At 41.8% G+C, this 264665-nt stretch overlaps 13 protein-coding genes and 1 long non-coding RNA gene across 27 annotated transcripts; 6 read left to right on the top strand and 8 right to left on the bottom strand.

The window, feature by feature from the left end:
• Positions 1–47444: 47444 nt before the first annotated feature.
• cdkn1ba (cyclin dependent kinase inhibitor 1Ba) lies at positions 47445–49949 on the bottom strand. Its single transcript, XM_061762767.1, has 3 exons — positions 49114–49949; positions 48787–48920; positions 47445–48583 (listed from the first exon to the last, which is right to left on the bottom strand). The coding sequence occupies exons 1-2, from the start codon at positions 49490–49492 to the stop codon at positions 48808–48810; spliced, it is 492 nt and encodes a 163-aa protein (XP_061618751.1). The 5' UTR covers positions 49493–49949; the 3' UTR covers positions 47445–48583; positions 48787–48807.
• A 391-nt stretch (positions 49950–50340) lies between these two features.
• On the bottom strand, positions 50341–53757 carry cdpf1 (cysteine rich DPF motif domain containing 1). Its single transcript, XM_061762768.1, has 3 exons — positions 52818–53757; positions 52521–52632; positions 50341–51397 (listed from the first exon to the last, which is right to left on the bottom strand). The coding sequence occupies exons 1-3, from the start codon at positions 52961–52963 to the stop codon at positions 51287–51289; spliced, it is 369 nt and encodes a 122-aa protein (XP_061618752.1). The 5' UTR covers positions 52964–53757; the 3' UTR covers positions 50341–51286.
• Positions 53706–90640, bottom strand: LOC133472212 (peroxisome proliferator-activated receptor alpha-like). 2 transcript variants are annotated; one of them, XM_061762763.1, is made up of 14 exons: positions 90362–90635; positions 86123–86181; positions 69579–69666; positions 66534–66569; positions 66297–66395; positions 64957–65020; positions 63202–63419; positions 61414–61624; positions 60117–60271; positions 58402–58540; positions 57382–57584; positions 57046–57315; positions 54200–54443; positions 53706–54137 (listed from the first exon to the last, which is right to left on the bottom strand). In XM_061762763.1, the coding sequence occupies exons 8-14, from the start codon at positions 61595–61597 to the stop codon at positions 53893–53895; spliced, it is 1440 nt and encodes a 479-aa protein (XP_061618747.1). In that variant the 5' UTR covers positions 61598–61624; positions 63202–63419; positions 64957–65020; positions 66297–66395; positions 66534–66569; positions 69579–69666; positions 86123–86181; positions 90362–90635; the 3' UTR covers positions 53706–53892. The 2 variants fall into 2 exon arrangements, with proteins under 2 accessions (XP_061618747.1, XP_061618746.1); XM_061762762.1 differs by having other exon boundaries at positions 57046–57584; positions 90362–90640.
• A 17097-nt stretch (positions 90641–107737) lies between these two features.
• wnt7ba (wingless-type MMTV integration site family, member 7Ba) lies at positions 107738–117229 on the top strand. The gene is made up of 4 exons (XM_061762766.1): positions 107738–108051; positions 109221–109447; positions 113201–113472; positions 115034–117229. Exons 1-4 carry the CDS (start codon positions 107969–107971, stop codon positions 115511–115513), a joined length of 1062 nt encoding a protein of 353 aa, XP_061618750.1. The 5' UTR covers positions 107738–107968; the 3' UTR covers positions 115514–117229.
• atxn10 (ataxin 10) lies at positions 117230–126363 on the bottom strand. 2 transcript variants are annotated; one of them, XM_061762765.1, is made up of 12 exons: positions 126192–126363; positions 125087–125278; positions 124941–125023; positions 124391–124487; positions 123942–124106; positions 123784–123864; positions 122188–122344; positions 121860–121977; positions 121509–121696; positions 119436–119499; positions 118992–119209; positions 117230–118628 (listed from the first exon to the last, which is right to left on the bottom strand). In XM_061762765.1, exons 1-11 carry the CDS (start codon positions 126332–126334, stop codon positions 119025–119027), a joined length of 1473 nt encoding a protein of 490 aa, XP_061618749.1. In that variant the 5' UTR covers positions 126335–126363; the 3' UTR covers positions 117230–118628; positions 118992–119024. The 2 variants fall into 2 exon arrangements, with proteins under 2 accessions (XP_061618749.1, XP_061618748.1); XM_061762764.1 differs by having other exon boundaries at positions 117230–119209.
• A 336-nt stretch (positions 126364–126699) lies between these two features.
• LOC133472266 (fibulin-1-like) lies at positions 126700–139159 on the bottom strand. Of its 3 annotated transcripts, none has more exons than XM_061762848.1 (17): positions 138972–139159; positions 138761–138890; positions 137437–137572; positions 137159–137312; positions 136658–136738; positions 135624–135713; positions 135404–135541; positions 135190–135327; positions 134729–134872; positions 134513–134635; positions 133733–133858; positions 133507–133626; positions 133242–133373; positions 133037–133160; positions 129361–129503; positions 129159–129293; positions 126700–128317 (listed from the first exon to the last, which is right to left on the bottom strand). In XM_061762848.1, the coding sequence occupies exons 1-17, from the start codon at positions 139021–139023 to the stop codon at positions 128178–128180; spliced, it is 2106 nt and encodes a 701-aa protein (XP_061618832.1). In that variant the 5' UTR covers positions 139024–139159; the 3' UTR covers positions 126700–128177. The 3 variants fall into 3 exon arrangements, with proteins under 3 accessions (XP_061618832.1, XP_061618833.1, XP_061618834.1); XM_061762849.1 differs by having other exon boundaries at positions 126701–128317; positions 138761–138881; positions 138972–139155; XM_061762850.1 differs by lacking the exons at positions 126700–128317; positions 129159–129293; positions 129361–129503 and adding an exon at positions 130477–131549 and having other exon boundaries at positions 138972–139146.
• A 538-nt stretch (positions 139160–139697) lies between these two features.
• On the bottom strand, positions 139698–150056 carry trim24 (tripartite motif containing 24). Of its 4 annotated transcripts, none has more exons than XM_061762843.1 (19): positions 149265–150056; positions 148052–148170; positions 147824–147971; positions 147608–147740; positions 147293–147409; positions 147092–147206; positions 146875–147021; positions 146677–146791; positions 145594–145733; positions 145220–145492; positions 144512–144634; positions 144306–144432; positions 144152–144209; positions 143303–143429; positions 142939–143222; positions 142079–142190; positions 141914–141979; positions 141382–141540; positions 139698–141102 (listed from the first exon to the last, which is right to left on the bottom strand). In XM_061762843.1, exons 1-19 carry the CDS (start codon positions 149548–149550, stop codon positions 140485–140487), a joined length of 3267 nt encoding a protein of 1088 aa, XP_061618827.1. In that variant the 5' UTR covers positions 149551–150056; the 3' UTR covers positions 139698–140484. The 4 variants fall into 4 exon arrangements, with proteins under 4 accessions (XP_061618827.1, XP_061618830.1, XP_061618828.1 ...); XM_061762846.1 differs by having other exon boundaries at positions 144512–144574; XM_061762844.1 differs by having other exon boundaries at positions 145220–145474.
• A 100-nt stretch (positions 150057–150156) lies between these two features.
• Positions 150157–152593, top strand: LOC133472268 (aldo-keto reductase family 1 member D1-like). The gene is made up of 9 exons (XM_061762852.1): positions 150157–150400; positions 150507–150674; positions 150751–150867; positions 150975–151052; positions 151187–151309; positions 151520–151629; positions 151743–151908; positions 151995–152077; positions 152155–152593. Exons 1-9 carry the CDS (start codon positions 150308–150310, stop codon positions 152195–152197), a joined length of 981 nt encoding a protein of 326 aa, XP_061618836.1. The 5' UTR covers positions 150157–150307; the 3' UTR covers positions 152198–152593.
• Positions 151305–153691, bottom strand: LOC133472269 (uncharacterized). The gene is made up of 3 exons (XR_009786664.1): positions 153552–153691; positions 153037–153467; positions 151305–151667 (listed from the first exon to the last, which is right to left on the bottom strand). It is a non-coding gene; the product is annotated as an uncharacterized LOC133472269 (long non-coding RNA).
• Positions 153461–169820, top strand: kdm5a (lysine demethylase 5A). Its single transcript, XM_061762842.1, has 29 exons — positions 153461–153706; positions 154384–154461; positions 155133–155255; positions 155334–155504; positions 155591–155776; positions 156210–156288; positions 156375–156466; positions 156536–156694; positions 156780–156899; positions 157000–157158; positions 158055–158236; positions 158309–158471; positions 158844–158963; positions 159058–159252; positions 159559–159740; positions 159815–159939; positions 160686–160836; positions 160914–161034; positions 161155–161331; positions 162009–162187; positions 162279–162417; positions 163031–163210; positions 163743–164303; positions 165050–165208; positions 165325–165453; positions 165541–165688; positions 165767–165987; positions 166841–167314; positions 169112–169820. The coding sequence occupies exons 1-29, from the start codon at positions 153560–153562 to the stop codon at positions 169391–169393; spliced, it is 5202 nt and encodes a 1733-aa protein (XP_061618826.1). The 5' UTR covers positions 153461–153559; the 3' UTR covers positions 169394–169820.
• A 1133-nt stretch (positions 169821–170953) lies between these two features.
• LOC133472267 (sodium- and chloride-dependent GABA transporter 2-like) lies at positions 170954–177198 on the top strand. The gene is made up of 15 exons (XM_061762851.1): positions 170954–171104; positions 171182–171376; positions 171791–171925; positions 172576–172716; positions 172786–172873; positions 172948–173080; positions 173208–173342; positions 173913–174016; positions 174117–174241; positions 174709–174821; positions 174905–175042; positions 176005–176107; positions 176190–176290; positions 176416–176586; positions 176667–177198. The coding sequence occupies exons 1-15, from the start codon at positions 171098–171100 to the stop codon at positions 176814–176816; spliced, it is 1839 nt and encodes a 612-aa protein (XP_061618835.1). The 5' UTR covers positions 170954–171097; the 3' UTR covers positions 176817–177198.
• A 1663-nt stretch (positions 177199–178861) lies between these two features.
• On the top strand, positions 178862–197806 carry LOC133471808 (ubiquitin carboxyl-terminal hydrolase 15-like). 6 transcript variants are annotated; one of them, XM_061761791.1, is made up of 22 exons: positions 178872–179018; positions 179592–179719; positions 180009–180139; positions 183359–183485; positions 184844–184989; positions 185369–185430; positions 185790–185879; positions 188970–189117; positions 189285–189458; positions 189552–189710; positions 189780–190004; positions 190077–190160; positions 190715–190809; positions 190947–191135; positions 191299–191417; positions 191495–191776; positions 191887–191957; positions 192029–192144; positions 193996–194145; positions 194239–194342; positions 194536–194624; positions 195679–197806. In XM_061761791.1, the coding sequence occupies exons 1-22, from the start codon at positions 178930–178932 to the stop codon at positions 195979–195981; spliced, it is 3081 nt and encodes a 1026-aa protein (XP_061617775.1). In that variant the 5' UTR covers positions 178872–178929; the 3' UTR covers positions 195982–197806. The 6 variants fall into 6 exon arrangements, 5 of the variants coding, with proteins under 5 accessions (XP_061617775.1, XP_061617776.1, XP_061617778.1 ...); XM_061761792.1 differs by lacking the exon at positions 185790–185879; XM_061761794.1 differs by lacking the exons at positions 178872–179018; positions 179592–179719; positions 180009–180139; ... (1 more) ...; positions 184844–184989; positions 185369–185430 and having other exon boundaries at positions 185449–187205.
• Positions 197807–197967: 161 nt separating this feature from the next.
• Positions 197968–207044, bottom strand: LOC133471810 (protein phosphatase 1H-like). Its single transcript, XM_061761798.1, has 10 exons — positions 206325–207044; positions 203961–204150; positions 202954–203325; positions 202594–202706; positions 202409–202493; positions 201415–201533; positions 200754–200817; positions 200577–200684; positions 200309–200460; positions 197968–199698 (listed from the first exon to the last, which is right to left on the bottom strand). The coding sequence occupies exons 1-10, from the start codon at positions 206558–206560 to the stop codon at positions 199551–199553; spliced, it is 1587 nt and encodes a 528-aa protein (XP_061617782.1). The 5' UTR covers positions 206561–207044; the 3' UTR covers positions 197968–199550.
• il17rel (interleukin 17 receptor E-like) lies at positions 206414–233204 on the top strand. 2 transcript variants are annotated; one of them, XM_061761796.1, is made up of 20 exons: positions 206414–206552; positions 208135–208437; positions 208880–208907; positions 209059–209208; positions 209306–209412; positions 210118–210232; positions 210687–210731; positions 210793–210932; positions 211088–211159; positions 211235–211289; positions 211682–211845; positions 212390–212434; positions 212643–212697; positions 213309–213445; positions 213519–213572; positions 213648–213708; positions 214154–214267; positions 214343–214394; positions 228595–228695; positions 232137–233204. In XM_061761796.1, exons 1-19 carry the CDS (start codon positions 206511–206513, stop codon positions 228653–228655), a joined length of 1800 nt encoding a protein of 599 aa, XP_061617780.1. In that variant the 5' UTR covers positions 206414–206510; the 3' UTR covers positions 228656–228695; positions 232137–233204. The 2 variants fall into 2 exon arrangements, with proteins under 2 accessions (XP_061617780.1, XP_061617781.1); XM_061761797.1 differs by having other exon boundaries at positions 206424–206552; positions 208148–208437.
• Positions 233205–264665: the final 31461 nt, after the last annotated feature.

Here is a 264665-nt window from a genome sequence, read left to right as displayed (position 1 = left end):
ATGAGTCGGGGGGTAAGCAGCTCCACAGTATCAGAAAGACTCAAATGTTGACCTAAGGGCAAAACTACACACGAGACAATGAGAAGAGAAATTTGGCGCAAATGCAAGATGACGAATGACAAGAAGGCAAAGGTGAGTGATCACATCACACAGAAAAAGTTCAAAAGAAGGAACATACCTAAGAACACTCACAACTCAGAATATGAAATATATTATCAAACCCAATATCAAAATGTATTAGAATTACTGGAAAAAATATAATCATAAAAAATTATAATAATAAATCACCAAAAACTAAAATGAATTATGAAATAAGGACGTTTTCACACTTGGAGGTGACATCCATTGCTAAACGTGTGCCACAAATGTGTCTGCAGGCCATGTGTACACACACAACACCATTAATATTTGGAACTGATTAAGGCAAACCAGTAATGTATACTGTAAACAAGATTTTCTGCCTATGTGAACTAAGCAAAGGAGAAATGGCTGCGCAAGCATTGGATGACGAAAAAGACGGTGTTTTACAATCTCAGCAGCATTACTGCAACCGCGGTTTTGCCTTCTAACATGTTCCGGTTTGGTTTAAAATGTAAAGATTATTCTTCATATTCTTTCATCCATCTATTTTCTGTACAGCTGATCCTCACTTGGGTTGATTCATCAAATGAACAATCCTACATATTTTACATTTGTACTTTTTCTCTCATCTAGGAATGACCTGCCTATTTTAAAATACAAGGAAAAAAAGTCCCCCCATGGTGTACGGTCTCCAATAGATGTTCCTATAAACAGTAGTTGATTGTAAATGTTCTATTTTTGAATTATATAAGTATACAGACAGCAGGGTGTCCAAGGATACAAGTTTGTGGCATACCACAGGACTTCAGTAAACATAGCAAACAATAGTAAATGTTCTATTTGTGAATACTACATATTGTGAGAACGTGAGGGGACCAACAGTATAACCTTGTGGAACACCACAGCTTTTATTTTTTTTTTAATGTTCGTACAGTGTATATCAAAAACAGCTCATTAAAATAGAGTAAATCTGTCAATGGTTAACAAATAAAAATTCATGGCTCCAATCTCGTCAAGACGGCCACAGAATGAGAGCAAGATAGAGAGAAAGAGAGAGAGAAATAGAGAGAGAAATAGAGAGAGAGTGCGAGACGACCGCTGACAGCTGCTGACAGATTGCTCACTCGGGTTATGATGTTGGGGGGCATTTGTATGTGCGTAGACACTTGGCCAGATACCAAAAACTCAAAACGGTCCCAGACTGCTTCTCTGCTATACACCTGGGCTTCAGCTCAAACTGACAGACACATTATTGTGGGGGTAATTGTGGTTTAAATCAATTCCAGTCAGCGAGGGTTGACCCCCGGAGCTTTCCATTCTCTGAAGAATATCTCTCTCCAGACCTGTCACATGTTTTTGCTCACTAAGCGGGAGAACTTCTATCTTCCTCTTTGAAAACAATATTGAAAAAAGAACCTGCAAAGCAAAAGTGAAATGCTTTACATCCATTGCTGCGAAAAAGTATTTGCCCCCTTCCTTATTTCTGATGTTTAAAAAATAAATACATTTTTCACACTTAAGCGTTTCACTCCAATTTTAATATCGCAGAAAGACAATCCAAGTGAATATAAAAGTCGTCCAGGTCCTGATGTAGCAAAGCAAGACGATCCCACTGCTACCACCATGTTTGACAATGGCCATGATGTTTTTTTCTTTATTAAATGTTCTTATTTTTATGCCAGATAAAAAAGAATGTGCACCTTCCAAAAGGTTTATACATTATACAAACATGACCCGCATCATGTTTACTTATCCAATAGTGTCAAAAATGTGTGTGTGTGGGGGGGAAACATCCCCAGTACCCCAGTGTCTCTCTTATGGTTGAGTGACCAGTGAGGCCTGCAGGTCTGGGTTCTTTTGTGACCTCCTTGCACTCTTGGAATAATTCTGGTTGTCTGACCACCCCCCTGGGAAGGTTCAGCACTGCTCCCAGGTTTCTCCGTTTGTGGCTAATGGCTCTCACCGTTGTTTGTTGGAGTCGCAAAGAATTGGAAATGGCTTCGAAGCCTTTTCCAGATTGATCGCTTTGTTTCTCGTTTGCTCTTGAATTTCTTTGGATTGCGGCATGGTGCATTTCTTTTAGAAACTGCATTATGTATTTAGTTGGGTTGTCTTTGTGAGATTTTAAAATAGGCTCGATGATCCGAAACGTTTAAATCAAAGCCGTAGAAAAGAAAGTCTGGACACTCTTTGAACTGACCGCACTGCTCTGTCATTGGTTAAATCCACGATATGATTTATGGACGCCATGTTGGTAACCAGCATCTCCATTTCTGTTACAGTATGTTTATAGTATAGGGCTTCAGCAGTTTTGGTCAGTTTTTGGCTTTTTGTCAGTGGATTTTTGGGAAGATGGTTTGCTCTGTGACTGTAGGCTGTTCCACTCGTCCTGGACAAGGCGTGCAGATGCAGTGTTTCCCGAAAAACCCAGAAAGCCGAAGCCTGTGGGAGGTAAACCCCACATTCATCAAAAGTTAATCAACAAAAATCAAACATCACTACTTTAAACAGATGAATAATGAATTTGATACTTTTTGAAAAAGGGGGCGGGACGCATTGTGCATTGTTGGATAAAGTGTGACAAAAAGTGTGTTTAATTATTTTTAATTCTATTTATTTCTTTACTGTATGTTTATATAAAGTATATCATTATGAAGCGCTATCTTTCGCATTAAAAAACATGACAAAAATGTGCTTTTATGGGGGGGCGGCTGGAACTGATTAATGGCATTTCCATTCATTTCAATAGGGAAAGGTGATTTGAGATATGATGAGATGAGATATGATACGTTTTGAGTTGCCGGTGTGCTCATGGAACACATGAAATTTGTATCTCAAGGCACCACTGTATTTTTATCCCTTGCATTTGGTAAATTTTGGAAATTGTCAATTGCTTGCATTGCATTGCATAGTGACTGCATGTCAAGCTGCGTTATAATATGGCCGCCATGCATGTCAATTATCCAAACTTTCTTTTCTACGGCTGTGGTTTAAGGTTTGACAAAAATGGACACAAAAAAAACAAACAAACAAAAAATCTTAAATCAGGAAGGGGGGCAAATATTTCTCGCCTGGCACTGTATGTAAAGCGTCATGCAAACTTCACGACCCATTAAAAGCAAACCACCGAACTTGACATGACTTTTGTCTCTGGTGATTTATTGACCTCATTTTAAAGTTTACGAGCCATATTTGAGGCTCCCCAAGGTGGCCTCGTACTAATTCCGTAATTTATGGAGTAATGCGTACTTTAGGGAAGGTGCGGTAACCGAGCGTCGCTCGCCATCACTCACAACATAAAGTCAATGTCATTTTCCGTCATCATTTTTAGACCTTCCTCCACGCCCATCAATCACACGACCTGGTTTGGACATTTTCTCCTATTACTCTAATATCCCTTGTGCAATATGATATTTTGCATATATTATTCTAGGTTGCCTTGGAGTATTTTCATCAAATTACTGACAGGCCGAGCGATGCTTTTTTTTTCCCCTTAAACTGAGTCATTGAGTTGGTTTTATTGTAAAACTGCAATGCATGTGAAAAAAGGAAGGGACAGCAAGTTTAATGCACATGACAACAGTGTGTCAAAAAAGTTGTACCCAACAGCTTGTTGTCCCGGCTGCAGGTGCAACGTCCAGCTGCGAGCTCCACCGTGCATGCCAACGGCCTGAATCATTTCCCCCGGCCAGACGGGGAGCCATCAAAGCCCATTTGGGAATGCCGGCCATTGCAATTCCCACAGATATTGCCCGCCAATGCTCGGGAATACTTTCGCCAAAACGAAAGAAACCATAACAGCATAGCATAGCAACCCCCCAGACCATACAAATATGCCTCCAAGTGGCTGTGATCACCTGACAATGCTATTGCACAATGTTGCTTTTCTGACCATGACCTCTCCTTCTTGAAAGTCCATTCATTATTTGGGAATTATGAGGTGTTTGGAATGAAAAAATGTAATAGCACACTCGACACAAACAAAGCACACATTTTGGTTATTGTTGTGTTGAAAATGCAGATTCTATTGTGTGTGTTGTTAAATTAGCACAACATTGTAGTTCAACACCAAACCTTTACTTGGTTTAAAATTTGAACAAGTAGGACAGCGATGGAAAAATCCAGAAATACACAATTTTGGGGGGCAGCACATTATAATGTAGAATGCATGATAATTAGTAATTTAACTTTATCCTCCAAACAATATGTTTCTTTGGTTTGAGACTTTAAAAAAATATATACAAATTTGGAAATGCAGTTTCACAGGGAGCAGCACAGAGACCGAGTGGTTATAAGCACCCCCTCACCCAACACTATGAGGACAAAGACTATATAGAAACTGGATTAATGAATTACTATGCAGTTTAGTAATTCAGTGTTATTAACAAAAATACAATTAAAAAAGAAGAAGCAACAGAGTTGATTGTGAGTGAGAAAGTTCATTTCAGGAAAGAAGAAGTGAGAGAGAGGTGTGTGAGAATTAATCCAAAGAAAAAAGATACTTGTGGGTTGTGCGCGTTGACCCTCTTTTCAGGCCTATGTTTTTTCCTCCTTTCATAGTTAAAAAGGAAAATGGCGAGCGAGAGTTCACAGAGGAGGGTGAGGAGTCCGGCTCGGGCCACACACATCGATTTTGCAGGCCTGATGAGGGTGCGTCACTCCGGACTCCCGACTGTCTACTCGTGGTTTGCAGCTGCATGTGTCCATGTGCATCCACGCCGCTATTACACCACCATTAGTCATGGTATCGGAAGCTTGCAGCCCTCCCCCCCGTCCCTCATTGTGTTATTATGCGCCTCCATTTATCTTGGTCACGTTATTGAAAACGTCATACCCCGCGATTTCTAATCTATGCATAAAGAAAACGGGTGAACAATTGTTATGCCAAATGGTTAAGTAAGAGAGCAAAACACCCAAAAAGTCAGGGGCACCTTTGCAGGAATTTGGTTCAAGGATTGAAATCCAAAAAAGACAAAATATTGTATACATACAGAAAATGGGTGAACAATTTAGCATATGCACAACCTAATTCCGCATTTCGCAAAACGGGTAAAAGCACTTCTTCGTGTACGTCTTTTCTTTTTTATTTTTTTATTTTTTTTAAACACAAGCTATGAGCCACAGAGCCACCAAAGACGACAATAGTCATTAGGCTTCGTTCATGTTTACGTATCATACCATATTTGTATAAATAAATGATATCCATGCATTTAACTTTTGTCCGAAGACACCACCTATAAAGAAAACTTCAGCAAGTCCGGCTTCAAACAATCATGTCATCAATCCAAGTTATGCTCGTTAGCGTAGCATACACAGTAAGTCAGCTATCCCGTTTTCCATGACGGTCACATGAAATTCCGTATATAGCGGATTGGCATGTCATACTACAAAAAAGGTGAACAAAATACTTCCTATTTGAAAAGATAAATGCCTTTTTGGAGCTAGTACTGTTAGTTTAAGTCTGGGTTTGTCACGCTAGGACATTTTTGGGGCTCTAAACACAAGATTCCTGAAGAAAATGGCTGAACAATTGAAGTCAAGTAGTTTTCTCACAGTAGGAATTTGGTTCTTGGACTGAAAACCAGAAAACCCCCTCTAGTCCCAAGCCTAATGTTTGGCTATAACAACCACAACATTGACACTTTTTCCAGATGTAAATTTAAGATGCTCAAAGAAAATATGTGAACAATTGTTATGGCAAACTGTTAAATTAGTAACCCAAAAAAAAAAAGCCCACAATTTCTAACATTCTCCCCACATCTCACTTTGAAGAGAGAGAGAGTGTGAGTGTGAGTGTGTGTGTGTGTGTGTGTGTCGCCTCTTCTGGTGGACACGCACTCTTGCACTCCAAGTTGTGGGGAGTCTTTGTCAGCGCAGTTCCAGGGTGGTCCGTGTCATTGGTACATAAACTCATCTCTCCCCATCCTGTGCTTTGTGTGTGTTCTCCAAGTTCTCTTTAACAGATTTAAATGCTTTGTATTGCTTGCTTTTAGCTGCTTTTTAAATCATCATGACATTAGAATTGCACTCATTAGGCCCAACCATCCTAGTTTGGATCAATTATGCACTTTCAATGGAGGCTGTTTTCTACAAATGCCGCAGATTTGTCAAATCAATTCATACCAACGAGCTTGAGGAGCTCTGTGATGTGAAGACTATTAAAGAGACATTATATATTTTCTCAAGTATTACACCAAAGTTTTAAATCACACAAATTATTTTCATGCCGAAAGCCGCTCATTTGAGAGCTAACGCTAATATGTAGAAGTTTTGGTAGCAACAACCACAACATTGACTGTACTTTTGCATAAACAGGTGACCAATTGTCATGACAGAGTGTTAAAGATGTCCACAAAAAGAACAAGTACTCTATTAGTTTTGAGACAGGGTATCTCACACTAGTCATTTTAGTTCTGGGACTGAAAAACCCGGAGCCGTTTTTGGTCCCACACCCAATTTTCCACAATAGTCCCCATCTAAACTTGTTACTTTACTGTCACAAATACTGCATCGGCAAAAGATGATAGTGTTTCACCCATCGGCCTCGAGACTGAGAATGAATGGCGCTTGTGCAAAACCACCATTGGCTAATTTAACCATACCCGCCCCCAATTTTCCATAATAGGTTCCTTTTAAACTTTTCACTTTCATGACACAATTCAGGCATATGAAGAAGATGGGTATCTATGACACTATGATTGTTTTTCTGGGCTAAAAAAAAACGTAATTGAAATTTCCAAGATCCCCCCGGGCCCCCAATTTTCCATAATAGGTTCCTTTTAAACTTTTCACTTTAGTGACACAATTCAGGCATATGAAGGAGATGGGTATCTATGACACTATGATTGTTTTTCTGGGCTAAAAAACCCTAATTGAAACGTATTTCTCCCCACAAGTTAAACAGAAAGGCGGTGAATCACCTTCCCCTGATGACTATTAATGTCTCAACAAAAGTGAGCCACTAGTAGTTAAATTACGAGTCGGATAATATTTCATTCTGTGCGAGCATGGTTTATTAAAGTCAATGCTTGACTGCAGGCATGTTTAAAAGACCGGCCTAAAGTTTTTCTCCTCCTTCCACTTTCTTTGCCGAGCCGCCCGCTCGCCAACATCAACAGGACGACTGCCAGTCAGTCAACAACAATTTTCTTTTTTATTTTTCTCTGCACTCTGCACACTCCACCATCTGCAAAAATCCTATTCCGGCTGGAAATATGATCCAGTCTTACCTGCGATGAACACTCAAAATAGACTCTACAGTAGCGTAGATTAAAAACTCATTTGGACTATTTAACTGAAGTGAGTGGGGTGTTTTCAGGAGGCAGTGAGCCACGAGCAATTAGTCTTGAAGTTTGGTCACTCAGTCATTTATCATTGTGTGTAATCATTGCCTTATCTGCTGGTGACTGTTTGTTTTAATGCAGAGCTGTCACAAAGGAGCTCTTAGCTGCTTTCTCTTTGTACATACTCAATTCTTAAAAGTGCGTGAGTGTGAGACGCTTTATAGTATTTGTACAGGCTGGGTACGCGTGCGTTCTTGCGATTAAGCTGCTGTCCAATCGTAAGCGCTTCAATTTGTTAACTGTATAATGGTGGTTTAGATCGTACACAACAATACAGAATGTTCAAATGGTTTGTTAGCAGGAGACAATTTGTTTTGGTGAGGATGCAGATTGCTATGACAATACATTTTGGAATAGAAATCTTGCCATTTTTGTCAATGATGTGGTTGTTGCAGCCAAAACGAATAAGGTGGGAATCCCGGACCCAAATTACTAGTGAGAAAAACCATGACTTAAACTAATAGAGTACTTTGTCTACAAAAAGAGCTTTTAAAATTTGGCGAGCGTGTTTTAGTGTTCGCCGTCTATGCAGTCCACTTGCATAGATGGTGGTAGAAGTGGGGCAGTGACCAACCTGATCCAGCAGGATTAGCTGCACCCCTCAATTCTGGCCTTAGAATTGTTATGCCTTGGTGGAGGGCTTTACTATTCTGACTGCTATTCTAGTTTATTTGTATGAGATTGCTTATGTAGAAACTACTCAATCTCAAATAAAAAAGCTTTACGAAGGAGTGAGACCCTTTAGGACAAATCTGGATCACTATTATCCATGTGTTTCGGGGTACTCGTAATTTTCCATTCAAGCCATGTCACTATGATTTCTGCCTCTCCATGTTAGAACCACCATCGGTCTGGAAAGTTCAACTTTTTCCAGTGGAACCGATTGCGGATGGCACCGAGTCCATTTTTACTATGCCACCGCGCTATCACATAACCGTGATCAATGCCGAAAGTCACCCCAGTGATTTACACAAGGCCACAGGTTTGGGAAGGGAAGCACATGGCAAATCCATTGGAAAAACTGTGTGCAATTCTGGTAAGAACATTTCCAGGTCTCAGCGTGATCGAGAAAACCACTTGCCAAAAACTGCTGCGTCGACTATAAATAGACAATACAGCTGGGGCTCTAAACTGGGCAACATTTTTGCCCAGTTTAGAGTTTAGACGAGTCCTGCTAGTTACATAGAGACACTTTATAATGTGCATCAATGTTGACTCACATGTGCACAAGGTCACCTGAAGGGTGGTGATAAATGTGGGAAAGGAGGAAGTGGGCGTCCTCATGTTATCTGTGTGCTGCCCATGTCGCTGGCTGTGTCCAAAAAGTAACAAGCACAAGTGCGTGATTGTGTGTGTGTGTGTGTGTGTGTGTATGAGTGTGCGTGTGTTTGCTGGCAAGCAGTTGCAGTGCATCTATATTCTCACCACGGCATTAGGATACTCAACTGAAAGAAGTGATGAGGAATTGCACACATTGTGTATAGTAACTGTTAATAAAGAGCGTTAATGTTCTCTTAATGGGTCTACCTGCCCTCAAAAACCACAGTGTTGACTCGTCTTGCGCTAAACACATTATGCGTAAAGAAAACGGGTGACCAAATGTTGTTACGAACTGTTAAATAAGTGAACAAAACAATACATTTTTTAAAAAGTACCTTTTTTTTTTAGTTAAGTACTTCATTGGTCTGGTCAAGGTTTCTCACATTTGGAATTTGGTATTCGGACTAAAACCGGGAAATATTTGCACTGCCAACCTAGATTTTGACTGCAGCAATCACAACAAAAACTTTTTTTTTTTTTCTAAACTCAATACTTTGTGTATGTAAAAACGTGAATAATTCTCATGCAGAATTTCAACAAGTGAACAAAACCCACAAAATGTTTAATCTTTTATTTTTTTTTTCCAAAAAAAAGTACTCTATTAGGCAGATTTTGACAAACTAAGAATTTGGTCCTCGAGCTAAAAACTATTAACCACAATATAACATCAACAGTGTTTTTGTTGTCGGGCAAAACACATTCCATGTATAGAAGACGGGTGGAAAATTGTGAGCTCAGTGAACAAAACATGAGAACATACTCTATTAGTTTCAGTCAGGGTTTCTCACACTAGGACTTTGGTTCTCGGATTTAAAACCGAGAACTGCTTTTGATCCCAACCCTAAGTTTAAATATTTAATGGCCATTCAGAATAACTATAAAGTCAATGTACCTTAAACTCATCCTGTTCTGCAGCTGCTAAGGGGAAAATTCCCCCATTTTCAACACTGGATATCAGGCTGGTTTATGGACTCTTGCCAGTGTGGCCTCATTTGAACCGTCACTATCCAAAAGGCCTGCTCGGTGTTGCGGGATTGACTACGATCTCCCTCCCAAAACCGCAGCAGGTGGCCTGTGTTTGGGTCGTCTGCTAGCTCAGTGTCGCATAACCCTCCCATACACATGTTGTCAATTTGTGTTGATCCTCGCTTGGATTGCTCATAGACTCTTGTCACGTTTAAAGAGCAAAAAAAATGTGTTCCAAGAAAGTCAGTAGAGCCAATTCACGTTAAAAGAAAAAAGAGCTTATAATCATTAGGCCTTTTCAAATAAAGTGTCTTGTGTATAAAATGGGACTGCTGCATGCCTTAGTTTAAAAAAACCAAAAAAAAAACAAGCTCCAAAGAAATACAAAGACTCATGGAGCATAGCAGGCCTGCACAAGAATTCCTGGGAAGTGAGGCAGGCGTCTGTGGAATCCGACTGGACCCTTCAGAGGGTGGGGGGGGGGGGGAATAGTTGTGATTCCGAAAATCATCCATCACTCGGGCCCATTGAAAAACGTGTCCACGAGCTGTTCCTGTACGAGACGTTTGAACAAACACAGACTTTGTCCACGGCTCCCGGTCACTCGGAGAGTCTAACTCCAAGGAAATGTCTTTCCTTCCCGTCAATCGGGATGACAATCCAGTACATCCAGATCCTTCTGAGCAAAAAATTTGGACTTGAAACCAGGTACCTTTCAGCAAGACGATGAATGAATAAAGCCGACTTTCCTGCTGTTTAAGTGATTATAGTGTATGATTTTATGGACTGATTCCCTCCAGTCTGTAAATAGGTTGACAGAATTTTTCTAAATGTTGAGAAAGGTAAAAATACAATTCAATTATTTCGGTTTCAACGAGAGGCAAAGTTAACAAAACTAATTGCAGTTTGACCAAATAAAGGAAGGTTTCGAGTAAGATTTGCATCTAACAACAACAACCACATTGCATAAAGAGTATTACATTAATCAAATGAGTCTCAATGTTGAAAAGTCAGTACAAAAGTACTCAGGAATTGGATGTACCAAGGACCAAAGATTACAGCCTTCTGTTTTGTTTTTTGTTTTGTTTTTGCAAATCCAGGAACCGTTTTTAGTCCCAACCACTATTTTTGGCTTCAACGACCAAAACATTGGCAATTGTTTTGCTCTAAATACAAAATACGTCAAAGAAAATGGGTGAATAATTGTCATACCAATGTGTTCAATATAATCAGGGGTTTTCACATGTGGAATTAGTTTCAATGACGGAATCCCAGCAACCGTTTTTGGTCTTAACTCTTAGTTTTGGCTGCAACAACCAAGACACTGACAACTGTTTTTTTTTTGCCCTAAACACAATACTGTATGCGCAAAGAAAAACGGGTGAACAATTGTCATGCCAAACGGTAAAAAAGTTGAATGTAGTCTTCTTCAGGGTGGTTGGGTGGTATGCAGCACAAGTGATGGAGGCAATCTGGACAAATTAAGTCACCCCGTCAAGAGCAAATTTTCAAAGCAGGTGTTTGCGAGGAAGTGCTTGAGGCCTCACATTTCCTGGAGTCTATTAATCAAGCCTTCTAATTCCACTACAAGGAAATCAAGTTATTTGAAGGTAGAATATACTAAAACTAGTGTGCATTGAGCACAGTTTGAATGGAAAAACTGTACATCATATTTAACTTTTTTGGTAATTTATTTTATTAGTTGCATACCTCAGTAAGTATTTTTAAACGACACGCAGGAAGCGAGGGTAGATTGTGTAGCCGCATACCACGCATGCCAGCCTTTTTTTCTGAGCAATCAGCACCTTGGCCTTAGAAACAAGACATTCCTGCAAGAAGACGGGGGCGAAATATGAAGGATGCCTCCGAAGGCTGACATTCTGGACTCAAGCCCGGAGCAGCACTCCTCCTCATGTGTCATTTTCCCATACAGCTTTGGACTTAACTGCAGAACTAGCACTACACTGCGTCGTGTACCGGATGTATTTATTTGAAAACCTCCAGTAATGACTTAACTATGGAGAGGAATGTGTACATTTGGAGTAAATGCTGGGATAGTAACAGTCAAAACACTGTGGCATACAGGAGTGGAGCGGTTCTCAAATTGGAGTCCCAGGGGTTTGCGAGCTGAAGCTTGGGGGTCCAAAAACTACATATGGGCACTGGCAGTCAAAACAAAACATAATAAACCAAATTCTCTTACCGACCTTAGCTTTCAGCCAATGAAAAGCTCTGATATGATTCTGACGTATAATCGCATGCAGTAAATGTAACAACATTCCCTGCATGAATAAAGTCTTTTTTTGTTTTAGAACAAAAGGCGTATTACTATTACAGGATTAAAGTCTTTTTTAAACACATAACCCTATTTAGAAAATAAAGGCATCTTTTCCAGAATAAGGAATAATATGAGAATATATATACAGTATGTACCGTCATTTCTCGTGTATAATGTGCACCCCTGTATAATACGCACCCCCAAAGTTGACCTCAAAATTCTGGAAAACCCTTCTACCCATGTATAATGCATTTTTACAATGCATGATTTTGCTTCTACCCATATGACCAAAACATGAAGTATTATCTGTATTTTGTTAGTTTTTTTCAAATAATTATTCTGAAGTTAAGCACGTTATTTGAACACGTAATCCTTTTTTTTATTTACTTGCTCTTATTTTGAAACTCACAGCCCCACTTTTATTTAGTAAATTAGAAAACACAGAGTTGTGCTCATGTGTTTGATTACCCAGGCAGAATTTGTATGACGGGTACAATTCTTTAAAGAAAACCAGGATAGACCAGGCGAAACATTTAATTTTATTTTAATGGGATTCAAATTAAACGGTCAAGCATTTCAAAAAAGCCTGATCATTAAACAAAACATAGCCATAAAGAAATTAATGATGGTTGTTGTTCAGTCATCTGTCATATTTAAAAAAAACAATATTTCACAAATTGTGCTAGGGTGTGTAAACTTATGGGCACAACTGTACATATATGCAGTCATACGTACCCCTGTCATATTGGAATGAAAGTGTAGGCTACACTTTTTTTATAACCACTAGGTGGCGGTGGCATTTCGGAATGAAAGTGTACAGCTTTTTCATAACCACTAGATGGCGGCATACATGTATAAAATGTGAAAGTTTTTTTTCCATTTGCCCCTATACCTATGTATAATGCGCACTATTGACTTTTGACAATTTTTGTGGGGGGGAAATGCGCATTATACATGAGAAATTACGGTATGTACACTGTATATGTACAGTATATGTACTGGGACATTTTAGGGAACGTTACCTATTACGTTTGCTAGTCCGCGGGCTAACTAGCTAGTGTACTACGGAGCTAAACAGCTCACTCTGGTTTGCTCGACTGTTGCGACATCGTTTAAAACAGAGGGCACTTACTCATGGTCCGTGTCCGGAGCCAGAAGCAGTCCCTAACGGACCCACACCATAGACAAAAAAAAAAAGGTCATGATTCAAAATATATGAGGTGCTTCTATTTTCAGCGGCGCAACATATTTTCAGGCTTTAACGGTAGTGATGAACTGTACTGACCAATCACATGCGAGTTCCGCCACCCTATTAGCCAATAAAATCTGCATCTACATGCACGCGGTAATTACGAAAATCACTGACTGCGCACAGACCAGACAGAGACAAGGAGAGAGAGAGAAGGTGTAAGTTGAGTTAAAGTTATAGATCAGAAAATGACCGATAAAGGAAGAAAGTTTGGAACAAATTGCGCTTAAAATGGAACAGGCAAAGTAACCTCTAAAACAGTTCAGTTAAGATTTGCTAAATTCTTTGTTGTGACAAGATGCCAAACAGAAAACGGGCAACAAACTATATGATCACGGATAACTTTCTCTTTTTATTTACTTGCTCTTATTGTAAAATGCAGCCCTACTTTTATTTAGTAAATGAGAGAACATACATATACATATATATATATATATATATACACACATATATATATATATATATGTGTATTGTACTTGTATTGCTGCTATTTTATTTTTGTTAAAATAACATCTAAAAAATGTAATGTCTATACAGTAATAGTAGGAAGCTTTTTTTGTTCTAAATAAAGTGAGGCAGTTTTAGTGTGGGCCACCATTGTCACAGTGCCTGAACTGAATAAATATAAAATAAAATGCTATATTGCAATAATTCTATGGCATGGTCTCAATTTTAGTGCCTCACTTGTTGGTATATAATCGCCCACATAAGTTGTGAACTTCAGTTGCACCGTCCTTCCCGCTTTTGTAATATTTTTATTTTTGTATTTTTTGAATGCAGTTAAATGACAGCTATTTGCCAGCACTCTTGGTCAAAGAGTTCAGATGTGATAAGAGCGTTCCATATTACCTGTCATTTAACAAGTGGATTGAACGCAAAGTTCCACTGGGGGCGTTCCAAATGCTTATGTTTTCCACAGAAGTGTGCACTATAACTCTCAAAATCACATTTTTCCTGTCCGCAGTGCTTAAGGAGAAGCTCTTCTGGTCAAAGCATCCGGAGAGAAATTGATTGAAAGCATATGGATAAAAGATTCATACACTTTTTTTTTCTTTTTTTCGTTGTGTCGCCTGATTAAAAATATTTTAAAGAGTGATTAAAAACATGAGTGCGGAGGAGGGCTGGGGGGTAGTGGGGAGGGGGGGGGTGGTGTCTCTGTTCAGACTCCTTCAGGTTGAAACCGTAAACCGTTTTGTTCCCAGGCTGCAGAATGTAATAAACAGAAAGAGGGCTGGAACAGGGCTCCTCTGACAAATATTGTTTTTGGACTTCAGCCAGATTATTGTACTGGTGACTGCGCCAGAGGCAAAAGCTCATCCAAGTGCTCTGGAGTGGGCCTGAGTGTTGTTTTGGACATGGAGTCACAAGAGGATTGGCCAATGGCTCTCCTTAGAAGCCACTGGAGTTGCACAAGTTACCGACTCAAGACTGATTAGCAATGAAACTAACATGCCTTGTGCTCACTTTTGATTACAAAGCCTTGTTTTTTTTTTTTTTTTTAAATGTAATTCTTCAACTGTGTTTACAATGTGTTTAAATAGTGTATTTTAATAAGTTTACAGTAAATGTGCAATAAACATGGATTCTCTGTACCAAAATTTAGTTTTTGCATCTTTTATTGTAAAGTCAAAGTATAATGTTATACGCCGCTGATTTTAATCTGTTTATTATGCAGTGAAAACATACCTATTAATAATCTTCTTAATGCTCCCCATTTGGCTACTATAAGTAACAAAAGTGCGAATGTTGTTAATCTCCACATAAGTGATGTAACTAGACTTTACACTGATCGGCTTTAATGTCAATATTCGCCGATCCCACCAATGACGTCATTGATCGGCTCCGCAAAACAAGTCATTTAAATAGACACATTGCTCCATCTTGTGATCGGATCGGTGACCGGTTATCGTGTTTTTAAACTCGCTGATCGGTCCCAAAAATCCTGATCGTGTAAAGCCTAGATGTAACTAATCTTAGCCCGGGTCTTTCTCATGTTTCCCAAGGTCCAATGTTACACAGCGCCAGCCACATCTCCAGTAAAAGGTATTTCCTCTATCATTATAATCATTGTTCATCATATTTCTTTTCATAGCAACCTGGTGAGGACCCCCCCCTGAGCTTTTTTGCCATTCCTAGCATTTTTACACGCAAGATGTATACGCAGCTGCGGATTCTTCTGAGTGGTTTTGGGTTCCAGTGAGACATTGGCAGATGTTGGGGGTATCATCTGGTAGCTCTGGCTCCCAGCAAAACTTACTTACTGTGCGAGCAGGACAAGTTATGATAGTGGGATACAACTGTCAGACTGTGTGACCTCAGTATTTTCTTTATGGTCAATCCCAACACCCAAAAACTTTATCCTGCTCTTGTGACATCCCCTCACCTTCATCTGGAGACAAATATTCTCTCATGGGATGCCCCTCAGAGCTCAGAATATGCTGGTCACAATTTATGACGCTCAGAATATCTGATTCTGATTCTGAACATCCCAAAAACTTTTGTCCTGCTCTTCTGACATCACCGCACCGTCATTTGGACACAAATATTTTTTAATGGGATTGTCACCAGAAATCCAAATACGGTGGTCACAATTTCAAGTAGTGGAATTCAACTGTCAAAATGTGTGACATCACTGTATTTTTCATCTGGTCAATCCCAACATCCCAAAAACTTTATCATGCCGTTCTGACATTCCCTCACTTTCATCTGAACATTAATATTATCTAATGGAATCCCCCCCCCCACCCCCCATCCAAGAGCTCAGAACACCCTATTCATCAGTAGGGTAAAACTAACATGTCTCGCAATGGTCTACTCCCAGCACATGCTCCCTGTTAGTGGGTGAACGATTGAACACATGGAGAATTCTGATTCCTAATGATAGGAAGAGCTGACATCTAAGGATCAAAAAGCAACAAACCAGTATTCCTGTTTCTTTTTCTGACACCTCCTGCTTAAACCCAAAAAGTCAGAAGGCTCGTGAGGAAATGGACTCAATAATAGTGTCTACGTGGATCTACAGAGGCAAGAATGCAGAGGAAGATAAAGCATGGTGTAAAACTGTTTTTTGGGGTTTTTTTTTAAAGTGTTGAACAATTGTTATGCCAGACTTTTAAATCAGTGAACAAAAAATCTTTTTTTGTTTTGTTTTGTGAAAATATTTTACTAGTTTAAGTCAGGGTTTCTCACACTGGGCATTTTGTTCGAGGACTTAAAAGTGTTTGGTCTCAATAATGTTTGCTGCAACAACCACGATATTGACTTTTTTTTTGTTGCCCTAAACACAATATGCGCAAAGACAATGGGTGAACAATCATTCTGCCAAGCTGTTAAATAAGTGAACGTAACATTCAAAATAAAAAAATAAAAAAAGGGCCATCTTTTACTCAATTCCTTTCAGTCAGGGTTCTCAAGATGGGAATTTGGTTCTAGAACTGAAAACCAAGAACTGTTTATGGGTCACAGGACTAAGATTTGGTTGTATCAACCACTAATATTGCCAATTTTTTGTTCTAAAAACAATATGTACAAAGAAAATGTGAACACCTGTCATGCTAAACTGTTTGATAAGTGAAGAAAAAAACTGCCTTTTTCAAATATTAGTTTAAGTCAGGGTTTCTCACACTAGGAATTCGGTTGTAGGAAAGAAAAATGGGAACTGCTTTTGGTCCTAACCTAACAATTTAAAATGGTTTAACATGACTGTGACGTTTTCAACAAAATACCCCAAGAATCAAGAACCATTTGCACCTGTTGTCTTGCTATGTGTATGTGGCGCATGACTGTGTGGACATAATTCTACTGAATCTAATTTTCTCAGCAAATAAAACAAATAACACTGACAAGTTAAACCACTCGACATTACCATATAGAAAATATGTAGCCATAAGCTACTTTAACCTTCATTTGTGACCTGATTGTGATGCATGAAGAGTTCCACTACATAGAATTTAAACCTAATCTGCACAATGAAACTTTCAACCTGGTGCAGAAACATTGTAGATTAAAGGCCAGGATTTCTCTTGAAGTTGTAAATTATGGGGGATGTTATCATGCACATGTACAAATAGCACCATACAAACGTATGCTGATTAGCGAGCTGCTTTCTGCATATTGAAAAACGTATGCCTTTTGATTGCTAACGTGCTCCCTGGGGACTTTGCTCAGTGCATAAGTAAGTCAATCAGCGCCATGAAACATCTGGATTATTGTTTCTCTCCGGGCTTTTGGAGCGATAACCATTCGCACTTTGGCACACACAGGGGCCTCGTGCCAACTGACTCATCCCTGAGCTTCCATCTGGACTGAAATGAAACGCCCGTGTAGGCCTTAAAGACGCGGAATAAGGTTTGGAAAGCTCTGGTCTTTAGTGCGATACAAGTAGAAATAGATGATATGAAAGCAAAACAGGAAATCCAGGTAAGAGGGGCTCTATTGTGGGTCAAGGTCATCCAACATAAGACATAAATGGAGACGCATAGTTTCAAAACAGCATCCTGTATTTCCTCACTGTCTGCGGTTCATGGCCCCAGGCCTGGTCCCTCCCTCCTCGTCTGTATTGGGCTAAGGTACAATTTACTGGTTGTATACTTTATTGCCAGTAGTGGGAAGTCGCGTTACTTAAGGAGATTTGTCAGGTATGTATAATTTCCTTGAGTAATTACTTTTCTGATTATCTTTTACTCCCCACATGTGAAAACAGATATGTTCTTTCTACTCCTTACTTTTTCAAAATAGGCTTCTTCCTTTTTTGAACCTCTGCAGCTGATGACACAACATAAAAAAGATGTAAATCGATCTTGGTTGCTTTCGATCTTGGGGCTTATAGGCCAGAAAAAAAACAGGCGCGCAGTTCTGAACGTTAACTAGGGAGCATTAAGGACGATGACGCAACACATCTTGATCCCTTCAATGCTGTTGAAGCTCTCTGCAGACCGTGGCTATTGCTGCAAGATATGACAACAAAAACGTTAGGAAAAGCCTACCAGAACAGCTGAACTTGATTTGGGGTCAATCAGAGGCTCTTTGTATGGTGGCAGGTGTGTGCTGACTCCCATTTAAGTATCTTCTGTACTTCCACTTCAGAACGGAGAGAGTACTTTTGCTAACTGCATTTCATCGTCATTTTTGGCATGACTACAGCAAAAGTAGTGGAGGGCCTTTTAAGACAGTATTTAGACAGTAGGCCTCTAATGGTTGAAGAACTTTTTTGAAGTGGGATGGTGGAGTTGTAGGCAGCGGGAGACGTTCCACCAGACAAGGGTGCGGTTTTTTCGACGAGAGAATGACATATTTAGTGGAAGTTTATCCTGGAGGAACGTCCTCAACGGGCTTTAAAGGGATTGCCGAAGCCAAATTTTTTCCCACTCAAAAATAGGATAGCCCGCAGAGTGTTGATACGAATGGCTCAACAATGGTGTGGCCTGACATTTACGATTTCACACAACATAGTTTATGAATCAAAAGATCCCCATCTGTTTTTATACAATACAGTATATAACAATAAGCAGAATCTCATCACTTGTCAAATACATTTAAATGACCCCTGTGCGTGCATGAGAAGACTTTATGAGTGGCACTCATTCGGGTGGTGGATGAGTTGGAGCCAGCCAGCTGTCTTTGAGCAAGAAATGGGGTGCCAGCCGATTGCAGGGCAAATATAGACAATCATTCATCTCCACCCATATTCAGACAATTTCTTCAAATAACCAAACACAGGGTTTTTGGAACATGGAAGGAAGCCAGTGAACACACACACACACACACACACACACGAGGGCCTGAGTTGAGTTTCGAACCCCGAACCTCAGACCTATGAGGCAGACTTGCTACATACAAATACGCCATGCTGCGCTATTCCAGTAATCTTGGAAAATAATCATTTTCCCCACTAAATCCATGCAGCTGTTTCTGAATGTCGACTACTTATGTCATTTATGTTGAATTAAAGAGAGACCGAGTGATGTGGTAAGTCAATATGTTCTGTTTTTTCTGTGAAGTTCACAAAGTTGTCACAAGGCTGCCTACATACAGCTATATTAGTGTTTCCTAGATGAAAGAAACATTTTAAATTCAGGAAATACGTGTTTGTCTACTATAAAGTGTCCTGTTTTAAGAGCTTCCAACAAGGAGCAGTGTTTTCCAGTCTGTCTGCTGCCAGGACTTTGAAGGCCTTCATTTACAACAACAACAAAACATTTTGGACATGCCTATCAAGCAATATTTTGATTGCTGTCCTTCATTACTTCCAGTTGCATTTGTTTGTTTTCTTTGCAAATGGTGTGCAATTAGAATGGTCTATTTATCTTACAGGAATCAGCTTGTAGAAACAAGTGAACATTTACAGTCTAATTGTTTCTACACACAGGAGCCCTGATCTTCACCTCTGTAGTACAACGTAAACAGAAAAATGGGGCCAAAATACAGGTGCATGGAAAATAATGGGAATATCATAGAAACATTCATTTATCTCAGGAGTTCAGTTAAAAAAGGGAAACGTACAACTTACATGATATTTTCATGTCATCAATATTTGTTGTACCAATTTAGCAGGGTTTTAAAAAAAAAATATGTAAATGTGTAACAATAAAATAATAGTAACATGGATATTTACCAATTTGTAATATTTTATGAAATAATTGGTTAATTGTAAAAGTGAATGTAAAAATCGGTTTTACATGATTTTATTATTGAAAAAAATATTTTACACATACATTTTATTTTATTTTATTCATTATGTAATCTACAAATTACCCATATGTGAAACACTACGACTCCTGTGGGTGTTTTTGCTTCTGGTCTCTTTTGGGTGAAAAACAACGTTACGTTCGTGAAAATAATGTGGCTGCTTATCAGCGATTTCACGTGGTAAACCAGGAATAATCCCCCCTCAGGTCAAATCGCTTCCTTAAATCTGATCAAATCCCTAGAAGGAAATGAGGCTGGCAGTGTGGAAAAAAAAGCTCCTCCTCTTCCTGAGCAGTGGTTTCTGTGGAAAAGTCAAGTTTTAAGAGTTACCAACACTAATTGTCGGTTCACTGGTTCTGCTGACATATCGTTTTTATATGATCATATGATATAACATTTCATATGATAAAAAGGGGAACAGTGCATGACAGGAACTTTCAGCAACCTGTTGGTCTCATTCTATCTGTGGTTCCTCTTTTTGCCGGTCGATAAACTTGCAGCGTAGGATTTCTGCATGCCCAGAAAAACACCATTGAGCCATGATCTTATGTGGCTTCTGTGAGACAACCCAAGTAAAGATAAAAAAATGCAGTTTTGAAATAGTGATTTTATTTAGTAAGGGAAAAAACACTGTTGAAAGCTACCTGGCCCTGTGTGGAAAAAGTAATTATACCCCTTGGTATAATGAATGAATTAACTGCAGCTAAGCAGAAATGCACTTGGGTTCTGCAGCAAGACAACAATCCAAAACACACCAGAAAGTCAACTTCTGAATTGGTAAAAAAAAAATAAATAATAATAATAAATAAATAATAATAATAATAAATAAAATAAAATGTTTTTGGCGTGACCTCGTCAAAATCCGGGCTTGAATCCGATCGAAACACTGTGGCATGACTGTTCAAGCTCGAAAACCCTCCAGTGTTGCTGAATTCAAACAATTCTGCAAGGAAGAGTGGGCCAAAATATGTCCACAGAGATTTTAAAGACTCATTGCCAGTTATACTGCAGATGATTTCAGTTGTTGCTGCTGAGGGTGGCCCAACAAGTTATTAGGGTTAGGGAGCGATTACTTTTTCATACAGGGCTAGGTAGCTTTGAATATATTTTCTCGTTTATAAATAAAATCACCAGTTACAATTACTTGGGTTATCTTTGTCTGATATTTACATTTGATGAGTTTAAATATTACAGTGGCGAAACTATGCAAAAAAAAAAATGTGCTTTTTCACAGCACTGTACATTAAAAATATATATGATTTGGTTTCTCTATTGTGGCTGGGTCTGGAATGTATCCCTGCGGTATATGAGGATTCACTGCAAAAGTCCAAAGAACATTTTTTTTCTCAGTCTAAATGACGACTATTAACAGTATATAACCTTGTGTATCTTTTCACAAGGCCCCCTTTTAGGCTTGTTTATCCCATGCTGTGGTGCACATAGGGGTCAGTGAACGCCACACGGTTCTCCCCAGTCAATGTGAGTGACAGAATACAACTTCGCCGCAATACACGGATATCAGCTGCGGGTGTGACATTTATAACTTATCGCTTATCATCTCCAAGTCATCTCTGTCAGGAGGGAACACAGCGTATCATCTGACAGGGTCATAAAGTTCTGCAGTAATTCTGTAACAGTAATATAATTTGAGCCCATTGAAAGAAGAAATTATTCCGTCACACAATAGTAGGGTGTCAGTTTTGGTTTGGTTGGTTTTGGTGGTTTACATTTATATTTGACTCAAATAAACACCTGACACATTTTAACGCTTTCTTGCATGCACATCAGCATGAATTTTGCACAAGCCATGTGTGACATTTGCATACTGTATGTGCAGTGCAAACACACACAAAGGTCACTGTGGGTGTAGAAAGTATCTTGTTGGAGCTGTGGTAAAATAACGAGCATTTAGTCCAAATGAAGAAAAAGCCTTATAAAAACATATATATATATTTTATTATTTAAATTATTAAATAAAAACGTAATATATTAAATGGATTTGTACTTTTTAAAGTTTTAAACAAATTCTTATATTTGATTTGATGTTGGGGTTGAAAGTAATGTGTTTTTTTACATTTTGTTTTCATTTTATATACTTTTTTATTTTTATTGTGAATTTCATTTTGGGCTCTGAAAATTAATGTGTGTGTTTTATGTTTGTATATTTTTTAAATTCATATTCTATTACATTTTTGGGTGAGGTGAAAATTGATATGCATGTTTTATTGTATATATATATTTTATTATTTTACATTCAAATACATTTGTCGAAACACATTTTCATTTCATTTTATTTTATATTCAATTACATTATTGGGGTAGGTTAAAATGTATGTGAACGTATACTCAACTCCCCATGAAGCCCATTAAGTGACATTTTGGGTCAGGTATACATTATAAAGTACAATATAATAATATAATGAAAGTTGTTGTTTTGTTTTTTTTTACTTCATAAAAATGTCTAATTTCATCTTATTTTATCTCACTTTTGTTTCTGTCTATGAACAGGAATGTGCACAAACTGAGCTACCCAAACATCCTTTAGTAGTAGTTTTCGTGGTATTGGTTATTAAATAATTGACCTTCAAATTCATAAGGGTCCTTGTTTTGGTCCCGAAATATTCCCTTAAGCCCTGACAACAAAATGGAGAAGTGGTGTAGTCTGTATGTTGGCCTTGGCATCAAACAGCTCACAATCCCTGACTTTAATACTGACTCTGCATGCTAATATCCGCAAGTCAGTTTACTATTTTCATTCTTGCCATCCAGGTTCCTCTCCACCAGCATGTGGTGAGCAGTACAGTATAAGGCCGAAAAAAAAGTGAGGCTATATGTCAACAAGCACGCAGCAAGCTCGGCGGCTCACAGCAGGCGCAAAATGCACGCATATGGTCGCGGCCTGCTGTGATGATCGCTGAAAGACGCAGCAGAATTTTGGTTTTCATCTCCGCCGCCTGGCCGGGGGGGGGGCAAATTTCATAAGCGCGGCCCACTTTGGGAGTCAGACCATTGGTGTGTGGTAAGGCAAAGAGTTGGAGGAGGAGGAGTGATTCTGTGGTAAATTGGAGTGTGGTGGAACCCATTGACCTTGAGATCCTTCTTCTTTCCATCCCTCTGTGCTTCATGGCTTTCACCACATGTCTATCATACACCCACTTTTAATAATAAGCTTCAACATGTGAGAGTGCGTAGTCACGTGAATGCTGTGTGTGCATGTGCGTGTGTGTGTGGCACTGACAGGCTGGTCAGGACAAGAGAGTGATGCAATGCTCACACACACTTCTGCCCCACTAATTCAACTATTATTACTACTATTCAACTCCCATTGGTCAGACTCATGTTGTTGTCCACATAGTATTCCCCACCATTGTGTGTGGGAAATTATCCAATTTTACCTGAATTGGTCCGAAAATGACTATTTATTTCCAGTGTTGGGAAGAGGACAATTACAAGTTACGCTGATGAAAATGTAAAATGTAACTTTTTCAAAATCTTTCATAAACCAATAGGTACCACAAGGTGGCGCTTCAAAGTCATGTTTGGAAAAATACGTCATGTTTGAGACTCGGGACAGAATGGCACATGACCAGAGAGAGGGGGGAGGAGGAAGTGGGGGGGAAAAAAAGAAAATCTGAGCTTTTGCAGCTCATTTTCAAATGTAACAAAAACTGTAATCATGGAAACTTCCAAAAGCAACTATAATTGAATTACACATTTTCTCCCAGTAATGTAATGGATTACATTTACATACATTTTGTAATTCAATTATGTAATCTCCTTACATGTAATTAGTTACCCCACAACACTTTATTTCTGACAAATACCTACCGCAGCCCTGTTACATTGCTTACTGTACTTACCTCGCGTGTGGGAAAGAAGATCCAGAGACGTGAGGGAACCTTTCAGCTATTTATTAGACAGCGGGAGAGCACTAAAACACAAAAAAATGAGCACACTTACTCTGACATTACAAAACAAAAACAATTGTGAGTAAGGTGAGGCATTATTTCAGTATACTGTACATATTTTTTGTGACGTTTTTGTTCGGTGATATTTCTAATGTAAAATATGTGCCTTGGCTCAATAAAGGTTGGGAAACACTGATTATTGTTAAATGCAGAGAATGCTCTGGCATGGCTGGAGTTGTTGTGTGTGTGTGTGTGGGGGGGGGGGGGGGGGGGGGTCCTGGCCGTGACAGTTATAGTTCCTCATTATTCAGACCTCACCAGTGGTTTCGCAGCCCCCTGTGCGGTTTGCTGCGCCAGACAGCAGAGATCGATTGTCAAGCTCCGTCGTAGCCACGGCCCTCCCCGATTGCCATGCAAAACTGCTAACATGGCGGCGGGCAAAGCGCACTCACATGTGGTGCATGTGTTCACATCGCTCATTCATTTGTGTATGGAAATGATGTGCCACTTTTTCCATAGAGCTGCTTTGCCAGGGAAATTAACAGCAGGGACCTAAAGCAACATGAATGGGTGTCACTTTAAGACTTTGCATAGATCTATACTATTTAAGTAGTCACTGTGTGCAGTGTTACATCCTGTAAGACGAGATATGATGTCTGTTTTGTGCGAGTAAGAAATATTACAGTTATCATAAAAGCAAGCACAACTTTGGAGGGATGACACCACTTGAGGTCATTTAAAATAATTAGTGTTCTTTTTTTTTTTTTTTTAAATCAGGAAATCAAAACTTGATTCACGACAGTAACAAAAAAGGTTCAGCATTTAAGTGGCTACAGCTGGTGAACTTCAGACATGTAGCTTGATTGCAAGTAGGGTATGACTTTTTTTGGGCCCATGCCGATTCCGATATTTGGGAGAAGAAAATGACAAAATTCCGATAACCGATTACTGGGTCGATTCATTTAAAAAAATGAATCACCCTACTATTTATGGAAAATAGTACGGTGATGGGGAAAACGCAGCTATTCAAGTAATAAAACTGGCATTTAAAGCGTTAAAATACCCCCAAATATTTACTATTTGGTAGTTTTGAACAAATTGTGATTTATTAACAAAAGAATTGCGGAGAAAAATATCAATGTATGGTGAGTTAACAGCCATCATGTAAAAGAAAAAATGTGGAAAATGTACTAAAATGCCCAAGGAGATGCATGAGGGTTAAATGAAATAAATTAACACCTTTCTAATCACAGATCTAAGGTCAAACGGTCACGCGTTTGGGATAGCATATGACAGACAGCGGCGAGAGCGCTCAGATGTCCCAGAGGCCTGGCAGCGTTTCAACGTCGCATCGCTCCTCATAAGAGATGAGAGGTTGCAGAGGCCGACCGGCGGGGTCAGAGGTCAAACGTGATCACATTACAGACGTCAGAACCCTCTGACACGTCAGCATGTGATGAAAGGCCCCAACGCTGACTCATTTGAAAGGCCCAAGGAGAGCTTATTTATTTGTCAGCGTCTGGCGTTTTAAAATGAGAACAAAGAGGGAAGAGGACATCAGCGGGGCTCGCGTGTGCTCGTGAGTCATGGGTGGAACTGTGGAAAGAGTCTCGTCTACTTCTTGATGCATTTTATGACACATTATTTCCACTAGGGTAAGAGAAATGCATGGTGGTAGACAACCACAACGTATGCTAAGGGACATCTGGATTTTTCATCTGCATTCATAGTGAAGAAATGATAGTTGGGCCCTCCATTAGTTTCCTTTTCACTTTCATTTGCACTCTCAAGATAAATCTGTCATTCCAACAGATGCTCCCATTGTATCCTCCCGCTGTTTGTCATGTAACATACCGCCGGAGTCCCTTGAACTTTCCCCCCTAGCCCTCTTGCTCTTCAATCTTTTTAAAAATGGCACACAGCCGACACATTCATGGATGTTTCTGTTGTCTCGTTCAGTTAAGTTTGAAGTGTACAAGGGGGTTGTGGGGGGGGATTAGGTAGCTGATACAGAGTAATGCTCACATACCCGTCCAAGGAATTTCCGAGTTTGGTATCTGGTGTCATCATGTCCTCAGGCCAGACAAAAAGACCTTTGGAAGTCCTAAAATACAAAGCACATTTCTTAGAAGTAATTAATATGATCATGCGAAAACACTGGGACCAATTTGTCTGCGTTGCTTTGATCTAAAAACATGCATTTTGTATAAAACAAAAAAAGAAAAAGGTCGGTTTTTTTTAAACGACACATTTTTACAACTGGAAAATTAGGAAATTTCACACTGTTTCAAATACTTGACAATTGAGAAAAATATTTTTTTAAGAAGCCTCTGGTAAAACTGTTGTGCAGTGATTAAGTTGCCATTTAAGTCTATCCATCTCGAGCTAGAGCCTATTCCATCTGAAATTTGGTAAGAGTCTTCAGTGAACCTAACATAGGCTTTTGGAACATGGGAAGATGCTGGAGTACGCACACAGGTGCGGGGAGAACATGCAAACTCTGCTGGAGACAATGAAATCCACCCCAATGTTAACGCATACACTCGCCGGCAAGATGACGAGAGTCAGCGCACTTAGTGACGCGAAAGACGAGATCGCTAAATTTGGCTGGAACACACACACTTGCCAGTGAAAACAAACCCACAGTTACACACACACACACACACACACACTCGCCAGCAAGATCCAGCTCCCTGTTATGCATACACTTGCTGGCAAGATGACAGAAGCCAGTCCGCACAGCGTTGCCCGGCCAAATGACGGCTGAAATGAAATATTTCCGGTGAGATTCATTCCACTGTTACAAACATGCACGTTGTCCGAGATCCAGCCTGCTGTTCTGCATACACTTGCAAGCGTGATGACGAGATCCAGCCCATTGTTACACATGCACTTGGCCATTAGAAGCAGCCTGTTGTCACGCATACACTTGCTGGCGAGATGACAAGAGGCAGACCGCCAAGCCTCACTAGTCTCAAAGCTCAGGCTCTGGCCCCGGTCGTCATGGTAGCAAAAGCCGTCGTTACCATTGGCCCAGCAGTATGTAGTGCGGCATGAAGACTGGCTCACTTGCACGGGACGTACAGGCCCCTAAAAACAGGCTTCAAAAAGACAAGAACTAGGGAGTCTAAAGTGTGTATTAAAACACCTGGGAAGGGTTTTAAATTGTGGAAGAAAATGCATGATATGTCTCCTTTTAGCCATCCAGCGCTCACCCCTCAGGGACAGCAGCTGGCAGGTTGCCCTGTGTTTTTGTCCCAGACACGCTACGCCTGGTCGACTACTCGCGGCTTCCCTCGCCCCAGCCCAACAGGCGGGAGTCCCGGGCCAATCACGGCACGGCCAGAGGGCGGCCGTGGAGGCCAGACAGGGCGGCGTCCTGAGCGAGCCCGCGCAGACCGAGCGGAGGACAGGCAGCTCACGTCACGTGAGACCTGTTAAATCGCCGCCGGGAAGCAGGAAAAGGAGGGCAGTGGTGAGGAGGAAAGGGGAGCAGGGAGGCAGGAAACACACAACAGCACACATTTAGGATCTTGACATTTCCACTCATCAGCTGCTCTGCACACTTTTAAACCTGTGACCAATTACGGACGTTTTTTTTAGTTACTGTGAGGGTTTGTACTGTGTTCACATAAACCCAGATAAAACACCTCTCTTGTAGGAACAAAACAATAGCGTTTGGCGCAAGATGCTTTATGAGGTGTTTTGATGACCATCCACAGGAAATGTTCAGATTAGTACCTAAAACGGTCCTGGCTAATTTAAGGCACCCCGGCGTTTGTCAAAGTTCAATTTGGAGTTAAAAAGAAAGCTCTAAAACAATTTCTAAACATTTTATGAACATAAACAAATAGAGAATTATTCTTTTTTTAAATGGATGACACAAATGAAGCTGTATCAACCATTTATAAGAAAGTCATTTAAATATTTTGTTAACCTCAGTGCTTATGTACTTTCGGGACTGAAAAATATTTATTAGTAAATATACAACTTTATAGTAAATACTGTTTTGTCATTAAAGTTTACATATACAGTGGACCCTTGCATTGCATATTCGCGGTTCAGCACCAGCGGATTCATTTTTTTTTTAAATTATTATTTGTATTTCATTTTTTTTACAATTTGTTGTTTTTTTTTTTTTTCTTTTTTCTTTTTTTGGAGGTGTACCAAACCCCCAAAATGCTTATTAGTGGTTTAAATGTATTATTTAAATTCATTTTAACAAAGAAATTATGAACAAAATTAAGAAAAGCAACAACAACAAAAAATTATTTGATTGGAAAGTAATATTACCATATACCATCCATCCATCCATTTTCTGAGCCGCTTCTCCTCACTAGGGTCGCGGGCGTGCTGGAGCCTATCCCAGCTGTCATCGGGCAGGAGGCGGGGTACACCCTGAACTGGTTGCCAGCCAATCGCAGGGCACATACGAACAAACAACCATTCGCACTCACATTCACACCTACGGGCAATTTAGAGTCTCCAATTCATGCATGTTTTTGGGATGTGTGGAGGAAACCGGAGTGCCCGGAGAAAACCCACACAGGCACGGGGAGAACATGCAAACTCCACACAGGCGGGGCCGGGGATTGAACCCGGCTCCTCAGAACTGTGAGGCTGACGCTCTTAACCAGTCGGCCACCGCATATACCATACAGTATAAACCAAATATTATAGTCACAGAAGTTTCGGGAAGTAGTTTATTAATGCTTGAGAAAAGCTATGAGTCCAGTCTTCAGCAATCAGCACTCATTTTTAATTTTCACAGTTTTCCATTTTATGTTCCTGTTCAGTTTTCATCTAGACTATCCCAAAACTGGATTTATTCAAACCAGAGGAGGCAAACTGGGCCAGTAAAAGAAATGAAACACATGAAACAACTCAGATGAGCAAACATTCTTACAGAGCTGAGAGCTCAAAACAAACTCTGGAGGCACAAAATGTTCATTTTCCTTGCAAAACGGCATTTGCCAAGTTCCACATGGCTGTTCTGTGTCAGGATCAGGGTGCACGTCCTGGGTGGATCAAATGTGAAGTGTCTGCGCAGCAGCTCGCCCCTGTTTTCTCTACTCTGCGTTTTTTGGTGGGCCTCCAACTAAAGCACAGCATCGTTCTCACTCGCTGCCTCCACATCACTTCGTTGTTTGATTTCACGAGGTCAGGACATGGCCACAAAGATCCAAATGAACGGGGGCAAAAGTTGAAAATTCTAAAGGGGAAAACATGCTCCATTTCTCTCACATTTGATGAGACAAAATAGATGATGTCATGTCTTAATAAAGCAGATGAGCCTGTCCTGTGTGTTTCTGGCATGACTTCACTCAGACTTTGAAGGGCTCCCAGAGGCAACATGGAGAGACGAGAAGAAGTGGATTTCGTTACCCACGTGTGACCCAAAGCTCATTCTTCTGATGGCTTTTCCGTCCTTTCAATGAAACGATCGCTCACAGCTTGTGAAGGTACACACAGTGAACCCATTCACCTTCGCTTTGGGTATTATTGGAGACCCTTGGCTTGATGTATGGCCTTCCGAATGTTTACCTTTGCAATAAAACTACCAAAATGTATGATTTCGTTTAATGTGGGTGCCAAAACATATTTTTACAGTGGCTCATTAGCTTTCAGTAACAGTTAATAATTTAAGACCACTTGTTTGGGAAAGATTTGGGTAACATGGGAACATTTTGCAGTGACACATATTCAGTGAAGCTGCCATACAGGCTCAATTTGTAGTGTCGCCAAGCTGGCCCTAAATGCAAACATGGATTTGGAAAAGTAAAGTCACAAATGATATATTTCATGGAAATGGCCAAAATGACCCTAAAATGGCCACATCAAAACAAAATAGCTGACTCCCTGTGGTTTTTTTTTGTTGTTGTTTTTTTTTTGCATGGCTTCTTGAGGCTTTTTACTGGTCATTTCATGATACACATACCTACGAACTTTCACGCTTATGAGTGAAACTGGCATTGGGGACTGAATTTTGCTTTGAAAGTCAGTCTTTTAGGCCCCCTGAAAACGGCGAACTTCACCTGAGAAAGGCCGCTTTGAAGCAAAATAGCTTACTAACTGTGACTTTTTGGGCGTGGCTTCTTGAGATTTTTTTGCAGGTCTACTCCTGATAAATATGGTTATTACATTTCTTGTTGCTGAGTGGAACTGGTTTTGGGGGCTTCATTATCAAAGTTCGAATGACGCCGTAAATGGCCAAAGTGATCCTAAAAGGGCCAGTTCAGACCAAAATAGCTGACTTCCTGTTTCTTTTTCAAAGCGAGTTCCTGAGTCCTTTTTGTCACTCTACTCATGATCAACCCACTGACCAAATTTCATGTTTAGAAGTAACTTCTGGGGCTAAACGTTCTTTAAAGGCCACCTGGAAATTGACGAAATAATCCTAAAATGGCATTTTCAAACAAAATGGCTGAGTTCCTGTGTCTTATTAGACATGGGGTCTTGAGACTTTTTCGTGGTTCTACTCATGATGGACAGGGCTATTACATTTCATGTTGAGGAATGAGACTGCCTTTGGGACATTTTCCCAAAAAAATATCCTAATAATAATCATTTGAGGGGGCCTTCCTGAGCCAATGTTTAAGCCCAAAACCTTTCACCAGGATGAACTGCAACCCTTGTTGTATTTTTGAATGGGGATGACATCACAACACATGCTCATTCAGGAATGAGTCCATTTGCCTCCAGCCTCCATAGTCTAAAACATGGGAACACAGTCCTCATCTGTAAGCACATTGACATGGGTTTCTGGTGTTGTTTCACTTTCACCTGTTGCTCATTTCCAGACACATGACACATCTATGCCACGTTCGACGAGCTCTACGCCTCACAGACCGCAGACATAACACGTTTAATATCTGACGTTTAAAGATTAAATCAATTCCACAGATTGCTAGCGTGTCACACACTCCAGTTTGCCATGCCTCAAATAGATCGCAACCAGTCGAAGGACAAGGCATCACATATAATCCCCGGGATCTTATAGAATGTTATCCCAAGGCAGCCGAAGCATATATTTTTCCAAGGCCCCTTTTTTTCCAGTGTCGGAAAAAAGCCTCACCGGACTTATACGAGCCACCTGTTGCTGATCGGGAGGCATTAATGGACGAGTGGAAGTCGCGTGTGCTGCCTGCTGCTCCGTAAAGAAACACGGACTCCCCCATTGCCCCCGGGCGCTCAAATACAGACATGTCTCAGCGCAACAGATGGAGGGAGGGGAGTATGTGGAGGTGGAAAATAGCATTCTAAATCTTTATTATTAATCATTGGTATTGACATACCCAGCAGTGAAATAGGTGCATTCGTTGGATTTGTGCAGGATGTTGGGAAAGATGTAGCATGAAATTGATCTGAACTACACTAGATCTTGCTTGATGGTGGGAAAATAAAGATTTTGATTATACGACGGAATAAATGCCATCGCTTTGACACAATATGAATGTGCTTCTTTTTTCCTGAACTAACTTTTTATTAAATGTTTTACATTTTGCACATTTTTTAAACTGTGTTACATGATTAAGCAGTGTATTGATGCCGAATATACATATTATTTGAAATGTACCAGAAATCATATAAAATAACAGAATAATTTTTTTTTATATACCATTTCTATAAATAGATGAATAAGTAGCAGTCTGACTTTTTTTCCCCAAAACTTGAAGTTCACTGTTGATGTATATTGTTGTTATTTGTTGTTATCGACAGTATGTGTGCTGAATCAAAAAAAAAAAAAGTTACAAAATATCATTTGATTTTTCTTATACGTATATAAATAGCACTTCTGAACATACAGGAGATGAGTTCCCTTGAGTTGTACCACCAAATATTATTTTCCCAAACTAATTTTAGCACAGTGGTGGAAAACAAACAGAGCACACAAAACAAATGTGTAGAATTTCCTCTTTTTGTTGACGTTCACTTTGCACAGCAGGTGCTGAGCCAGCCTGGCTGCAGAATGAAGACGTGTAAGCATGAATTCGGCTCTCCTGGGAAAAGGTTGCTGCATGTTTGGGGCGTTTGCGTGACGTTCAAAGTGTGTGTGTGTGAGTGTGCGTCAGTGTGTGCCCCGCGTGTCAGCAGTGTTTACGTGTGATTGAGTACATAAGCCCGCTCGCACGCCACAGCTCAACAAAAGGCCTCATGTATGCACGTGAAAGCGTGCGAGACACCATTTTTTGTGACTGACTCAAGTGGTGGACAACAAACAACGTGACGGGGCCCACCGCTAAGATGTCATTGAACACACCCTCTAATCTTCTCTCTTGCTCACACCCAAATAGCGGCACGTATGTACACAAAACAAAGGGCGTCGTGCATGTGTGACAAGGATGCCGTCACCTCAGCTACGAGTTTTTTCTCACATATGGAGGCCTGGCAGTGTGTACTGCTACTATCAGCACTTTTGTTCCCAATTGCCTTGCTTTAGCGGCCAGAACAGCATGCTTGTTTATTTTTAAGCATGGCCTTAAAAAAAACTCCGCCAGACGTAGGTATAAATAAGTTCCCTCCTCTGTTTTTTTATTTTATTTTTAGTACAGTGTAAACAAAGTACAGTTTGTTGTCAATACGAGATCAGACCTCAGGATGTTCTAACACTATAAAAAAAGCAACAAGAACCTGTGACGATCATGTTTATAACCTCAATGAGGACACCTCTGCGGCTACTGTGCCGCATTTCAACCAGTAGTAGAAGTAGTTCTGAAACTGGAGACCCCGGACAAGCATGTATTACTGTTTAAAGTATTCACAAAAGTCGATTTCTGTTACTATGTTTCACATTTTGTGCATTGCATTTCATATATAAGCCCAAGGTCAATTTTTGCTATTGTTAGTACTCACTATATGGGGCTGGATTACTTCAGGAAAAAATGCATACTGTTAATGTGTAAGCTGAGCTGCTGCTGTATCACAAACTAGTAGAGTTATAGTACATTTGTTTTATAAATCAAATTCATTCATCTTTTACGGTGGCTTAACATTTAAATAACCTCTATCAGATTTGATGGTTGGGTCACAGACTTTCCCAAGAAGTTATCTGCTAATCCTTCATAAATGTCGGAACAACATTGAGTTAAACTGTACAAAACTGAAATTTATCTTGCCTGGCCCGGAGCTCAGCACGCCTAAACCTCTGATCCTAGAATTGCCCATGTGTTGACATGTAATTTACATTCAGGTATCCATAAGCACAATTGGATATTACTGTATCTACTTTGCACACAACACACGTTTAATTAAAAGGTTGAACTATGACAATTTTGCTTCAACAAAAGGATGGAGCGTGGGACAATTATTGATCTTGAATACATATGGCATTCAAACACAACAAAAGCAAAAGATAATTAAGGGCACCAGCTCCACCCTGCTTGCAGTGCCGTGAAAAAGTATCGACCCCCTTCTCAAATTCTTGTATTTTTGCACAGTTACCCCACTTTAATGTTTGAAATCATCCAACAAATGTAAATATCAGACAAATATAATCCACGTGAACTTAAAATGCTGTTTTTAAATGGTGATTTCATTTATTAAGGGAAAAAAAACTAGCCTCGAGTGAAAAGGTAATACCCCCCCTTGTTAAATCATGAATTACATGATTACATCCGGCATAAATGGAGCACAGTGAAACATGATGGTGGTAGTGTGATGGTTTTGGGCTGCTTTAATCCTTCAGGACCTGGACAACTTGCTGTGATTGATGGAACCATGAATTCTGCTCTTTAACAGAAAAATCCTAAAAGATAATGTTCAGCCATCAGTTTGTGACCTCAAGCTGAAGCACACTTGGGTTCTGCAGCAGGATAACGATACAAAATACACCAACAAGTCAACTTCTGAATGGCTTAAAAAAACCAAAATTAAGGTTTTGAAGTGGCTTAGTCCAAGTCCAGACTTGAATCCAATTGAAATGCAATGGCATGACCTTAAAAAGGTCATTCATGCTCAAAAACCCTCCATTTTTGCTGAATTCATACAATTCTGCAAGGAATAGTGGGCCAAAATATCTCCACAGAGATGTCAAAGACTCATTGCCAGTTATAGAAAATGCTTGATTTCAGTTGTTGCTGAGGGTGCCCAAACCAGTTATTAGGTTGAAGGGGCCATTACTTTTTCACAGAGGACCAGGTAACTTGGGATATTTTTTTTTCCCTTAAGAAATGAAATCACCATTGAAAAACAACTTTTTAAGTTATATTTGTCTGATATTCACATTTCTTCAACAAATTTGAGATGGGGGCCAATACGTTTTCACAGCACTGTATTTGTACATGAGCCATTTAGTTACACAACAAGGAGGAAGAGTCTTTGAAATAAATGACACCTAATCTATTACGTTTAATGAAATGTTGATCGTTGGGTTTTGTAATTGCCAGGTACCATTATATACAAACACACCCTAAACGAACCACATTGTATTGCAGTCACACAGCTATTAATACCGCCATGTTTAAATGCAATATTCTAGACACAGCACAAAGCAGACAATAACAGCATCAGACCAAAGGTGAATATTAAATGTAAACATTAAATAGCATAGCGTATTAATTACATGAATATGGGATACACTCATGGGGGGTTGTGGACAGCAAATGGAGGTGACTAATTATTCAAGGCACTACACATAATGAGGCCGAGGTGCGTGCAAGGCTGCAAGGCGGATGAGTTGCACCTGAACCCAATCACACTAATGACACGACAATTATGTCATATTTAATACTTCGAAGGAAATAAAAGGGGGAACATTTGTTTTATATGTGGACAATTTTCCTGATTCATTTGTTTTTTGACTCCCGTAAAAAAATGTCCACATTATCCGTATAAAAAGCAATTCTGTACATTATAAATACAATACATACACACTAATGTTCTTGTGTCATTTGTTTAATTTCTAAATTATATAGCTTTTAAATGTTGTAGAAAATCTACTACCATATTTAGAAGTATGTTTGAATAATACATACAGTTTTTATGATTTAATGAATTTGATTTTAATTGTCAAACCAATCAAATTTGGTCATGTTTAAACTTAGTTTAATATCCCTGGCTGACGGCTAAACTGGATAAACATGAGTAAACATTAATTGTTAAATGGCTATTCCTAATTGTATTATTCATTATTGGGTGCCATTTCTACTATTTGAACTGCAGCAACACATCAGAGTGATTGAGAGAATGAAATCATTTTATTCTGCTCCACATGTAATCTTTGTGCACATCATGTAATTGTAGTTCTGGTGTTCCACAAGGCTTCTTTCTAGGACCAATGTCTTTTTAACAGTAACGCCATGGTGTCTCTCACCATATATGCTGATAATATACAGTTTTAAAAACAGAAAGTGAAGGTTAGGAGACTTGTGTGGGTGATTAAATACAGCTCCTGTTGTGGAAATGAAACTGCTCAGACTACCCGAGGTGTGTTTTCCCAGGGTGTGCACCGTCAGCTGACAAGGGCATGGCAAGAAAAAAAAAAAAGAAAAAATCGTAAAGAAAAAAAATGTCACCATGCCTTCGCCCGTGTAGGAAAATACTTTTCAATTACACTTGCCGTGCAGGAGTTTCATGTCTGACATGTTATTCCGCCCACTTAAATTTTTAACGTAATTCCACTCAAAGTCAACTCCATATCCATCTTTCTCTCCCTGTCTTCGTCATGGAAATTCCCTTAAAAACAATCAGATAATGATTGAGCATGTTGACTGATGGTGTCATGATTCTACGGCTTTCACTGTGAGTGTGCCGGTCGGCCTGCGAGAGGTCACTTCCGCCTCGCCACCGTTTGGCATGTGTCATTGGGGCGGGCATGTGTCATCGGTACAAGAATGTGGCCGTTTGTCGCTTGGGTGTTGTTCATATGTGACAGATGTCACTGTGATCACACTGCAAACGCTTTGAATTGCAGATTCAACTCCAATCTTGGTGGCGTGCAGTCATCTCACTCAATAGCCAGAAGTGGATTCTTACAACTACAGTTCCATTGGAGTTCATTATACATTTACTGTACATGGAGTATTTTACAGCTATAGGATATATCTGTAACATTCTGGCCCTAAAAAAGTGACCTTTAGGAGTCCAACAATGAACCCTTTGTGTAACTTGCACCTTTATTGTTACCACAGCTTGTCAGCCTCAAAACGAACTATACATTAATAGCTTTCATGTAAAATGTTGGACTTTTTTTTTTTTTTTCCATTAGGCACATCCTGCTTGTAGTGCGATTGCCTTTAGAACTGCCATAATTCATCATGACATTGATATATCCTATACTATGCACTGCTGGCATAGATAGATAAACTAAGTTTAGATTACTGATAGGAAATAAATTCTCATATTACGGACCAATTAATTGAAATTAGGTAATTTGCTAGCTGATTGGTTGAGAATTACAGCCCTAAAAGGTACAATCTACACTGGAATATAGCTGACAACCATGGAAAAGGACACAAATTATGGAGTGTTAGTGTTAATTTAGGATACAATCACATTTTACGTTGGTACAAATTAATTAAGAGTGGCTATTATAGTTGAATCAATGCCACGATCAATTATGGCAGTTTTACAAGGGATTGTTGACAATCAAATAAGGTCTACCCAATAAAATAAAAATGTCCAAAATGGGTGCTTAATTAAAATTAAAAGTTACCTATGTATCTGTTTATCTAACCAACTATAGCATATATGTCAAACTCAGGCCCGGGGGCCAAATTTGGCCCACCATGCAAGTATATTTGGCCCGCAATAATCGGAAAAAAAAAAATAAAAAATTGGCCGATTTTAACCAATTTTTCTATTTGTTAAAGTTAAGCAAATGCTGAGGAACAACGTATTGTAAAACAGTCAAATGTTCTGCCTGTAATTAATATCGTTATTGTTGTAAGCATTTTTTTTTTTCTCCAGAGCTCTCAGTGCCACGAGGCCGATTAATCGGCTATTAGAATTGCCAAATATTGGAATTGGCTTCGGGCTAAAAAAAATCCATATCAGTTGGGCCCAAGTACATACATGTGATTAAAGGGTCACTTTACATCATCACGCTCCACACTCCACATGTGTTGCGCACAGATGCAACTGGAAAGGGGAGCGCCCTGTACTTAGTTGACTTCTGGCCTTTTTTTTTTTTTTTTTTTTTTTTTTTATAAAAATGGGCCTGACGTCGTTCCGTGCTGTGGTCTGAGGTCTCTCAGCTCACATCTATTTTCCCTCAGAAACTGGAAAGGGGAAAAGAGTACAGAGTGGGCTAAAAATGTCTCTGACTTCAACCGCCATTGGCTGAAAATAGCCTCCAGAAGGGTATTATTATCATTAATGAGTCAGGAGCAGTTAAGATTAGAGGCTCTTTTTTTTTTTTTTTTTTTTGCTGAACGTGATGCTGATTTATACTCGTTCACATTTTGCTGAGTTAAGGACAAGTGTCCGCCACATGATTTTTGCAGGCATGCGAAAAAATCGTCAGACACAATGCATCACGAAGTGTGTCAGCAACGAGGAGCGTTCGTATTGCAGACACGTTAATGCTGTTTTGTCTGCACACCCAAATATATATCCATCCATCCATCCATTTTCTGAGCCGCTTCTCCTCACTAGGGTCGCGGGCGTGCTGGAGCCTATCCCAGCTGTCATCTGGCAGGAGGCGGGGTACACCCTGAACTGGTTGCCAGCCAATCGCAGGGCACATAGGAACAAACAACCATTCGCACTCACAGTCATGCCTACGGGCAATTTAGAGTCTCCAATTCATGCATGTTTTTGGGATGTGGGAGGAAACCGGAGTGCCCGGAGAAAACCCACGCAGGCACGGGAGAACATGCAAACTCCACACAGGCGGGGCCGGGGATTGAACCCGGGTCCTCAGAACTGTGAGGCTGACGCTCTATATATTTTTTTAAAAAGTCATATGGTGTGTGGAAGTCAACACAACCATCTAGATAAACACAAACACCCACTTCACAAGAGACACTCTTTTATTTATGAATATCATGTGAGTCTATAATGAAAAGGCTTTTCTTGCGTCAGTGTGTTTTCAGGAGGAATGAGACAAATTAGGAAAGAAAATGAGAATTTCAGCTTCCAGGCTTGGAAAAGTACCTTGGAGGCTGTTTGGAAATGTACTGAGCTGCAGTGTCACTGCACCTGTGTCTGCCCACCAGCTTTTCTTTTCTTTTTTTGTTTTTTTTTTTTTGGTTTTTTTGTGTTTTGAGTGGGAAACAGTTATGCTGCTGCTGAATGGCTGGTTGGACCAGTTTGGTTGTTCATCGCCAAAAAATCAGTTCCGAAGATGTGTTTTGTTGTTTTGTTGAGCCCGAAAGCAGGGAACAGGGTCAACTTCAAGCTTCTGTTTGGTTCCCAAAATAGAGTCAATGCAGCAAACAGGAAAAATGTTTTGGATTTAAACCCAACATCATGCAACCTTTGTGAAATCATGACCATGGTGGCCTTTATTACGCAATGAAGCCAGGATGGACCAACTTTCTCAAAAGGACACATTTGATTTTTATGATTCCTATAGTTTGTATGTAAAATGTTTATTCTTTTATTTTTAGGATACTAATCATACTTTATCATTCTTAATTGATTATTTATAATGAATGTAATTATCATGACATAATTTTTCAATAAAATAAATCGTACATGTTAAATCTATATGTAATTAGTTTGTGTTGGGGGAATGACTCTATAATGACTCAAACGCTGATAAAAACATGAACAAATGGAGATCAAAATGATATGTTGTGACCCTAAAATTGAGGACAGAACATAATTTTTTTTTACAAACGCTGAGTGAGCGAATGTACGCCTTGAGTATGTTTGTATCGTCGAGCCCCACCCTTGTCGTAGTAAAATCCCAAATGGTGCCACAAGGCTGACTCCTGATACAAACTGTCAGCTAAACGTCTTCGAGTTATCCACGCGCAAGATTATATCTCACTTGGATTTATGTGAAATGTTTTGGAACGCAATGACGACGGCTCGCACATACCAGCCACATGTGGCGGCTACGTGTGGAAAACATTCCTTTCTTTCTCTACTCTATATATATATATTTGGCAGGAAAGAAAGGAGAACGTAGTGAAAGATATAAATCAGTCTGCTGTCCTTATTTGCACTCGGAGTTCACTTTAAATAGCTCGAAGGAGCTGTCAGATAGCACGCATGAGGTGACAAGAGAAAGCACGTAGAACCCGCGCCATACCAAAGTAAACTCATTCCACACAAATGAAGTGAACTATTATAATCAAAAAAGAGCAGCAACGTGTAGAAATGAACTCAAATTCCCTTTTGGAAGTCATTTCCTCGGTGTGTTTCTGTCCAATTTTCTGTTTGCTGGTTTAACATGACATTTTGGTGCCTTTGGAGCAGGTATGATTGTGCCCTAGAAAATATGCAGAGCAACAAGACGCTCGGGTAAATTACATCATCAGAAACAGGAACAACAGCACAATATTTTATATTAATGTATTTTGTCTCAGGAAGTATTTTTATATTCGTAGAAGAAAGCGTAACTAGTATAATAAGATATTATATGTAACGCAATAAAGATAATTCAAACGAATGCGTATCAAAGATGTCATGACATCACGAGAAGATCTTGCACTGGCTCAGCGTCCAACTTGCTGGTTCAGCATGATATTTTCGGGCCGATGGGGCAGGTATGATTGTAGCAATAAGAGATTTTATTTTCAATGAAAAGTTCTTTATAAATTAATGCCTAAAGGCATGTTGGAACCAAGTGTCCAATCGGATCACTGCAATCCCTGTGCTGCAAACAGCCTAGAGGATTGCTTTGATTTGCTGTGATAACCATAATAACCCACATTTTAGCCCTCAGTTCACCCAGTTTTTGGATTCAGATCCACTTCTATCCTCACCAATGTGAAAGTTTATACATTTTACAAGCTGGGGTTCTCATGGTGAAATGTAGTCACAAGCTGGTTATTTGTTCTGGAGTGTGTTTTGGTTTGTGGCGGGGAGATTAGCGTGCGTTCTGGGGTGACGAAGGGCGCAACCGTGGTGTGAAATCTGCGTGTAAAGTGAGACAGTGCAAACGATAATGACGGCCCACTGGTTTTATTGCACTCCGGCGACGTCTGCGCAGGGTGAAATGGCAGCACGTGCACACACAATAACACACAACGTCAGAAGTCCAATTCATGGTTTCCTCGCCGTGGTTTCTGCTCAAACCAGGCCTCGCTCTGCTTCTCCAATAACAACACATTCCTGCTGCCTGGTGTTGGGATTTCAGTCACTTTTTTTTTACTCACTTTTATTATGGCACCGACAGGATCACGCTCTCATCCATGGCTATTAAAGGGGAAGTTTGCAGTTAGTTTCTTTTACAAATCACTTTTTTTGTCATATTTATTAAAGGGGAACTAAACTTTTTTTTTTTTCCCCCGCAAGAATTCATTGCATGTGCCCCCACTAGTTTAAACACAGTATTCTGATTAATATTGCGTTCATAGAAGGTTTAAACAGATTAATTCCTCAATTTTCTTCCATCTAAGGTTGCCGCCATGTTGGGCAATACTGCCTTCTGTTGAATTTTAGCGTGTTGGGGTTCAAAGTAGCTTGCCTAACTAGCATAACTGCTACTAGCATAACTACGGGTTGATGACATGATGGTTTGAACAGAATTTTATTAAGTTTGCGTTCAAACTAACTCGTGTAACTTTCTACTACTAGCATCGCTACAGGTTGTTGACATGATGGTTTGAACATTAGCAAGTTTGTGTTCAAACTAAAACTAGGTTGCATAACTAGTATAAGTATTACCAACATAACTATGGGTTGATGACATGACAAAATTTGAGCAAGTTTAGGTTCAAACTACCGAGCGTAACTATCATAACTACTAAAAAATGTTCCCCTTAGTAACATGGCGGCCCCCTGGATGAAAATGGATGTATTCATCTGTTTAATTCTTGTTCCACAAACCTGATATTAATCAGAATACCGTGTTAGACCAGTGGTGGTGGTACATACAAAGTATTCTTACAAATAAAATTAAAATAAATAAATAAATAACTAGGGGTTCCGTTCCCCTTTAAAACTGTCAGTATTAACCTGATAGTACTACAATAGTAAAATGATCTGTGGGGGAAAAAAAAAAATCATTTCTCTGGCCTCATTTTGCAATAAAATAAAATTAAATTTACTTTTACATGATGTAGGTTTAAAGTTAAAAGTGACTCAATGAACTGTAGGTACAGTATGTATAAAGGTATGGCAATAAAATGAAACTGATTTGAAAGATTTGAGCACTGAGTCGAATATTATTACATGATGGAGGTTTAAAGATAATGGCACCTCTATTTAAGTCTGTATAAAGGTCTCTCAGCAATAAAATATGTCAATAAAAGATCCTCCTAACTTAAAATACGCTGAATATAAATAATTTCCAAGGAACTAACAACTATTTTTATTTGGGGGGGGAAAAAAACATTTTAAACTTTTAAAAGGGTTACACTGAAGGCTATTGGTAAATTTATAGAAATTATTTGAAATTACCTTGACACTTGATAAATTCAGTCCTCTATACTCCATAGCGTTTCCTATCCATCTGTAATGTGAAATGAATCAGTTAATAATTGACTCACACATTTTACAACACGATACTGCTTATCACCGTATCATAAGGACCATCAATCATAAAAGGAAGTCATGCTTTTTAGCTGCAGGTGTGGGTAGTCTCGATGTTAATGTACATTTCTTTCCCCTCACTGCAAAACCACACAGAGGTGCTTATTGTTGTACTGTATGCAAAACAAAAAACAAACAAAAACAACGTCATTGTGGTTTTCAGCAGTGATGTGCCAGATGTGACATTGGTGTTGTTTTTCTTTTTGTGGTTTTCATTTTTATTTTTATCCAGTTTCTTCAATTTCAGTAGATAGTTCAAGAATCCAATGACAAAATTCTGTGTTTGTCTATGAATGTGCCACTGGAAGTGAAGTTTTGATACATTGAGCAGTATTAGCTGTCCCTTTTTCACTCTAAACTCGCCCCCAACCAAAAAGTGAGTGGTTCTTATGTGAGGCCGTGTGTGTGAGAAGCTTAGTCTATAGACACAGTGGGCGGTAGCGAGGCCATGTTGGGGGATTTATCAGTTTTCATTTAAAAAAGAAAAAAAAAACTGTTTGTGTGTTGTGTGCGTGCTTGTGTGGATGATGAGGAAAAAACAAGACGTGTCGTCCTCTGGCTAGTTCGCTCCGTCTCAATCACATTTAGCTCACACCACAACACTTGGTGACTTAACAATTAATATTGACAACAATTAACATTAACATCAACGTCATCAGTCATCATCAACAATGAACTTAACATAACAAATAAATAGAATTATGTAGGGTGGGGGGGGGGGGGGGGTACTAAAAGGAATAGAAAAGTAGCGCACAACAATAAATAAAAGAAATCGTGAAAAATATATAAAAATAATTAGAATATCAAGAAATAAAGTATAAAACAATATTCTAAAATACAGTAGTACACAAGGATATTTATTGATTTAAACATCATTTTAATATAACAAACAATAAAAACAATATTTGAAAAATATTTAAATTATTAGAATATTGCAAAAAAATACAGAAAATACCACCCAGATGTATTAAAAATACAAAATATAGTAGGACATTTATTTGTTTGAACATAAGGAATTATAAAAGAATAATTGGAAAAAAATCTTTTTTATTAAAATAATAAAAAAGAACAAATTTGAAATGCAATACACGAGGGCATTTATTGATTTAAACTTAACACAAAAAATATTAAAATAATTAGAAAAAAAGCAGCTAATTAAAAATAGTCAAAAATAAATTAAAAACATAACATACTAGGACATTTAATGATTCAAACTAGGGGTGTAACGATTCCTTTTTTGCTACATTTTGATCCGTAGCACGATTCGTGGTTGACGATTCAATTCAAGGACGATATTGGTTCATTTAGAACGCTACGATCTTAACGATTGAGAGGCTGGAAATCGATTCAGTCAATTTTTAGCCAAAAATCCATCTCACGTGACTGAAATAAATACCTGCATACAAGACACACAGCAAGTGTAATTTCTTGTACGGGAATGCGGTCAGATTAATTATGGTCATGAAATCTCAAGATTTTCCTGATGTACTTTCCTTTCACGTGTCTTATTGTGTACTGTACTGCATGTGTTTTCTGAGGACTATGAGTCTGCTTAATACAAATTGTATTGCTTTGCAATAAAACAAAGGGGGAAACTGCAACTTACTGTTATTTATATTATTTCAGCTATGAGTTTAGTTGTTGTGCCAGTTTTTTTTCAAGAAAATAGATGTTTATTTAGTGTTACATTTATGATGGGGTCATTGGGAAAAAAATGTCCACTGTAAGGAGTTCCTAGTTGGACCGAAAGTTTGAGAATCCCTGTTCTAAACGGTTAAATAGTAATGGCTCTGCACTGTGAGTTTTTCATGAGGAAAGACTTTTAGGAATCGTGTTAATAATACACAGAGAGCAAAATAAATTACCAAACCTGCTGTTGTAGCACAAACGTGAGCCCAAAACAGCGTCCAGTAGTTGACATGGTCGCTGGTTCTCCTCTCGTTCCTCTTGTTGTTAGCGGCTAGCGAGCTAACCAATTTGAGAGGCTTCAAAGTGCAGTTACTTGCCACAAGTCGCACTGAGGTATCCTTATTTATAATTCCTCGCTAGCCTCCTTCTCATCTGCCATCCACTAGACAGACGGACGTCTTAAACTTCAAAAAAGTGCTTTAAAAAAAAAACAACACACACACAAAAATTGTGGTGTCTCGTAAAACCACTAGGGGGCCTACGGAAAGAAATGACTAGATATGGGGCGTAGAAAAGGAAACGAAGAAGAAAAGAGACTTACGAAGAAGAAAGTAGCATTAATAGTGATTGATACAATCGATTGATTACCTTATGAAACGATTAAAATCGATATATTTACGTCCGGAAGGCTAAATTGCCGAGCACAGATCGATCCAGTTCGATCGTGGCAATATAAATCAATACGTCGATGAAATGAATGAATCATTACACCACTAAAACATAACAAAAACATAATGTGGAAAAAAAAATATTGAAAAACTTTAATAAAATTAATTAATAGCCAAAAAAATAAGTAAACAGAAAGTATTGAGACACACGTCTTAATTTATTATGAAACTGACATTTACCCCGTTTATGGGTTGAAAAATAAAATATTAACATAATCAAAGTAAAATAACAAGCAACAAAACAAAAACAAAAAAAACACTGAAAAGTCGCTGTGCCACTCTATTGGAAGAAAGTTTCCCAAGAAGAGTGGAAAAGGAGACCCAGCTCCATATTTGAATCAAGGTTTACTTCCTATTGGTGTAATAATAGCCAGCTGTCCCAATACTTTCCCTCCAAGTGTTGTGTCTGCCGCTCACTTTCTCATGTTGACATTTCAGCGCTCCTCCCTCGACTCACCCGTTCGCTCGCGCCCATCAGACATATTGGCGCACTTTGCTTTGACCTGGCTGCGACCCCGCCGCCAACGCCGATACTTCCTGTAGCCGCCCGTCTGTCCTCGGGTCAAACATTAGTCACTGGCCTTAAGCCCGCTGACTCGGGGGGTGAGGAGTGTGGGGGTCAACTGTTCAAAGATCAATCCGTTCCCAAAAGTTTCGCCTTTTTTTTGGAACTTGGTTAATAAGTTGGTGAGGTGACACACTGCCGCACGTATCTAGGCGACGAGTGCAAACGCACGTTCAGGGAAAGGTTATGGCCTGGGGCTATTAGCGTGAGCGGCGGTTGATTGGTGCCTCCTCTAAAATCGCCAACTCTGCACTCCTAATTAAAAACATAAACAACAATCAGGAGGACATTGCAGCTGAAAGAACTCGAGCGGCTATACGCGTACCCACAATGGCGCCAAATTCGAGCATTATTCAAGTCCGCAAAGGCCCGATTGTCGGATGTCTCTAAAAGATCGTCCCGACGATAATTCCGTGGTATGATTTTTCCTCCTTGATCTGCTCAGAATTTGTTTGGGCCGACAATCGTAAATGTTAAACCTGTTCATTATTCACAATAGGAAACCCTTATGTGTGTGGTCATCAACGAAAAATCTATTAAAACTTGGTGCACGTAACGATAACAAGGCCAAATTTGAGCATTTTCCCTCCATCGCGATCCAAGTCAACAAAGGACCGACTATCGGACATCTGGAAAGATTATCCTGGTGATTATCATGTGGTGTGGAGTGTGTTAAGAGTCATTTTTTTGCCTCCCCGATCTGCTCACAATCGTAAATGTTAAATCTGTTCAACTCTTATGTGTGTGGTGTCCATACGATGGTCCGTGAAACGACCTGAAGATTTTTTTTCCTCCCCATGTGGTGGGACGCTCACATTTTAAAAATCGGTTAAAGTCTAGTACACACATTCCGATAATCAGGCCAGAATTGAGCATTTTTGCGCCCTTTTTCAATGGAGGTTATTCTCCGATCTGCTTGGAAATCGGTTAGAGCGACAATTGTGAATGTTAAACATGTTTAATATTAATGATAGCAAATCCTTATGTATATGGTCAACACCGAGTTTGGCTTGTTCTCCTGCTCTTTCTTCTTCTGTTTTTTCAGGCACACAGGATGGCCTGCGGCACAATGCTGCCTCTCACAGGTCAGTCATGGTACTACAAAGGACATCATTACGTGCGTGTGTGTGTGGGGGGGGTATTGGTCATTTGACTAGAAGAGCAGTAAGAACATACATGCCTCGTCTTTCAGGTTTTTTAAACGAGATGTTAAAAATCAGTATGTTTGTTTCGTTCTTTAGGTGCCTTTTCCATGGTAACAACATTCTTAAAAACATTCCTAATGTCTGTTTTGAGCTATCCGTGTACTTTTTATGCTATTTCAGGAGTGTAAAACATAGTCCGCCAACCCCCAAAATAGCATTTTCACATTTAATGTCTCAGTTTTTTTCTTTTGTGAAAAGGTTACACTGGCCAGTAGAGTGTGAGCTCACCAGAGCCAAAACTGTGTCAAAAGCTCACATTGGCAGATTTGTTTGTTTACATGCTGCGCCGCAAAAAGACGACGGCCAAATGGTCACTTTTAGCGGCACGCTAAAATTAAAAGACCTCTGCATTCATGATCGTGTGACTTCAAGGCAAAAATGACACGGAAGAACGGGTTAATTAATATCAGATTGCTTGGGGAAGTTGTATTTCCACACGAAAACAAGTTCTAAAGGAATATCTGCACCCTGCCTTCCTCCTTGGTAAAGATGGCCAAGAAGTGAGCTCATTGTTTTATAGGCCTTCTGGTGAATATCTATTCATAGCCTTCAACGTTTTATGGCCCTCGTTCGTTATCTGCAGCAACAATTACCGCACATTAACTTCACTAATGTAAAATCTTTTCGTGACATGTCCGGAAGATAATCATAATAACAAAACAAAAAAAAAAGATGGAAAAGATGTACTAGACATCAATGTTGTAGCCTAAAAGTTTCTGGATTAGGTACACTAATGCAGCATTTATCAACCTTTATTGAGACAAGGCACATATTTTTACATTAGAAAAAAATATATGTCAAGGTACACCACCACAAAAATGTCACAAAAAATGGATGCACAGGTTAATTATGTACTTTGTCCCTATCGAGTGGAAATATGCATCTGTTCAAGAAAATGATCCAAAACATGAACAAATAACATGATTATTTCCAACATTTGTGGTGCAGATTTTTTAGGGGCTTTAACACAGACATTTTATACTTAAAAAAAAAAAAGAACTAAAAGGAGCTAAAAAATGTTTTTTTTAAAAACACACACTTGGTGAAGGATATTATTTCAAAAGAGGCTGAAAGAACACACACTAATTGCATTGATGAAGAACAGCTGCAGCTGGAGCAGGTAAGAATCTGATTGGCTGAGATATGACCGAACTATAAAAAACATTCGCGATTAAAGTATTGAATCACTTGTGTGTCCCCCCCTTCTGACGTCGCGGATTTGTACTCGAGCGACGGTGACGTGTGTTGCAATGTCTGTTGTTGTTATTATTATTTTAAACTTACTGCGGAGTAATGGCCTCAGCAGACACAGAAGAGGTGACTAATACAAGAATAGCTCGTACACACACGTTGTTTTTTTACTCCTCCACACTGATATCAGCAGGAGAGAGGCAGCCAATGAAACTAATTGCAGCGTACGTGTCTTTCATGAAAAGAACAGCCTGTACAATTCAGAGCTCCCGCCCCCCCGGCTCTCTGATTGGCTGCCGCCCAAGTGGTCTGCTTTTGTGTTCTCTGCTCTGATTGGCTGCTCTGCAAGCCAGTTCTCTTTCCTCCTTCTGCAGCTCACATGCCTGCACTGAAGCTTTTCTGCCCCACATGAGGACTGGGCTGGGCTGCATTTTTTATTTATTTATTTTTTTTCATGGTCATTTGTGCTCACTCACTATCATGCAGTTGTTGCCAAGTGCATGTGAGGTTACACTGTAGTGCAAATAAGCTCCCACTGCATATCATTGAGCTTCGATTAGTGGTTAGACCGCTTATAGTGTGCCTGTGGAAAAAAAAATTGGCATCATAAATTGACTGTGGGAGGACAAATAATACAACATTATAGGCTTAGTTTTGCAACAGTTTATTTATCTTTTAAAAACAATGATTAAAACATATTTACAAAAAAACGTTGCTTTGGATAAGCCATACAACCAACCACACATGCGCACACACAAGAAACATAAATAAGTTAATTTTTCAGTGTTTTTTTTTTTTTAAGGCACACAGGTACACTTCAGAGTTTACACCCTCACTGAGGCAGTGCAAGTTTGTTTTTCTGCCTACTCCACAAAAACTTTTAATAATAGTGCAATTACATGTTCCACATGAATTTCACATATTTGCATAAGTAGCTCAGTGATTTTTTATTTTTTTTAATCTGGACACCACAGTTAAACACAATGGGCTGCAGAATAAACCAAACATATATGTGTGTGTATATATATATATATACACACATATAAATTCTTATGATTATCGGCAAATACTGTGAAATTTGGTCAAATATTGCTCAGCCAAAAAAGGCACACACTTTGGCAAAACCCTGATAGTTTTTTTAATAATAATAAAATAAAAGGGGCAAAAAAATGAGACCATGTAAACGTTGTTTTGTGGCTAGTCCCAGGTAAAATGGAAACTTGCCAGTGCAGCAAGCCAAAATGCTGGGACACCAAGCCGTAATAATAATAATAATAATAATAATAAAAAAACAAAAAACAAAATATATTTAAGTTTCCATGCAACCCTGACTTGTTGAAATCTGCATTTAACAAAAAAAGTGGAATACCTGAATAATAATGATACATTAATGACCACTTGGAAAACAAACAAATTAAAAAAAACCTTTTTTAGGGTGGAAATTGCACTGCAACTCCCCCCCCGTGTCAAAATTCACACTTATTCAAAAGACACAGGCATGAAAAGCAGAATGCTTTTTATGTGCTACATATATTAAAAAAAAAAAAAAAAAAAAAAAACACACACATAGGTAGTAAGAACAGAAAATGGAGGGAGGGTCAGGGGATGATAATCAATTTGCACACTTCTTGCTACATTGTCTGCTGCTTCTGAGGCCATTTAAGAATAATTAAAAAAACAACATTAATAAGAGTGCCAAAACTTGATAGTGTACATATTTCAGTGCTTGTGCAGCCTCTATTGCCTTCCTATTGGGGTCTGCTGAGGGTTCTTCCCGATGATGCAGCCTGCAAAAGAAGCAAGAAAGCACTTGAATGCACCATGAAGCGAGATGTAATAATACTTTAGTTGTATCCGCAATGACAATAAACACTTTCTAGTCTGATAGATGCAATACACACGCACACACACACAGAAAATAATACTAGTAATACTGAAAAGTGACATAGGTGATAATAAAAGGGCTTGTGGTGCCTTCAATGACACGCACCGAGCTGGCTTCAGCCTCTGTTTACGGGACCTGCGGCGCCGGACCTCCAGCGCCACGGGGCGGCTCGGCGTCGTCGTCGTCGTCGTCGTCTCCCCCGGAGTGTGTCCTCTTCGTCGGGCACTCGCGCGACAAACCTGGCGGTAGAAAACAAAACAAAAAGTCGTCACGAGGAGGCGTGAGGAGTGTCGCTGCGCGAAGCTGCACGTCCTCGCCAAAAAACAAAAGCGGAGTTTGGCAAAAAGCAGGAAATGCGAGGTCCGCAAAGATGCTTCGAGAGGGCGTGTGCTTGTTTTAGGTTTGGGGAAGCGGGTGCGCTGTTGTCGTCACCTGTAGCATCCGACGGTCTTTTCTTCGAAGAGTCTCTGTTTTGGCCCCGAGAACCCTCCCCGGAGTCCTCCGCCCGCGGCTCCTGCCTCCTGTGCGGCGGCCGGGAGTAAAACTCCGGCGCGTCCCGGTCCTCCGTCCACTTAAAGTCCCCACCCGGGAGCGCCCCCTCGCCGTCCGGGTCGAAGTTGTAGCGGTCCGCGAACGAGCGGACGTCATCCCGGAGGGTGGCCGTCAAGAGGGTACGTATCTCCTCTCGGTCAGGTGTGCCGAAGAGGTTCCTGCACACCGGGGGTCGGACGACGTCCTGCTGCCGCGCGTCGACCCTCTCCAGCGGCGGACTCGCGTTGGAAAGGCGCACGTCTGACATTTTGTTGCACATATGACACAAAACACAAAACGCTCAAATCCCAAAAATAGTATTCCTTGCAGAATCACAACGGGAATGCGGCGCGCGTACTCCAGTGCGCCATGCACAAACAGTCCCCCAAAAAATAATACAAAAAAAATCCACAGAAAAGGCACGGGTGTTCAAAAAAAAAGAAAAAGAAAAAAAGCGCTCCTGTCAAGTTGGTCGGAAAGCTGCAAACGCACATGCACACACATACGCACAAGTCAGGTCGTAAGAGCCAACATGGCGTTCGAGTGAGCAGTGAGAAGGCGAGTCGACATGAAGGACTATTTAAACAGAGGAGGCCATTCATTGGTCTGCGCGCTTCCTCGCGCCGCCCACTAAGCGAGAAGGGAACACTGGATCGAGTCAACAACACAAGACAACTGCCTAATGAATACTTCCACTCCATCCATACCGCAGCTCTTATTTGGCTCTCTATATTGCCCCCCCCCCCCCCAAAAAAGCCCGATGATGATCCTCTTCGACAAAATGACTGGCGCGGGGAAATGATGTCACAGCATCCGATCAAGTTGCTTTCATGCTCAAGGCCACAGGGAAACGGCGAAAATTCAGATTCAGATCAGTCAAGTCGACGCGCACATTTTCCCAGTTCGGCATCTGCACCCCCCTTGCCCGTTTTTCGCTGGAAAACTCACCTAAGGGCTGTTTGTCTGCTCGAGTCAGGGCGCCATCTTGGTGCAAAAGAACTGTTCAAGTGAGTCGTGTCACGTCATCTGGACAAAAGTAGTCCTTTGCTGCCATCTTTTGGCAAGCACTGCACAACATAAATCTTCCTTGAGTTGCAATGTTCGACTAACATGCTTTGTCACCCGAAGAAAGATATACATTTTAGTTTATGGAGCTTATTTTTTTTTACAGGGGAGCCAATTGAGAAGAGATTCTCTCTTGCAATGCCAACTTGGCTGCAGACAGCAGAGCAAAACAGGGCAAAATAAAAGCAAATACAATAAAGATGTACAAACAAAATGTCCAGTGTGATGTACACAAACTGCACACAAAACAAAATAGTGCACTCATAAATCCTAGACTTTAAAAGCTGTTTGCAATTAATAGATAAAACATAAGCCGGATAGTAGGGACGCGTAGTACTATCACAAGCATCATCTGATTGGAGGCATGCTCACAAGTTAGCGCTGCTTGATCCAATTGCGGCGTACTATAAAAAAAAAAAACTTGATTAAATCTCGGCAAATCCACTCAGCGCAGATTAGAGGCGTCGCTGTCACGAAAGTAAGAGAAAAGTAACAGCGGTTTTGTCATCGTTGGCTCGCCGTCAACTGTGGTAAACAGTGAAACAGTTAAAACAAAAACAAAAAACAGCGAGGTGTCCATTTGCTACATTGTATCAATAGATTTGCCGCGGGGCTTGTGTTATGCCTCGACTTCAACTTTGCAGCCTTGGAAATCAAAACATCTTGTGACAGGCGCGCAGAGGTGAAGAAAGCCACAATACGAGTTCAAATGTTTGTCCATAAATATCTTTACGGCATGAGCACAAGTGAACAGCTGTGTGAATCCACAGAAGTCAACAATCGCCTGAACGAGTCAGTATTTTGGTTGTTCTTATTCAGTAATGTGAGGAGGACAAAATATTTGAAATTATTATGAAGTACAGTTCACAATAATAAACCTGAAAGCCTATGAATACAAGTGGACCGTTTTCGTATGTTTCATTAGATGGTGGCGGTGCTGAAGTGTCCCATGCTATGTTTTGGTAAAAAAATAAATATATATATATATATATATATATATATATAAAACCTATTGCGACGGCTTCTTGGCCAGCTCCGTCCGGACCTGGCGGGGAAATAGTTCCAGGTTCTTGTTGACGCAGTGCAGGCAGAACCTCTTGGTGTAGAACAGACTGCAGTCCTGCCAGTGGGGAGAGTCAGCGAGTGAGTGTGTGTGTGTGTGTTACAGTTTACAGTAAACGTGACAGGTCACAGTGAACCGGGGTGAGGAGTGGGCGGGGGGTGGGGGGCATTTGGGTGTGCAAAAGTAGCTTTAATTGATTTCGCAACGCTCGCTCAGCACACGTGCACTGCACCACATGATTACCAAGTCGTAAGGGCAAACTATTAAAACCACACACAAACACAGAAGATGGAGCACAATCTGCTTCCCAACCTTTATTGGGGGATGGCGCCCATTTTACATGGGAAAAAAAACAATGGCACACCACTGAACGAAAATGTCACAAAAATGATAAATACAGTGGTGCCCTGAGATACAAGTTTATTTTGTTCAGTGACCACATTCACAACTTAAAATACATCATCTTTCCCCAATGAAATTAAAGGAAATTCCATTCATCTGTGCTAGCCTCCGCCTCAGAAAACATATATTTTTTTGTATTATGGAAAAATAGCAGTCTATAATATTGTCATATTGTCATCTTCAACTATCCACGGCTTAAAAAGTTGTAAAACAGCAGCTACCAATACTATCCCTTTGCATGTCAATGGCTTTCATTTCATGTTAGCACTCAACGAGCAGGCTGTTCTTAAGGTAATCCAGTTTCTGCAATCGGGTCACTTGTATCCCAAGGTACCACTTAACCAAAAAAAAAAAAAAGGATGATCTCGTCTCAATTTAGTCACAAATTGAAAGTGTGAAATCTGGGTCTGTTTAATTGAAAGCAAAGCTTGACTCATTCTGTCTAATGAATGGCAACAAGTGGATACACCAATGTATTGTACCTTCTCTGCCATCTACTGGAAGTACATTTAATTGTTCTATTTGTCACTCTATGCCCCCAAAACGTGTATAGTTGTTTGTAGCAGTTTAATGCTTTCACCTTTTTTAAATATGTTTAGTAATAAGATATGTCTGCTTTTTGCCTTGGGTTGTTTCAATTGCGGAGACGACTGAAAGTGAATTTTATTTCTGGCTCAGTGGATTGATTCTCACCCCAAATGAGCTTTAACGACACACTAGTACCTTTGAGTTCATATCAGAAGGGCGCCATGTTTATGGAATTCAACCGAATTCTTACCGAGCCAACACATACAGTCACTCCACACAAGCTGCACTTGGAACCCAAAACGAGGAACTTGTCCTTATCCGGACTGAATGGGTCTTTCGTCACATAGCACTCCTCCAGCAACCTGAACAACGACAAATAAATGAAATTAGATGCAAGTCGTGTCCATAAAAGTTATACGAATAGCGGGAAAATGTTGGGGGTGAAAAAGTGGGAAGTCGTGTGAAGGGTTTTGTAGTAGCTAACCGCGTTAGCATAGCTAGCCCCACACAGAACGCTGCTACGGCTTCTGCTTCGTTCTCTACTTACACAATGGCTCTGGTGTTAGGTGGTTTCTGTCCGTAGGAAGTATAAGGACAACTTAAACCACACGACTGGCATGTAAATGTCTTTTGGCGATGTTGGCGTGTACTCTCTTCCATTGTTTTGCCAGCTAACAAACAGCAGGAGGTCATTTTGATTTGGCTGCAATCACATGTCGCCACCTAGCGCACCGGGGAGAAATCACACCCAATTCATTCAAATTGGCCGAAATTTAACTTCTTATATCTATTCATTTTCACAGTCTGCTTCTCTCTCACGAAATATAACCGATTTTTGTTTGTGTCAAAACTTTTTTATTATTATTATCGTGGGACATTATCATGCATGACTGAGCAATTTTCAATAGTATAGAACTATTGTTTCAAGCAACATCAATTAAGCTTAAAATCTGGTTCAAAATAAAAAAAAAAAACCTGTCACAAAATTTTGATGAAGGGTTTAATTGTTTATTTCACAGTGGTCACTTTTGTATTGTAAGGCACAGTCACACATTAAAAATCACTTTTTAAAAATACTGTTCTAAACGGTTTTAAACATGAGTTTGAGAACATTTGCTCAAAATATTACATACAATTGTCTTTTTAGTCAAAATAAGTTATTTCACACTGACACATATACAGTATTTTGTATTTATGAACGATGTAGGGTGGTTACATTGTACGAAGTGTATGAACTGGAACTAGTTTTGAATGATTGTTTACAGTGGAATTCCGTTGTGAATAAATGGCTCCTGGTTTATTCAACCTTAAATGTGATTCAAAAATCAAAGAAACCACACATCAAACTATTGATGCAGGGGTTTCATCGCTTATTTCACAGCGGTCACTTTTGTGGAAGGCACAATCACGCGACAAAAGTCATATTTTGACAATCTTTTTGAAAATAATATTGTATTACACAGTTTTAAACATAAGTCTGTGATTTTGGCCATCACCCTATTAAGGCACTATTTTACAAACTGTTTTGTTAGCTATGGCTCCTTTTTCACAGCTGCCCCTCTCCCAAAAATAATAGTCTACAGTACATTGATATGGGAGATAGCAGCTAATTGAGCCATCTCTTAGTACATGTCCCTGTAGATCTCCTGAAGGAGGGGGTGCAGCGACGTGTCCTCCGTCGTCTCGATTTCCTGCACCAACTGAGCATGCTCTGTGACCAGTTCCCGCAAATCGGCCAGTTTCTGCAGCAGTCTCGGGAAGAGGAAGGCGTCGTCGGGGTGGTTGGCCTGCAGGTGAAACCGCAGAGCCTGCACGATGCCTTCCTGGAGCTGCTCCACCAGAGTCGCATCCACAAGACCCGGACGGTCTACAAAGACGAGGAAACAAAGTGAGGACCTAAACCGTCGTCTCCATGGAACGTTAACTCACCTCCACAGCAGATGATGGCTGCCACGAAGAGGGCCAGGTCACTGTCGTCCAGCTCCAGGGAGTTGAAGCGCGTGGCGAACTGGAACTTGGGCTCCATCATGTCGCTGAAGGGCCGCCGGAGGCTCTTGAGGAACTCACGGGTGATGAAGCCGCCGCCGCGCGCCACCAGGAGGCCGTCTTTGTTCATGCAAGAGGCCAGGAGGGTGAAGAGAGCCTCGTAAACCCCGTACTTGAGGAGAGTTACCTAAAAAGAAAAATACAATATGCACAGCTAAAAATGTTGTCATGAGTAACTCATTATGCCACTGCTTGCATTAGAACATCTGTATGGTCTCACAGCCATGCAAATAAGTGTAAACCATTACACATCACTCGAGGACCTGAAAGGACCTGAAAACACTACAGCGCATTTAGTATAAAAAAAAGTTGTAATGAGCAAGTGCTTTGAGGAAATGACATTGCATCACTGCTTGTATTTGCAAATCTGCATGGTCTCACAGCCGTACTGCAAGTGCAAACCTTAATACATTACTTGAAAATAAGTCACCTAAATTTGCCCTAAAAAAAAATGAAAATTATAGCGCAAAGTAAGTAATGAGTGAATGTTTTGACAAAATTTCATGACATCACTGCTTGCATTTGCAAAACCCGCATGGTCTCATAGCTATGCCTCAAGTGTAAACCGCAATAAATCATTTGACGTGACACCTGAAAAGTGAGTGAAGTGCATGCTACATAGGAAAAAAGTTCTAAATGCTTCGAAGAAATTCCATGTCATCATGGTTTGCATTTGCACATCTGCATGGTCTCACAGCCGTGCCTAGAGAGCAAACCTTTAATACGTCACTTGAGGAGAGTCACCAAAAACCTGCAGCATCCATAGCAAACAAGTTTGAATGAGTAACTGCTATGAGGAAATCACATGGCATCACTGCTCCCATTTGCACATATGCATGGGCTCACAGCCAAGCAGCAAGCGCAAACCTTATACATCACTTAAGGAGAGTCACCTGAAAAGTGAGCAAAACAAATATAGCATAAATATCAAAAACGTCATGAGTAACCTGCGCTGAGGGAATTGCAGGGCATCACTGCTTGCATTTGCACATCTGTATGGTCCCACAGCCGTGCAGCAAATGTAAACCGTAATACATAACTTGAGTTGAGTCACCTAAACATGAGCAGAAAAACGTACCATACATACCAAAAAAAGTTAAAATAGTATCTGCTTTGAGACAATGCCATGGCGCCACTGCTTCCATTTTCACATCCGCATGGTCTCACAGCCGTGCAGTAAGTGCCAACCTTATTACACCACTTGAGTCATCTGAAAGTGAGTGGAAAAAAAATGCAAGATACTGTAGAACATATATGTCAAACTCAGGCCCGTGGGCCAAATTTCGCCCACGATATAATTATGTTTGGCCCGCAAGACCATATTAAATGTGTATTAGAGTTGGCCCGCCAGTATATAGCACATGCGCCACCAATATTACAAATCCCAGAATGCTTGGCTAGTGTGTTGGCCCATCAGTCTAGACCGGCCCTTTCGGTCGCAGTCGTTAGCAACGATGCTACCATTCTCCTTGAGCAAATTTACACTTCCCCTTCCCAAAAATGGCCAAACAAAAGATGGAAAACAGGTAACCTCCAAGACAGGTGGGAGGCAGATTGTCTGTTCACTAAAGTAAAAGAAAGACCTGTTTGTCGTGTGCGGAGCAACATGGCTGTAACAAAGAATATAACATAATTGAATTGTTTTTTAAATGCCTTTTAATGCCTCCTCGGCAGGGACTGTTAATAGTTTGAGGTTTAGATTTTTATTGAAGGACACGCTTATTTTTTGGGGTTGTTTTGTTGTTGGCCTTTGAAAAAAAGATTTACATCAAAAAGAAAGGTAGTTGGAGATAGATAAATAGAAGATAAGAGAGACAGAAGAATTCATGTTATCTATTTAAATACAAAACAACAAATACCACTGATGTCTTTTATCGCAAATTTGATTTCTCGCGTTTATAATATTAAAGTTTGTTTATTCCAGATTCAGTGTTTAAGCACAATTTAAGTTTGTTGTCAATGACAAACTCTAACGCTACCTTTCTGCAGAAAAGGGAAACATGCACATCGCAGTGATTTTTCATTAAATATTGAGTTTGGCCCACGATGTTGTCCCAATTTTTAACTTTGGCCCACCGTGAATTTGAGTTTGAGATCCCCGCTGTAGATCATTGTAATGAGAAACTTCTTTGAGAAATGACACGGCATCACTGCTTGCAATTTCACATACGTATGACATCACAGCCGGGCAGCAAGCGCAAACCTTAATCCGTCTCCTGAAAGTGAGCAAATTCGATACAGCATAAATAAAAAAAGAAATAAATAGCAGCGAAAAAAAAAGTATTAACTGAAAATGACATGGCATCAACGGCACGCATGCATTTCTCAAATCCGTATTGTCTTACCACCGTGAAGTAAGGGCAAACCTACATGCCTCAACCTACCTTGAGGAGAGTCCCCTGAAAGTGAGCAAAATACAGTAAATGCAACATGCTTGGCAAAAAAAAAAAAAAAGTTGGAATAGCATTGCCTCACAGCCGTGCAGCCAGAGCGAGCCTGGATGGACATTGTAACAGTTTTTCTTGCTTCCTAATCAACACAATTATTTTTCCAATACAATAAATAAATTCATGACTGAATAAAGACAATAAACAAATCAAACAATTAAAATAAACAAATAAAAACGGATTTTTGTCAAATAATAAGATTCATATTAAAAATGAAAACAAAATAATGAGCGTGATTTAAAACAATTATAATGGAACGTTCAAATAACAAAGAATTGGTACCTGATCGTTCAAATCCAGGTTCTGGAAGCTGGGAATAGCTTTGGCGAACTCGGTTAGCTCAGTGACCGTCTCCACGGAGGTGCTCTGGCAGCAGTGGAAGAGGCGCGCTTCGGCCTCCCTCTGCTGGAGCCCCCCGCAACCCACTGCGGCAACCAGCACCCTCGCTGGGAGGCCGCACTCGGGCTCCACGCTGTCGCCCTGTGACACCATGTGTGCCGCTAGGGTCCGTTCTGCAAGCTGGAATGTCTCCATGTCGTGGATAATGAAAGGCTGAAGAGGAAGAAGAAACGAGTGAGCTGAAGATGGAATAAAGTGCGTGAAAAAGTGTTGCCTTACCGGCTTGCTTGTCTTCCCGGTGAGTATGAGCCGAGCTTTTGCTTTGTTCATGTTGAAGTGCTTCATGTAGGCTTCGTGGATGTGCCCGATGAGAACTTTGTGGTCGGACAGCGTGGGGCTCGCCTCTTTCTTCTTCTCCACCATCTTGCTCTCCGCCTTCAGCTTCATCTTCTCCGCCTGGGGCATGCGACCGAAGCGGATGGCTGTTGAGCGGTGACATTCCTTAAGTCGATTAACAGCGCGCTTGCAAATCCTGCGCAACCTCCTGTTCGGAAATGAGCCCGCAAACGATACAGTGCGGTCCTTCTGTCTCGGGTTTTCTGTGCTTGTGCATCAAACTCCACCACCGAGTTAAAAGTGCATGCAGCTGCGTTCATTGTACTTCACTGGGGGAAATTGTACCAAGTGCAAATACTGGACTAGATTTTTGAGTCATCTGTACTTAAGTATTCATTTGTAGAACCACTTTTTACATTTTAAAACTGATATTTATACGTTCTACTCCTTACTTTTTACCATTACGACTGCGACTCCTCCTAATTTTGCATTGTTTTATTGATTGAGATCTTGGGAACATGGAGCGACATGGAGGAACGTGAACGAGGGACGGCAATGACTCAACAAAATTATTACCTTTTGTCAAAGCTGTATCCGGTGATTTGTTTTCTTCTTCTCTGTATGATCCCAATGAAAGTTAATAAAAGACAGAAACTACTTTGTGCGCAGTTTTGCCGACAGTTTTGTTTTTGTACTTTAAGTAGATTTCAGCATCTGTAATTTTTTTACTTTACAAGTTGAATTCGGACTTGTACTTTTGTCACAATGTTGTTCTTGTTTTTTTTTTTTTAAAACAAAAGTATCATTATTTCTACTCAAGTACAGTGTGAGAATACTTTTGCCACCTCTAGTAGACTTACAGTACAGTACCAGTATGGCTTGAATTGGAATTCTTTTGAAAAATCAGTCAGATGTTGGGCAATTAATTCTACAGCATCCACAATAAGCAACTTCTGGCCTCACCGTTGTGGGACATGCCCACCGAGAGGCACTTGCGGAAGCGGCAGTACTGGCACTTGTTCCGGTTCTTCTTCTGGATTTTGCAGTGGCGTTCGCACTTGTCGTACTCCAGCTTGAGCCTGATCGTTCTCCTGAAGAAACCCTGGTGGAGGCATAAAATACACGGGATCGAGCAGCTGTGCGGTCGATATTACTGAATGATTTTTGTAATATTTCTTACAAAAAGTAGCACACTGAAATGAGGAGACACTTGATTTGTTTTATCAATTTAGATCTAGGTATATAAAGTGGATAAAACCAGAGCAGTGTGTAGGGTATCTATGGCGGGTGGGTGTGGAATGCCCCCCCCCCCAACAATAAATAAAGGTTCACTCATTCAGTAGTTTTCAACATTATAGTTATTAAAGCTGGACAGTACATCTCTGTATAAGAAGAGAAGTTGATGCGACAAGAATTTCATGGGATTTCCTACAAAAGTGAACACTAATTAGCAGAAATGAGGTCATATATAAATACAGTACTGATTAATATTGCATGTTGATGCTGCTCTTCACGTCAATGTTTTGCTATCTCCTCCAAAAAAGCTATTGCACTACAATTAGTATAACTGACTCTTTTTTTTTTTTTTTGCAATCAAAAGCATATGACTGAGCTGCGTAAAAATATGGCAAAATAGAGTATATGTTTGCCACCACTTTTTGATGACTATGGTAGCCTGAATGAACTTTGCCTTAAAAACCAATGAAACCTGTTCTTGGTCTTGTATCTTTTTTCCATTCCCCTTACTGGCTGGCTTGAATATAATCCAATCACTGTGGGGGCATTCAGGTACTGCTGTCGGTGCGACGTCACCGCACTACGGAGGCAAAAGGCGTGGGTGGGATTGTACCATATGTATTCTTAAATAGGCCCAAAGTCAAATGACACCTTTCTAAAGCCTTCAAGCATTTCAAATGAAAAGACTTACTGTGAGAAAGTGAATGGAGTGAGGTTCCCCAAGATGGTGAAGTTAGTGTACATGACAGACTGTCGATTGGCTTGCCCAAAATATGACCAAATCCCAAAGATCTGTGTAATTTTAGACATTTCAAATCAACATAAAACATAATGAACCCCAAATGGCCACATTGAATAATACCAACAAACTGCCAGGCACATTTCCACATGGTGGATTTTTCCGTGATGGGGCAATGAACGGGACAGCTGTCAAATATCTGGCGTGCACACAGTAGCTTTGATGTTGAACAATTAAAAGGTTGCAAGTGGGCTGAGATTATCACCAGCAAGTTTTGAAACTCGAGTGGGGTGGCTTGAGTTGACAACAATGCGGTGACGACTCACGCCGCCTGCAGACGTCACGCTTTTATGAGCGTCCCTTCAACAAAAGCCAACAATATCAGGCATCCCGATTAGTCCTGACGACATCCAGCCGGTTTTTCCCATGAGAGGTGGCATTGCTCCACGTGTGTGCAAGTGTACGCGCGTCACTGAGCCTGGCAGGAAGCCGAGCGGGGGAGAGGTGACGAGTCAACCAAGGCCGCCGTGTCCCCGACCTCACATGCTGGCTTCGCTGTCTCCGGAACTTTCCACTGACCTCTGGGTCATGCGCCTCTGCATGCCAAACACTATGTGTGTGAATGCGTGAGGGTTAGGTGACCGACTCTTTGCAGTGGCTTTAACTGTCCGCCAAATGCTGCACCGAAGTGTTTTAGGCTCACCTTGCAGCCCTCGCAGACATGCACGCCGTAGTGGAAGCCTGACGCCTTGTCCGAGCACACCCTGCACTCCAGGCTGAGGGGGCCGAAGACCTCGTCGGGCTCTGGCGCCTCCCCGCACCCCCCCGGTGACGGGCTGGAGGCCGGGGTTAAGGTGTCTGCAGCCGGACAACACAGGGCGAAACACCTGAGTGCACATTTATTCACATTAATGATCATTCACACGATTTAGAACAGGGATGGGCAAACCTTTGTCCTCATTGGCCACATTTGACGTTTAAGAAGGACATATGGGCAGGTCATTTGTACCATGGGGAGGAAAGAGTTTTTGGTTGTTGTTTTTTTTAAACCCTTAAAAATGATTGGATAAGTGGGAAAAGTTGGGTTGGTTCGCCACAAAAAAAAAAAAAAAAAAAATTCAAACAATATGGAAAAGATTTGGAAACATTTGAAATAAATTTGCGAGTGCGACTGGCTGTTTGTTTATATGTGCCTTGCGATTGGCTGGCGACCAGTTCAGGGTGTACCCGGCCTCTCGCCCAAAAACAGCTGGGATAGGCTCCAGCATGGCGGCGGCCCAAGTGAAGATAAGCGCTACGGAAAATGGATGGATTAATTAATATCAGTAGAATGAATTTAACAATTGTTTCATAGATTAAGTAGAACATTTTAAATGCATATGTAAAACTCAGAATGGTAATCATAAAGTACATGTTAAAAAAACTCTGTAATTAACTCTAATAAATTCACCAATTATTTATTATACTCAATTAAACAAATTTTAAATGTAGGATATACAATTATTTAACTAATAATTTCAGTTTATTATTCACAATAAATAAATTAAATTAAGAAAATACATTTCTTTAAATTTATATTTACAATTGTTTATTTCCAATTATGTTTTGTTTCCCTTTTATTATTTCCATACTTAAATGAATAAGTAGCCAAGACAATTTAATGAACTAATTTCAGGGGGAAGAAAATGCTAAATTCAACAAATATGACAGGACTGTTGACAATGCATTTGCTCAGTGGATCATTCACGGCAGCTTGTCCGAACACTAACACGAGTGAATACCAAAACTAGTATAATAATAAAAACATACTCAGAAGATTTAAATGTTGTTGGCCTATTTTGTATGAGAAAGCGCTGCATTCAAATATAATATTGCACATTGTCATTTTCATGCATGTACTGTATGTGTTTAGGTACAGATATGTATAGTATGTACAGTATAGCATGTATGTATAGTGTGTAATATATTATGTACAGTATACTTTATACCTCATGACTTACCCAGTGCGATGGAGCTCTCAGAACCCGAACCGGGACTCTGGTACTCTGGGAAATCAAACCCCAGTGTCTCCTCTCCAATGGACTGGGAGATGTCGTGAAGATCCTCCATGAGGTCCGCGCACAGCGGGCTGTCCAGCAGGGAGTCCCCCAGTGGAGACGGGGGGCAGTAGAGATCCCGTGCCATGGCTGGATGACGACCTCACTCACCAGACTATGGAACGAAACACAGCAATGAAACCTGATGAGCTTTGTGTCGAACAAGACGGCCATGAAATAGCCATAAAAAAGCAACACTAATGTAGTGTCACGAGCATGCCGGGACATCTGTTTGAGCCATTCCACAAATGCTCCCCCCCCCCCGACTTCCAGTAATTGACTGCGGCAGATGTTCTGATGTTATCATAGCGCACAATGTAGCCTGATTCCAGATTACAACAATAGGGATGGGAACTGCAAGCCGGGGTCTCTTTACCATGGTTCGAATGAGCTAATTTTATGATGTTTTGGATTTGTTTTGGAAGAACAAAATGGCAATAAAAGCAGTAAAACTTGAAAAAAGTGTGCTGCCCCCCGCACCCAAACATGCACAGTATATAATCAGATTACTTCATGAAGTAAATTTTTTTTGTTGAGTTGTGCAGGCAAGGGTGACCTCTGCAAAATATTTGCATCTTGGTACGCACATACCTCGGGTCAAAGGTTTCCAGCATGTGGATAAATCACTGCTTTTGCAACGGTACATGTCTTTGGCAGTATTCGGCATTCCACGTTTTTAGTTTAGTTAGTTGGTTTGTTCCCAAACTGTCATATTCAAGTGTCCAGGGTCCAATGGAATTGTTCCACTCACTATGACAAAACAGTCCACAGCTGTGGAATCCTCAATCGATTCACTCACTCTTGTTGATGTGGTGAGAAATATGTTGCAGCAGGTCTGCAGGACATGTCCCGACAGCCAGCCGGGAAACTGGCAGAACAATGTGAGGATTCCAAACACATACGACCAACCAAAAACAAAAAGAAAACAAAAAAAGCCAGGGCGTTCCGAGCGGGTGACATTAAAGTGGGATCATGCCAACACATTCTGGAGCTGGCACTCTGTCAAGGTTTCTCAATCACTCGAGTTGTTTGCAGCAGCACAATTAACACCCCAAAATAAATAGGTGTAAACATCTGCTTTGTTTGAGCTACAAGGTCATACAGCCATAGGCCACAAAAGTGATACAAAATGATGGAAAAAAATAAAAAAATAAAATAAAATAAAAATATGTACCGAAAGTTAATTATATGGTCTGTGAGTGTAACCTGCTCAGGCATTCATTGTTTTACTTCCCTGGTGGTGAGGGTTTCCATCTTTACGTAAGAGGTGGAGATGAAACAAGAGCTTTGCAGAATGCATGTCAACAAAGAATCACAATGATCCAAACCAAATGTGGTCCGGAATAACAAAAATCGAAACACCATATGTGTTCCAGGCCCAGCTGGGTAAAGTTGTCCTTGTTTTTGTAGATTATTTTTTTTTTTTTTATGCACTTGCAGCAACAGTGAGAAGGCGTTTGATCCCTGCTGTCAAAATCGAAATTACGTTCAAAGATGGAACTGACTGAATCACACTCATGTCTGACAAGGTCATCAAACAACTCGAAATAGTTCTTCTCCACCGTGAACAACTGCTCACAAAGTTTCCAATCCCATCAGAAGACGGGGGGGTTTGGGGGGGGGGAGGGGGGCTCTTAGCTGCTCATAATCACACTTACATAACAGGAGTAAACTTTAATTGGTTTGTATTACCGCAGAGAGTTTGCTCCCGAGCATTTCCAGATGACGAATCCCGTGGACGCTCGTTTTGAGATTGAGTGGCAGTGCGGACGAAGGCGATGTTGAGCTCAACGTTGCCCCTCCGACCACCGGCCGGCTGCAGTCGACACGCCCGGCCCTGCCGCCCTTCGTCCCTTCGGAGGAAATGACATCGCCGGGGAGCGACAGAACGAGCACACCTCCTGACACACCTACAATTTGGACCAATCACAGCGCAGGGAGCGTGAACACTTCCGGGTTCCGAAATACAACGGTAAAATAATATAAATGTGAATGGTGCATTTACTTAACAAGACAGCGTAAACCACCACGTATGAATTATATTGTGGCAGAGCGGAGGAAAAAGCAGTAACAAAAAAATAGGTGCAGCTTTTCCTGTCCATGCTTTGCTAACGACTGAGCGTTCATGTGGAGTTGTTATTTTTTTTCTTACGGTTTACTAATATTGTGACAAACAGGATACAATTGTGATTGCTTTTCTTGGCGGAAAATATCATTTTGAAAACAGCGTTTGTGGTCCATTATTCTTTTTTGGTTCGGATTCAGGATGCGTCATGTGAGTCGATGCCAAAACGGCTCTTAAAAAGGGAAGGCAAAATTCTTTTCGGTCTATTGCGCCCTCTTCTGAGTGGATGCGAGTCAAGGGCGTCTTCTGTTTTGAGTAAACATGTGGGGAGGGGTTTTCTTCACTTTGTCAACGTTTTTAAGATTGTGCCTATGATCAGGACTATTTGTTCATGAGTAAAGATGAAATATCCACTGAGCCATCCATTTTCTATAGTGCTTGTCCTCATGACAATGAAATATATATATATTTTTTTTAATTTACTACATTCGAATATGTCATGCATGGTTTGCACATTGATTAATATGCATCACATTATTTGGTATTTTGGAGAAAAAGTGGGGGAAATTCCATCCGTTTACCACATTTTAATGAACGAGCACAGGGAGGATGTGCAAACTCCACCGAGGAATTCCAGAACAGAGTCCCCGAACCTCAGAACTCTGAGGCAGACGTGCCAACGACTGGCTCTCCATACACACTACTTAAATTACATCAGATATATATTTTTCATGTATTTTTTTTCCCAAAAGGCTGTATTGCCCTTGTGGATTGACAGAGCTCATTCAGGCAATGAAATAAATGAGTCAAATTCTGTTTTCATTCTTTATTCGTCTTTGAATAAAACAGAACAGTTGTAATACATATGACGCAAACACGAGAGAGCAAATAAAAAAGAATATTCAGTAGAACTCACCACGGGTGCACCCTCTCGACATCAACGCCCCCCCTCCCCCCCCAACGTGTTTTGACCCCAGTGACTCCTTGGACGAATTGCTGCCCTCCAAGGAAGGCAGTAGGTTGTATAGTTAGCTCCTGATGGGGCAAAATCACAACCCTGAAACCACACAACCTACTACCTCACCCTGTACGAACACCATGAGTCACCCGTGAGGCTGTATGCACCGAATATCCAACGACGACGCGGTACCAACAACGCTCACGTGAGAATCCCGGAACAACTTTTTGAAGCCGCTGCCTTTACAGTCGCTTCAGGAAAGACAGTAAGTTGTATAGTCATCTGACAGTTGGGAAGGACCCTAAAACTATACAACCTACTACCTCACCCCAAAGGACCGTTGAATTCCTCCTGAGGGTGGCGCTCACATCCCACAGGTGACAGCCCACCTGAGGTAACACAGAATTCTGTTTTTTGTACGTACGCTGTAATTGTGCATTGGTCCTGGGACATCGTGCCGCAGGTGCGCCCGCTCCGCCTCACTCGACCTGAAGGAGACACAAGGGAGCAGGAGTGTGTCACACTTTCGCTTCTCTCTCATCTTACACCCGAGGATCATGTAACAATTGTCAAAGCTTCAGGCTCTCGCCAGATACTCCACTGGGAGAAAAGGAGATCCTGTTATGTGCATTGCATCACGTTGACACCTTGTTTTCTGACCAAAATAGTGATTATAATATAACTTTGATCTTATCTTGTTGTGCAGGTGGACCTGAACTCATCATTTGTCTTCATATACATTTCTAAAATTCAAAGTGGGGCAGCACAGTGCAAGGGTAGTTAGCGCGTCTGCCGAGCAGACGACGACATGTTCTGGGGTTCAAATCGCCGCTCGCATCGTTTTTTTGCGGTTACTCCGTCTTGCTCCCACATTCCAAAAACATGCATCCATGAAGACTCACTCTCTCTCGGCCATCGGTGTGAATGCTTAGTTGCCGACGTGTGGCCGGCGAGCAGTCCAGTGTGTAAAGTCAGCTGGGATAAGCACCGGCTCACCCCTGACCCTCATGAGAATAAGGGCAATAGAAAATGGATGGATGATTGACATAACTTATGGAGAGGAGTGTTTTCAGGTGATGCTTTTCAAGCTACTGCGACTGAGGGGGAAGACGTGAGGCAGCAAATTTATAAAAGTGACTCAGTCCCTTTATTACTAACCACACTTTTTTTTTTCCCCCCCGCCCCAACCACTGCTCGTTTAACCCATAAATGGCGTACCAGTACGACTTAATGTCCAGCTCGTAAAGTATACAGAAGCCTTGACTCAGCGCATATTCACACAGGGTTATAGTTGACATAAAATAAAAACTCTCACTTCTGACTTTTTATTTGGAGCTATCATCATATTCTGCCTCAGTTTGGATGGACGAGCCAACATAAAGGCGAGAAGCTAAAACCACATTTATTCTGCCTGTAATAAAATAAACATCACTAATGAGAGGAGAAGAAAATCGGTCCCCTGTTTGGGGAACGCACCATAAACTGAAAAGCTGTGTTAAACTGTCAAGAAGGATTGGTGAAACTTCTTGAGATGAAGCATTGCACTGGACCTGACTGCAGTTGAACAACGCCGCCAACAGGTGTCCTCCCAAGCATGTGAGGGATCCCGTGACAATGAGGCCTTTGTGCAGTTCCGGGTGCCAGGCGGCGTGCCCTCGTATACTGTTTCCCCTCTAATCTTCATTTGACCTTTAGGCCCGCGGCTTTGCTTCCCTCTTTTTGCTTGCGCTCGTTTCCTTAAAGGAGATTATCTCAGGGACGTACCGGTTTAGAGGACTCGACACACAACAACACGCCCTGGGAGCTTCTGATGGGACGGGTCGTGTTCGGCGGACTCGAAGCAAAGAGGGAGTCTTCAGGGTTCTGGGAAAGGGAAACCAAAATGACGCCAGTCGGAAGGGATTCGACCACGTGGTGGCACACAGCTAATCACACGATTCATTCAAGAGGATATTAAATGCAACGTGTTTTAAAAAAAAAATAAAAATTTTGGAAACTAACCTTGACGTTGAGGTTCGCCCAGGAAATACACTGAGCCTGCAAATGAAAGCGAACGACAGTCAGCTACATGAGGTCATGTGCGTACACATACACACACGGTAAGGTGTCCATGGAGCCCATTTGGTCATAAAGCAGCTCCTGCAGAGTGTATCATTAAAGGCTGATGAAGCATATGTTAGAGTGATCACAGTACAAAAATACTGCACCTCACTTTAAACTGCATGCAACAACACTATGTCATCATTGACTGGCAAGAGACTAGAACGTTCATGGGCCGTTTCTGATTCATCAGCACACACTCACTTTGTGGCTTTTGGGTTTAACATCGAACTTTTTTAAAATTGTTTTCCTTTAAAATTGTTTCTGTGTGCTAATTATAGTTGTGAAAAATTAGTAAACATGGACCCTTATCAAAGACAGCAATTTAAAGCACACAAAACTACGGGAGCAAACAATTAAAATGTGACCATTTGACCAGTTGAGACACACACACGTGCGCGAACACACACACATACACACACACTCACACACACACACACACACACACACACACACACAGTAAATATTGCCTAAAGTGTAATTCCATAATTATAAAAATATATATTTTGTAAAATATACATGGACAGGTTTAAAAATATACACTGCAGAATTTAATTAAATAATCTAATAAAATTCAATAAATATATAAAACATTGGCGTTAGGAATGGAATTTTAAATTTTTTGTATTGCCACATTACATTTGGAAGTTTAAAAATTGTTTTCAGTTTCGATGTATTTCTATACCGTGACATGTAAACACACAAATGGAGGGGATTGTATATAACTACTCTTTAGTAAATTAGGACTACTATTAAATTCAACAATTTAACAAAACCCACCAAAAATACAAACACAGTAGTATTGTACATATTACAAAACTACAGCTGCAAATAACTGAAATGTGATCTGTTGAGACATGGGGAAAAAAAATACGTCCCCACCACACACACAAAAACACACACACACACACATTTCTCACCCTATTAAATGAACAAATCTTGGGAGACTGAATGACAAAGACGTGTGCATTTGAGAAAGAAGAAGAAACATAAATTTCATTTAATTTGGACTTTGCACGCTTTGCACTGCTGAACCTACAAATAAGTGTGCGCGTGTGTGTTTTTGCATTTCACCCCAATGCACCTGTGTGTGTTTAAGTAAGACAGTGGCCATCTGTATCAGGCCCATTGTGCGTGTGAATGCTCCAAGGAGGAGGCTGTGCCCTGCACTCCTTGGGAGAGGCGTGGGAACCCCATTCATCTTTGGAGCCGGGGCTTCATTGTGGGGTGCACACCATCAAATGTGTCTGGCTGTTTGCACCGGGGTGTGTGTGCGCGTGTGACAGAAAGTGTGTGTGTTATTGCCCTCACTTTCAAATAATATCGACGTGTGAACTTTTTAAATATTTTGTACATGAAACTAAAACTGTGATTTATTATTGGAAAAATCTAAACTAAACTCTTCCCAGTAAATGTTCAATTGATTTGTTGTCACCTTTTTTAATTGATTTCATTTTTCTGACTTTTAGCATTTTCGGGAAATTAATTTTACGGCCTTCAGTGCCATAGATGGAGTTATTCATAAGACACTGACGCATTACATTTTTGGCAATTATTCAAACAATACACGCAAATGTGTGCGTATCCCCTTTTCTCATAAGGCATATTACAGAAAGTTATGCAAAGTAATGCAATGTTTTTTTTTTTTTTTTACATAAACATATTTGAAAATCACATTGAACAAAGTGAACAGGAAAACATATGTAAAAGCAGAACGAAAGACTGAGTGTCTACCGATTTGAGTGAGGTGCCTCGTATTCAGCATTTTCCGAGGGGAGGGGTTCAGACATATCAGGCACAAATTTCACTTTTGGGGTTTCCTGTCGGGGCGACAGAGATGGCGGCGCTCGTAGTGTAACAAGTGGCAGATGAGAAGTAGGTAGTAGGTGTGATGGCTCGACATATCACTGATGACTCACGCTGCCTCCACACCTACTTTGTCATCACTGTCCATTCTCCATGTACTGTAGAGGAGTGCCACACAACTGAAATTTAATTTCTCATTTTAAATACATATGTAGGGGATATATAGATATATACTGGCTGCACTGAAAAATATGCTGTGATACATAAAAAAAATAAATAAATAAAAATTACAAAAAAAAAGCTGCTGCTCCTCTTTCAGGGGTGGAGTGGTTTGCGATGCTAATGCTAATATTGCAACATAACATTTTCTAAAATCTCCCGCTTTAACGGCGCACCCATTTTAAGGTAGTCTGACGTAAACACATTTTAGGAAAAAAAAGCCAAAGTAAAAAAAAAAAAAAAAAAACATTGGAACTTATTGCAAAAGAAAAGAGATAAGCGAGTGCATGTTTTAAAACTAAATTTAAAAAAACAAACAAACAAACAAAAAACCATTTGCCTCTCAGGCCCGTGGAAGCTCTGTAAAGCTATGTGTGGCCACGTGTCACTGATGACTCTTTTTTTTTATATATATATAGATTCAGCCTTCTAATAGGAATCAAGCGCAGGCACATTCATTGAGTTTTTATGTGCAAACTCAATATAGTGCATGATAACTTTGGGATAAGTGAAAAGGAGAAGGACGGGGTGAAAAAACGCCAGAGACAGAGCGTTATGGTGGGGCTCGGCCTTGTGCGGCAGGCCCTGTCTGGACCCAGGCCCAGCCAGTGCTCCTCCGCTCTCTTTTCAACACATCAAACGTGCGGCTTAAACTGCAAGTCAGGATGCACCAGAGTGGAGATTAGCTTTGTTCTGTTTCAGACTTGTAGTCGATGCCACGTTTGCCTTGAAGTCATCCATCCGAATAGTCAAGTGGCAAAGCAGACACCCAGACGGGGGAATTACATCAAACAAAGCATTCATTCTGTATGTGGTTTTCACACTTTTGTGCACAGAATACCTCCACATATGTGCATACTCCTTCATTTGCTTACACACACTCAAACCTCCACACCCACACAAACACACTCTCCGACTTACCCAATGAGGCTCGACGCCGAGAGAGCCCCGCCGTTCTGTGTGGTGGACGTCTAGCTTGCGCACACTGCAGCGTGTTCACATATCCGCTCTGTGGAGGAGAGGCAGAGAACGAACCCGGATTCAGTCACACAGCTCTGCACGACTGTGCCAACGAGCGCCCCGTCCGGAGTACCAGAAGTCGAGTCTGTGTGCGTGTGCCAATCTGTCGGACCCTCTGTCTGGTTTCTGCCCCTTCGGTCTGGCCACCTTTGTCCAGACCGCCTCAGAGCATGGGGGAAACCTGACTAAAAGCTATTCTAATATTTACAAGGGGGCTTCCCTCGCTCTCTCCACTGTCTGCCACCTTCCAGTCCGAGACTGTCATGGCCCGTCACAATGGGGAGGCCATGTGGTTTCCCACGGAGTCGCGTGTTCCTCCCGTCTGGCAGTTAACAAGGCTTTGAATGAGGAATGTTAGCAAACAGAGCTGCTGCACGTCCGCTGAATGCTAAGCTGGGCAACCAGTCAGATCGCAGCACCGGCCCGGGCATATGAATAATGCAAAGGGAGCAGAGGAGGCGAAGCTCCTCCCTCGTGCTGCTCCTGCCCGAGCCCGACGCCACCCCGCCCTCCTCCTTTCTTCAACCCCCCCCGCTCCAAACTCAAATGCCTTCACGGGAGCACGAGAGCACAGCGAGGAGGAACGAGGCGATTCAGGAGCTCGGCAGCAACCCGTTCAAATCCACGAAAACAAAGTCTTGCACGAGGAGAATAGTCGACCTGTGGACACACATGCCAATCAGTCCCTGAAACATGCTACTTTTTCTCCCCATCGGAATCATCTCACTTCTTTACGGCTTTCTGTGCCTTTTGTTTAGAATTGGCACCTGTCCCAGAGGGGAAAAAAGCCTGGTCGGCCGCTCCGCCCTCCTGCTCCGCTTTCACTGGAGACTGCCCACGAGCGAGACAGAGGAGAAAGAGAGAGACATGTAGACAGAGAGAGTCAGAGAGAGAGAGAGAGAGAGAGAGAGAGAGTGAGAGCGAGGGGATAGGGCGAGAGGGTGGGGCAGAAAACCCAAAAAGAGGGAGAGGTTGAGAGATGGGAGAGGAAGGTGAAGGGGAGATAAGAGGAGGGGAAAATATTTGACAAAAATCAACAGTGAGAGGACTCACGACAAGAAGCAGAACCCCCGCCCCCCCAAAAAAGTAGGGAGGAACCAACAAAAAAATGCTACCACAGTTTGGGTGGGTGAAGAATATTGGGAGCCCAAAAATGTCTTCCGTGCAGAATTATGAGAGGAAAGAAATCCACTTGTTGCTTGATCGTGAGGAGCAGGAGCAGGCACAGGGTTAAAATCCTGGGACTGCGAGTAGTAAAATATCCCTCCCTCTTTTGGCACAGAGGGGAGGGCCCGCCTGTAGAAATAGCAGCAGAGCGTCCCCCCCCCCCCACCCCCCCTCTCGCTCGCTCAGAACTGCTGCGTCCTAGTCTACCCTCTCGCATGTGGCTGGGACCCAGGCAGAGAAGAGGAGGAGGGCGATGGATAGAAAAAGAAGTAGGAGCCAGGCGAGGCGAAGAGGGAGGGGGGAGTCGGGGTTAGAGCTGTGAGTGGAGGAGAAAGGGCTCAGCTGATGATGAAACAGGGACGTGTGGGAGTGGGTACGCACTACACGTTTCATCACCGGTTCGGTGCAAAATTCTCTACGGGGGGAGGGGTATGTGTTGAGAGTATTGTGCTATAAGTACGCATGATGATAAGTACGCCAATAAACTAAACATATTTGTGACATGCCTTTGCAAATGAGTAACTCCAAGTGTGTAAACTGGAGACCTTAGTGACCTTATCCGAGGCTCGCTACAACAAACTACCGACCAGGAAGTGCCCGCCAATCGCCATCGGCGTCTTGATTCAAGGTCATTTTTTTCTCCCTCCGTCACAAACATGTTAATGACGTGATATTTTGAGGCTCGGTCAAAGCCAAACGAGCACCCGGCCATGATATAAAATGGGGTCGGATATGGCGCAGCGCGTCCGCCATTACCGGGCCAGCCTTTCCTCGCCAGCAGCGAGTGGCCATCCTGCGTGCGAATGAGGGAAGAAATGTCAGGACGACAAAATGGACTCTGGTCGTATCCTTCCGCTTGCGCCTCCCCCCGACTCGGTGACCAGCCTATTCTGTCCCTCACCCTTTCTTGCCCTTCCACAAGCACGAGTAATAAACATCCCAGCAAGCATTCGATTCAGGCCATGTGCGTGGAGCTGAGGGTCTTTGTTGTGTGCTTTGTGCCAAATGACACCCCTGCTATCTTCGTCTGTCACCCTTCGTGAACACCTTTGCAGCCTCTGCATCCGCCCGGTCAAGGTCATTCATGCCACGTCCACTTTCCACCCAACTTCCCTCTCCAAACTTCTTTCAGCGGCCAAAATGCGACAATGCCCTTGAGCACTTTGCAACAGATTAATCCCCCACTGTTAAAAAAAAAAATACACAACTTCCTCTCTTTTGGACGCCGTTCCCCTCCCCTCCAATCTCTTTCCCAAAAGGAGCCCACAACTCAACACCAAAAAAATTTTCCCCTCCTCAATGTTGCACAAAAGAGAGTCGGGCGGCGGGAGGGGAAGGAAAAACTGTCCAGAAACAGGACGCATCATATAGCACTGCTAGTTGGTGCGCTTGCGGGGGAAAGCAAAATGGATTTCTTCAGACATGGCTGCTGTGTGACTTGCAGTCTCTGCTAGCTCCTTGCAGAAAAAGGCGTTAATGCAACTCTTCTCAGCTTTCCAAAATCTCAAAAAGAAGAACTTAGGCCCTTCGCATTCTGCAGAGTGCTGTGCTATCTGCTCTCTCACACACACACACACACACACACCCACACACACACGCTGTAAACACGGGTGACAGAAAATCCTGCGACTCGGGAGGCGAGCAAAGCTTCTTTGTGGAGACACTCATGATGAGAAAAACACAAACGGTCACTAGTTTGAAACCTGCTGACGTCATCTCTCGCCACATTTGCTGAACCAATAGTTACTAGCACGAAATGCCGCCGCGTGCCGAAATCAAAACAATAGCGTACGAAAATGCATTTATCAGCAATTTTGCAGAAACTATCAGCCCCCCACTCGCCCTTCTCACCGATCAAGACGGCGTTTCTGTCAGTTGTTTACTGTCTAACGTGGCAGGAATTCCAAAAACTTGGCAGAGCCTGTTCCTCCGCTGTACGTCGCCGAGGGTTCACCCGAGGATACAACTCTGGCTTTGGCTCGGATGCAGCTTTTGACACTGTAGCCCTATGCGGGGGCCTCGCCCCCACGGGAGCAGCCTGCGTAACGCTACCACTGATGACGCTCCAATATTAACAGGTTAGCTTTATGACACCTCCAGCCGTTGGTGCACTGCGGTGGCAACAAGCCTCTCAAGTTTGGAAACAATTTCATTTTTGCTTTTATGAATCATTCCCACATCTATTGGCAACAAAACAAAAATACACAAACATTCGATCGCATTAAGAGAATGTGGCTAATGAATGTCATCCTGGAGGAAAATCGAACATCAGACACTTTTTAAAATGAGCAAGTTAAATGTCAAATTTCACTATCGGAAAGCTAGCTAACAGCTCATGACTCAGTCATTTGGTTATAAATTGTGGTGTACTTTCAAGTTATAATGATGATGACAAAAGTGTAAATCTAGGGCTGGGCGATATGGCCTCAATAAAACCTCTATTTGTTTTGCCATTTTTTTTTTCTTTTTTCCTTCTCGCTTACTGAAAAAAAAAAGAAAAAAAAGCCAATGACAATATTCAAAATAAGTTCTGCTCTATGCCCCCCCCCCTCCCCCCACACACACCCCCGCCTTGTGGGATTTGCGTTATTTCTCCTGATACCATTCCCCCCCCCCCTCATTAACTTCCACACAAATAAAAGACATTATTTTTTTCTTTCTTTCAGATGTTTCCAAAAGTCCCTTTTCTCAAAACATGTAAGCAGACACGATCCTTAACAAATGGCCATTTTAAATGTCCAGCCGTCAAACTGTATGTTAACACCGTACACCCTGCAGCTCTCTCTGTCTTCTCTCATGTAGAGCTGTAAAGGTGTGACAAGGCGACCTCGGCAAAGTATTTGCGGTGTGGAACCACATAACTTGGGACAAAAGTTTCCAACATGTTGATAGATCACTGCTTATGTAACGTGTAAATGTCACCGTGCCAATATTCAGCACAACTGACTGTGATTCTCCTATCGGGCTCCGATCATGTTGTGGTTTCTTAGCAGGAATCAGCTGTCGCATTTAAAAATGAATAAATACATAAAGAAAGAATAGTTACGAGGAAAATTGATAAATATATTGACCAAATCTAAGTTGGCAGCATTTGACTGGTTTTGTGACCGAGCACCGGTGTTCGCGGCCATTGTTGTTAGTGTAAACAGTGTATGTCAGCGGGGAGCTCACAAATAAACTCCGATTAATTGATCAAATTGATGAAGACCCCAACCCTATGTAAAACGCTAAGTTTTACACGCATCCTGCGCTCGCCGGCGGGGCAGCGCGGCGGCCCCCGCTCCCTCTACAAGGTGGTCCATGGAGGGGCCCCTCGGCAGCACGCGCCGCGACAACTTCTCCATTACAAGCGTGACCTCTAAGGTCAGCCACTGAAGGGTTGCGAACAAAGGGCATGACCTCGGGGTCAGAAGTGTAACACCAGGGGCAGGCCTGGGGCCCCCGAGCGCAAAGAGAGCGTGCTGTTTGCTTTGAAAGGTAAGGCTCGCTAACACGGGCGGCCTAATAAGGATTAAGCGGCAGTCTCCTTTGGGATGTTACTCAGGGGCCTCGTACATCAGTCTCTATTAACCTCTGTGACCTACAGCGGCCATTATTGGGCTCCGGGTCACACGCGCTCACGCCGCAGAGCCGTAAACGCTAACGATCCCCGCAACCTCTTGCCGATTACGCTGACAAATTGTTTTAGGAGCAGAAAGGAGGCGCAAATAGGATTTGATCCCTGGAGGTTTACCTGTCGAGGCAGCTTTCAACTTGTTTACGTGCTTGGCACATTTCATAGCATAGGGCAGGCGTTTTACAGAGGAAAACGTCAAATTGTTTGGGATAAATCAAAAGGGTGGACATGTCTCAATAAATTGTCGTCAAAAATATTAAAGTAAAACACAAGTAACAGAGTTTTCCTGACTTTATTAACGAGCCAGGCCCAAGTTGGGAGAAAACTTTGATGAAAGCAGCTGAGCTCCCACAGAGTCAGACGCACAAAATGGAGGACATGAGACAACATGGCGGCCTGGCAGCCTCTCACACACCATTCTGAATTTGCCAAACGGGCTTAAAAAAAAAAAAAAAAAAAAAAAAAAAAAATGACAACGGCTTACGCTAAACAAATGGAAACATAATTGAAATTATTGTTCAAAAACGACCACATCAGAGGCATATGGCACTTCAAGGATAAAAGAGGAACGAATGAATTCTTTCAGTTTACAAACCCTTCGAGGTACATGTGACAAATCTGATATGGTATTTCTGTTAATATAACTTGATTGCATTTTATTGCCTGTAAAACAATGTATATAATTTAATGATTCTATTTGCAAAGTGTGGGAACAAATTTCTTTGTGGCAAGAAGAAATATACGAGTAAACTAATATATTAATACACAGAGGCAACATGAATAAAGCAAATTTAAATATGCAAAGACAGGTGAAATCGCATATCACAATACTGTATTAACACACAAGGATATAAGTTTAAATTTGATTTACGTGCTCTTGTTATTAAATACACGTTTAAAAAAAAAAAAAAAATTACTTTGGTTACCACGGGTCAGTGTATTAACTTTTAAAAAACTTAACTTCAAAAAGTTAACCATGACCAAAATAACACATTATTCTAAAATAATAAAATACAAATGAGTGTTGACGTTTAGGATTTTGTTGTAAAACCACCGCTTGATTATGATAATGTGTGTTTTGCATTTTGCTGCTGCATAATCTCAGGAAAATGTTTTACCATGAACAGTGAAACCAGTCGGCTAAATTCATGTGACAAATTGCAACGCTCAATATTACTGCACATAGTTGTTTGGGAAAAGTAGCCACAGTTTTGTGGATGAAAATATGAATAGGAAGATTGCCCATGGAGCCTTAGCAATTTAAGACATACTGGGAAATATTTGCACCAAAATATTACACGCTCATTATCTAACTCGTTTCTTCTTATTTTCCCAGTACTGTCGATACTAATGCATTACTCTGATAATCATTAAGTCACTCACCTCCGGGGAAACGAGCTTGTCTGTGCGGCAGACAAGAGCACAGCAAAGTTTGGGGAAAAAAAGGAGAGAGGCACGTTGGGCCTGTGCTCGCGAGGAACAAGTGTCCGTTAGTAGGTTATAAAAGTGCCGAATGGCTGACAAATCCTCGCAGCTCGTCCCTTTTTCTCGTTTAAGAAAGGGCAGTGCTTTCGGAGAATCGTCATCCTACTTTTTAGTTAACCATGAGAATGCCCCTCTCCTTTTGAGAAGAAAACTCTTGCTTCTAATGCTGCTCTCAATTTAGACATTCAATTCCAAAGATATTATTGCATGGATATTTATCGACACCGAGCTTGCCATTTTTTCTCTTGTGTCAGTTAAACGACGTGTGCACAGTGCTGCGAAAAGTAAACAAACTCACGCTGCATCTTCATGGAGCGTCACGCAGAGGCATCCAAATACGCTGTAATGCTGGAATACAAAGGTTCTCTGCACGGCAAGTCAAGTGCTCACAAGGCTGTAACAAACAACAAGACGAGTCTTGATAGCGAAAAGGCAATTTTATAAACGACCACTGCAAATATAAAGCATGAAACACCCTGTTTCCAAGACAAAAATTAAAGCGCAAGTCACTTACTGCACATATTTTGAGATATCTTTTTTTCGACCTTAGCAGAGCCGGCGTGAGAGCTTCTGCGACGCTCGGGGTGTGGTGCATCCTCTAAAACGAATTCGGACCTGCTGTTGGTTCTAGCTCGGTGCCACGTCACCGCGCAGCCTGGACGGGGCCTGCGTGACCTAGCTCGGCCCAGATCGGAGCCCAGCGCACCCCCAGCCCCCATCGGGATCATACACCCACACTCCACACAAGGAAGGTGGCGCAGGAGGGAGGAAGTAGAGCCATTTTGAATCTATGCACTAAAAATGGGACACTGTCTGACCTTCCTGAAATGTCATTCGCTTCTTTGACAACAAGTGACAGGTTGGTCGTATCATTCAGCCGTGGAGTTTCTGTATCGAAATGATGTTTATTTGGTTTCATATCGTCAACTGCGTCACACACTAACACACAGCTCACCAATATGTCAATATGAAACTTGCAGAATCTGTTCGTGTGTGCAGCAGTTCCCACTTCAGATGACAATAAAGAGCTATTTTTATTTTTTTTTTTAATTGCATTTTCACTGTGTTTTGATTTGAACAGTCTCAGTTTGTTTGTGGGTGTAAATTCTACTTTAGGAACAAAGCAAACTGAAAACTAAGGCGAGTTAACAATATGCTTGTGATGTTCGGATTTTTTATTTGAATTTTTATGAGACGCCTTTAACCATAAGACTCCTAACATTTGGATGTAAACTGGAAAGACAAATAAGAAACATGTAATTGGTCCATTAAAAATAAAAACTATGTCTCCAAAATGTATATATATATATATATATATATATATAAATAATAATAATTTAAAAAATACATCACTCAACATCTAGAAATTAATACTGCTGCACAGGAAGTTTAAATCTAAATCTATTTTTGTGTGTGAAAATGCAGAACATCCCATTTTTTTGTTCCCTAGGCAGCTATTCATGCCTGACCTCCATATTATCCCTAAAACGGAGTTAAAAATGTAGCTCCCAATCCAGTTCATGAAACAATGTCCTTTCATTTTGCTTGAAATAAAGAATGGTAGGCAGACTTATCAATACAAAGTACCGAAATTATCAGGATTTATTTGCATTTCTTAAAAAATTGTTATTAGGGAGAATGATCCCCCCCCTGACTCAAAAGTGTTACCTCTCATAACTCAAGGTGGTGTCTGCAGTAGCGTGCAGGCGAGCGAGATGGGGACGGGAGACGCTTGGCTCTCAGGGGTTAAGATGCTAGCAGTCATGTGTCTGTCGGCTGCAACAAAAGCCTGCCTATGTAGGGTGCATACAGATGGAGCGAGCTCCTTTGTGTGCGCCGTTTCACACGTCGCAGCCACACAGTTGCCAGGTCTCGCTCTCGGGGCCCTGGCTGCGGGCCTGGCGAGCAGCTTGCGGCACCTGAAGCGGGGGCTCGCACATCGCTATTCTTTGCAGCACATCTCCAAAGATAATGGAGCGGAGGTCCAAATTGTGGGTCACGGGGCCGAGCACGGGACTGCGGTTCTGGCGGTCTCGGATCAACATGAGAGGGGAGGACTGAAAGCGCACTATACTCTTCAGAAAAACAATGAGGCAAACTCACCAATAGTGTGTTGCGATAGGCATTAAACATGTTTTAATTGTGTATATTTTGTATTAAAGGCATCCTGCAATACAAGCTGTATGAAATGTTGCAATATTATCACTTATACAAACTTCTTATTAGTGCATTTAAGTATGCCCAATGATTTGGTTCCACAATAACTGAAACAAATTGACAACTATATATCGCATTGAATGTTTTCACACTTGAGTCATGTTTTAAAAATACAACCCAGCCGAGTACCCACTATCGACCTCATTATATATATATATATATATATATATATATATATATATATTGTTCTTTTTATAATGTGTATTTACTATATAGCTTTTACTTAATTCTCAGAAACGTTTTTATTTTTCTCTATGTCTGGTACGTAACCGCATAGCTGACAATAAAGAATCTAGTTGAGCTTCAATTCAAATATACAAATATTAATTAGTTTTTTTCCCCTCACGATAAAGCAAACACAGCAACACGAGTAGAATTTCACTGTGGGAATTCCCAACAATGTGCATGCCGTCCATGTTTTGTTTTTTTTGCAAGTAATCACATGTCTGTAAATCCAAAAGGGAAAAACAAACTTTATGGAAGTTTCTGCACAGCGTTTCAAGCCTGATGCTGCACATTTGAACAGCGAGCTCTCGGGTGGAAGCTGTTATTGTCACAGAGTAGATGGCAGGTGGGAGGCGGCCGTTGCGCTTGTGGACCGCTCAACAGCGTGGACAGAGCGTTTGACATTTTAAATGAAGGACACGAGCACCGAGACACCCCACTGCCCCGATTGAACTTCAAACCCACACATCAAGTGGTGAGCAAGGCTGGGGTGGACCTGTATTATTTCAAGAGCAATGGCTTAATGTGTGTAATAAGTAACCTTGAGGAAAATATTACAAATACTCATGGAGTCATTGAAAAGAAATAAATAAATACATTTTTGCAATTATTTTTAGGACTGTGAGAAGCTGCATGTGAGCCACATGAGCAGCAGATGCTACACTAGAAAACAAAATAGAAACATACACTGCCTCCCTTTCAATGAGTCACAATATAGCTTCAAATGAGATAATTCTCCTCTTGATATTCCTCTCAAACATGCCTGCTGCCACAAAAACAACCATTGTACAATGTCAGAAGCAATATTTGCAACCTCCTGCTAAAATTAGAAAGCTGGTGCTTTACCAAGATGTGAAAATATTTGGACGGAACCTTGTGAACTTTAATACGGGTAATTACACATACAAGAAAGTGTGCTGACAGTTTGGGAGTTTTCGCCATCTTGTGACAATGAGAAAAACATTCATTTGAAAACTCATCTTGAACAGATTCCCGTAGGAATTTACTTTTCTTTTTAGCGTGAGTTATAAATCATTTGACTTTTTATTTTGTATGGTGAAACTTTTAAGTCAAAATAATATAATTGCTGAACACATATTTCTCTGGCACAATGTCGACTGGTTTGTATATTTTGAAAAGATTTATTGAACTAAACATGATCAGCACAGACTCCTTTTTAATCCTACTGAACTCAAATGATACATACAGCACAAAAAAATTCTGTTCCAGCACACAGAAATTTTTTTTCTCCAATCCACAAAGAAACAAACATTTTACAAGACTATACTGACATATCCGAATAGTACAAACAGTAAAACCTCAATCTAATCTTAGTGAATGAAGGCCACAGAGAATAGATGTACAACCCTTTCAAGCAAAGTGTTACTGCAGTCACATTGATCCTGCAATTGCAGTCACAGCAAGGGTGGTGACATGCAATTAGCGCCCACATATCGGCGTGTATTGTTTTACAACTTTTATTAGGGGTGTAAATAATCTGTGATCAGAATGTCTGTCCTGTCTTTTACACAAGCATGCACGCGGGCCGAGATTAACACCTGGCACACGGCAAATGTGGGTAGATTTTCCATTTGGCCAATAAAACTGAGTAGGCAATGTGTGCCACATCGGCAGGCGATATGTTTGCGCAACAATCGTCACAAAAAACTATGCTGACTTTCGATAACAATATAAGAATTATTTGACAGCAAACCTGGTTTAGTTGTCTGGTCACCTTAGGCCACACATGCACGTCTAAAACAGTGCTGTTACATTAACAGCACTGTTTCCTCCCACATCCCCAAAACGTGCATGGTAGGTGGATTGAAGACTCTAAATTGCCCTTAATTGTGCGCGAATGGTTGTTTGTTTATATGTGCCCTGCGATTGGCTGGCGACCGGTTCAGGGTGTACCCCGCCTCTCGCCCGAAGATAGCTGGGATAGGCTCCAGCACGCCCGCGACCCTAGTGAGGATAAAGCGGGACAGAAAATGGATGGATGGATGCATTTCTCCATTGAAATAAATGCCGTTAATCTGTTCTAGCTCCCCCAAAAAACACAATTTTTATGTGTTTTTAATCAATGAATATAGCACTGTGTGGTATATAAACATAATAAAATGTAATAAAAGAGCGTAAAAAAAATAAAAATGGTTTTATAAAGTTTAATTCCTGTAGGAGATTGTAGAAGTTGTGTGTTCACGTGCTTTTAAGGGACGTGGCCTAGTTAAGTGACACCAGTTGTTGGGAGCAGATTCGTCTCGGTGTGAGTTGTGGCCTAAAGCAGCCCCTTTGTTTTTGCATGTTTGACTGTTTGCCCCGTTCAAAAAATATGCGAAAGTGTCGGGGGGGGGGGGGGGGGGACTGTGGCTCACCTTGACTATGAGGGGATTATCGTACTTCAATGCAAACCACCCAAAAAAAAAAAGTTTTTAATTTTTAAAAATGACCAAACGAGAGAGAGCTTGTAACTTGAATAACTTGCAAGTCCAAGTCCTGTTTTTTATTTCGCCATCCAACCTCTCAACATCTGCAACCACAGATGGACAGCTGCATGAATACTTCAACGCTGCATTTGAACACTTCAACGCTCATCCCGAGGTGAGCGAATGAAGATTTCTTCTGTTTCCCTGGGAAAAGGGGTAGAATTAAAGAACTATTTGCTGCGCCACACAGTTCCTGTGGATGGTCATGCCCAGCTGCCATTGACTTAAAGCTCACATACGCGTTTGTGGTTGAGAGAACATGCAGACTCCACGCAGAAAGGCTGAACTGTTCAAACCTGGAACTAAAGCAACAGCGACTGCGGTGTATCAACAGGAGCGCAACATGCTGCTTGACATATACGACCTAGGACGACTACTAGATATGTCGAGTGAAAGAGACGAGAGGGGCCAACGGAGCGAGAAGAAGAAAAAAAAAAAAAGTAACCGGTGTGTTAGTTTTCTGCCATGGAGTCCCTATTCACCTGTTAAACCTTTGTGACAGGAACAAATGCAAATGGCACCGACTTGTTCACACACAGTACTAAAGGCCCATTCAAATGAGGCCCCGGGCCACAATGCTGCACTCGGTGAAGGCAAGGCGAGCCCCCCGGTTGGTCCCAGCAAGTGGGCTGGGATGATTTCAGCAAAGGCACAGTTCATTTGGCTGCGTGGTGCACAGCAAGTACACAGTCCTATTAGGTCTGAATCAGTGCCATGTATTAAGGATGTACGATATTGGGAAAAAAATAACATTGCGATTTTTTTTTATTTTTAACTTGGCGATATACAGGGGCATCTCAATATATTAGAATTTGAAAACTTCATGTATTTCTGTAGTTCAATTCAAAAACTCATATAGATTTACTGTACAGAGTCAACTATTTTATGATTTTGTTATTATTTTGAGAATTTTTTCTTTGAGCTATAATCTGTGATTTTTTGTGCCCCCTGCTGCCGGAATTCAACATTTCAACAAAGCGGTCCGTCGCTTCGATATGACGTAGGCTGTGCGGAGTCCAACTCTCCCCGTCTCCCCCTTTCCCAACCCCTCGCGGGTAAATACACCAATGTCGTGTATAATAGAGCTGTTGAAACCCCTGAGATAAATAAAACGGGTGAGAAAAAAAAAAAGCTGAAAAAAAAGCATTAGTTCAATATCCAGCGTATAAATACTGTAGGTTCTCGCACCACTGCGGTGTTACAGTACCTGTTAATGTGGAGACATACATATACATTTCCAGGTTCGCCCTAAACCATTCAAATGATGTACATTAGAAAGTAAACATATTATTGTGTTTTACAACAATACTTAACTATGTGTATAATGTACCTGTGGCTAAAAAGCGAAGGCTGTGGCCAACGTGTACACGGGCTGTATACGTACGTACGTTTGTGCCTCTCACTGGCCGTTCAAATAAGCGAACATCTTTTAAAACACTTTATCGCTCCCACGTTCTGATTCTGTAGCAACCTGCTTCTACCAACTATTGAGCTATCTTTTTATGGTTTAATAAATGTGATAAAGTGTGTGTGTAGGGGTGGGGTCGCTTCGCGGATGTGGAAGACATTTTAGTAGACGATATTGTTCAATTGCGGCAATTTTTATTTTTGTTTCCACGGTAATTATTGTATGACTTGCCACAGAAACACAAAACATTTTTTGTATGCGTTTTACAGTCATGCTCCGCCCATTGCTCGGTAAAATGACTAATTTCCGTGCCGTCATTTCCTTCTACGTCATTTTCGGTGCGCCACCAACTGGGCCACTGTGGAAATGAATCGGGCATTCACTAAATATAAAAAAATTATCGATTGAAGACAACAGCAAGATGTTAGAGGAGCTGACAGGCTTAATCAGCATTTTGTCATCCCCTCTTGTATTGGCTTGGGTGATTATTATTTTTTTTTTTTTTAACAAAAAACAAACCAAAAAAAAGTGGATTTCAGCTTTAAACCGAACAAAAACCTACATCTTTCAATCTCCAAGAAATTTGAATGTTACATCAGGAATAGTCAAAAAGATTTTAACATGGAAATGAGGCTGGAATTGGCCTTTTGAAAAGTCGTTGGTGTGGAAAGAACCTGGATAATTTTTTTATTTCAATTTTACAATGCTGAAATATAACTAGTCCTAGAGTATTCGAATTCATTGACATGCACCTGTATATTGTGATATAAAAAAATACAAGGAAACAAAACCAACATTTGAAAACCAGCACACTTTTTCTTTTTCCTCTCTCTGATTTATTGTTTTAACCGTTTAAAATAGCTTCAGTACAAAAGACATTATGTTCAGTTGCGCACAGAGTTATATCGTGGTTTACATGTATTTACTGGAGTGAGCAGGTCAATAGTCCTACTCGACTTCAAGTGAAAATAATTTCTTTTGATGCCAAGTTATACTGTAGTATGTACTGCACAGCCATTAGCACATTCCTTACTCTACTCATTTGTTTTTCATCAGTCTGTTATTTTACACGTTTTAACATACTATGCATTCTATATTTCAGTGCATGAGTTAACACGACATATTGTGAACAGCTTAAGTTTTTCCCTTCAAAACAGCTGTAGCCCCCCCCAAGGTTTATGATTTCCATAACATCTGTGCTAATTGCCATTAGCATGTCTATGGCTTTTCGCATTACGTATGTTAGCATTAGCTGATGTTTGTTTTTCTAATTCTTTGTTTTATGTGTCGGTTTTACAGTAAACTACAACTAGGAGTGACAAACAACTTGAAGCAAGCACGTGTTGTCTCTCATTTGGAGAATTGTTCGCTATCTATCAAAGTACACACAGCCACTCTTAAAAAAAAATAATAATAATTTAAATGAAAAAAAAAAACGGTACTAAAAAGACAATTTGAAGGCAAGCTGCGGCGGTACATGAATACTCAAAACGATATATTGTGCAACTCTATCGTGTATTACTGCCTAACTTGTGCATTGTATGCAACAATTCCTAATTGAATACTGTTTACAAAGTTATACTTGAGCGTCAGGTGTCACTTTCACTACATTGGGATTTGTGCAAAAATACCAACTGTGTCCCAAAGGTGCACAGGACATCCTTCTATTCAATTCCGTCCACGGAGTATTGAGTAGGAAATTAGGAAGAAAAGAACACTGGAAGGCTACATAAGATCATGTCGGGAAATATAGAGAGAGGAAAGACCAGCCTCCCTCTTGAATTAAACATCCAAACAGCTCTAATAAAAGGCAACAAATAATCCCAAAGTGTACAGTCGGGTTTGATCAAGTCTAATGAAGATGCATTCAAAAAAAGACCAATCTTAAAAAAGGGAGACTAAGGGCTTTCCAAGCCAATTGGCTAAAACGATTGACATTGTGTTGCTTCTTTTGAGTTATTTGACAGAAAATGAGAGGCAGTGGTGGCAATGTGACCGTCTCCTACAGTGTACAGCACATTAGCCTCTCAGGGGGGCTGTCTTGTTCCAGCTTTTCTCCACAAAATAGCTGATAGGAGCCTGGGGATGTCTCTTTCCAGCACATCTGGATAACACCTGATCTGAGCAGTGAACAACTGCCAATAAGATCCTTTTAGCAAACCTTGATCCAAAAGTAGGAAGGTGGGGGGTAAAGTATCGACATATTTCAATCATGCCTGATATATCAATTTGACGGGAAACCTTTAAGATGAAGCTTTTCCAAGTCACTCTAAATATTTTCTTTGTTTGATGTCTTTTTAGTGTGTGCTTTGGATTTCAGCAGAGAAATACCACTTCATTATTTTTGACAGCTGAATTTATGTATATACTGTTGATGAATTTCTGATTTATACTGTAGGTTTTACTTAGATCCTCTAATTTCGCCTCACCAGCTTTCCCTTGCACTAAACACAAAAGAAAGGTCCGAAGACCAAATCTGCGGAATTGCCTCCTCCAATCAATTAGGTCTGCTGAATATTTGGAATGTTTTAAGTGGCGCCGAAAAAACTCATCTTGGCAAGCCCTTCTGTCGACATCCTGTTCTCATGAATAATTCTTTTTGTTGTGCTTGTAATTCATAATTTAAATGAAACGTTTTTCTTTGTTTATCTATTTATCGTCTTTTTTGCGTGTTTGTCAATGTGATGTATGTATTTCAACACTGTTTTCTAATTAAACATGTTTTCTAATTTGCACATCTCATGAAGAAAACGGTTTGAATGCAAGTAATATACAGACATTTTTTCAAGTATAACATCTGCTGAAGTTACTGCACGTGCAATTGTATGTGAATATAATACAGCAGGATGCATTGTTGAAGCCACAGGGTCACACTGTCAAAAATTCAGCCTTCAAAGCATATTTGAAGGCAACAGAGAGTTGTTTCGAAAGTTGTTTTCCACCTTTTCTTACTGGACAGGGGATCATGTGTGCAGGGGGTCATGAGGAAAACCTTAAAAGTACCTCTCTGACTATTGCCAGCTGGAACATGAAAACAAAATTTTTTTAGCTCCTCCGTCCGTCCCTTTTCTGTCAAAAGCATTTCCTGCCGCAAAGCCTCCTGAAAAACTTTAAACTAGCTTGTCGTCCTGTGTTAATTAATATGTGACAATGTGAGTCCTTTTGAACTATGGGAGAAATTGGGTAGGAGTTTTTTTTTTTTTTTTAACTCAACACCCTTTATCTTGAACTTGACATTGGCTTGATGTGATGAAATTATTATCCTACTCATGTAAACAAACAATTTCCTTTACTTGAAGAATTCTCGTCCTGACACAAACGGCACAAGTTTGACACCAGCCTCACATTACACAGCACAGTTATGAATCTGTCGAACGCGGACATCAGCCAGCCAGAGGACGACCGCAACTGAGCTCAAGTCAGTAAAGCGCTCAAAACCACATTTTCAAACTGCGTCGAGTCCACAACAGGGACATCATGTTTGGATTTATGAGGGCAATGGGACGTCATATTGTTCACAACCACTTCATGGAGGAAAATAAAAATGATGCATCAGTACAATACGGCCGTTTTATCTCCCCAGAGTATTGTTAAATAACACCCACCATGTTGAAATATGTAGCTTATTTATTAATGATGTGCTCTGCCAACATGAAACATTAGTTTAATCATATTCGGGTATTATCATGATTAACAATCTTGGTTTCTGTCTGCTCATCACACTGTGAGTACAATGTAAAGGTCTATTTCTGCCATAATTTGAAGGTGCATCCGATTTTGCTTCAAGCTGATCATTCATAAGACAATCTGCAGAGGAGGTTTAGTATAAACAGGAGCATACCAGTCGTCAGGCGTCCGACGGCCTTCTGCTCTCACGGGTGCTCCTGGACTCTGATGGCCCTGCAGCAAACACACGCAACAGAAGCAGGCTCAAAAATCCAAAAAGTGAGGAACGCCGAAAGGTCGTGGAGTTCGGGATTTTGATGCGAGACAAAAAATGAGTGGTACACAGAATGTGGGTGCAAGATGAGCACACAACGTTCCTGCCGGAACATGTCTGTGTTGTCTGGCACTGGACCACATTGCTGCTTCTCTTCAATTTATATTTCTTACACACATTTAAAAAAAATCCCTTTTGTAATGTTTTCATACTGAAAAACATAAACAAAAAGAGATTCCTGTTCTTTCATTATTGATTTATTATCTATGATAACAAATAGTGTAATGTCTTAGGACTGCAGCTATAGAATATTTTAGTATATTTGAGTATCCTACTAAAAGTTTTATCGAATAATCGAGAATTCGGAGGAACTTTATTTTTGCTTGATTAAAGCGCTATTATGAATACAGAAGGAAAAATAAGCCATTTCACGTAATAATGAATAAACAATTGGATTTCATTTTGTAGCTAATAAACCCTTCTATTCCTTAAATTCACATTGAGCAGCAAACTACATTTTCTTGTCTATAAACATTTTCAGTATGGGAATTTCCAACACAAATATCAATAAATAAAAGAAATATCATTTTTTTGTTTCAACTTCGCTTTTCTTGCAAGTATAAAAAACATAAGGCATAATTAAAAAAAAAAAAAAAAAAGGCATGAGCAGCCTTTATGTTGTGCAATTTCATTTGAGCAGCTAGCATTTTAGCACATGACAACAACACAGTTGGTTCATGGCTGTGCGTTTATGAGCTTAGACCAGACTAAACTGAAAAATGAAATTCCATGACCCATTTTACTCTCAAGTCCTCTCTGACCAACTTTGCCACGTTTCACAACCTTCTCCTAAGACGTGCCACTAACAAACACATCCCTCGTAATCATTTTTTTTTTTTCACCTACAGTACATGACTCAAAATGTAGCCACTTGCAGATCAGATGGTGGTACACTGGCCATATGTCCCACAGTGATTAACTATTGGCCTAGACTGAGCAAAAGCAAGCACCCGGAATGAAGTCACGTTATAGTTGTGCACATAATGTAGTCACCATCATAATAAACAGCCCACAAATTCGACAGTATTCATAATTAACAGAAACAGCCCTGCGCAGGGATAGTGTTATGTTAGGAAGAACCACGGTGATTTGCGGTACGTTAACTTGACCTTGTCTCGGGTTTTCCGCTGCATCCTGTGCGTCTTTGACAGAGATGTTGCGCGATTGATGTGCTTGAGAGATGTCTTCTCTCCCATCTTCCTCTAAACGAGGGCGGTTTCCAAACTATAATAGTGCATTATCGCACGTCACAGCCATTTTCCCGCTCCTTGAATCAGATGTGCGCGCTTCGCTTCCGCCTCCTTCCCTCGCGTTGATGACGTAAGCGTGTTGTGCTTGTGCGTCTGCTCCATTGAGCTTCACAATTAAATAATTCCTGCCATTGACAGGCAGCTACTGTATATACCAATAGCATCAAACTGGGAGGGCTGGCAGTGAATGAGCTAAATAAGCGGATCCCAGAGAAAGAGAAAAACTCCTCAATCGTTTTTTTGTACTCAAAGCACTTGAAAAACTCGAGTACTCGTGACAGCCCCATAATGTAGTACAAGACGACCAACCGTCGTGTTGAAATCGAGGACTCTATTCTTCTGGTGTTGTGGTCAAAACAATCAAGGGCTGGAAAATGACAGCACTTTTCTCTTCTATTCTATTTCGAGTCAATTATGTTCCAAAAAACATGTATTTTGGAATATTTCTGCGGTATCATGACAGCAATGACCTTCTTGAGGTTAAGAAGGCACTGTTGCATACTTGATGTTCAAATATGCATCACGTTAGTTCTCTAATTGCTCCAACGTGATTCCAAATATTCCACTGAATTGCAGAAGAGTAACCCTTTCAAATACGAGTGTTCATCTGCTTGCATCCCCATAACAAGACGATGGACACAACACCCTTTATCTTGCTCTTCAGTATGGCTCTTAGTGGAAGCTGGCTTTAATATTTCATTCGGTGCTCATGCTCAAAGCGGTGTATCTGCTATTTATAGCGATGGGAATGCAGCAATTTGTTCTCTCCATGCTATCACCGATTGAAGGCATAGAGGGACTCTTCACTGGCCTTAATAAAGAAAGCTACTGGCACGGTTTCTTCGTGCCTCCTGAGCATGTCAAGCAGCCAGCCTCTTTGCGCTCATGTTTAAACTCAACCGGAGGAACCTGCACTGCTCCCCACAGAGGTCTGCTTCATTTGCTTTTTCGTCTCTCCTTTCCTCTCCCCTCCCCATCTTCTCACAGGATTCATGAACTCTCCATGAACGTGCACATTCCCTGCTGAATGCCACCGTCTCTCCTGCAATATGAGGAATAGAACTAAAAATGGGTGCAGAAAAGGAGAAAGAGACAATTGGAAATGAAGTGGGAGAAGAACAGATTGTAGAGTACTGAATCAATACAGAAGCTGTGCTCGCTCTTTTTTCCCCCTCAGTGTCTGTTTGCCAGTATTTTCTGCCTCTCCTCTTTCTGTCTTTCTCTCTCGCTCTCAAAATGATTCACAGTGGAAAGAAAAGGCCTTTTCCTTGTCCTCGGTTGAACTCCACATCAGCTTCCTGTTAGAAAGGCAAAGAGGAAACACCCAGAGCAACACGCGCATGCGCACACAAACACACACAGAGCGAGGCCTTCACTGGTGGATTCTTTGCTGCCGGAGAAATTAGGTCAAGCACTTAAGTACCCTGCACGGTAGATGAACGCAGATTTAAAACGGCTACGGCAACTGTTTGGTCAGGACAGCGGAGGCATTCACACGTATTCATAAAGTATGCAAACGTAAAATGAAAGTTGATAAACATGCATCTGTGTATATTAGAACACAACATGGCATGTCAATACGTACAAGTGTGCCTAAAAGAAACCTTAAATGACCTCATTAGGGACATCAGAACACGTTCTGCAGCAATATCAGCCGTATTCGCCTAAAGAAATCCCCAGAACGCCGTGTCCTGCCCTCTGGCCTAAAATACCCTCAAAAGGAACAAGCCACATTGCAAAGCACATCCCATCAACTCTTCAGAGAGGGGCAGATTTCACCTCGCTATCTCAGCGCTCAATCAATCGCGTGAGATATGACGGCGCAGGGAGAGGGATGATTAATCTGAAAATCCCTGTGATTCTAGGCCTCTTGTTACACAGCCACGTTGGCCACATAAAAGGCTCGAGCTGGGTAAAATCAGACTGCCGGTTTTCACCCCACGACCATGTGCTTGCTCCTGTGTGTGCCACAGACTCACCGAGGAGAACTGAGCCCCCGGGGCCATTGTCCTGCCACCTGTGTTGCTCCTCCATTTTCTCAAAAGGCACGATGCCATTTTTTCCTGTTTATAGCAGCGAGTGCACTTTGTAAACATGCAACGTCAGGGTATTAATACATCACATGAGAAAGTGCGGGCACCCAAAAGGGCAGAGCTTTCCCTCCTCTCAGCAAAAGAGCAAGTCACCGGATCTTTTTGTTGGGAAGCCAGGGTGCATGGACCTATAGGGGCAGACGCGCATCGAAAAAAAAATGCACTGATAAGTGCGGTATGACTGTTGCAAACACTTAAGTGAGTGACATTGTGTTAGGTTGGGAATGAATTAAAGCAGCTCACGCAAGCCTTTTAACCATAAATAAATCACATCCAGCCACAGCTGTGCAAGCCCATCTCACGTTTCATTGAATTAATTTTCATCAAAAACATCTCGCAGGGGGAAACCACAGTGACACATCGTCGGGAAACCGCACTCCTCGACCATATGTGACCATAGGTGAATCTCGGGTCATGACTTTTCTCGTTTAAAGCAATTTCTGGTCACTTCCTACCGGCGACGGGCTTGACGCTCTCCCCCCGCACGGAGGTGCTTGTGAGCGGCTAACCGGCCGAGCTCACGTCGGAGCGGACAACAAAGGGCAGGAATAGACGTGTGCCAGTCCTAACTGTGCCACTTCACGGCCAGGGCTAATTTACCCTTAAAAGACTCAAATTGTGCGATTAGATGGCCCGGCCATAACGATGTCCGGACACCTGCGGTAAATATAAGCACGTCTTGTCTACGTAACTACAAAATAAACAACCAGGAAGAGAGTGAATGCACAAGTACGTACCCAGTGTCACGTTCAAGTCCAACGTTCTCGAATTCTCGTCTAGCCCCAAGCAAAGAGACATTCCAGACGGCGAAGGGGGAAAAAAAGAAAAAAAAAAAAAAAAGTGTCCGTGTTCAGAGACGGCAGCCGGGTAATCATGACGCCGCTCTCCGCTCCCTCCTCCCCGGGCCAGGCTGCTCGGTTCAGCGGGGACACGGCGCGTCCTCTGCCCGCCGCTCGAGCAGATGCGTCAAGTTCAGCTGAGGTGAAAGCAGCCCGTTACACAAGCAGCCACCGCTCCGACATCGAAGTCCACTTGTTACTGAATGTCTGATAAAGAGAGGAGAGGAGAGGGGGGGGGGGGGGGGGGTTAAAAAAAAAAAAAAAAAAAAAACAACAAAAATAATAAAGTGAAAAGACACTTGACGTTTTAAAAGCAGCAAAAGTAGGCTACGTCGAGACGATTATTGAGGGCTGCCTCACACCCCCTCCTTTTTTCCCCCTTCCGCGAATGAAAAAAAGCCCTACTTAATATTGCCTGATGCCAATGTTGTATAATAAAAATTATAATTAAAAGCTTACTTTGATGGCAAAATAGCCGTGTCAAGTACATAAAAAAAAAAATACAATACGGTGATAACATCAACGTTTTAGTCAATTCTAGCCATTTTTCTTCCGTGTCATTTTGATCGATTGCATGGCAAATAGCTTGTTTGAAGAGTGCATGTTATAATCTCACTATTGAACAAAATGAAGACTTCAATAGCTGTGACGACACAAATGCATTCAATTTAAAATTCTAATTGTAAGCTACTTAGCTCGGTTTGACTAATTAGCTTCGAAAAGACATTAAAAGTGGATTTCCACACACCTACAAAACGCTGTTAATTAGCTCCACATGCTTACCTCCGTCATAAAAAGATGCTAAATATTTAATTAAGTTTCAGTTTACCTGTACACACAAACATACACGCAAAAAAAGTGATTAAAACTGTAAATATCACTGGCAAAACATGAAAATAATCCTCTCAACTGGTTATGGGTCCTAATGAGGCAGTGATAATGATCATGTTTTTTGGGGGGGTTTAAAAAGTTACCTAGAACTTTTTCTACACGTGTTAAATGAATTGTGAACTGTAACACAACAGTTTGTACGAATAGACTTAAAAGGAAAAACAAGTTAATTGGTAAATATATTTTTGCAGCTACATAACAGTCAGGCATAATATAGGACATCAAAAGAGGGAGATGTAAACATTTCATATTCCTAAGGACCTCTTGCGGACTACAAATTCAAATTTTAACTGTTATTTACACCCAAATCTAAATTAACAATTGCATAACATTGTAATCCTAATTATGAATAACCGACGCAAATATAGGGTTTATAGTGTTCCAAATTTCCATATAAAACTTAACTAAACCAAAACGTAGTGTTTTCCATTGCATTATTATTTTTATTTCTGTATTTAAAAAGAAGGGGAAAAAACGAAAAAAAAGACTTGTGTAGATGTTTAATATTTATGATATCCTTAAGATCTTGAGCTAATATGTTTAATATTAAATATAGTAGTATATTAAAATCTTTAATATTATTAGTAAATTGGCATGCCTGGTTTAACTTGTAATTGTGGAGACTACTAAAACAGTGAATTTTCTTTGTGGATAAATAAAGTATCAAACAAAAATTAAAAAAACAATACACTTAAATCAATGGGTCACCAGCTAAAATACCAAAGAGACCTAAGTAGTATATTATGAGATTTTTATGGTGATATTGCATGCATTTGCACCCATTAACTTTGTCTGTACAGTAATCATAAAAATAGGCATACGATAGGATTGTGTATGTGTGTGTGTCCACTCACCTTGACTTGTCTATATAAAGCATGTAGGATGAAAAGTTTAAAAGTTGATAGACTTTCATACCGATGGAGCTTCCAGTGCCTCAAGACAAACAGTGAAATGTTTGTTGTTGTTTTTTAATCTTCAAATAACTTGAAGTGTGTGTGTGCACGAACAACAAATGTGTGTATTTGCCGGTCCATTGGTTAAACTGAAAGCCTCAAGTTCACAATAAAAACTTCAATCAATTCTAAATGAATACCTGTAAATGTGTATTACGATTCCTTATTGTTGATATATATAATAATGTAATAAAATCGTGTGTCCTAATTTATTACAAAACCTAACAAAGTAGGAGCAGTGGGAGAATTTTTACCATTTTGACACCAGCACTTTCACATTTACAGTGTTTGAATGATATGAGTTAACTACATTATTTTATTCGTGTATTATTCACATGCACATTTGATTTTAGATTTTCTCCTATTTGTATATTTTACACAATACTTTACACGCTGTTGTGTGTTGATGTAAAATTAAAGTATTGAATCTCATATTATTAAATAAAAGCACATGGATCTGCCTCCAATACTCCATGTGTATCTTGAATAAAGAAATTTCATTTGAATTAAATTTTGTACGATGTGTAATTAAGATTTTCTTTGTGATGTTTATCCATTGTGTTTTGATTTGTGTAAATAAGGGGAACCAAGCAAACTGATAGTTCTATAACTCTTTTGTTTTATGTTTTATGTGAATAAAAATTACACGGGGGGGGGGGGGGGGGGGGGGATAATGGGAAAAGATGCAGTGGTGTGAAAAATCACAATAGATCATTTATTAGTGGTGCCGGTGTTTGGGTCATATCAGCTATTCGCATAAAACCCATCGAGCTTTCATTTTATTGACTTTATACACTCATACCATCAATTAAGAGATTATTAGGAAGAGTACCGAGCCTGGTTTTGACTGATAGTATAATTATGAAGTGATCAGAGGAGGTGGTGGCCAAACATACAGCTGGAACCTCAGCTGCATTCTCCAGTAGCTGAGGCCCCTTCTCGTTGGATTTCAGGCCATAGGATAGTTGCATGCAGCAGCCCAGATACCGGAGAGAGCAAGGAGGAGTATGGCGTGAGGAGGTGAAAATGGCCGGTGAGAGAGTAGGTGTGGAAAAGTGAGAAGTGGGAGGTGGCTTTTGCAAAAGGGCCAAACTGCCGCCTCTCATACCACCCAGCTTCTTACGCTTTTTCTACCCTTGCATGCACCCCTCAAAAAAAAGTGCTGCAGTGCGGCGCAGGCCCCACCTTGCACCACTATAAGATCGATTTTGTTCACCTCTGCACCGGGAGAACTGATCCAGGATCAGCCCAGTGCGTGCTCCTGACTGAAATGTGATCCTGGAGTTTGTGAAGTTCAATAAAACTCCTGAGGTGATTGTTTATGCAAAAGCGATCATACTCATACTTCGAGTAAAGGCCGTGGTGAGTGGTCAGGGCCAGCAAGGCCTTCTCTGCTGTCCTACACCCTAGCAAAAGCACTGACCTACATTTACAACCGAAATTCAAATATTAGCACTGGGTAAGGAAAGTATTCAGACCCCCTGAAATTTTTAACTCTTTGTTACATTGCAGCCATTTGCTAAAATCATTTAAGTTCTTTTTTTTCCTCATTAATGTATACACTGCAACCCATATTGACAGAAAAAAAATTAACTGTTGACATTTTTGCAGATTTATTAAAAAAAGAAAAACTGAAACATCACACAGCTGTAAGTATTCAGACCCTTCGCTGTGACACTCACATATTCAACTCGGGTGCTGTCCATTTCTTCTGATCATCCTTGAGATGGTTCTACACCTTCATTGGAGTCCAGCTGTGTTTGATTATACTGATTGGACTTGATTAGGAAAGCCACACACCTGACCTTACAGCTCACAGTGCATGTCAGAGCAAATGAGAATCATGAGGTCAAAGGAACTGCCTGAAGAGCTCAGAGACAGAATTGTGGCAAGGCACAAATCTGGTCAAGGTTACAAAAATAATTCTGCTGCACTTAAGGTTCATAAGAGCACAGTGACCTCCATAATCCTTAAAAGGAAGACGTTTGGGTCGACCAGAACCCTTCCGAGACCTGAAGGACTCCAAGATAGTGAGAAATAAGATTCTCTGGTCTGATGAGACCAAGATAGAACTTTTTGGCCTTAATTCCAAGCGGTATGTGTGTAGAAAACCAGGCACTGCTCATCACCTGTCCAACACAGTCCCAACAGTGAAGCATGGTGGTGCCAGCATCATCCTGTGGGGGTGTTTTTCAGCTGCAGGGACAGGACGACTGTTTGCAATCGAAGGAAAGATGAATGCGGCCAAGTACAGGGATATCCTGGGCGAAAACCTTCTCCAGAGTGCTCAAGACCTCAGACTGGGCCGAAGGTTCACCTTGCAACAATGACCCTAAGCACACAGCCAGAGCCCTGACTTAAACCCAATTGAGCATCTCTGGAGAGACCTGAATATGGCTGTCCACCAACGTTCACCATCCAACCTGACAGAACTGGAGAGGATCTGCAAGGAGGAATGGCAGAGGATCCCCAAATCCACGTGTGAAAAACTTGTTGCATCATTCCCAAAAAGACTCAGGGCTGTATTAGCTCAAAATGGTGCTTCTACTAAATACTGAGTAAAGGGTCTGAATACCTATGGCTGTGTGATATTTCAGTTTTTCTTTCTTTAATAAATCTGCAAAAATTTAAACAATTCTGTTTTTTTTCTGTCAATATGGGTTACTGTGTGTACATTAATGAGGGGGAAAAAATGAACTTAAATGATTTTCGTAAATGGCTACACTATAACACAGAGTGAAGAATTTAAGGGTGTTTGAATACTTCCCGTACCCACTGTATTTCATGAAACTGAATTAAGTTATTCCAGACGGTCTATTCTTTTCATTTCAAAGTGTTTCTCATGGCTTACCGCTTCCAGTACATGTGGAAGTTAGATATTTTTAGTGCAATCAGATTTCTGCCTCTAAGTGTTGCCATGTCAATCTAATCTGCCCAGGAACTTCAGAATCAGTACTACTACTTCAACTACAGTACACTAGAGATTTCTTTAAGCCCCCTGGCCCTCAATGACATCAGCATTTTTACATCCTCTGAGTGGTTGGTCAGAGGAAAACTTGTTACAGAATGCCGATTCCGATAATTGGCCGAATAAAATTCTGACAACTGATTAGCTGGCAGATTAATTAAAAAAAACATTTGATGAACATTTGACTGTTTTATAATGCTTTCTCCTTTAGTATTTGTTTAACTTTACAACACAGAGAAACATCTGCAGAATTCGGCCAATTTTTGCCGGCTTTTTTTTTTCTTTTTTTTTTTTTAAATGTTCATTTGTCACTTATTTTGTAATGTGTTTAAAAAAGTAAAAATAAAAAAATAACCGCCTGATATTTGGCGATTTGTAAAGTGCTAATATTGTCTGATTAAATTCGCCGGCAGATGAATCGGTCGAGCCCTAATTGATACATTTAATAATCAGCATCTCTGGTGAGAAAGATGCATTTCATTGACATATTTCATGTTTTTGTCATGTTATTAGAGGGGGCGGGGGGACGACGACAATGAGAACTGCTCCAGATGATGTACGTGGCACCGTTGGATGCTGCAATATTGTGTTTTTGAATAATTTTGAAGTTTTCTTTTTATTGATTTTTTTTTTTTTTTTTTTTAAACAATTGGACGTACTAGGCCCAGGTACCAAATGCCCAGCCCATCACTGAGTAATGGCATAATGAAAATGCATAGTGCATATAATGGATGTCCATGTTCAAATATCTAGTCAGAAATCTGATATGGCCCCACATGCATGCACTGTCTGAGTGGGTTCATGCACCTGTGAAGGCATTATCACTTTATTATCAGCAGCCCAGTGGTTGTACAGTATGTTGTGGCTTGGTTGCCGTGGGTAACGAGTCAATGATTACCCAGTGAGGCCTGGATTGTCCTCAAGTGCAGGTCAGAACCCCGGGGGAGAGAGTTCGGGCCGCATCTTTTTCACTGGGATGGGTGATTAAACAAGTTTATCAATTCATTCGAGTTGATTGCTCAGGACAATTATTTTGGCGGCTTCCATAGTTCAAAGCGTGGGCTCGTTGACAACTGCTTACGAACAACAGGGATGAGAACAGGGAGGAGAGCTCGTTCACAAAATCATAGTCAGTATTGCCAAGTTGGCGAATTTTTTGACCCCCTCATTTATAAATTGCAAAAGCAGTGATTTGTCGACATGTTGGAAACTTTTTTGACCCAAGGTATGTGCATCTAAGCCGCAAATATTTTGCTGAGGTCGCCTTGCCTCCCCTGGACAACTCTATGTGAGAAAAGAGCTGAGCCAGCCGAACCATACAGTTTGATGGCGCATTTCAAGATCTTGAATTGTGGAAGATTAAAAATGTTAATTTATTAAGGACCATGTTTACAGACACAAAGGTTTGAGATCACCAAGAAAAGTTCATGTTTTCCATAAAAACACACCATTGTATATACTGTTGAAAGGTTTGCGGCTCACTTTGAAATATCCTTTTTTTTTTTTTTTTTAATTGTTTTTAAAGATAAGCATTTTTTTATACATTAACAATGTCTGTACTGTATTTCTGATTGGGTTTTTTTCATTGAAAAAAATTACTTTTTTTTTTTTTAAAGATTTCTAAGTGACCCCAAATGTTTGAATGGTAGTGTAGATCTATATTATATCTAGTGTACATATGCACGAGTGCTTTTCTTTAAAACAAAATAAGGATGTTTCTAAGTGACCCTAAACTTCTGAACGGCACTGTACATGTTTTTACATTTTTTTCCATGAAGCACTTATTTTCAAAATACCTGCAAAGAAAAAAATATATATTTGTATTATTTCTGTGGAAGTTGATGCAAAATAATCCTAGGGAAAAACAAGTTTGAAATCTTTTTTTGGTATCAGGAGAAAAAAAAGTAAAAGTCACTGTTTTTTTTATTTTTCTATGAGCGAAGGGGAAACAATATTTTGTGACTAAAATCACACATTTTCCATGGTCCGGCCCTATCACACACTAAATATCATGCAAATTCAAATCAAGGTGCTCTTTGTCACCCTTGTTTTTGGATTACTTTCGGTGTGAGGCTGCCACGTGTTCAGTAAATCAATGACCGTGCCGCTTTGCACTTGACCTCAAAGCTTAGAGACACACAGAGGGGTGCTCTTTCTTTGCATGCACCTTCCTGCAATGGGCCCATAACAGCACAATGCCTCTCAGTGTGGTTCAATCACACAATGCCAGGAATGGCTGCATTTATGCAGGCGACATCCTGGCAAGGAAATTCAGTAAAATGCCATCTGTGAGGCTTCTGTGGTCACACTGACCCCTTGACCACGATCAACTTGAAAGTTGGTCGAGACGGATCTAACCGGTCATGTCTGGATGCTTGGAGACGGTTGGGAAAGCAGTATGGAAGTATATCTGTGCCGTCTGAGTTTGAATTTCCAACACAGATTTACAAAGGTCTACCTATCCTTCCAGTGTCAGCGTCACATACCAATGGAGCATAACTCGATTGGCTGGATATTGGATGAATTACGAAAGGTTTGATTGCTTCTCTCTGGCTGTCGTCTTGTGGTATTTTTGTGCCATTTATGTTTGTATTTAGATGTTATTCTTTTGTTGAATGTTGTTGAAATTTTTGGTGTGTTAATTTTTCTTGACAATTTTTTGGAACTTATATTTTGATGGTTCAAAAAGTTAGTTTTACACCTCTTGTGGTATTTTGGTGCCATCAAAGTTTACGTTTGAATTGAAATGTTTTTTATTTGGTTTTTTTTTAAATACAGAATTTGTCGAAATGTTGCATTTCTACAAATTGATTTTGTTAAATAATTTTAGTTTTCAAATTTGTTATATGTTGAACTTTAAAAAAAAACAGAATACTGAATAATTTTTAAAAAACTGAACACAGGGACAATGAGCGATCATATAACAAGTTTTAAAAATATATATATAGTTACACTCCTCCCACATGCTTCAAACACAAATAAACAAAACAATACACGTAAAATTGCAAGCATAAAAAGTATGGAAAATACTGCAAGTATTGTAGTGTCTGTGAGTTCGTTATGTGCCGACAAGAGGTGGAGCCTGGTGGGGTGGCATTTGATGTTGGCAAGTTGGAGGGAGGTCGGCCGGCTGGCCAAGCTATGGTGAGTCTGTGTGTGAGTGTCTGGGGGTGAGCTGTGGCCAACAGCAGCTCCTGCGTGACCGTGCACATTGAGCTTATGTGCTTCATTGTTCTACTGATGCTCAAGTGGCCATGTTCATGTTTTCTCCATTTGTGGATAATGGCTCTCACGGTGGTTCACTAGAGTCCTAAAGCTTTAGAAATGGCTTTGTAACACTTTCCAGACTGATCAATTACTTTATTTTTTATCTGTTCTTGAATTTCTTTGGATCAAGGCATTTTGTTGCAGTTTTTTTTAGCTCTTTTGGCTGACTTCATTTCGTCAGACAGGTTCTTGACTGAATATGTCTGGAGTGTGCGCAGTGACACTGAACTCAGTTTCCCAAAAGATGTGAATAAGCAGAATGAATTCATGATTTAACAAGAGGAACAATTACTTTTTCACACAGGGCCAATTAGCTTTGAATAGTTTGTTCCCCTTAATAAATAAAATCACCAATTAAAGACTGCATTTTGTGTTTATTTGGGTTATCTTTGATATTTACATTAGTTTGATGATCTTGAACATTAAATTGGGGAGATAAAAAAAACAAGAATTTGAAAAGTGGGCAAATAGTTTTTCACAGCACTGTACAGACAACGAACCATTCACACCTAGGGACAATTTAGTCTTCAATGAACCTAACATGTATGTCTTTGGAATGTGGGAGGAAGTTGGAGTACCTCGAGAAAATAATTTATTCCCAACAGTCTATTCTTTTCACTTCGTAACTTTTCTCTTGGTTTCACTGCTACCTGTATTTGTACGTTAGATTTTTTATTTTATTTTTTTTGGTCCAATCAGATTACAGCCTCTAAGTGCTGCCGTGTCACTCTCATCTGTTCAAGGCCTTCAGAATCAGTAGTGCTGACCAGTGTAACAAACTATATTAGCAATGGGACTGTTTTCTTAACCACTGAGATTTCAGAGGGCCAGCTAGCTGGCCCACAATAACGTCAGCAACGTTCCGTCTTCTGATTGGTTGCTAAGAGGTGGAGCAAGTAGGGTAAGTCTCCACTGAAGGCCCAGGTAACAAATGAAAGGCCCACCACTGCGTACATTGGTGCTGCTTGGCACAGATAAACTTCCATAAAACAGCATCCCAGCCATAGATTGTAACCGTGTATCTGTGACAGTCAATAGTACAAATGACTTGGATGGCATAGCTCTCCTTTCTCCCTTCCCTTCTTCCCTTCGCCCCCTCTCCGGTCTCTCCCCCTGGAGGACCACAAACAGCCATTGTCACTACAGACCACAAGAACAATTGGGTTCTTATGCTGCGGCCCCTCCCAGCATGGGAGGGTAAACTTCAGCAATGACTGCGCTAAGTAAATTATAGCTCCAACGGCCTGTGCGGTTTGGAAAGGATGCGCTTTGTGAGAGGTCCTGCGACGACGAGAGAACAAAAACAAATTAAAAAAAAAAAAAAAAAACAGTTCAGCACATGTGTTGCCTCCGCAGTTCAAAGAACAGCGAAATCTTTTGTTTTGGACATTTGGAAAGGCAGTTGAAGGTACTTTGGAAGCTGGGTTCCATCTTACGAAATGGTCACGTGACAGCAATGGACGCTATGCGGCTACCTCGCTCCCCTCCCTTCTTCCTCCCCTCCAGTCCCACTGTAGGATCGAGGCTCCTCCTCATCCGGCTGTCCTCCCGCGCTTTGTTCACTCCGCCCTCCCGCTCGATCCACTTTCGACATGACATCATCCGCACATCTGTCGTCCCAACAGGGCACAAAATTAGACGAAACCTTCCCTCCGCTTTTGTCGCCATCTCTTCAGCCTATCTGCACAAACGTTCCCTTTTCAAGCCCTGCCTATTACTTTTGCATCATGTCAAGTAAATAATGTTACATTTCCATATGCCGCATGCTTGTGAGCAGGCAGGAAGCGGCCATTAAAGTAAATGATCCGTGGGGCCTGCCCCGCGTCCTGACCCGTGTGATTGAAAGCAAACACAATCAGCAAGGTCAGCACAAACACGATGTGACTCTGTTTTCTTCCTTTTGTGATTTGTTTGAGTTTTCAAAAAGAACAGAAACTTTCAGAAGTGCATCATTATTTCATTCCAAAGAGCCCCCTGGCGCAATTGTCTCCCATGCAAATTACAAACAGATCAAATGAGGCTGCACCGGATAAAAAAACAGCCACGGTGAAGTTGCAAATGGATGCAATTAAACTAACACAGTACATTAAATAAACTCAAATAAGCTATAAATTGACCATCTATGCAACTATCAAGAAAAAGAAGATGGGATTGGAATTACGCTGTCAGTCGATTCACATACTTAGACCATAAAATGTGCTGCAATATGCATTTATGTAACTCATCTTGTCTAAGTGTCCATGCAGTGGCAAATGATGCACCATTGGTTTGAATGTAGCTGATTTCATTTTCATCACATGCATTAAGTATGTACACCCTTTCAGTAAAACGTGTCACATAAGAGTCCTCAGTTTTTAGCAAAGCATGATAAATTCATTCCCAACCAACCTCTAAATAATCCAGTTTCACTTAATTGGGCCAAACATTTATTAACTACAAATAATGTATCTTTGTTTATCTATTCATGCCAGTGACATATAGTGACAGGCAAAACAATTAAATGCTTTTCCACTAAATGACAGATGGCACAGATGACCCGATTCACAACCAACCTCTGAATAATCCAAATTCACTTCACTGCTCCCGAAGTGGTTTATTTGACTACAAATAACGTATCGTTGTCCGTCCATCTATGCCAGCAACGTATAGGGACAGGAAAAACAATTACATGCTCTTCAACTAAATGGCAGAAGGTATAGTTAACTTCTGCATCCACCTGATTCCCACCCAACCTCCAAATGACCCAACTTTCACTTACTTGGTCTAAAAATTATAACAGTATTTATTTACTATCGACTGTATCTGTGCCAGTGACGTATAGTGTCAGGCAAAACAGTCAAATGCCCTTCCACTAAATGGAAGAAGGTACAATTAGCCTTTGGATCTGCCTGTTGCCATTCGTACAGCAGAATTAAAGCTTCGTGTTCAACTAAATAGGTCCACTGAGTAAGTAAACTTGGGATTAAATCGAAACAAGATTCTCATTATTTCAGCAAGTCACGTTTTGGAGTTATTTTTTTTTTTTTATATATATAATGTATGTCTAAATAAAGGTTGGGAAATAGTGATAGACGGCACATATTAGACGGCTACATTGTCCTTTGTGGTTGTTACACTGTTTGAAATTGTCATTTGTGGAAAAACAACATGTTTTCTTCCGTTCTGTATTCAGCAATGTGGTGAATTATTGATTATCTCCCTCAAATATTTACCTGAGTACTTGACAAAATGTAATTGGTTACATTCCATGTTGACTGTCTGTTTACACACACTCTCTTTTGTGCATGATGTCATGTCTTTGGCAGCTTTTAATCCATGGCGGTATTAATTCATGATCGCAATGTCTCTTTAACATCCACGAGGAAGACTGGAGGGGTTTACAAAAGTTGTTGTGTGCACACAACAGTGAGAGATACGAAAGACCATGGGATGCCCTGGGCTTCCTGGAGCAAAAGGCACAATCTGGGCTGTAGGAACCAAAACGGTGGAACTGCTGCTGCAGCGAGATGGGCTGCTGTACAGCTTTGCTTGGTGCACCGCATGAAACGTGGGGGTGAAGAGCCCCCTTGAGGATCTCTGAGTTACTCACATTGCTGGTGTGCTGAAATGTGACGGTTGCAGTCAGATTCCATCTTTTCCAAGGCTGAAATTAGAAGAGCAATTTCGGAATTAATATTCACGCACACAATACAATTCTTTAACCTCGTTCACCGAGCAGTTACGTTATCAAAAGTCCCATAATATGTGTTGCATATTATGCATTCGTTTTGTCTCCTCCAAGTTGGTTAGTTCAAATGTATTTCCTATTCTTCGATTTCTTTTCGTTGAATTCTTATTTAATTTTTGCTTAGTCAATTGTATTGTAAATAATAAAAACATGAGTAAAAACACAAAGGTACACATACATGTATATAAGATAATGGTTCATTAATTATACTTAATAATCAAATTGAAAATGAGAATGAATTATAAAAACACTATTACACTTACAGTATTTTATATAAACTACCTCATCTATTCATGACCTGGTCCATCTTTCCATTATAAAAAAATTACATTTAACTTTTTTATTTTAAATAATTGGTTATGTAATTAAAAATAAATGAGTAAAAAAAAATTCTGTAAAATATTGAACCAGTTTTACGTCTGCGACTTTTTTTTTAACCTCATCTACAAATGTCCTGAGCCATCTGACCATTGTTAAAATGAAAATCTGTCCAAAAGGAATAGCGCAAGTGCCAAATTGCACCCCCCCCCCCCCCAAAAAAAATACTGTTTAAATAATAACTCACTTTTGAAATATTGTCTGCTTTTATGATCATGGTGTTCTCAAGAGGCTTCATTGTCATGTAGTGCATCCACTTCCTCCACATCTGCAACATGTTTGCGACCCCACATCCACTGAGAACATAAATAAAAAGCATTTGCAGAGAGAAAAAAAAAATAAAATAAAAAAATAACTTCTGGTGACATTTATGTACTGAGGGCTTTCATCCGCCTTCAAGAGAGGATCACGACGCCTCAGAGACAACAACTTTTCAAAACGTTTTTCTTCTGGAATCAATTTCTGAGGTTGCTTGCTTTCAAATAAAACTTTGAATGTGAGTAGATTCAATGTAGTTTAGTTTTAGCTTTGACATAAAACACTGTGCGTCGAGGTCTTGTGCAACAAATATCTAGAATTCTCACTGCAATATGTGCACAATGTACTGTAATGCGTTCCACTATAAAAGCTGCCATTACAAAGATAACAAAGCTCCGTTTGGATTGACACTTCAGTTTGCAGTGGTGTACAACTACACTGCATCCTACTGAGAGCTGTTTCCTCATATTTTGCCCCCTTTATGGAGCTAAATAAGGTAATACAGTATTCAGGACCTCTCAGTGTGACACGGTAGAGTGTATATTACATCTCTGACTGACTGCATGAGCCTGAATCTGCAGGAAGGTTGAACCTGTTTAAAGAAAATGCCAAGATTTTCCTATTAAATAAGGTTAAACACTCTTCACGCTGACACATCCCTGGCGCCCGATTTAAGGCTCTGACTCCTTCGTACAGGAGGTATAATTGTGCACGTCATGGCTGCAGCTGTATTTAAAGACAGCCTTGGCAATATCAATGGGAACAAGTGTTCTTACAACTTGTGTTTGACTGCTAAATGAGGTCCGAGGCACATTAAGCGGCTCTTCATGTCATCTTCACTCCATGACAGAGTAATATTTCCACTGATTTATGTAGCTCACATTTGACAGCCAATTATATCCCGATTCCTTTTTTTTTCTTCCTGACAAATATTCCACACTTGGGGGGGGGGATTTGCATTTTGCTGCTCTATTGAGTAGATTCAAGCACAAGGAGAGAGTGACGATGTGAGTTTTGCGTTCATAATGTGCACAGTCAAATATTCACGATACAAAAATCCACAAAAAAACTATGGGCCGACTGATATGGATCTTTTGAGGCCGATGCCGGTTCCGATATTTGGTAGAATAAGTTATGTTTTTGTCCCTTTACACTTACAACAATAAAAATATCAATTACTGTTTTATAATACTTTGTCCTTTAGTATTTGTTTCACTTTATACCAGAGAGAAAAATATTCAAAAATCCGTTGAGTGGGGTTGAAATCACACAAATTTTGCCAATTTTTATTTTTTTTATTGTTTGTTTGAATGCAATTATCTTTGTCTTATGTTGAAGTGTCAAAAAAAAAAAAAAAAAAAAAAAAAGGAAGACATTGGCCAATTTTTTTGTCGATTTGAAAAGGGCTAATATCAGCCGATTAAATTATCTGGCCGATTAATCGATTGGGCCCTAGAAGAAAAACCACAGATAAATTAATGAGGACATTTAGGACAATTATATGCTTCTAACGTTGAGGGGCAGTTTCAAAAAGGCCCCTTTCTTTTAGGCAAGGCAAGCTTGGATGAGTTTGGTGTGGAAGAACTACCCATTCAACTATGAAGGTACTACTTAGGAACAGACATGAGCAGAATCCTTTTCGCCGATTTCCATTGACAAAAGCAATTTATCACCAGAAACAGTCATGCTACATTAAGAGTTGTGATCTTTTTTTTTAATCATGTGATTTAAGACTAAAACAAGAATAACTTTAAATTGAAGAGAACTATTAATCTGTTTTTATGAGACATTCAGGGGCCCCTGGAAATCTCATGGTCCCAGAATATTTCTGGTGCTTCCCTAATGGTGAGTTTGCCCTGTGTCATCATTTTTGTGAGACAATCCATGGTGTTTTTTTTATTTTGGTAGCATTAAGCTAGCAGACTTTTGTTCGAAGAAATTACGGCATATGGTTTGATTGAATATTTTAGTGTTTAAATATACAATGTTGCATTCTCTTTTGTTTATGTGTTCATTTTACAGAAAACGTAATCTGGGAGTGACAAATATACAACCATGGAAGCACGCTTTGCCTCTGAGAACTGTGCACGCGAGAGAGTGAGAACGAGCGCAAAGGAATACATTGTGCCTTGAGATACAAGTTTCATTCGTTCCGTGACCGCGCTCGCAACCCAAAACGCAAGTATCTCATATTATGGAAATGTCATTAATCTGTTCCAGCCTTCCAAAAGAAGAAAAATAGAACTCTATAATATTGTACTTTATAAGAGCATACAGTAATGACATAATTAAATAGAATGAAGAGTTTTACTTTTGAATCACAAAGGATAAAGAATACATGCCAGTGAGTATTGCTATATTGTCTGTCCACGTGTGTTTCTTCATCATTTGTGTTCAAATATAATCTGTTTCAAGGGTTATAACACCACGACACCGATGCGATTCATTAGCACGTCTATGGCATTTTGCCTTGTTTGTTCACATGAAGGCAAAGTGGTTGTTTTAAATAATGTGTAATTCTGTTCATTTTATGTTTAGTCTGACTGTAAACTTCAACTGGGAGTTGCAATAAACAGCATGAAGTCTCTTTTTGGCATGTGGGTCTGGAACGTATCGCCCGCAATTAATGAGGGTTCAGTGTACATCCAAAGGCCCAAAGTACCGTAAAACTGTTTTATGACCAGATCAATGCTTCCCTTGCTTGGCCTCTCGCCTTGTCAATCGCCGTAACCAAGCAGATGATGTCTCTTCTGTCAACTCCCTCGATAGACATGAACTCATTTAGGCTTTATGGCTACTCACATCCCTGATTTGATATCCTGCTTGGCGGCAGACTTGTTCCCAGTCCAAGGGGCCCTGAAACTCAACTTCTAGTGTAGAAATGTGAAAAGAAACAGATATCGCAGCCCAACTGCCAAGACTTTAACACACATTATTAAGAGCTATCTTGGCGTTTAGAACATGTGGTTACGAGGGTCACTCAGAGTGAAAGTCACACAGGATTCAGCGTCCGGCCTCTGCACATCTGATTGGAGATTTTTCAAAACGGGCATGTGAGCCTCTAACCAATCTTTTCAAAGAATAAACTGTAGTTTTATTCTGTTTACATTCTCAATCAATTGGAATTAAAGGGCTCCTTTCCTCCCGGGGGCGTCTCACATCATATTTGGAATCAGGATTTATTTAAAAATGATCGCCCTGCGGTTTAAAAGATTTCAAAGTACAGTCCCCGGAATGAAAGAGGGTGAGGGATAAAATATGTACTTTGTCCACTTGTGAAGCAAACTAATAAAATAGCTCATCCTTTGAAGCTTCTGAGGAACTGAACACAACCCTCCCCGCTCATTATTTACTTAACAGTCACACAGCGAACACGCTCAAGAAGGAAGATGGCAATAAAGACATTGATAAACACATTTCACTCTCTAATTACACACACGATTTCGCACACAAAGTTTACCTGGGTTTCAAGCTGGAGATGGTTTCCCCTTTGCTACCACGTGAGGGCGCAAAGACGCTGATGAGCTGAACATCCGAGGCCTGGACAGCACAAACAGTGACCTCTCAACTCTTTGCTGAAGAGATAAAGGAAAATAAAAGGTTCAAAAAGCAATATGTGAAAAAATGAACGAAAATTACCACTCAAACGAATCTGAGAGCAAACCCTTTTTTCAGCTTGTTTCAGGTTTGTTCAGTTACATTACTATTTAAGCCCAGTACAGTATTTGCTTGACATTTTAGAGTTTTTCATTAAATCATGTCCAAGTTATAGCAATACATCTCAGTAATTTTACTTTTTCTTCCAGTTTGTTGTTCCCTGAAACCAAAACTAAACCAGACGACAGTTTTATAATACTGCAAATGCATACTGCTTTATTTTTGTTCGAACCTGAAGTAGGCATAGATCAGTGTGTGGTACACAGGCTCCCCCTAGTGGTAAGTAAAGAATTACTGAATTAAATGTTCAATTTGCATGTTACAGTGAATTAATTATTATTATTTTTTATTTTTTTATCCAAATGGATGGATAGAGTATATTTGTTACATACAGGTCAGTTGTATTTAACTTTTACATATAAAACACTTGGCTTTAAGAACTGTTTGTTTTTAAACATTGATTTAGGTGCAATTTTTAACTTACTGTATGTACATTTTAGTCTAATACTTCAGTAAAATTTTAGGAGCCGCATTAAGTATTCTACAAAAAAAGGGTTTCAGGTATCAACATTTTTTTTTTTTTTATTTATTTTTTTTTAAATTCACTCTTCTTGCTTGCTTGTCTATATTGGCTGGTGAAAAGTCCAGGGTGTACCCTGCCTCTTGCACAAAATCAACTGGGATCATCTCCAGCACACCTATAGGATAAGCAGTCGAGACTGGATGGATGAACTAAAAGCTCAGCTTTGTTTTTTTGATGAACACTTAGGCCTACTACGCTATTGTATTTTAACGTTAGACAAGATGGTGGTACCTTGGGGATGTCAAATGTTTGCCAACCACTGGCCTATATCCCACTTATCACCTGGAATGTCGTGTAAATCAATCCTCGCCCGCTTTTGAGAATTATTATACTCGTCAAGCAGAAATTCAACAATGACTGATCAATATTCAATATTAATGGCAGATAAAAGAGGATGCCCCAAATAAAATTTTGCGTACGGTCCTATGAAGGCGTAGGCCAGGTGGGTATAGGGGGTGGGTGGATAGGGGGGGGGGGGGGGGGGACTGCAGGATGTGCAGCCCCATCCCTCCGCTCACCCTCGCAAAGACCCACAGCGCCACTTTGTGGATGCGCACAAACCGACCCACCCACCCAACGACCCACACCCGCACCACGCCCACCTCCGCACTCTCGCAGGCCAGGTAGGAGCGCGCACTTCGGCCTCGGGATGCAGCGGCTCACCCTCGGCGCTCAGCCAGTGGAGCTCGGAGCTGGAGCACCGACGGGCAAGCCTTAAATCCAAGACCAACCTGGACGTTTATAAAAGGATTTGTGTGTGTGTGTGTTATTGTTGTTGTTTTTTAATAAGGAGAGAAGATCAAGTTGCGTTCAATGCGCAACCATGCTCATCATCTCGTCTCGCAGCGCGCTGCTGTCCGTCTACTACCCGCAGATCTTCCTCATCCTCACCAGCGGTAGCTACCTGTACGTCCCCTACCCTCTCTCGCTGCTCCTTCTCCTCACTTTGACCACCCCGACAGCCTTGGATAACATCACTTTTACACACCGATTACGCACGGCGATCCAAGCGAGGACGCAGGTGCTGAACACAAGGAAGTAAAGCGCCCTGGTTTATTTCCACACTGACTTGTTTGGCTTCCTCTTTGGTGAGACTGAATATTTTTAGAAATGGGGTGGGGGGCGGAGGGGGAATGTGACTTGGAATATCTAGTCAGTCAAATCTTACGTTAGACCACAAAGGAATCACAGAATTTGTGATGTTTCCATAGACGTGGACCGTTATTAACTGGTTTGCCCTATGCTCAACGTTACATTCTGAGTTGTCTTTTATTGACATGCGAGCTAAATGAGCTGATTGAGTGGCGATAATAATCACCCTCATTAATGTACTTTATAGTGGTGTATAACTGGGGCTCTCAAAGTTTTCCAAGGACCTCTCCTGTGTGTGCCCCTCAATGCCATAATGCCTAAATACCATTTGTCAAGAAAAAAAGCCATACAATTATGAAAAAAATACTATTATTATTTATTTCCTTTTTAGAAAAAAAGAAGTTCTAATGTTATGAGAATAAAGTTGTATTTTGTTAAGGAAAAGTAATCTTTACAAGAGCAAAGGTTTATATTTAGGGAAAATCGTTATTTTTGAGGCAAGAAAGTCATACTTTGTGTGAAGCGAATTTCAAAAATACAACTTTACTTTTATAATATTACACCTTTGACTCTCAAAAATATTTTTGGGTTGATTAGTTTTCGAGAAAAAAAAGACTATTCATGTAAAAACGCACCCTTTGTTCCAATAAAAACGTTAAAAAGAATGTTATTCATGCCGGGATGTCAGATTTCTGTAATGATCCGTCACAATCATATAAAATCTTTTAATTGGTCAAATAAGTTGGAGTGTATGTATGTAAGAACCCCCAAGCTATGGTTCGTGGATGCTCGGGGATCCGGGGACCCCAGTTTGAGAACCACTAACCACTCAAATGTTTTGGTGACCTTATTTTGTGCAGTTCTTACACCACAGAAAACTACAACCGCGATAATGAATATGGTAAAATCTATAACCATTTAAATCAGAAGTACATATGGTTCTGACCCGTAAATTAACCTGTAGGTCTCTTGTCTGCATACAGGACGTTGTCATCCGTGGTAGCTCTGGGTGCCAACATTATCTGCAACAAGATACCGGGCCTGGCGCCGCGCCAGCGGGCCCTCTGTCAGAGCCGCCCGGACGCCATCATCGTCATTGGGGAAGGCGCCCAGTTGGGCATCAACGAGTGCCAGTACCAGTTCCGCTACGGCCGCTGGAACTGCTCGGCCCTGGGCGAGAGGACGGTCTTCGGACAAGAGCTGAGAGTAGGTCAGTCCGTTTGCAACTCAGTATTGATTGTTGATAAAGGTTTTGCTACAGTACTGTATATAAATTTGAACACTCTTTCTGTCCCTTGAAAAGCCATAAAATGGGAAACGAATCGGGACAATTAAAGTTAAAAGTTTGGACCTTTCAGATGCCAGGGGTATACTATCCATAGTTCCATTGTCAAGGGTACCAAACGAGTAACTTTGAGGGTACTACCCAAGTCACAAGACATTGTACACCCCCAAAAGGTCCAATCTGATAATACCTCATTGAGAAAATTCTTGGATCCAAAGGTAACTATGCACCTTGTCCTCATTATGGAAGTCGAGCTCAATTGGTACGGACGCAGTTCCTTCGAAGGCATAGTAGCCGAGTAAAAATACAGAGTTTACCCCAAAAAGTACAGTCTGCACTGTACCCCAAAGAGCTGGATTCACAGGTATGTATCTCAAGACCGAAAGGGGTACAGTTATGTCCTCAAGATGGAAAAGTAGTACAGAAGCAGTAACTTTGAGGGTGTACAACCCCGAAGCTAAAATATTGTTTACCCCTAAAAGTATGAATGTACCCCAAAGAGCTGGATTCACAGGTGTGTGTGTATATATACACATCTTTATCAGGACCAAATGGGGTACAGGTATGCTCTCCAGCTGTTCAAATAGAACAGAAGTACCTTTGAGGGTGTACAACCCCTGCGATAAAATATTGTTTACCCCTAAAAGTACTAAAACACCCCATAGAGTAAATGCCTGGATTTAAAGGGAACTGTATGCACCGTTTTCCAGAGCCCATCCTAAAAGAAAGGCAATCCCATTATGTTTGAATGAGCCCCTGATCTCATAATGTCATTGCAGAGTTGTAAAACTTGTCAAAGCAATGTTCCCCCCCCCCCCCCCCTGCATGGAGCCCACTACATCTTTACGTCAAACAGGTTTGAGTCCACTCGACTTCCCACAGAAGCTTGTTGGCTCCTCATTGCGAGACCCTTATATAAATTGTATTGCGATGTGCAATGTTTTGTTGCGGTCGTGCTGCGGGTTTGGACCCACGTTTAATCTCACAGCTCTGGGAGCAATCACTTTGTTCCACAGAGACATACATCTGGATCCCTTTCCTTGTTTTGTCAAAAGGAAATGTCTCCTTTCACTTTGTGACGTGTAAAACCAGCAAAGACTACACTTTGGACCCAGCTTGTACTCTCTATGGAGACTCCATGTTAATAACCTTATCCTGTACTGTATATTGCTGATACACAGTGGTGAGAAGTAACAAAGTACAATATGGTACTGTATCGAAATTGATTTTTAAGGGATCTACACTTTTTTCAAAAGACTTTTTGACTTTTACATTCTATTTGAAAACAGATATCCGTACTCTCTACTCCTTCGTCAAACTCGGCTTGTTACTTTTTTTAACCCTCCGCAGATGTCAAAAAGACTGATAACACTTGATTGATATCTTCAAACATATGTGTTGTTCAAGTACAGAGTGGGAATACTTACTTACGCCACCTCGGTTTATATATGGATTGTTCCAACCTAAATGAGCATAAGTGACAAGTCACGGTTTTGTTTCACCAGCAAATGCTCAAGAACGTCAACTGAAACGGCACTAACCATCTGTACCATCTGTACCACTTCATCTGCTTGACCACCGGGCCTTTGAACTCATTAAGCGTTGAAAAAGAGCCGGGTTGAATCACGCTAACCACTAATTGAAGTCAGGCCCGGCAGCTGGATGGCAACAATGCGCTGCTCTACAATCCAAACAAATCACGGCGAGAGGAGATGGCTGTTTGGCCATCACATGCGCCTGATGCCTTGAGAAATGCTCCCTGTACAATATATGTGGATTGTACAGATTTAGCCTGATGAGCGAAGAGTTTGTTATTAGTTATGGATGGGGGGGAGGGAGGGGGGCGGGGGACCACAGGCCCGATGGTTTCACTTTGTCAGGTTGGAGGGGAGCCATTAGAATCACTCCTACTTGAGACGCCATGCATTAATACCGCGGCCTGTTGAGAGGACGCATTACACTGATTGGCGCGGGCGGATATCCGATTACACCGACCAACCGTGGTGCCAGTAAATTAATTCCCCCCTGCCGCCCCCTCTCAGCATGCCATAAAATATATGGGTGTTTATTCTCCAGTTCAAATGGCGACACGAGAAAAAATGCTTAGAAATGGGCATGTGTCAGTCAAGCCCGGCCACAGAGGGTTTCAACACCGTAGTATCGCTTGCAAAAACAATGTGGAACGCCGAAGACGGACACGGCAAGACATTTAAGCTGTGTGAGAAATTCCATTGATGAAACACATAAAACATAACAGGAAGGCTTATCCAGGAGAAAAAAAAACTCTCTTCTGGTCAGCCAGTAGATGTCACTTGTGTTTTCCTTAAGTTTGGACAATAAGTGAACCATAACTGTCGATGACTTCAGCCTGAAGTTGTGGACACTTGACAAAAAAAAAAGGCACCAGAAAAATAACTGGGAATGATTGCAAGATTCCACAAGTACTCGTTAATAGAGGATAGTATCATAATGGAGTCTAAAGGGGCATCCTTGAAAGGCTCAGTGGTTCAATATGTGGGCAACGGGTCCAATCGTCTAAGAACAACATTTCTCAAGAAATAATTGTCAGGAATTTATGGGGATTCCATCATTGACAAACCATAATATCCATAAAATATCCAGAGAATGCATAAAAATCATGCCACGTAAAGGAGAAACCGATGTTGAACAACTTTCCCTCACTACATTTAGAAACTGACTTGAGTACATAAAGGATGTTACTACGAGGGCGTTCAAGGACTTTGGAAAACCGTTTTAAGCAAATGCAGTTCTTTACTGCATCTACAAAAGTACAAATAAATCAATAAAAGAAAAAAGAAAAGTAAGACTCAGCCTTGCAAAGGGAAAACCATATATCAAAAACATCCAGAAGCGAGTTCTGGGCCCGGGCTCTGTCTGAGATGACGCAAAGTGGAAAAGTCCGTTGTGGTCAGACGAGTCCGTGTTTCAAAAATTGGTTTTGGAAATCTTGGCTTTTCGTGTCCTCATTGACTAAAGAGGCACAAGAACCATCCAGATGCTTCCCAATATGAAGACAGAAAAGTCAGCATCCGTGATGGCATGACGTTGTTTAGGTGGCCCACGGCATCATGGGCAATTAAAAACCTTCATCCCAGTCTGTGCTATATGCAGAGTCATGTACTGCAAACCAGATGATGTCTTCTAATTGAGGCCACATTCTGCATGTGGTACATGAAAGAACTGCTGTCCATAGCTACCTCACACTGACTACGTAACACCAGAGGTGGGTCGTTAGGGCCAACATGGTGTTCTCTGCTGGCCGAAACACTTTTTGAAGCACTGACCAACATTTACGTTTGTCCTGGCTTCACTACTTCCAGCACACGCGGCTGTTCACATTTTGTATTTATTTTTTGTTCAATGCGTAGTGCTTGACGATGTAACTTCAACTGTTTCCATTACGAATCAGATTTCAAATTTGTCCTCATATTATTAGTAGATATAGATTCTAAACGGCTCCAGATTTAGTTGGCACAGAGGACCGATATTATTGATGGTTTCTATAATTGCGTTGTGATATTGGTAGTATGAAGAGGTGGGTTAAGTTGTGCAAGTCCCTACTGAAGGCCCAGGTACCAAATGAACGACCTGCCACCCCGTGTTGATTTGACTTCAAGTAACATCGAACTCAATCAGTTCTCTCCCCCTTTTCTTCAGGTAGCCGGGAGGCGGCCTTCACGTACGCCATCACGGCTGCCGGTGTGGCCCACGCGGTGACCACAGCGTGTAGCCAGGGCAACCTGAGCCAATGCGGCTGCGACCGTGAGAAGCAGGGCTACCACGATCGCGAGGAGGGCTGGAAGTGGGGCGGCTGCTCGGCCGATGTCAAGTACGGTGTGGAGTTCTCGCGGCGCTTCGTGGACGCCCGTGAGATCAAGAAGAACGCCCGGCGCCTGATGAACCTGCACAACAACGAGGCAGGGCGGAAGGTACTGGCCGCACAATCCATCCGACTCAGTTTGACAAAGGGCCTCCAATGGCGAGTCACTACAGATGGTTTTTAGTCATCGAACAGTTTTGCTCTGACCAACCAATGAGAGAACAGAATAATGCTGCTGTTATTGTGGGTCTGTGAGGTGAATTTGAAATCTGATTGGTGAAAGAAACAATCCCATTGCTGATACAGATTTTAGTTACATCAGCCAGCATTGCTGATTCGGAAGGCCCTTGGCAGATTAGATTGATATGGCAGCACATAGGACAAGTTAATTCAAGTCCCAAGTCAAGTTAATTGATTAATGCAGTCTTACCTGCAGTATCTAGTCTTCATGAAGCAAGAACTGAGATGATGAAAATGAGATAACGATCTTATTGGCCAGTTTATCTAACCTCTACTTGTGTATAAGACCTCATCAAGTCAAGTCCAGTCTTTAACTCCCAAATCCAAGTCAAGTCTCAAGTCTTTTAGTTTTTCTCAGGTCAAAAGTCATCAAAACAGTCACGTGACTCAACTCGAGTCCAAGTCTGGTCTCTGGTCTAGCTACACCACAGCTGTTGGTACCCGAACAGCGGTACCGTGATCCCCCATGTATCGCAGGACTTACGTTCCAGACCCGCCCATGATAGGTAAAAATATGGAATATAGAGATCATTACAAATTACAGCTTAAGCCTCCATCCCACACACTGTAATCACACATTCGGGACTGTATTTCAACCACAAACATTTTTTAAAAATGTTTAACAAAAAAATCGATATAGCAGGGCCATGACCGGTAAACCGCAATATCGAGGAAGATTACTGTATACCAAAAACATGGCATGGTACAGCTATTTAGGTCTTCTCTACTTTTGACAATGGAAACCCAATGAATACCGTACCAGACTATGTAAACTGAATTGTACTTGGCTCCAGTGGTTGCTGAAATAGAACACAGACAAAGGCTGCAAATTTACTCACACTAAGCAGAAGTACAGATACTTGCCATTGAAAAAGACAATAACAGACAAAACTAAAAAGTACTGATTTAACTCCTGTACTTAGGTAAAAAGAAGTGACAAAATGCACTTGCCATGAATCGTTTGTTGCTGCCAACATAAAACAATTGTCTTAAATAAGGCCATTGACTGGGAATATCTTGCTTCTCCGAATCTCTTGCTTCATCATCCTGAATGCTCCCTTGGTTCACGTTCTGATCACTGCTGTCCCTGTCTTTTCTGCCTTATAAGACCCAAAGATCTTAAATGCGGTCTAATTTGTCTTTTTTAAGTTGTATCGTCATCATGCGGAAGTTGAAAACGTGACGAGCCTATTTTGACAAAGTAAGGAGTAGAAACTACAGATACCTATTTTCAAATGGAGAGAGTAAAAGGAGAAAGTTGTCAGAAAAATACTCAAGGACCGTACAGATACCTGAAAAATCTACAGTACAGCAATTATAGAAACCATCAGTACAGTAACCTAGTATTTGTGCTTTGTGACCTTCCACCCATGAAATTCAATGACAATATTTAAAGGTCCGCAGAACTAATTCAGTGTGCTTGTGAACAGATCCTCGAAGAGAGGATGAAGCTGGAGTGCAAGTGCCACGGCGTTTCCGGTTCCTGCACCACAAAGACCTGCTGGATCACCCTGCCAAAGTTCAGAGAGATTGGTTACCTGATCAAGGAACGCTACGGCACAGCGGTTCAAGTCGAGCCAGTCCAGGCCTCCCGCCTCCGCCAGCCTTCCTTTCTACGACTCAAAGAAGGCCGGGGCTACCAGAAGCCTACCGACAACGACCTGGTATATCTGGAGCGCTCGCCCAACTACTGCGAGGAGGACAAAGCCACGGGGAGCACGGGGACGCGGGGTAGACTCTGCAACGAGACGTCCGCGCACACGTACGGGTGCAACGTGATGTGCTGCGGGCGGGGTTACAACACACACCACTACACGCGGGTCTGGCAGTGCAACTGCAAGTTCCACTGGTGCTGCGTTGTCAGGTGCAACACCTGCAGTGAGAAATCCGAAGTTTTTACCTGCAAGTAGAAAGGAGAATGAAAGGTCATGGGATTTATTCAAAGTATTTATTCAAACATTTTGCACAATTTTGACATCCTTTAGGAGAGGAGTTGTAAACTTCCCTTACATGCAGGTGTGAAAATAACACCTCCTGCAAGAGAAAGGATATGTTATGTAAAGGCTTTACATCTTTACAAAGTTGAAAGCAACAATATGGAAAAGATGCCTTACACATAAGGAAAAAAATATTACGATGTGATCGCGAGAGGGACATTGGGAACATGCTTAACTGGAAGTGCTGCAGTTTAAATCGGGGGAACGCCAACGGCTAAAAGCAGGAATGACTATAAATCACACTGTATTCTGTTTGAACACTGAAATTAAAAGTAAATAATTTATGTTAGACTTTGTTTGCATACCTCTAGAGCAGGGGTGTCAAACACATTTTGTCACGGGCCACATCGTAGTTATGACTTCCCTCGGACAGCCGCTACAACTGTGAACCCATATAAATGAAAGATTACCTCATATACTGTAATTACATACTTTATACACAACACATTAAGGAATAGCCAGTTTTGAAATCAAAAGCCTATAAAAACATGTGTTTCAACTATTTCGTTTCTTTTCAAAGGGGGATTGGTAACAAAAAAATGCTTGCAAATATCTCAATGGTATTACACCAGAACACAATGATCAATTTTTATTTGCTTTCGCGGGCCACATAAAATGATGTGGCGGGCCGGACCTGGCCCCCGGGCCACCAGTTTGACACCTGTGCTCTAGAGGATGGCAACAACAACTCACCGGTTTTTGCCTCTCTTCCGTGATCTGCTGTTGCAAACTGGACTTCTGCAGTGTCTTCAGTGTTGATGAAATATTCAGCCAAATCTGTCATGATTCGTAACCTGTCACGTTTTAAGCTATTGGTTAAGCATGGGGTCTTTTCTAGCGCTCGTTCTATTTTTAGCATCCAACCTCGTGTGTGTGTGTGTGTGTGTGTGTTTGTGTGTGTGTGAACAGCACTTTCCACCTCGACTGTGTTCATTGTTTTGTTTTTGAAGGGCTGAGAAAAGCATGCAAGGCCCGTCGGAACGCCACCGAGGTGGTGCAACCAGGTCGGGCTACAGTGGACGTTCCCATGAATGGCTCGGACCCGGAATTCCACGCTTCCAGCGCGGTTTAAGCCCGCCTGGGTGGATGGCATGTGATTTAACCACACAGACCAAAGGCGGGGAATGAGCCACTCAAAGGGCCTTGCAGCTATTTTTGGTCCATCACCCATCATGTGTTAAATAATGTTTATTTAGGCTTTATATAACTGACAAAAAAAAAAAAACTGAAGAGTATATTTTTATATGAGGAACATAGCACTTTATAAATGGAAAGGACGTCGCCATTGAAAAAGTGTTTAATAAAAAAATTGTTTTACTATTGTCTTTGTGGCGTCACATTTGAGAGCTATAAATTATTCGGGGTTTATACTGTTATTCCTAAATTGTAAATAGTCCACGCTTTACCGTGTAGCCCAGAGTCTTTATGAATCAACGATGATGATTATGATTCAGAAATTCTGTAATGGTAAATTGTGCAGCTTCAATACAGATTTCTGTGTTTTTACAAATATTGCATTGGAAAAGCTCATATTTCCCTGATACATTTTGAGCTTTCTCTTCATGATTGTTGTTTTTTGTTTTTGTCGCATCTGGCCTTTCTATGCGTCAATAAAGTCATTACAAAACATTGTGGGTAGCAAACAAATGTCTTTATTAAGCCTTATCCAAACAGGAACTCTTTTTTTTTTTTGCTGGAGATGCAAACACAATACGGTATAAAACGCTGATATGAGAAACCCAAGAAGTTGTGGTCCTGGCTAATATGTTAGGAGGTGACCAGACGCCCGTGGCAGCGCTGAATGACTCGGACAGCCTCTTTCCTGTGGGGCTCAAAAGCATTACAGCAAGTCGGTCGAGCGCAAGTAAACCGCTGTTTTGTTAGCTGTCTGAAATCTTTGGGGACCGGAACCGAGTAAGCTCCCCGCACTATGGCGGCGGATTGAGGGGAGAGTCTGACCGATTGTTTCAGTGCATCATGTCATTAACAAAATGGGAAAGAGCAAACAGGGTGGGGCAGAGCGCAGGCGGGCCCATAAAGCGCCACATTGTTGAAGTGTCAGGACTGTTCAGCTTATCGGGTCGGGATTCTGTTAAACTAACGCTTCTCTGGTCCCCTCTTCTCACCTCCAGTTACCAGAAACAAACAGTAAATTACAGGTTTTATTTTCTAAAGCTGGAGTAAAGTTAACTTCAATATAGTTTCACAAAGTGAAGAAAAGCTGTTGTGAGGTTGAAGAAAGAAGTAATTAGCTAGATTGAATGTCTTGAGCCCTTTCAACCCTGCATTTATCCACAAACAGTGCAATGGATTTGGATTACATGTGGAAGAGTAATATGAAGTCGAAACAGAATGTAACTTTGTCTGCAATGCAAAAAGCCTAAAACTTTGAAAAATAGCATAGTGCCAGTGGATTATATGTAACTATTGTTATTTACATGATTCAAAGCTCATAGGGGTTCAGCATTTAACTTACTACCTAACGGCAGAGTTGGGAGTAAGTCACATATGTGCAACTCATAAAGTCTCCAGTCTTAACCTTCAAGTTTCCATCAAGTCCCAAGTTACTGTGGAAAAAAATCAAGTCGAGTCGAGTCCCCACTAAATTCCAAGCAAGTCGAGTCATTACTTGGGCTAAGTTGTACAATCTTGCTCAGTCGCATATGAATCTGTACTCAGTATCTATACCTGTGTTAGTTAGCTGTACTAACATATTGACATGGTTTTGTCATGGTTCCGAAGCCTGTCTCTGTATTGTCTCTGTATCATGTTTGAGCAGCTATCAGTTAGCTAAACTGTGACGTTAACGTAGCTTTGCCGTCTTTGTGGGTTTTATAGTGACCGATGATGTTAGGTGTCGCAATTGTTGTTGTGTCTCTTATCTTTGAGTTGCAAAACTCCATGTTCCCGCGTTTATCAAAAACAGGATCCTTGAATCCAAACGTCTTCGGAGCTCCCTCCTTGCTTCATGCAGTGGCTTCTTCGCTCCACATCACAGCAAACTGGTGAGTTGCCAGGTTCGTGCGCACTGCATAAAATAATAACTTCTCTTTCAAAAACCAAACAAATCGCACACAATCTTGAAAATGCAGATTGTAAAATGTCTAGTCTTATCTAAGTTTCAGCCAAGCAAGCACCTAGTTGTCAAATCATGTCACTCTAGTCGCCGCCCTCTGCCTAATGGACATAGCCTATTAGATTCTTTGGATTATAGCAAAGCTCTTATCCAAAAGATAGCAGCATGAAGAGGTCCTAAAGCCTAAACCTCACTTTTCTACCATGCAAATCCTGTATACTTTTAATACTGAATCTATCAAGCATTGTTTAAGTGCTATAAGTGCACTGTACTACGTGATTCCTTCCTACACTATTCTATTCCCATTTTTAAAACCTGTGTTCCAGTCGAGAGTCGCTCTTGAGAACCTCATACGTCCTTCTTCGTGGGTCTAAGCAACAAGGTGCCATCCCGCTCCTCCACACGAAAGCCCAAGTCCTTGAGCGCGGAGTAGTCGGCGTCACCGCAGCGCTCCATCGAGGCCAGCAGCTCCTGGTTCTTCAGATTGTGATCGAAGAGGTTCCGCATGGCTAAAATAGACCACTGGCTGATGACTGGAAGTGTTATATAAGGAGAGACAACGTGATTTTTTTTTTCCCCACTTTAGGTGGCCTAAAAGAAGAGTCTTGCAGAATTAGGCATGTCATTTTAAAGCAGAAGGAAAAATGTGAATTGAGCTAAACATTTCAAAAACTGTATAAAACTCATTAGTAGAATGGTATCTGGTCAAAGGTATTTATATCGTTGCTTTATGATTGACATGTTGCTTGCGAAGGATACACGGGTTGTTGCTGTCGATTCTGCAGTTGTCCAGAATGAGGGGGATACCTTCCAGTTCCCGCACCTGAAGAAATAAATTCAGGTGCAAATTAATGTCATTTCCTTTTGTGAAAAATGGGAAATAATTGTAACAAGTGTACGATTTCCAGGAGTGTATGTGACTTTTTGGGTCACTAATTAGTAAGGAGTCTGTTTTGACATATTTTTGCACAAAATACCCATTTCTTAAAGCCCCTTTAAGTCAACTAAAGCTTGATTTTTTTTGGGGGGGGGGGGGGGGGGGGGGGGGGAGTCATAATAAAGTCCTACATCATAAAAAACATTTTAATTCTGTTTTTATTTTGCAGTGCAGTAGGAAATATTCACAGCGCCACACTTTTTCCACATTTTATGTTTACCTCATTCCAAAATGCAATAATTTTCCCCCCTCAAGGTTCTACTTGCGACACTCAAAAATATATATATATTTTTTCAAACCTATTAAAAGTAATAAAACTAAGAAATCTAAAGTATTACCAGCCTTAGGCTGCAATATAATGAAACATAGAAAAAGTGAAGCGCTGTGAATACTCTCCTGATGCAAATTTGAGACTTTCTGCATGTCCTTTTGAATTGTTTTTAGCTGCACTACAATTGCAACCAATGTTTTTGTCTCTTAAAATAAGTGAGAAAAATGGGCCCGTGTTTAAAAATTCCAGGTTATTATTTGAAGGCAAATGATACCTACGAGGGGAAAATTGAAAAAAGCAGCAGCATAGTTGTGGGTTTGCCTGAGCCTGTCACAAATGCATCATCTGCTTCTTATCATTTATTTGCGTCTATAGGCTCAATTATTGTATTTGCTTACTGCTGACCTCCACTTGTCATAGCGGTTACTCTCCAAATAGAGCGCCAGAACTAATAGCCGAGTTGAAAGAGAAGAAAAGAAAAAAAGAAAAAAGAAACAAAAAAAAAAAGCTGTTGATGATGTCAAGACGAGAACAAACAGCCCCACTCTGCATTTTCCACTGCAACAACCGGACTTCAGCTTTATGCGCACCCAGTTCGGCACTTGGCGAGGACATCTTATGCTCCAATCTCTCCAGACGGCGAACGGAGTAAAATGTGGTTTACTGGAACTTACGTGGTGAAAACAGATATGGGGTGATTTCTGACCACTGACAGGCCGCAGATCAGCATCCATAAATTTTACAGAGAGGCCAACTGAGGGTGTCCATCCCACAAGCATTCCATCAATCGCTTCCTATTAAATGCGACTGGGCCCTATATTGTGGCACGCACAGAGGCCAGCTCCTCCCCAGACCGCTGTAATATTTATCTTGATGTGCCGAGTGAGACGTCGACAGCAGGCGATGGAGGCAAACTGATAAAATCGCGGCAGCAGCGGGCAAGCGAGCGAGGGAGGGAGTGCGAGAACATGCTTTGTAAAGACAGGAACAAGCAGAGTCGATCAACTCATTTCCTCTCTGTTGTCGTCCAGCTGAGTTGGCGGCCGCCCATTTCTGCTGTAAAATAATAACGCACTGAAGATCAAAACTTGGGGGAAAAAAACAGGACAGCCATCTCTCTTTTCAATCTTGCTTCAAAATAAAGTTCCCATTTGAGAAGGATCTCACACAAGAAGACCATTAAAACACAAGGCAATTTTTTCATTGGGCAGTAAGGAAAACCGTTTTAACCGATAAAGACGCAGTCAAAAAATTTTTCTAAAAGTTCACAAAACTCCAAACAGTGATGTTAGTAATGCTAAAACAACATCAGAGGTGTCCTGGCTGGTCCACAGATATTAGAGGTGGCGGGTAGTAGGAGAGTGCAAACCTCCACCAAGGCCAAAGACTCCTGGTTGAAATCAGCGAACTAATTGTTCATTGTTTAATATGAGGTTGATGAGGTTATTTTCTTTATAAACTATGTCCACCGTGGGCAGTGTGGTGATGGTAGTGAATGTCTTCGAATGTCTTCCTCACAGTTCTGAGGTTCTGGTTACAAATTTCAAGCACTGTTGAAAATGTTTTTTGTTGTTGTTGTTGTTGTTTTGTTTTTTTTTAAATTGTATGCTATGGATCTATATACCTTGTTCTGGTTGGCAGAGTGGGTGTAGCACAAGTTTGCGATGAGCCTGATGAGGTGAGCCTTGAAGCTGGTGACGGGAGATTGGCTAGACGGGTCCTTCTCCTCGTCGACCAGGGCGTCGAAGTTCTGAGCGGAGCTGAAGATGTTCTTACTGCTCTTTCCAATGGTGTGAACTTGCTTCAGGAGCTCTGATGAGAAACAGGAGAGAGACACTTAAAAGTTGTGTTTTATCGACTACGAGGCAGGAATGCGTGCGGGAATCTGCTTTCCGTCATGACACCTTTACGACAGCAGTCGGGTGGGGGTGTCAAGACTCTCAGGGGAGGTTGTTGTTTGTGCGATTTGATTTACCGATGGTGGTCACCAGGAGGTCCGGATGGTCCTGTAGGAACATGAACTGTCCTTGGTGTGAGGTCATCTCACACAGCACGTCAAGTAGACTGATCACTGTCAGCGCCTCCTGCAGGACCTGTTGAGAATTGCAATCCGACAAAGCGCTTTATCAAATGAGTCTTCAAGACAAAGATACAAAGGATGAAATTGCATGATTTCCCATAGCGCACGTGATGGTCACTCACCGCACACTAATCTGCCGTGACACAGTGGTTGGGGAAGGTTATGTTTTGTTTATGTGTACTTTGTGTAAAAAGTTTAAGAACCACGGCTCTATTGGATGTACCTCGTCATTCGAGGCAGAGCCAGTGGCGAGGCTCAGCACGGCTCCGCAACCTTTCTGGAAGGAGGAGGCGAGGAAGCGAGCCACGCCGGCAGGGATGCCGCTATCCACTGACTCGCCGCCACTTAGCTGGGCAGAGATCAGCTCTAAGAGGGTTAGCCTGAAAAATACATAGGTGGTACTTTTTCTACTGATTTATTTTCCAGTTTGGCGATTATACACCATACAAAATATTTAAAGCCATAGGTCAGGGGTGTCCAAAGTCCAGCTCACTGCTAGTTTTGTTTTGGCCTGCCAAATTTTCAAATAATAAAATGAAACACGGCCTGCATCAAAAGTCTACGAGGAAGTTAAAACGTGAAAAGATGGTGCAATATTACTTTTTCATTATTATTAAAAATGAAAATTTAGCAAGTTGAATGTCAGAAGGAAGATTCCTTTTTTCTTATGATTTAAAATAGTAATGTTGTGTTGCAAGACATCACACTTCTTTATTTTACATGACTTTTTAAAATAAAAATAGGAACAATTTTTTCAATTTTAAAATTTAAATACATTTGAATGTTATACGATATTGCATTTTATATTAGAAACATTTTATTGTAAAAATGTTAAAATTTACCTGATTTTGTAAAAATTGTAATTATATTTGAATGCCACAAGATATAAAATTGTATTTTCAATTATTTTAGTTTGATGAAAATAAGGCTTTAAAAATTAAAGCCTAATTAAATTAATTAGCCTAAATTAAAATTAAATAAAAATTTCTTTGAATTACAATTGTATAAAAAATATATATTTTCATTTTAAAAAATCTCACACCAACAATGAACCGGTAACACCAAGCTTTTTTTTTCCACTTAGATATACTGTACTTAATTTAGCATATTTTGAAGTACAGCATATTGAATTGGTTTTCGCATGTTTTATAAACGAAAGGTGAAGTGGCACCCTCTTTCTTCCATTTTTTGGTCTCTGGCCCACAGCGGAAAAAGTCTGGACATCCCTGGTAAAGATCGTTGCGACAGCAACACGGGTATAATGCCATTTTTAATATATTCTTTTTGTGTGTGTGTTTCAGCATTTAGTCCGCATGTAAAGTCCCTTTTGAAGATAATCTTCATCTTTACAGCCGGGCGTTGTTATGTCAGCTGCTACTTTGGCAGGGATGCACTTGACAGCTATGGACTTGTTTTCAATATCCATCCATCCATCCATCCATTTTCTGAGCCGCTTCTCCTCACTAGGGTCGCGGGCGTGCCGGAGCCTATCCCAGCTGCCATCGGGCAGGAGGCGGCGTACACCCTGAACTGGTTGCCAGCCAATCGCAGGGCACATACAAACAAACAATCAGTCGCACTCACATGCACACCTGCGGTCAATTTAGAGTTGTCAATGAACCTAGCACGCATGTTTTTGGGATGTGGGAGGAAACCGGAGTGCCTGGTGAAAACCCACGCAGGCACGGGGAGAACATGCAAACTCCGCACAGGCGGGGCCGGGGATTGAACCCCGGTCCTCAGAACTGTGAGGCAGTCGCTCTAACCAGTCGTACACCGTGCCGCCTGTTTTTAATATGAAAACAAAACAAAAAATTACCTTTCATTGGGAGACATTGCAGAGTACATGTTTTCAACCAGAGCTGAAGACTTCAGAAAATGCTGAGTTGCAATAAGAACCCTGTTAAATAAGACAGCGCTTGTAAAAAAATATATATAACTTTCCAATGAGAGACAAGTCTTCCAATTGTCTCTTACGTCCAGTCCAGCTCAGGTTGGGTTCGGCAGAGCTCCATCACTCTGAGGGCCAGCTGGATGTTCTGCAGCTGGGCCAGTTCTTCCACCTTGGCTTCATCCAGGCACGTGTGGAGCACCATGGAAGCGTAGCTCACCGTCTTCTCATCGTCTATATTGAGCAGCGGCCTGCTCGCAATGTGGAGAAATGTACTTGTGATCAGCCTTTTTGGCATTTATGTACTCCCTCTTCGAAATGATATTGTTATATATGTACTGTAAAGTATTTGTTACTGGGCATGATGAGTGCAGCTTTCGACCACCATATAACACCTGTACTGATGTGGATTTTTCAGGTTTCTGTGTTGGACTTTTGTCTGAGAGTACTTCAACTTTTACCAGTCTCTTTTGTGAGTTCTTTTGCCACCTGTGTGTACTGCACATCCTTATATTGTACTTATAAAGTGACTTACAAGAGAAGACCAGGAAAGCTCAGCCGCCAAATGTCATCTTTACAAAGCTGGTTCCCCACAGCGAGATTACCAAGAAACTGGACCCCACAACGCAGAGCTATAACAGAGAATTGAAGGAAATTGGTTATGAGTGAGCCCCTGTTCATCATGGGAGTTACAGTGCCGTGAATTATGGCTAATCACAATTTTTGGTTAATTAACCAAAACCTCCAAACCTGCCCACGATAGGTAAAAATCTGCTATAGCGAGACCATATAAAAAAAATAAAATGTCATAGATAAAGCCTTAAAAGACCCTCCCCACAGGCTTTAAACACATATAAACCGATCAAAACCCACATTTTAAATGTATTTAAACAGAAAATGCACAGACAAAAACCTAATAAGCCTCAAAACGCCTCTCCCACATGATGTAACCACATTTCAAATTATTTATAACATTTTGAAAACACAATGAAATTAAAAAATATATATGTTTTAATAGAAAAATCTGCGGTATAGTGGGGGATTACTGTACTATTAAAAGTTCCCATTGGGAATCGATGACTTACACTCAAAGACGCCATCCCCGCTTTTCAAAGTTGTGTGAAGGAATTTCAGGAGCTGAATTGAAACATCAATCAAACCAAGTTCCCTGGAAGAAGAAACACAGTGACTTATTGCCAAAACAAGCACATGAATTATATATACTCGTTACCTGAGGAGGCTCTGGTTGCGAGCACTTTGTACACAGGAGTTCCTCAGGGCCCGGAAGCACTCGCCGGCGAGCTGCAGCTGCAAGGCGATGGATTTCAGGTCCTGATGGGTGGCGCTGGCTGCTTGGAGCGTGTCACTCAGTCGGGATAAGACCTTCAGAAGAGTGGAGAAAGCCTCTCCGTCCACAACATCCCTGTAGAATGTGCAAATAAAAAGTCAGGATTACTTAATAGTGAGAATATATTTCATTTACAGTGGTATTTTCACTTACAAGTTCAATTTGACCTGTGACCAAGCACATAACTCAATTTACTGGCGTATAAAATCAATTTTCCCCACAGGAATTAATTCCCTTTCCACTATTCCTGCCACCCCCCCCCCAAAAAAACATCACGATTTATTTTAATGATCGATTCTGGAGTCCTCAAGTGTTTGGGGAGAGAGTTCCAGGTCTGAGGTGCGGCAGAGCAGAAACGCCGGTCAGCCAGGGCACACAGTTCGGTTTGAGGGGGGAAAGAGGAGGCGAGAGCTGACCATTGGTTTCGGGGGGACGTGTAGGAGGTGAGCAGGGTCCTTCAGGTCGTCAGGTGCATTACCATGGATGCCGATGGTGAGTAGATGGGGAGCCAGTGGAGGTTTTGGAGAATCGGTGTGATATGTTGCAGTTTATGAACTCTAAACCCAAAACGTGTGGCCACTATTTCGAATAGTTTTTAGGGTTTTTTTTAAGGTTGTTTCGGGGTTCATCAGGTGTCGCAGGAAATTATCCAATTTCACCTAATTGTTCCGAAATTATTTACTTTCTACAAATAATGTATCTTTGTTCTTCTATCTATGCCAGCGACATTTAGTGATAACGGCTAACGTAACTAAATAAGGTGACTACACTCACTTATACTGTCATACTTTTAAAAAAAATAAATTCTGTCTCAGCTTCCGTCTCGTTTAATAAGGTGACCCTAATACATACGTATATTTATAGTATATTCAATAAGTTGCTATAGAGTCGGTTAGTTCAGTTGTATGCGAGACAGTTCAGTTATCTTAGCAAGAAAGCTAACACCCCCGGTTTCAAAATACGAAACAACACACGACTTTGTTCCCACCTGTATTCCTGCTCCCGTAACGCGGTTGTAAACGTTTTGAGAGTCTCCAAGTGTTCGGGCCGATGTTTTTCATTCAAAATACGCGCGATAGACGCTGAAATGTCACCGGCGTTGGTAGCGGCTGCCATGTTTACCTTCTTCATACGAGTTGTGCGACCGAGACCGTGCGGAAGTAGCTCTAAAAGCCCATTGGTTGATTCAAAGTTAGAGGCGGAGTCAAACCATGTGCTGGTGTTTTCAAGCATATTTCATACATGTTCTATGATAACAAATGGCCACAGAATGTGAATGAATGGAGCAGCTTATATACATTATAGATTTCATATTTGACTAACTTAACTTGACTTCTGCAACGTCTAATTACATATAATAAAGTGCAAATGATACCCACTGGCTATTAATTATTCACATAAGTTCAACACATGAAATCTATTCACCGAATGCAATGTTTAAAGTCTGCAGTCCAGATTTTAATTTTATTCGAGACAAGTTGTGGGACAGTTGTTGCCACATGACAGGCATCTGGGATTTCCATGCAATGTGGTGAAGTTTAGATGACAGGATTTTCCCCCTCAATGGTTGCCCCCTGTGTTTTGGTTGGCCATGTGGAGCACGACGGTGGTGGTCAAAGTCCGATCACTTGATTATATATGTGGCAAAGTATTCGCCCTCAAGCCATTTTTCATCTTTAACATGAGTTATTTACAGAACAAAACATTTCCAGTATTGTATAGCTGATTATTCATCCTTGCGAGCGGTAATAACTGGAAATATCCTCACAAAACTGGAAGTTTGTTGAGGAAACTGGCCGTATAAAGTTACAGGGAAAACAGGACATTCTGTGAGACTTGGATGACTTTGGAACCTCTGTTACAACTGGAAGATGGCTGATTTCTGCAGGCCGGGGAGGATGCGGTGGCTCTCCTCAACACAAAGCAGTCACCGCATTTAATGACAATTAGTCTTTAATAGTCACAACTAATTGCACATTTGCCGGTTTATCTAGAAAATCCAGTGTAAAAATGATCACCACTCACAACGGCACACTATTCTTTTATATTAGACAAAATAGATTGAACTTCACAACAACAACAAAAACACAGTCATATATATATATATGTGTATATATATACATATATACACATTTTCTGTCTGAAAAAAAAACACTTTAAAACATACATAGAACATGCAAATTGCAGGAGCGGAGCCAGAGGTTGGCCAGGGGTGGCCACGGCCACCCTGGACTAAAACTCAGCCACCCCCCCTCATGTTTCGGCAATTGTCCTTTGGTTCCTAAAGAGCCAGAAGACTCCAAGGAAGATCGGGGAAAATTCCATTTGCAATTCCTGCAGGCGACTGGTTTTCAAGGGGTATCTCAAAAAAAAAAACGTTGGCCACCTCACTGAAAATATTCTGGCTCCGCCACTGGTCTGACATATAACATTTGCCCAAACATTCTTGGTGCACAGAGTTGAGTATTTGGTTTTTGTAATCGTACCATTAAATAGACCCTTTGTCTTCACAATTCCAAGGGAAAAAGCTCAACAATCATTGCATAGAATGAAAAGAAATTGTGCACCCAGAGGTGATAACTGCCACCAACCGACCTCTTTGCTACCCATACATTATATGTTTTTTGTTGCAAATATAGAAGGGGATACTATATTTCATTGTAGTTCACATGGCACTTTTTTTTTTTTTACTGTTTCAATGCAAATACTTAATGATACATGGCTATCTGTGCAATTTGGCCATACAATTGGGATTTGTCTGATGACTAAATAAATTGTATTCTTCCTTTAAAGCAGCCCGTTACAGTGATGGTGACCATGGTAGGCGCCAAAATAGCTTCACACTCCAACCTAACGCAGGCCCTCATTTTTCTTTTGATAATGTCACTCTGTTTTTATAAATAAAGATTTACCTCCGTCTCAGGGGTTTTCAAGTCACATTTAAATAACGGTCACCTCGCATATGCGATACAGCTCAGAACCAGAACTGGGAGATGACGATGTAAATAACGACAATGTTGCGGTGCGAGACGTATCCCGACTTGATGTAGTTCAAGGCCACCTGTAGCTCAATGTCCCGGGGCCCGGCAACTGGCCTCACCTGGCGCACCACACCTGGGGAAAACGGCACAGACGGGCAATATGTATACAGTATGTATGTTGTAAATGGAGGACTTACAATCCTGATTTATACAGCATATCACAGATAGATCCAGCCCCTGAGTTCTAAAATCTTGTGAACTTCGATGTTTTATTCTAAGCATTTAAACATTTTGTTTGTTTGTTTGTTTGTCTTAAGAGTATATGATAACATTACATTACATAGTGAGGAGGAAGGGATGTGATGAGTTCAAATAGGACAGGGCAGGACAAAAAAGAATGCAACAGGTAGAAAATAGAAGAAGACAGGACAGGACAGGACAGGATGTGATGAATAGCAAATCGGACAGGGCAGGGCAGGTTGCAATGAGTAGGTATTAAGACAGGACGGGGCAGGATTTAACGTGTAGAAAATTGGACAGAACGGAGCAGGACGCAATGAGAAGCACATAGAACAGGACAGAATATGACAGGACAGGAGGCAACGAGAAGAAAATAGGACAGAGCAGGGCACATTGCACTATATCTGTTTTTTGTGTGTGACACGATCCCAAACTTTTGAAATTCTGTCTCTTACGCACTCTTTCCTCTCATTCTTATTGCTATGTGAGACCGCAGTAACATTAGCCCGCGTGGAAAAGGTATCACTGCAAAATCCCTTGATATAGCAAAAAAAAAAAAAATCTGTTCTTTTTCGAATTAGATTTGTACGATTTAAAAATCTGTGACGTGAGCGAGACTGCATCAAGTCAATCACGATATGGCGAGGGACGACTGTACCCTACTTTTTGTGACATTTTTGTTAGGTGGTATATTGTGATCATTTTCAAGTGGAGCCCTGTCATCATGATCTTACCAATGACATAACCCTGAAAATAGCGCTTCACCACGTCGAATGAGAAGTGGTTGTCTGTCGTCAGAATTTCAAAGACGACGTCAACGTTGCTGTTGGGGGGTTGAACCCGCATCGACGTCCGCAGAAAAACTATATCTGTGGGAAGAAAGTGACAATTGTATCGGATCCGTTGTCAGGAAGATACAAACGGCATCCGTTTCACCTTCGGGTTGATTAACGTGTCTGTAGGTGGGCAGCGAGAGGACGTTGTAGGTGACAATGTGGACAGGGTCTTGCATGCAGGCGAAGTTGTTGGGGTGGCAGGCCTTGTGGCAACGCACGCTGACCGAGTCCTTGTTCAGCGATCTGAGGTTGGGGGAGAGGAAACAAGTGGGAGACACGTGAGAAGGGTGAAAAGACTGCAGAGGATGGATTTGTCTGGATCTCAACACTTCAATATTAAAAAGCCGCCGTTGGAGAAGCTGGCAACACCTGAATAGCCCTCACAATCTACCTTTCCGAAGGAAATGAGTGCCTTTGGATGAGTCCAAACCCGACGCTCCAGCTCTACAATAACACTTACCCGAGTGAATACAGTGGGGCTTTCAAAATAAAACCGCAAAAAAAAGTGCACAGGGACCAGATCCAGCCAGCAGGTGAGTCCAAGTTGTTCACCGAGCCGGGGGCCAAGACTGTGTGGTTGGCTCCTAATGCCAAAAAAAATCTATACTGATGTGATCCAGTGACATCACGAGCACAGGGTCAACATTTTGTCAAATAATACACATCCAAACAAGCCTCATTCCAAAAATAAGAATTCAAAACAGAGATACTGTAATTATTGTCATGTTGCATATTAAATGATTAATGTGGCAGTTTGACAAGGAGGAGCCTACAATCACCGCAGTTATGTTACATTATTTTTTTTTTAAATCAACCTCTCGCAGGAAAGTGGAACACTGGAAAATAAAAAGTGTCCGCTTGCGTTTATCCAGCTGACCGACGCGCCTTCTGCCGGTTAGGCTTCATTTACGGCAAATTAAGTGTTAATCATCTGACACCGACACTCAGAGGCACAATCCATCATGAGCGGTTCCACCGCTAATTGGGTCGCCATGCTGATGCTGGCCGTGGCCCCAAGGTGCCCAAAACATCAGTGGCGAGCTTATTTTTCCTGCTATCCGCTCAGGATGACTGGAAAAACTTGTTCTCAGAACAGGAAAGTTGAAGAGAAGAAACAGGTAGTGTGTCCGTGTGCATGTGTGTGGAAAGGTCATTTTCACATGCTTTTTTGACGGTTTAATTGCAAATATACATAAAAAAAAAAAAAAAAAAAAAGGACACAATAAGGAGAAGCTGCCACACAGATGGGCTAGAACGAGGCCATGTTGTCATGGAGCAGTCAACAGCTAACTAGCTCCCTCTATTGGTCAAAAAGTGTACTACTAACCCTAATACATGAGAGCCAAAAAACAGCTCCATTAAAACATTTGCCTATACCAAAATTATGATGAACCACAGATGGCTTTTTTTGTTTTGTTTTGGGGGGGGAAGCATGCAAACTCCACGGAGGAAAGTGTTGGATTCAAACCGAAAACTGAACATGCAACATGCAAACCACTCATGCACCGTTATTTATTTGAATAATTTTTTTCCCCCACTTAAAATTGTAAAAAAATGAATTCCCCCTAATTTCCCAATGAACTACATATTAATGGTTGCAGACCAAACTTGGCACCTCTCAACTGTGAGGCAGACATGCTACCCACACGAGTGGGTAGCACGAGCACTACACTGCTAGACAAAGATATCGCGGCCACAGATTAGCATTTTGTGCACATATTAAATGTATACTGTGGACACAATAAAAAAAATTTCCACCATGTCTGACGCTCTGTAGAAAATAACTGTGGTACACACAAAAAATAAAACCAATGAGAAGGCAAGAAAATGAATTCATGCAGCATCCCTTTCTCCTAATATAAGGGTGGGAGTAAATAATAATAAATGGAGGATGGGCCTTGGTTCTTCTTCTATAATGGCCACGCTCTTGAGGGCTGGCTCAGTAGCACCTGTGTGACAAACACGGCTATCTTGGCCACATACAGGTGTGAAGTCCCGAAGCGAGTCAGCCTCAATTCCACGGTCAAAAAAAAGTCCAGAGGCTCGGTCACGGCGCGGCGCAGAGAGATGACCTCCCCGTGGGCCGCAAAGTAGCCCCACTCGTCTCCGGAAGCTATGCTCAGCTTCATTTCTTCACCGGGCACAGGTTTGGAAGGGCTCATCCGGAAGATGTCGGCGGGGACGGGCGTGTTGGCCGGGAGCGTGACGTTGTAGAAGGCGATTCTCAGGGGCAGCGACATACACGACGCGGGGTCCCGCGTGAACTCGCAGGTTACGCGCTTGCAACGGCTGGAAGGGAGAAATGAAAGGGTGATGGGGGACAGCTGGCGGGACAAGAGGAGGGATGCTGAGATCCATTCATTTTTTTGGACTATTTATCCTGTTTAGGGTCACAGGGAAAGTGGAGCCAATCCCGGCATACGGTCAGTCACAGGGCTGACACATGAGGAAAGACAAACATTCACGCCCAGCGGGGTTGGGTCAAGTCTGGCCCACGGCCCACACGCGGCCCGTTCTGTTCCTTAATCCGCCCACTGAGCATTTACATTATCACAGTTTGGCCTTTTTTTTCTACAATTGGTTTTAAAATTAAAGCGTTTTACTGAGTCATTTATCTTCGTACATTTTTTGGGGCTTAATTCATTGTCAATAACAAAACAATTGGCTCATTTTGTTCCAATAATACAAGATCATGAGTAAAATAAAACATTTTACGTGAACATTTTAAGATGTTTTCAAGTGTAAATTAAAATCATTCGGTTTGTTATTTTCTTTATATTGTTTGTAAAAATAAATGTATTTATTATTATTTTTTTAGTTTTTATTCATTTAGTACCTTAAATAAGTAGTTACTTGATTCATTGTAAAGAAAATAAACAATATAAAACATACACATACATTTAACTTTTAGTCACTTAATTATAATTAAATGTATCGTAAAAAATTAAATTACTTGTTTATTAGTTCATTGTAAATAAGAAATGAGTAAAATAATGATTTTTGTACAGATACATTCTAACATTTTTAAATAAAAAAATGTATGACTTAAATTTATTGTCATAAAGGTTTTGGTACATTAATTTATTGGAAATAATATATGAGTAAAATGTTACATAGACATTCACCATGTATTTTATTAAATAATTAGATAATTATTTATAATTTTGATCATTTACGTATATAGTTTAACTTTTTTACTTTGACTAAAGTGGATGAATTATATTATAATAATAACTTTAAAGGGCAAAACATTTTTAAGGATTTGTTGCAAATAATATAAATATGCAAAAAATATACAACTTTACATAAACATTTAACATCTATTTATTAAAATAAGTGAATTCATTATATGCAAATGAATTATAATTCCTAAAAAAGGTAATGATTTGCTGTAAATAATACAAATGAAATAAAATTTGACATATACATCCAACATGTACAGAATTTTAATAAATAATGAGATGATTAATTATATTATTATTATATTAACCATAACAAATAAATCATATTTATGAATGAGAATGAATTCCTATTTTATCATTAAAATAAATTATTTTACAAACACAATTTACTGTTTAAAATTTTTACATTTTTTTTATTTTTACTTTTTTAAATAAACCTCATGTACAAATGACCTGGGCAATCTGTCTGATATAAACACTACTTTGCCCACCCCTACCAGACAGGCAAGTCAGAGAGGAAGAAAACGCCAGATGCAGAAACGCTCAGATTCGAACCCGCGACCCTTCTTGCGGGTGGACAAACAGTGAGCTCACCCGTGTGCTTGTTGGCGGTAGTAGGATGGACACTCAAAGACCAAACAACGGTATCCTCCGTGGATGTTGAAGCAGGCCTGGGTGGCGCCGCAAGAGTGGCTCCCGGTTGCGCACTCGTCAATATCTAAACCCGCAAAACAAACGGTTAGACGTCCATACGTTGCACATTTTAGTCGGTTAGCAACTTTAATTCTTAGAAAATTACCTTGGCATGTGCGCCCATTCGAGGCCAGGGTGTACCCCACGGATGGACAGGTGCAGTAGAAGCTTCCGGGGGCGTTGAAGCATTGGTAGGTGCACACTTGGCTACCGGTGGGCAGCGCACACTCGTCGATATCTGACAGTCAACACGGGCAGGTTGTTGACACGAATGAGCAATGGATCATGGGAGTTGATGAGAAAATACACATGCACTCACCACCGAAATCAATACTAATAGCATGAGTGTGCCAAGTGGGTCAAAGCTGCACCTTCACATGTTATCCCGTCAGCGTCACTAAGCTGGTAACCGTAGTTACAGTAGCACTGGTAGGAGCCGTAGACGTTGGCGCACTCCTGGCTGCACGGGCTGTCCTCACACTCGTTGACATCTGGAAGAAAAAAACTCATTCCAGTCCAATCCAAAGTACGTCAAATAAAAACCCTTTCTTTGCAAAGAGTAAAAAAGTGAAGAATTCAAAAAGGTTTCAATTTCACCTTCGCAATTCCTGCCGTCAAGGGATAGTTGGAAACCAGCGGAGCAGCTGCACTCGTAAGACCCCTCTGTGTTTATGCACTTGTGGGCACATAGCCTCTTGGGATAATACCTACATTCATTGATATCTAGGGAGTGGAGGACAAATGCATTAAAGACAATGGCGGGTTGTGCATTGAGTTCCTGGTCCCTCAGCGGGGACTTAATCCACCACTATCGCATCGCAAATATGGAAACCATCAATACGGTACCAAAAATATAAATACAAAAAAATAACGCAATATGACTGTGCCACGTACAACAACTGGAGCAGTTCAGATACAATACTGTATTTATCTAACAACTCCCGAAATAAATGACAGAAAGATTTCAAAAATGAAATTGAATACATCTTTTGCGAGTCAAAGTTGGCGAGAACATGTCTTGCTCTGACCCAATCAGAGGACAGAACAATGCTGACATGACCGTGGGCAAGAAAAAGAAAAAAGTCACATTGTTTATATAGTTGAAGTTACATCAGCCAGCACTGCTGATTCTGAAGGCCCCGGGACAGATTAGCTGGACATGACAACATACAGACGCTCAAATCTGATTGGACAAAATGTAACATCAACCGTACACGAGAGAAACACTGTGAAATGAAAAGAATAGCGTGTAAGGAACAAATTCATACAGTGCTGCCTTAACACGAAACATCAAAACTGTCAACATAGCGATAATGCCCACCACTGATTGACGACACAGGACAGCTGTGCACGTTTGGAATGAAATATTATTTTTACCTTCGCAGAGCCTGGCGACGCTGTTGAAGACAAAGCCGTTATTGCAGTTACAGCGGTACGTTCCCACCATGTTGACGCAGCCGTGGTTCCGACACACATTACCCGTCTGGCATTCGTCTACGTCTACAGGAGGCACAGCGTAGAAAGACCGAGCTGCGGCACTGAGATTTCCAACGGCGCAAAAACGCAACGGGGATAATGGTAAAAGGTGCCTACCTTCGCAGCGTGTGCCCTCTGCGTTCAGGTGGTAGCCTCGTCCGCACGTGATCGTGCTCCTGCGGCAAATGAACGAACCCTGCGTGTTGACGCACGTGTGGCCGGGCTGGCACGGAACCGGGTGGGCCACGCACTCGTTGATGTCTAAACGAGAGTCAGGGGAAATGCGGAAGGTATTTAAGGTATGCTTTTATTCAAATGTAGTTTTATCATTGAACTCAAACACGTGCTTGACGTATGGTGTTGATGCTTTATGATCCTCTGCATTTTAAAGCGCTTTTCCGCCATCTTCTGGCAACTACACATCATTTCAAACTCCTTTTCACAGATTTGTTTTTTATGATCGTCAAGTTTTTCAGCGATTAACACCACCCAAAGAAATGTGCGTTGATTCTTTGTGAGCCAACAGTGCCAGTTTTGCATTCAAAAACTGGACTACTTAAGAGTGCCACCTTAGTTACCGATGCAGTTGCCGACGGCGTCTTGAATGAACCCTTCAGCACACTTTTCCTTCGGGTAACAGCGGAAGGAACCTTCATTGTTGGCACACTCGAAGCTCAGTCCGCAGTTGTGAATATTCAAAGCGCATTCATCAATGTCTGGAATAAAGACGACAATGGAATGTTGCACAGATCGCCACGCCATTCACGCCGATGTTGTTTGCTGACACGTTACCTCGGCAGTCGTTGCTGTCCGTGAGCTCGTACCCGGTGCCGCAGCTGGTTTCCCGTTGGCAGCGGAACGAGCCTTGTGTGTTGATGCACATTTGGCCGGCGACGCAGTCGTGAACATTAAGCAGGCACTCATTAATATCTGGCAACAGAATCACACACAAACATTAAAATAAATCTCCTCATTAATAAAATAATTGAAAAAAAATAATGTCGTGACTCACCCTCACACGTTATTCCGTCGCGTCGGAGTCGATAACCAACGTAACAAGTGCAGACGCTGTTGTCAATACAATCCTGGGAGCAATTCGTGACTGGAACGAGAGTAGAGGCAATGATTGGACCCCTGTACAGTCATTCAAAATGTAAATTATGACTTACTGTATGCACAACAAATCGATGGATGACTACAGTAGTTTTAAAATGGTTCAACTATTATTCAATTGACTTTAAAACGCAGATTGGTAACAGAAACAAATGCTTGCAATAGCTCAACGTTATTAAAAGTAAAGCCATTTGCAATTTTAGTATTTTTGTAAGACACTCTAGTGGGCCATATTATGTGATTCGGCGGGCCGGATCTGGCCCCCGGGGGCTTGAGTTTGACACCTGCGATCTGAGAGCAGTGATTCTCAAAGTGTCATACTTGTGGTACGCAGGCTCCCTCTAGTGGTACGTGAAGAATACTGGAAACAAATGTTCAAACTGTGCATAAAGCGACAGTTTCTTCATTTTGCTTTAATCCAGTACAGTACATTTGTTAAGTACAGTTCAGTGGTCTTGAACGTTTAAGCACAATACATTTGCATTTAATCTTTGAGAACTAAATTACTTAGAAGCATTTATTTCGGTAAAAGGTCTAATGTAACAATAACAATATGTGCAATACTTTTTAGTTGAATCATGATTTAAGTACAGTCTTTTATTTTCCTATATTTAAGCACAGTGTTAATGTTCAGACTCTGCATAATGTTACAGTTGGCTTACAGTGATATTAAATATACTTTTTACAACCTGTGCCTTGTTTTTTATGGACTCTGAGGCCTAATATGTCGGTGGCGCTTGGAGAATTAAGTATTTTTTGAGGTGGTACCTGATGTAAAAAGTTTGACTACCACTGATCTAAAGTCTTTAGTGAAGCTAGCAGGTATGCTTTTGGCAAGTGGGAGGAAGTCGAACCTCAACGAGGGAAATGCATACTTGTTGCTAGTCCCCCCCCAAAAAAGAATATGGCCAGTCATCATGAAAGTGGCCAAACCTGTACAGTTGTCTGCTTCCACGAGAGGTACGATGGTACTGGCTGGTACTTGATTCTCTGGAGGCACTGTGGGACCATTCACTGTAAATAAATAAAACGAGAACATAACCTTGAACAACACGACCCAATATGTCTTGGACATGATTTGTGTTCGATTGCTGACCGTTGCTTACTTTGTATACATCAATAATAAACATGTAGTGTAAAGTGTTTATAATACGCAACAGCATTCAAATTGTCGACTGCACTTCCGGTGACCGGTTATGAGTGTGAGTGTGAGTGCGATAACGCCAAATTTCACACATCTGCTCCCTTGTGGTGCTAACAGGTCACATGACACCGGGGAGTGAAATGGCTAATTAGTCCCAATTTGAACATTTTCACTTAAGGGTGTTCTCCCTTTTGTTGCGAGACATTAATGGCTGTGTGTTGACTTATTTTGAGGGGGCTACCGTGTATAGTACTCACTTTAGTGAGATACTGCATGTAAGTGTGTATTACCTTCCGCAGTAGAGTTCAATCCCTCTGTGTAGTTTTTGGCGCAGCATCTTTTCGCGACATGCTCGCACAATTTCCCCAATGACATGTAAGTTATCTCGCAGCTCAGGTCTTGGTCCGCTGACGCCATGCCCAACATGCAGCAGTCACAACACCCCTAAACATAACACAATTGTGATAAAATAAAAACAATTTAAAAAAAATAAATAAATAAATAAATAAATAAATAAATAGATATATATATATAGATGAATAGCGGGAAGGAGATAGTGATGTGTCACCTTGGCGATTTTATTTTCCCAAGGCTTCCAGAGGAAGAAGTGCCTCTCGCATGCCCCCTGCCAGGCGGCCATGAAGGCGCCGGCCTCGCACAGCCGATCCTCCACGACCGCCGTGCAGCACTGTTCCTGGGCCAGCCTAAACCGCACACACAAGGAACATCATGTTAGCGACACCTTTTTCCTACAAACTCTGTCAGGCCATCATGCTAGAATACTGAGGCTCCAAGGTTATTGGGACGTATCCAATAACGACAACAACATTAATTGCAGGGATAATAAGGCTCAGATATCGTTATCGTTGTGGTTGTCGTAGGTTAGCGCAGCACTGCGTCCTATCGAAAGCTGTCCCTAATACATCGGTGCCTTGAGATGCGAGTGCCTTTTTTCTTTGCCTTGAGATACGAGCAAAAATCCGAGATACGAGTGGGCTTCAGAGACCCATAAACCAGGTTGCTGTTTAGGACAAACATTGTTATGCGACTAAAATGCGATTACTCGAGAAAGCCTCTAATTTTTTAATCAAGTCCCACCCGTTATATATACATATATAGATATAAATATATATATCTATATATATGTATCAGGAGTGGACCTTTTGCATTCTTTAATCAGGCCTGATGAGCATTTATTTGAATCCTGTACTACGTTTCATTTCATTTGTTGCATTCATATTGCGAATATTCCCGATACCGAAATGATCCATTAAAAAAAAAAAAAAATCAATGAATATAAAAGGGAAACAATTATTGAAGTAGTAAATGATTTTAAATATACATTTCACTTTTTTTTTTTTTTTTTGGCCTGACCCATCTGCAAGCATCAAAAACCAAACGTGGCCCTTGAGCCTCAACGTTGGCTGACCTCGATCTCGAGACTCCAATCAATTGCATGTCACTCAATACAACATTTGATTGTTTGAGGAAAAGGAGTACAAATTGGAACACTTCTCATTCGGCGCCTAAAAGACCTCCATGTGCAGACCAGGTGTCCTAACAGCAAAGATGCTGTTTGAAGTTCTCCAGGGGGTCCACTTAACACATGTTCTCTCACCACTTAATAGTGTGAGGATGATTTGCAGCCCCTGAGGGGATTCCCTACTTCTAAACATCTCCACTAAGCAAATCACCCCATATCTACTCTCTAATGATCTACCATCCCCCCCCCCCCCCCATTCAACTCCATTGAAATTGTGTTTTGCAATCAAAACAAAGGAGCTGTAAACCAATCAAAAGTGTGAAGTATCTGCTCTTTGGTCCTTGTTGTTGCTGGAGCAAGCCTTCCAGGGGGACAAAGGTTGCACTGAAAAACCAGGTGCTGCTTTTACCTGCACACGTGTGAGTGGGAGATGTAGGGGAGGTCGTTGCAGTTCGTTAAGGTTCGAGCCCTTTGCTTGCCATCCTCGCAGCAGCCGTAAAACGTGTGAGGGTGCGTGGAGTCGTCGGACCCTAAAAAGGCTGGAATTAACTTCTAAGCAGGAGAATTCATTTGGCTCGAGTAATTAGAAAACATATCTATCGGAACTCAAGTGTTCTTACCGTACCCGCGCGTAAACGCGCACATAATTAGAAATATAGTCCACAGCGCCATGATGCAGTTGCTCTCTCACTCGTTTAAGTTGTGCGGAGCTGCGCCAGGAAGGACGCGTCCCTCCTGGATAATCGTAGGAGTGCGTGCGTGCGTGCGTGCGTGGAGTAGGGGTGGGAGGGATCGGCTCGGAATGTGTTAAGATGTCATCACCACAGGCAAGACGACAAAAAAAAAAAAAAAAAATTAAAAAGCATTTAAAAAAAAAAAAAAGAAAAACCTTACTTGAAATTCCCTTTTCCTTCATAGTTGTAATATGAATTTTATTGCATTCATCGTACACTTTTAGAAGTCTCCTAAAAGAAAAAAAAAAGAAAATAATTCTTAGTGTTGTTTTTTTAATCTTATTTTTTTTGTTCTAATATCAGCACGTGGTTTTTTTATATATACAGTACGTTTCCTGACCACAGAGGTCATTTTGAGACTTTTCCTAGTCAAATTATTAGGAACACTTAAAAAAAATATATATATATATATATAAAATAAAAAGCTACCAGTACTAGTATTAGCTCTTGAGCACTCAGAGTGGCAGTAGTACATTAGATGCATTATATGTCCCTGTATGTGCTAAATGGTAAATATCGCCCAGCACCCCACCAGGAATAATGTGATGAAATATGTTTTGAATCACCATACAGGGATACCTATATCACAAGAAGCACTGGTGTTGTTTGACATTCTGTACAAATAAAGTGATTTATTATGTACTGTATGAGCAGCTTCCTTTGTATGCGAGAGCGTTTAGGAAGATTAATGTCAACTTTTTATCATTTGACCCACAAGAAACCAGAACTAAAAGTTTTTGCGTGCCCACAATGTGCTGGGATCATCTTCGCTCTAACCTTGTCCTGAAGAGGAATAGTGATGCACAATAAGTACAAGGACGCTGAACGAAAGGAATTCTCCAGCTGATAACAAAAGAAGTGAGTGGCGCCTATGAAGATTCAGAACAAAAAACAAGATTGCTGTTTGATTAAAAAAAAAAAAAAAAAAAGCTTGATGAGCTCATAGGTGATAAGAGAGCAGATAAGACACAATTATTTTTTTTTTCATCAAAACAGGTTGTTTAAATTGACACACTTCCATCTGTACAGAAGCGACAGTGGCTCATAGCATACAGTATATAGTCATGAATACATTACTGATATAAGAAGAAATCCCATTGCACTAAAACAAAGAAACATGATATAAAACAGAAAGGAGGACTCGTCATGCGCGCGCAGGGCTATATTGTTTTGACTGCCTGCGTTTAACCTTCAGAATGAAAGAGATCCGTCGTGGAGGGAGGTCATTGACATCTGAGGCATGATTACATAAAATACATGGAAAATGTCCACCCTGCCGAATCTCGAAAAGGAGCTCATGGAGAGACTCCGGTGTGGATTAAATAATGTCTGTTCAGTAGACCGCGGGCCTCTTGGTTCCTATTGCAAAAGTGGAAGACGACGTCGGCCTTCTTTTTTCCTACACTTCCTCACTGTTACAATCCATCTCACCTGCTGCTTGCTCCTCTTTTTCTTCATCGGGGACATTTTCCCGTGCGCTCTCCTGGCTTTCCGTGACATCAGAAGTCTGGTCAGAAGTCTGCTCGTTAGGAAAGGGGGTGTTTTTCTCTTTTGGGGATGGTGCCTTATCCACAACTCCAGAGTTTTTTACCTCTTCAGGAGGAGCTGCTTCATCCTCCTGCTTGACTTTGTTCTCAGAAAGGGGCCCTCCTCCATCTTCAGTCGCCACCTTCGCGTCTGTCCCCATCTTGCTCATGTCGGTCGCCTGCTCCTTCGTTTTTAACTCGTCTTCTGCGGCTTCCTCGGGAGGAGGCGCCTTCTCCTCCGCGGGTAGGATTGTGTTCTTCGCAGGACTGACTGTTTTGTCGTCCTCCGGGGGGGCCGCGCTTTCCTGCGCCAGCGCCTGCCGCTCGTGCTCTTGCTGCTGCTCTTCTTCGTCGTCAATCTCGTCCTCCAGCGGTGGGATCATACCTTCCTCCCTTCCGCCGGGAAAAATCTTGTTGGGGTACACCAGCCTCAGCTGCTCCTCAAAGTAGTCTTCCAAGTACAATCCGGCACTTATCACTTCTTTGTTCACCTGTAATTACCCAAAACACTCTTAATACACTAATAAACATTGGTTAAATCAGCGGTTCTCAACTGCTGTCACTATGGGACCCTTGTTTTTTGTTTTTTATTCACTCACTGATGTCCAGTTTGCTGCACTGTGTTTATAAAACAATCACAAAAGACGCCCCACGGTAATTTTTAAGTACCTCTTCACGACCCACGTTTTGGTCCCAACTCACCAGTTGAGAATCACTGGTTTAAATAACGCCGAAATGACCACTGTTTCGCAACCTCGGCACGTATTTACCTTGTATTTGGCACAGTTCATGAATATGAGCCTCACGTCTGCAACAAACTCTTCGGGAGTGCGGTAAGCTTCCCCGTCGCTTGCTTTCCACTCCAGCTTCCTCTTCACAAGAGATAAATCCACTGGTTTCGTGATCAGCTCTTTGCATCTTTTGGACTCCTGCAGGAGGGAGAAAAACAATAGTTGAGCAATTCATAAATAATCTCTTTCTATTAAAAACAAAAAAACAACAACATTTGATTGAAAGAACAAACTGGAGCCTCCAAAGACTTCAAAGTTGTTCTAATTTAAAAACAAAGTGAACTCATTCCCTCCATGGACACGATGAAAACTGCACAGGCAATATTTTTAAGTCACATTTTAGCATGCCTAAACACTATAAATGTGTAGAGAGAAGTATCTGTATCGTTTACATTTTTTTTATTTTTTATTAAATGCATAGCACACACGCTTTGATGATAAACGTAATAGAGAGGGAGCAAAGCTGTCGTTTAACGGGTACCTCCATTATTTATTGAAGGCGGGAGCTTACCGACGTGTGATGGAAGTGAGTGCTGAAGTCATTACAGAAGAGAAGTAGAAGCAGCCGCTCACATGACTGCAAATGAGTAAGAACAATAAGAGGAGACATCAAGCTGCTGATGTGTTAAAAAAAAAAATATATATATATATATTAATAGAGAAAATAAATGTGCACCCTTTGGTCAACAGGTGGCAGTCTTTCTGGCTCCTGTGTGTTCTTGTTGTCGCATTCGTACTGCATCTCAGGGGAGACCAGGTCTCGGCAGAAGGAGCAGAACCACGCGCCGCTGAGAGCGAGAGATGGGGATTAGACTACAATTAACATGTCGAGGGTGCGCCAAAAGTCGGGATTCACTTTGGTTTTTTTTTTAGGAAGGAAGGAGGTAAAGAAGGACCAGGAATGGTATGAAAGGAAGAAAGGTTGGAAAGAAGGGAGAATGGATGGAAGGGAGGGAGATATGACGGATTCAAGGGGCTTCGAAAGGAATGAAAGAAGGATGGAAATGATGTGGGTAGAAAGCAAGGAAGGGAGAAAGGTCGGAAGAGAGGGAGAAAGGTTAAAAGAAGGATGGAAGGAAACAAGGATAGTATAAAAGTAAGCAAGGACAGCAGGGCTGGTCTGAATGGAAGGAAGAACAGAAAGAAAAGGGGAAGGATTCAAGGACGGTGTGATAGGAAGAACAGGAGAAAGAATGGATGGATGGAAAGTAACAAGGATGTTTGAATGGAAGGAAGGATGAAGGAAGGACGCAAAAGGACAAAGAAAGGAAAGAAAGGTAGGAAGGGTCTGCAGCAGGTCAATGCGCACACAAATCCACCGGCTTGCAAGGTCCTGAAACCTTAACACCGGCCTTGAAACCATAATTGCCAACATTAACCCTTGTTAAAAACCCTAACGCTACAGAAACTGGAACTTGAAACCAACACCCTGGCTAAAATCCCTATTTTGTAACCATACTTTCAATTTTCCTCATTGTAATAGATGTGTACATGTCCTCAAATGTGTTGTGGTCAGTGATTTTCCACGTTGGTTACCTGGGTGACTCACTGAGCACGGGGATGTGGCAGGACAGATGGAAAACCTTGGGACACTTGTCGCAGCACAGCAGCTCTCCTCCGTTCTGGCACACGGCGCACCAGTCCTCGTTGGGGTCGTCTTCCGCGAGGGCGCTCTTCTCGGATTCGGGCTGCGCTCCGGGCTGAGGGCGCGGCTCCCTCGCCTGGTCGGAGTCAGATCGGTGGGTGGAGAAAGGGGGGCCGATCTTGAGCTGGAGCGTGGGACAGGCCCCCGTGCTGCTGTCGGGAAGGCTGGACTGCACCTGAAACACAAAGACAGAGTCCTCATGTTTGCGAAGAGGAGCCACCAGAACACTCGGAGTACGGACGGGATCGTCCTTACGAAACGAACTTCATCCTCATCCTCTGGTTCGTCCTTGATGATGATAACGGGCCCGGGGGACGACCTTCTCCGTCGCTTGGCCGAGGGAGCCGACGACGTCTCAGTATTTGGCTTCCAGGACGCCGGCCTTCAATGTCAAGATTGCCGGAGGAAGACAGAGAAAGAGATTTTGGGAATATGACTTGCATCTCCTGCGTTGGTAAGACTGCCTGGAATGACACTGGGAGGCATTTCAATTTGCATGCCTGCGTCTAACTGAATTATGTGGAATATTTCGCAAGAAATGTGTACTATTTTTACATTATTGTAATTGATTAAAATTACAACTTATTGATTGTACATTTCAGATTTTTGGTGCATCAATAGCAATTTCTTATCGGAATATGACACTTGCTTTTGCGTCTAATGCTTCTCATTGAATTAAGCGTTATGTGTTTTTCGGATAGTAAATGCATGTGTGGTATTTCTTTCTTTATTTTTAATTGATTCAAAATACAACTTGTCACTTGTTGTGGCTTACTGCTTTTGTTCCATCAGGGGTCGCCACAGAGTCAACTTTGTTAATAGTATACATACTTTTGCTTCTAATTGTGTTATTGATTGACAAGGAGTAAGTCATATTTTTTCCCCCTCATAGCAAATGAATGTGTAATATTTTGAAATTATTTTGAATTCATTAAAAATGTATGATTTTAATTTATAAAGTTTCAATCTTTTTTTTCTTTTACCTGCATACGCCTTCATACAGTACTTTGACCCGTGAAACGGTAACCTTGGTGATAAATGGAATTCGAGGCCAATTTAGACAAGAAAATGGGACCAATTTCAACATGGCTGTTCATTTCTTACCCTCCGGTGCGCTCTGAAGATGATGACTTAACCATGGGCGAATTATGCTTTCCTTGAACTGAACATAAAAAGGGGAAGAGGGAAATGAGTTCTCTCAAGTGACAATGGCACTAAGTGTGACGCGTGGTGTGTTGCATCACGGGATTGTGTTTACCCGGTTTGTCAGCGGCTGTTGAGGATTGGCTCGAAGTGAAGCTGGGTCTCGCGAGCGCGATGCTAACGGTGGGGACCGGACCGCCGGCTTCAGTCCTCTTTAGGTAGGAAAGTTCTGACAGGTTCCGCTGAAAACAGAGCAACCAAAATGAAACACAACGCGGGAGGAATATAACATACGGAGTGCATCGGGCTTATTGGACCGACCTGGTTCGGTTGTACGTGCGTGGCCCCTCCAGCGGACACGGGATGCGGGTAGCGGAAAGTGCCCTGTGATATATCCATGGGTTTGGAAGGGAAGCTACAGGTATTGAGCATGTCTCGGAGGGACTACGTGTACAAAAGTGGTTAAAGGAATACAGGTCTTTCATTACAGGAAATGACTCGTATTCTTGCAATAGTAACGGGATGGATTCAACACAGGGGTTTTTACACATTTAAAAGTTAAAAATACGACACTTTTTCCAGACTTCTAAAAATCTATCAAAATAAATCGAAAAAAAAAAAAAAAAACCCCGTAAAATCCAAAAATGGGTAACATTTGAGTAGATAGAATCTTTCTCCTGTGAATAAATCAATTATTCATTTTGTTTTCATGATTTTGAATCGTAACGCCCTTATTTCACCAAATACTTTCCAGAAGACTGTGGTCAACGTCATGTATCACATTCAAATTAAATTAAGAACAAACCCTGGAAAGTTCAATACATGGAATTTTATTTTAACTCAATAAATCTATGAAACCCCTCTTTCGCAGAAAAATTTCAATCAATAAATTAAAATCTTATTTTATGCTTTAGAAAATTGAAATAGCTAATAGATAGTTTCCAGTATTCATACTTCAGTAGGAACCCTGACAACAAATGTAGTTTCTCAAACATTTCTCGCAATAAGGGTTCGGCCCTCATCTCTTACCTGAGGAGGCGGGAACGCAGTGTTCTGCAGCATTGACGAGTTGGGACTTCTGATGTTGGCTTGGGCGTTCCCGTATCGGCGTCCCATCTGCGTCAAGCCGCTGAGGCCTTGGGAAGGGGAGGAGCCTCCTTGGATTGGTCTGGTCGGGGGTGGAGGTCCGTGGGGTCCAGGGGGTCCAGGGGCTCCATGGGGTCCGGGGAGCCGGGCATTCTGATACCAGGACCAATGGTTGGATGCGGCCTGCCTGTGGGGCTGCTGGGAAATTTTGTCAACCTGAGACAAAGGAATTGTCAAAGCAAAGAACGAACGTTTCATGTCTTTCATTATCCGAATAGCGCCGGTGAGTGCATCGAGGCTGAGGCCAATCCTCCAACCTGCATCTGCAGCTGGGCCAGCGTGCTCTGGCGCTGCTGAGCGGATAACGACAGCGACCCGTTCGGCGCCTCTGCTCTGGGTCCTGCCTGTTGGTTGGGAATGAGCGGCTGTACCGAGCTTCGTTCGACCACCAGAGAACCTGGAGACAACAAGTCAGCAATCAAAAATTTGGTGCTCAACATTGACAAAGTCTTAAAAAAGTTTGAATGTTTTTAAAGCGTGTGGGAGGGGTAAAACAGTTGTCCTTATGTTAGCAGCATTCTTATTTCCTGCATTTTATTTGCCCTGATAATGAGTCGAGGGCCCCAACTCGGAACAGCTGTAACAGTCGGTGCTCAAAATTTCAGCAACACAAACATTGATGCACACTGTACACGTGTTTTTTTTTTTTTTTATGTGAATTAAATAGTGATGCAATATTATGTGTATTCTTTATGTGATGACTTCTTTCAATTCATCCATCCATCTTCTGAGCCGCTTCTCCTCACTAGGGTCGCGGGAGTGCCGGAGTCTATCCCGGCTATCATCGGGCAGGAGGCGGGGTGCACCCTGAACTGGTTGCCAGCCAATCGCAGGACACGTAGAAACAAACAACCATTCGCACTCACATTCACACCTACGGGCAATTTAGAGTGGCCACTTAACCTGCCACGCATGTTTTTTATGGGATGTGGTAGGAAACCGGAGTGCCCGGAGAAAACCCACGCAGGCACGGGGAGAACATGCAAACGCCACGCAGGCGGGGCCGGGGATTAAACCCCGGACCTCAGAACTGTGAGGCAGACGCTCTAACCAGTCGTCCACCGTGCCGCCACTTCTTTCAATTGTTAATTATTATTTCCTTACTATGACATATGCCACACCATAAGTAGCATCTATTCAAACACTATAAATTATTTGTTGAATAAATATATACAAATACATATGAAATGAATATTGTTCACAATTGAGGTTAGCACATTTGTGTGGCCCTCGATAACCACTCCAGTTTATCATGTCACCACTTTGGGATATTAATTGCCCAATTTATTATTACAGAGCCACAGCTACTCAGCGGACATTTTCGCTAGAACACAACTTACCAAGGTCTACATTTGAGGCCCAGAAACCAGAGCGACACTGGAAGCGGACAGAACTCTGAGGGATGATGGAGGGATTGCATCTGGCGCCCATCAGATAGTGAATCTGGAATAGAATCTGTCGGGAGATTTTGTATGAATACAAATACTGAAAACGTGGACAGTTGCTTCTACATTCCAGGCTGGTGTGATGTTACTCACCAGTCTCTTGCAGTAGAGGAGCGCTGTGCCACTGTGGCTGGCAGTGGCCCACTTGGTGAAACTGATCACGTGGTCCAGTTGCCGGCGCAGCAAGTTGACTTCGTCCTGCTGCTTTTTCAGACCCAGCTCGTGATCTTTAGTAAGCGACTGCGGAAAAAAACATGCTCATTAAGTAATTCATCTAAAATGTTCCCAAATGTGGGGGATTCAAACCAACCTCAAGCTGGTTAGCCAGAACCTTCCCCTTCCTGTTTATCTCCATAATTAGGTTGCAGATGGCCTTCTTGATTTCATTCGTTACAGACTTCCGGTTTTCTTCAACTTGCTGCAATCTGAAAAAACACACAAAACAAGATTTGGTAGAAATTGTAGGCACACCAGAACAATATCAGAACGTCATACGTCAGTAAAACTTTACCCATTTCTGATGCAGTTGGAGACATCCTCAATGGCCTTTCTTTTTTCCTGCAACTGTTGCGTCATGTTCTCCAGATACTGTCTATGGTTCTTGTAGGCATCCTCCAAAAACTGATAGCTGAACACAATCAATATTTAAGCAAAATGAATGAAAGAAACCTAATTACCGAGATAGGAAACTGTCACTGATGACCGACAAATTGTTTTATAGTGCTTGCACAACAGGAGCCGCTGTTCAAAGGTTTTTACATGGGTAAGACAAAGAGAATTAAACAATTGAAGGGCCTCTTAATGGAGAAGTGGCGGTAATTCATACTTGTGATCCTTGTGTTTGAGCAGCTGACAGTCTCGACAAGTGAGTCGATCGCAAGTCTCGCAAAAAAGCTTCAGTGGCTCCTGCTTGTGGATGTCACAAAAAACGGGCTTCTGCGTGGAAACAGCTACTGCTTCTGCACATGTGAAAGGGGTGTCATTAAAAAAAATAATAAAATTCAAATTAAGAGTGTGTCAAACTGCTTCCCCCCCGTGCTACCTGGAGACATTTCCTTCTTTTGGCGTATAGTGTGATCCCTGGTGAACTTCACCCGCTGGTGCGCCTCAATACAGGTCACACACAAGAACTCCATGCACTCCAAACAGTAGCCCGTTGCCTCTGTGTTGTCGTCACAGCTCATACACACCTGTCAAAAACAAACGGAGAAATGTGAATACAAGGGCAACACTTGGGCAAAAAGCGAAGTCCAAACTTTAGCTGCCCAACCTGGTTGTTTTTCTCCATGGTGCTGCTTGGCACCTCGGCCAAGTCCTTGACAAAGAAATTGTCCAACATGTCCATTTCCCAGCATTCCTGGCGGCATACTGGACAGCGGATGGTACCCACTGGAGGGAGAGCTCACATGTGAACATCATTCAAAGTAGGATTTTTTTCCGTTTTCATTTTTAGTGGTGTCGAGCTGTATTTTATCAGTGTGCAGCAAACATAATACTGTTTTGTTTACCTATTTAACTGCACAAGCGGGGGGGAAATATATTCATTAATACATATGAAAACCTTTCAATATACAGGTTCAAATCGCGGCCCCGCCTGTGTGGAGTATGCATGTTCTCCCCGTGCCTGCGGGGGTTTTCTCCGGGTACTCCGGTTTCCTCCCACATCCCCAAAAACATGCATGCTAGGTTCATTGAAGACTCCAAATTGCCTGTAGGTGTGAATTTGAGTGCGATTGGTGGTTTGTTTGTGTGTGCCCTGCGATTGGCTGGCGACCAGTTCAGGGTGTACCCCGCCTCTCGCCCAGAGTCACCTGGGATAGGCTCCAGCACGCCTGCGACCCTTGTGGGGATAAGCGGTCCGGAAAATAGATGGATGGATGTATATCGACCGGCAAATGTGAAAAGATGTTTAATAAACATGTACTTAAAAGGCATTTAAACAAAGGTCAATGTTAAGAGTTTGTATTATTCAAAGTGATGACACCAATGTTTTTTTTCCTTTTACACTAAATGAACATTAGCCCCAAATATCAATTAACGACCTCCTTGATTACTACAGTATCATTATCGTTACCTGGGGGGGGGAAAAATAATACTAATAATAATAATAATATCGGTCTGTCGCTAGTTTCAGTTAAAGCGATATTGCTGGGCAATAGCTGAATTTGTACGTTTTCATTTTATATTCTTGCTTGGTTGACGTTCATGCTTTGATGTTTATTTTTATTAAAAAAAAAATAAAAAAAAAAAAGGTTACCAGACCTGGAATCCGCCCAAAATGGCTGACTTCCTGTACAATTGTGGCAGTGGTCTTTTGGGACTATTGCATGCATCCTGTTGTGATCATTTTAGATCCGGCCAGTAAACTGCTGTCGGGGGGCTTATTTTCTTTTAACTTTCAAGGGAGCGAGTTTTTAACGGGTGGTCATATTTGGGGACCCCCTAAAATACATCCATTTGCACCTGGATAATGCTTGACTCACATTGCTTGTTGTTGTCCACTTGACCCAGAGGGTGGAGGGAGTGGTCCCTCCTGGGTTCGACGCCCCTGAACGGTGCGGGCAGGCATCGCTTGCAGAACGAGTGAAGACAAGGCAGCAGTTTGGGCTCTCGGTTGTGAAAGCTCAACTTGCATATGGGACATGTGTCCATGAGCCCGAAGGCGCCTGGCGGCTTCGGTCTCTGTTCCCCGAGGGGCAAACTCTCCGCCTCGTTCTCCACGATTATAACAATGTCGTCGTTGCCAACAGATTTGCCGCTCGGATCCATTTCAATGACACGGATTGATTACTCCGGGCAGCCAGTCGTTAGCTAGCGTTACGTTGGGACACAAAGGCTAACCGAGTTCTTTGTTTTACGTTATACTGCGGGACATCGCAAACATATATCATACTTCTCATCGACTGGAGACTTTATCATATTATCGGTCATTAGCTGCCCACGTGACAATGTTAGTTAGAAACTAATAAACGATTGTTGGCTAGCATCGTTAGCAACGTAGCTTCCTCATCAGTGTTTTTCAAGTCGTCCAAGACAATAAAATATAAGCCACTGGCGATATTTATGATTAAAACTTCTTGAAAACAAAACCTTACGTGATTAATAAAGAGTAACAATCACGCTACATACGCTATATCGAAGCAAATGTATCTTAAGGTGAGGCGGTCATCGGTTCTTTTTGACCAAAACAGCCGAAACATATTGCCCACAATGCACCGCGGCGCCTTAAAGCTACAGTGTTCCACTTATCATGCCAGCCAAATATCATAAGATCCAGCCCCTGTCCCTAACATACGACTGTCTCAAAACGAAACAATGGGTTACGTACGGTGACGCGACGATGTTGTTCCACTTCCCATATTTACATTGTCGCTCTTTGTACCTGGGTGGAGTTTTAGTGTGGCCAAAGGGCACGCACCACGGGGTTCTTACGATAATTAACACATTTCAGTGTGGGAGAGCTGGGAAATTGTAATAGCCATCCATCCATCCATCCGTGCATTTTCTAATTCACAATTTGGTAAATATGAATTGGACACCTGGGAGTCACGCTGTTCCTCTTTGCGACGGGATGAGCATGCCTGTAATAGGACTGGGTACTTACGCAGATCCCCGCACGGTAAGAAACATTGCACTGCACATCTGGAAATTCTTAAGGAATATTTTTTTCCCCTAAATAACTTCAAATTACACCACTATGCATTGACTTCCCTCCCCCCCCACAGACGCCTGAAGGCACTGCATATCATGCTGTAAAAGTGGCAATTGAGACAGGATACAGACATATTGATGGAGCGTTGGTTTATGTCAACGAACATGAGGTGGGACAAGCCATTCGGGACAAAATAGCAGATGGAACTGTAAAAAGAGAAGACATCTTCTACTGTGGAAAGGTTTGCAATCGAATAGTGGGTGTTCACACATCTTGCATGAATAAATTTTGCCTGTCAACAATGGACTGTTTTGCAGCTCTGGAACACATTCCATCCACCAGAACTGGTCCGACCTGCTCTCGAGAGAACTTTGAAGACATTACAGCTGGAATATGTCGATCTATACATCGTCGAGATGCCCACAGCGTTCAGGGTACACTTGCATTTAATGCAACAAATGCAATGGCCATTGCAGAATGCCAATTTTGATTCATATGCGAAAGGAGCAAAACATCGTCATCTTGATTTGATTTTCTGCAGCCAGGAGAGACCTTCTACCCGAGGGACGAGGAAGGGAAGTACATTTATCATGACACAGACCTCTGTGCGACTTGGGAGGTGAGAATAACAATGAATCCCTTCATCGAAATGCAACAGTATTACTGAGTATTACCAGGCAAGTGAATTGCTCATATTTACTCAAAGTCAGGAACACCTTTTTGCATTTTGTTTGCTCAAATTGTCTATCTAAGGCTTTGGAAGCTTGCAAAGACGCCGGGCTGGCGAAATCTCTCGGGGTATCCAACTTCAACAAGCGCCAGCTGGAGTTGATCCTCAACAAACCGGGACTGAAACACAAACCGGTTTCAAATCAGGTACAAATATGTACAGTAAATACAAAAAGACACTTAGTGAAGAAGGTAAATGATTGCAAAAACAAGTCCAATGTTAACAATCTTACTCAACAAATATAATAGATTACATAAAACTAAAAATATGTCACCAGATTTAACTGTGTTGGTAATATTACTTCTATGCTGATGAACGCAATACAAAGCACTCAGTAAATTCACATATTTTCTCAGGTTGAATGCCACCCCTATTACACTCAGCCAAAGTTGTTGGAGTATTGCAGGCAGAAAGACATTGTCATTGTGGGATACAGCCCATTGGGGACATCCAGAGATCCATCCTGGTATTGCAGACCCGTCCCAATCGATCATCCATGTCTTCCTGAAAATGCATTTTTGTTCACAAAAACAAAAAAAATGGTTATGATTTAGAAATATAAATTGAATTTCCCGACAGGGTCAACTTAGCCTGCCCGCCACTGTTGGAGGATGAAGTTCTCGTGTCGCTGGCTAATAAGTACAAGAAGACTACAGCTCAGGTCGCCCTCAGATTTAATGTGCAGAAGGGAGTTGTGGTCATTCCAAAGAGCTTCAGCCCGCTTCGTATCAGGGAGAACTTCCAGGTTTGTTTTGGCCATTTTATAATTTCGGGTGTATAATTAAGAGTCTTAAAAAAAATTCAAATCCTGCGCTGCACCGTCTGTTGCAGATCTTTGACTTCTGCCTTTCCGAAGAGGACATGAAGACCATTGAGGGTCTGAACAAGAATATTCGCTTTGTGGAGCTCCTCATGTGAGTAAAAGTGCATAATTGGTCATTTATAGTCTTCTAATTAATAAATAATTCACGTTTTCCTTGTTATTCAACAGGTGGGCCGACCATCCCGAGTATCCGTTTCATGATGACTACTAAATACCAATTTGAAGAAATGCAATTCAGCTCCTTCACAAGTTTAATGCATTTAATTTGTAGTACTATATAAGTCAGATTTCAAATCATATACAATCACCTGTTACATTTTAAAAGCATTTTTATTGCATCTATTTTTTTCTTGTGTATTTTGGGTGTTAAGTGTTGGTGTTATGTGATGTTATGAAGACCAAGCATGAAATATCAATCTTTAAGGTCATTTTTACCATTGATGCTCTTTTTTCTATGTTAACTATCTATCCAAAGATGTAGCATTACAGTTATTATTAGATATATATATTATACATGTAGTTATTGAAGTTGTACCATTAATCTGGTTGTCAAACTGTACCTTGTTTGACATTTTAAGTATATTTAATAAAATCATTATAAAAATAAGTATTTTGAACACGTTTTCTTTTATTTTGAAGCAGCAACGTGTAGTTTTTTCTCTCTCGACTTTTAAGCATTTATTCGCGTCAATGACAACTCCACGTCGCTAAGAGGCGCTAACACGGCTAATGTGACAACAACAGCGACAGGCGATGTTAAATTAGTATAAAGTGACCCAAGAAATATAACAGTTCATTTTTCACATTTTTATTAAGACGAGTAAAGCTTTCGTCATAATAATAAGTCAAATTAACCCTGGTAAAGCGACGTTTTTAGCCAGCGTTAGCTGCGCAACGCTCGGAAGTTAAGCTAACCAAATTAGCCCTTTAATGCTAGTTTCCCGTACGCGTCAATGAATGGCGGAAGCAAGTAAAGACATCAGTCAACAATGTACGACAGTTACCTATTTGAGAGCAAAATGATGGCCTTTATCAGTAACATTGGAATACCTTGAATGGCCGTACATTGTTTGGCGTGAGTACGTTCGATTGGAAGTGCAGCATCGCGAAGAGATCATGTGTTCCACAGATCCACACACGGAGCTAGGTTAGCACCCACAGCTACGTCGCCGTCCTGGATTGTGTTCTTTGTATCACCAAGAACTTGTGTGTTTTGCAATCAAACAGTGGATAAAGTCGTCTCCTCGTCTCCGTCGTGAGAGAAGAGGCGTGATGGCGTTTTGGACTGACACTGCCCTCTGTCCGCTGTAGGAGAGGCGACAAAGCTCCACAAATCATCGTTTTGCATGAATCCAGGCTGGAGCAACGTTCAAAATATCAACATTACATCTCCTATACTCAACGTCATTGACGCTGTTTACTCCGAGGAAGATGATGGAGGAAGTTCCCCGCGACGAGGAACATTTGGATCCAATCATGGCCTGGTGAAAGCAACTTGGGAATATTTACTATAACACAATTAATAAACTTCTCACGGGGACAAAACAAACAGACAAACAAAATACCTCCAAACATGTCTGCGATCGGTGAGTTTGTACCCCCGCCCGAATGTCCCGTTTTTGAGCCAAGTTGGGAGGATTTCTCGGACCCCCTTGGATTTATCAACAAGATCCGACCCATCGCCGAGAAAACTGGCATATGCAAGATCAGACCCCCGGAGGTAAACTTCAAAACATCCACGTAAAAAAAAAAAAAAAAACATTAATTATTTGGAGGGATTGTGTATTATGTGTTTCCCCCCCCCCATGTCAGCCTGTTTTTTTGAAGGAAAAAAAAACATGACCACTTGCCATCACGCCAATTAGAGGTCACACAAGGGTTTAGTTGTCTGCATCACCACTCAAACGCCTTCAAATTATGTTGCATAGCGTAGTCTTATATTAACAACCCCCCTCCCCCGGAGAAAAATGCTTATTTAAGATGGAAAATTGTGTGAAATTGAAGTCACATTTTATGTACTCGGCTAGCTAATTTACGTTAGCTACGTCAACTCGACGTTGGGCCTCAGGTAGCAAAGTCACGCCTCACGATATTTTTGTAGTGTGTAGGCCTCTGAAAGCAACCGTTATGCACTATATTCATTTTCTGTAATGTATTATTATTGTTTTTAGACGAAAGAGTGCCTTTAATAAGAACAAAAAAAAAATAGAACAGCAATGAAAACGTGGGCAGCTCAGACGGACCACAGTTCAAAGTCACTATTACGACTAACTTAAAACGTCGTGTGTCGCTTGCTAGTTCAAGTGTACACTATAACTCATATTGAATCGTGATTAAGCCTCTCTTTTACTTTTATGACAAATGTTTTATTTGTTATTGTATTTTTTTTTCTACAAGGATTGGCAGCCTCCGTTTGCGTGCGACGTGCGTCACTTCCGTTTCACTCCTCGAGTACAAAGATTGAATGAACTTGAGGTGAGTTTATCATCGTGACAAAGGTGTTCACTTGGATGTGTGTCTCTAGCTTTTATGGGCTTTTATTTTCAAGGAAACTACTATACACATCAGTCACAATGTAGGTAGACCATCTCAAGGTATATGCAATATACAAACACTATAATGTCCCAGTTTGGTGGTTTAAAACTGCACTGCATCATAGTGAGGGTGCACATTAGCATCTCTAGTTGCCTTATTTAAAAAAAAATGTTTTTTTTACATCGAGTTCGGAGCCGGACCTGAGCCATGACCCTGTGGTTTCAAAGCCCAAGTCCTTAGAGATGAGCTGAGACCCTTCCTTATGTAATTCTATGTAATATATTACTGTACTAGAAGCCTCTCTAATATGATCCAGTGGAAACTACACCACAATAAACTTAGATTACAATACATATATTGTAAATAGTGTCAGAGGACAGCCACCATAGAAAATGGCTGGATGGAGAGTGTCAGTGTTACATTGTGCAACACAGATGACAGTTTTCAGTTTTGTGTATTTATAACAGCACTTAATGCTTCAATTAACCAAATTCTCCCACTCGTCCTTGTGTATTTCAACGCATGAGGAAGATAAAGACGATGGGGATTGGTGGGTAGTATTTGCCTCCCGTGCTGTCCTTCACTTTAGTTTTGCTCTCCATTGGGTCCAGGCACTCACTCGAGTGAAGCTCAACTTCCTGGATCAAATCGCAAAGTTCTGGGAGCTGCAAGGATCCAAAATTCGCTTCCCACATGTGGAGCGAAAGGTCCTGGACTTATATCAACTCAGCAAGGTAAGCCAGGAGTCTTTTCCATGGAGGATTCTATGATTATTCTGACTAAAATGCAACTTTATTTTTGCATGCGTTCAGGTTGTGTCATCCGAAGGTGGCTTTGAGACCGTTTGCAAAGAGAAGAGGTGGTCCAAAGTGAGCAGTCGAATGGGCTTCCCGCCAGGGAAAGGCACCGGCTCACTCCTGCGGTCCCACTATGAGAGGATCCTTTACCCCTATGAGCTCTTCCAGTCGGGAGCCACTCTGACTGTAAGGGCGATCCATAAATCCTCTTTTTGAAAATTCCGTTTTTCAGCCATTTGTATTTAAATCCTCACTTACTGCTTTCCGGTTAGGGCATCCAGCAGCTATACGAGGAGGGAGATGATGGCGAGGAGGTGGACGAGGGAGTTGGCGACGACGCAGTGGAGGAGGATGAACAAGAGGATTACGAGGACAAAGACAAAGACAGGGAGCTTGATGCAGCGCAGATAAAAGAACGTCCTCTGGCCGAAAGACGCTCAAGGAGACTTAAATCGGAAGTGGGTACCGATAAGGATATACACTACTCACTAGTGTTGGGACAGTACTGGCCACCCACGGGATGGATGCGTTATTAGGATTCCCACATAGATTCTGAGCAGGACACGCCCTGCTCGAATATTACTGGCTCCGAGACACACATTGTTGCACTATGATTGGCTGTTGTATTTCTGTAGAACACACCCGACTGCTTCCACACGGGAAAAGATGTGCCTTAATTGTGGTGTTGTTAATGTTTCCCGCTAAGCCTAACCCACCCTCATCCTAACCTTAACCCATCCTAAATCGCCTTAAGCCCCAAACCCAACCATAAAAACGTTGCTGAAATGTGTACACGAGGGCACAACATGTTTACATCCAATTGCTAGGCACTAGGCAAGTTAAGTAGAACAGGAAATTTATTGTTAATTTATTAATCCTCTCTCTCTCTAGAGGGAAAACAAAGATCCCAAAGGCCTCAAACTCTTTGGTACCAGTCCCAAGATGGTGGACTTGGAAATTGTGTCGGCAGGTAAGAGACATTTGGATTGGCCTGCATTTTTTTATTCCCCTCTTCAAATGCAACCAATAGCTTAAGCTTGTTCCCTGTCGCGTTAGGCGACGGCTACAACAAGAAGCATCGGCACCTCAGAGCTCAAGCCTTCGCCATCAAAATGAAACCACGCAAGGAGACGCTCGAAGTCAACTTTGTGAGCGTCAGACTGCGATTTGGTCACATCTAATTTCTGCTGTACTAACTTAATGTAACGCTCACCCAGATTGACCTCTACTTCTGCCTGATGTGCGGACGCGGCGACGAGGAGGACCGCCTGCTGCTGTGCGATGGCTGCGACGACAGCTACCACACCTTCTGCCTGGTTCCGCCTCTGCACGATGTGCCCAAAGGCGACTGGCGCTGCCCCAAGTGTGTGGCAGAGGTACACCTAACACAACTGCTCAGGTTGATTTCCCTCCTGAATTTGTTTCATAAACAATCCTCTCTTTCTCCCCCCCCCGTTGCAGGAGTGCAGTAAGCCCAGAGAGGCTTTTGGCTTTGAGCAGGCTGTGAGGGAATACTCACTCCAGAGCTTTGGAGAGATGGCAGACCAGTTCAAGTCGGACTATTTCAACATGCCAGTCCACGTATGTAAAGACACCGAACTTGAAAAAATTCAAGTTTCACGATGGATATCGTGTCTGTCATACAGTATATACTGACAAATAGACGGTTTTAATTTCACAGATGGTGCCCACTGAGCTGGTGGAGAAAGAGTTCTGGCGTCTGGTAAGCAGCATCGAGGAGGACGTCATCGTGGAGTACGGAGCCGACATCAGCTCGAAGGACGTGGGCAGCGGATTCCCTGTCAGAGACGGCAAGAGGAGGCTACTGGGAGACGAAGAGGTGAGCGAACGGATCTGTTTCACTTGTAGATAAAAAAAAAAAAAACAACTGTTTGCAAATAGGAGCGTGCGGAAAAAAAAATGTTGCAGGTAAAAATTCAGTTTTTATTTGTAGATTAAAGCAGTTATTAGTGTGATGTGTCTAAGTGTGACACGAGAGATAATCGAATTTCACCAAACCCTTTCACAGTATTGCACTATGAGACATCATCAGGTGGGCAGCAGGAACTTATCCAATTTCACTTAATTGGGCTGAAACTGATCGAATGACTGCAAATAAAGCATCTTTGTTCATCTATAGCCGTCGTATGGTGAAATGCAAAGCAAACGCTCTTCGGACTCGTTGGCAGAAGTTTCAATCAACCTGTGTGTCCACCTGTTGTCATATATACAAGAGAAATATTTCACACTGAGAAAGTAAATTTGTGCGTAAATCGAGATCATCATTATTTGAGTTCATATACTTTTTCAGACATTTTTGTTTGGTGTGATGTGGAATGTGATTTTGTAAAATAGTGTTTCTCCTGACCCCTGCTGCGAATAGCAGAATTCTTTGACTCCCCAAGATGCCACAAGATAGCGCCAAAGCAATATTTTTATTTGAGATGTCGCATGGCTTTGGCCTGAGGGGAATAAAAAAACAGTGAAAAGGTGAGGTTTTTTTTTTAACAGAGGATTCGTTCCCGCAAAAAAACAACAACAAAACTTGCATATAGCTGAATTCACAAATACCAAGGTTCACTGTATGTGCCTAGGCTCAGTGTTTGGGAAATACTGTATTAACGCATCCATAGAAAACACACATTTATTTTGCACTCTCTGAAAATGACTGTTCAGTTGAAGAAGTAAAGTGCATACAAATGGTGAATAATAAACATCTTTTACTGTTCCTTTTAGGAGTACGCCAACTCCGGCTGGAATCTGAACAACATGCCAGTGCTGGAGCAGTCGGTGCTCACTCATATCAATGTGGACATCTCAGGCATGAAGGTGCCCTGGCTCTATGTCGGCATGTGCTTCTCCTCCTTCTGTTGGCACATTGAGGACCACTGGAGTTACTCCATTAATTTCTTACATTGGTGAGATTCTGGTAAATACGCAAGTCACAGTCGCCTGTTCCAGAAGGTTGAAACTCCTCTTTTTGTCTTCAGGGGAGAACCCAAGACCTGGTATGGAGTGCCGGCGTCCGCCGCAGAGCAGCTCGAGGCGGTCATGAAAAAGTTGGCTCCGGAGCTGTTTCAATCGCAGCCGGACCTTCTCCATCAGCTGGTCACCATCATGAACCCCAACGTCCTCATGGAGCACGGTGTGCCTGTATGTGACCTAGACTTCACACTAGCGAATTCTCATTAGAACTGCGAAAAGGTGGACATTTCGCTGTAAATATGGGAAATTAAGCTGGGGAATTTTAGAAAAGTGTCATATTCGAGCATAAATATAAACATTTTCTTTTGTCATAAACAAACATTTTACATGTATTGTGGTTGTTGGAGTCCAGATAATGCGAAAATGAATTTTCCCCAACTATATTCACGCTCCCTATTAAGAGCCAACCTTCAGTTTTTTATGAATTCCTGGTTTATTCACATTAATTACCATGAAAAGTTTCCAACTTTTTGTTTGTTTTGCAATCCTACTTTTCTTGAATGTTGAGCGACATGTATGTGTGCTATATTCCCTTTGTAGGTGTACAGGACCAATCAGTGCGCAGGGGAGTTTGTGGTGACCTTTCCGCGAGCCTACCACAGTGGATTCAACCAGGGATACAATTTTGCAGAGGCTGTTAACTTCTGCACCGCTGACTGGGTAATGGTTCCTCTATTTATACGAATGCTCAATGACTTCCCTATTAACGAGTGGCTGATGAATCCGAATATGAATGTGGATTTGTCCTTCCCAGTTACCCATGGGCCGTCAGTGTGTGGCCCACTACCGACGCCTGCGCCGCTACTGCGTCTTCTCGCACGACGAGCTGCTGTGCAAGATGTCCGCTGATCCGGAGAGCCTGGACGTGGAGCTGGCCGCGGCCGTCGTCAAGGAGATGGGGGAAATGATGGATGAGGAGACTAAGCTTAGAAAGGCAATAAAGGACATGGTAAGTCATTTATTGAACGTTTGTGGTTCACGAATCACGAATTCACCTGTTCACCTATCTATTGCTATTTGCTGAAAAACTCACCTATTTGCGTTTTTTTTTTTTTTTTGTGCTCATTCTGAAACACCACAAAATCAAGGGAGTATGTTGAAGTAAAACATCTCGACCGAAAGGCAAGCTTTGTACAGTATGTCAGGGAGGAGCTAAATTTAGTCTCATGAAGACATTACGACATGAAGACATTACGTTTGCACTTTGCAGATGGAATAACAACATGAAAAAGTAGTTGTTCTCCTTGGCCTGTAGGGGGTGCTGTCAACAGAGCAGGAAGTTTTTGAGCTGGTCCCCGACGACGAGCGCCAGTGCCACAAGTGCAAGACCACCTGCTTCCTGTCCGCCCTCACCTGCTCTTGTTGTCCTGATCGGCTGGTTTGTCTCCACCATGCAGAAGATCTCTGCGACTGCCCTCTCAGCAACAAGTGCCTCAGGTAAGCGCTCCATATTTTTTTTGCACTGCTTTTGTCGTATCCAGCAAAGCTTCAGTAAATGTTTTTATTTTCAGGTATCGCTATGATCCAGAGGAGTTTCCGGCCATGCTGTATGGTGTGAAGAATCGTGCGCAGTCCTATGACACTTGGGCAAAAAGGATCAACGAGGCCTTGGTTGCAGACCAGAAGAACAAGAAAGGTTTCTTCCTAACTTCTACATTAGTGATTCCCAACATCTGTGCTGCGGGAAATTATCCAATTTCATTAAATTGGTCAACAAATGATGACAAAAATAATGTATCTTTGTTCATCTATCTATGCCAGCGATCTATAGTGACATGCAGAGCAAGTAAATGGTCTTCCGCGAGATAGCAGAATATACAATTAACCTGTGCATCCTCCTGGTGACATGCATACAACTGAATAAGTCATGGCACAGTTTGAGGTATTGTCATGGATAAATACTGGAAAAGAACTCAATCCGACTGGATCCTGGATAAAATTCGATCCCAGGGGAAGGTCCTAGAATGAGTAGTGGTTAAAAAAAAAAAAAACGACAAAAAGGTGAGCTCAAGCCAAGACAAATGAAAGTTACCTTCCCTGGGGATTTACTTTCAACGGGGACCCAACCCAGTTGACTCCGTAACGCTTGGTGTTTGGGCAAAAGCTCTCTCACTATATCATGGTCCTAAACAACTGAAATGACATCTCTAAACAAAACCTGAGCATGCCCCAATTTCACAATCAGTAAATTTGTGAGTACATTCAGGCGAAATAATCATTTTTTTCAGTATACTGTATACAACTGTATTTTTTGTGACATTTTTGTTTAGTCGTGTACTGTGAGATTTTTTTTTCCAATGTAAAATTATGTGCCTTGGATCAATTAATATTGGGAAACACTGCTTAGTATTTGTGTTTAATTGCCGTGTGTCTTTCACATAGATCTAATTGAGCTCAAGGTTTTGCTGGAAGATGCAGAGGACAGGAAGTATCCGGAGAATTCTCTGTTCCGCCGTCTCAGAGAAATGGTCAAAGAGGCCGAGACCTGCTCCTCTGTTGCCCAGATGTTGCTCAGCCGCAAGCAGAGACATAGGTAAGGTGATGCCCATGCACACAAGCAAGACAATTGTGCCTTTAAGGGGCGCTAAGTGGTTGTTTTTCCACCCACAGCAGCCGCTTGCGTTCAGAGAGCAGTCGGAGCCGCAGTAAGCTGACTGTGGACGAGCTCAAGGCCTTTGTGGAGCAGCTTTACAGGCTGCCTTGCATCATCAGCCAGGCCAGACAAGTCAAGGTCCATCCCCGTTTGTAATCACCAAGATTGTGTAGTTTTGATAGTGGTGAAGTAACAGAAAAAAAAAAGCCAAGTTTGGACCAAGAGGTTTTTTGTTGTGTAACTCACACATCTTTACAGGAGTTACTGGAGAATGTGGAAGACTTCCATGAGCGAGCTCAGATCGCGCTGGCGGACGAGCTGCCCGATTCCTCCAAGCTGCAGGCCCTTTTGGACCTGGGTAGCGGCCTAGATGTGGAGCTACCGGAGCTTCCCCGCCTCAAACAGGAGCTCCAGCAGGCCCGTTGGCTCGATGAGGTCAGCATCGAAGTAACCTTTATGTTCTCAAATTGTTAAACATAATTTTAAATCTAATCAGCTGGTGTAGGCTCCAGCACACCCACGACCCTCGTGAAGATAAGCGCTACAGAGAATGGATGGATTGATCATAAAACAATATTGTCATTATTATATTATCCTCACTAGGGTCGCGGGCGTGCTGGAGCCTATTCCAGGTATCTCCGGGCGAGAGGCGGGGTACACCCTGAACTGGTCGCCAACCAATCGCAGGGCACATATAAACAAACAACCATTCGCACTCACATTCATACATCCGGGCAATTTAGAGTCAATTCAATTAACCTACCACGCATGTTTTTAGCATGTGGGAGGAAACCTGAGTCCCCGGAGAAAACCCACGCAGGCACGGGGGAGGACATGCAAACTCCACACAGGCGGGGCCGGGATTTGAACCCCCGTTCCTCAGAACTGTGCGACAGATGTGCTAACCAGTCGTCCACCGTTCCGCCATTTATTATATTCATCATAGAGGTGCACATGTTCATTGGTGTTATGAGGGGGTCCTTAGAATAATGTCTATCCTGTTAGGGGTCCCTGGAGCCAAAAAGTTGAGAATCCTTTTTTTTTTTTGTTTTTTTTTAAATAACATAGTTGTAAAGGTGAACTCTCAAAGTGACTTCTACTGTCATTTTAAGGTGCGTTTCACCCTAACGGAGCCCCACCGCGTCACCCTGGAGCTGATGAAGCGGCTGATCGATTCTGGTGTGGGCTTGGCTCCCCACCACGCTGTGGAGAAGGCCATGGCTGAACTACAGGAGATTCTCACAGTCTCTGAGAAATGGGAGGACAAGGCCCGCGCTTGCTTGCAGGCCAGGTATTGTTATGCACTTAATCGCGCACAGATAACTTTTTCCGTACCAAGTGTTCAGTGTTGCTCACTCCTGCTTATTTGTCTTTAAACAAAGGCCTCGACACAGCATGGTGACCTTGGAAAGTATCGTGGTGGAAGCCAGGAACATTCCAGCATACCTACCTAATATTTTGGCTTTACGAGAGGCCCTGCAAAAAGCCAAAGACTGGACTGCCAAGGTGGATGCTATTCAGGTACAGACTTTAATTCACTCTTGTTGAGTGCTTCCCATCCTTCTTATTGAGCATAAGCACACATTTTACATGAGAAGAATCTCACACCACCAAACAAAAATGGCACAAAAGGTTTACAGTGAGCCCCCTTATATTCACGGTTCTGCATTCGCAAAGTTGCATTGTCGCCAATTTTTGGGAGGAGGAACCTATCCTCCGTTATCCGCCCCAAAAAATCTTTTTAACTGTTTTTATGGCTCAAGCCAAAATCATGCCTCATAAAAATATTGATTTGGCGCCCTCTGGTGGCATCTTGGTGCCAAGCACCTATGTCGAACTGAGGGGAGGACACAAAAAATGCTTAGCTGCCCTGTTATAGAATCTATAGGCAATTACAAACCTTTTTGTCTCCAAGTACTTTGAGATTTTCACTATTCGTGACAGGGTGCGGTCTGCCACCCAGTGGAAGAACATTTAATAGTTCTCTGTCACTGTACGTCTCAGACATAGATGAACAAACATAATTTTTTTTAAATAAATACAAAAAAATGAAATTGGATAATTCAGGAATCACTGCTCTTGGGAATGATTGAGTTATTGGACCTGTGACAAAGACCATTGTATCCACACACAGAGTGGTAGTGCCTATGCTTACCTGGAGCAGCTGGAGAGCCTGCTGGCTCGGGGTCGTTCCATCCCGGTTCGTCTCGATCCGCTGGCCCAGGTGGAGTCTCAGGTGGCCTCCGCGCGAGCCTGGAGGGAGAGGACTGGCCGCACCTTTCTCAAGAAAAACTCCACATACACACTACTCCAGGTGAGATGTCGCATCTCAAGTTAGGGCTCGGATAATAATTGATATTGTCGATCAGTTCAAGGCATTTTTTATTTATTTATTTTTTGTAATTCCTTTCTAAAATGATATTAAAAAGCCGAGTTGAGTTGCTGAAATAGCGGGCAGGCAGGCTGGAAGAACTATGCCTTCATCTTTAAAAAGCCAAAACTTTTGATGAAATTTCAACCTCAAAAGTAACTATTGAATATACCGACCTGTTACACAGCCCCACGATATCACACATTTGAAGAATGAGGTTATTCTTCCATCAGGTGGGCTCCAAGTAGCTTGAAACCGACATGCTCTTTCATGGCTCATTTTAGGTTAAATTGTTGAACATTTAAAATGTTAATTTATGAAGGATGTTTACATTCGTTTTGACAAAATGGACATTATTTTCCAAGATGAAGCACATGTTTTTTTACTTTATCAGTTGTGACATAGGTTGTGGCATCGGAACAGAACTCAGTAGGAAACCAAGTACCACCTGGGATGTTTCATATGTTCTTTTCAGGTTCTCAGTCCTCGCTTGGACATCGGCGTGTACGGCAACAGCAAAAGCAAGAGGAAACGAGTTAGGGAGCTCATGGAGAAGGAGCGAGGAGGCTTTGACCCCGACACCTTGAGTGACCTGGAGGAGAGCCTCGAGGAGGCGCGCGAACCCTCCACCGTCGTCGCCGCCTTCAAGGCCAAAGAGCAAAAAGAGGTGGAGGCCATCCACTCCCTGCGCGCCGCCAACCTGGCCAAGATGGCCATGGCCGACCGCATCGAGGAAGTTAAGTTCTGCCTGTGCCGGAAGACGGCCAGCGGCTTCATGCTGCAGTGCGAGCTGTGCAAGGATTGGTTCCACGGGGTGTGCGTGCCTCTCCCTAAGACGGGAACGCAGAAGAAGCTCGGCGTCGGTTGGCAGAGCAATAGCAAGGACTCCAAATTTCTGTGCCCGCTGTGTCAACGGTCCAGGCGGCCGAGGTTAGAGACCATCCTGTCTCTGCTGGTGTCGCTGCAGAAGCTTCCTGTGCGACTACCAGAAGGAGAGGCCCTCCAGTGTTTAACTGAGAGGGCAATGAGCTGGCAGGTACGCACTGTAAATCAAGGGCTCTCAAACGTTTTGGGTCGACCCCTTCATAATCCCAGTGTCATCGAAACTACCACGTATACCCCGAGATGCCATAGGAATTAAAACATTGCCTTTTTTTTTTCTCAAGAAAAAGATAATTTTCCAATAAGTTCATATTTTTTAGAGAAAAAATGGTAGTTATGAGAATAAAGGGGGAAAAAAGTCAGCCTTATCAGAATGTATTTTTTTTCAATAAAAAGTCCAGATATGATATTCAAGTCAAAGTTTGAGGGAAGAAGTCATATCTTAACAAACGAATTTCAAAAATTGCCTTTATTGTCATCATATTACGCACTTTATTCTTGAAAAGATGTTTACTCTCCCAAAAATAGGATAGTATTTTGTTGTTAAAAACATTAGGATTTTATTTTTCCTGTAGTAATAAGTTTTTTTCTAAAAATAAAAACAATATATATTCATGCAGGGATGCCAGACTTACGTGATGATTTATCACAATCATATCAGAGCTAATAATTGACCCAAAGCTAAGTTTGAGAGCCGTTACTGGTTTAGTACAGTTTTGTTGTTGTTGACGTGGCGGTCCTCGTTATTCAATTTTATTAAAATTATATTAAATTAATGATTCATTGCAAAATATTTTGCGGACGCCCTGGAATAGAGGGACCCGAGTTTGACAACCACACCTGTAAATGCCCAAAAAATCCGGGGTTCCTTCGTGAACTAATTGTCAACGTTGCTACCAGGACCGGGCACGTCGAGCTCTGGCCACGGAGGAGCTGTCGTCCGCCCTCGCGAAGCTGTCCGTGCTGAGCCAGCGCATGGTGGAGCAAGCTGCACGGGAGAAGACTGAGAAGATCATCAACGCCGAGCTGCAAAAAGCCGCAGCAAACCCTGACTTGCAGGTGAGACACTATGCACCTAAGATGCACTGTAACCTTTTCTGGTGCAGTTCATTTTTCTTCTCTAATTTTACCTGTAAAGCTTACAGCGCATTTTGGTTTCATTGTTGTCTCTCTAGGGTCACATCCAGACCTTCCAGCAGTCAGGCTTCAGCAGAGCCACCTCGCCTCGCCCGTCTGTGGACTATGACGACGAAGAGACTGACTCGGATGAGGACATCAGGGAGACGTACGGTTACGACATGAAGGTAAAACTGGGCGTTAAATCAATCAGAGGTAAACATAAACGCCTTAGTTCCACCTACATCTAATGATACCTAATGTTGTGGTTCCAGGATCCAGGGGAAGTTAAGCCTTACCTCTTCTGCGATGACGAGATCCCAGTGAAGTCAGAGGAGGTGGTTAGTCACATGTGGCCGACTGCCACGCCCTCGTTCTGCACTGAACACGCATACTCTTCAGCCTCTAAGTCTGTTGTACAAAGTGAGGCTTCGCTGTTTTCTGTTAGTCATTCTCAAAGATAGACGACAGAAAATAGTCAAATAAAAATGCATATTCCAGATGTGGGAACGCCAAGAAAGCAGCCCAGGAAGACTCCTTTGATACCTCGCAGTCTGGAGCCGCCAGTGCTGGAGCTGTCTCCGCAAGCCAAGGCCCAGCTGGAGGAGCTGATGATGCTGGGTGACCTGCTGGAGGTGTCCCTGGATGAGACTCAGCACATCTGGAGGATCTTACAGGCCACGCATCCCCCCTTAGAGGACAGATTCCTACAGGTTATGGAGGTAAGCACAGCTGGACCTCCGGCCAGATTGTAGTTGATTTAATTTTTGTCTAATTGGGCAAACACTGGTCCACGCACAGGCCATTTGGTACTGGGCTGCACATTGAGACTATCCATCCATCCATCCATCCATTATCTGACCCGCTTATCCCCACAAGGGTTGCGGGAGCGCTGGAGCCTATCCCAGCTATCATCGGGCAGGAGGCGGGGTACACCCTGAACTGGTTGCCAGCCAATCGCAGGGCACATATAAACAAACAACCATTCGCACCCACATTCACACCTACGGGCAATTTAGAGTCTTCAATCAACCTACCATGCTTGTTTTTGGGATGTGGGAGGAAACCGGAGCACAGAGAGACTAAACAAAGAATATTTTATCGATCATCAGTCTTTTTCCCCAGAAAGTATCAAATATTAGTAAAAACAAATCTTACTTGGAAAGGGGGCAAGGCCAAATAATGAGACAGAAGGAAAAGAGCCAACGACTTTCAAGAAAAAGAAAGCTACTTTTAAGAAAAATACCAGCAGTCCTGCTTAAAATATGGGTTTATCGACGCAGGTGATTCTCACGCACCAAGCCCGTTTTTCGTAATATGTGGCGACAAGCTCACGAATGAATCCTTCAAAACTGTGTCGGCACGTGGTGACCAAACACCTGACATTCACAAACAAGCCGGGATTAAAAAGAAGGCAGAATATCCAGGGATTTGAACCTATTATTGGTGGGTCTGCAATGTATCCGCCAATATAAATAGGATTAAAATATCGCTTGACCTGAAACTGGTCAACAGCACAAAAAGGGTTGAGGACCACTCAAATGGGGTGTAATTGGTCCCTTTTCTTTTCCACAGCCTGACGACAGTCCAATGGAAAAGTCTCTGAAAATCAAGATCAAGGATTCAGAGAAGAAGAGGAAGCGGAAGTTGGAGCGAGCCGAGCACCACCACCACCACATGCTGATGTCCTCCGCAGGCGGGGCCGGGACACTGGGGGGCATGCGGCCGTCCAAATCCAAGGAACTGAAAAGGGCCGGCCTGGAGCTCGGCCTTGGGGGCAAACCCAAGAAGAAGAAGCTAAAACTGGGCCTGGATAAGAATAGGGAGATGAAGCAGCTGGCCAAACGTTTGGCCAAGGAGGAGAAGGAGAGGAAGCGGAAGGAGAAAGCAGCTGCTAAGGCAGAGGCCATCAGGGATGGGCTGGAGAAGAGGAAGGAGAAGAAGATTCTCGACATTCCCTCCAAGTACGAGTGGTCTGGCGCCGAAGACTCTAACGACGAAAACGCCGTGTGCGCAGCTAAAAACTGCCAGAGACCGTGTAAAGACAAGGTGAGGACGTCCTTTACGACATGGGTGGGAAACACTGAATCACGGTCAATATTCCATGTGACAGCACATCACGTTGATCTTGTCTACGTTATAGATGAATGATAGACACATCGACGGTTTACATGTTAACAGAGGTCAGAGGTGAACATGTGAGGTTAGCAACATTTTACACAATGTTTATACTTAACTGTATTATTGTAAGTAGTTCCTCTATTGACCATTAAATTGCATAGTCCAGTACATGCATGAGTTCGAGTGCTTATCCTGAACAACCCAGACAAACTTCGGTGCTCAAAGATCACCATTTTAAAAAAAAAATTTATTTTTTTTTTTTGTTTTGTTTTTTAAAGGACCAATTAGGTCAGGTCATTAATGCATGTATATGCTCACAAAGAAAAGTTCAAATGGGTATGTGCAATATTTAATTTTGATGAGAATTTATTCTCATTTTAAAAGCTATTAAAAATAGCTCAATTAATGTAACAAATATTACGGGACTCTTGATGTACATGCTCAGTGGGCTTTTTGGGTTCTATTCGATAATTTCACCTGACACATGTTCACCTTGTCGTTGAGGTTGCTTTGGGTTAATCGCAAACACTTTCCCCAAATGAACATCATGGAACTTTACAGCTGATAGCAGCACTGGAACACCTTAATGAGAGTTACACATAACGTATTAACAGGCAAAGTCGGCGCGGCCCTTACGGGAGGTGCCCGGTGGCGCAGTTAACAAGTGGCCAGTCTGCGGGGGCCAATCGGAGCTGTGGAATTTGGTGGGCTCGCCGCACAGACAGAATTTGATTTATACTTATTTGTGATAGTGTTGCGCTAGATGTCATCAGTTCTCAAACTGGAGTCCCCAGACCCCTGGGGTTCTGTAAGCTGTTATTTGGGGTCCGCAAAATAATTTGTAATAAACTGCATACTTACAAACAAACATACTAAACCAATGACTCCTCCCTACCTCAGCGCTGGGCCAATTAAAAGCTCTGATAGGGTTGTGACGTATAACATGAATCTGACATCCTTGCGCACGTGCAGCATTTCTAGCTCTCTCTCACGCTTTTTTCATGAAGAGTTGTACAGGTGAGGCAAAATCTTTGCACCTTGCCTCGGATCCAAAATGTCAAAAATGTGGAAATCACTGCTTTTGCGACGTACACTACTCACAAAAAGTTCAGGATATTGGGCATTTGAGTGAAATTTCAGGATGAACCTTTACAGGTGAACTTTATTTTTTTTTTTTTTAAAAACATCTTGCTTGAATTACTTAACACCACATTGTTCAAGTTGGTCTTGTACCTTTTATTACTATCACGTATTGTTGTGCACCAACATCAACACAACACCACCCCAAAATCTTGAGGCAACATAATGCCATACAGCTCCCGCAGCGTAAGGAAGATGTCTCAGTTCAAGTGTCCAAGAGGGTTAATAGTTGTTCTAAAGCTATTTTTTTTTTTTTAACCACTTTACATTGGTTAATAATGCCTAATAATAACAGACGACGTGGGGACAGACCGATAGTATCGATTTGTGGACATAATGTGAAATTGACCATATTTGGACATACGGGGCAGCCGCTCGACAACAACGATATGCAACTGTTCAGTGTTATGGTACGATTTGCACAACTTGTTCTCTAACAAGGGGCTGGACGGCTATGCCCAAAAAATTTCAAGGTTCAATTCGAATTGAAAATCGAAACAGTCCTCTTCATCATGACATCATGAGACCAAGACCACCCCCACAATTGATCAACAGCACCTTCATATTTTCCTTTTCATGTTCAAGGTGGACTGGGTGCAGTGCGACGGCGGCTGTGACGAGTGGTTCCACCAGGTGTGCGTGGGGGTCTCATGCGAAATGGCCGAGAACGAAGACTACATCTGCGTGGACTGCTCCCTTAAGGCCGTCGGATCGAGGCGGGGAGGGGGCGTGGCCGAGGTGGAGGTGGCGGAGGAAACCATGGTGATGCTGGCGACGCCGAGCCTGCTGGCGGTCGCTGGCGCCTCGTGGTCCCGCGCCGCTGCTGTACATCTAAACCCAACGGAGGAGCCTCACCAGAACAGTTAGCACAATGTGAGGCCTGAGAAATTGACTTTAAACGCATTGTCCAGGATGGCAATAGTGCCCTCGTATAGTAGCTTCAACATGGAAGCCTATTTCTGTAACTTACTGTATCGTAAACCTCAAGAGACAAATATTTACAGGAACAGCCTTCTTGGACCGAAACATCCACCAGCTGCTTCCCAGATCTCCCACTCTACAATAACCAATCACCAGTCAAACTCCCGACACGTGTCATGTTTAAACAAATTACTCTTCCTTTTGTGCGGCCCTTCAGACTTGTCTTTAGGACTCCTGGTTAGGTAAAAAGAAATGGTTGTAATGTAGTGGAATTATTTATATTATTATGTATATAGCTTGAAAGCAATTAAAATAATGGATTGTGGCTTTTATGTTTCGTTTCTCACCTTTTAATAAACTATTCCTAGTCAAACAGTTGTTTACAGATGCTCTTGCCTTTTTTTTTATTATTTTAACCTTAATCACCCTGTAACAAAAATTGATAGCATTTTGTCTTTTGCAGAAAGGAATGTGGTGGGGAAGGAGGGGGGGGGGGGGTCTTCTCATAACTTATCCTCTGACACAATCCGGTGCAAACTCGCTTCAGCCGCTTTTGCCGTCTTCACCTAAGTGAGTCACCATGGGGAGCGAGAGAGTGGCGTCTTTAATTAGTGCTAAGCACTTGTTTACGTCATGTTATGTTGTCCCCTTGTGTCTTAGTTGTATGACTGCGACATAAAAAAAACAAAACATTGCATTTATTTCCATAAAGTCACATTATTCAAACTTAGTTTCCCACGCTTAATTGAGCCAAGGCACATATTTTATGTAAGAATAATCTCATGACATACGACCGAACAAAAATACACAATCGCATACAGTGCCATGAAATAGTTTTTGACACCCTTCTCAATTTTTTATTTATTTATTTTTTTTGCATAGTTTACCCACTTTAATATTAAGGGTCATAAAACAAATAACTATCAGACAAAAGATAACCAAAGCAACCAAAAATTGCAGTTTTTAATTGATTTTATTAAGTACAAAAATAAAAAGTTACATAGCCCTATGTGAAAAATAAAATTCCCTCTCGACCTATTAAGTGGTTACGCCACCCTCAGCAGCAACAACTGAAATCAAGCGTTTTCTGCAGTTTTTTAGATGTCCTAGGTTCCTTCAGTCACCTCCTGGATGAGTTGTCGTCGTGCTCCTGAGATAATTCTTGTCGGCTGGCCGCTCCTGGGAAGGTTCACCACTGTTCCATGTTTTCTCCATTTGTGGTTAATGGCTCTCACCGTGGTTTGCTAAAGTCCTAAAGCTAAAGAAATGGCTTTGTAACCCTTTCCGGACTACTGTTTATTTATCTGTTCTTGAATTTGGTTGGATTGTGGTATTTTGTTGCATCTTTTGGCTGATTTCATTTTGTCAGACAGGTTCTATTCAAGTGAAACCTTGATTGAACAGGTCTCGCAACTCAAGTTGGTCCGCTATGCCCGGCCCCATCAATTTGACTGTCAAGTGTAAGCGATGCACTTTGCTCTTAAGCGTCCACATGACGGCAGAGACAGTGGAGGCTGGCCTAAGTTTAGCATTTCGAGCCCCCGCCTCCTCCTCCTCAACCCCCCCACGCTGTACTTAAATTCTAAAACTTGAGCATTTACTGGTCAACCACCTGTGGCAAGCACACGCGTGAGGCATACAACACGTGCAATGACGGGTAAGCTCATCAATGCCTAGTTGCTTACGTACACTGAATAATTATTACATTTCCCTCTTTTTACCTGTATCCCTTAGGAGACACTGCCAAGGCGGGCCTCCAGAATGGCACCGCCGTCCAGGCACGGGAGCCGCTGCCCCCCTTTGAGGTGAAAATGGAGGAGAGGGGCCAGTGGAGCAACAAGGTGGAGTTCATCCTGTCCGTTGCAGGCTCCATCATCGGCCTGGGCAACATGTGGCGCTTCCCGTACCTCTGTTACAAGAACGGAGGAGGTGAGTGGAAGAGAACGAAGAAACCCACCATGCACAGTCAATCCAGAAACATCTAACTAGTTCTACCCCAATATTTTGTTACCAGAGTTTCTTCTTCTTTTTTGCATGGAATGTCCTTAAAAGAGATGTTTTTTACCCTTTTTTGGGGGGTCTTGAAACAGCGTGTGCTCACTCGCCTCGCTCTGCCTCGGCGGGGTGTCAGGGTCAAAGTTTGGGGCCCAGCGGGGTCACACAGCTGTTGTTGCTCCTCGCTCGCAGCAGCTGTCCCCGCGGCGAGGCGGAAATGTGAGCGCGCCGCCAAACATCCCGGGCCACCCATCAGGGGGAAAGGAGACCCTTGGAGATTAACTTTCAGTTGAAAGTTCTAAAATGGAACTCTAAAATAAATGACTGTCTGCTTTCTCCACTCCTCAGGTGCCTTCCTCATCCCATACCTCATCTTCCTTTTCGCCTGTGGCGTTCCTGTCTTCTTCCTGGAGACGGCCCTGGGCCAGTTCACCAGCGAAGGAGGCGTCACCTGCTGGAGAAAAATCAGCCCCTTGTTTGAAGGTACAGCTTCTTCGAGAAATAATTCAAATGTATTATTTGTTCAAATTTTTATAATTACATTTCGTAATATTTGTATTCGTATTATTATTATTTGAGTTAATTTGCGTTTTATGCTACCAATATAGGAGACACGGCATCTAGGTATTTGTGTTCTTCTTTGTGTGTTTTTTATTCGACCAGTCGAGTAGAATATATGTAGTAATTTCAAGGAAATTCATGTTTTAAATTATTGTTACGCTACCAGTATAGCAGTATATGAGTATAGTCATATAATGGTGCAGTGGATATAAAAAGTCTACACACCTCTGTTGAAATGTTAGGTTTTTGTGATATTAAAAATTGAGACCAAGATAAATCGTTTCAATTTTTTTGTGACTTATTAATGATTCCCAGTATCTTGGTCTCATTGTTTATTTTTTTTTATATCAGAAAAAAAAAAGTGGCTTTTGAACAGGAGTGTTAAGACTTTGTATATCCACTGTATATAAGTACAGCATGATCTATAATTAGATGAAATAAATGATAAAAAGGAAAAAATATATACTATTTAGAAATTGATGAACAAAATCGAAGATTACACCCAAATTGTCTTGTGACATTTTTCAATTTAAATTATTATTTGGTGTTTTTTTATGGCCCATATTCTTCAGGTCTCGGCTATGGCACACAAGTGATAGTGACGCTGCTGAACTTCTACTACATCATAGTCCTGGCTTGGGGGATGTTCTATCTGTCTTTTTCCTTCACCTGGGATCTACCTTGGTCTTCCTGCAACAACACATGGAACACGGGTAATACGACGATTTAATTTTAGTATTAACACATCCAAAGGACTTTCATTGCTACCGTTTCTTCTCCAGAAAACTGCATGGAGTTCCAGAGGAGAAACACCTCCATCAACCAAACACTCTTCCAAAATGCTACCTCTCCGGTCATGGAGTTCTGGGAGTGAGTCCTCAAGTTGTGATGTGTGGACCACATTTGCAAGGTGACGGCTGTAACACTTCTTTTGGTCTGGACAGGAGACGAGCGCTGAGGATCTCGCCGGGGATCGACTGCATGGGCTCGCTCAACTGGGACCTGGTCCTGTGCCTGTTCATCGCCTGGGTCATGTGCTACTTCTGCATCTGGAAGGGGGTTAAATCCACAGGAAAAGTGGGTGGCAAGGGAAAAGTGTACCATTGATTGATTTCTGTATTCACTTTTTTTAGATTGACAAATATGGAGACGCAGCTGGTGTTTTTTGTTTTGTTTTTTCTTCTTCATCTTTTGGGATATTTAGGTGGTCTACTTCACAGCAACCTTCCCCTATCTGATGCTTATCGTGTTGCTGGTGAGGGGACTCACCCTACCTGGTGCAGGAATTGGGATTCAGTTTTACCTCTATCCTGATTTGGGACGTCTGGCAGACCCACAGGTACCAAAATGCCAGACTTAATATACACTATGTGGACAAAAGTACTGCGACTACTGGAAGTAGTACAGAAGAAAACATGGTGTATGTCTTACCAGTCAAAAATCCCAAATGGGAGTCCTTTGGTGTTGTGCCGCCTGTTGGTGAGGATGCACCAGATGCAGGTTCCACGTGGTTCTTTGCGGGGGGGGGGGGGGGGGGGGGGGGGTGCCTGCTGCGTCCATCTGCGCTCTGCAAAAAAGAGCCAGGGACCCCGAGGATCAAATGCTGGGCCAGGACGCCACTGGGATTGTAAACAGGGGACAGAGTCGCGGACGGCCCTACCAATTTTGCTCCGTAGCTGTCGTCAAAAGCCTGCTTTGAAACAAAGGGCAAAAAAACTGGTGTACTGTATTTTGGTTCCCGTAAGCTTGGTTTAATAAGTATCCAAGTAAATAAGACTATTAACAGATGCTTCACATCATCTCTCTGCAATAGTGAATGATTGTGCAGGGGCATCCTCTGGTTTATATAACCATCGCTGGCCACGTGCCACATGCTCTTCTTACTTGTATATAACTTGCTTTTTTCAAGGTCTGGATGGATGCCGGCACGCAGATCTTCTTCTCCTATGCTATTTGCTTAGGCTCCTTGACAGCTCTAGGTAGCTATAACAAATACAACAACAACTGCTACAGGTAGGTTAGGATGTTTCCACTCGTGTGTATTCGTTCTGAACATCTGGTTTGATAAAAAAACAAACAAACAAAAAACACCTCCGAATTGTCCGTATTGCAGAGACTGCCTGGCGTTGTGCTTTCTGAACAGCGGCACGAGTTTCGTGGCTGGATTTGCAATCTTCTCCATTTTGGGTTTCATGTCTTATGAGCAGAACGTTCCCATCTCGGAGGTGGCGGAGTCTGGTGAGGCTTGACAGCAATACAGTGAAAAAAAATATATATTTTTTTGCATCATGTGTGATATGGGTGGGAATACTGTAGAGCACAGGTGTCAAACTCAAGGCCCGGGGGCCCAGTCTGGCCCGCCAACTCGTTTTATGTGGCCCGCGAAAGCAAATAAGTTGACACAGATGATTCTTGCTCAAATTCTCATATATAATAAATAGGATTGTTGAGCTATTGCAAGCATTTTCTGTTTACAGTAACTAAGTTGAACAAACTATTACCCTTGACTTCTGATTTCAAAACTAGGTATCCATCAATTTGTTGTGTGTATGTAACAGTATTATGAGGTGACTAAACAGTTAACAGTCTGAGGGAAACCGTGACTACAATGTGGCCCGCGACAAAAATGAGTTTGGCACACCTGCTGTAGAGCAATAACATAATAGCATATTTAATGAATTACTTTGGTTGGTTGTGCTTTGCAGGCCCGGGTTTAGCCTTCATTGCTTACCCACGTGCTGTGACAATGATGCCCTTCTCTCCTCTGTGGGCCGCCCTCTTCTTCATCATGATCGTTTTTCTTGGGCTGGACAGTCAGGTGAGAATATTCCGCGCTGCTCGGTGAATGAATGAATTCAAGTTCTCCTGTAATGATTACACTGATGCTGTGTTTTTTTTGAGTTTGTGTGCGTGGAAAGTCTCGTGACCGCCATCGTCGACATGTACCCCGCCACCTTCCGTCGCAAAAACCGCCGGGAGCTCTTCCTCCTTGCTGTGGTCTTCCTCTCCTTCCTCGTGGGCCTCATCATGCTCATGGAGGTAGGCCTCGGACTCCCATCTACAGCTCACAGTGCAGGGAGCCTCTGCTGATGGTGGATATTAAAAGGGTTAACTATGTCTACATTGTGTGTTTTGCTGAGAAAAAAAAAAACACAATATAGATGACACGTTTTCACCTCTGCACAGCTGGAAGCATGAATGCTCTGCAGAGGTGTCAACAAGTCTTCATTTTGTAAGTACAAGCAAGTCCAAGGTTTGGCCTCAGTCTCACTAATATGTAGTTCTGATTTTGAAATGCAGCTATGCCTAATAACAAAGTATGACACTGTAAAAAGTATTCATATTGAATGCACTGGAGTTTATACAGGAAAACATCCAATTTTGGTCGAAACTATCAGCATTCACAAAAAGTTAGGGACATTTGGCTTTCGGGTGAAATTTTAGGGTGAACTAAAAATGCCCAATCGAACCTTTACAGGTGAACTTAATTTGACCTTCGTCTTGGTTAGGAGCAGCATGATGACGATAACTGTTTAAATACCAATTCTAATTGAACCAGGAATTGTATTGATCCATTCATGGATCAAACACCTTTCGGCTCCTTGTTAGAGAACAGCAAGTTGTGCAAAATGTCGTAAAACATTTCGTCATGCGCATTCAAAAGGGTAGAGGGAAAGATTATAGTGCATTTTAGGTTCATCCTGAAATTTCATCTGAAAGCTGAATACTCCTTACTTATTCTGAGTACCCTCGTGTATAATACACTGAGTACTAAGTCCACCAACTACATGCAATAGGTAAAATATACTGTATTATACACTGAGTAGAAATACAGCAATACTATTTCACATTTTCAGTGTTTACAGTATATCAGCGTGAGAAATGACCCTTGCACACAAATACATGATGCCACAGTGCTGACAAGGGTGTTCTAATAATAGTCAATGATTAGCGCCTGCACATATGGATTGAATTGCGTTTGTGTGTGTTGTTTCCGACAGGGTGGGATGTACGTCTTCCAGCTCTTTGATTACTACGCTGCTAGTGGCATGTGTCTTCTCTTCATGGGCCTTTTTGAGACGGTTTGCATCGCGTGGGTCTACGGTAAGCCGCCATCAAATGGAAAATGATTGTGATTTAGTCATCCAAAAAAACTAATATTCTTGTCGCAAATGGGTTTCTCCAGGCGCCGATCGCTTTTATGACAACATCGAAGACATGATTGGCTACCGTCCTGGGCCTTACATCAAGTACTGCTGGATGTTCTTCACCCCGGCCACATGTATTGTGAGTTTCAACCTCATCCCTGGAGGATTTAGTTGGACATGGCACAAAATATGAAGCTCCATTGAAACAGAATCACATGTACCTGTATTTTGTGAGATTTGATACACATCTGATTATCTCCCCAGGGTACCTTTGCCTTCTCCCTCATTAAATACACACCCCTAAAATACAACAACGAGTATGTTTATCCGTGGTGGGGCTATGTGATTGGCTGGCTACTGGCTCTCTCCTCCATGGTCTGCATCCCCCTGTGGATGGTGTATAAGATCAGCACCACCCAGGGGACGTTCAGGGAGGTAATGCACCTCTTAAAATACAAATATACAGCAGCATCTGTTGACTACACACAGTATTATTATTTTTTGTCTTCCCACAGCGCATCCAGCTGCTCATCACGCCATCTGAGGACTTGCCCAAAACCAAGAGAGAGCAGGAGAGGTTGCTGGCCATTTTTGCTCCGGAGGAAGACTCCAGCAGGAATAAAAACGGCTACCGTCCCGTGTCGGAGCAAGACTCCAGCCTATGAGGCACCAGTGGAGCTACAGAAGTGGATTTTGGTTCAATTTCAAGAGCCGAATAGAATAACACTGAGACAGCTAAATCACTAATAGCTTGCTTGTGAATGCAGCCAACTCTCTCTGTATCCAATAGCTCTACGTAGCGCCAAAGCACTATTTGTATTATATTATTGTATTATCAGAAGTAAATAAATATAATAATACATTTTTGTCCTTTGTATTTACGAGTACGCAATTTTATTTTATGAAATATGCTGGAAATATGCATTGTCAAGATTACTGTGCTCACTGCTGTAGAACTAATATGTCAGTGTAGTCTTTTATTTTATACTGTGAATTGTCTGTACAGAGAAATTTGTAAGTCTCTTTTTCAATAAACGTAAAATCCTATGTGTAAGTTTATATTGTCTGTTTTAAAAGTCAGTACGCATTAACTGTGCAAAAACTAACACCAGCTTCTCGTACAAAAAAGTACAAAGAAAAGCTCAAAGACTGGCGCACATTGCAATAATTCAAAATTTAAGTGAAATAAAAACACAAATTGGGAATATGTGCACTAGTGGTAAGCACTAGTGCCTCACAGTTCTGAGGGTAATGGTTCGAATCTCGGCGCCAGCCTTCCTGTGTGAAGTTCACATGTACTGCCTCTCCGCTTGTGTGCGCTTTCTCCGGGTTGTCCATCCTTCCGCCTTCACACATACACACATACACATTAGTGATACAATTAACAAGATTATAGTAAAAGGGTATCAATGATAATGAATGAAATTAAAATGATGATTGAAAAAAAAGAAAGATAAAAACAAAGCAGACAAACAAAAAGATATAAAAATGACTTCCCATTATGAAAAAGAAATACATGTTAATTCCCACCTTTCCTTATTTTTGGAGCTATGTCGAAAGATTCTCTGATGTTTGTACATTTTTTTTCTTTTGTTTGCTTAGAATGTCATTTCTATAGAGTAGGTCCTGGTCCCAAGTTTTGGTCTTGTCTCCGTCTCAGCCGTAATGGACTCACGATTTTCTGTCGAGACCAGTTGAGAGCTGGACTGATGTGCTGTTCTTCAACTTTGTTAACAAATAAGGAGAAGCACCAATGGTAAAACAAAAAATACCTTCAATTTTTGTGTTACTAACGCCGATGGTCATTACATTTGGCTTCCTCAATCACAAAAACCTCATATGTAAAATAAAACACTCAGCGGTGTGCAAATTCTGTGGCCTTCACCTCACTGAAACGGCAGGACGTCGAACTTTTTAACTAGTTTCTTGAAACAAAAACACAGGTCAGCGAAGATTAACGAACACCAGCTAATCAAATTTTGTCTTTCTGAGATGAATATTTCTGGAAAGAGGTTTTAATTCCACATTTTTTTGCTTTATTTAACACTATTATACTTATACTTTTGCCAAATCAATCAAACTGACTATTTTTTTAAAAGTCTTAGCAACACTTGTAAACAGCTTTACACTCGGATTTCATAATGAAATACATTTAAAACTCATTCACTGCCAGCCTTCCCAGTTAACATGGATATTTGACTTCTAAAGCCGTCAATGGCATTGAATGTGTTTTGAAGGATAGATTTTTTTAAAAACATTTTGAAAAATTAAATTGAAAAAATTCTCAAGATTTGAGTTATTTGCATGTTGCGCTCTGAGAGTTGCAGACCATGTTTGTGGCTGTCAAATGTATTTAGAAGAAAATGTAAATTAAAGGGAGAATTCTCTTTCACTGTTCAAGCTATGCTTGTCATGGTTTTTTAAATTGATTTTTATGTTTTTGGTGTTGTCTCAGTCTCAGCTTGTCAGTGTTGGGACTTGACTCGGTATTGACGCCCAAAAGTCTAGGTCTTGGTCTCGGTGAGTTCGGGTCTTGGGAAAGTCTTGGTCTCAGGTTGTGTAGTCTCGAGGACGACACTCTCCAACATAATCAGAACAGGTCATCATTTTAAAAAAGAAATACCCTAAATATGACGCTCGTACTCCTCTTGAAATGACGCCGTTACTCCTTCCTGATTGGCTGAAAAATGCTGGGGTCACTCCCTTTCGCGCACAACGTGGCTCTGAAACGCGTCCCCTGCTCTTTCCCATCATGCACCGCGGCATGACTGAGGAAAGATGGCGGAAGGAGGAGCGGCCGATCTGGAAACCCAGAGAGGAGAGGTCGCGGCACTGATCAAAACGCAACTAAAAAAGGGCGACACTTGGTAAGAGTTGACTTCGAGGCATTTTAAAAGCACCGCGTGGGCGCCGCTGGTCTCGGCCGCGCCTGTCGACGCCACGAAGGAGTGTCAAAGTGGCGAATACGGAGCCGTGTTGACAGTTAGCTTCGAGTTAGCCTGGCAGCTTCATGTGTGTCAGCTATCGTCGGTTGACTTGCATACATTGAACTGACGTCAGTCTCGAGTTACTGTGTTTGTCCCTCCTGCTTTAGCTTCCCGCTTTTTAATTCATGACATGACCGTGGGACGCCCCGTTAATTGAGTGCGGTGTGGTCAAGCTAATGGCTAACACCGACCCTGTCAGTGGGTTCTTCCGTCGACTTGTTTAGGGCGGAGTCAGAAAAGAAGCACCTGTCAAAATCAGAGCACCAGCTGGCCACACATCGAGCAACCCGACCTCAATCCAATCGAATGTTTACCTCTTAAAAGATAAACGACTTTGTAACTAAGCATGTCTCCTCTCAGACGTCTGAAAACCATCCCATGTTAGAATCATGTCCACAGTCTCAAGTAACAGTGATAACTCATGTCAAATATACATTTTTGTCATCATTCCAGGTACCTGGTCGACAGTCACTGGTTCAAACAGTGGAAGAAATATGTGGGTTTTGACAGTTGGGACAAATATCAAATGGGCGACCAGAATGTCTATCCCGGACCAGTTGATAATGCTGGTCTTCTCCGAGGTAAGACAGTTGTTTACCTGCATCCTTAGACACTGAGTTACCAGCACAAGGATTAGAAAAGATGCATCTTTCTGGCAAACCAGCAACAAATAGCTCAGAAGAGCACAAACAGCATTGTTAACTGGCTCTTTTTTTTTTGGCAAGGTTCATAGAATTCTCTGCGGCATACCTTCTTCTTTGTGTTTTGTGCTCATTGTCGGGTGGCTTTATCACTCCCTTGTTTGTCGTGCGCGAAAGGCCTTTCTGTGTACCTGTCTATCACCCACTTTCCCCTCTTTTTACCTCCTAGATAGGGATGTTCTGGCCATCAAGGAACATCTCATCGATGAGCTTGACTACATCCTGGTCCCCACGGAGGGCTGGAATAAGCTAGTCAGCTGGTATGGGCTGACAGAAGGTCAAGAGCCAATCGCACGCAAGGTATGACTTGGCAAAATAGTGGATTTGTGTTGCACGAGGGAGGAATACGATGCATCTCTCAACCTGAAAGCGTCCAGTCCCCTCAAAAAGTATCAGAATGGCAAAGTCAATTCCTTTGTTTATGTTGCATACTGAAGACATTTGGGTTTCAGGTCAAAAGATGCATATGAGACAACATTTCAGAATTCCAGCTTTTATTTCATGGTATTTACATCTAGATGTGTTAAACGACTCAGAACAGAGCAACAATATTCTGATAAAGTCTGCATGACAAACTTCTGAACTTTTGTTTGAACCCACCCACTTTTCAAGTAAGCAAAAGTACTGGAACACGTGACTGATGGGTGTTTGTAGTTGCTCAGGTGTTGCCTTTTAGATTGATTGCTTAAACATTAGCTTGTGCTTGTTTGTGGCTTTGGGTTTCGCCTGTGAAAACTGCATTTGCTGTTAAGCAAACATGAAGACCAGAGACCTGTCTATGAGAGAAAAGCAAACCATTTTGAAGCTGAGAGAAGAGGGAAAATCAACAATTTTGGAATGTCCTGAAAAAGAGAGAAACTACTGGTGCACTGAGCAACAGACATCGTACAGGTCGGCCAAGGGTATCAACAGCAGCTGATGACAGAAACATTGTGAGAGCTGTGAAGAAACACCCACAGACAACAGTCAGTGACATTACTGCCAACCTCCGCAGGGCAGGGATGAAGGTATCTCAATCCACTGTTCGAGAGAAGAAATATACAGACCACACCACAAGATGCAAACCACTCATCAGCAAAAAGAATCGGAGGGCCAGATTGGATTTTGCAAAGAAGTATAGAGATGAGCTACAAAGGTTTTGGAACAAAGTTTCATGGACTGATGAGACCAAGATTAACCTCTAACAAAGTGATGGAAAGGCCAAAGTATGGACCAAGAAAGGATCTGCTTATGATCCAAAACACACAAGCTCATCTGTGAAGCATGGTGGAGGTAATGTCATGGCTTGGGCTTGCATGGCAGTTTCTGGAACGGGCTCACTCGTCTTTATTGATAATGTAACTCATGATGGTAGCAGCAGAATGAATTCTGAAGTGTACAAAACAATTTTGTCTGGCAGTTTACAGAAAAATGCATCCAAACTAATCGGGAGAAGCTTCATCATGCAACGAGACAATGACTCAAAACACACTGCCAACACAACAAAGGATTTCATCAGGGGGGAAAAGTGGAAGGTTATGGACTGGCTAAGTAAATAACTGGACTTTAACCCAATAGAGCATGCATTTTACCTCCTGAAGAGGAGACTGAAGGGAGAAACCACCAGAAACAAACTAGTACTGAAAGAGGCTGCAGTAAAGGCCTGAAAAAGTATTTCAAATGAAGAATGCAACGGTCTGAAGTCAGTGGGTCGCAGGCTTGATGCAGATATTGCAAGTAAGGGTTACGCCACCAAATATGAAATGTTATTCACTTTAAGTTCATTTAATAATGTCTGGTCCAATATATTTGCTCACTTGAAAAGTGGGTGGCTTTAAACAAAAAGTGCGCTGTCCTGAATTTTTAACACATCTAGATGTAAATACCATGAAATAAAAGCTGGAATTCTGAACTTTTGCCTCATATTCATCTTTTGATCTGAAACCCAAATGTCTTCTGTATACAACAAAAAACAATGGAATTGACCTTGCCGTTCCAATACCTTTGGAGGGGACTGTATCTGATAAGTAAAAAAAATCAGATAATATGACTTGTGGTCCCGATTATTCATGTGTAACACAATCAAAAGAAGTCAGAATCTTCTCATGATACCAAATACCAATTTTGTGTCGACCATTCTTTGCTATCTGTACAATTTTTTTTATTGTGTTGTCATATTTTTGCACGTGGTACGGATGGCAGTTGTTTTGTAGGCCGTAACAAACCACACCTGTATTTATGTCAGTTGAAACATATTTGCTATTGTTAGATGCCACCTGCACATTTGGCTAGTCATGCTATCATGGCTGCCGATGTGTTGCCCCCTTCCCTGCCTCCCTCGTCCATTGACCCTCCCATTTTCCCATGTATGCGCTGCGACGTATCGGGTGGCCAAAGGGTTTCTATTTTCAGGCAACGTTCTGGATGACTGAAAAGCTACATGGAGCGAGCTACGAGGCACAACATGCAGGAGGTTCATCATCCTTTTTATTTATCTCGTGCTTCTTCTGCAGAGTCGCCATCCCGGTTTCCATGTTTTAGGGGGTAGGGTTTACACACGAGGACTCCAGTCATAAGATTGCCCATCTTTCTCTTGCTAGCACCGGCTGCATGATTGCCCTTGTTTTATTTGAAGCGGAGAGAGGCTTGCTGAGGTCATTACTGAATGCGAGTGGCGTCACCGGGAAGGGAGGCGGGAGGGTTAAAAGCTTTTGACTCAGCGGTGATTTGAGGAATTCTGCTTGGCAACGACTTTTCCACCTTGCTCACGGACAGTTGGATGTCGGGTCAACTGGGAATCTTGAGGTTTGGGACAGGGTGGATGGAGTATGGGGTGAATGAATATGAGCAACATGGCTTTTGCAGTTCTGCTCGACATTGCTTTAGTTGGTACTGTGGGAATCTGAATTCAAGAGTGTGTGTGTCTGTGAGTGTGTCATAGCCATGTAGTGTTGAAATAAATAGGCTGGGACCCCTCAGCTGTTTCCATAAGGTGCTGCTAATTTAGGCCTTCCACTCTTGACTGTGCTTCTGTCAGCTGAGTGCCAGCCATGACACAAACTCTGTTACTTAATAGATTCTGAAGAAGAAGAAGAAGAAGAAGAATCATCTTTTATTGTCATGAACATGCATGCATGCACACGAAATTTGTTCTCTGCATTTAACCCATCACAGTGAACACATACACATGTTAGTGTAACACACTGGAGCAGGGGGCAGCTGAAGCGCCCGGGGAGCATTTCGGGGTATCCGTGTCTTGCTCAAGGACACCACAGCCGTGAGTCCGGGGGATGTTGGCGGATGGTCCAGTCGGGGTTTTGAACCTAGGTCCCCCACGGTGGCAGGCGATGATCTTAACCATTGGGCCACGGCTGAAGTCTGTTGTATGTGACTAACATGAGGCTTGTACATGTTACAAGATAGAAGGGAGGAAGGATGTGAAGATCCCACAATGTACATTAATAGAAATACAGTGATACTAAACACTACCTTGTTAAACTGTGCTTATGGTAATATCCCCGTGTTGTATATATTTACAAGGTGGTCGAGCAAGGTATGTTTGTGAAGCACTACAAGGTGGAGGTGTACCTGACAGAGCTGAAGCTATGCGAGGACGGCAATATGGACAATGTGATCACCAGGCGCTTTAGCAAGGCTGACACAATTGGTAAGTCATGTGGAAGAAACAACAATCTACAGTTGAAACCAGATATTTACATACACAATACTAAAGAGAGATGCTTTTTTTCTCTCACTGTCATTAAATCGGGTTAAACATTTACTGTTTAAGGTGAATTACAATTACCAAAATTATTTCATTACTTTCTTAAAAGTCATAAGTTTACATACAGTATGATACCATGCCTTTAAACAGTTTGGGAAAACTCAGATGATGATGTCATGTCTTTGGAAGCTTCTGATAGGTTTATTGACCACATTTGATTTAATTAGCGGCACATCTGTGGCTGTATTTACCCAACAAAAACACACTGCTTCTTTGTGTAACATCCTGGGAAAAGGTCAAAAGAAGTTATAGAAGATATCGGGAAAAGAATTGTGGACTTGCTCAAGTCAATTTACAAATGTCTGAAAGTGCCACATTCATCTGTACAAACAATTACCGTATTTTCACGGACCGTATTAAAAGGCGCAGTCTCAGTTACGGGGTCTATTTCTGTATTTAACATATACATGAGGCGCACCGTGTTATTGGGCGCAAGCATGGTAAAACATACGCTATCTTAAAACATACGGAAGCATGCATGCGCGCCAAACCAATGTTTTTAAAAAGGCAGCGGGAGCAAAACTGAGTTCGGTTGTACTTTATTGAAGTATTTAACAATATACTCGCGTTATTTTTTTGCATATCAGTCCTCATCCACAAATCCATCAAAGTCCTCATCTTCTGTATCCGAAATGAACAGCTGGGCAAGTTCTCAATCAAACACGCCAGGTTCGAGTTCGTTGCCGTGCGAACGCTCGAACAACAGTGCAAGCAGACACGTTAGCCCCAGCATCCACAATCCATTCACAAATTGTGGCGTAACTCGCCCGGCGCTGCATCCTAGTCTTAGTAAAGCTGTGTTCGCCGTCTGTCATCCATCGCTCCCACGCCGCTCACAACTTCACTTTGAACGCCCTGTTTAGACCGATGTCCAGCGGTTCGTCAAGCCTCCCGGAATGATGGCAAGCCCCGAGTTATTGCACTCAGTCGAATGGTGACTGTAGAGACGCTTCTCCCGGCTTTTTTATATATATATATATATATATATATATATCTCACACCAAGTACATTTCTCAGTAAATTGGGACAAGATTATATGATTTCAGTGTATGATTGTATATGCTTTTTGTGACAATTTTTTTGCCATGAGATTTCAAATGTAGAATATGTGCCTTTGCTCAGTAAAAGTTGGGAAACACTAAAATACAGAAAATATCCTGATACATACATGCATTTAGATGCAAAAACTGCCCATTTTTCTCGTCTAATTATTTTTTAATAATGTACGCTCTCTGTTGCAGACCTAATAGAGAAGGAGATGCGAAAGCTCTTCAGCATCCCAGATGAGAAGGAAACCAGACTTTGGAACCGGTACATGAGCAACACCTTTGAACCTCTCAATAAACCCGACAGCACCATCCAAGATGCCGGACTCTATCAAGGACAGGTAGGGACCTTTTTGCTCATGACACATGAACATTCCTGGAATTTGTCAGCATTAAGTATATTTTAGGCCTCACAAAAATTGTGTTTGACTAATATAGCACTGTGAAAATATGGAAATGTATGCAAATTTTAATCGCCCTTTTTAGATAGCATGCCCCACATTTGTGTTGACATCTAACTGAAAGTTTTCGGTGTAGAACTGCATCAGTGAAGCTTAGGTTTGCATTCCCAAAGATATGATGAAATGTTCATTCATCCGTCATCTTCCATCATTGTTTGCTGCCTTTTTAAATGAGCAATAGCAGCCGGAGGCACGTTATTATTATTTCACCCCTCCCCTCCCGTTCCCTCAACATTTTCTATTGTGATGTCTCCTGCAGGTTCTTGTAATAGAGCAGAAAAACGAAGACGGCTCCTGGCCCCGAGGCTCAGACACACCCAAGTGAGAGCAGTCTTGGCTTCTATTTTTGTTTGTGGACCCAGGAGAAGAAATTTGGTTTTCTACAGAAAGTGAAAATAGTTTAACACTTTGGACTGATAAACAAACATAAGCTGTACTGAGATTCGAGTCACTGTAAGATGTGATGGAATCCTCGTTCAATGATCTATTGTATGTGACCCTTTTTTTTCACCCTAGCACCTCATTCATTCTCTATGACACAGGCTACCTGTTTTGCTTGAGCCTTCTTTGGTGACACATACCCTCTTTTAATTTGAGTCATCTAAGTTTTATTTATCTGGCACCTTTCTGCAGCTGTTTTCCCTCCGCTAACTCATGATCTATTCTTTATCTTTTTGAAGGTCATCCGGTGCTTCCAATCTCTCTGCTTTGCCAAAGATCTCGCCTTCATCTCTCACAAACAATCATAACAGCAGCTTCAACAGCAGGAAGTAAGGTTGAGTAGTAGTAGAGGGGCAGATGTGTGGATGTCAACAGCCAGAGATGGAGCAGTGTTGTTGAGTTTTGCTAAACTCCGTCACTGTCCGTTTACCGTATCCAATTTTACTCAAGCATGCCTATCTCTGGCTGTGGATTCGGGTCTTCTAGAAAATTGCTAAGAATGCAGTTTCAATTGTTTGAGTTGACAGCAAGGAAAAATGTGATTGATTTCTTTCTAATTCCGTGACAGCAGTGCTCTCCGCAAGTGGCCTATGGTGCCTCTGGGTATCTCAGTCAGCATATATCTGTGGGAGTTAATAGCCCACATCCAGTGTGGCAAACTTTCTTGATTTCACCTGACTGCCTTCATTCCCGTGTGCACATACAGTAGATTTACTCGCACATTCGTGCAGTTAGTAGACGTTTTTATTTCTTCAATGGCCCACAGCAGGTGATGCAAGTCAAAATCAGGTGAATTGATTACACCTTACCAATGAGCTATGCTAATATCAATGACGTGCTTACGTTGCGAGTTGCTACCTATCATTTCACCTTAAAATCAACACAAACTTGCAACTTTATAATAAATAGGCAAAAATGTCACTGAACTGGTTTTGTGTTTAATAAATTACATGATTAGTTCTGGGGGGAAAATAACTGATTATTGTTTAGCAGCGGCATTATGATAATGCTAACTTAGATTTATAGAGCATCTTTTAAGGGATGCAGGGATCCTTAACAATAACTCATGGGGTACTTAAAATGTTGAGTATGTTCTGACTGGCTTGACAGTGAAGAGCAGTGTGATGGAAGATTCCAGTCGAGGTCCAGTGAACAGCCAGGTAAGGTTCCTTGTTTGAAGACATATCAGAAAGCAGCTTGGTAAACATCTCAAGATGATCTGATCTAGAGAAAGGTCCAGCTCGCTCTTGGCAGTGGTTATGTTACAACAAACAAGTCATCCAGTTATTAGAAAGCACCGTTTATGGAACAGGCGAAAATCTAAACTAAATTGGAGGTTGTCTCCAGCCAAGCATTTTCTTCTTTAGACGCACAACATTATTTCCACAAATTAAGAAAATGTAATAAACAATTTTATCGGATTTATTTCTGGCCCATGCCTTAGCTTATTTAATGACTATGATCCCTCAAGGGGTAATTCATCAATTTTTAAGCATAAAAGAAATTCTAATCTCTCATATCTGTGCAGTTTTCCCCCCTTCAAGGCAAGATTAACCTGAGCTCAGTGTCGTTTCAGCTAGGGAGGTTGACAGCTAAAGCGATGGAACCTGGAGGCTACGTCAGCCCCCTTGCTGGAGAGCACTGCCTGTCTGAGGGTGGGCGGAACTGTCTCCTCGTTTCACCTGACGTGTTTTTACTGCATGCTATTTTTTGGTTTGTTTTTTATTGAGATATTCAAACTCTGCATTGCATACTTTGATCCACATGTACAATGAATGTGTTCGATCACATGGGTTCATGTTGACATTTCACAGCCATGCAGCATATTCATTGACGGCAATTACATCTTGTCTTGGCTGGTGAGTTTGGGAATGTGGAGTTTCCCCACAAGCTTTTCTGTAGCGCCATTGTTTCTTCTAATTTATGCATGCGGCCTCTTTTTATCATACGTAATGGTCCAGCGTTACGTAACGCGCGTTTATTTATTTTTCCCACTTTTGCCATGGTCTGTGATGGTGGTAGCAATGCACGGTAGCAGCACAGTGTCACAGTCATTTCTGCAACATCTCCTCACTGTCCTTTTGCTCTTTCCTCTTTACCCCACTTGTCCCAGTGAGCTCATTGCCATGTGCACGTTCTCGCAGGCAAGTGACCTTCAGAGTACTCTTCGTCTACTTTCCTTTTCACACACGCCAGGAGCCCAGTGTCATAAAAAATGCACTTTCTTCAGATTGCAGTTGATTTATTCACTCATCCTTGCTCCGCTCTTTTAAAACCCTTTGTAAGACAACCGTGGCACATTAAAGAGCATTACGAGGCGGTGCCAAAACGTGGCTGACCCAGGTGGTGTGTACGCAGGGCTAGTGAATGCAATAGATTGTACGAACATGCATCAATGTACATTTACAGGGAGCATCAGGCTTGTGAGTACTGCAGCCTCAGCTGGATGCAGTCGATTGCCTTCTTTCTCCCTCCAACCCCATCTCTCATCTGTCGGAGCCGTCCACCCCCCTCCATCCCTCCCTCCAGACCCCCACCACCCCTCCTCCGCCACCTCCCCGCACTCTCCCTCTCTCTCTCTCTCCCTCTCTCTCTCTCTCTCTGTGTGCACCTCGAGCTTCGGTAGCGGCACTCTTGAGCATCCTTGCTGCTGCTATAAATATCTGCTGGAAGCAGTAGAGCGGCAGCAGCAGCAGCAGGCAGGCAGGCCAGAGGGAGGTGCCGGAGACTGGACCAGAGGACAGGACAGGTGGAGGAATTGAAAACATGGTAGATGATTAGTTTAGTTTCCTCAAGTAGAGATCAGAAAGTGTTGTTTGTAAATGTTTTGGTTGTTGGCCTGTGGTAGCGTTGGGGAGTCAATGGAGATTCAGACTGTTATGGACCATATTCAAACTGGACTGCCAATGGCTGATGTTGGAGACTCATTCATTCTCTTCAGTTGAGAATGGAGCTGCACTTCTACTATGCCAGGATCTACATTCCCCGGACTTAAAACCCACCTGGACCAGGCTGCCGCTCATTTAGTTTTGTAGAGACATGCAGGCCGGTATGGGCCGGGGTGGGGCTGAGATGTCATGCTCCTGTGTTGCTGGTGGTGCCTGAGGTCTGAAGCGGTAGAACTGGACAGCAGGAGGGTGGACCACCACGTGTTGAACTGTGAGGCTGGTGCCTCCACCGCCATCACAGCAGTAGCCCTCGACCAATGGGAGCCGGAAACGAGCAACGCTGTCTTGAAGCCCTCTCAGAGGTCTGCTTGCTGCAGACTTAGTTGATGGTGTTGGTCATTTTAGTGAATTGCCAAATAATGTTTTCCTCCACTTAGGGGAATAAAACTTCTTTGTTAACGGTCTGTTGATGATCTTTTCTGTGCTCATTAGTAGCTCAATAATCAAACATGTTTCACTTTTTTATTGCAGCGTGAAGAATTCAACCTTTAGCTTACCATCCTACCACACCAACAGTAACAGCTATGACTACTCTGAGCAGAGCCGACAAAGTGAACACGCGGGCCTCTGTGGACTGTCGAACCTTGGCAACACTTGCTTCATGAACTCTGCTGTGCAGGTAAGAGCATTTCCTACAAGGACACAGTGTAATTCAACATATTGAGACTTGATGAGGCTTCAAAAAGAGGGGTGTGCAAGCCAAGGAGAATGTGACACTTCAAATGTAAATGGAGCTCATCCACTCTGTGATTATCATTGTCCTCTGCCGCTCTTGTGTCCTCTCAGTGTTTAAGTAATATCCCTCCCCTGACGGACTACTTCCTCAAAGACAAGTACACGAGTGAGCTGAATGTGGACAACCCACTGGGCATGAAGGGAGAGATTGCCAGAGCCTACGCTGAGCTTATAAAGCAACTGTGGTCCTGCAAATACAGCTATGTTACGCCAAGGCCTTTCAAGGTTGAACATCACAAAAAGAAGCATCAAGCTATGTTGTTTGTGTTATTACTTTACCTTGATTCCCTTCTCTTTGTTACCCAAACCTCCCTTCAGACCCAAGTGGGCCGCTTTGCCCCTCAATTCTCAGGGTACCAGCAGCAGGACTCTCATGAGCTGCTGGCCTTTCTCCTGGATGGTCTTCACGAAGACTTGAACCGGATCAGGAAGAAGCCGTACATCCAGCTGAAGGATGCCAACGGCCGGCCCGATAAGGTGGCGACATACACGGCAGGATCTGACCTTGCAAAAAAGGAAATGTATTAAAATGATATTTCCTCATAGGTGGTGGCCGAGGAGGCTTGGGAGAACCACATCAAGAGGAACGACTCCATAATTGTTGACATCTTTCATGGCCTGTTTAAGTCTACCTTGGTGTGTCCTGTGTGCTCCAAGGTCTCCGTGACTTTTGATCCCTTCTGCTACTTGACGCTGCCTCTGCCCATGAAGAAGGAGCGCACACTGGAGGTTTATCTCGTCAGATTGGATCCTCTGGCCAAACCCACGCAGGTAACCGTTGACACCAGAGAACGTCTTCTACATCCTCTCAATGTGGTCGTTCACGTATGTTGAATTTTTCAGTACAAACTGACTGTGCCAAAGGTGGGCTACATATCAGACCTGTGCACCTCCCTCTCCAGTCTGTCTGGGGTGCCTGTTGAAAAGGTATGCACATTCCAATGTCAAGAAAAGCTCCATCTCTTCAGAGCTGTCACATTAAATCGCTGACCTTTTCCACTATCACACAGCCCAGTATAGACATTTCATCATTTAAAGTGCCCTTGGTCATACAGCCTCAACAGCACGTAGGGCAAAGTTTTGTCCTTTTTGCAATTGAACCAGAAAAGCACTCAGTGGAGTGCAGACCTCTGCCAAGGATGAACCATCCATCTGAATTTGTAGACCTTAAAAGAAATCCACCCTCTACTGTTGCCTGATTTTTGTTCCCAAAAATGCCCTGTCATCTTGCAAAGTTATCAAAAGTGGAATGAAAGTCCTGGATCTGGCCCAAAGTCGAATACATTCTGCCCTGGTCCATGCACCACCTCCACACATGTTTTGGGCACATCCATTTGAGTAGTTTTCGGATAATCCTGCTAACAAACAGTAAAAACTAAATCAATAAAAAGAGATCAAATAAGTTGAAACTACTAAATGAGCGTTCATAGTTGACTTTAACTCACATTTTGTGTTTCCCACCAATTCTCAATCCCCCCCAGATGATCGTAACAGACATCTACAGCCACCGTTTCCACCGGATCTTCGCCACCAATGACAACCTTAGCAGTATCATGGAGAGAGATGATATCTACGTGTGAGTGTCAAATACTCGGTGACTTCCAACCACTGACTGTATAAAAATGTATTCCGTTCATAGTCTGTATTGTATCTAGATCATTTCTTAAAGGTGTTAAAACCAAGTAAATTATGTGCCATATGAACCCACCATAGGTTTGAGATTGCGGTGAACCGAGTGGAGGACACGGACCACGTTGTGATCCCAGTCCACCTGAGAGAAAAGTACAAACAGTCAGGATACAACCAGACCAGCACGCCGCTGTTCGGGCAGCCTTTCCTCATTGCTGTGCCTAGGATGCTTAATGAGGACAAACTCTACAACATGCTTCTACTACGCCTCTGGTGGGTTTATACGCCTTCGTGTTAAGTCTCACAGCACATTCTTAACACGGCAATTATTTGCTCATTCCTTCGAGCAAAGGTAATGAGCGTAAACTAGTTCAGTTTCTACATTTTTAATGTTCCCACTGCTTCGTGGTGAATGAAAGCGGTTTTGTGTTGGCAGCCGGTTTGTGAGATCCACTGTTGTGGAAGATGAGGATGACTGTGAAGAGACCCAGTCAACCAAACAACACACTGTCAACGGCAATGCCACCAATGGCGTATTGGAGGAGGGGTCGCCAAGTAAGTCCTTACTCACCAAAAAAACTTTGTTTGACATCGTCACTAAAAAAAAAAAATCATGTTTTTTCTGACTTCAGGTGAAATGGAGACTGATGAGCAGGACGATGAGTCCAGTCAGGATCAAGAGTTGCCCTCCGAGAATGACAACAGCCAGTCCGAGGACTCCGTGGGCGGGGACAACGAGCTGGAGAACGGTGTGGTTGCCCCGCAGATCTCCACGAAAGGCCAACAGACCAGCGGGCACAGCAAAAAGAGACTTTTCACATTCCAGCTCAATAACATGGGAAAAATTGACTTTTCACTCATCAAGGAGGACACGAGGCAGATCCGGTTTGATGAGGGACACTTACGGCTCAATGGTACGACGTGCTGTATAGCTTGGCTTTAATTGACATTCCCCTTGTTTATTAAAATTGCAGATTCCCATTTCATAATTCATGACTCATTTGAGTTTGTCAAACTCTTCCAGACCGGTCTTATCTGTCTTTGGATTGGGAGCCGAAGAAGAAGAAGAAGTACTTTGACGACACGGTTGTTGAGGTAACTCTTGCATCACAAATGGGACTCTTCTCTTTTGTGGAGTGATACACACAAACGTGTATGTTCTCCAGGACTTTGACAAGCACGAGAGCATGGAGTACAAGCCTCAGAAGAAGGCCTACTTCAAGCTAAAAGACTGCATTGAACTGTTCACCACTAAGGAGAAGCTGGGAGCTGAGGATCCTTGGTAAGCATAACATGTTCCCATCAACTATGACATTTATTCTTGGTGTGGGAGTGCTACAAATCACTTGCTCGGTACAGTTCAATTGATTGTATTTAACTTGGCATTTAATCTTTGAGATGTTTCTGTATAAGCATTGATTCAGGTCAAAATGTCCAAAGCAATTTTGAGTACTTTTTTTTTTTTTACTTTATTATAGTACAGTGGCTTACAATAATAAATATACTTTTTAAGAATAAAACCGCTCTTGTTTTATGCTCAGGCCTACTTGTCATGATGATACTGGGAGATATTTTTGTAGTTGTTCCTTGGTATAATGAGTTTGAGAAGCACTGAGCTATTAAGACATACAGTGGGTACAGAAAGTATTCAGACCCTCTTAAATTTTTCACTCTTTGTTATATTGCAGCCATTGGCTAAACTCATTTAAGTTCATAAATGCCACAAGTATTCAGACCCTTTGCTCAGTATTTAGTAGACGCCCCCTTTTGAGCTAATACATCCATGAGTCTTTTTGGGAATGATGCAATACGTTTTTCACACCTGGATTTGGGGATCCTCTGCCATTCCTCCTAGCAGATCCTCTCCAGTTCAGTCAGGTTGGATGGTGAACGTTGGTGGACAGCCATTTTCAGGTCTCTCCAGAGATGCTCAATTGGGTTTAAGTCAGGGCTCTGGCCGGGCTATTCAAGAACAGTCACGGAGTTGTTCTGAAGCCACTCCGTTATTTTAGCCATGTGCTTCGGCTCATTGTCTTGTTGGAAGGTGAACCTTCGGCCCAGTCTGAGGTCTTGAGCACACTGGAGAATGTTTTCGCCCAGGATATCCCTATACTTGGCCGCATTCATCTTTCCTTCGATTGCAACCAGTCGTCCTGTCCCTGCCGCTGAAAAACACCCCCACAGCATGATGCTGCCACCACCATGCTTCACTGTTGGGACTGTATTGGACAGGTGATGAGCAGTGGCTGGTTTTCTCCACGCATACCGCTTAGAATTAAGGCCAAAAAGTTCTGTCTTGGTCTCATCAGGTCTCTCTCTTTAGTAAACTCCATGCTGGCTTTCATGTGTCTTGCACTGAGGAGAGGCTTCCGTCAGGCCACTCTGCCATAAAGCCCCGACTGGTGGAGGGCTGCAGTGATGATTGACTTTCGAGAACTTTCCCCCATCTCCCGACTGCATCTCTGGAGCTCAGCCGCAGTGATCTTTGGGTTCCTCTTTACCTCTCTCACCAAGGCTCTTCTCCCCGATTGCTCAGTTTGGCCGGGCGGCCAGTTCTAGGAAGGGTTCTGATTGTCCCAAACGTCTTCCATTTCGGGATTATGGAGGCCACTGTGCTCTTAGGAACCTTAAGTGCAGCAGAATTTTGTTTGTAACCTTGGCCAGATTTGTGGCTTGCCACAATTCTGTCTCTGAGCTCTTCAGGCAGTTCCTTTGACCTCATGATTCTCATTTGCTCTGACATGCACTGTGAGGTATAAGATCTTCTATAGACAGGTGTGTGGCTTTCCTAATCAAGTCCAATCAGTATAATCAAACACAGCTGGGCTCCAACGAAGGTGTTGAACCATCTCAAGGATGATCAGAAGAAATGGACAGCACCTGAGTTAAATATGAGTGTCATAGAAAAGGGTCTGAATACTTATAGCTTTGCAATATTTCAGTTTTTCTTTTTTAAGAAATCTGCGAAAAATTCAACAATTCAGTTATTTTTCTCTCAGTATGGGGTGCTGTGTGTACATTAATGAGGAAAAAAATGAACAAATGATGTTAACAAATGGCTGCAATATAACAAAGAGTGAAAAATTTAAGGGGGTCTGAATACTTTCCGTACCCACTGTACATGTGTCTATAGGTACTGTCCAAACTGTAAGCAACACCAGCAGGCCACAAAGAAGCTGGACCTCTGGTCATTGCCTCCAGTGTTAGTGGTCCATCTGAAAAGATTCTCCTACAGTCGCTACATGAGGGATAAACTAGACTCCCTGGTTGACTTCCCACTCAGGTACACATCATTAATTCAAGTGACATCATCATCCTTACTATTTTTGGTCAAACAGGCCTAGTTTACACTCTTGCTGATGTGTTGTCTCTGTAGCGATCTGGACATGTCAGAGTTCCTGATCAACCCCAACAGTGGACCGTGTCGGTATGACCTCATCGCTGTCTCCAACCACTATGGCGGCATGGGCGGAGGCCACTGTGAGTGTCGCTTCTTAAACAAGCCATGACATTTTGTCATCAGGAAAAAGAATTGCAGAAGTATGATAAGATATACTCTTTAGTCATGGCTGCTGACAGGCACGTCGTTCCATTGTGGCCTTTACATCTAAATTCCAGCACTTTCAGCATGTGCCAGTTTTGAACCATTGTGGGTAATCTCGTTCCTGCTCAGATACTGCTTACGCCAAGAACACAGATGATGGAAAGTGGTACAACTTTGATGATAGCAGTGTGTCACCTGCCAGCGAGGATCAAATAGTGGTGAGTGTGCTCATCCCTGTCCTGTTTTATAGTCATCAAAAAGACAAGTCTGTCTTACTAATGGCACCCAGTGGAAAATTATCAAAATGCATTGTTAAATGATTTTGTGAAGTCCTAAAATTGTATAGACGTGACGAGTTATGTTGGCTGTGCAACATCATTGGAAAAACATGAGCTCAGCATAAGTGCAATGGGGGTTCAAGTTTCCACATAGTCCTACTAAATGATGTGTGTAGAACCATGTCATTAAGTCCCATTTAAGGTGAGCACAGTCAAAGTCTGGTAATGTGAGCACAGTGACATGGAGCACAACACAGTAAATGGAGGGCCAGTTCATACGGTAGTACTATGAATCCCCCAGACCCAACTCAAGATCGGTCAAAATGTGCGATTATAGCGAGCTCATATGAAAACCTTTTTAAAATAGTTTTACTTTTTTAAACTTATTATAACACACTTTTTAAAGAATTTCTTTAGCACCTGTTGTTACTGTTTTACTCGCGCAGTTTTTCAAATAAGAGGCAATTTGAGCACATAGAATTCCGAATATTGAAACACCAAAATGTTTAACCAAATAATATAATCTTGTCTAACAAAAGTCCTCTAACTTAATGTTAACATATAATGTAAACTGCCATAGATGGGCTAATGCAAATTAGTGGGGTTCATGGAATTTAGCATAGATGTTATAGTGTGTGTGTGTGTATGTATATATTATGTATGCATGTATACGTGTGTGTGTATATGTACATATATTGATGTGTGTTTATATATATATATATATATATATATATATTTATATATTGAATGAGTGTGTGTAATCTGTGTATTTGCCGATTTTTGTTTGTTTGAATGCCATTATCTTTGTCTTATGTGGTAAGGTGTTAATGTTTGAAATGGGCTAATATTGGATGATTAATCGGTCGGACCTTAGTAAAAACCCATAAAATGATCACTTTAGTATTCTAGTGGGGGCATGAACAAGGAACTGCGAAATAGCAGGGGAATACTGTAAAGACTTATATCCTGATGGCTCCACTGTGCTCATGTCCAGTCCAAAGCGGGCTACGTGCTCTTCTATCAGCGCCAGGACACCGTGAAAGGCACCGGCTACTTCGCTCTTGACCGTGAGAAAGAGGAGGACAACGAGGAAGAGGAGGAGGAGGAGGAAGAAGAAGCTGAGGATGAGGAGGAGAATGAAGGGAGACGGAGCGCCGCCTCGGTTCGGGGTGCAGCGTCTCCCGTTGCCGCTCTAAGCGAGGACCTGAACGAGAACCGGTGCGGTAAAGGTGACGAGTTGGAACAGGAAGACGAGGAGGAGGTACCCTGTCGAGATGTCACCATGAGTGCCAACTGACAAGCGAGCACATAAATAATAGGAATGAGCGAGAGAGAGAAATCTTTCCATCCAAAGCCATATGGATACACAGCATGGCAAGCAGGTGCCATCGGGCCCACCCGGGCTCGCCAGGTGGCGCCAAAGTGGGCGGAACGTTAGCGGTACGCTGAGAATTCAGAGCCCTCCTCTGTGGCTGAATCACTGTTTGTGTGTGTGTGTGTGTGTGTGTGTGTGTGTCACCTGTTGCGTTTTTTTTGTTTCTAAAGGAATTTGTGGCCGTTTGATTCAGAGCAGTTTGTGTCTTTTATATATCTCTGAGAGAAAGTTCTGATTTTAATATCCTTAGTTTGTACATATTTTAAGCACTGAACAGTCATGTGGTGTCAATCTGCGCTGAAGCATTCTGAACTTGCACAATCACCAACCATCCACTTTAAAAAATATCTTTTTAAAATTTTGTTCTTATTGCCAGACACGGCGGTACTTCAGAGATGAATGTGATGTGACTTTTTTTCCTGATAAACACCAACAAGGTGTGCAGGAAGCTGCCTTCATTAACGCACACGATGCGTAATCTCAAGTCTGGACGCTTGTTAGATTTTCATTTTTTTTGTTTTCTGATGAATTTTTTAAAAATTATTATTATTTAATGCCAAACTTGTGACGAGCTTCGGTCCGCTGCTCTTGCTGTGACCTTATTTCGCGTCCAGCTCTGTGTGGCCTCTTTTGCCACTCAACCCAAAGCATGTCTGCAGCAAGATGCTTTTGTGCTAAATTAAGACCGTCAATAATGACATGCCATCGATTTACAAATTATAGGAGTTGTGTCTTTAAATAGTCTGCAATACTTTTTAGTGTTCGGATAATGTGTGTGTGCTCAGCCTTAAATCTTAATCTCACACACTTCTCCTCCCCTTTGCATGCACGGCCCCTTTAAAACCACTTGAATGTCCAGGAGTCAAGAAGCTCTGCTTGGCACGTCACAGCCACATAATCTCCTTTTTCGTAATCCACAGGAGGGCCAGAATGTATGCGAAGTGACCACTGACCACATGTATGTGATTGCCTTTTTTTTTCTCCCCCTTAAAAGGGCCGTATTTGTTTATTTGTGTTTTTTTTATTTTTTGTTTTCCCTTCTGGTTGGTTGAATGTGATGGTGATGGCTTCTCTCGCCTTTGGACTCTGGCTGAATGCTTCTTGTTGTGTTTCTGAGCTTCTGGGGGTTAGGGACTGAGGTTTGGGGGTGAGTCAGCCTTCAAAATGGGAAAAAAAGGCTTTTTCAGCATTTGGGATTACGATCAAGTGGAGTTATTTCGTGGCAGGTTGTTTGTTCCAGGGTATTCCTCCATTGGCGATGCATTTATTCTCCATGGTGGAGTGTGGCTGTCTTTGCTTTCAGCTTGGCGACCCGTCGCTTTTTGAGCGTCTCTGTGTTTCTCGCCTCGCTTTTGGCCGACTCACCCCTTCCCGAGTGAGCGCGAACGAGACCGCTACGATAGACTTATACCGTACTGTACATAAGAGTTCACTCTGTGAGTGCACATTTGATAAAAGTTTATTTATTTATATGTAAGCATTTCATAAGGAAACAATATATTTAAAACCCTGGCAAGAGTGGAATGATTTTGAATAGAAATGGTGAGGTGGTGTTGCTTGTGCTCTTGTCAGGGAGTGTTTTTTTTTTTTTTTTTTTTTTTTTTTAAAAAAAAGGATGTCTTGTTTTTGTGAATAATCCAGGCATCCTTGCATGATGAGGGGTTTCCAGGTTTGGCTGCACTTGGGTTTACATTTGAAATGTGCATGTGTATTTATACACAATGTTCAATAAAGTTGTGTAAAGCGTTCAGCGGGTTTTCTTCGGCGACCCCTGATATGTCTGTTGTGCGCGCAATGGCAAAAAGACAAAAAAAAATGTTGCCGTGGTGGCAACCCTACATCCTTTAGTCTTGCTATTCTGTTTTGTGCTAACCTGCCTCTTAAGAAGGAATTTAGATCAGACAAAAAGACAATCATTTTTTGTTTATTCATCCCACCCCTCGTAACAGTAGTGTTGCACAATTCAGGAAACATTAAAATAAAGTCTTGTTTTGGGGCTTCTGGAGGAACCTGATCCAAAAGGTTCAAAAGTTGACATTCACAAAGCAGGAAAGTCACGAGGCCACTTCAATGCTGATTTTGCTATACAAGTGGAATTCCCCCACTCCCACACAAAAAAAAAATTAAAAAACATATTACAAGTACGACAACTTCAGAGAGGGAAGCAGACGGAATGGACACAGCCATCCCTTAGTCTGCTGTGACACATTGATAATAATACACCAACCTTGAGGATGCTCTCTATCAACCAGTTTGAGCCAACATTGAACCTGAGTTGATGTGCAGAAGTTGGGTGGCACAATGGGATGGGGGGAGGGGGCAAAAAAAGCAATTACATTCATCTAATGGATAGAAATGAAGGCTGAATGACGAGTCAAGCGAGGATGAACATTCAACACGAGCCCTGATGCGATATGTTTCACATCAGAAGATACAATATCAGGCTTTAAATTGTATTTTTTTTTTACGACCAACAACAGCACACAAAAAGCATATGAACTCTATTTAAATGCATTTCTCATGGAATGTACAGGAGGAAAAATGCAGGTAGCCAATAGGTTGTAAAAATGGAGGGGAAAAAATGAGGCAAACCATGACACAATGCATTCCTCATTCTTCCCTCTGCACATCTTTTAGATTCACTTGCTCTTTTTCCAGTGTCATGCTGCCAAAACAGTCACTGAAACCCCAAAACATTATAAAACGCTGCAATCACAACTAAACCTAAACAGTGACACTCGATTTAGCGAAACGACAAGTTACAGGAATACAAATTCAGTCTATGTTGTGGAAACCTTTGCTCCCAATAAGTCGATGCATGCACAAAACAACAGAGAGCCATTATTTCTTCCTCTATGTTCTTTTTAAGTGATGTGGGTCGAATTAAAGTGCAATCAAGCCATTTAATGGAGTGCATTCAAACAACTTATCTGATAAAGTGATCATTTTCAGGGAATTGTTTATGCTTTAAACCGCTATTGATTTATTTGAATGAACATTTTCAATCACTTGCAGGGATGCTGGCATTTTATTTTATTTTTTTTTAAAGCGTGGCCTTCACTTGAGATCGAGAGGCCTAAATGGCTCCTGCTGAGACCGAGATACAGTCATTCATAAAGTAGATCCTTGAAAGCTACATTGTGGCAAAAAAAAAAAAAAAAGCCACAATGTTCTATTTTATGGTTAGTTTGTGAGCACCTAAAAAGATAGATTATATGGACTCATTATGGACACCTGACTTGTTTTAGCTGAATAAAAGTGTCCCTGAAATTAGTCCATATTGCTGCAGTCTCTTGGGTCACAATGCTGCTTACTTCCTCAAGAGGCAATAGTGAGTCAGTGTAGCCCAGTTTTGTGGCCCTAACTAGCAGGACAGTGAACTCCTGCTTGCACCACAATGTTTTGGCTGACCACTCCAACATAAACATAGTTAAATGTGCAAAAAGGATTCAGGGGGGACCTTATTAAAGGAATTGTTCATCGTTTGCGGCTCAGGGCTGACGGTTGCCGTACATCAGCGGTATGATGAAGACGGAGATGTCGTCCCCGGAGCCCAGGCGCTCGTTGGTGATCCTCCAGCCTCGATCCCTTAACACGCCACGCGCTCGCATCACCAAATCTTGCGCTGCCATTGTATACCTAACCACGAGAGGAGTCGTGTTCAGGAAGTCAGCAATGATGTCATTGTAATAGACCACAATGCATCCTGTACATTTTCTTCTACTTGGCAACAGAAATTTTTTATTTCTAAAACGGACAAGTGCCGCCATGTTTGTAATTTCTTTGGAGTATTTATAAATTTTTATTTAGTATTTATATTTAGTGAATTATTCAACAATAATAAAAATGTTAGTCTTACAACTATTAAATAATATAAGTTAAAAAAATAAGTAAAAAAGTTTGTCAGTAAAAAAAATATGTAAAATAGTTGCATTTTATTGATCAGATAATTCCTATTTTATTCATAATGTAATTGCAATTAGTTAACCAAGTATTCAATAAATAAATGAAAATCTTAAATGTACGTCTACATTTTTTAACAGAGGGGTCAGATCATAAATGAGGTAAAAAAAAAAAAAGAATTCACATTTCCATGCAAAATATTTACGTTCTATTCAGTAGGCCTGGTATTTCATGGTTAAAAAGAGGTAAATGTAAAATATGAAACAATATATTTTCAGTTTTTAGCCTTACAAATACTGCATATGTAAAAGAGTTTCAAGGAAAAAAAGAAAAAAAAAAGTCCAACCTGTGAAGGTCGTCAGGGTCACAGTTAGCAAGAAAGGTGGAGACCGCCTCGGCGACTTCCTGATTGGACAGGACGTCCCACAGGCCATCGGTGCCCATCACCAGGATGTCGTCTGCGCCGTGCTCGTACTGCGTGAGGTTGTACACCTTCACCTGTGTAGGCCAAACAATAAAGTGGTGCTTTATTTTGGTATAGATCTGGATAAAAAGGTGCACATCCATTCCCCAATTTTGCAACCTCTTGAGTAATTTTTCCCAACAGCGCTCACCTCGGGAAGGCAGGACAGGAAGGGCTTGATGTAGATATTGGAGTCGTGAACTTTGAGGTCGTGGTCGCCGAGGCCACGCGTCACGCCGATGGTCGCCAAAACCCGAGCCTGGAAAATGTCACTCATTCCTTAAGTCAGAACTTTGGGTTCAAGTCTGAAGTCCCGAGTTAACCTTACTTTTTTCCCTTCGCCGTATATTAGCGGAAACTTGAGGTCTTCGTCCTCAACCGTCTTGTACGCCCTGTTTTGAAGAGAGACGAGTAAAGATGTATGACATACAAACAGTTGCAGGAAAAAGTATGTGAACTTTTAAACATTTATTGCCTGGATTTCCACTTAATAATAACATTCACTGCCATTGTCGGCTTTAGAAGTCAAATATCCATGTTAAGTGGGAGCTCTGGCAGTGAATGAGTTTAAATTGGTCATAAAATGTGATCTGATCTTTGTCTTAGTCCCAATTGACAAACACAGGCGCAAACTCAAAACTGTTGAATTACAATAATACAAGCTGTAAAAAGTCATAATACTACGAAAATGTCATACATAAAAAAGGAGGAGGAAAAAAGTCATGTGGAAGACGTTGTAATATTACTAGTGAAAAGTTTGATTGCATGAAAAAGTAAATTACAAGGAGAAAGTTGTATAACATGTTTAAAACTTTTTGCATTGTGTTTTTTTATTTTTATTTTTTTATAGGGCAGCTTTTCCCCAACACCTCCAATCTTGTCACATTGATTGGACTCATGAAGTCACTCGCCGCAGGGTTTGCTTACTTTTTCCCACCCTTCAGTAACGTTTACATAAGTGTGCCCAGAGCGCCCCGTGTGTCACCTACCATCCGTTCATGGTGAAGTCCCTGTAGAGTATCCTCTTCCCGACTTCCTTCCGTTGGACCCTCCGCGGGAACTCCAGGTGCGTGAACTCATTGCCCAACAGGTGAGGCTGCATGAAACCCTGCGGGACGCACAAGCCGGCCAATGGGTGAGTCGGTCTTGCTTTTTCATTTAAATTGTAAAAATGTACTATCCCAACAAATTAAAAGGCAATACAATAATAAAAAAAAAAAAAGACAGACTTTCATGATTGAGAACAAACTGAAAAAAAAACAATGCATACAAATAACTATTATATCTAGTTCAGGCAACCAAATATTTTGTCTTTTTTTTAAAAATTGGAATCAAAGTGGGCTAATAATATTTTACATGGCACTTTCATATTTTAGTCCAAGCAGCTAAATACAGTAATCATGACATCTAATGTCTTTCAATTATAATTCAAGTTATATGATATTTTACTTGGCAAGTTAGGTTAAAAAAAAATAATTATGAAATATTATTTCTACTTAAAGCAATTAGGTAATTATATTTAATGTCTTTTGTTTGCAATCAAATTGATATGATAATATCATCAATTATAGCTAATATTTTACACTGCTATTTCAGCTAGAAAGACATAAGAAAATAATGTATTTAAAGGGTAGATTAGCAATTCAAGATAAAAATAATACATAAAATATGTATTTCTAGTTTGATCAACAAAATATTACAGTTAATGTTTTAATAATAAGCATGTAAGAAGGTGGCAAATTCAGCCAAATGAAAATTCATTATTTCTAGGCTATTTTTTTTTTATTAGTGATAAAATGAAAGCTATTTTGTTAAACAAAAAAATAGACTAGAGTTGATTGCAGATATGAACTTTTTTTTTTGTAACAGTTTTGTAAACTACATGTTTTTGCAATTCCAGTTCCACTATCCCACTACAATGTGTGTGCGTGTACGTGTATATCCATATATATATAGATATATATATATATTTTTTTTTAGTACCAGGAATTGTAGCCTCCGTCGTTCCGACTCCGGTGTGAATTCTGTTGACATGGGAACAATCTCATTGTTCCTGATAATGATGGCTCTGTCAATCAGACACAAAATACACAAGCTCTGTGAAAATGCGCGTTACGTTTCAAAGAAAAATCCGATCAATGTGATTTTCTTTTAAAAGACACACAGACCTGCTGTCGCCTGCATTGCCGACGTACAGCTTCCCCAGCATGTAGACCACAGTGAGGGCTGTGCAGCCTCCTGTGATGTTGTAGCCCTGCTTCTCCCTCTCAATCTGTGCATCCTGGACAAACAAAAACGGTGGATATTTTCACCGGGATTGGGATTAAAGCGGAGTAAAGTCTCAGTATGTCCAGGCTTTTTCCACTATGGGCCAGATATTTCACTTAAAAATGGAAGAGCGGGACGTCTTCATTGTTTACAGGCCAATAAAAAAATGTCCAGATGGCCCCTGGGCCAGACTTTGGACACCCCTGGACTAGGTGGTAAAACAGTAAGGTTTGAAAATGAAGCCTTGTAGCAGAGCCTACCATTTCTTTGAAGGCATTCTCCATGGCTCCAATCACCAAGCTCTCGTGCTGGACCTTCTTCTCAGTAAAGAACCGCGGCGGAGTTGGCGTGCTGCTGGGAGAGCCCGGCGCCCCGGCCGCACTCCGCAGCGACGCCGCCCGTGTCAGGGAGCGCTGGGGGCCTGGCGTGTTGCCCTGCAGGTAGGGGTGGCCGTCAGACTCCTCGCCCAGGACGGTGGGCGGCAGGGAGGCCAGGTTGTGCAGGATCTCGATAACGGCCTGCAGCTGACAGGCGATGTGGTGCTGGAGCAGGCGGGAGGCCACGACGGCGGCGCCGGAACCGGCGTGGCCGTCGAACAAGGCCCAGTAGTGGAATACTAGTCCCTCGTTGTCCTGTAAATGCAAAATAGAGTGTCCAACAACAGGTACACCTGCACAATTTAATGATAAAATTAAAACTTTGGCCTTAAAAAAATGATATGATTCTATTGGTACACACCTCCAGCATATCTGTGAATTTTGTCTTGAAACTGAATGCATTATTCACTGAGGAAAATGTAGAAAAATCCTAAATGACCTTATTACGAGTGCTGCCTTTCTCTAATTTCGCTCCTATTAAACTGCTAAAAGCCTCTAAGCTCTTATGAAGCTGGAGCCTGGGTCTTGGTTACGATGGTGTCCCCCCAGGGCTCACTTTTCAGTCCAATGCCTTTCTCCCTTTGCCTTCTTTTGATAAGTCTTAAACCTTACAGAAACTCCATTTAAAGTACCGGGTGATTGAAAAGTAACTCCCTCTTTTTAAGTAATTGTAAATTATTTCCGAACTATAATTCGTACAAGAAATGAACATGAGAAGAAAGTGTATTGCATGGAGTTTTATTTAAAATTCGATATGGGCGCCAGCATTAGCCACCAGTTTCTCAAGCCGCCTGGGACCCGCATTAACCGATTTCACAAAGAACTCTTGTGGGATGAAAGACATAACTTCTCGTATGCGCATACACATATTTGTGCATTTACGTACGTACCTCCCCGAGCTTGCTGTGCTCCAAGCGCAGCCCCGGGCCCTCGCCGTTGGGCAGGGAGTTGCGTCTCTTGGCCGTGGGGGTCTTGCTGGGCGTCGAGGGCGGGCAATAGCTCATGGGCCGCCTCCTGACCACCACCACCTCGCAGCACGCCTGGTCCTCGTTCAGAGCACTCTTTCCGGCATTAATCACTCTGGAGGAAAAAGGGATAATTAGGTTGGCCGAGCTTTTGTCAGCTGCCTGTTCGGGTTGCAAGTTTTCCATCAACTTGATTGGATATGATATTCCTATCAACACGGTTATATTATGGACACGTTGAGGGGTATTGCGCATGTGGGTCATTTTCATATAATTTGATCAATGACAGTAAAGACATGGCCCACTGAATTACCTTTTCAAAATCAATTCATTTTATTGACAAGAGTATTTTAATTATTGGCAGTCGTCATCATTTGAATGGTAATAATTGTTGCCAAGAAAAACAACAAATTTATTCTTCAGTTATATTTTTCAAACTCTTACCGTTATGTGCCCCAAATGAAGTTGTCTGAAGATGCTAATTACATTTTTGTATATGTAGGCTTGTTCTCCTATTGTTTAATATGCCTTTTCTATGAAAACTGAAAACTTTTTTTTACGCATCTTTACCATTATAGATCGAATTATATGACAATTAACCTGTATTTAACGAACAAGGTGAGTTTCCCCCCCCCCCAAAAAAAACAGCTTGCGATAGTTTCCACAGGAAAAAAACACAAATAGATCAAATTGTGAATAGCGAACAATTAATATGCAGGTGATTATTGCATAATAAAATACCTCGGCTGACTATATATTTAATTGTCAAAAGAGAATTTCATCCAAGAATGTACATTTCATTGAGATTTTTTTTTTCCCCCGTGTGAAAATGAATCAATATGAAGGGAAATTCAAATTATAACCAAATATTGTATTCAAATGAATCATTTATCAAATGTTTTTGTTTTGTTTTCTTATTCGGGTCAAAGAGGTAACGTTGCGGGGGGGGTGGGTGGTGATTGCTGCATAAAGTCCCAAAAAAGAGAAAAAAATGACATCAAAGTGAGCCTGGCTCACGTATTAGACATCTCCGGAGGGTGTGTGATAAATTAGCATGACTATTTTTAGACGCCGACTGTGGGTTGTTTTGTGCTCGGCAGCATCACTGACTCAGAGATGCAAGTTGCAGATGCGACAGTAGATGCGCGATTAAATAATGTCAACACATAGCGGATAACAACCAACCTGATCCATGACATGGAAACCATTTTGCGTGAACGGTTTGTGCGATTGACTGGTTACAATTTGGTTCCGTGGAAATTGGTTTACTGTATTTCCCCACAAGGAACACTTTCCCTTTTTTTTTTCCAAACAATAGATTTTTATGGTCTCGGTCTTGGTCTTGACCTGGTCTCGACTCCCAAAAGTCAGCACAAAACGCCTGTAGTTAAGCCGCGATAAACTGACTTGCGCCGTACGAGACAAAATAATTGCTTCATCAACTATTGATTTTAAGCTAAAACTGACAGCTTGTACCTCAGGGAGAATTTCTTGTGATTGTGAAAAATGTACTAGGGGCAGTATAATTTAATTTAAGATACTAATAGTAGATCCCCCCCCCCGAAATTTTGACAGTTTCAAATACTTTGAAACCGAAACAAGAGTCTACTTTGAGTGACCACTGTGACAAGCAAAGGAGTGGCAGACCACCGTGAGCAGTTAATCCTGGGAATCGTGCTAGGCTCCTGTTCTTCGCCTTTGATCCTGGACACCCTTTTTTTTTTTGCTGCTTCCCCAGACACATTTTGCAAACTTTTGAAAAGGTTTAGTGGTGGCTCCCCTTCCAAGACAAGGAATTCAATCACAGCGCTCTGTTCTGATGGGCATCCAATCATGATGCCATTTCCAAAATGGCCGACAGGAAGAGGACAGGCTGACACAAAACTTAAACACACACATAAACCTTCCGACAGTTATTTCAACTACAAACTGTGAACATTTCTGAAAAGAAATTCACTTATTAGTCGGTTCAATGACATAGGACTCATTGCTTCTTGACTGCCTCTTGCATAAGGAGTCATCATTTCGATGGATATTTCTGACCTTGCTTTCACGTCGTTCGTCGCATCCTGTTTTGCCACTTGTCATTTCTAAGCCACTCGGCCAGTTCCATGCAACGCGCACGCCAAATGACGTGCAGTGGGGTTGAAGGGTTACGCATAGCAGATGACAACAGGTGCATTTTCGAGACCCGCAAAGGTGTGCGCATGCGCTCCATCCAGATCATTGTTGTGATGCGCCCCCAAACCAAAGCCCGAGACCCCTTTGGGTGGCGCGGTGGAGACTTACTCAGCGTATCCGGTGGCCCACGGTAATCTCCTGGTCTCCTTTAGAATGAGGATGGGCCGGGCGATGTGATCCGCGGAGCACTCGATCTCATCCGGGGAGAGTCCGAGGAACTCCGGCCTCATGTAGGGGAATTTGAGCGGCAGGTCCGAGCCGGGGCCGCCGCCTCCGCCGGGGCCGCCGCCGGCCATGATTCCGCCCATGAAGCCGGCCACGGCGGATTTAACCCGGGTGAGCATATTGGTGGTGCGTCGCGGCGGGGTGTCCGGCGGCCGGGGCGCGGCGCCGCGGCTCCCTTTCCCCGGATTGGCCCCCAGCTCGGCCGCGCTGCTCGACGACAGGGCTCGACGAGGGAACGAGAGGCCGCGCGCTCGCCTGCTCAATGCGGCATCGATGGCACCGGGATCGGGGTGGAGGAATAGCGGCTAGGATGGCTTAGGCAAAGCCGGGCGCGCCTCCATGGAGAGCCAGAGACAACATCCCGGCCGTCGGGAACGCGGAATTAGCGGGTCACGTGACGCCTCCGTAAAGCCACGCTGCAAAAAAAATGCACCCTCTGCTTCCAGTGACGTCATCAAACGCGAGCGGTCGTGTAATTACTGTTTCATTAGAAAAAATACAATAAAATGCATCACAACTTGGAGGGTGGGGCCGAAAGTAGGTTTAGCCTCCACTTCACGGGAGGGAAAATCTCGGTTTCACCCATGTTTAGGATTGGAAATTGGGCTAAGTTTCAATTCTGGGTGCGCTCGTTTCCCCCTTTTTTTTTCTTTTTAACTGACGCACACAAAGCAAGCTCGTTTTGGGGCGGGGGGCATTTTTTGCAGCGTGCAGAGGATGAGCACTGCACAGCAGCTGACAGCAGGTTGAGGTTAAATCCTGCCCGGAGATGCTGGGACATCCGAGTGCATTATGCACTGCGAGCGCTTCGACTGACGATCGAAAGAAGCTGTGTCATTAGCGTCCTATTTCTAAAACAAACAACAACAACAAAAAAGTAACATTTAACCTGTTGATCAATGGAGTAAATTACAATGCAAAAAAAGTAGGTAGCATAATTGTTATTTCGTAATAGATCAAAATAAATCTGTTTTATAAAGGCCTGATGTCAGCTCGACGTGATGACGTCATAGTAACGACGTGATGCAATACACCTCGTGTCAGGACAGAGGGCGCTATTTACACATTCTTATCCAGAGATGAGGGAAATGATGGGCTTGTGATGATAATGACACTGAGTGACAATAAACGGCTATCAAGTGTAGAGAAAAAAAAAAAAAAGTTCCAAGACAGAAAATTCCCACCCGGTGATTCCCATAAGTGTATCGTGTGCTCATTTGAATTGTATGTCATGTTTTATTGACAAATTTCCCTTCCCACCCTCACTATTCATATAGTACCAGCACCATTGGTGCTTTTCCAGTCAATGATATTTGTTTCCTGTTCAGGAAAATGCAACATGTCCATGGTTTGCTTGTTGTGTGGTATTTTTCTTTCCATTATTGTACAACTTAAGTCAAAGGTTTGTTGCGTGAACGTCCTTTCTAGGAAGTCCAAACTTGTGTTATCGTGTCGAAAAAGGATTTCATGAGATTATATGTTAAGAGGGAATTCATTATCACTAAATATAATGTGTGCGTGTGTGTGTGTGCCACATTTTAGTTGATTTGGAGAAAACAAAATTTAATACATCTTTGGAGGTGCTTGCTTAACAGTGGGACTTGCAAGAAACACACTTTCGTTGTTGTTGTGTTGTATACACACATGGATCACACAACTTCCCTGTTTATTGCTAATAATAGAATCCTTGCAGTTTTGTTTTCCAGCAACACGTACTCATCCCTCTAGCTCCACCCCCATGATGAAGACATTTACCACCGAGTTTGTCTTTCCCTCCCCGCTCCATCACATCACCAGTTGGATGACATCAGCATCCCACATCACACAAATAAAAGAGCGGGAGCCGTGTAAAAACAAGTCCGGAGAAGAATCTGTTGTGGAGATGATGCTGTGGGCTGCCTTGCTGCTGTGGCACTCCGGTTTCGGTCTCTATGGAGCTGCTGCACAACTCATGGAGGTGGAAAGGATCGAGACATGCGGCACCAAGTGCTCTCAGGTAAAAAAGAAAAAGTGCATCCTTTTCATTCTTATTGAAGCTACAATGATTTTAGACCCCCCCCCCCCCCTCAAAAAAACAAAAACAAAAAACAATCAAAAAGGTGCTCTTGCAAAAGATGTTCGCATACTTTTAGAATCATTGGCTTGAATCTAAAGGTGGGATGTATTTACAGAATTTTCTGCTTCCTCAGTGAACAGCCTAAACAAGTCTTTAATGGACTTTCCATGTATGCTTGTTTGATTCATGAACTATTGTAGCAGTGACACTTGTTTGGAGAATTTTAAATCTGTGTTTGAAATCAGCACCTTGCTCAGAGAAAACCCAATGTCACCCAATTTAAAATCTCAAATGATGTACCCTTTAATAACAGGATTAATATGCATTGGTTTATAAATGATTCTGTTTATGTGACTAATTGGGAGCATTTTTTTTGTCACAGGGCCTTCAGTGCAAGACCAAGCCAGCATGTGAGTACACACACAAACTCCGCAGGCAAATACGTTGTCATTAGAAGAGTTACGACCAAATCCTGTCTGGTTAAACAGGAACCACGGTACACATGTAATGATGGAGGAAGTAAGCATTGCTGCTTTTTTAAAATGACCTTCTGTGTTACAGATTTTGTTCCTCCTCCGTGCCAGAAGCCCGCCGACGGGTTGGACACCTCGTCTGTTTTCCGCAACCTCAGCTTTACCACCGTCATGAGGTGCAAGGGGAGGCAGAAATGCTCGCTGCACCTTCGGATCAAGACTTCCGTACACCTTACAGGTGCCTACAAGTACATTTACTGTAAAACATTTTCTTGGATCCAAATCAGACTGCATACACAATTGCGCTAACATGCGTTTATGGTTTCGATCCCTAGAGTCCATCCATGGATTGTCTGTCTGTTTCGAGACGCCGGGACTGCTGCAGAAATGCCAAGTCATTAGCATCTCGAAGGCGTCCAGGCGGAAAATGGCAGGGATGGAGGTACTTGTCTCGTCATTGGAAACCGCAAACAAATCTCACGGCACACAAACCAACAAAAATGTCACAAAAAGTGGATACACAGCTTAATTATGTACCTTCTGCCTCAAGGGGAAGAGCATTTCATTTTTTTTGGGCCCCTCACTAGAGTCTGACCGATATGGAGTTTTGGAGCCCGATGCCGATTCTGACATTTGACAGAGTAAAATTCAGATGAATTGCCGATTAATTTTTAAAATATATAATGAAGAAAATAACTTTTTTTGGTCCCTTAATGCTTACAACAATAAAGATATGAATAACAGGGAGAACATTTGACTCTTTCATAATACGCAGTCTTTAGTGTTTGTTTAACTTCATAACAGAGAGAGAAATCGGTAGATTTTTTTTTTTGGGCCGATTTTTGCCTTTTTGTTTTTTTAATGTCATTATCTTTGCCTGACGTAATGTGTTGATGTGTTAAAAAAAGCAAAATCCGGCATCGGATTTGAAAAGGGCTAATATTGGCCGATTAAATTCGACGGCCGATTAATCGGTCGGACCCACCTGTCATACCTACCTGACATACATTATTTGTAGTAAATGAATAATCATTTTCAGACCAATGAAGGGAAATTGGATCATTTTCGGCCACAGTCATTTGGAATCACTGTTCTCAACCAAAGCAAATGGGCTTTTCCCTCTCCAAATCACCGCATGTCTTTGTAGGTGGAGGTGGAGAATGACTGCGTCGACGTTTATCCCCGGCAGCAACCAAGAGTGACCGTGACCACGTTCCCGAGCTACTGTGGAATAAGTCGGAGTAGTACCTACATGGCTCCAGGTACTGCAGTGTGCATTTTTCCCAGGATACATACAACTGTAAAACATTGTAAGTTTTGGGGCATGGTACAACCAACATAATAAAACAGAGCTGTCTATATGGTGAAAAAAACAAAATTCTCAACTTTCCAGGGCAAGAGCTATTGAGTGAGTTTTACATATTCAGCACAGTATATTTTTAACAGGACACATGTGCTTACGAAAGCTGATGAGTTTACGGGAATGTGAAACCAACATCAAAATCAGAACGCTGTCTATGGGTGAAAAACAAGCAAGCAGTTCTGTTTGGGACCCCTAAAATGACGTACCAGGATACATGCGCTTGAAACAATTGTTACATGTTGAGGCCCTCCAAAAGGTGATTCATATGTCAGAGTAATAATGCTAAACAATGATTGAATGGAGAACTAACAAGGAATTATTTTGTAAAAATGGTTGTGTTTGTCTCACTCCAGACTGCTCATGGAAGGATTTGAGAAGACACGTTCCTGAATGCATCGGTGAGTACACCTGAAAATGTCATGTGCGGTCTTGTTCTGTGACACTACCGACGTCTGGCAGCTGGCAGGATATCGCATGCCGTCAACCTGGAGAGAAAGGAGGTGCGCGTCACCGTGAGCGACGCTCTGCGGGATCAAGACTACCGAGTGCGACTGTGCCACAAAGATTTCATCTGCACCAGCACGGGGGCTGACGCTCTGGTAAGGCTACGGACATGAATCGGGAATTCACTATATCCAGATATGTAGCGGGGTCCACTCCGTTGAATTCAATAAAATAGACATTTCCCACTCCTGTGATTTCGAATTCATTTTGCCTATTAGAAATAAGGATAATCCCTTTGTTGTCCATCCAGATCAAGAAAGAGGAACCCAAAAAGAGTGTCGTTCTCGCCTTCTCCAGACCTTTGCCATGCCTGTGCATCGAGGTACAACCTCCCGCTGAGCATATAATCGTGACAGAGTCAGTTGACGCTCATCAATACGTTCGTCGCTCTGCACAGGGCTGGTCTGCGGTGATCGACGCGCCCAGAGTCCAGGTCTGCCCTTTCAAAGACAGTGAGTTGACACTTTGGTTTGTTTGTTTGTTTGTTTGTTTGTTTGTTAGTTTGAGAAGGAGGTAAGTACTTTTTCACAGCAATGTACATATTGACTTTTGACTTTTAATCAATATTCATGTTCACGCATCGTACTCGTGGTACACAGGATCCCTTTAGTGACTTGTGAAATCATCGCTGAATGAAATGTTTAAACTGTGCTAATGTTACAGTGACTTCAACTTTTAACATTTAATCCGGCACAGTACATTTAAGTCATATTTAACTTTACAGTGCAATACTTTTGGATTTAATCTTATAGAACTCGATATGTTCCACATACAAATCTGCAATATAGCTGGGGAACACTGTACTCCCAAAAACATTGAGGATTGACATCGTGGGTCCACGCAGGCACGGAGGAGATGTGGCACGGGATCCATTTCGAGCCGCTGGCGGAGGCGCTTTCGTGGGAACCCGCCTGCCCGCTCTCGGCCCACGTGGCGCTGTGCCAAAGGGAGGAAAACGGTGGCTGCTCGGATCTGGAGGGAGCCTGGCGAAATATCAGCAGGGGAAAGGTGGCAGAAACACGATGAGACAGAAACACATTGTCATTCATTCATCTACTGAGTCTACGATGACTCAGGGCTTCATCACACTGCTGTGACATGTTATCAGTTTTATAGAGCTGAGTCACAGTGTTGTAAGTGTAACTGTTCATTCTTTATACTCGCCGTCAGTTTCGATTGTTATCAATTACAGGTATCAACTACCAAACACATTAGCCGTACCTTGCGGCATCTCGTGGAAGAACATTTACAGGAATTGTTTTACCTGTCACTGGCAAAGATACAGTGTTTGTAGTAAATGAATTGAAATTGGATGGCACAGTGGTTGGGAATCGATGGTCGAGTCATGTGAAATCCTGCTTACGCACGTGCAAGCCTGATGGCATTCAAGTTGTGAACATTCTTCGGGTGAATTCTTTCTCTCAAAAGCACTTAGGACTCGAGTCAAACAAAAACGTAGGAGCAATGAGGCATGAGGTGCGGATGCATCAGCAGCCCTTGTACATGGAATGTTTGGGAGAACTCACAAACAATGTCAAATGTCGCCTTTCAGATAACATTCGCAAAAGTGGACCCTCACCCTCGACTTTGCATGAAGGTAACAGCAACATATATATATTGAACAAATTAATTCCAAGAATTGCATGAAAAAAATAAATAAATGGAAGAAAAGTCAAGCTAGAATGTTCAAATATTATCGGAATATAAAACAATTCCCACATAAAAACAAGTTGTTTGTGTATTAAATATAATAAAATTGTATTTTGTGATGGTCTTTTTAATTTTTATTTTATTTTTATTTTCAGTTCACTGTTGGCAACCAGTCTTGGATCAGGTGCCCTTTTGTCGGGAGATTGCACGGTATGACTTTTTCATCATCATCATCATCATCATCATCATCATAATAGTAGTAATCGGCACCATCTTGTGGCATCTTGGTGCCAAGGAGCGTCACGTAGCGCTTGGCTGCCAACTTGTAGCATCTCGGTGCCAAGAAACGGTGTTGAAATGAGTTGAGGAGCTTCGTGTAGCATGTGTATCTTCATGTATATATAGTGCTATTTTTCATTGCACTAGATGTGAGTGAGTAATGCAAATGATTTGTGTATGTTTGTGAATCCTACGTAACTGATGCACTTCATGTTAGTCGATAGGCGCGAGTAATGTAATCTACAGTATGTGAGTATATTTGCGTATTCTTTGTTCAGTCATGCACTTTGTACTGTATAGGTGTGAACCATAGAATTTGCGTGTATACTGAATATGCATAAATGTTTTGCCACCCCGCATCTCTTCTAATTTTACATTTCTACACGTTTGCACATTTTTTCATACCTGCCACAGGGACTGCGGATGGAAATTAGCTACAAAGCATCTGTACTTCTTAAATTTTGTATTATTATTATTATTTTATGTTTATTTTTTTCGCACATTGTCCAGACAAATAAACCAAAAAAAGGTGTTATTTCTAGCATGGGATGTGACCTTGACACAACAAGATGCGAAGTTGACGTCGTACATCAATGCCACTTTCCACGTTAATGCGTGCACGCCATCCCAAGGCTCTGCTGTGTGTCGCACTGCGGGGACACACACTACTGTGCACGTGGTAGGTATTAAAAGTGAGCATCTTTACATTATGTCGACAAGAAACCATGGTAACCGTGATATCTTTTCGTCAGCGGGAGCGCTCGACCGTTGGCTTGACCTTGGCAGACGTTCACACTTGTCTTTATGTGAGTTTTCAGGATTATTAATGCTCATCAGTTCGTCGACAAGAGACTTTAATGCGTGTATTTGTGCTTGCACAGGTGAGGCGGATCGATGTACAGTACGCCGCCACAGTCGTTCGCTGTTTCACCCAGCAACCCAGTAAGCAGGCTTCAATTTTTGGGCATTTTGATGATAACATTAGTGGTACTTTAACTCACAAGATTAATTAATTCCAGGACTCGTTGGGCTCTATGCTGGCCATTTTTGTCAACCTCGCTTCCTTTTTTTTTTTTTTTTTGGAACAGTTTAGTTTGTAACGAAACACCCCAAGTGTGGGGATTTTTGTCTGAATTTGTAATTTTTTAAAAATTGTTTCCTATTTTTTTTGCCAATTCGAAGCCATGGAAACTACATTTTTTAAAATTCTTTGTTATTTACTGGATTGACTCATATAATTTGGGTAAAATGGTTTACATTCTTGACCTGACACAAATATCTTTATTTCATCCTAAAGTACAGCGTTTGAGTCATTTTGCCACCTCTGGGCACGTGTAAGTCTAGGTACCATTGTGTTTGTGTATTTGATTGTCAATTTTCTTCACAGGTCAGGCGTTTCCTCTCGTCGCCACGCAAGCCACTTGGAACTCCATCCCGCTTCGTCTTTGCCTCTCCGCGGTCGTCCTTGTCGTGGCCTCGGCGTTTCTTGTTATGTTCACAGGTAAAATGCGGGGCGCGTGGTTTACCTCATGTTCTGAGCAGCGAGTGCATTTCCTCTTGTGTTTTCCTGTTGTAGTTTATCAGAGGGGAAAGCCCACGGAGATCCAGTTCCTTGGAAGAGTCAACAAGTGAGTCAGGTCTTTCCTCCCACAATCTTGTTCCCATCACTTAATACTTGACACTTTTTTTTTTTTTTTGTCACATTCCAGTCTCATTTATGACTCTTGTGAACAATAATAAAGTCAAGGAAAATTTCAATTTTTTTCACTAGCAGTTCGCTTTGTTGGTTTGCTCCAATTTATAAATTCTCGTGATTCAAACAAGGCGGTCAGTCAGCATTACTCGTGTGTATGTGTGTACGCCAAATGAACTCAGACCTCTTTAAAATGCCCCATCAGCACTTTCACATTTTTTTATCGTCAGTGTGTTTTGATCTCCCGCTTAGTCACAGGTTGTTTCTCAACGTGCGCTCATGTCTTTTTTTTTTATCATTATTTGGCTGTTCCCGTCCAAAGTCTGCACGATTCAGAATGTCCCAATGTGTGTTTTGTGTGTGTGTTTTGTGTCCAAATGTCCTCACAGTACTGTGGCACCTTGACCAATTCCTTTTGTGACCTCACACGTGGAAAATGTGACAGAGATAAATCATTTCAAAACCTTCGCACATTAATGTGACCGACCTAATATGTGTATGTATGTATGTGGCTGATTTCAGAGTTAACCAATCACATTCAAACTAAAGTGCCTCCAAACAGGGGTGTGTAGACTTATTACAACCACTGCAATGCAATACATACATATGACCCAAAAATACCATGCAATACAATACATACGTAAGAGGTCAATATAATATAAGTTGTCGTTTAAGTAAATATGTATTGAAGATGTATTTTTCATGTTTTTTATTATTATTAATATTATTCTTATACTTATTTCAGTGATGTACGTTTTTTGCACTTAAGATTATCTTATCAAATAATGTCTGCACAACATTATTTATTTAAAATTATATATTTTTATTCCCCCCCCTTAATTATTGGTGCTATCTGACATTGTCCACTAGAGAGCGATGTTGACCAAGTGATATTTGAACTCAGTCGTGCCAACATGGTGATCAAGTGGAATAAGTCCAGTGATGAACACTTTTTTAAAGCAGATATTTTACCAGTCAGAGGTCACTTGCTCTTGATTTACACATTTAACAGTTAAGTACAATGAAACAAAATGCATGTTTGTACTTTTAAGGGTACTATGCTTGTCTTTGGGGATTTTTGGCCTCGAAAATGTGCACTTTTGAGTCCAACAATCAGCCTTTTGGGGTACTGTACTTCAGGTTACAGCGCCGAGGGGCTGTTTTTTTGCGGGACAATATAGATGTAATGTTGTGTTGTTTGAAGCGGGTCTGTTATCTCGGGCCTTCAGGTGGGGCTTTTGTGTGTCTCGTGTGTGTGTGTGTGTGTGTGTGTGTACATCAGTTGGTCCATCTAAGCCCACGCGGGGGGGAAGAATGACAAACACACAAGCCAGAGACAACAGACAGGGATGAGCTAATCCTTGTTTTGGAGAATTCCAGACATTCCAACAGGGTGTTGTTCCCCGGGCGAGTTAATCGGCGAGTGGGGCTCGCGTCCGGGCTTTGCGCTAAACAAACAGGCCTTTTTGAACCACGCCGAGTGGAAATTTGATGTCAAACCCACTGAGGAGAGGCACTCATACCCTCCGGTATGCGTGGAAAGACGCACAACTGACAAAAGGAACGTGAGGGGACTGGGTGAAAGGTTCAAGGGTGAAAGAGGAAAAAAAAGGGGAGGGGTACAATCATTTTAATGTAAAGTTATATAGAATGTGGACAGAATACAGTGAAGAATACGACTGTCTTCACAGTATGAAGAAAATTACCTTGTTCCGCCTACCAAGGGCGCTAATTGAAGAGTGAAGATATGAGCTTTAGTTCTTCTTTCTGTTGCTAACATTAAAAAAAAAAAAAAAAAAAAAAAAGCGTAAACAATGGAATGATTCCTCGTCTAAGAGCCAAGATCTGAGTTGTTTCTTCTTTCCGTGGCTAACATTCCAAATCAAAATATGAACAACGGTACATTTTGTGTTTGGTTGATCGTGGACTTTTTTTTTTCTTGAGATTCAGCATTTTCATTTTCTTGCTTTGTATCGTATAAGCTCGTGGTAAATAGTAAAACGCAACTAATTTCTCTGTAGGACCTCTTAGTCAAATTGTACGTGATGTGGTCTTCCAAGAGGTTTGCTAATAAAGCTTCAGCACATGCAGATGATTACCGAAGAGTACACGTCGTTTAACCCATTGCTCACGTCGTTAGTGTGCTAACGTTACAGTTCAGAGTTATGTACCGTGCTATTATGAACGTTGCCACATTCTAAAATACACAATGTATTTCAAGACATGAGATGGGACGGGAGGGCAGGGGGGTCAAAAATGGAAAGAGCTTATAAAAGGTGGAGGACTTTCGAAGAAAAAGTCCGGCTAGGTCTTGTTGACAAGAATCGGAGAAGCTTCTCTCTCTCTCTCTCACACACACACACACACACACACACACACACACACACAGAGGCCCCTTTGTTCCTTTGTGAGTCATTGTAGAAAGGAGCACAGCTGTAAACAGTCCAAATCAGTCCATTAGGCCCCGAAGTGCCGGAGCGCCTTGACGTTGACTGTGTATCCGGAAAAGAAACCGACAAGCTTGAGTCATCAATAAATAGAACAGTGGGATAAGTGTGTGACAGTGTGTGGTGGGGGGTGGGGGGGTGATAATAGGAGGCAGAGACAGGAGGAGTTTCGGGATTTAGGGAGGGATAATGGCGCAGAGTAGCACGGGGAGATGATCTCATGCCTCTCCCAGCTGGCAAACAAGGCCTTTTCCGTGGAACTATAGCCACGCCATGCCTCAGCTGTCTCTTTTTTTTTTTGGGCTCTTCCACACACACGCACATACTGTGTTTGAGGATTACCGTATTTGGGTTCTCCAGAAAGAGGCCACTTGGCGGGTGGGTGGCCGGCTATTGGTTTTTACTGGTCGTGTGTGTAATGTAGACTGGCTAATATCTGCGTAAAGTGAGGTTGACATAATTTGACCTATCAACAATGCCTGCATTAGGTATCAGTGGTGTCACCTAAGCAACCACTTGTACCGCGTGTAATGATTGACATGGACACTGGCCAATGACTGAATGACGTGGGAGCGATGTAACTGAGCAATCACTGTGTAGGGTGATTGACACGTGATTGTCACAATAATTCCATTAGGCGGGATTAGTGTAATTGACAAATTACTGGTTCAGCGAACTCTAGTTATTCGCGGGGATAACGACGGAGCCTTGTCGCGACTAGCGAAAAGCCGCAATTGACACCACAGGTGTGTAAATGCCCATAGATGCCACAAGATGGTGACAAAGTCCTATTTATGTCTAAATGGAACACAGCGCCATTTGGATGCCCGGGGCCCCCACCCCCACCCCCACCCCCCACCTTTGCACACCACTGTGCATAGTTTTGCTAAAGTTGTGAAGTGACAAAGTCAAAAAAATACTACTTTAGCTAATGGTAAGAACTGCAAAAATACACGTTACCCAAAACGTGTTTTTCAGATTAGACTGCGAATTTTGGAATGCCAGAAGCCGATGTTTTGAGGCCGGCACATGACACAACGCATTCGCCTCGAATCGTTCTGGTAGCCAGCAACCTCCCTGGTTCATATTCCTGCGTGCGCCTGCAGAAAACCTACAGAATCCGTTAGCCTTCAATACACACACATAATCAACTATAACCTTTTCCTGCTTTTTAATTAGCAGCTGTCGCTCTCCACCGTAAATGCCAGGTCGCCAGGCAATAAAAGGTTCGCGAATATCCGAAAGGAGCACGGCAGCCGTCCCTTTTGTCCGCCCCGTCGACCTCTAACCCTGGCTGACACCGGCACACGCCAGGTCTGCTCCCGGCGCCCGCCCATCGTCCCTGCTTGTCTTTGTCGTCATGTTAGAGGCACGTGAGCACAGGGCAATAATGAAGCCTCTTATCCAACTCCCACCACCCTAGATGCACACATCTGTCGGAAGGCAACCTGTGACCCTTGCCGTTTCGGTTGCCGAGGTCGGGACACGTGCCGATCGGCCAGCTGTGGAGGTCCCACAGTCCGCTGTGTGTGACACGGGCAGGTGGAGAGAACTAAAGACCGCCAAACAATGGCAAAAGCATCAGTGGGGACACGAGTGGGAGCCTACTCAGCACATGCATTGTTGCCCACAGACAATCTAGCCAAGGGAGATTCAAAATGTCACTTTCAATGCCCCAAAGTCACTGCAAATAACATTAAAAGATCCCTTCACGTTTACTTACAACCCTTATTAGGTTATCCAATGGGTGGGCAAAGTACGGCCCCGGGGGCCACATACATCCTGCTCCGGTATGTAATCTGGCCACCAAAGGATTCACACGATTAAGAGTCTTAATTAATTGTAATGTATCATTAAAATGATCTCTTTTACATTCACATTTTCGCTTTTTTATTTTGCCCATCTGTCCATTTTAAAAAGCCCTTAAACACAAAACTATGACTTTGCCCACCCCCCTCGCCCCCTAGTTAAGCCATTTGCACTTGAAATCGCAACATTCAACCGAGCCTGTACTTCAATATGAACAAGTGTATTTTTTTCCCCCTCCTGTATGCAAACCCAACAACAACACTGTGATCCTTTTAAGGCGTCTTCACGGCTCAATTTCTTCTGTCTTCGCTCCGCTCCGAGCTCAGGGATTGGCTGCGAAAAAGAAGAGTAACACAGCAGCGCAATGCAGGAGCTGTGTTTTTCAGCAGGGGGTGGAAGCTGCGTGCATGTGTGTGCTGACCCCCTGCTGGGTGGTAAGCAGAGAGGGTTGGGGGCAGGGAGGGGATGGGACTGGGGGATGAGTGCCAGGCCTTCCCTGCAGCCCGATAAGCTCCCCACTTGTCGGGCTTTGCTTGATAATCGCTGATGTGCGTGTGCGGCTGATAGGCGGTAAATAGGTATGCACACAACAGCCTTCATGTATAACATAACCCTACTGTGTGCAAAGTGTATGTATTTAAATTTAGAAGGTGGCGTGATGTACTCCCCGTGCAGAAATGCGAGTTATTTACTGCATTGTAGTTTAAAAATGGAAATTGAATTGCACTGTAATCATGACGCTTGTGTCCCACCACCAATCCTCAACGTGTCACGTCAGGGGCCGCGTTTGGCCCTGAGTGGCCCTCAGACCTTTCCGTAGCGTGCGTCCCCCCGGGAGCATACAGCTGAGGCTCGCACACATTTTCCTTTATTGCGCGTACGTCACGTACCACGTGACGGTCCCACATGATGGCACATAAAGCTTGAATAACGCTCACAGGTAACTGTGGGTTATTTCTCATCATAGTGTTTTCATTTCTATTGTCCAAGGTTGCGGTTATCACGAATAAGTGGCGACATTAATTTTTGACATGTACAATGTGCCCCCGAGCGTTCTGTGGACATTTTCTTGACTTTGTGGCTCATCTTTGATCGTTTATTTCTGTTGTACAAGGTCACAGATATGATCAATAACTGTCAAGATAAGCAATTCCATGAAGTATACGAAACTAACGTCGAAACTTTGTCGATTGGTTCCGGTCATAGTGTGTCCCAACCCTTGTGGTGTTCAGTGCGGCCGCGAGGGTCAACCCTGAGGCCGAATGTCCTGTAATTATACAACAATCCCCAGAAGGGCCTTGGGACCGGCCCATTAATGCCACGGCGCTGATGGACTGTCGGTCATTCCCATTTTGGAGAGCTGGAGGTGCAGCGTCGAAGGGTTAACCGAGGTCACGCTAGAACACCTTGAGCCATGCGTTTTCTGTCCGAATGTTCACGGATGCAACTTACCTGATGGATCCTTTTAAGGGCCGTCCATCTGCAATGTTTTGTGTTATCATCACTTTCTTTCTTTCATTTGACTCATACTGTACTGGTAAAACATTTGTTTCGTTCAAATTTATATCTGGTACCGAAATGTTTGCACGTTATTCTGGTGGATCCAATAAACATTTAGTAGAGATTGACATGACTGAAGAACAGTTTAATTGGTGCTAAATGTGCAATCGGGATCATATTTGGATCAATGCATGTACGTAGCAAATTACAAACAAATTGGATTTGAACAAAGGTAACTAATTTTGTTGAAATTGCGCAGCAATGTATTCATTATTTAGGCAGCCTAAATTTAAAATGAAGCGGAGCCAAATAGTCAAAATAGGAGTAATCCGATGAAATTAAGATCAGTGCGAATACCTTACAAATGCCGCTTAAATTGGATTTGACAGAATCAACCAAGCAAGTGTCAAAATTTGATTGTTCAGGAGTTCCTTTTAAATTTGAAAATTGTAACTCTTAAGTTGTCTGAACAAGAATTTAAAATGGTGCTCATTGTGGAATCACGATCAGATGCGCATCAATGCATTTACATAGCAAGTGACACTCAAATTGAATTTGGCAGCGATAAGTAAGATGAGTTGTTCTTGTATATAATAATGAATAACAGTTTCAAATGCTCAATCTGGATCACATTTAGATTTAGATCAAGAGTAAAAAAAAAAAAAATAATTTTAATGTCAACATTTTTACACTCATAAAATCAAAATGTCTTGGCATTTTTGGTTGATCGAATAGACAACCAGTTATGCTGCAGCCAGTTATGCTTGAATTGGATTTGACATCATTACGATTGCTGATTGTAGATACGAATATTAGTCGCATAAACGTAGGGGCAACATAACGTAACGTACTGTAACGTAACTTAATTAGGAAGTGATCTGTAGGACAATGCAATTGTGCCTGGAAAATACACACACACTCACTCAAGACGCACACGCAGGCGATCCACAGTTCATTTAACTGTCAATCACCGCATCGATACATCGAGACACAAAGAATCAGCCAGTTGTTACCACACACTCTTTCTTATTTCTTCCCATAGTGCACCGCTTTAAATGAGCATCTTTGCATACATAACTGATTGCGGTTTTTTTTGTTTCACTGTGTATCTGTACATATCTGTACGCTTAGGGGGGGGGGGGGATTTCTTTTCACTGTGGAATAAATGGCGGGAGAAGTGGATGTGCAAGGAGAAGAGGTGGGTGGAGTGGATGAGTGGTGGAGGCGGGGGGGGTCAGGAATCAGAGCAGATGGTAGACATGCCCCCCCCCTCATCCCTGCCTCAGCTCAGCGGGTTATAGATGAGGGGGCAATTAACGACAGAATTCCCCCCCCCCCACACACACACACACACACACATGCGCCTGTCACCGAGGACCCCTCCATCCATCGTCGCGCTCTACTCCACCCCCTGCGCTCTTCCTCCTCCATTAGCGACGCCGCAGACCGGTGCCAGGTAGCTGACACCTGTCAATCAAAATGCACACATACGGTGTGGCCTGCTGTCGACTACGCCACACACTGGCGGGTGCGCACGTGCGCGGAAAGCCACAGGCCGCTTCCACCAACATTTTATTTTTCCTGGAAGGCAGACTTTCCAGGCTTCCCAGCGACCAATAATAAGCCTTCTACCTTCCCCCGAGCTCTTTTCCACCTCCCGTCCTTGGCTTTTTCCTCCCTCCCGTTCCAGTGGTACGGCCTATGATTACAATAATAAGACTAAATCGAGAAGGCAATTTCTGTCCAAATTGCGTGGGAATGCTTGAAGAGCTGATGCCGAAATGAATTGCTGTGGAATTAAGTTGAATTGCTGATATGTCGAAAAGAATGTGAATTTGTCACACGTCTCCATCGAATTTGGATTTATGGAATTATGCTAACATTGGGAATTCTTGGAATGTCACAAAAAGTAGCCTGAGCGAACTGAGGTTCAAATGGTTTGAATTGATTGAGAAATTTGGCGAGATGGTAAAATTGTCAAACTCTCCATTAATGTGCATATTTGAAAATGGTGTAATTAATAATCATCAATGTATGTGTGTGTGCGCGTGCGCCTCGGCTCCTCCACGCATGACAGTGGGTTACTGTGGAAAAGCCTTTTTCAGACATAAACAAACCATTATAAACGCTGAGCTGTTCGAGCGGGGCTCACAAACAGGCAGCATGTATAGACTTTCCATTTAAGGCCACGCCGTCCACTGGCAAAAGAGGCGCTGAAGGGAGCCAAGAGAGAGGGGAACAGTCACTAGCTGTGTAGAAATAGACAGAGAACGGAATATTGGAGAAATTAACACAAGAGGATCAGAAAGAGGCATGTACGTGTCATATTTTGGAATGTGAAGGTAGTAATAAACACTCGGGAGGGGAGTTTTATTGATACGAGGTGTTAACTGGCCTTCATAACCACCATTATTGGTTTTATTGAAAGCGATTTAACATCTTCTGAGCGCACACATGATGTAGGCTGTGATTGGGCCATATTCCATGGGGGTGTATAACTTCTAATCTATCAATGAAACGGAACATTTCATGGACAAATGAATGAAATTGTCATATAGTTGAACCCTGCTCGTTCGCGGTGTGACTCACTTGTTTTTTTTTTTGTTTTTTTTAAACAAGACGCATTGCTTATTCGCAGTTTCGTCAGGGGAAAAAAATTGCGGCTATTATAATGAGTGGCAATTATTTGCAGATTCAATTTTAAAAATGACAGATTTTGCTAATGTTTTTATTTTATTTACAAAAAAAAAAATCAATGGTCTAATTATGTGATGATATAATTCGATATATTATATCATTAGATGATTTGTCATAAATGGACAATAAATACATTTTAATGGCATTTTTTGGTATGGACAAAATGTTTTGATATGGGAGAATTTTGAGCGTGCCTTTGTCAATCCCAAAGGTATTCTTGAAACTTGACGTCAAGTTCTTCCACACCAAACTCTCGCCAAACTCAAATGGGCTTCCCTTGGAACGCTTCCACAAGGATGTAAGTCCACTAACGGGGGTACGTGAGGTGGGAAATGGCTATTGACGTAATGTAAATATAATGGCTGCTGATGCACCGGGAGGACTTCATTTAGCACTCAAGTCATCCCTGCAGTGGCCTGAAGAGGTTTTTTCCAGGTGGGAATTCTGTGCAAACATCGCAATCCCACTGGGACATATAAGCTTACTTACAAATTAGGAGGTAATGATGAAATACAGTGAACATAAAAAGATGAAATTACCACTTCAGGTAACCTCTGCTCGATGAATAATACGCCATTGAGTGGGCAGACTGGGTAGGAGACAGCGTAGGAGTTGGAACCTTTTCCCGGTTACAGTGGACTCTTTCTACTGTGAGAGAAAAGCTCTTTTTGCCTCTTTCGCGTCCTTGTTCGGGAGCGTTCACGTTTTCTGTTAAACACACCGGGGGCAACTCAGGGGGATCCCCAATCGCTAATCGTCGCCGCGCACACATGCGCACACACAACTTAGAAAACACGCACAGTGGCGTTCTGTCACTGTTGCAGACTGTCTGTCTCCTTGTCGATCCAGCGGTGACTGTAACTAGGTGTAATGGCCAGCTTGTGGTTAGTCACTCTATGGGCCTATTCACAAGCCCTCCAAGCCCCTTGTGCACACACCCACACACGCACACACATGCACACAAACACATATTGTTTGCAATGGTGAGTTTGGGCCAGAGTGCTAATTGAAATGTATTTCTTTTTCCATCCAAAAGAGTAAAGGGCATCCCTATTTTCCCATTTCTAAAAGTGCACGTGTGTGCGCGTGTGCGCGTGTCAACATCGGGGTCTACCTTGGCTGGGGGCCAAGAGTATGACTATACAATTCCAAGTGGCGCTAGGCTCCACATCCTCAGCCGTGTTATTTGGGGCACGCCGTGACACATACATGTACGAATTTTAATGGCAAGGGTCTTCAAACGGAGTACACTGTTCCCCCGCTATCTGGCGGTTCATCGTTTGCGCCCTCGATATGGAACATTTGTCAGTCGTGGAAATCCCCACTGTATCACAGAAATCTGCGCTTGATGGTCATTGTGTTTTTACAGTATACAATGGCAACTTGGTTGTACCTCAAATCATCTTTTCCCATTGAAATGAATGGAAATGCCATTAATCTGTTCCAGGCCCACCAAAAAAACAGCAACTTTTTTTGTAACATGTTTTTTTAATAAGAGAAATAGCACTGTACAATGTTATATTTTATTAAAAAAACTAGAGCCTGAACAATTAATCCACCGGCCAATATGAGATCTTTTCAAGTCGGCACAAATCGGCTGATTCTTGCACATTTTTTTTATTTTGCACATTAACACAACACAAAGATAATGACATAAAAAATGGCAAAAAAAAAATCAGCTGATTTTCGCTGATTTCTCTATTGTGATGTCAAACAAATACTAAAAGTTATTTTATTCATTATATATTTTTATTAATCGGCCGGTTATATATGAATTTTACTCTATAAATATTGGAATCGGCCTCCAAAAAGCATCCCTATTGGTTGGACCCTAATCAAAACGACTCTTTTTGATGATTTTTAATGTATTTTTTTTACACATTTAAGCATTACAACAAAAGACAAATCTAATCAAATTCAAATAAACAATGTATGTATGCATCAGGTCACACTGGGACAAATGCAAATGATTCTTCGCTCTCCTCCGCCTCACCCAATCGCGCTACTCCGGCTTCCAGCTCTCGAGACCCTCTCATTTTTAGTGCCCACCTCCCCCCCTCCCGCTCCATCCCCGAGTTTCATCGGGAGTGGATTTGAATAGATAGAAAAGGGATGAAAGGCTATTAAAAAGGTTTCTCCAGGTCACAGCGACAACATCTGTTTTCCAGTTCACCTAGCAGAGACCCGACCGGCTAGATTCTCCACGGTGCCTGGGAGGTAGCAGGCAATCATTTTAAGAGAAACAAGTCCTAAATCTTTTGTTTTCCTCCCCGTGAGGGTTGAAGTAGTCTGGATTTATATCAAGTCAAGGTCTGCCTGCCCATAGGACTGCAGAAATTCACTTTGTGCAAAAGAAGGCTGCCGATTTAAGGGCATTTGCGAATAGACAAAGCAGCTTTTAAAGCTTGTTTTACTCACCAGACCTTTAGGATTGGTCACGCCAATTATCTTCATTATTACCATTATGTTCATGAGCATTTACAGTATATATGTTGGTTATTAGGGAGTTGTTTGAAATAAAAATAGAATACACAGTGGGAGCCGGAATTCTGGCTGGGTTGTAGGTGATCAAATCCAGTATTTCGCAATTTTGACAGATCATCTGCCTAATACCATGATTAAATAATTGACCGTAGAATTTAGAAAGTTAATTTCTTGAAGTGAGTCAACGTGCGAATTCAGCAGTGGATCAAATCAGTATTTCCCCCACTGAAGCAATTCGTTTGGTTTTACCAGGGGTTGGTTAGTTTTGCCTTAGATCATGTTTCTGTATTTATCTTATGTAGACTCATACCTTTCCCTGGTGAAACAAAAGGAACCATCTGTAGTCTTTGTCGTGGAGGGGATAAACCCAAGTCAATCCAGGCCTCTCAGGACTGATCTGTTCTCCTAATCCTATCAGGAGTGGGCCAAATCTTCAAATCTATCTGGGAGTATGGGCTGATAATATGAAGGTTTAGGGCAAGGCAGGAAAAAAAAAAAAAAAAAAAAAAAGACTCAAGACCACTTGAGTTTGACTCGATTTTCATCAAGTTTGTTATACGAGGCAAAAACTCACAGGATTGAAGAGCCCTCAAATGAGTTTATAGACAAAAAAAAGTTGACTTTTTTAATTTAAGCGGGCAAATTTCCAATTATTATTATTATTTTTTTTTGGCTCATGATCGGAGAGGTCAAAACAAAGGCGGCAAACCTTGAAAGGGGGCTGACTTTTCACAGCTGTGTGCGAAAGAGAGTGTGTGTGTGTGTGTGTGTGTGTGTGTGCACACGTGCAAGCTGGTATGTTATTGTTTTGGTCTGACTGCGCTCCGTCAACTGATGCCGCTCACGCGCGTCCACATGCTCGCATTTCTTGCCCGTATTCTCTCGCGCGCACACATGCACGTTACTCGCATTTTGTGGTTTCAGCTGCTGACTGCAAGCAGGAGGCGAATAGAGAAGATGAGACGTCCATAATAGTGGAATTAACAACAAATAGATAGGAGTGAAAGCAGGTGCCTGTCCTGGGAAACAGACCGATAGGATCCTCTTCAAGAAATATTGACCTCAAAGTAGGAGGAGAGACAAAAACAAGCTCACACACAAGTCGAAAGGCAACTTCTAGTGGACTAGTTTGTCATCCATTTTATATACAAGTTATTCTCATTGGGCACAGGTGCCAAGCTCAAGGCCAAATCTGGCCCGCCACATTATTTTATGTGGCCCCCAAAAGCGAATCAATTTCTATGACTCTTGCTCGAATCCGTACCAAAATTCCAATTTGTCGTGTGAAACAAATAGTAACATTTTAAGCATTTTTTTCTTTGCAAACCCCTTTTTTTTTTTTTTTTTTTTTTACAGTAACTTAATGGAGGGGGTGGGAAACCCAGTTTAACGTTAAAGGGCGCTGGAGTCGGACGCCCTACCTTGGCAAAATCTTTTACATTTCACGAGGACCGAGAGTCAAACATTCAACGAGAATCAATGAGAAAATGTTGATGCACCCTAAACCAGAGGGGATAAATGAATCAATTTTACTCGTATAATCTTCTGTCCTTTTCGAGGAGAGGTGGGGCGGCACCCTGGCGCCCTCTATTGACCAGCCGGCCCTGAATAGTGAATACGATGATGAAACATTAATATGATCCTCTCAAGAAACCGTACCGACAAATGAGTTCGACACCCCTGTCATTGGCGAAACATGGAAACGTTGAACCCCAAAGCTCAAAACTGTGAGGCACATGTGTAACCACTTGCTCACCATGCTCACTGGATTAGTTTTATTCTTAATCATAATAAAAAAAATCATCACTTACAGTCATTGCAATGGTCCCATGAGGTTTTTGTCCCTTTGGGGAACAAATACACACAAGTATAGTTTCACACGCTGCACGATGATCACAGCGTATTTTAACTTCTGAGTGGAAAATAATATTCCCTCAGTGTGCGTTCGTGCGTGCGTGTGTGTGTGTGTGTGTGCTGTGTGTGTGTGCGTGTGTGTGCCTGTGCGTTCCATTTGTCTTTCCTCCCACTGTTTTTCTCACTTTGCACAATCAGTTACGTCTCACTTATACAGCCCATGCTTTTCTGACATTTACAGCTCGCTTATGTTTGCTTTTTAAAGCTTGTGAAAATAAAAATTAAAAAATAATAATAATTAAAAAAAAAAACATAGGGAGTTATGTTTTTTTCAGTTCTAGTACATTTCTTGATCACAGAGGATGGAAATAGTAAATGTGATAATAATGTATTCTTTATTTATTATTATTATTTTTTTAATGGCACCAATGAGATGGCGTAGCCAACCCACACACATTCCAGTGGTTTTACTCTTGGTTGTGGAAAGTCTCCCATTTCCACACTTTTTTTTTTCTCCAATATGACACTCATTGTAAAAAAAAAAAAAAAAAAAAAAAAAATGCACCGTTTGCCACTTTTTTTTTTTCTTATTAGTGGCATATTCCTGACTAGCATGTTGCTTTATTGGACTTTATACTCCATTTTTATTCCCCTTTTGCCCCTATTTCCAGGCTTTTTCTCCATTTATTGAAAATAAATTTTCTTTTTATTTGATTTCATTTTTTTCCCCCGCGACACTCGTTTGTGATTATCGATCTGCCCCACATGCTTTTCATTCTCTCGTTAGCCGGGTGTATTTAAATCCCGCTGCGTGTGCTTTATGATCATTGGCCATTCTGATTGAATAACTGTCGCTTCTTGGAGGAATGTGACGGTGTTGCATGACTAAAAGCAAGAAAAGCTGACCAAAAGGGACATCCCTGCATCCCTATATATATATATATATATATATATATATATATATATATATATAGATAGCACCAGTTGGTGGTTTTGATTACACCAAGGTTGCCTTATCCAATCTATTTGTTTACGCTGCACTTACATTGGCACATATCTGATATACCTATTGGATTTTATCCACATTTTCATTCGATCCCACACCTTTTTTTTTTCTTCTTTCTATTTAAACCACCATGACGCATGATTGTGCCACTTGAGAGCGAGAGAAAAAAAAAAAAAAAAGAAGAAGTGAATCGTGTCACTTGAACCGTGCAGCATGAATCGTTCTTCTCAAGACTAATATTGGAAAAAAATATCAAAATTACAGGTCTTCATCATCACTTTTTAAAAACACGTCAAATCTGTTTTTGATGCCAGTTTCGCTTTTCTTTTCTTTTTCAGGCTCTGTGCGTCTCCCTCAGCACGCAAAGTGCCAAGGACAATTGCTGAAAATGATTTTTGAAATAACCATAAATGGCGGTGGAGGCTGGCAGCCGTGTGAGGTGAGTGTGGCGGAGTGTGGAACTTGGCGCCGGTTGGAGCGCACCAATGCCAGGCGGACGAACCTCAATGTGAGGTGCCATTGTAAACACGCAGAACAATCGCACACATGAATACACCCTGCATGCGAGATCCACGCATAAAGAGTGCCAGGTATATATATTTTAAATATAGATTGTCCTGCTTTTACTGTATGTGCACACATCAGTAAGCATTGACGTTCGCTCACCACTAAACAAGCCCAGTTTATGCGTTTTCTGAGAAAAGCCATTTATTTGACGTCTCACCACATTGTTGCACGTCTTGCTTTCACCTGTAATTAATGGTTGACTTTGAACACAGTAAGTTTACTCATCAAGGCGCACGTGTTGACCGCCAGGAAACCGTGTCAGTCTTTATTTTACAAACGCGAGCAAAGTGAAGAATAATGCTGTGGAAAAACCAAACCACATGGGCTCAAATGGCCTCACATGAAACAACTGGGTGAAGTCACCCGAAGCAAATAATAATCTATTATACGCAACATCACATCCCTGATTTTTACGGACTTTAAAACTCCCTTTATTAATCAAATAAAGTTGCCTAATGTCCTCATTTGCAGCTTACGTGGTCAAAATTCTTCATTCGTTTTATTTCAAGGTGTTTATGGTTCTAGCGCGAGTATTATCACCAGTGTCATGTCACAAATGTGGATGACTGTTACACCTACATTAAACAATATTTTTAAGAAATTTATTGAATAAGGAAAAACATCAATCCATTTACATTGAATGTCCCAATTTTCTTATTTTGAATCTTTGCTGCTTTTTTTTTATTTTATTTTTTTAAATAGCGACATTTAACTTTTAAATTCATTTGTGTAAAGTGTGTCTTGAAAACTAAGGTGCAGCACAGCAGATTTTGCCAATAAGTATGAATATGAATTCATACCAAGAGGTTAATTTTCCATCTATTTTCGTATATGTTCCTTTTGTCAGAAATCCAGCCTTCACGCTGTAAAATAAATGGTAAATCCATCATTTCGACAGCAACGAACCAACAAATGGAGCATTTTTAGCACCCACTGGTCAGCGGCGGGACAGACAGGACGGCCATCAGGCCAACTGATTGACAGCAGTACAAACGTTAGCGTATTTGCTCTCTCGGGAGTGTTTGAGAGACGCGTTGGTGGGGTGCCTTGGCTTTTTGTATTTTTTTTTATTTCACACAGCCCGTACCGGTTGTTCGATTGCAAACCAACGGTCGGCCGTTCAATCCATGGTATCGGTTATCTTTAGATTTCGCATCCACACGCTTCTGTCGTGCTCAGCAGGAGGAAGAGCAACGATGGCTGCTCATCTCGCCGCTTGAATGTGTGAGTGGTCTACTGTAATAGGCTCCATCCACGCACGCACACACACAAAAAAAATGCTTCTGTGCCCATACAAACAGGACCACACGCAGATGGGTGTGCAAAAATTGTGCACGCGATCACACGACGGTTCCCACATGGTGCACATCCACAGCTTTTCTGAATACATGCGAAGCCTCCCGCACATGTAATTACACTTATATGCGCACACACACACAGACATGCGAGTTGACACGCACTCAACGGGGGCTGTCCAGTGTAATACGCTCCAGTCACGCTATATTGTGGCTACCACGCCGCTGAGCTTAGCGCCAGCCCGTATGGATGGATCATGGTCTTAACTGACGGGACTTAGATTTTTAGACAGGGGGGAGGTAAATGAAGATGCCCTTATATGGGCATGCAGCTCAGCCTGTGCCACTGAGCTAATGGGCAATATCAAAGCCAACGGGCGGCAAGTTGGGTGACCGTGAGGATCTACGGCCTTCTCACCTACGACCTCCATGAAATCGCACTGAGAAAATGCACTAATTTCTATCAAATCAAACGGCCCTGCACACAAATTAATGCATTTGTCATAATCTGTCTTTTTGTTGACTTTGTTTTGATTCCATTTTTTTTTTTCGTTTTGTTTCATGCTCGTTAGGTTTTCGTTTCCACGTGTTCTCGTCAGCCCTCACACTTGTGTCTCCCGATCAGCTCCCTACACCCACTCGTGTCGTGTCCGGGTGTGCCTCGTTGTCTCGTCAGTTAGCTTGTATTTAGTCATTGTGGTCATAGGTCACGTTTCTTGAGTCCCGTCATGTCAGTTTCCCTGTTGTTTGTTACTTTGCACACCCACGCCATGCGTTTTGTCTGTATGGGAGCTCAGGTGTCCTTTGTGGGCTCCCATTGGCTCTTGCTAATTGGAACCCTGCCATCAGCCAATCAGAAGCACCGAATAAAGTCATTTAGGGCCCGACCGATGAATCAACAGATAGCCCTTTTCAAATCGGCAAAATTGGCAGATGTTTTGGCCAGTTTTTCCTCATTTTGTGAAGTAAAACAAATATTAGATGACAAAGTATTGTGAAAGAGTAATTTTATTCATTATATATTATTAAATTCATTGGCCGATTAATCGGTTATCTGAGTTTTACGCTGCCAAATACTGGAATTGGCATCGGCCTCAAAAAATGTATATTGGTCGAGCCCTAATTTTAAATAACATTTAGGGATCGCTTTTATGACAGCTACAAATACATTTTGTCTGCCGACAACTATAAAATCCACAAGTACATGTTTCTGTATTTAGTGCTTGGATTATTAGAAATTTTATGTGGAGAACAAAAAATGTCCTCCCATTCTTGACTGGCCTATATACAGTTTGAAATACAGTACGGTATATCTATTCCTGGCCCGAGAAAGTGGGAAATATCAGTAGAGTGAAATCGAACCGTGTGAAATGTGACATTGTGTGTGCACGCAGGTGTGTCTGGCACTGCTCTTGGCATTGATGTGACATTCTCTCTGCATGCTATGTCTATTTTGGCGTGTGTGTGTGTGTGTGTGTGTGTGTGTGATGCAGTAGAGACATGTCGCTGACACTGCAGCAGCGCTGTCTATCTCACCCCAATTCCTCCTCCTCCTCCCTGCTGCATGCATTTATACGCTCTCTTCCTCACCCAGTCTTGTGTGTACATTTTGTACCGCATGTGCCATTCTTATTTTCTTTTTTTTCTTTTTTGAGCGGGTGAACGTTCCCTGCTGAGACAAAAAGCTCAGCTCTGTCTGGAAAGTATAGTTTTGTGTGTGCTTCTGACATTTCGCCATCCTCCTCACTCCTTCTCCTCATTTGACCTCTCCATGTCTGCCTCCATCTTTTTTTTTTTTTTTTTAAACTACCTCCCACGTCTGTCTGTGTCTTTGCATGTGAGCGGCGTTTGAGGCTTCCTCCACCCCCCCCCCCTCCCCTACTGAGACTTTTGATGTGTTTAGAGTGTGATGTGCCAACCGCGATGCGTTTTGTCTCTGTGTGTCGTGCTCACGATGTACCTTCTTAAATATCTTCCTTTTTTGAAGTCTCATGGTGTGTGTGCTTTTTTTGTTTCAGACAGTGCGAACGTGACTGTCGGGAACAGCGAGTTCAGACTCCTCCGCCACCCCTCCCTTCCTCCATTCCTCCCTCCGTCTTCGCATCCTCCATCCCTTCCCCTCACCTACTCTCCTCCTTTCTGTCTCTCCGATGAATAATTCAACCTGTGTTGCACTGCAGGTTTTCCCCCCGTTTCTCTGCATCATCTTGGAATCAGACTGCCTTGATAACAGATTGCACTCTTGAGCGTGTAAAGTGGGGCTCTTCCACTCTCCATCATTTCGCCCTTCTCCTTATCGGAAGGAGTGAGTCACATCGAACCGGTCAGTCCGCAACGTGACGACCGCTCCGCGTCCGGGAAGTGCACATGTGGAGTTTTTCCAAGAACCTGAGATAATCCACAACAACCGCATCACCTGAAGTGATGTGTTTTCTGAGTGGGCAGGCAGGGAATTATAATGAAACTGATTCCAGAAAGATATCAGGACATTGTCAGTCTCTGGAGTCTATAAGACAATCCTTTTCAAATATGTTCCTCACTTAATGCCGCTGATTTATTTGATGGCTCAACGATAATCCTCATCTCCACCTAGCGTGGATTTAATAGGGATAATAAATGACAGGCACTGTGTGCAATACATCAACAGAAAGAGTCGGTGGTCCTCGTTTTAAACATACTCTGTGTATATTTGATTTATAGTGAATACACCCAATAACAGGTGTAAATTCAAGCTGAAAGGTAGCCTTAAGGCAGTTATTTCCAACCACTGTGCAGCAGGATGATCTAATTTCACTTAATTGGTCTTAAAAGGATTTTACAAATAATGTGCTACCTTGTTGAAGGAGTTTAATTTGTTCCATGAGCACTCATCCCCACTGAAATGCCATTAATCTGTTTGAACCTTGCAAAACAACACCACATTTTTTTCTGTTGGTAAAGAAAAATAGAACTGTATTATACAAAAGCTTAATAAAACCCCCCCAAAAAGTGTATTGCAGTATTTGTGTGTTGGATGTCTGCCTTTCAGGCCACATGCAACATTTCCTTCACTCGAATCCACGCAGAGGCGTGTGATTTAAAGCTATAATCCATTTAAACCCCCCCAAAAAAAAAAAAGTTAATTTTCACCCAAGCCACTACAAGAGGAGGTAACAGAAAGCTGATAAAAGCCTATCATCTTCTGACACATCTTGCTATAGTTTTCAATATATTTTTTTCCATTTAGTGACTATCCTATACATTCCTTCGCTGGATCATTTGGTGGCGCTCTAACATGACATGGCAGAAATGACGTATTTGACCTACGAATGGGGAGTTTAATAAGCTTACCCGCAAACGTTCAACGCTCCAGTCACGCACAGATCGTTTTGTCCTCTTTAGCATATTGAGACGTCGGTATGCGAAACTATTGCGCCGCTTTTAAAGGGAACGAGAGGAGCCGCTTCGATTGGACAGGATTGAAGTCGGCTGTGAACAAGCTCAGACCAGTGCAGACATCCGACTTTTGAACGATCGGCTGTCCGCGAAATTACCAAGGCCGGGTCTAACCCATCTCCTCGCAGACTTGCGCCACGGTCAGCGCTGAATTGACAGATCAAAGGATCCATATCGGATTTAATAAGCCATTGGCAGTTGCACTGTGCAGGTCAACTTTTGACTTTAAAAACAACTGCAGATGTAACAAAGCACTGTAGATAGAGATTGAACATAGTCTAGAATAGTAAGCCTTTATGGTCATTGTGTGGCGCATGTATTCAAACTCAAACCCGAGTTGCATCGCTGAGCATAGCGGGCGGGATGCCGCAGTATTGGCTGGACAGTATTTCCTCGTTTTTGAAAAGTAACAACTTTTGATGCCATTTTGACCTCCAAAAAGCTCCTGTGCCAAAGTATTGAATATACCAGTTACACAACCCCACGTTATCACACATTTAACAACAGGTTATTTTTTCAATCAGATGGAGTCCCAGTAGCTTGGAACATATTGACAGCGGAAACGGTTACGCCGACTGACCTTTGCACCAGAAATACTTCATGTGTTGCCGTGCGTATGGTCCATTAAATGCTCTTCCACTCGATGGTAGAAGGTACAATTAACCTGTGTATCCAGCTGTTGTTATTCATACAAACAGAATCATAACTACTCAGGCCCAGAATTCGAACGGAGTGAATAAATCGGAACAAGGTCATCGTTATTTGACGATTTATCATTTTTGGGGCATTTTTGTTTGGTGTGCCATGAGATTTTTCGATGGTAAAATATGTGTCTTGTTTCAATAAAGTTTGGGAAACGGTCTTAAGGTGAAATGACAAAATGAGAAATGTAATTTTGTTGTTGCACAAAAACTGACTTCGATAAAGTACGGCAGGAGGTTAGGATAGATGAAGCATAAGGTAGAGGTTCGCAGGGGGGGTGAGATGTTTACACCGGGCTTGCCTCTTGACGTGACCGTCGTCATGGCGACCGGGGCCATGTGTCTCAGTCGCTCCAGAGGCAAAGGGGAGGGGTTCGGACGATTGGGGGGTGGGGGGGGGGGGGGAAGTGTGCCGTGCGAGCCAATCACAGGCCACCTCAAGCACACGCACGCACGCGCGCACACATGTACACACGTGTCCACTGATGTGATCTACCTGACAGACCAGTTGTGCAAATGTGATTCCAAGCCACAAATAGACACAACAAAAGCTGATTCCATCATAACGAACGACCACTGTAGAACTCACCAGACAATAACATGTATTCGCCGTTCACTGGCAGCTGGTCAATAGAGGGCGCGAGGGTGGCGCCTCACTGCTCCTTGAAAAGCAAGTGAAATCATGAAAATGATAGTAAAATATTAAAATGAAAATGTTTCAAATTATATATACATCTATTTTTAGATAAGTAGTATAAATAGTATGCAGTTAATGTCGATTCGTTTGTCTCTGGTTGTCTCATTTTATGACACAACTTTTGGTTAAGGGCGCTTCGACGTTTTCCCATTGATTTTCGTTGAATGTTTGACAGTCAGTCCTCGTGAAATACAGAAGACACGGGCATTGGATTCCAGCACCCTTTAACGTTAAACAGGGCTATTGTTAAACCCTCCCACCCTCATCAAGTTACTGTAAAAATGGGCTTGGTGAGAAAAAAAATGCTTGAAATATCTCAACATTATTTGTTGCATATGACAATTTGAAATTTTGGTACAGATTTTAGCAAGACTCTTGGAAGTTGACGCAAATGATTTGCTTTCGCGGGCCACATAAAATGATGCGGCGGGCCGGATTTGGCCCCTGGGCCTCGAGTTGGATATTTGCATTATCGACGCATTTAAACATGAGTTTTGTTCACGTACTGCATAGAGTTGACTGGCTCCATATAAACGTGCACAAGAGTATTATTTATACTGTCGAAGGATGATTAATATGCAACGCGTCAACAACACTGCCTTTGTCTGGTTCTGTCGTCAACGCGCTTGTCATTTCAAAGACTTTGCTCCTCTTTCAAATACATGATTATTCCCTAAAAAGATGGCTTCTGTGACTCTTTTCCTTATTTATAGCTTAAAAGCCCAACTCCCACTGGCAAATTTGATTGTCTCTGGGATGCACTTAGAAAGCCGAGTCGCCACAATCCTGATATAGAACACTCCTCAGCTTCCGTTATTCAACTAAATGCGTGTCGTCTTAAATCCCGAGATAAACTCAAATGAAATTAAGGTGGAAAAACAAAATGGCCTGGACTATGCGCAACCCAAAATTTAGGAAGTCAATGTGTGCGACAGACCCAGACTGCATCAGTACACACACGTACAGATGCGATGGGCAAAAAAAAAAAAAAGACATAAAAGTAGAAGTACAGATTCAAGTCCTTCACTTTTAAGTCAAAGAAGTACAGACCGCATGAATTGGAGACTCTAAATTGCCCGTAGGCATGACTGTGAGTGCGAATGGTTGTTTGTTCCTATGTGCCCTGTGATTGGCTGGCAACCAGTTCAGGGTGTACCCTGCCTCCTGCCCGATGACGGCTGGGATAGGCTCCAGCACGCCCGCGACCCTAGTGAGGAGAAGCGGCTCAGAAAATGGATGGATGGAAGTACAGACCGGTATTGGTGCCATTACTGGACATCGGTACTCCTAAAAATAATTAAAACTGACACCTATACCTCTATACCAGCCTGCCAGGCAGAGATGGGGGAGTCGAGTCATGGGCCTTGATTCGAGTCAAATGGAGTTGCCAGTTTTATGACTTGCAACTTACTTGCCAAACACTTAAGACAAACTTGACTTTTTGACTTGAACTACATGACTTGACAAGTCATCTCGTTTAGAGTTGTTTTTTTTTTTTAAAGAAAGAAACGTATTTTGTTGTTGTTTTTGTTTTTTTTGGGGGGGGGCTCAATCACGCCAACCTGGCAACCCAGTCTGCATCGTTGCGCACTCGCCAGTGTGACGTAATCACCCGCATGAACAACAATGGAAGGAGGTCCGAAGATAATTCAAGGATTCAAGAATGTTGTCAATGTAGTCTGCAAAAAAAAAAAAAAAAAGAGAGGATGGCAACTTGCTTGGCTTGCAACTCGCGCATTAAAGACAACAACAACAACGACGACTTCGACGTCGAACGTCATCCGTCACTCCCAAACTCCCAAAGACAGGTAAGCTAATTGAACAGTTTAGCTAGCTGGTCGAACATTCCGTTTTATAGACCGCTTTGGAACCATCAAAAATACAAATGAAACGCTTGTGAACGTTTTAGTACAACTAAGTAACGTAACTAGACGGTTTAAACAATTCAGTGGTATACATTCAATCAATGCTAAGCTCAGTTGTTGTTGATTTAACTTTCATAGGGTGTGAGAAGTAAGCAGTTGATTGATAATGTATCAATAATGTATTTCAGCACCAAAAAATGACATTGTACAGTCGGCTACATTTAAGTGAAATGTGTTGCAAAACTTGCTTGTTAAAATGTGCAGGTTGTTACTAAGTGGCATATTTGTGTGAACCTTATGCCATGATATAATATTGTTTTTGAACAATGTTTGATTCAAATTAATTTTCATCACGATTACGAGACATGATGGCGTCGATATCGGCATGTTACGGTAAGTACTGTACTGGGACCCGGTCGAGTCAACTTAAAGTCTAAACGTGTTCCTGTAGTTTTGTCATTTTGACTAATTGTGGGGACTAACAAAAAAAAATGCTAAGTTTGTGAATTAGAACTCAAAAAAAAAAAAAAAAAAAACACTGTTTTTGCAGATTAGAGAAGAGAATTTTGGAACGCCAGAAGCTTGTGGTTTTTAGGACGGCACAAGACAGAATGTACTCGCCGTGAAACATTCTTGTAATCGACAACATAAAAAAATAAATAAAAATAAAATAAATTAAATCAGGGCCTGGACAGTTAATACTGCTTTTATGAATTTGTTGCCATTGTCTTTCTGGTTCATGTTTATCTGCCTTAAAGACCCTAAAATCTCAAGATATCAAAATCTGATTTGATTTAACCTCTCTATTACGTCTTTTTGATGCCGTGTCCTCATTCGGGGAGGTTAAAAAAAAAGCTATAAACGAGCCTTTTCAATCTACCCAAGTATAGCAACAAAGTATTCTTTCTTCATTACTTCCCACCACTGAGAAAAGGTAATCCCCATTGTGGTCCACCAGTTAACCAGCGAAAGGCTAATCCATTCAACACGAGAGTTCATCCGATGAGTGAGAGATTAACCCACTGCAAGCCGGACACACAAACACACTCGCTTATACTCCACGATGGAGCCGAGAGTCGTCGGACTGCTTTTACGGCGTGTGTAGCGTTGACTGTGAAATGAGAAATTTGAAGCATAAAACGTGGGAATCAGTGCACCTCCGTGGTGGCGCCATAGTTCCATCGTGTGGCCACCAGAGGCGCTCTTGCTCTCGCTCGCGCTCTCTCTCTTGTCTCTTGTCTCCAGTCTCTGCAGCAGCCATGAGGAGGGGTGCGGCTCTGCAAAGATTCAGGTCAATGAGTTCCTTGTAGGGAAAGGAAGAGTGCCAGTGATGCACACACACCCACGATCAGTGTGTTACTTCATCCAATAGTCTTATTATTAGTCCTTGTATCATTTTTAGCACAGCACACATAGTACGCATGCCTACTCATTGTGTTGTGGTTGTTGAAGATGCCTCATGCAAACCTTTGTTACATGACAAGATCCCTTAAGTAGCCGGATTGTGTGCATGATGTGTGCGTGAGGTAGTTTTGATCGGCCAGGCCAGTGGCAGTGCGGCTTGAGTTACACGTCGAATTTGCAGGGCGGAGATCCGGGAGCTGCGAGCTAAGCCGAGCTGGGTTGGGCGAGCGCCACTTCAGTGCGACTGCAACACGCACGCGGAGTGGGGGGAAACGAGGTCGGCCTGGCGCTCGGTCAAAATTCTCTCTCTCTCTCTCTCTCTCTCTCTCTCTCTCTCTCTCTTGCTCTCTCTGCGTAGGATACTACAGCACATGCACAGCGGGAGCGCTGCTCTACTGCACCATTTAAAAAAAGACGGGGGCGTCTAGTGCACTCACAGAACTCTCGCCCCAAAATGGATGTACTGTGTAGTGTGCACATGGTGGGACTGATATAGCATGCTTCACCTTATTGCTTCATTGTTGCCATTGTCACAATTATCCTACATCACAGATTAATTTTTTTTTTTTTTTTTTTTTTTACAGCATACAGTGGTACCATGTACTCACAAATAAGTTTTTCAATTTGCTTTGTGTTGCACATGCTGCCGCTCGATTGAAGTGGAAATATGAAATAGAGTCATTATGGTACTGTAATGCCCTCGCAAGTGGGCAAGGAGAGCCACAACCGCGGATGGACGTTCAGCCGCTTATTGATTGAGACAAAGTGTCATGCGCACAAATGCAAAAGGAGAACACCCGCAAGGGGCTGCTGTAGGCCACAACTCACACTCAGGTGCTTACACGCAGACTAACCGGCCAACCTGACTCCTTCTCTGGGTGCTTAAATACATTTACAATGTGCTTTAAAACAATATTTGAATAAGTTTAAATGTGTTTAGAGCCTGTGGGAGCGGTAAAAACAATTTTTAATATTTAATTCCAAGGTCTGTCTATAACAGATTTTCACCAATGCCAGGTGGATCTGGAACGTATCCCTCCCTGATAAAAGGGGTTCACTGTAATCTTCTCTTGTATTGGATCTTCCAAAATGACAATGTGACACCTGTGAGCCTACGATCGTAGTTTTGTATTCATCCAAAAAAAGAAATGGTGCTTGTAAGGGACATTCAATCGCCCACGTTCACCTTCAAAGCAATCTCTGCAGCATTCGTGTCTTCTCCCTTGCCTCAATCTCCCGCCTCCTGCTACAGGAGAAATGTATCCCCCCCCCTCCTCTCCAAGTCCTCTTATCCGTGGTATTTTAAAAACACTTCGGCCCGTACAAGAGCTGAACTGCTTAATATGAATATGGTGGTTATTCCGCACCATTTCCTGTGTCACGTGTGTCCTATCCCTTTATAGGTCAAACAGGGCTAATAATAATTGGAGTAAAAATGGCCTGCATCAGAGGGCGCAGTGACTGACAAGGCACCAGTGTAGATGGACACAACCATTTGCAGGGTTGGTCTCAACCATCCTGGCCATAATTCATTTTGTTCGTCTGTGGTCTGTGCTACCCTTCCCGCAGTTTCATGAAAATCCGACATGTAATATTTGCGGAGTCTCATGCAAGCACTTGTTTTTGTGCTGGGCGGAGGTATTAGTGCTGATAAGATGTAAATGAAGCAGATAGTGCCCTCCAAGAACAATCTGGCCTCGCATCAAAAGGACGAAGATGATGTTACTGTTTAGGAACTGTACGCTGTGCTGGCCTTTTTGTGATGACTTTGCTGAACGCGGCTGATAAAAGCTTTTTATCTAAGCGTCCATTAACGTCGCGCTTGGCTTCGACACGCTAGCCCTTGTCTCCTTTGATCGGGAAAAAAAAAGAAAAAGAAAAATGAAGACTTGTGCCGACTCGTATCTCAACAGTTTTTTTTCAGTATTGACTGTTTTTCCCAGAGATGGCAAAAGTACTCACATTCTATACTTAAGCAGAGGTACAGATAATGTGTGTAAAAAAAAAAAAAAAAAAAGGACTCTGGTAAAAGTACTGTTTTAACCTCTTAAAAGTATAAAAGTACATGACAGAAATGTACTTAAAATACATGTTTATTGTCCATTATATACAATACACTTTTTATAACTTGACACGTGAAACAAAACTTTACCTCACAGCTTTGCGAATGTTGTGAACTGACTAACAAAAAATTTGAATGATAACTGGGGGAAAAAAAGCCCCGTTACCATGGCGCTAGTTTTGATTGCGGCAATGTTTTGTATTGGAAAAAAAGAACAAAAAGAAAAAAATGTGTGTGGTGTTGTTCCTGGGTGCTCCAGAGAGGATGGTTTGTGCTGTCAGTTCACATCCTGTGCGTTCCCCAAGCAGGCAATATAACATCATGTAGCTAGCTAGCTTGTGCGGGAAACATGCCAGCGTTCTGTCGATTCATGTTTTAAAGTTTCAGTAACCATGAGCTGTGCGTGCAACTAAAGGTTGACAACGGCAACCAAGGGAGGCTAGGTGCCTTTGCAAGACGCAATCCTACTGATCAACGGGAAGGTGCTATGTCGGAGGGTTCTTGTTGATATGTCGCACTGCACGGGAAAAAAAATCAGTCACGCTCGTATTTCATTTTGGCATTTTAGGGCTAAATCGTTGATCGTGGATTGTCACGCTCCAGGGAGTTTTGTCATTCCCGACAAAATACTGTATGTCAGGCCCAAACTGATAACTTATTCGCGATAGCAAATAACAGGGCGAATATCTTGTAGTCTGATCCAGGCATTAGAGGGCGAGAATAAAAGTACTAAGTCATCAGAATAATAAACACTCAAGTAAAGTATGGGTACCTGAAAAATCAAGTTAAGTACAGTAAGGAAATATTTGTACTCGGTTACTTCCCACCGCTGGTTTTGCCTTACACTTCAGGCCTGCTCTCTCTCACAAGCTAATAACGGGTACCGCACCACGGTCACACACACACACACACACACACACACACACACGTACATCATGTTCCGGAACAGACCTGGCACACGCGATCCAATAGTCGATATTTATATCTAAACGGGGGACCATTTTCACAGCTGTACATTACGCGAGTTACGACTTTAATCTGTTCCACAGTCTTTTGATTCTTGGCAGTGTCCCACTAAAACAACATGAGGAGCCTTGCAAGGAAGCTCTAAACTGCGCTTTTGCAAACCCAAGTGTATTTAAAGGGTCGGAAATGGTTCCTGTTGCAGGAAGTAGGATTTTATAAACATCGGGACCTGGGCGGAAAATTGCAATTGTGCTGAAAATTGGATGGAAACTGCTTGGAAATGGGCAAAACCTTGAACTTGGCCTAAACGCCATCTTGACAATACCTTTGCTACTCCTATGTCCACATGTTGCCCCGTTCCGATAAAAGTGCTGCAAATTTGACTCAACTTTGTTTTTACCATATATTGTCATTAATCAGCCACTTTGCAACGCTAAAACAGTTTAGATGCATATCCACTAGTGCATGTTTTACTGTACCTGAAGGTGAACTCAGTGATGTATTTATACAAATAAAACACACCGATCGCACAAATAGACATCATACTATGTTATAAATTCAATTGTACAATAGCAGAAATGAAAGAATGACAAATTGTTGGATGTCTCGGACAGTTAATGTGCATGTTTTGAATTATTTTACACAAAATACCTGTATCACAAAACAAATAAATTTATTTATTGTTTATTTAATTAAATAGTTTGTTCATTAATCATAAATAATTGAAATAGTATAATTTGAAAATGAGCATGAATTACTGTTTTTAAATAAATAAATAATCAAATCAAATGGGTAAATGGGTTTGTCTTGTATACCATTTAATTTTTTTTATTGTATAATAGTAGTTAATAAAATTAAAATGCAAAAGCCTTAATTATGAATGAAAAATAATGAGCATGAGTTATTTTATTAAGTAAAACATTTTACATTAAGTAAAAAAAATTACAATAATATAATTAATGATTAATAGTTTCATTTGTAAAATTAATTTAAGTAATTGGTTAATTAAGAAGAGATCAAATAAAAATATCCATATGTATATATATATATATATATATATATATATGAATAATATAAAAAATAGATAAACAATTATAGTATAGACAATACATTTAAAATACCAAATATTAGTAAACCATTTTACATTTTCATTTAGTTTTTTAATTGTTTAATTAATTGTAATTAACAATTTAATTTAAAGCATAATAGTTTTATTAAAACAACAATGATTGCACAATTTTTACATTTTTATTTAAAAAAAGTTATAAAAATGATGTGGCCCATCTGATCATTGAGGAAAAAAAAAAAAATAATCAAATGTGACCCACCCATGCAGTATACTGTACTGTCTGTACGTGGTGATCACAGACATATTGTCAGACAAAGGCAGATAAAAAAATGGACTTGTTTTTTTAAATTTCACACTTGATGGCACTCCAGAGACCCAACTATTTGTATACAAGCAATTAAAAAGTCAATTTTCCATTATATGCCAAAAAAAAAAAGATGTGCTATTCTCCCGGAATGACTTGACTGATGGATTATTCAACACTTGCGTGAATATGTTCCCAAACTAGTCAAACATGCTTGCGGTGGGCAAAGAGCCTCTTTCAAGCTACCAGTGGCAAGTCGTCTCGTCCAGTCGTTTGTCATGGCCCGTGACTGCTGAGGCCACATCTGTCGGAGTGAGACAGAAGGGACGATGAAAAATGTCCAAATCCAGAGGGCTTCAATGCGCAAATTGACCTCCAAAGCGGCCGCCCGAGTTACGACGGCGCTCCGCCTTCCCCTGTAATTTACCTTCGCCGTGCCGCATTCCACCGCAACACATGAAAGCTTTGGCCACAGCTGTTCCAAAATGGTGTGGGGAAATGAATCCCAGATGGTTGCCACATAAGAGATGACTTTACTGTACAAGAGGGCCTGAGTCATATGCCCCTAGGTGGAAAGACTGCTGCAGTGAGGGCGGGTGTGGCTCTGCTGTACTGTATGTCGATGCTGCCGGGCACTGTGGGAAATCGGGCAGGAAACATCTTAATAGGCACAGCTCAGTGCGTGTGCTGCGTCACGCGTGCTCGGTTATTGATCCGTCCTGCTCATGAATGATGCATTGGTGACATGTCAGAGTAGATTGCTGAGCTGTTTAAACAGCTCCATCCTGCTTTATTTCAGTACACTACGAGCGTGTTAATTTTATTTGTTGGTGCCCTGAAAGAAGGCTCTTGTGATGAATACGAGGCTTTTTACCGTCTAATGGGTCATTATAACAAGATTACTCTGCTTGTCCTTCGTGCTTGCACATATGGGCTGGTACACGTTGTGTGTATATTTGTATTTTCTATTATATCATATGATATTTAATGACTCAATTAATAAATAATTCTTACGATATATACTATAATAGATCCATATATTTGTATATTTACACTGTGATGTGCTTGTTGTATTATAAAAATAGTATATATAATTCGTGCAATATATTAGACATGAAAACATTTTTGTAAGTCAAGGTCAAGGTGCTTTTATTGTCCATTCTTCAATATGCGTAACACATACAGAGAATTGACATTACGGTACTCAAGGGCCCACGGTGCTACAAAGACACTCCAAAAATAAATAATAAAAATCAAAAAATCAAAATTCAATTAAAACAGCATACAGTGCAAGAAATATCAATAAAAGTGGAAATGCTCTAAAAACCTGGACTTAAAAACATGCACACTTGGGGTTGACGTCACTTCTGTTATTCCATTTGTGTGCAGCATAATAGCTAAATGCTGCTTCACCGTGTTTGCTTTGGACTCTGTGCTCCTCTATTTGACCTGAGTCTGTCGATCTCAGAGCCCTACTGGGTTTATATTCCATTAGCATTTCACTCATGTATTCAGGACTTAAACAGTTTAGTGATTTATAGACCAGTAGCAGAACTATAAAATCTATTCTAAAGCTGACTGGAAGCCAGTGTAAAGACTTTAGAATTGGAGTAATTTGCTCTGACCTCTTTTTTTCTAGTCAGAACCCGAGCCGCAGCATTCTGAATGAGCTGCAGCTGTTTAATGCTCTTTTTAGGGAGTCCAGTCAGAAGACCATTACAATAGTCAAGTCTACTTGAGATAAAAGCATGAGCTTCTCTTGGTCTGCTTGACATATGCAAGCCTTCACTCTGGATATGTTCTTGAGATGGTAAAAGGCAGTTTTAGTAATTGATTTGATGTGACTGTTGAATACAGTCTAAAAAGTATTAATTGCATTTGGAAAGATCAGGTGACGTGTGCAACATAGTCAAGGTCAGAGAACCAAGGCAAATAAGATATATATAAATTAGATGACAAAACCCCAATGTTGCTAAAGTCTAGTGTGTGTGTGCGTGTGTGTGTGTGTGTGTGTGTGTGTGCGCGTGCGTGTGTGCATGTGCATGTATGTGGGGCGTCATAGTTCAGGTGGGCAGAGGACAGAAGAGGTAGAGGGGGCACAGCGGGTAGAGAGTTCAGATTCCTGACAGCCTGATGAATAAAACTGTCTTTGAGTTGACTCGTCCTGATGGCAGCAGACTGAAGAGGCTGTGTGAGGGATGGGTGGCATCCCCCGCTATGTGGAGGCCTTTGTGGGTGAAGTGGGTGCTGTAAATGTACTGGGGGGAGGGATGCGAGGTTCTGATGATCTTGTCAGCTGCCCTCGCTATGCGATGGAGAGTCTTGCGGCAGGATGCGGTGCAGGCTCCGTACCACACAGTGATGCAGTTGGTCAGTTGCTCTGATATTTGTGCCACATGCACGTGTGTGTATGTGTGATCTATAGGTCTGTCCTTCAATTACTTATAAGTAACTTAAATTTGCAAGAAAGTATAGAGAAATACATTTTCCACCAAGGGATAACAATTATTTCATGCATTAATTGGAGACTCTAAATTGTCCGTAGGCATGACTGTGAGTGCGAATGGTTGTTTGTTTCTATGTGCCCTGCGATTGGCTGGCAACCAGTTCAGGGTGTACCCCGCCTCCTGCCCGATGACAGCTGGGATAGGCTCCAGCATGCCCGCGACCCTAGTGAGGAGAAGCGGCTCAGAAAATGGATGGATGGATGAAAATTAATTTGGGGACAGTTGAATTCAATCTATAATAAATGGCCATAACTCACCAGAGATCATATCACTAATTTCAAAGATTATTTAACCTTGGTGGCGGTCTAGTTAAAAAACTCCACTGAACAGCTGATGACTGAGTGAAGCACAACCCATCATGCAATGCTCAAAGACAGTGGGATGGCCCCCCTCAGATGCATTCAAAAACTGGCCTCCCTCTTCAACTTTCACCTCTGAAAGTGGCGTGGCAAATCTGACGGCGGGAGACGTGTCGGCAATAAGACGCCTCTTGTTCGGCTTCAAAGCGACACGACAGTGAGGCGCTGACAAAACTCGCATTCCTTGTTTTCCCATCGGGCAACGCAAGTGAAAAGTAACTTTATATTACACTCACAGTGATGTCATCCCAAACACTTGAGCTCATTTGCATTTTGGTTTTTGGGGCTGACAGCATCTTTTAAATGTGCTCCAAAAACATTCCAACTTGGGCTTTTTTCAGAGTTTTTTCCCCCCCCGTATACCCACTTTCCTCTCTTGTCTCAGACAGTCTTAACTTTTATCTGCACTTGCACACACACACACACACACACACACACACACACACACACACAGAAGAGAGTTTAGAGAAAGGGGCATCTGTGTAGTGCAGACAAAAGCTCCTCTCTCTGCAGAATGGTAAGGAGCTGAGTTTCCGGTCGGAGAGCTCACTGTGTCAGAGGGGAGAGGAAGGGCAGACGACCGGTCCAGAATACGATATGCGTGTGCGCGCGTCTGTACGTGTGCGTGTGTTTGTGTGTGAGAGCAAATTTATATAGCCTACATTATTCTTTATTGAGAACTTGTCTTTCGACACTGTTGAGCATTCATTCGTGTTAAGTAAACTGCGCAACATTAAATATAACTGGTTCCAGAGTTTTCTGTCTGTCTCAATATTTGAAACGAGGCGGTGTCCAGTCGGACCTTTTACCTGTTACCAAGGGTGTCCCACAGGGGTCAATTCTGGGCCCGGTGCTTTTTTCGATTTATATTAACGATATAGTGTCTCCTGAGAGTTACTGTCACTATCATCTTTTTGAAGCGCTAAAAAAACCTGGAACTGTCTATTAATCATTTTAAATGCTAAAGCCCCTAACCGTGATAATGTTTTATCTCTGCCTCTAAAATTATGAATAAAAATATCTGCTTTCTATTTTTAAACTTCCTGGAATTGTTTTAGCTAATTTATGGCTTCTTTCTTGCTTTGCTTTTCTTGTTTCTGTTTTTTTTTTTAATTATTATTTGCTCATCGTCATTGAAAATGAGGGCAACCTCAGTGGCCCAGAAGTTTAAATAAAGGTGACTGAATTGAATTAAACCCCTAACGTCTACACTGAGGCCTGAAATATTTGAAAGCTTACATTACAGTTTAATATGAGTGCCTAAAACAGTTGTTTTTCCACATTTTTCAGGTCATTTAATTAGTTTTCTCCGTTTCCCCTAATATTGACTAAATATTCATTAAAGTTGAAATTGTGTAAAAAAGAAACTACAAATTATATTAGCATTTTTGTTGGGCTTTTGCTTTCAGTATGTGTGTGTATGTTTACATGTCAGGCATTACTCCGGTTAGATCACTTATCATAACATGGGTGCCATCACTGAAACCTATCTCGCCAATACATTTTCCTTCCACTGTGTGTACGTGCGTGCGTGAATGTGTGTGTAAGGGCATTGAGTTTGTGTCAGCCTGGTGTGAACCAGTGCCACCCCACCCCCTCCCCATCCTCCCAGAGGCACAAAGAGACTGATGGGTGACCAGGGAGTGACGGGAGCAAGCTTGGCATCCTTTACACTTCCTTCTTCTTGTCCTCACTTCCCCCTCAATGGTGTTCTACTTTTTACTCGAGCATCATGACCGCAAAAGCTTCGTTGAAGTTATGTCATGCACTTGTTACATTAATGTAACAGGTGGATTAAGTGTGGGTTTATTGGTCATGCCTGGAGAGTGGGTCGCAGGGATGACATGCTAAAGAGGCGACTGTTGTTCTGTTACCGTCTCGGACGCTACATTAACAGAGCTATCCCAATACATATAACAAAACTAACAAAATAACGATATCAATGATACAATGTAGATGTTTTTATGTCACACTACACTATATGTCGTTGAATCAGACAGCTTTATTTGCGACAGCTAAACAATTAAAAATAAATAAAAAAACAAATTAAGAGTTATGTTTTCATTTTGGGGTGAATTAAGTCAGATAATGACCAAATATACGATACTTGAAGTAATTTAATATACAGTGGGTACGGAAAGTATTCAGACCCCTTAAAATGTTCACTCTTTGTTATATTGCAGCCATTTGCTAAAATCCTTTAAGTTAACTTTTTTCCTCATTAATGTACACACAGCAACCCAATATTGACAGAAAAAAATGGAATTGTTGAAATTTTTGGAGATTTATTAAAAAAGAATAACTGAAATATCACTTGGCCATTAGTATTCAATATGCATTTCTTCTGATCATCCTTGAGATGGTTCTACACCTTCATTGGAGTCCAGCTGTGTTTGATTATACTGATTGGACTTGATTAGGAAAGCCACACACCTGTCTATATAAGACCTTACAGCTCACAGTGCATGTCAGAGCAAATGAGAATCATGAGGTCAAAGGAACTGCCTGAAGAGCTCAGAGACAGAATTATGGCAAGGCACAGATTTAGCCAAGGTTACAAAAAATGTCTGCTGCACTTAAGGTTCCTAAGAGCACAGTGGCCTCCGTAATCCTTTAATGAAAGACGTTTGGGATGATCAGAACCCTTTCCGAGAGCTGGCCGTCCGGCCAAACTGAGCAATCGGGGGAGAAGAGCCTTGGTGAGAGAGGTAAAGAAGAGTTTTTCAGCTACAGGGACAGGGCGACTGGTTGCAATCGAAGGAAAGATGAATGCGGCCAAGTACAGGGATATCCTGGATGAAAACCTTCTGCAGAGTGCTCAAGACCTCAGACTGGGCCGAAGGTTCACCTTCCAACAAGACAATGACCCTAAGCACACGGCTAAAATAACGAAGGACAACTCCTACAGAACAACTCCATGACTGTTCTTGAATGGCCCAGCCAGAGCCCTGACTTAAACCCAATTGAGCATCTCTGGAGAGACCTGCAAATGGCTGTCCACCAACGTTCACCATCCAACCTGACAGAACTGGAGAGGATCTGGAAGGAGGAATAGCAGAGGATCCCCAAATCCAGGTGTGAAAAAACTAACCCAAAAAGACTCATGGCTGTATTAGCTCAAAAGGGTGCTTCTACTAAATACTGAGCAAAAAAAGGTCTGAATACTTATGGCTGTGTGATATTTCAGTTTTTCTTTTTTAATAAATCTGCAAACATTTCAACAATTACGTTTTTTCCCCTGTCAATATGGGGTGCTGTGTGTACATTAATGAGGAATATAACAAACAGTGAAAAATTTTAGGGGGTCTGAATACTTTCTGTACCCACTGTACATTGATAAAACAGATTAATAATGTGTGTGTGTGTGAGTGAGACAATCATGTTTATAAATATATAGAGGTATTTAATTTTAAAACGTTTCAATTCAAAGAACACTTTTTAAACATATTTCAAATAGTTTTTAATTAAAAAGAAATAGTGATTTAACTTTTTGTTATTTGAAAAAATGTAATTATTTTTAATCTTGAAATGGCTACATTTAAAGACTACTTTTTTTTTTTTTTAAACTAATGGGTTTTATTTGAAAAATAAAATTAGTGTTTTAATTTAAAGATCAGTGTTTCTGTTGAAAAATTATATATTTTTTATTATTTTTGAATAATTTTGTTGTTGACGCTTTTGACTTGTCGCATCAGGGGATATATATTTATATAGACTTTTACTTTATATATATATATATATATCTAAAAAAAAAATTCGACTTAAAGTATTCTGTGGCACATTTCCCAAATATTCATCTATTGTTGTTTTCCTTTTGGTTTAAATTAAGTCAGATAATGACCAAATGTGTTATGTTTGGACAAAATTAACATGTGTCTTTATCATGTAGTTTTCTTTTTAGCTCAGTTCCTGCATTCCTTGTCTCCCTTAAGGCCACTTAAGTATCATGTTTGTTTAAGTTCACAAATATTTTATGTGTATATTGAAGCCATGAATGATATGTCTCCATTTTTATGCTTTGAAAGCACATTTATTACTTGTAAATATTGGCTTTTCTAAAAGACTGTCCTGGTGTGAGCCACGCCCACTACTAGTATAGAGCAAGATAGCACATATAATCGTGTTCCAAAAAGGAGTGGCAATATTTTTTAGCACGATTATAAAAAGACACATTATGCTTTTTTTCCCTTCTTTACTGTCTGACATGAAATCAGACTAAACTTTTCCTGTTTTAGGTGAATTTGAATTACCAAAATTATTTCTATTTGCTAAATTCCAGAATAGTGAGAGATGAAAAATAGACCAAAAAAAAAAAGACAATACAGTCATGCCCTTCATGCCAGTTGGCCTAAATCAGTGGATGTAATATAAAATTCACATTTGCACAAGCTGTGAATGTTTCAATATTGTTCTCTAGAGACAAAATGAAAAATTAACTGTGTGTGTGTGTGTGTGTGTGTGTGTGTGTGTGTCTGTCTTTATCAGCGCTGTGTTCTCGGCTGTGTTCTGTCCACATGGATGACTTGATTACAAGTGTGTGTGTGTGTTTGTGTGTGTGCACGCTTATGGCATTTTATGATGCAGGAGTCCTGCCCTTATTGCTCACTGTGTTATTAGAAAATGCTGCTGAGGTGTGTTTGTTGGTTTATTGGAACACACAAAGCCCACACCCACACCTCCCTGCAAATTGCCAGCTAAAGTAATGTTCTCCTGGTTCTGAATTGTAATGTAATTGTAAAAGTATCCATATCAGTCATATAAATACAGTATAAGTAACGGTGTAGCTCAACTTGCATGTCTTTCAGAAGTACATGTTTGGGCGTTTCAGTAGTATGTGTGTGAGAGCATTTCTGTTGTGAATGTGAGAGTTTTTGAGTAGTGTGTGTGAGCGTGGTTCAGTACTGTGTGTGGGTGGATAATTCTGCAGCATCGTGTGAGAGAGCATTTCAGTAATGCGTATGAGAGTGTTTTATTAGTGTGGGTGAGTGAACAATTTTTCAGTAGTCTTTGAGAGAGAGTTTCAGTAATGTGTTGATTGGATATTATTTCGGTCGTGAGTGTGAGAGTGTTTCAGTAGCAAATGTAAGAGCGTTTCAGTAATGTGCCTGAGAGTCTATGAGTAGTGAGTATGAGAGCGTTTCGGTAGTGTGTGTGAGAATGATTCATTAGTTTGTGCAAACGGATCATTTTTCAGGAGTAAATGTGAGTGTGTTTTTCATCGTGAGTGCATAATTTCTCAGTTGTGACTAAGAGAGTTTCAGTAGTGTGTGAGTGGATAATATTTCCACAGTGTGTGTGAGTGAGTGAACAATTGCTCAGTAGTGATTGAGTGTTTCAGTAGTGTACAGTACATAACTGAATAATATTTCAGTAGTTTGTCTGAGAGCATTTCAGTTGTGTGTGAGATCCTTTCAGTAGTTTGTGAGTCACATTTACAGCCCACACCTACAGTACACTTCCTTGCAAATCACCTGCTGAAGTTATGTTATCATGGTTTGAAATTGTTCAAACACGTATCAGCGACAGTGTAGCTCAACTTTCATGGTGGTGTGCGCGGCCGTGGGGGTGGAAAGGAAAGGCGGCGAGAGGTGGCGCGTTAAAGCGAGGCTAATTTGTTCGGGATTGGCATTGATTGAGTCGGCCCCTGCGGGAGCCGTGAGGACGTACGCTCGGTCGGCCAAAACCCCGCTGATGTCTCGCATTTTTCCCAACCTGCCGCTTCTGTACACCTGACACGCTGCAGCCCGGTAGATAATTCCACTTATTTCCCGGACCTTTATGACCTCGCTTAACCCCCGCGCGGAGGCCGTTCTGCATGCATGCCGTTCATCCGGCACGTGCATCGCTTTAAGATGCTTCGAAGCAAGTGCACTGACAACTCCTGGCTTATCTAGAATGAACTCAAGACATTGCTGGGCTATGTGAACAACAACATGGGATCTTATTATTCTCTCCTTACACTGCTATAATGCCACAAAAAACACCGCGGTGGAACATTTGGCTCAAAGGTTTCTGTTAGGAACCTTTTCAACTATATTCGTGTGTCTTATAAGCCGTGTTGGGGAGTAATTTATTACATGTAACGAGATTATGTAATTTAATTACAGAATCTATGTAATTGTAATCCATTATATTACTGGAGAAAATCTGTAATAAATTACACTTGCTCTTGGAAATTAAAATTCAAATTTGACCTTTTTTTTGTCATATCACTTCCTCTATCAAAAGCTAAAGCTTGTGATTGGCTTCTGAACATGTGCCATTGTGCGGTAGTCTTAAACATGACATATTTTTCCAAAAATCTAAATACAGTATGATATCAAAGCGCTTTTGGTGCAATCTATTAGTTTGTCTGAGATTTTGAAAAGGTTCGACTCATAGTTACTGTTTTGAACACAAAAAAACATTGACTTTTGAAAAGTTTAATCTTTATAATTGTTTAATTTTTCTCTAAATTGTTGACATTTGTCATTGGGTCAACATAGTATCATGTATTCCACATGCTGTAAATATATTTAGAGTATGTATAATCATGAAATAAAATTGCAAGGTGTACAAAATGAGGCATCAAAATCATGAAAAATCAAGACTTTCTCTCTGCTCTCGAAGGCTGTGGCCGTGTCAGCTGAATGCGCTGAAACCATTCCCCGGCTTAAATGTCGTCCATCTAATACCACTCCTTTGACCTGGAAAAAGGGATGCTACTTTGTCGAGCAACTTTCTTATGCCGACACATAACTCATAGATGTTTGAGCCGCGAAAATGTATCTGCTTAAAGCCTCTGGTGGCTGGAATACGTCATAGTGGGGCTTTTCCACGCTGCCACAACGGGGCGCTCTAAAGTGGGCACGCCAGCGCAAAGTCCCTGTCTGCACGTCGGCTGTGACATCATGCTCTTCCGCTTTCTCTCCGTGACGTGTGCACACTCACGGACGATAACGAGGCGCTTTAAAGTGGCCCCGCCAGCCCAAACCCCCTGTCCACTCGCTGTCTGTCAAGTTAGACTTGCTCTACCATCTTTCTTTGCGTGACATACACACACACACTCATTGCTGACAACGAGGCACTCTAAAACGGCCACGGCAGCGGACTATCTGCAGGGAAGATGTTGCAGTTATGTTCGCCGAAGTGCGTCACTGGGACCTGTTTCGCCACGCCCCCAAAAGTCAAGAAAACTGAAATGGTGAAAAGTTTGTTTTATCTCCACAATTGAGTACTACATAGTGCAGGTGTAATTTTGTGATGGCCATTTGTATTCTCATTGTCTTTACACATCTGGTTGCGGTTTAAAAGTTCAGTTTCATCAGCAATTGAAGAAATACAGTAACAACTAAGCTCTGCCTCCTCCCCTTAGGGATTGCAGCCTATTGACACGTGTTGAGGCAAGAGAAAGTCAATGCTGATGTAAACTGCGCGCTCCTCGCAGCCGAGGCGAACGGAAACAGCAACGCTGATGCAACCTGCGTTGTTATGATCTCCCCCATCTGTCTGCGCCGCCAAAAAAAAAAACACAGCAAGGCCGAGACTTTTTCAGATCTGTCACGTGCTTGTTTAAAATATCGGCTGAAGAGACGTGCTTGTCACGTACACAAGGCCCCGGAGACGGATTTAAAACCCTGCTGGTGTATTCCTAATTCATGCCATGCATTCGTTGCATCCAGTATATTACATTAACCCTGTCACTAGTAACAGAAAACAACCTCTCCTTTCCCCCTTCTTCTTTGCCTTTGACTCTTCTCCCTGTCGTAGTTGTACATTAACTGGTTTAGTGAGGGCCACAAGGCCGCAAAGATTTTTTAAAAATCCTGACATTAAATGTGATAAGATGAAACAGCGCTGTAAAAAAACAACACAAATTGTAATCTCTTGTAAAAATCCAATCATTAATTAGCCCAATTTGATGCTACAAGCGCAAAGTACAAGTCGCCCTGCGCTAATTGTCACTGCGCTTCATTAAATGCATTTGCATAATACAACGCGCGGGTGGAAGCATTCATCGGAGAATGCTAATAAAGAGAATTCATTAAGAGAAACAATCGCGAGGCCGTAATTAGCCTGATTCATGACCCTCATGTAGAGGTTGTTCTATATTAATGAACTGTGGATTTTTTTACACCTGCAAACAAATTTACAGTACCGTGAAAACACATCGGGCCCCTTCTCATGTTCTTAGACCTTTACATTGTTTCCTCACTTTTATGTTTTAGATCATCAAACAAATGTAAATATCAGACAATGATAACCCAAGTAAACATAAAATGCTGTTTTAAAATGGTGGTTTTATTTATTCAGGAACAAAAAATATTCAGAGCTACCTGGCCCCTTGTAAACGAGTAATGCTCCCCGTTGTTAAATCATGAATTAAATGTGGCTAATCAATTTTTTTTTGGTTCATTTTCACGAACCACACACAAGCTTTATTACCTCCAGAGCTGTTCAACCAAGAAATCTCTTCCAGTAAATTGAGCACGTTTGACAGAATGAAGTCAGCCAGACGATCTCAAAAAAGCTGCAACAAAATGCCACAATCCAAAGAAATTCAAGAACAGATAAAGCAATTGACATCAGTCTGGAAAGGGTTACGAAGCCATTTCTAAAGCTTTAGGACTCCAGTCCTAAAGCATGGTGAGAGGCATTATCCTCAAATGGAGAAAACATAGAACAATGGTGAACCTTCCCAGGAGTGGCTGGCCTACAAAAACCCTAAGACCCTAAGAGCACAGCAACAACTCATCCAGGAAGTCACAAAAGAACCCAGGACATCTAAAGCACGTCAGGCTTCCCGTGCCTAAGTTAAGATCAGTGTTTATGACTCAACAATAAGGAAGAGACTGGCCAAAAATGGCTTCCATGGCAGAGGTCCAACGCGAAAACTACTGCTGACCAAAAAGAACATAAAACAAACAAACAAACAAAAACATCTGAATGTTTCCCAATACTTTTGGGGAAATATTCTCTGAACAGATGAGACAAAAGTAGCACTTTTTGTAAGGTGTGTGTCTCATTACATCTGGCATACATGTAACACAGCATTTCAGAAAAAGAACACCATACTAACAGTCAAACATGGTGGTGGTAACGTGATGGTCTGGGGCTGCTTATTCCTTCAGGACCTGGACGACATACTGTGATGGATGAAACCATGAATTCTGCTCTTTACCAGAAAATCCTGAAGGACAATGTTTAGCCATCAGTTTGTGACCTCAAGCTGAAGCACGCTTGGCTTCTGCAGCAGGATAACAATCCAAAACACACCAGCCAGTCGACTTCTGATTGTCTTAACAATAAACAACATTAAGGTTTTGGAGTGGCCTAGTCAAAGTCCGGGCTTAAAGCCAATTGAAATACAGTGGCATGACCTTAAAAAGGCAGTTCATGCTTAAAAACCCTCTATTGTGCTGAATTCAAACAATTCTGCAAGAGTGGGCCAAAACATCTCCACAGAGATGTGAAAGACTCATTGCCAGTTAGAGAGAATGCTTGATTTCAGTTGTTGCTGCTGAGGATGGCCCAATCAATTTTTACCCCTATTGTGATGCATTATACGGGTCCATCTCATAGTTTTACCTCACTGTTGCAGCTCATGAATAAATAAATTCCCCTTTTCCTGCAGGTACTTCTCACTTTTATTGGGCAAGTGTGGATTAATCGCATGCTGCTGTTGTGTTTCATAGTATTTGTCGAAGGACTGAATAAATAGGAAAAAACATCGGGTTTATGTGTACGATTGTAAGCAAAACGATAATTTGCAAAGGCTGGTTATTGTCAGTGTTCAATCAAACAAATACTGGAGCATGTAAATAAGCACGTTATCAGGCAGTGAGGTACCTTTAGTGCCCTGATGGACACAATATGAGAGAATTTTATTTCAGATATAGATGAAGAGAAAACAAATATTAGCATCTATGTAAGGTTTGGATGAGAGTGCGGTACTCCCCAGGTCTTCTAAAACTATTAGCCCTCCTAAATCCATACTGGGGGCATTGCCGACATCTGCTTGTGTGAGGCTTTGTATGGAAAAGACACTTTACGTACATGTAAAAGCTCACGTGTGCACGTGGAGAGTTTCAGCACAGAACAAACCACATGGTTGAAAACCCATTAAGCTTCTCATTAGAGAACCAGTCGCAGATGGTGCTCTGCTTTACACAGCGCTAGAAAATGTCTTCCGAAAGCTCCCCCCTCCCAGCTATACGTCCAGCCCACCTCACAGGTATGGCCTTAACTTGGTGAGGGGGCCGCATGGTTTAGTCCCAGTATGGGGGATTGCTTGTCTTTGTCACAGCAAGAGCCACACTGATTTGGATCATATGCAATCGGAGATGCTTGATCCGGGCAAGGCCTAATCAACCATTTTCGAGCTTTCCTATACAGTGGTCACTCGCTATATTGCGGTTCATCGTTCGTATTGTGGAATTTTCAGCAATGTTTTTTTTTTTTTTTCTTCAAAGGGTTTCTACAGTATACATGTCTGAATTTAGAGTTGTGCGCCTTTAGAGTAGTACAACGTTTTGCTGCAGAATGCTGCACTAAAGTCTACAAGAAGGGATGCAGTGTAATTAAGAGACAGGAGAAAAGGCAGAGAAGGTCCCCAACTGAGCTCCAGTAATAATCGTTTTTCCCACAGAAAAGAGAGAATATACAGTTGAAACCAAATGTTTACATCCACTTTTTTCTCTCTCTCAATCTGACATTAAATCAGAGTAAATGTATGTGTTTGAGGTCAATTAGAATTACCAAAATTATTTCCTTTTTAAAAAATGTTTTTCCAATTTAAATACTAGAGTAATGAGAGATTAATTTTTTAGGCAACTTTTAATTACTTTGAACAGATGAACGTGGCACCTTCAGGCAAAAATGATCTTCCTGATATCTTGGCTAATTTCTTTTTACTTTCCCACAAGTTTAAATGTGTTTAAAGCATCTGGGAGGGGTAAAACTATAAAGAAAAATATTTGTATATGGTCTCTCTATTTCACAGATTTTGACCTATTGCCTGTGTCTGGAACATATCCCCTACAATAGAATAGAAAGCCTTTTTGGCATTGTATGGTGCAGATACAATGAAATTGGAGTGCAACTCCAAGTTTTTGTGAAAAATACAACATACTAAAGCAAATGAAAGTAAATACAAACACACACTATAGACATTCTACATTATACTAAATGTAAAAACACCTTACAGTGACAGTGATAACAGTAAGGCACAGTGAAATAGGGTTACAGTGAACACCCGACCCTCCCGCAAAAGGTGAAATCTGTGATATACTGTAGCAAGACTATGTAACTATGTACAATACTGTATGTATTGTAGTGTCTGTGTACATGCGGCAGTGAGTTTGACAGCTCTGTATGAGATATCTCTTCATATATCACCTTTACATGCATTTTGTCTCTTCATTCTCCTTTCTCTTATACGTTCCTGATCGATACGTCTTTCCCTCCTGGTTTCCCAGCTTGTCTCTCCCTCTCACATATTCTTCCCCCCCCCCCCCCCCCCCCCCCCCCCCCCCCCCCCCTCCCGCCTCGCCCCGTTCGTATCTGCAGCTGGCCGCCGGGGGAAGCGTTATCAGCCTGATGCCGCCTCACCCTGCGTGTCTTGTCTTGATAGGACCTAATTCACTATTGATCCAAGTGTCAGCCAGAATACAGTATACCTGCTCAATGCACACATGGTGCTGAAATGCAGCATCTGGCTCCTGGACACAAGTGCCAGTGCCTGCCAAAATATATACACATGGACATTGGATTGTTGATTGGTTGGTTGGTTGGTTAGGATTACGCCAGAACAACACTACTGATTTCCATGAAACTTTGTGGATTGGTAGTATTTCATATCCCCCTTGAGACTTTGCATACCTTTATGTCATTCTTAAGGCACACATATTTTACATGTAACAATGTCCTTTTTGTGAACTACACCACCTCAGTGACAAGGAATTTGACCCCTAAAGGTAAAATAAGTTTCATAAGTAATAAACTATGTAAGCCACACACCTGCTTAAAAATGCTGACAGAGTTGACACATATAGTAACACATACTAACATATAGTCAAAACGCAGTCTGTTCATAGCTAATACATTTTGAAACTTTACAACAAAAACATAGAGCAGTAGCTGAAGTTAAGGCACTCCCTTTAAGTTGCTGACAGAGTTGGCACACCCTCCCCCACAGACCCTAAAAAAAATCATCAACACACAAAGGCTGTTTATAGCTAACGAACGCATCGTGTTTGTGTTAGTATTTACATTTACATTTGACCAAAACCGGAGAGCAGTGGCTTTCCCAGCAAAGTTGGGGCACCTGTGATGCACCCTTAAAAAAAATAGCAAAACGCAAGTGTGTTCATAGGCAAAGAAGGCATCAAGTTTATTGTAATATTGTTTCGTTTTCAATTTTGGATGTATTTTATTTACCAAAAATAGCAAAAGCAGGAGCTGAAGTACACACATCCCTTTACTATTCACACTAAGTTGGCACACGCCCACAGCTCTGAAAAAAAGCAAAAGACGTCGGCTTGTAGCCAATAAAGGCATCTCATTTCTTTTTCTTTTTTTTAACAAAAATGTGCAGTGGAGCACAATAGCTGAAGTGACCGCACTTCTTCCAACAACTCAACAAAGTTGGCACACCCCTGACGCACGCGAAAAATATCAAATAAAAATCTGTTCGGCATCACAGTTATGTTAATATTTTCTTTTTAACTAAAAACAAGGAGGAGTAACCTCAACATCGTGACAGAGTTGGGACACACCCACCCGCCCTTAAAAAAATTGTCAAAACAAAAAAATTGTTTATTGGCAATGAAGGTACCATTTATATTTTAGTAGGTGTGTATCTTTTTACCCATATTTTTTTTCACTTAACCAAAAACATTGAGAGCAGTGGCTGAAGTACACACACCCCTTCAACATCCCGACAAAGTTTGCGCACCTCCCACACCTCCGAAACAAAACAGAACATCTGCTTATTGCCAATAAAGGCATCATATTTTTAACATAGAGAGCCTAGCTGAAGTGAACACACCCCCTTAAACATGCTGTCACACACCCTTAAAAAATTGTTAAAACACAAAGGCTGTTTATAGTACGTCATCACAAGAGCACAGGGCTACACAACGACACATGGCACCACTTTTTGCATACGTCTCTGTCTTCAGGATGGATTTTCTATCACTTCAGATCCTCACCGATGTATTTCCTGTGAGACCTCAGGCATTGCCATTGAGGAATAAGCCTGCTCCCCCATTTACCATCCATCAAGAATCCCCACTCTCACATTTAGCATACAATGAAAAAGACAACGGCTTGTTCCTCCCACCTCGCACTAAATCTGAGAAATCGCATTCATATGCACATCATACTGCATTAGGCGCTCCCATTTCCAGGGAGATATGCATCTTGATAACACCGTATTGTGCTAGACAGATGGGTTACTGTAACATAGCGCGTGGGTTAAATGGGCTTTTTCCCCAGGAATGGTGTGCTCTCGTGTGGGTTGAGGGAAATTGTTTTGCGGGGCCCAGGGAAGTCTCTTACAGAGTTTAGCTATGAATGAATGCAAATTGGAGACACAATGTGGGCATAATGAGCTTCATTGTGGTGAATGATATTCCGGCACATTAGAGGGTGACAGAATGGGATTGAAGCCGGACCGTGGTGGTGTTCGTCCCATCCTGGGTCGTTGCTTGCTCGCTTATGAAAAGTGCATTTTTGGCTGCCTTCTGAAGGACGCCAGAGTTTTCTTTTATTTATTTTTTTGTCCTGCAAAGCAACGGGTGACTCATCGTCATCATCATGCAAAGCGATGAATACACAATGCGGGCATCCCTCAACCTCCAGTGAATTAATGGCTGCCGGAAAAAGAGTGGCCAGAAAGCTTTGCGATCAATAAATAAGATCAACAGATACATCTTGGGGAAAAATGACACAGTTCGGCCCACAGTGCATGTGTGAATCTCAGTGTTAGATACAGTCCTTTGCACTCGAGGGTGGGGGGGCAGGGGGAGCAGCAAAGTACTTCACTTAGCGTTTTGCTAACAGCGATGGCAAATGATTACCTGCTCTTTTGTTTTTCCTGCTGTCTCCCCGTTTATTGTGTCTCCGCAAAGTGCTGCGTTGGCAGGATTAATTAGTCAACACAAAGTACTAAGTGGAAAATACTTTGCAGCAACAGATATGGGTTCGGTTATAGTGACTGATGGAACCAGAATCTCATGCTTGCCCGTTAATGGAGCTCGGACAAGATACCGCATCGGGCCTCCTTGGGAAAGATCACTATTTATTTTTAATTTTTTTAAGAATGGTCACTTTTTTGCATTTTAGTCGCAGCCCCCTTAAGTATCTATATACTGTATAAAAGGCATGCCAGTGGGAGCCAATCCCGAGATCTTTAGGAAAGTGGTTCTCAAACTAGAGTCCCCGTAATCGTAGCTTGGTTGGCTGGAAAATAATTTAATTTAATTTAATTTAATAATAAAGTGCATACCTACAATCATGGTAAAAATGGCCTTATAGCTCTTAGTATGGTGCATAACACTGGTAAATTACTGCTTACTAATATCCATCCATTTTCAACACCGCTTATCCTGGTTAGGGTCGCGGGGCGCTGGAGCCTATCCCAGCTGACTTCGGGCGAAAGGCAGACTACACCCTGAACTGGTCGCCGGTCAGTCGCAGGGCTGCATACTAATAACTAATGCTAAAAGAAAAAGCCAATTTAGCATTCTTTTCCCCCCTGTATTGTTTTGTTTTCGGACTTGTCGAGGAGGGAGTGGCCTCACTTCCTGCTCTCCCCTCTTAGACCACTTGGACAGGGGATATCCTGGTCCATCGACACACACACCACGCACGCACACGCACACACGTGTTTACATGGAAGCGTGTTTACATTTCCACCTGGCCCCACAGTGATCGGAAGGCCACACGTGCACTAGTTTTAAACTAGTGCACTAAACTAGTGCACTAGTTCATACATTTTCCCAAATTAATTCAAAATTGCATTCGGTTTAGAGGGGCATCCGTGGTTTTATTGTTGCTAAGAGGTCGACCAATCAGAAGCTTTCAATTGTGTTCTTGAGTAAAGTCAGTTGGGTATTGTGGAAGTGTTGGCTGTTTTTATTTTTCCTGTAAAATGGAGTTTTTGCTGGCATTATTATTGCAACTGCGATGGCCACCGAAGGTTGCTCATTTTCAGCTCATATGACACTCGTATGAGTCTCAAAATAACATGAACGGCTTAATATAGGATTTAATCTTGCGGATCTCATGCAAAATTGAGCTTTGTACGTCCTTCAAAAAAACGTGCCGGGTTCCCCTCGGTGAGGTCAGACTCTCAGTTTCCGAATGGAAATTCTTAATGATGACCGCGTTGGGTTATGCAAGCATATTGACAACGAATCCAGTTGAGTTAATCGTGCGTGTCTGTGAGGGCTAAGTGTAGCCAAAATGATGGGGGGTCAAAAAGTGTTCCAGTTTATTTGTGTTCCTCTAATGAGATATGGTTATAATTTTTTTAATGTGTGACTGTGCGCGTGTGTGATCCCCTCCAGTGTGTGCGTGTAGATGTGTGTGGCTGACTTGAATTCAGGTCATGTTGTAATATTCCAGTCAGGAGCTCTTGACCTTGCCAAGTGACCGTCACTCGGCTTCCCCAATTCTCCCCTTTTTGTGTGTGTGTTTTGGAGTCCTTGACCACATTTTTCAATGTATTTGGCAAAACGGCTCCGGCGGGGTTTATGTGCCTGATAACCTTGGACCTTCATCCCTTTCATGTGCCTCCATCTCCAAACACTGAGAAATAAAAGGCAAACAGAGCGAACACGTGTTTTTTTTTTTCTTCTTCTGTTATTTGCCATTTATTGTTTATTCAGGCATGAACGGGCTCCTGTGTGATGACCTCACCACACACACACACACGCACACAAACATCAACATGCTTTCCACCAAAATCACAAGTCAATTTGCTTTTTACCAAAGAGGCATAACAGTCATTTTCCCAGCGTAAACATGCTCACATAATCCCATTACATGTTGTGTTACATGACTTGAAAAACATATATACACAAACAGCGGCAGCTTTTTCCAATAACACACGGGGGTCGGCCATTGTTATGAAGACTCAAGCCGCGGTGAACTCTGTGAACTAGAAAAACAATCGGCTCAGACTTCCTGCTGGCTTCCTCTGTAGTGGGGTAGGCCCCCGTTACCACTCTCACTCACTCGCACACGCTCACACACGCGCGCGCACACACACACACACAAAACAAAAGAGTGTCTTCCTGCCATCCTGTTTTCAAGTTTATTTTGGTCACGCGGCAGACAGGAAGGGGTAGCCTCTTGGAATATTTCAGGAAGGTGGGGCTCCGTGCGAGGGGAGAATTCCTCAATCCGTCATAATATAAGCACGTCCTTATCTGAAGTGAGGGGATTACTCGTAAACACACAAACACACACTCGTGGTAACGGTTCCGACAAACACAGGCGCCTCTCCTTGTATTGTTAAGTACGGCGTCCTTGTCAACCAATCCTTCAATTGTTATTTTAAGATGCATGCTTATAATTAGAATCGTGCGCTTAGCAGCAGAGGTGGGAATAGTCACATACTGTAAAACTGGGGAATTTCCAATTTTGGAATTGGACAAAGCACAATTGAATGTCTCTCACAGTCGGGGAAATCCGGCATCACCTGACCTCATGTAAATGTGAAGAATGTGTTAAAAGATGATACAAGCGATGTGGATCTGTATTTATCGGTTAGTGGTTGTCATTCAAAGTTGCTGTCATCTTCCAGTGACATCCATTCTTAATGTTTTATGCCAGAAAATGTTAGCCTCGTCATTTGCCCGATTTGCTATCGCGGTTGACTTTTCAGATTAAGTGCGACACATTCTGTCGGGAATGACAGAACTCATTGTAGTGTGACATAATCCGCGAGCAACGATTTGGCGTCGGAGAAGCCCTACCGTGCCAAAAGGAAAAGTCTAGCGTGAACGATTTTTGGGATATCTTTCGTGTAGTGTGACATATTAACATGAAACCTCCGACGTACTGTAGCACCTTGACGAAGACCAATAAGATTGCGTCTTGCAATGGCACCTCGCATACCTTGGTTGCCGTTGACAAGGTTTATTTGCACGCACAAACCAATGTTTACCGAAACCTTAGAGCATAAATCTACAGAACACCGGCGTAATTTTACCTACAAACGTTATCTATCTAGATAACTACATAACGTTGTGTTGCCTGCCTCCTCTCTGGAGCACCCAGGGACAACAACACACACATTTTTCTACTTGTTCCTTTTTTCAACACAAAACACACAATCAAAACTAGTGCCTCTACGTCCATTGTTGTTGCTGCTATGGTAACAGTTATATCTGGTAGCGTTGACATGTTTTCCTGTTCCCGCCAGCCCCTGCCAGTTTAATTTGACAAGATTAGCCCAGTGCTCATAAAAGACTGTATACGGTGTTATCGTAGCATACAGTATGTAGTGTATTTTTGCCAGTGTTCTGACCGAGATGCGGCAGAATTTTATGACAGTCGTCTGACATACTGCCATCGTGAGAGACCAAATTTGTCTTGTAGTCTTATCCAGGCATTACTTACGGTGAATTTTTCAATAGAGATGTTAGCATGTGTACACTTGTGTAACTCTTAAGTCTTCACTGTTTTTTTTTCTTCACCTCATATGAGGATTCTGCACTGTGCACTTTCAGTCATTTTTTCAGGAAAGCCACTCCTTGCTTTATTCTATCTGCGAGTCTGCACTGTTCTGTCGCGTACATTTGCCACTTTTCTCAAATGTAGTGTGAACATCCAATCAGATTGCAATGCACAGTACCTGGAGGTTACTATGATATACTGCCCTGTATTAACTGCCATTATACTGTAAAATTAATTCATGTTTGGCAGTTATGAGCTTTGAGCACCATTTATGCGGAATATCTGAGCGGAATTCATATTTTCTAGATCATAAAGCAGCACAGATTGAACCTCTCATAACTTAAATTCCCTAAACAAAGTAGTATGAACATTCCCCCCCCCCCCATCAACACGCACGAGGCTGCTGGAGAAACCAAATCCGATTCCTTTTGGCCATAGGCGGGCTTTTTCTCATTGTTGTCAAATTAAAAATAAGTGGCACACATAAAGCTCAGCTGCCTTTTTTGAGATGCTCATGAGTAGTGGCCCTTTCCACTCTGGATCATTCAGTGCTCCAAATTTGCAATAGGGGCAAATACCTCATACACTGAGGTAACAGCAGTGAAATGAGAAACGTTGGGAACTAAGAGGTCACATGGATCAAAAGCACATTTTAGTTGAGGTCATTCCGAGGGAGAGCATGACTTTTTGCCCCATGAAGATTGCCAGTGTCTTGTCATAAGGGAATACGATAACAGAAAGACCCGGCAACGGGCAAGAAAAGTAGCTTGTAATTCATTACTTTGATCTTTTGTCACATTTTCATGGTATGAGTTTCATTTTTAGCGCAATTATAAATGTAGAATTATAAAACAGAATGGCCAAGGGACCATAGAAACCAAGTGTGGGCCCACAAGTGCATGACAAATTATTGACACCTCGTCGGTCACACTTTCTGTCTCTTTTTGGTTCTTTTTCCTCGGGCGCAGTGGCTTCTCAAACTTTTTTTCATTTATTTATTTAGTTATTTTTTTAACTTTTCCACAGATCAGTTTACCATTGTACTCCTGTCAGGTTCACACTGACAGTTTTAAAAAATATGACAAAAATGGATTTATTTGAAAATTGCAAACACTTTAAAACCCCTTTAAATGTGATTTGATATCATATGCTGTTATCAGCCCAAAGGAGCCACATTTAGATCATATCTGGAGATTGCAATGATATGCTGGGATGTAATCCAATGCCTTCTGTGAGCAAGAAAATGTTAGACTATTTTATACTTCTGATGCATCCAAAATATTTCACCTCACCAGATCAGAACATTTAGACACACACACGCACAAAATCACAAGTATTTCAAGTTGCCTGCAGGTCATGGGACATTTTCAGGATCCAATCAAATTGCTCTAATTTAATCTGCCCGTGCTACTCTCAGCCCCAGAGTAGCCATATTTGCATAATATCTGGGACTGTTATGACATATTGTGATGTACCCTGTAGCATTTGCGTTTCGAGCCCATTTTGGCGGG

Source organism: Phyllopteryx taeniolatus, chromosome 22, assembly GCF_024500385.1.
Source record: "Phyllopteryx taeniolatus isolate TA_2022b chromosome 22, UOR_Ptae_1.2, whole genome shotgun sequence".
Taxonomy (NCBI): Eukaryota; Metazoa; Chordata; class Actinopteri; order Syngnathiformes; family Syngnathidae; genus Phyllopteryx; species Phyllopteryx taeniolatus.
This window is presented reverse-complemented; position numbering and strand designations above follow the sequence as displayed.

Excerpts from the sequence above, each read along its gene's own strand:
- LOC133472267 (XM_061762851.1), top strand. Across the intron at positions 174,017-174,116 it reads TACAACAACAACTGCTACAG|AGACTGCCTGGCGTTGTGCT; the intron begins GTAGGTTAGGAT and ends TCCGTATTGCAG. Across the intron at positions 176,108-176,189 it reads TTGCATCGCGTGGGTCTACG|GCGCCGATCGCTTTTATGAC; the intron begins GTAAGCCGCCAT and ends GGGTTTCTCCAG.
- cdkn1ba (XM_061762767.1), bottom strand. The coding sequence starts at position 49,492 with ATGTGCAACAAAATGTCAGACGTGCGCCTTTCCAACGCGAGTCCGCCG. Across the intron at positions 48,921-49,113 it reads AAGACCGTCGGATGCTACAG|GTTTGTCGCGCGAGTGCCCG; the intron begins GTGACGACAACA and ends TTCTACCGCCAG.
- atxn10 (XM_061762764.1), bottom strand. The coding sequence starts at position 126,334 with ATGAAGAAGGTAAACATGGCAGCCGCTACCAACGCCGGTGACATTTCA. Across the intron at positions 124,107-124,390 it reads AGCTTTCCTGGTCTTCTCTT|GCCGCTGCTCAATATAGACG; the intron begins GTAAGTCACTTT and ends CATTGCGAGCAG. Across the intron at positions 119,500-121,508 it reads ACTCTGCCAACCAGAACAAG|GTGCGGGAACTGGAAGGTAT; the intron begins GTATATAGATCC and ends TTATTTCTTCAG.
- kdm5a (XM_061762842.1), top strand. The coding sequence starts at position 153,560 with ATGTCTGCGATCGGTGAGTTTGTACCCCCGCCCGAATGTCCCGTTTTT. Across the intron at positions 157,159-158,054 it reads GGCTACTGGGAGACGAAGAG|GAGTACGCCAACTCCGGCTG; the intron begins GTGAGCGAACGG and ends TGTTCCTTTTAG. Across the intron at positions 161,035-161,154 it reads GCCAGGCCAGACAAGTCAAG|GAGTTACTGGAGAATGTGGA; the intron begins GTCCATCCCCGT and ends ACATCTTTACAG.
- LOC133471810 (XM_061761798.1), bottom strand. The coding sequence starts at position 206,560 with ATGCTCACCCGGGTTAAATCCGCCGTGGCCGGCTTCATGGGCGGAATC. Across the intron at positions 202,494-202,593 it reads GGCAATGCAGGCGACAGCAG|AGCCATCATTATCAGGAACA; the intron begins GTCTGTGTGTCT and ends TCTGATTGACAG. Across the intron at positions 200,461-200,576 it reads TCCTGTCCTGCCTTCCCGAG|GTGAAGGTGTACAACCTCAC; the intron begins GTGAGCGCTGTT and ends TGGCCTACACAG.
- wnt7ba (XM_061762766.1), top strand. The coding sequence starts at position 107,969 with ATGCTCATCATCTCGTCTCGCAGCGCGCTGCTGTCCGTCTACTACCCG. Across the intron at positions 108,052-109,220 it reads CTCACCAGCGGTAGCTACCT|GACGTTGTCATCCGTGGTAG; the intron begins GTACGTCCCCTA and ends GTCTGCATACAG. Across the intron at positions 113,473-115,033 it reads ACAACGAGGCAGGGCGGAAG|ATCCTCGAAGAGAGGATGAA; the intron begins GTACTGGCCGCA and ends GCTTGTGAACAG.
- il17rel (XM_061761796.1), top strand. The coding sequence starts at position 206,511 with ATGATTCCGCCCATGAAGCCGGCCACGGCGGATTTAACCCGG. Across the intron at positions 213,709-214,153 it reads CTGTTTCACCCAGCAACCCA|GTCAGGCGTTTCCTCTCGTC; the intron begins GTAAGCAGGCTT and ends TTTTCTTCACAG. Across the intron at positions 214,395-228,594 it reads TTCCTTGGAAGAGTCAACAA|GCTCTGTGCGTCTCCCTCAG; the intron begins GTGAGTCAGGTC and ends TTTCTTTTTCAG.
- LOC133472268 (XM_061762852.1), top strand. The coding sequence starts at position 150,308 with ATGAATTGGACACCTGGGAGTCACGCTGTTCCTCTTTGCGACGGGATG. Across the intron at positions 151,310-151,519 it reads ACAAACCGGTTTCAAATCAG|GTTGAATGCCACCCCTATTA; the intron begins GTACAAATATGT and ends ATATTTTCTCAG. Across the intron at positions 152,078-152,154 it reads CGCTTTGTGGAGCTCCTCAT|GTGGGCCGACCATCCCGAGT; the intron begins GTGAGTAAAAGT and ends GTTATTCAACAG.
- trim24 (XM_061762843.1), bottom strand. The coding sequence starts at position 149,550 with ATGGATCCGAGCGGCAAATCTGTTGGCAACGACGACATTGTTATAATC. Across the intron at positions 144,433-144,511 it reads CGCACGTACAACCGAACCAG|CGGAACCTGTCAGAACTTTC; the intron begins GTCGGTCCAATA and ends CTCTGTTTTCAG. Across the intron at positions 141,541-141,913 it reads CTCACTTCCATCACACGTCG|GAGTCCAAAAGATGCAAAGA; the intron begins GTAAGCTCCCGC and ends TCCCTCCTGCAG.
- LOC133471808 (XM_061761791.1), top strand. The coding sequence starts at position 178,930 with ATGGCGGAAGGAGGAGCGGCCGATCTGGAAACCCAGAGAGGAGAGGTC. Across the intron at positions 183,486-184,843 it reads TAGCAAGGCTGACACAATTG|ACCTAATAGAGAAGGAGATG; the intron begins GTAAGTCATGTG and ends TCTCTGTTGCAG. Across the intron at positions 194,146-194,238 it reads CTGGTTGACTTCCCACTCAG|CGATCTGGACATGTCAGAGT; the intron begins GTACACATCATT and ends TTGTCTCTGTAG.
- LOC133472212 (XM_061762762.1), bottom strand. The coding sequence starts at position 61,597 with ATGGCACGGGATCTCTACTGCCCCCCGTCTCCACTGGGGGACTCCCTG. Across the intron at positions 60,272-61,413 it reads TGAGAGCTCCATCGCACTGG|ACACCTTAACCCCGGCCTCC; the intron begins GTAAGTCATGAG and ends GTCCGGCTGCAG. Across the intron at positions 58,541-60,116 it reads ATGTCTGCGAGGGCTGCAAG|GGTTTCTTCAGGAGAACGAT; the intron begins GTGAGCCTAAAA and ends TGCCTCCACCAG.
- LOC133472266 (XM_061762848.1), bottom strand. The coding sequence starts at position 139,023 with ATGGCGCTGTGGACTATATTTCTAATTATGTGCGCGTTTACGCGCGGG. Across the intron at positions 136,739-137,158 it reads ATTGAACTCTACTGCGGAAG|TGAATGGTCCCACAGTGCCT; the intron begins GTAATACACACT and ends ATTTATTTACAG. Across the intron at positions 129,504-133,036 it reads TACCGCCAACAAGCACACGG|ATCGCTGAACAAGGACTCGG; the intron begins GTGAGCTCACTG and ends CCCCAACCTCAG.
- cdpf1 (XM_061762768.1), bottom strand. The coding sequence starts at position 52,963 with ATGACCTCCTGCTGTTTGTTAGCTGGCAAAACAATGGAAGAGAGTACA. Across the intron at positions 52,633-52,817 it reads CCTAACACCAGAGCCATTGT|GTTGCTGGAGGAGTGCTATG; the intron begins GTAAGTAGAGAA and ends GTCGTTGTTCAG. Across the intron at positions 51,398-52,520 it reads TGACTGTATGTGTTGGCTCG|GACTGCAGTCTGTTCTACAC; the intron begins GTAAGAATTCGG and ends CCCCACTGGCAG.